The 233,284-nt window shown below is 39.2% G+C and overlaps 5 protein-coding genes, 1 non-coding gene and 2 pseudogenes across 11 annotated transcripts; 5 read left to right on the top strand and 3 right to left on the bottom strand.

The window, feature by feature from the left end:
• The first annotated feature begins 1,638 nt into the window (after positions 1-1,638).
• On the top strand, positions 1,639-22,665 carry LOC150012341 (NEDD4-binding protein 2-like 2). Of its 3 annotated transcripts, XM_090273710.1 has the most exons (6): positions 1,639-1,821; positions 3,178-4,436; positions 11,286-11,410; positions 20,313-20,401; positions 20,785-20,861; positions 22,366-22,665. In XM_090273710.1, the coding sequence occupies exons 2-6, from the start codon at positions 3,178-3,180 to the stop codon at positions 22,565-22,567; spliced, it is 1,752 nt and encodes a 583-aa protein (XP_090129836.1). In that variant the 5' UTR covers positions 1,639-1,821; the 3' UTR covers positions 22,568-22,665. The 3 variants fall into 3 exon arrangements, with proteins under 3 accessions (XP_090129836.1, XP_090129837.1, XP_090129838.1); XM_090273711.1 differs by lacking the exons at positions 20,313-20,401; positions 20,785-20,861 and having other exon boundaries at positions 22,366-22,514; XM_090273712.1 differs by lacking the exons at positions 1,639-1,821; positions 3,178-4,436 and having other exon boundaries at positions 11,294-11,357; positions 20,310-20,401.
• A 1-nt stretch (position 22,666) lies between these two features.
• LOC150012340 (uncharacterized) lies at positions 22,667-40,924 on the top strand (annotated as a pseudogene). Its single transcript, XR_016510516.1, has 2 exons — positions 22,667-22,743; positions 39,194-40,924. The product of XR_016510516.1 is annotated as an uncharacterized LOC150012340 (transcript).
• Positions 40,925-53,896: 12,972 nt separating this feature from the next.
• Positions 53,897-55,046, bottom strand: LOC150012339 (unconventional myosin-VIIb pseudogene; annotated as a pseudogene).
• Positions 55,047-58,820: 3,774 nt separating this feature from the next.
• N4BP2L1 (NEDD4 binding protein 2 like 1) lies at positions 58,821-94,807 on the top strand. Of its 3 annotated transcripts, none has more exons than XM_090273705.1 (5): positions 58,942-59,273; positions 90,730-90,857; positions 91,162-91,250; positions 93,013-93,089; positions 94,183-94,807. In XM_090273705.1, the coding sequence occupies exons 1-5, from the start codon at positions 59,104-59,106 to the stop codon at positions 94,439-94,441; spliced, it is 723 nt and encodes a 240-aa protein (XP_090129831.1). In that variant the 5' UTR covers positions 58,942-59,103; the 3' UTR covers positions 94,442-94,807. The 3 variants fall into 3 exon arrangements, with proteins under 3 accessions (XP_090129834.1, XP_090129831.1, XP_090129832.1); XM_090273706.1 differs by lacking the exon at positions 58,942-59,273 and adding an exon at positions 72,534-72,708; XM_090273708.1 differs by lacking the exons at positions 90,730-90,857; positions 91,162-91,250; positions 93,013-93,089; positions 94,183-94,807 and adding an exon at positions 60,880-61,989 and having other exon boundaries at positions 58,821-59,273.
• Positions 71,621-71,732, top strand: LOC150012338 (small nucleolar RNA SNORA16B/SNORA16A family). The gene has a single exon (XR_016510969.1). It is a non-coding gene; the product is annotated as a small nucleolar RNA SNORA16B/SNORA16A family (small nucleolar RNA).
• Positions 94,808-101,133: 6,326 nt separating the features above from the next.
• On the bottom strand, positions 101,134-174,255 carry BRCA2 (BRCA2 DNA repair associated). Its single transcript, XM_090273704.1, has 26 exons — positions 174,189-174,255; positions 171,373-171,615; positions 165,827-165,935; positions 164,139-164,188; positions 163,996-164,036; positions 163,679-163,790; positions 163,151-163,200; positions 162,779-162,890; positions 160,887-161,969; positions 154,266-159,176; positions 150,367-150,462; positions 143,407-143,476; positions 139,753-140,186; positions 139,136-139,317; positions 137,566-137,753; positions 133,595-133,765; positions 132,738-133,092; positions 127,691-127,846; positions 127,443-127,587; positions 125,172-125,293; positions 122,450-122,648; positions 120,691-120,854; positions 120,465-120,603; positions 104,252-104,496; positions 103,194-103,340; positions 101,134-102,278 (listed from the first exon to the last, which is right to left on the bottom strand). Exons 1-26 carry the CDS (start codon positions 174,253-174,255, stop codon positions 101,619-101,621), a joined length of 10,251 nt encoding a protein of 3,416 aa, XP_090129830.1. The 3' UTR covers positions 101,134-101,618.
• Positions 174,256-179,150: 4,895 nt separating this feature from the next.
• Positions 179,151-184,343, top strand: ZAR1L (zygote arrest 1 like). Its single transcript, XM_090275684.1, is given in 7 exon segments — positions 179,151-179,335; positions 179,337-179,617; positions 179,620-179,906; positions 180,423-180,515; positions 182,033-182,081; positions 182,084-182,106; positions 184,192-184,343. Coding segments are annotated over 7 exon segments (1,053 nt in total). The 5' UTR covers positions 179,151-179,159; the 3' UTR covers positions 184,336-184,343.
• Positions 184,344-215,848: 31,505 nt separating this feature from the next.
• GJB2 (gap junction protein beta 2) lies at positions 215,849-220,582 on the bottom strand. The gene is made up of 2 exons (XM_090275683.1): positions 220,385-220,582; positions 215,849-217,164 (listed from the first exon to the last, which is right to left on the bottom strand). Exon 2 carries the CDS (start codon positions 217,143-217,145, stop codon positions 216,465-216,467), a length of 681 nt encoding a protein of 226 aa, XP_090131809.1. The 5' UTR covers positions 217,146-217,164; positions 220,385-220,582; the 3' UTR covers positions 215,849-216,464.
• Positions 220,583-233,284: the final 12,702 nt, after the last annotated feature.

Genomic DNA, 233,284 nt, shown 5'->3' with positions numbered 1-233,284 from the left:
CAATGTGGGAATTTGTATTTGAGAAAGATTCTTTCTTTCTAAGGGAATGCATCTCTTTGCTGAGCCCTCTTGGTCAAAAGGCTGTTAAATAATCAAATGCGAACATTTGGTACTGTGATTTTAACTATTATATTTATAAATTAAAATGCCACATCAACAAAGATTTATTTAACTATGAAGCAATTAGCAGTTTCCCTGGTATGGAGAAGAATGTGGGACAGGAAGTGGGCTTAGGGAGAGGGGACCTTGCACTGAGCATTGCCATTGTCCCGTTCATATTTGTTTCCTTTTAAAAAATTATTATATTTTTATTGATTGATTTGAGAGAGAAAGGGAGAGGGAGTAGGAGGGGAGGGAGGGAGAGGGAGAGGGAGAGAGGAGGGAGAGAGAGAGAGAGAGACATTGATTTGTTGCTTCACTTATTTATGCATTCATTGGTTAGTTCCTGTATATGTCCTGACCAGGGACAGTGAGACAAGACAGTAAGAAGCTAGGAAAATTCCTTGGCAAGTGGGACAGGGAAACTGAAAACAGCTGGACAAAAATGGCCAAATACAAAAGGTCACCTGCCTAAAGATAACATCTAAGCCTCAGTTGTATTTCAGCTCCAGGCCCAGAAAACAAAACCAGGTGGGCAATGCCAGGATCAGCTTTAATGACTAATACCCTGTGCCCTGGCACTGACCAATCAGTGGAGACCACAACCCTGAAAGGACACACTGGAAAACTGATGCTTATTTTGCTGTAACCTTCCCGAGACCTCTCCCAAGATTCACGCCTGCAAGAGAGAAATAAGAGCCTCAAGACAAAGGACCCAATGCAGGGCACTCTCCCTCTGGGAGCAGCCATCCTCATTCCCTTTCTCTTCATCTTCCCCCACTTCTTTCCCCATAGGCTTGTGTCTCCTAAACTCTAAGGCAATGGGCAGCTGGCATTATGTCCCAGGTTAATCCCCTGAACCTTTCCCCAAGGCCCCCTTTTATCTGACTTTCCAGTGAGCAAGGCAGCCCGGCCTAAGTTCTCTTGTTTTTTCTTCTATGCTAAACCCTTCCTTGTTTTACTGTCCCCAGCTTTAATACATACTTGATCTTTATCTCCCAAAACAAAACACAGATATGATACACAACTTTCTCATGAGCATTTTTATCTGTTGTCAAGGCTCTGCTGCAGAGATCCTATCCTTCGGTGGAAGAAGACGAGCCTACAATAACTGAGTGGTTTTTTGGGGGGAGTAGGGTGTAAAAACGTGGGCAGCCCTACTTTGCAATTATCAAACGTTAATGAATTCCATTTGAAAAACCTGACTCTTTGCTAAAAAACCTTAAATGATTAAAAGCATCGAAAGCCGCTAACATATATTTTTGTGGTGCCTTTCCTTTAGAGGTGAACCCCACAGCACGACGCCTTTTTTTTTTTTTTTTTTTTTTTGGCGAAAGTGGGAGTTTCTAAACAACTTCCCCGAGCCACTTCTAGAAACCAATTCCGGTTAAGTCTGTTGTCAAATGAGCGCGTCTATAACGCAGTGGATTCTGGGAGACCAGTCGCCACCTGCAGAGACGTGCAGACACGTGTGACACAAGACTTCAATTCCCATAATAATCAGAGAGAGTCCGCAATTTCTTCCGGGTCACCCATGAGGTGGCCGCCATCTTGCGCGCTGAGGTGTGGCTCGTCGCCTGGATACTTTGGGTTAGGTTTTCAGTCCGTCCGTCTTTGCTTTGGGGCAGTTTTTCTGCACTTAAGCGTCTCAGAGGCCCGTGTATTTCCAGAAGACGGTATTATTGGGACGTGAAGGTCGATGCGTGCGGAGCTGCGGATAAAGTGAGTAAATACTTCATATCGTGTGTGTACTCGCGCGCGCGCGGTGCTGCGAATAAAGTGTGTGTGTGTGCGGTGCTGCGAATAAAGTGTGTGTGTGTGTGCGGTGCTGCGAATAAAGTGTGTGTGTGTGTGTGTGCGGTGCTGCGAATAAAGTGTGTGTGTGTGTGTGTGTGTGTGTGTGTGTGTGTGTTTCTGTCGGGGAAGTAGAGGTGACGTTTTCGATTTCAAACGAATTCTTGGCAGAACCTGAATCTGTTCCCATTGCGACAGAGGAAACAGTTACTCCCGGAGGTCGGGAGGCCGCGAGTCGCAGGCCGCGTTCGGTTACCACAACCGATAGGTTATCACCTATCTTCCTGGGAGTTTTCTGACGTTTCGAATGTGGAAACGAGAAATCGACAGGTGGCTAAGTTGAGACTTATTTCCGGGAGTTCGGCGTTCTTTACAGTTGTCTTCCTCAAGCGTCTAGCCTATCGCTGCCATTCTCTGTTTGCCTTTTTGCCTTTCCTTTTTCTTCGTATTGGAGGAATACGAGAGAGCGGGCAGAACGAAGATGACTAAGGAAAGCAGGCTTTCGGATTGTGTTCTTGAGCGCCCCTCAGAAATGTCGAGGCAAGCAGAGTTTAATCTTCAAGATTTACAGACTGTCTGGAAAAGAGGAGGGCTTTGATCTGGGGAGTTGCCAGAAGTTCTTCACTAAACAGAAATGACATATTTGCGTCATTTCTAGTGCAGCTGAAGTATTTTTTTTTTCTTTTAAATGAACGCAGAACTCCCATTTGGAAACTACTTTTACACTACTAGCAGGAATGGAGCCCACAAAGATTGGCATTTCCGTTAACTTGGCTTTTGATAGCTCTGGAGATGTGCTTGTCTGAAGTTGGGGATCCGGATCCATTCACTCCTAAGGACACAGTGGTTTTAAATAGAAGACGTTTATAATGCAATTTATTGCAGCCAGTTTGGATATGTGTCAGTTTGGTTGGCAGATTACTCTCCTTAATACACAGTTGTGTATCTGTATCATGAAAATGTATATTGATTCAGCTTTCCAAACTTAATAAGCTTTTTAAGTTCTTTAAATTCAGAAACACGTCATTTAGATTGAAGGTGAGGTGTATCTTTTTTTAAAAATTACATTTACTTACCCTCAATGAGAACCCTCTCTTAAATTATTATGTTATAAAAATACTTAAATAATAACTGGCTATAAAATTACAATTTTATCATCTTTGTATTTTGGGAAAGTGTTACCATTTATTATCACAAAGTATAAAGCGTTTCTCTTGTTTCTGAAGAAACTTTTAGACTTTTTAAAATATTAGTTACTAATTGTGTGAATTTTGTGCTCCTCAGATGCCTTATGGTGAAACTGAAGCTAAATCCTTGAGATATGGGGAAGAACTAACAAGTGAACCATGCTATAAAAAATTGAAGTCAGCTGAAGAGTCTTTTGTTTCCCCCCATCATGGTGTTTCTAATTTTCACAGAGTCCAAGAGAACACTGGAAATGATTGGGTCCCTGTGACCATTACTTATGTCAGAGGACATAGTTCTCCTCAGGGGGACAAAGTCAAAACTACAAATTTGCAGAAACCTGTGCGTGATAAGATGGCTGGTAACAGACCAGCTGTTACTGAGTCCACTAATTCACAAGTTTTACAGTCTGCAGATCCTCCATTGGTATCCACAGATGATGAGATATATAGCACAAGTAAAGCATTTATAGGACCCATTTACAAACCCACTGAGAAAAAGAAATGTAGTGAAAGGCGGAAACAAGCAGACAATCTCAGTGGTATAGATGGCAAAGGAGGACAAGAAGAGAAACAGAAATTTAACTGCAGAAAATCAGAGATTGATCATGAATTATTCCAGTTTTACAAAGAAATTGAAGAGCTTGAAAATGAAAAAGATGATTTGGAAGGCAGTTGTAAGGAATCTGAATCCTCTGAGGAACAGTTTATTTCACATTATCAGAGCCAAAATAATGATCTGATCAAATATGTAGAAGAAAAGAAAAGAGGTCTTAGTAGTGCTCTTCAGTCACATTGTAGTTATCAACAGGACATGGGGAATGAGCCAGGCAGATATGCTTGTCATGGACAAGTAATACCTACATTTTGTGACACATCCTTTGCTTCTTTCAGGCCTGAATGGCGATCGGTGCATTCTTTTATAATACCCAGAGGTCCTCCTCTTCCCAGTTTTAACTATCATTTAAATATTCAAAGATTCAATGCTCCACCAAGTCCACCATCAAATATTTTCCATGACCAAGATGGCTCTCAGATTCAAAAAGGAGGTTATATGAATAGCTGTCATGTTAATTGGAATTATTTGACTTTTGATCAGAATAATGAATATTTTGACTCTAGTGAGACTTTCAGTAGTGATCTTCCCTATGGAAATGGCTACACTCTACAAGATGCATATATGAGTAATGGTTTCTGCGGACCCAGTGAAGGATGCTGGAAAGATCCTTCTAGAGACAAGCATAACAGAACAGACAGGTTTATGAACCAGCAGTTTCAAGAAAAGAAGTTAGGTAAATTACAAAAGTTACTTATTCTTTTAAGAGGCTTGCCTGGTTCTGGGAAAACAACGTTATCTCGGTAAGTAAAGGACACCAAGTGAATACTTGGTAATTCATTACTTTAAAATCACAAGTGATAGTTGTAATTAGTGACAAGTGCTTTCATGTTTCTAGTAGAAAATGTTTGTTATACTTGAGAATGGCATCTGATAATGTAAATATTTTCAAAGATGCTTTCTGATAGAAAAAAGGCAAATTGGCATCTATATTAAGAATTTATGTAGGCCTTTAAAAATAGATACACTATATATAATTATGACAATGGTGAAAGTAAATGCTTTTTGAGAACTGTGCTGGCCTTCAGTTTTAAGTCAGCAGTTTAGGAAGAGTTGGACTTTGACACAGTTATTTCACTTTATGACCATGGACAGGTTTTGTTGTCTGGACAGGTTTTGGTGTCTGTTAATAGAATGAATAATACTTGAGAAGCAAATGAAATAACCCAAGGAAAAGAATTTTGAGCATGTTTTAAGCACTGTACCCTGTTTATACCATTGCCTGGCAGAGGGAACCCTTTTCTGGTTTCTTTAAATTCAAGGAGTTTGAGATGAGCAATATACAAGGATGTGCAAAGTAGGTTTACGGTTGTTCATATGGAAAATAATACAATAATTAATAATAATTCAAGAATAAGCTGCTTTGTATGACTGCAAATCTATTTTTGCCTGCCCCTGTGTGAATTAAAATGGAGTTAGAACTGGTGATGTTTTTATCTATGACAAAATATTTCAAATTCATGATTTTACATTTTAAAAAAAGAATATTGTTCTTGAGTACAGCTGTACAGTTGTGAAAAATAACACAAAGGTAATACAAAACCTTCGTTTTTTTATGTGGGATGATTAAAGTTTTATACCAGATGAGGAGAAAAAGAAAATTTACATGATATCTTTGGGTGAGAATAAAAAATTCCAAGGAACCATTTTGTAAATGTTTTATATTTACTTGCAAGACAACCTAAACAATCTAAACACATGTTTCTTTAAATACAAAAAATTAGACAAAGATTAAATTTATGATACAGATATTTTAAGTAGATTATAAGCTGTGATCATTGTACATTTAGTTTAGGTCTTTGCATTTTGATTCCTCTCACTTTAGTGAAGATTTTGTAAAGAAATGAAATTTCATGTCATTGGAAAGGATAGAAATTAAGAGTGAAATTGTCACAAACATGGGTAATCTAGATTTAGAATATAATGTCAGAAATGTATTAGTTGAAATTTTGAGATTTGTTGAAGGTATCTAGCTAGGGACATCTAAGTTTTAGAATAAACAGAGAAAGAAAGATTAAGTTTGGGACAACATTGGAGTACGTTGAAACTGAAGGTGAATAAAGTAGTGGTAACTCAATATAATTTCAGGGAGATACTTGTAGAGGGAGATGATTATATTATGTATATTTCTTTATTGGGGGGATTAAGTATATGCTATAAGAGTGGAAGTTATAGTAGCAGTTACCATTTATATCATGACTTACATGAGTACTTTCATATGTAAAAATCTTATGATACAGGTTGTATTTATTTTATAGAAGCAGCAGAAGCTAAAGAGAATAAATTCAGTTTAAGGGATTTGGGAAAATTTCTTAAAACTGATAAAAGAGCAATCTAGGGATGTAAATGAGTGTGTTTCTTCCCTGCTCCTTCACTTTAATATTTAATGCATGAAGCCCAGTGTGTGACTCCTGACTTGGAGGAGCTTGGTTAAAGAAAGTTTCATTGTAGGTCAACAATTTTTGAATGAAGTAGGATTGTAGGTCTGGGATTAGATATAAAGCCACATACCTCTGGTGAGGAATGGCTTCACATAGGAGTTAGCTTTCAAAATGAGTATTGAATAAAGAAAGGAGCAAAGATTTGGTATCAGAGTTGAGCTGATTTGGGGTACTAAATTAAAAGATAGTATTGTTTCATACTGATAGTTGGTAATGAATGTAGAGGGTTAGATAAAGTTCAAATTCTTTGGGGTATTATTCAAGCCCCCTTAGTCCTTAATTTAGTTTTTACCCACCTCTCCATCTTACCTGTCTGCATTTGGACTGCTACCTGCCCGCCATTGTAGGAGACATAATACTTTTCCATTCATTGTTCTCAGGGCTTTGCTAATTCAGGGGTTCTCTTAAATACCTCCACTTTTCAAAATTTTGGCTTATGTCAGCTCTCAGTAATCCTTCTGAACTCAGTACTTGCCTCTACCATTCTTTGCCTTAAAGGTTTATTTGCATAAGCTGCACAAAAATACGCCTGGCCCACAGAGATCCCCTGATGAAATGAAGACTTCCCAGGCAGCTTGTGCTGGGGGAGAGATGGCTGGCAAATGTCTGAGAGACTGATGCCTCGATTACCTTCCTCTAAGGTCTTTTACAATCAATTAAACAGTACTGATTACAGAAAACAGATATTGTTCAGGGATAACAATTGAAGGAACAGTTGAGATCTCCCTCGGTCAGGGTGTGTTGGACACAAAGACTTCAGATGGCCGTAAACTAGGGAGGATGAGTTCATTTTGAGTTAGTTAAAACCTCTGCTGCTGATACAGTAAAGTGATCAAGCAAGGTAAAAGAACAGGGCAAGCTTCAAAGGACGTAAATAATTTTCTCATGGCCCAATTCCCACTAGGGCCCACTGGCTATGGTATCGAGGCACCTGTGCACCCAGTTTTCCCAGTTTTCCAGTCAGGTCTTACAGGCTTCATTTCCTTCACCTGGCCTACGTGGGGCTCCAAGTCTCGATACTTTCCCAGGGGGACCCTGACACCTTACCTTCTGTTTGTTCATAATTGACCTAAGACACTTGGTTATAATGGCTGAGGCTTCGTTTTTTATTCACAACTTTGCTAATACATTTTAATGAAATTAGTCTTTGATTAAATTCTAACACAAGTATAGACTTTAAATATTTATGAGTAAGCTAGTGCAAAATAATTCACACAATCTTTTAGGTATGATAAAGTGCAGACTGACAGCACTTTGATGAAAGGTTCTTTTGAGGCCATTTCAAAAATATTATAGAGGTATAATTTCGTTATCATTATAATTGGCAACAGCTGAACAGAATCCTCTCAGCGGATGGACACAGAGCCATTTAGAAATCAAGCGTTGAGTGTTGTTCCCAGGGGTGTGGGCTGTAGATTTTGTTTGCTTCTTATAATCTGTTCATGCAAGGAGGAAGGTAGATTCTAAAATATTTTAGTTAACCCACATTTTTAATACTCAACTGACTTCACCAATGGGAGAGTATATTTTCATAAATAAACCACTAATTTATTATATTAGCAAAATGTTTGGAGTGATCGGAGATAAAATATAGGTAGGTGAAGCACTTGTCAGAGAGAAGGGAAGATGCTACACTGCCTGCTTTGAAGATGCAAGAAGGGACTGTGATCCAAGATATTTTAGGTGGCCTTTAGAAACTGGAAAGGGCAAGGAAACAGATTCTCCTGTAGGGCTGCCAGGAGGAATGCCAGCTTGCCCAGTGAAACTGATTTTGGATTTCTGATCTTCAGAACTGTAAGATAATATATGTGTGTTGTTTTAAGCCACTAAGTATGTGGTGATTTGCTACAGCAGTGTGGGATACTACTGCATATATCTTAGTTTAAAGAGAGATGGGAAGAGATTTTTTTCCCCCCTTCCTGCTTTTTGGGGAGATCTTGGTTTAAACCAAGAGAAAAGATTTCCCTTTCCTTATGTAGGTCTATTAATTCATGGAGTGTGCAGAGTGAAGTGCCCAAGTAAAGGGGTCTTTGGCTAGAGGTATGCAAGGCCACTCAGTACATAAGGAGGTAAAAGGTTCATGAAGTGTCAGGTTTTTCTGGGAAAATCATTTCTAGTTTTAAATGCAGATGGATGTATTTAGCAAAATAATATACAGTTTTTAGAAAGTTCACAAATCATGAAAAGTAGCTCTTATAGTGGGCCATTTGGGGGAATAGGTTTCCTGAAACAGGTTTAAGGAACTGGATTGTTCCTTCAGGGAAAAAGTATAAACACAGAGTGAATTAGTTACCTATGGTTGTGTAACAAGTTACCCTAAAACTGAGTTGTTAAAGCAAAAACATTTATTGTCTCAGTTTCTGAAAGGACAGAAATTTGGGTGCTTCTGGTTAAAGGTTTCTAACATGCTGTGATAAAGATGGCTAGGGCTGTGTTCTGTTCTGAAGGCTTGTCTTGGGGAGGATCTGCTTGGAAGGTCTCTCATGAGGTTGTTGACAAGACTCAATTCTTTGTGAGCTTTTGGATTGAGGACTTCCTCTGTTCTTGCTGGCAGCAAGCTGGAGACTCCCTCAGTTCTTTGCTACTTGGATCTCTTTCCATTCAAACTTGATGAGAGAAAGCCAGACATCCCTGAGCCCAAGACAGAAGCTACTTTTTAAAGTAACCTAATCTCGGGAGCAGCATATCACCTCTACCATATTCTGTTAGAAGCTCTAGTCACTGACTGAGACCCACACCCAAGGAGGGGATTATACAAAGGTGTCAATACCAGGAGTCAGGGATAGTTGTGAGCCAAATGGTTTTGGCTCTCCAATCACTATTTATGTAAAACTGATGGCCTGATTTCTGAAATTATTTTTTCTGATTTGTTTAATATCAAATTACAAAAGTGGTTGTGAGAATTAAATGAGATCATAAGTAACATATAAAATGCTTGACACATAGTAGATTTATCAAACAGGCAGCTATTTTGAAAAAATACAAACCAAGTGGCCAATGGGCCCACATCTGATTCTTTTTTAATTAGATACTTAATTTTTCAGAGTTTTAAATTTGACATTTTGAGAATCTGTTTTAGTATCTGCCCTGTAACAATTCTGATAGAGCCCTGACCTGGTGGCTTATTTAGTTGGAGCATCGTCCCATGCACCAAAAAGGTTGCAGGTTCTGTTCCCAGTCATGGCACATACCTAGGTTTGATCCCTGCTCAGGGTGCGTGCAGGAGGCAACCAATCGATGTTTCTCTCTCACAATTGATTTCCTGCTCTCTCATTTATTTTTCTCATTCTCTTTTTCTCCTTTCCCCTCTCCCCTCCCCTTCCTCTCTTCTTGCCTCTCTCTCTAAAACCAATAAACATCCTCAAGTGAAGAATCCAAAAAAGAAAAAAAGAAATAGAATTCTGGTAGAATCTAAGAATTTTGAAAATATACCAATATTCTTAAATAATTTATTTTTGTTCTGATGGTTTGTATGACATCAGATGTGTTCAGATTGATATAGGCATTTTTAAATTATGAGTCCCCCAAATAAAGCTTCATAATTTGAGATAATTCAGAGAATTTTCAAAGGGAGCATAAGCAGTCTGTGTCGTCTGGGAAGAAAAAGTCTCCGAGCTAAAATTATTTGTTAAAATTATGATTTATATACTTAAATTGTTCTTTATAAAGGTTTACTCATGCTTGATGTTGACTTAATCTGATGATGTAAATTAATTTACTGTCCCCTCTTCTTTTTTTTTAATTTGGGAGAGGTCTAAACATTTCTTGAACACAAAAGACACTTTACTCTTGTAGTATGGTATTAACATCTGAAAAGTCGCTGGCTAATCAAGTAATAGAAAAGAAAAAAATGAATCTAGGAGAGGTGGTATCAGTCTTGAATCTAGTATATTAAATATAATTAGGTAGTGTATGGTTGCTCAAAATCTTTTTAGAAGATTGAGCTGTGGTTTGGAATGCTAATATTATAGCATTTTTATATTCTAGGCTATCTATAAGCAAATAAGATGCCAAATAACACTAGATGGAAATATTTTGGGAAAATTATGGCTGCTTAAAAAAGAAATCCAATACCAACTTCTCTAGCAAATCTAAACCACTTACTTTCACTTGGTTTGAAGTAATTTGGACTATAATTCTATGAGTGAAAATACATATTTGAAATCTTTTTCAATGTATGAATTCTACATTATAAATATATATGATTATTATATGCCAAGAAAAGGAGAGATGATGTGTTGAAATCCTTCTGTTACTTTTTTAGGAAGTACGCATTCTTGAATCATCCCAGAACAATATTCTTTTACTCCCACCTTCTACTCCCTTTCCCTCTCAGAAAATTATAGAACCATATCCAGTTGTCTAATGGTTGAGGGAGAGGGTAGAAATAACAAAATACTTTTGTTGGATGCAAATCATTCTTTTACCGTTGTTTTCCCTTTTCTCAGCATACTTCATCTTTTTCATGTGTCACTAGTTATGGGAATTCTCTGACACTTAAATGCTTATTAATCTCGCTGCTTAGAAATTTACGACGATCATAATGTGAAAACAAAGCTCGATTGCCATTGACTTGTTCTGAGAGTGTGTTCTTTATTTAGTGTTATTTCATTTAGTAATTTAATCTCTTAAAAATCTAAAGTTTGAATATACTGTGGAGGATCACAGGTTGTTTCACAACCTTAAGCCTCAAGCTATTTCTGACTCCTACTTGCTGGTTTTACATTTGTGCTTTGTGAAAGTAAGTTTATCAATGCTGTCTTGGGTTAAATAGAGTTTTCCCACAGATGAATTGCTTGCTTAGTCTTATTTGCCTTTTAGGTTACCTGCTACACTAAATTTAGGCAATTTTAGACACCCAGTACACATTCACTAGTTGACATAATTTTGGGATTGGTTGAAAGACTTTAAAAGTTTTAATACAAATGCCACTTTAAAAAAGTTTTTGATACTGGCTATGTAACTATGTAGATTTAAGTGTGAAGTGATATTTGTAATCTGAAAGCTTTTTGAGATTCGGCTCCTCTGCTATTCTGTTTGCAGTATACTTACAGGTATGTACTGGAAATTCATAATAAACTTTCCTGTGTGGCTTATTTCTCATGGCTATAGATTTTATAAATGGCACTTTATGATTTTTTTTATTAACAGAATTCTGCTTGGTCAGAGTCGTGATGGCATTGTGTTCAGCACTGATGACTATTTTCACCATCAAGATGGGTACAGATATAATGTTAATCAACTTGGTGATGCCCATGACTGGAACCAGAACAGAGGTTTGTTTTGGGCCAAGTCTCCAGGGATAGAATATTTGACTTGGAGTCAGAGGGCCTGGGTTTTTATTCTTGAGTTGACTTTTACCAACTGAATGACTTTCCCAAGCTATTTGAACAGCTTTGAGACCCAGTTTTTTCATCTATTAGAAGCAGTGATACTTGCAAGGTTGTTGTGAAAACTAGAGAATTTAGATAGAATATTTTATAAACTGTAAACAGTGAGTACCAATATAAACTGGTAGAGGGGTGGGATATTTTGGTAAGCTTTATTTTGTATCTCTTGAATAAATTCAGAGAACTCTGATACTCTAGTTATGTATTCCCAAAAGTTTTTTTTTTTAATTATTTTTTTGTTTGTTTATTTATTTATTTTTAGAGAGAGGGGAAAGGAGAAAGAGAGGGAGAGAAACATCACTGTGTGGTTGCCTCTCACTTGCACCCCCAACTGGGGACCTGACATGTAACCTAGTCATGTGCCCTGACTGGGAATCGAACCAGCGACACTTAGCTTGCAGGCCAACGCTCAATCCACGGAGCCACAGCAGCCAGGGCCCAAAAGTTTTTTTTTTTAAGAGTAATGCTAATATTTTCTAAGGCTTGATATATGCCTGTGTATGCTAAAAATTTTTCTCATTGATACTACTTTGTGAAAACTCCATTGCATACATTTTTTAGAGATAGATGGGTCAGTTTCTTTTCACCTTGGAATAGTGGTTCTTATTCTTGGCTGCACATTTGGATTATTTGGGGACCTTTTTTAAAAACCTGTGCCTGAGTCAGCCCCAGAGAGTCTGGTTTTGTTAGTCTGGAGTGGATCTAAGCATTGGTATTTTTTGTTAAAGTTACCCAGATATTCTCATGTTGCAGTCAGATTGAAAACTTGATCTAGAACTGTGTAAAATTCATGTGGTATAAGTTAATTTCTTTTTTAATAGATGAAGAATGCACTATAATTAAACAAATTAATTTTATTAAAGAAAAAATTTAAACCATGAATTGAGAAATTACAATGAATCCTATAAACCTATCACTTAGAATTGTTAGTTACCAATATTTTGCCATATTGGCTTTATTTTTGTATTCACTTCTCCCCTTTTCTAATTACTGAAATATTTAAAAACAATTCTAGACATTATACTGTATGAATTTCAAATTAACCACCTTCTTACTTAATATGTTATTTAACTACAATGCCATCATCACACCTAAAGGAAAAAATAATCCGATTCCTTGACATCATGTAATACCCAGTCTGCAATCAAATTTCCCTAATCATCTTAACTGTTTATTTACAGTTTCTTTGTTTGAATCAGGATCCAAACAAGGTCCTTACAGTACATTTGTTTTTATGTTTCTTTTAGTTTTAATCTGTAGCAATTGCCCCTCTTTTCACCCTCATACCATTAACTTGAAGAAACAAATTGTTTTTCCTGTAGAATATCCCATATCCTGTATTTGTCCATTTGCTTCCTTATATCAACATAAGAAATGTCCAGACCTGTTAAGAATTTTTTTTTTACCATATCCTGTACTTGTCTGTTTGCTTCCTTGTATCAACATAACAAATGTCCAGACCTGTTAAGAATTTTTTTTTAGTTTATTTGAGCCAAACAGACTACAATTTCTGTAAAGTAAAATCTCAACAAATTGAGAAAATGCTCCAGAAAATGACAGTTTTACCACTTATTTTTATTCGTTAGAATCAAAGGGGAAGATGTGAAAGGGTTACATGAAATTCATTGGTAATAGATTAGGGAGGTGGGAGAAACCAAAGCAAGGAAATATCTGAGATTGGATAAAACATAAATCCAGTAGATAGACTTTTTTCACATTGGTGGGATAGATAGCAGGTAACATTTATAGCACATAGAGATGGGATGCAGGAGAACAAGATAACAGTGTTTTGTGCTCTGGTGGGAGGTTGTAATCTAAGGGGATTGCTCTGACATTCCAAAGCCATGTTATTATACATGGAAAAAGATAATAGTAGGCTCAGTTAAGGTAAAAATTGATCTTTGTCAAGGAAGATACTGGCCTAGGATATGACTACCCACCATGACTTGCTTTTTGTTAGGAAATTTTAATTTCATGCCATCCTATGTGGTTACTTTAGGTCTCTGAGTTTGTAAGGCCTCTACGCAGCCTCCCCTGAGCTTGTCAGGTTTTGTCCACACTTGTGGTAACCATTTAACTCTTTCTCCTATATTGCCTTAAATGGAAGTTAACTCTAGACTGGAGTATTAATTAGGTTCAAGTTTTTTTGCATGGGGGAAAGGAAAGTCTGGTTATCTCATTTGTAGTGATGCTGAGAATGATCAATCTCTTCAAAGGGACAGCCTGCTTCTTCCATTATGAAGTTTCCTGTCAACCTTATATTTAATGATTTTATCTAACAAAAAATGTTTCCTAAAATAAATTAAAAAATAAAAATGTTTCTTGAATCAGTTATTTCATTAAGGGTGGTAAAATGGTGATTTTCTAGGTCTGTTGTTTCTTCCATGTTTGGTAGGTAGAATTCTTCTGTAATGAGATCTTCCTCTCAATTAGAACTAGCAACTAGGGTCACCCTAAAGTACAGTATGTACAGGAAAAACAGGATAAATGCTTTTCTTTTTAATTGTTAATTTTCAGAGGAAGAAATTTCAGGGAGGACATTTTTGAGTAAAAAGTTTCTGTTGTCCTTGGTTTCACAGGAAAGTTTAAATGTCAGATAAGTTTGTAAGACTACTTTCTAGTACTGGTTCTATGACATTCTAGGATTCCTCCAAATATATTAGAGAGAGGCATAAAAATCTCAAAAAAATAGGAATTTTTTTGATTTTTAAAAGTGCCAGAGAACATTACTGCTTAAATAATGTTGGTATTGCAACTCCAAAAAATGTTTGGTGTTATGGGCCTAAAGTTGGGAAAATAGGAATAGGTGATAGGTGGAATGAATAAAGGTACTGGGCAGAGTTAGTATACCTTTGGTGGACTTGGAAACTTGTTTGTGTGAGACAATTTTTCTCTTCGCAGAAATAGTCCAGAATCTTCATTAAAAGGTTCACATTGTATAAATTATATTGCAAAATAAAACAGTGGTTTCTAGATAAGCTACTTATTATAGTAGCATAATAAATAGACTTTTTAAAAGTAATTTTTACCTTTTTCAGGTAATGATAACTACTAATTATTAGACAGTTTGAAATTAAAGCATGAGTTATTTAGGGCAGAATTTCTCTTTTCAACGAATATTTATTGCATATTTTAAATGGACACCACTCTGGGAATATCTGTCTGCCTCATTTTTTATTAGAAGAATCTAAATTCATCTTAGACTGCTTATAAATTGAGAACATCTCCAAGATGTCATTATTCTCATTCTTAGAATATGGTGGTTAATTTACTTAAGAAAATAAGTCATTATTTGCATATTGAACCATTGTTTCCTCAGGAGCTCTATTCTCCTGGAATGCCCTGGAATGTGGTATTAAATGATGATGATTCAGGAAAGAGGATGATCTCGCCATTATTTAGTTGATAAACTCCTCTTCTGGTAATAATTCCTAGGAGGTGTAGGCCTGTCAGACATTAGGAGAATTACTTTACTATGCTTCTTTTTAAATGAAAGACTTTATCACTTTACGACTGGGGATAGAGCAGTGGGAGATGGATAGTATCTTGGTGTCCTGTTTATGACCCAAATTCTAAATTTCTTTCAGTATTTAAGAGACATCCTCCAAATACATACATCCTCAGCCATAGTCATTATTACTTAGCTAACTAATCTCTATAATTGTTTCTGCCCTGGCCTCTGTATAAATGTTTTCATTATGTAGAACTTAACGGTTTGAATGCTAAATTCCAAGAAAATTTCCATATCATCGCATTTTGCCTCAGCATTTTAAATTTTATTATGTTTTCTTAATTATATTTTTTGTCTATTTACACTTAAGGTGTAAACATTCCTATTATCACAGTGGCTTACTGTGGCAATGATTCTTGCCTTATGGAGGAAGAGATGGTATAGCTATAGGGAGATAGAATTTTTAAAAGTTCCGTTCTATCTCAGCATCCAATTTAAGAGACATAGTCTTAAGAAATAACCAGCTTTGATGGGTAGGGTAATCGTGGTTGTAGGTCCTTGCTCTTTTTTTTTTTTTTTTATAACCCTTTGAGTGCCAGTGTCGCTCCCAACGACTCTTTTTGATGGCTATAAATGTAAATAACAATGGAATAATTCATAATTTGTTTTGTTCTCTTTTTTTGTACCTCAGGTTATATATTGATATAGCTTTTTCTCATGTTGATCCAAATTTCAAATTTTTACGCTTATTCAAATGCTGACATATTAATTCTGTTACAATTTTTCTTACATTTTAAAGAGTCCTTTTAATTTAATTTATCTTTGCAATAATCGTCAAAACTCTTATGTAGTGTATCTGATAAGGAAGCTTCTGCTATTGTACTGTTTTTGCATTTCACTTTTGTTTATAAACTTTCCCTGTTGATACCTATTGATATATGTCTGTAGTGTGAATGCCATTTGTGTTCATTTTTTTGTATGTTATGAAGTTGTTTTCTTTTTCAGAAATTTATGCAATATTTGGCATATGTCTTGCTTGTTATCCATGTTGCTATGTGTTTTTTCAAATTATAATCATAGGTTTTATATTATGCCATACATTATACTTCAAAAGCCATATTGAAGGAAAGAATTTATTTTTTCTAAAATAATTGTTATAACATAATTTTAATGCAATACATTTTTTACTAAATTGCATCAGAGAACACTGCTTAGAAAGAAGAGTGTATTTACTATATGTGAAATTTTCAGCAAATTATTATGAATAATACTGGGGAACACAATTTTTGTTGAGTTAGATCTGACACTTGTTTTTGACTAACTTTTGGCATCTGAATCCAAAAATGACCCCAGTTTTTCTCCCTCACGTCAACTTTTTAAGGTACGGGATACCCTCCCTTTGTCCCGAAAATTATACAAAAAATGGGTGTCTTACAGGCACCCATTTGTAGGTAACTTTCTGCTTTTCCTTGCTGCTTTTAAGATTCTCTCTTTATCTTGAACCTCTGGCATTTTAATTATGATGTGTCTTGGTGTGGTCCTCTTTGGGTCTAGCTTGTTTGGGACTCTCTGTGCTTCCTGGACTTGTATTTCTATTTCTTTCGCCAGATTAGGGAAGTTTTCCTTCATTATTTTTTCACATAAGCTTTTGATTTCTTGCTCTTTCTCTTCTGGCATCTCCGTGATTCGGATGTTAGCACATTTAAAGTTGTCCCAGAAGTTCCTAAGCCTCTCCTCATTTTTTTCAGTTCTTGTTTCCTCATTTTGAATGGCGACTTTTTTTCTTTCTTATATTCCAGAACATTGATTTTAACCCCAGTTTCCTTCTCTTCACCATTGGTTCTGACTGGATTTTCATTTGTTTCATTTAGCATAGCCTTCACTTCTTCCCTTATGCGTTTGCCATACTTAAGCATATCTGTGAAGCCTGTGGGCCTCTTTATCACCAGTGTTTTGAACTCTGCATCTGTTAGGTTGGCTATCTCCTCATCTCTTAGTTCTCCCCCGGAACCTTGATTCATTCCCTTTTTTGGGTCATACTTCTCTGTCTCCTCATCTTGACAGGCTTCTCTGTTTGCCTCTATCTTAGGTAGAGCTGTCACACCTGTTACATTGTAAGGGGCGGGGCCTTAGGTGTTCATCAGTAGAGGGCGACCTGTTTCACCACGTTGTGGCACTGTGTGTGGGGGAGGGGTCTGAGAGGGAGCAATGCTGCTTGTTCAGCACTAGCCCCTTTTCCAGGCACTCCTCCCACTTCTATATGCGTCTGGCACCTCTCTAGCTCTTGCCCTGGCCGTCGTTCCTAGAGTGCGTGGGTCTGTGGACGTTCTCGGACCATGGGGGCCCTTTAAACAAACAGACACTGCTGAGAGACTGGCAGTTTCTATCTCCGCCCCAACCCACATTGGTTTTCACAGTCAGAAGCAATGAGGCTTTATTTTCCTTGGTGTTGGAGCTGTGAGCTGCATGGTCTGGCCTGGGGCTGGTATCGCTCCCCAGGTGTTCCTCGGACTTTAATAATATGTGACTACTCTTTCTGCTGGCTGGTCACAGCCACTGTCTTCTCTCTGCCCTCGCTCCACTCCCTTCTACCTGTGTGGATAAGTATTACTTCTTTATATCTTTGTTTGAGGAAATTCCATACTGTTTTCTACAGTGGCTGTACCAGTCTGCAGTCCCACTAGCAGTGTACTAGGGTTTCCTTTTCTAAACATCCTTGCCAGCACTTGTTTGTTGTTTTTAGGTTTGAGGTAGATGTAATCCTTCTTTTGGTTGTGGAAGGAAGTGAAGCATGTCTACCTACGCCTCTGTCTTGGCCAGAAGTTCTTGTTCTGATTGGTTGTTTTTTGTTCCCTTAGTGATCCAAGTAATTGATTTGATTCTTGGCTTCATCCTCTCTACTGTTGATTCCCTGGACATTGTTCTTTTTCAATTAGTGTATCTCCTTCATTTCCGACTGAATCTTTTTTTATGCTGTTGAGGTACTACGTTCCTTGCGTACCCATATAACCAGTGTTTGAACTCTACATCTGACATAGTTCTTTTTCTGGAGTTTTGCTCTGTTCTTTCATTTGGCCATGTTTTTTGTCTCCTCATTTTGGCAGCCTCCCTTTGCTTGTTTCTGTGTATTAGATGGAGTTCCTATTCCTCCCTGTCTTGGCAGTGTCGCCTAATGTATAATAGTAACTGTCCTTGTAGGGTCCAGTGGCAAAGCCTCCCCTATCACCCGAGCTGGGTACTCAAGGTGTGCCTTCCATGTGGGCTGAGAACACCCTCGTCTTATATTTGAGCCTGATTGCTGCTGGCAGGTCACCAGGGTGTAGCAAACAGTGTTAGCCAGATTGTTTTTGGGGGAGGGCTCAAAGAGGAACAATGGCCTCTGCCTGCCTTTCTGTCTGGGAGAATCCTGTCCCCCCAGCTCTCACCATGCCAGACACTTCAGTTCCTCCCTATATGCCACTGGTACCTTTTAAGCTGCTACTCTGGTGCTGGAGCCCATAAGGAGTGAGTCTGAGTGGTGGGTTCTTTAGGAGGAACTGCTTTGGCCTCCAGCAATTTCTTCCACCCACTCAATCCCCACTGGTTTTTGCATCCAGAAGTTATGAGGACTTAACCTTCCTGGCACTGGAACCCTGGGCTTGGGGGCCTGGTGTGAGGTGGGACCCCTTGCTCCTGAGATATCCCTCCTGAATTTTTATCTACCACAGATTGGTGTGCAACCAACCCATTTCACATCTCTGCCCCTCCCCCTACAAGGGATGGATGTGGTTTCTTTAATTTGTAGTTGTCAGACTTCCATTCAGCTCAATTTCTGATACTTCTGAGTGATGGTGTTTCTATAATTCAGTTGTAATTTTGATGTGGTCATGTGAGGAGGTGAGCCATGTTTACCTACTCCTCCATCTTGACCATAAATTCTAGTCCTTGCTTTTTGTTACTGTGAATATTTCTTCCCACTCCCTCTGGTCTGCAAGTTTCTGTTGAGAAATTAGCTGACAGTCCATGGGAGTTTTGTAGGTAACTAACTGCTTTTCTCTTGCTGCTTTTGAGATTCTTTGTCTTTAAGCTTTTGCATTTTAATTATGTGTCTTGGGTGGGGTCTTTGAGTTCATCTTCTCCTTCTTGGACTTGAATCTAAAACCAAATAAAACAAACAATGAGAACAATAATAGACTCATAGATACAATGAACACGTGAAACGGTTGCCAGATGGGAGGGGGTTTCGGGAATGGATGAAAAAGGGGAAGGGATTAAGAAGCACAGACTAGTTAACAGAATAGTCACAGGATTGTAAAGTACAGCATAGGAAACATAGTCAATAATATTGTCAAAACTATATCTGGTGTCAGGTGGGTATGAGATGGGATGATCACTTAGTAAGTTATATAACATCTAATCAGCTGGAGAGTACAACTGAAACTAATATAATACTGTATGTCAACTATAATTTGAAAATAGAAAATAATTTAAAATTAGCCACAAAGTTTGTTGAACTATGGTATTTAGCTAGTTGGTATATAAAGTTTGTGCCTTGGCCAGGTAGCTCATTTGTAAGAGTGTCATCCTGATACACCAAAAGCATTATTTGTAATTGTAGAGCATTGGAAAATACAGATAAGCATAAAATGGCAAATATTCTCCCCACCAACAGATGACTACTTTTTTTAAAAAAGATTTTATTTATTTACAAATAGAAGGGAGGGAGAAAGAGATGGAGAGAAACAGCGATGTGAGAGAGAAATATCAGTTGGTTGCCTCTCCTACATGCTGTGACAGAGGCTCCAACTGGTGACCTTTCATTTTGTGGGATGACGCCCAACCAAGTGATGAGCCACATCAGTCAGGGCCTATAGATGACCACTTGATTTTTTAGTAACTCTTCTTAGATCTTTCTATTTTGATCAAAGTATTAGATCATAGTTACATATTATCGTGCAACTTGCCATTTTTAGTTAACAGATCTCCAACTTTCCATGTCAATAAATGTTGACTTCTTTTTATACTTGGACCATATTCAAATGTAACTTATTCTTGTATTTCCTGTAAATGAAACTTAGCTCCAGACCAAATTCTTCATTAGCTGTAGACACAACAAAATGTTTTCCCTAAAATGTCCTTTACGGTTAGTCAAAGTCAGTATCTGGTCTGGAGAATACACATGGTGTGTGGTTATCTCTGCTAATTCTCTTTTAATCTAGTGGAGTCTTTCTTTTTTTTTCCCATGACACTGACTCAAGAAATTGCATAGCTCTGGTTTTCAGTTCAGAAATGTAGAAAATTTCTTAGTAATGAAGGTTTAAATTTTATTTGTTTTTTCAATTCATTTTTTTATTTCAGCTAAACAAGCTATCAATCAGGGGAGGTCTCCAGTTATAATAGACAACACTAATACACAAGCTTGGGAAATGAAACCATATGTGGAAATGGTAAATATGAGATATGGGGGAGTTTTTATATTTTATTCTTGTCAGTTTTTTTATATTCTGGAATTTTGTTTTCTTTGATCTTTATTATTAAAACATTGTCCTTATTTTCTAAAGAGTTATGGTTGTTTACTTAGTTTTAAAAATATGGGAATGATGTTTATTAAGAAATATGCTTATCATGTTCATTTTGCTGGACTTGATAATAATTGGAATTTGACAACCAGTTAAGGGGTCTTAAAATTTTTGTAAACCATATTATTTTAAAAGTAAAATTTTTCTTGGTGGAGCAAATTTAGAAATACTGTCTAAATGAAATTTGTATCTGCCTTTTTACTTTAAGAAGTATTGTCTGGGTTTGTGTTTTCTTCCTTTCATTTGTGTAGGCCATAGGAAAAGGATACAGAGTAGAATTTCATGAACCTGACACTTGGTGGAAATTTGATCCTGAAGAATTAGAAAAGTAAGGCACTCAAATTTATTTTAAATCTTTTTTCTTATTTTCTTTTCTTCTTTACGTAGTTGATGTCTTTAGTAGCTTTCCTTGTCAGGTCTTTGCTACTTAAGATTAGGTACTACTACTTCTTACTTTCTGTTAAGAGGAATGTTGGCTTTAATTCCATTATTTTTGAGGCACCTTGCTTGTTAAGTTTTATTAAATTTTTCTTGTTAATTGTGTTTGAGGGATAATTAGGACTTTTCCATCTGGTTTTTACCTAAGCCCCCTCTCTGCATAACCCTTCCAATTTCATTGCCTTCCCATTTTAGGTCCCATCACCTTTTTACCTGGTTGTTAGAAAGGTAATATAGTGCAGGTACCTAATAATAACACCCCTTAGTTTGACATTTTTCTGTAGAATTGATTGAGTCATCAAATTTGACATCTTGTGGATTTAGTCATATCTTGCCAGTTACAACCTGAGATTTCTTTTTGCTCTTATATCCTCTCTTTGCTTTCTCTTCTCAATTTGAGTATAAGCATCAGTAGTTTTGAAAAGTTAACACTTTTTCTGGGAAAAATGAATTAGTGGATCTAGAACTGTAACATTAAATGTACAATATGTTCCTGTGTGTTTTGCCATGTTCAAGACAAGTTATGGAAAACCATGAGGGTAAAATAAATTGTAAAAAGTTCTTTGAGGGTCAAGAACAATTTTTAAACCACTTTTGGTTTTCATAATTAAACTCACAGAAATACATAAAATATAAACACACAGCTTAACAAATTGCTTATAAGGCAAATATTCATTTAACCATTACCCATGTCATTGGAGCTTTAGCAGCACCTCAGAAGTTCTTGCAATTTCTTTCCCAGTAACAAGTCCTTGGTAATTACTTTCTTGCTTTTCTTTAAAGCATTTTTTCTAAAACATCTTTTACCATGACACCATAGTTTTTGGTTTTTTCCAAACTTTATATAAATAGAATTATGTAGTACATATTTATTATGTCCAGTTTATTTCACTTAACATAATGTTTGTGAGATATGTCCAAATTGTTGTATCTCTAATAATTTGTATTGATTAATAAATTTTAATAATTCAATAGGACATGTCCTAAAATAACTTCTTAAAAAGTGATAAATATTTGATATTGATTTTTGTAAGTCCTACAAGTCCACTCAATTCTATAATTCTCAAAACTTCTCTCATAGTCTTTGATTTTGTTATTTAAAAAGAGGGAGTTTAGCTCAGTGGTTCAGTGAATCAGTGGTTGGTTCTGTGTGATAAAAGGTATTACCAGTTAACATTTTGCTCTGATTTATGCTATCTTTAAACATTTTTAAAGTACTGTTAAAAATTTTGAGGGAGCCGTATACATTTTCTTGTTATAAAATGTGTATAAGTGAGATGTATTTTCTGATATTTATTTGAAAAATATAGAGTCTGCACTCTATTAGCTAAAACAACTTACTCTCTGAACCTATAAATTCTTTAAAGAATTAAAATCCTTTTCTTTTTTGTTAGGAGGAATAAACACGGTGTATCTCGAAAGAAGATTGCTCAGATGTTGGATCATTATGAATATCAAATGTCTATCTCTATTGTAATGAATTCAATGGAACCAGTGCACAAAAGCACACAAAGACTTTCTCCTTCAGAGGAGAGACAGAGATGGGGAAACTCTCTAGGCTCACACAATCAAGTCTGTGTCACATACAATCATTAAGGTGACTTTTCTCAGCTAACACATTTGTTGCTTGCCTTTGAAAAATATTAGTGAGCCTTTCCTGAAGTTTATATACTTTTAAATAAAAAATTTAAAAAGACTACATTGCCTCACAGAGGATGTTCCATCTTTTCTTGTAATACCTTCGGTTGGTATGAAGACAGACATCTGAGTGGGTAAGAACTAGAATGTTTTCTACAATTGAATTTTAATCTAATTGTATCTGTTTTGTAGAGAATGTTGAATATTTTTTAGTTCATACCTAAAATTAACTTTTCATAAAATTTAGTATTTTTCCTTAAGTACCTTAAATATACAAGAAATACTAATTTGTTATAGGCACTATAGTTGATTCCCTTGTTTATAGGTAAAATTATGTTTCTGCAAGTTCACTGTGTGACAAAAACATTTCTAAGCTATAATTAGCATATCAGTTAGTTAAAACAGAACTCTTCATCAAATGCCATACAGTAGGTGTATCAGTCGGCTGGGGAGTTTTCTCCATAATATATGTATTTATAATAGAATATATACAGATTTATCACTCTTCTGAAGACACCCCTTTCTCCACAACTCTGATTTTAGAATGGACAGATAGGGAAATCACTATGTAATTAGGAAACCTCCTTAGGCTAGTCTGATATATCACCTTTCTCTATTTAGCACATATAATTCCAATATAAAAAATATATTGGGCAGTTCCCCAGCATTAATTATAAGAGGATTAGTCCTGTAGGGTACTTTATTTCTCCTGGTTTTAATTTTTCTGTAGAGCCAACCGCATATTTCACTGATAGTTTTTTCTTAGATAAAATTGAGATGAAATTCATTTCAAAGATCTGGTAATGCATCCTAACCTTTGCTTTTTAAGGAAGAAGACCCCCAGCTAATCAGATGCTATTTAAAAAAATAATCATTATGATCCTTCATATGTTTTACATGGTAATATTTCATGGACTTGAAACTTCTTTTTTCCTAAACCAGCCCATTCTGAATCTATAATCTTTAGTTATATGTAGTTCTAAAACCTTTTGCTGTTCTTTTCAACTTAACTTTAAATGTTATTCCACGTCTTTATATTACGTTTTAAGTAATATTAAATTGCAGGACTCAAAATTAAATACAGTGTTCTCAACAAGGTCTTTATTACATACACTACCTATAGTGAGATATGGATATGATTTTCATTTATTTGTGCTAATCAGTGCTGTTTACATTTGAATGGGTATTACCCTGCTTTATCTTCTTTAACACATATGTGTGTTTGTATGTACTTGTTCATCCTAATTAAATGTGATGTAGCAATATAACTAATGTTTTGTGTGTAAATGTAAATATATTTATACATTTCCTTTATCTACTGTTTTCATGTATTCTTTTATTTCAGGGTAATACTTCTTGCTATTTGGACTTGCGTTTCCTGATATTTTATTATGTAAAGTAGCACATTTTAAAAATAGTACAGAAGGATTTAATTTTGGGACAGGTGAAACAGCTGTTAGATATATATGGTGTGTCCTTTAACCTTTGTCTTTATAAAACTTTGTTTATGAGTAATAGTACTATACATTTATAGTTTTGAATAATAGTTTCTTAGTCACATTTATTTTAAGGAGTAGGGAATTGCCTTTGTAAGACACAAATTCTGAGGAGACATGTTTATGTTAGATGGTAAGTCTAAATTTTCAGACTTGATTACAGATTCAACTTAATCTAGTACTTCTGAGTACTAAATGATAATCATTCAGAGATCATTAATCAATTACTGATCTTTTTTTTTTTTTTTTTGCAAGTGCTTTTTGAGGCAAGGAAGTTTATGTTCTGAAAGACTTTTCAGGTTTGCCTGTTTTTTTCTTCTCTCTTTTCTCTTTTTCTTTTTTTTTTGGAACAAAAATTAATAGCTCCCCCAAGAATTCTGGCTAATTTTATTTTTATTTTTCGAACAATAACAGGATGAGGAATGAATATGCAATAAAAGATACATAACCCACTATTATAAGTGATTGCTTAATGTCAAAAAATCTATGAAAACATGAAATTTACCAATTAAAGACTTTTCATCACCCTGGCTGGTGTGGGTCAGTGGATTGGGTGTTATCCCGCAAACTGAAAGGTCACAGGTTCGATTCCAGATTAGGGCACATGCCTGGGTTGTAGGCCAGGTCCCATGTTGGAGGCGTGTAAAAGGCAGCCAATCAATGTTTCTCTCGCATATTGCTTTTCAGTAATATCCTTACTGCTCTGATAGTTTGCAGTTCCATCTCTAATTTTTTTAAAAAGATTTTTCACTTAAACTTTCTTCTACATATATATGTATATATATTTTTTAAGATTTATTCTTAATGACAATGCCCCCAACTGCTACCTCCCATTCCAAATTGGTCTTCACCACAAAAATTAACTTTAGTCACTATATTTAAGATAAAATATATTTCAGTTACACACAATACAGCTTCTTTGGTTCAGTAAGATTAAGTTGTTTCTTCAGAGGCTTGGTGTAAAAATCACTTTTTCTTTTTCATTAAGCATATTTATAACTTTCTGTATGTCACAATCCTATAATAAAAATACTTGTAGGAGACATCTGTAATAGTGTCAACAATATAAAAATTTTTTAAATGAATAAACAAAGATGTTAAATTGATTGCATCCTAGAATTAAGAAAATTTTGCAATAAGTAACCATTAAAGCTAGCTTCTATCATTATAACCTCAAAAAGTAAAACTTGTGTTGTAATTAAGTTGAACTTTTGGTACTGCTTTTTAAATAAATAATTTTATTTTCACTGTTCACCTTTCTATGATAAAATGTTAGATTTTTAATATTTTATGTCTTTTAAATAAGATTGTTTATAAAAGTTGGGTTGTATTGTTGGAGTGATAGGGTGGTTTAAATATTAGTTGGCTTATCTCTTGTCTAGTTAATATAGATGATGGAATTTATCAGTTTTATATATACAGTTTGAAGAGCTCATAATTTCAAAGGATATGAAGTAATTGTTTTGACTGGATTTGAGTCTTTGTTATTGCAGAAATGTCTTATTTCCTGGGCCTGGTTTTATACGTATTTATGAGTTAGTGGTATTCTCTTTTGAAAATGTTGAAGAAATGTGGTTATGTATTAGTACCTTGACCAGATTGGTTTGCTAGCCTTTACTGCAGGTTTATGTAGTATTCAAATATGAATGCAGTAACTGAGAGTTCTGTTTATTAGGGTTGAAGATTTTAATGTGTATTTTTGTTTTAACATCTGCAACCCATAATAAAGCTTCTTAGTCTGGAATCATAAACAATTGCTTAGTTTTGTTACAGTGACCTTTTAAATATTTGGAGGCAGCAGAAAGAGCGGATTGAGTTAGTGGTTTTTATAGTTAAGTTTTATAGGTTACAATTTGTAAATAAAAGTTTTTTCCATGAATATTGTTAGCTGTAATTGTGTACTAATAGGAAAGGAGTGATTAAATTAAGGAATTAATATTTGGTGATGGTTTTCTTTCTCCTTACCAATTAAATAAGATAATCATCCCGATTTTTATTTTTTTAATTATGGTGCTCTTAAACCAGTTAGTCTCTGTATGTATACCAGATCTTCTCCTTCAGAGTGTCGTTAAGATCGTAAGAAGCAGTATTAAATTTGTTGATGTAGATTCTGAAAGAGGAATAATTAGTGATTGTCATGTGTGTCTTTTTGATTCCTTTTACTTTGCAAAGCAAATTAAATCAATTCATTTGATTCAGATTGCCAAGTGTAAATAAAATCTAAGACATTTTCACTTTTGCATGATTTATAAATTTCATGCCAAACCTTGAAAAGTTTATAATTGGGATTTTTGCAATTAAGTTCAGAAAATTTGTAATAGAATGGTTATAATTTACATCATCTTTTGACTATACCGAATGGTACAATTTTTGTAATAGAATACATGTGTGTTAATTTTGCACATATTTCATATGGAAACTCATAATGTATTATCACTGTAATACTGTGCACAGAAACAGGGGGAAAGAGTAGCACAAATAACTCTGGAAAGAGATCCTCAAGAGTAAATAGTTATTCTCAGAGCTTGGCTGTGTCTGTTGAAAAGTTGACTTTTGATACATTTAAAAGTCTGTTTTAGTCATTTACATTAGAAATCATCTCTTTTTCCTTTTCTCCTTACAGATTTTGGTTTTTTGAATGATAACCCTGTCACATTCCAGGTGTGATGATTGCAGTAATTATATGTATAATGCACTTCCCAATATAGGATCCAATAACTTCAGTAAGCTGTCTTAAATTTAAATATGAATAAAATAGATTACTTTTATTTTGCATGGACACAGCCATAGTCTCCCCTAATCTTCGAACTAGACACAAACATTATGCCTACTTCGTGAATAACTAAAAACTTGTCTAGGAGTGCTGTCCACTTCGTGTATCCAGGTTGTTTTTTCTAATTGAACTTCTTTTTGTAAATTAATGGGAAGATTGTGGGCTTTTGCCTCTCAACTTTATTAGTTAACTAAGGGAAAAAAGAATAATTCATTCATGGTTAAAACGTGTCAAGTTCAGTAGAGTTAATTGAAAAACACTTTATTTGGATTATTTTCTTGTTTTGCAGTTTTAACTGTGTTCTCAAATAGAACATAAAACTGAAGTTTTACTGTGCTTGGGGTTAGTTTATCTACAACTACTAATTATAATTGCACAACTTTGTTAGTCTCTTCAATTGTAATTCTGAACTTGTCAGTATTTTTAATATAACAAAATGAGAGAAAATTGGATTTGGGAAGGGATTGTGGGTTCTTCTTTTTAATTCTTCTTTGTTTTTTTTCCTTTTTTGCCTTTCTTAATAATATTAGAAATCATGTTTCTTTCATAGTCTTTTTCTGTACACGTTTTCTTTTTCTTTCATTTATTTTTTGTTCAGCCACCTTGTATAACCTCATAACATTTTTAATGAAGATGATGGATGGTAAGTGACTGAGAACATGGAGGTAATTTTTTTTCCCTCCTATGTTCCACTGAACTCATTGTTTCTTATGAACCTTACTTAACCATGTTAAACCAATAGACCACAACTTTGCAGTTAGTTTCCTGACCCCTGTTGTTTAAGTAGAACTTTGATATGAAAAGTACTTGGGAAGATTTATAAAAATCCTATCAATGTGTTACTCATTTGTTAGGAATCCCATAAACATGGCGTAGTATTTGGATATATGGATTTGAGAAGAAAATTCTTTACAGTACTTAAGTAAGCATCATGATGATAGACTAGTTAAGTAGTAGTTCAAAATTCACTATTACAGGTTTCACTATTTTATCACGGTTCTCCAATCTGCCCTTCATAAAGAACTGAATGATTTTGAAGGAAGGCTGATAGCTATTTTGAGTTCAACTTCTACAGGCAAGTCTTCATATTCTGCAATGTTGCTACAATGATCAATAGGAAGAAGTTAATAGCAGCAGGTCTTCATTTAATAATATTCATTTAGTTAGCTGCCGTTTATTTAATGTGATTGTTATAATCTTGAACTTTTCATAACAATCTATAAGGGTTTTATAAAGAGGGAACAAAACTTACAGAGATTAAGCAATTTATCCAACATAATTTCTTTAGGGAACGATGAAACTGGGATTCAGAACTGTCACACATATTCCTCATTATATCGCATTTTATTTTTTAAACTACAGTTTAGTTTTCTGAGGTAGAAAAGAAATTTCAATGAAGAATGCATCTTTACCTTTGATTTATAGGTTTAGAAGGTATGCTGAATTATCAGTGATGTTGAGTGATGCTGTAAGTAGCCATTCATTTAGAATGCATTTTTTAAAGTCAAGCTTAAAAAGAGATTTATACAATTTAGTGCTTAAATTTTTTCTGCAAAAAATACATTGATATAATTGATAATCATGTTTCACCATCTTTCAATTTTTACATATGCTTGTGCTTTAATGTGTAAAACATTAATAAATATTTAATTAGCTGATTTTAATTAGCATTAAAATGTGTAGTATTCAATAAATGGATTGTTAAATTACATAAGTATTTTGCTGCTTAATTTTAAGGCATTATTTCCTAAAATAAATCAACACTATAAGTGGTCTTAACTTTTTATTTATTTGTTTTAAAGATTTTATTTATTTATTTTCTGAGGGTGGGGAAAGGAAGGGGAAAGAGATGGAAACATCACTGTTTGGTTGCCTCTTGCACACCCCCAAACGGGGACCTGGCCTACAACTCAGGCATGTGCCCTGACTTGGTATCAAACCGGTGACTATTTGGTTCACAGGTTGGCACTCAATCCACTGAGCCACACCAGCTAGGGCAGGTCTTAACTTTTTAAATGTCCACTTATTAATTGTACTAGTAGTAGATTACATGGAAATAATACCAGTTTTCTCAGTTTCTGAAGAATTGAGGCTTTTTTCTTTGTGTTGTTTAATCTTCAAAATTAAAGAATAAAGAGCTAGTTACTTTAATTTGTTTTATAAATAATACATTGAATTAATTAGATTTTACAGGGAAAAGGTTTTACAGAGGAAGAATTCTTACTGTTGAGTATTTGCCATATTTTATTCTGGTTAACTTTACAAATAGAAGGATTGGTTCTTGCCTCAGTTTTTCTTATTTCTTAAGAGTAGTTTGTGCTTTTTTTCCTTGTTTCTAAATATGAAGTTAGAGATGGAATTTTGTTAGGATAAGGAAGACTTCATGAAAGAAATAGCATTAGTTTCATGAAGGTAGTTATTTAGGAAACTAGAAAGCAGTATATTATGGGGTTGAGCTTATTGGAATATATTACAATGTAACACTGGCAAGATGTAGTTAAAACATTTCATTTCCATTAGAACTAAATTGAAGTATTTACAGGAAATGCAATGAGAGGGCTGGGCAAGACATTTGAATTACTTAAAAAGAAACTGTTAAGGCGAGAAGGCGGTCAGAAGTCGTACATATTTCTGCCCCCCTTCCTCCTTTTGCTGTTTAACGATCTGTAGAACCATAGTATTATGTTAAGGAAGATTATCTTTTACCCTAAGTGCGTGGAAGCAGGGTCTTCCTTGGTCACTACTATTTTTGGAGGTTTATCATTTAGTGAGTCAATATTTATTGTCGAAACCTTTTGATATTAAGGTCACATTGATCTAAGTGGAGGAACTTTATAGGGCAGTTTGTAATTCAAGAAACATGGAGATGGAATGTGAATTAGTTTTGTTTGGTACTTGATAGAGGAGAGAGTGTTTAGACTAGCAGAAAGGAAGGTTCGTCATTAACTGGTGGGTGTCTCTAACACCACCAGAGTTGTTTTTTTCCAGATTTTGAACTTCACCAGTAGTCTTTAGATTTATCAGGAAATTAAATCCTAGGATACAGATAAGGAAAGCAACATTGAGGCTTAATGATTATCTTTTTCATTTAGGTTCATTTAGAGATTTTTTTTTAACACTGCAGAAGAATTCTCAGGAGATCTGAGAAAAATACTTAAATACTTAAGGTGTTTATTCGAATCTTAAAGTGATCCAACAAAAAGATTGTCATTTTTCAGAACGCTTCTTCCAATGAACTATGTTTCCAAGGGTAACTTTAAAAAAATCAAGTGCTTAATCATATGATTTCACTTGTATGTGAAATCTAATGAAAAAAGTAAACTAACAATTTTAAAACAATTATATATAACAGAGAACATACAGCTGTCACAGGGGATGGGGACTGAGGGGCTGGATGGAAAAGGTGAAGGGATAAATGATGGGGAAAAAACTCTCAAACAACAGTATGGTGTTTACCATGGGGAAAGGGGTGTGGTGGGGGAGGGTAGAAGAGGATAAAGGTGGAATAAATGGTGATATAGGAGACTTGAGTTTGGGTGGTCAACACAATATAGTATACAATTATAGAATTGTACACTTGAAACTTTTATAATTTTATTAACTGATGTCACCCCAGTAAAGTAAAAAAAAATTTTTAATTGTGTGAAACATTTTATCTTTACTCAGCTGTAAAGAATAGCTGGTATTGATGCATATCTTCATATAGTTTTCCTGTATCTGAAGAATAATATTATTTGCCTTTATGCTAAATCTCATTTTAACTTTTCTTTAGTTGTCATACTTGGGATAGTTTTCAAGATGTCCATAGCATGGTTTCAGTGGAAAGAACACGTTACTGTAATATTTGGACAGTCTATTCTACCTCCAATTATATTTATCCTGTCTTCTATTTTAGTAAAGAGGGTAGCCTTCCTTCCATCTAAGGTAATGCCTTCACCTGTACTCCGGATTGCATCTCTTAACCTTCTTAGGACTCTATATATTGTCAATTATTCCTTCTCTCTGCACCTTCAGTCTTGCCTTTTTTTCCCTTTCCTTTTTTTTCTCTCTTCCTTGCCTTCCCTTCCCCCTTTCCCTTCCCTTCCCTTTCCTTTCCTTTTGTTCATTTGCATTTAAAAAACCAGGTCTCCTTAAGTTCCTCTTCACTGACACCTCTCATTTAAGCCAGGCTTCTCTAAAGAACTGTCTACACCCATTGTCTTTTTCCTCTCAATTTGCAATCCAGCCCTCTCCATTTTAGCTTCTGCCCCTATTCGACTGAGTGCATTTTTAAAAAAATTATGGAATACTTTTATTGTATGCTATGATTACAACTATTATGTCGTTTGGATAACAGTTCAAATTATTTTTTATCCTTCATATGACTTTAAGATAGTTCTTTCTTTTTTTTTTTTTTTAATTTTGCGGGGGGGGCCGCGCTCTGTAACAATTCCCCCCTCTCAGACTTGACCCTTTATAATCTTATAAAGGACAATGGGCGAAGGTCTCGTGTTCCTCTAGCTGCTTCAAGCTGGACGTGGTTTTCCTACCTACCCTTGGATGCAAAAATTCCTAATAAGGGTTGGGGTGTGGAGGGCAGGGTGGCCTTCCCACATGGGGAAGGACCTTGCAGAATCCAGGCCAGTTGTCTGTCCCCAGACAATGACATGCTTGCTGTAACAGACTGGCATCCTTGTTGTATTCTGGGGGCAAGAGGGTTTAAAAGACATCATTAAAACCATAACCACTAGGGGACTTCCGGCAAGATGGAGACCTAGACAGACACGCTGAATCTTCCTCCACACCTAAGAAGGAATACAACTACCTCAAAACTAGAGACAACCAGAAGTGACAGAAAATCAAGCTGCATGAAGTCCGGTAAAGAAATAAAGAAGAAATACTCATCCAGACAGGCAGGAGAGGTGGAGCCAGGGCAGAGAGGATGCGATGTGGTGGTGGCAGCAGCAGGCCAGCAGAAAGCGCAGTCACATGTTTTAAAAACTAGGGAAGGACACCTGGGGAGCACTCCGAGCACCAAAACAGACCACACAGCTCATGGTCCCAGCACCAGGGAAAATAAAGCCTCATTGCTTCTGACTGCGAACCAGTGGGGGTTGGGGTGGAGAAAGAAATTGCCAGTCTCAGCAAGTTCGCTTGTTTGAAGGGCCCCCATGGTCCTTGAATATCCGCCGAACAACCCACTCTGGGAGCGACAGCCAGGGCAACAGCTAGAAGTGCCAGTCCCATACGAAATGGGAGAAGTGCCTGGACAAGGGGCAACTGCTGAGCAAGCAGCATTGTTGCCTCTCAGACCCCTCCCCCACACACAGTGCCACAACGTGGTGAAACAGGTCACCCTCTACTGACGAATCCCTAAGGCTCTGCCCCTTACAACATAACAGGAGTGACAGCTCTACCTAAGACATGGAGGCAAACTAACACAGGAGCCTGTCAAAATAAGGAGACAGAGAAGTATGGCCCAAAAGAGGGAACGGATCAAGGTTCCAGGGGGAGAACTAAGTGATGAGGAGATAGCCAACCTAACAGATTCAGAGTTTAAAACTGGTGATAAAGATGCTCACAGGCTTGACAGATATGCTTAAGTATGGCAGACGCATAAGGAAAGAAGTGAAGGCTATGCTAAATGAAACAAAGGAAAGTCCACACAAAACCAATGGTGAAGGGACTGAAACTGGAGTTCAGATCAATGATTTGGAACATAAGGAAGAGAAAAACAGCCAATACAGAATGAGGAAACAAGAATTGAAGAAATGAGGTGAGGCGTAGGAACCTCTGGGACAACTTTAAATGTGCCAACATCCAAACAATAGGAGTGCCAGAAGGAGAAGAGGAAGAGCAAGAAATTGAAAACTTATGTGAAAAAATAATGAAGGAAAACTCTCCAGATTTGGCGAAGGAAATAGACATACAAGTCCTGGAAGCAGAGTTCCAAACAAGCTAGACCCAAAGAGGACCACACCAAGACACATCATAATTAAAAGGCTAAGGATTAAAGATAAAGAGAGAATGTTAAAAGCAGCAAAAGAAAAGCAGAGAGTTACATACAATGGGGTGCCTATAAGACTATCAGCTGATTTCTCAAAAGAAACTTTGAGGCAAGAGCGGACTGGCAAGAAGTATTAAAGGTAATGAAAAGCAAGGACTTACAACCAAGATTACTCTATCCAGCAAAGCTATCAGTTAGAATGGAAGGGCAGATAAAGTGCTTCCCAGACAAGGTAAAGCTAAAGGAGTTCATCATCACCAAGCCATTATTATATGAAATGTTAAAGGGACTCATTTAATAAAAAGATCAAAGCTATGAACACTAAAATGGCAACAAACAACTATCAACAAGTGAATAAAAAAAAAAAAAATCCAACTAAGCAAACCAGAATAGGAGCAGAATCACAGGTATGGGAATCATTTGGAGGGTTATCAGCTGGGAGGGAGAAGGGGGAGAAATGGGGAAATGGTGCAGGGATTAAGGAGCATAGTTTGGTACAAAATTAGATAGAGGGATGTTAAGAATAATATAGGAAAGGGTGAAGTCAAAGAACTTATATGCACGACCCATGGACATGAACTAAGGGAGGTGGGATTGCTGGAGGGAAGAGGGGTACTGGGCAGAGGGGAGCAAAGGGAAAAAACATTGGGACTACTGTAACAAAATAATCAATAAAATATACTTTTAAAAAAACCACCACTAGATGACAAAAGGCAGGGATTAGTTTTTCAATGTCCCACATTAGGGAAAAAAAAGGCTTTTTTGGAGGAAGGTGTGCAAGGCACGTCACACCTGTCCAAAACCCTTTTGCCCACTAGGTTGGGACTTAGGGGCATATTTTAGATTTCCCCCTTCTCAGACCTCTGAGTCATTTCTGTCCAAGCCAGTAGGATAGAAAACAAACCAGTTTTAAAGTGAAGCTCACAGGCCACCCCATTCTTCAACGACCCAACCATTTAGTTCAGCCAAACCATCGAGTCTCAGGAGGCAGCGATGCAGACAGGATTAAGTGAGGCCTATATGTACAGACAATCACTCAGGTAATGAGATCACAGGCTTATGCCCTCTGAAAAAAGAACACATGTTAATTTATGCAACATAACCCACAAACCAGTCTCTAGATCTGTGAGACTTTTATTGGGAAGATATCCAGTTACAAGAAATTTGACATTCTTCTTGCCTGTAAATTAAGCATCTTTGATGTCACAGACTTAGTTTAACTTTCAAGTGAAAACTAACTTTAAATGAAAATAAACTTTAAAGACAGCTGCACTAGTTTATAGTCCACCACTGAGCATTGTGGTTTTACTTGAATTGCGATTTTTCTCCTTAAGATTACCCTCCTTGTCATTAAAGGGACTGCATTAAGTCCATTGTTAATTTATCCTGTTCATTTGCATAAACACAACAAGAGCAGCAAATTATCATATATGATCGTTACATCCGCTTTGCTGGAACTTACACAAAGAACCTTTAGGGTGACCTTCAGTCTGCCCTTCAGGGCACAGAAGCTGAGCCACATACCTGCCATTCAGCCTTGCCTGTAAACACCTGTCTTTTTCCAGTCCTTCAGGTTTTCCATTGTGCCTTAAGGTCTATTCTAGCCATTTTTCAGGAAAGCAACCTTCATTTCTTCCCTGGAAAGATTGCCATGAACCACACAACCAACCAAGGTACTAGGCCTTTTTCCTCATGGGCTTTTATTACTTTCGAAAATCAATCCCAGTTCCTCAGGGCTTTTTGGTAACAACCAGAGCCCAAGCATGCCACCTTTAGGCATGACATTCCAGTCAAAGTCTTGGTCAAAAAAACCTATTAACAGCTGGTCTTATTAGCTTTATGCAAAGAACCTTATGTCATTACTTCTTCAGAATGCCAAATTCTGGAGGGATCAGGCAGGGAGATAAATATACAGTGGGAAGGAAAATCCTTGTCCTAATATTCACTAAAATTGCGTTTCCATACTTTACATATTCTTTTGTTCACTTTCCTACATGTGAGGTGTTTTTTTAGAGGAGGGGGTGCGGATCGCTGGCTTATTTGTTTTGCTTTCATTTTATTCCCCCACTAAAATTTCTGTTTCTTTGTTTTTCTGTTACAGTTGTCCCACTTTTTTCCCCATTGCTTCCCCACAGCCTGCCGACCCCTTCTCCCATAGTCACTCCCCATCTGGTTGTCCATGTCTATGGGTTATTCATACATGTTCTTTGACTAGACCCTTTCCTTCTTACCCCCCTACTCTTCCTCCCGCCTACCCCCTTGTCACTGTTAGTCTACTCCTTGTTTACATACCTCTGGTTCAATTTTGCTCATTTGTGTTGCTCACTAGTCTCCTGTATTAGGTGATATCATATGGTATTTTTCTTTCACTGCCTGGCTTATTTCACTAAGCATAATTCTCTCTAGTTCCATCCATGTTGTTGCAAATGGTAGAAGTTCCTTCTTTATTTCTGCTACATAGTACTCCATTATGTAAATGTACCAGTTTTTTGATCCACTCATCTACAGGTGGGCACTTAGGTTGTTCCCAGCACTTGGCTATTGCAAATAGTGCTGCTATGAACATAGGTGTGCATAGGTTCTTTTGAATTGGTGTTTCAGGCTTCTTCGGATATAGTTCTAGCAATGGAATTGCTGCTTCATAAAGCAGTTCCATTTTTAGTTTTTTGAGGAAATTTTATACTGTTTTCCCTAGTGGCTACACCAGTCTGCATTCCCACCAGCAGTGCACTAGGATTCCCTTTTCTCCACATCTTCGCAACACATACTGTTTGTTGGTTTGTTGATGATGGCCATTCAGACTGATGTAAGGTGGTATCTCATTGTGGTTTTTTTTTGCATCTCTGATGGCTAGTGATGTTGAGCATCATTTCTTACGCCTATAGACTCTCTGTATGTACTCTTCGGAGAAGTGTTCAGGTCCTTTGCCCATTTTTTAATTGGATTGTCTTGTCTTCTTGGTATTGAATTTTATAAGTTCTTTATATATTTTGGAGATCAATCCCTTGTCTGAGGTATCATAGGCAAATATATTTTCCCATATGACTGGTTCCATTTTCATCTTGCTGATGTTTTCTTTTGCTGAGCAGAAACTCTTATGTTTGATGTAGTCTTGTGGGCAACCACTCCTCGTGGTTTAAGGAATTGTAGACCCGGCCTGAGCATGACGAGTTGCCAGCGTCCTGGCCGCGCTTATCTCTAAGTGTCAACATAAGGCTGTGTTCGGAACATGACTGTTAACCACTCAGAGGGTTGCCATGGGAATTAGTTCAAAGTGCACTTATTAAGCTCATTGTGCTTTAAAACTTGCTCTGCTTTCCTTATCAGCAATGTAGTGTAAGCTATCTTTAGCAGGGAGTATATGGAACCCTGCACCTGGTCTAAATGTTTTATAGACCTTGACTCTAATCAGTCTGTGTGACTCTCAAATTAGTCTATGTTATCTGTTCGTTTGTTTTTTATTTTATTTTTTGGTTTTTCAATTACAGTTGTCCCATTTTTCCCCCATTGCTCCCCCCACCCAGCCCATCCCTTCTCCCACAGTCATATCTGTTACTGTCAAACTCCTGAATACAATAGACAGTTTATGGATTTTAGCCTTGTATCTCTAGTATGTATCCTCAATAAAAGACCTGAGGGATGAAGGTTTGGTTGCCGGTCTCCACTAGAGAGGGATTCACCTTCCTTCCCCCAGACATAACAAAGTGTCCTGGGTAAAAGTTTGTTCCGCCGTGGTCACAAAGCCTCTGCTGGACAGAGTAACTTCCAACCGAGCCTAGGGTATGTGTGGCACCTCTGCCATATAGACCCATTTGTTTATTCTTCCTTCTTAGGAGATACATTGGTGAAAATATTGCTATGTGGGATATATGAAATTTTCCTGCCTGTACCTTCACTATTGGGAGTCACACTTCCTGGCAGTAGGCAATTGGACCCCACAGCTGTTCCAGATCAGCATAGGCTGGGATTCTTTAACATCTCGAAGAGCCTATGAAAGTCATACAGTAGAAAAAAATTTTCCAAAATAATTTTTGTTAAAATTTCAAAGTTAATTGCATTATGGTCAAAGAATATGGTTTATACATTAGTAGTTCTTTGAAATCTGTGGGCCTAGCTTGATGGCCTCATTAATTTCTTTAGCTATTCTACATTGGCTTGGAAATAATGTTTTATCCTGTTTTTGAATGTGGTGTTCCATATTTATTGTATTGAACATTATTAATTGTGCTATTTATAACTTCTATATCCTTGTCTTTTTTTTTATTTATTGATTTTAGAGAGAGGAAGGGAGAGAGAGAGGAAAAAACATCCATTTGTTGTTCCACTTATTTATGCATTTACTGGTTGATTTTTGTATGTGCTCTGACCAGGGATTGAACCCTCAATCTTAGCATACAGGGGCAACACTCTACAAACTGAGCTACCAAGCCAGAGCCTATATCCTTGTCTTTCTTTGTCTGCTTGTTCTATCAGTTACTGAGAAAGCTGTTTTAATGTCTTATAAAAAGTTGGTGGATTTGTCCATTTGTCTATACAGTCACTTTTAGAAGAAAATAATTCTCTACTAGTCATTTGCAATTATATTAAATAAATGACACTTTGAAAACTTTCCAACTTTTCTATCTCACCTGTTCTTTTTACATAAATCATACTAACCATTGCCTGACCCTAATCTTGAATTGCATCCTGGGAGTCTTAGTGAAATATATGGTTGTTTTTATTGTTGTTAATATATAGTAAAAATAATGCCATGTGCCAGGCATTGTTCTAGGTGCTTTATTTATAATAAAAGTCCTTTATCTAGCAAAATTGGGACAAGCAGCTGGTTAGTTCACTGAAAAAGTTAAAGTGAGGAATTAGTAAGATATAATACATACTTTAAACATTTTATTTGAATTTAAAATGCATGCTTACTACATTAATGTTCATTAACCAATCTTTATGTTTCTGTTTAGTGGAGTTCATCCTTTTTCATTAATAAACCACACCTGTAATGCATTGTCAAGAATGTCTAGTTTCTCCGCAATTCAAAAGAACTTATGCACCCCTATGTTCATTGCAGCACTGTTTACAATAGCCAAGTGCTGGAAACAGCCTAAGTGTCCATCTGTAGATGAGTGGATCAAAAAACTGTGGTACATTTACACAATGAAATACTATGCAGCAGAAAGAAAGAAGGAACTCCTGCCATTTGCGACAACATGGATGGAACTAGAGAATTATGCTTATTGAAATAAGCCAGGCAATGAAAGAAAAATACCATATGATATCACCTGATACGGGAGACTAATGAACAACACAAACGAACAAAATTGAACAAGGAACAGAATAACAGCAGGAGGGAGGCGGGAGGGAGAGAAGGGGGATAAGTAGGGGAAGGGTCTAGTCAAAGAACATGTATAAATGACACATGGACATGGACAACGGGGTGGGGAATGACTGTGGGAGAAGGCGTGGGCTGGGGGGGCAATGGGGGAAAAATGAGACAACTGTAATTGAAAAACAATGTTAAAAAATTTAAAATAATTTTTAAAAAAAGAATGTCCAGTTTCTATTAGTGTAAATTGGAGGGAGAACCCCCAAAAATCTTAAAACAACGTGAGTGTAGAATTATAGTTTTTAAAAAATTTTTTTTTATTGCTTTTAGAGAGAGAGGAAAAGAGAGAGAAACATCAGTAAGAGAGAGAAGCATTGATTAGTATGTGCCAGGACCAGGTACTGAACTTGCCCCGACTGGGGTTGGAACCCACAACATATGTGTGTGCCCTGACTCGGAATTGAACCCACAGGCTTCCAGTTGGTTGACATTCTAACCAACAGAGCTACATTGGCCAGGGCCAAATATGATTTTAAACCATACTATAGTTATCTTGCCCACACTGAATTTGATCAACAATTGTTTAGTACCTCATCTTTATTGAGTCATTTACTTCAATTTAATTGTGTGTGAGTGTGTGTGTGTGTGTGTGTGTGTGTGTGTGTGTGTAGAGAATATGGGCAATTTAACTTTTTATGGAAACTCTTGTACTCATATTCCTCTGGCTGACATCATGTCTACATAGTATTTACTCAAACTACATAATTATAGTAACAATTGTTATGATGTAAACAGACTGGAAATAAACTCCTCTGACTCCTTGAGAACTTGCAGCCCTAAATGAAGGGAGAAGAAGGTGTGGTTGCACTAGAGAGCAGTCATCTAGCCAGGAGCATTTTGTGTACCATTGTACTAACAATTTATAAGTCTGTGCATTAAGAGTGTAATGTTTTAGTTTGCTAATGTTCTACAAATAATTGTTATAAATTTTCTTAATTCTTTTATGTTTCAGAGAAGGAGATTTGAAGAAATCTGGGCACAGGCTCAGCAAAACCAAACAGAAAAGAAGCAGAAAAAGATAAAAAGCAGAACAGTCATAGTGGAATCATGGAGGATACCTCACTTGAAACCCTAGTTTATCTTATGACATGAAATCAGGACCCATATCAGAGTGAAGGGGAAGACAAAGACTTGAAGTGGCCAGCCCTTACTGGTGTGGCTTAGTGGATTGGGTGTCAGATTGAAAACCAAAGGGTTGCCAGTGGTTTGATTCTCAGTCAGGGCACATGCCTGGATTGAGGCTGGGTTCCCAGTTGGGAACATGCAGGAGGCAACCATACCTTGATGTTTCTCCCCCTTTCTTTTTCCCTCCTTCCCCTCTCTCTAAAAATAAAATAAATAAAATCTTTAAAAAGAGAGAGAGAATCAGATGTACCTTCACTGGTGGTCTGGGAAATGAACTGGGAGATTTAGGGAATGGCCCTAAAGATGATATGTGGGAAAACATAAATTTTTGAGACAGTTTCCCAAATGTTATGCTTGTAATTGAGTTGGCCAACACACCAAAGAATTACCTCCCTAATGAAGACTTGTTTCTTAGTTTGTCACTGAGGCCAAATGAAAACTCTATTACTTGTTCAACAGTGACTCAAAGCTTTTCCTGTGTTAGCAGGTGATGACTGCTCTGGTACAAAGGTAGAAAAGCACATTGGAAATGGGCTTACTATGGTATTAGACATCCAGGACCAATTTGTTGAAACCCCAGGCTCATTTATGCAGAAGAGAGAGGTGGTAGATAAAAGTCTGAAACAATTCTGAGCTGTCAATATGGATCCAGAACTTCAGATAAAGTTTTAGGAAAGGAACAAGGAGGAAATACAAAGAAAAAAAGAACAATTGGGCTTTTTTCTGAAACAACTTATCTGATGAAGGATTAAAGCCGAGCTCTGATAGACAACCCCACCATGATAGCTGGCCTGAAGGACCTTATAAGTTTATCAGGGAACAGAGAGCAAAGAAAGATAGATGGCAAAAGCTGGCTGGTCCTGACAGCAGGGAACAATTGATTAAATTGGTTTCCACTTCTGAAGAAGCATGGGGACTGGGAAGCAGTCCAGAAACATCCATAGAAGAGAAGCTATTGATAGAAAATGAAGATTTGTCACCTCCAGCTGAAAACATAGATTCAGTCATAAAAACAGAAACAGGTCTCTTTGCAAGTTGCTTACCTAAACTGGCTATATCCCAAAGAGTGCCTTACACTAAACAAAGAATAGGAAAGAGGGGCAGAAAAGGATTTTCAACTTGGCCAGACTTCAACTTACTGAGACAGAGTCATATCAATGTAAAAGAAAGGGGGAAATGTGACTTCTTTACAGAAAACCATGTACTAAAAATTATTTTAAAAGAACAGAAAGAATTTCAGAAATAAATAATGAAGAGAAGAAGCAAAACCATTTGATCATCATCTGGTTTTACTCTGATATTATCAAAAGTTCTCCTCTAAATGTTGGTGGACAATTTGGCTCTCATTACCTGCCATTTAAGAGACTAAGGCACCCTGTATAGTATTTTTATAAAAACCCTGTTTCTTCTCTACAAGTTATATCCAGCTTTTGGAAGATATCTTGTACAGAGAAGATACTATTTTTGACTTTCCAATCTTAAACAAGAGTAGGTAATAAACTAAATAACAGGGTTTTTGTCTCTGGAAATTTTAGGTAACCACTTGATACTTTGTAGTCTTAGGATCACTTCATATCTTCACTTTTTTAAAAAAAATGCTTTATTGATTATGCTGTTACAGTTGTCCCAATTTCTTTTCCCTTTGATTCCCTCCACCCAGTGACCCCTATTTTTTTTTTTTAATACAAGGATGAGTTTTTGTTTTTAAGAATTTTAAAATTTATTTTCAGAAAGGAGAAGGAAGAGACAAAGAGGGGAGAGAAACATCCATCGTGGTTGTCTCTCACACACACACCCCCCCCTCCAAGCAGGGACCCAGCCTGCAGCCCAGGCATGTACCTCGACCGGGAACCAAACTGGTGACCCCCTGGATCACAGGTCAGTGCTCAATCCACTGAGCCACCCCAGCCAGGGCCATATCTTCACTTTTTAAGTGAAAGGTTTGGTGAAAAGCTGAAACCATGGGAAGAAACTAAGTTATTATAGTTCTTACAAACAGGAAAATCAATATTCAACAAACACCAACCTTGATTTACTTGAGCTACTGTTATCACAAGAGTTTACCTTTCCACTAGTAAAGCTTTGTGGATCTCCTGGAGTTCCAGTAGGTAAATTGTGTTTATTTGCTACAAATAACAAGTCCAATTTACCATATACGAATAATTTTTCAGGTGTTTCCACTTTGTGTTAGTGATTTCATGCAATTAATTTTTCTTATGCTTTTCAGCAGTGTAAGTGAAGGACTCATAGCAAATGGTGTTTGACCTTCAGAATCATGTGTCTTGTCCTCACCTCTGTGACCAATAGTCTTAAATGTATTTGTGTACGTAGAATACTTGGACCCTCAGTTTAAATAGACACTGGGAAGAGTGAAGGAAGAGGTGGGCAAACAGTGATTATGTAACAAATAGAGACTGCTTTGTGTGTTTTTTTTTAACTCTACATTCTACATTTCCCTTGTTTGGCACATGGCCCTTTCCTCCTCGTCATAAGATGGCATAAAGATATAAGAATAGTGAAGAAGGCTGCTCAGCAAAACAAAACATCAATAAGATAAAAAGGGAACCAACCATATGGGAAAACATATTTGCCAATGATACCTCAGACAAGGGATTGATCACCAAAATATGTAAAGGACTTATATGACTCAACACCAAGAAGACAATCCAATTAAAAAATAGGCAAAGGAACTGAACAAACATTTTTCCAAGGAAGACATACAGAGGGCCTATAGGCATATGAAAGAATGCTCAACATCACTAGCCATCAGAGAGATGCAAATAAAAGCCACAATGAGATACCACTTCACACCTGTCAGAATGGCTATCATCACCAAAACAAGTGCTGACAAGGATGCAGAGAAAAGGGAACGCTAGTGCACTGCTCGTGGGAATGCAGACTGTAGCCACTATGGAAAACAGTATGGAATTAGCTCAAAAAACTAAAAATGGAACTGCCTTTTGACCCAGCAATTCTATTGCTAGGATTATACCTGAAGAATCTTGAAACACCAATTCAAAAAAACCTATGCATTTCTATGTTCATAGCAGCGCTATTTACAGTAGGCAAGTGCTGGGAACAGCCTAAGTGCCCATCTGTAGATGAGTGGATCTACAATGGAATACTATGCAGCAGAAAGAGAAGGAACTCCTACCATTTGCAACAACATGGATGGAACTAGAGAGAATTATGCTTAGTGAAATAAGCCAGACAATGAAAGGCAAATACCATATGATATCACCTAATACAGGAAACTAATGAACAACACAAACAAATGAGCAAAATTGAACCAGAGACATGTAAACAAGGAGCAGACTTAACAGCTACCAGGGGCGAGGGGGGCAGGTAGAGAAGGAGGGTAAGTAAGGGAAGGGTCTAGTTAAGGAACTGGTATAAATGACTCATGGACATGCACAACGGGGTGGGGCTTGACTGTGGGAGAAGGGTGGGGGGCTGGATGGATGCAATGGGGGGAAAAAGTGAGACAACTGTAATAGAAAAACAATAAATAATAATAATAAAAACTCTAAAAAAAAAAACAATAGTAAAGAAGGGTGTGGTAAAGTTTAAATGAAAAAAAAAAATTCCCTGTAATAGTTGAATTTAATTTTTTTTTAATCCTAACCTGAAGACCTTATGTTTTCATTGCTTTTAGAGAGAGAGGAAGGGTGAGAGGGGTGTTTGTTTGTTTGTTTTAGAGCGAAGGGAAGGGAGGGAGAATGAAAGGGAGAGAAATATTAAGGTGAGAGAGAAACATTGATTGGTTGTCTTTTGTACACGCTCCAACTGGGGAACGAACCTACCACCTGGGTATGTGCCCTGAGTGGGAATCAAATCCACAACCTTTTGGTTTGCTGGACAATGCTTCAACCAACTGAGCCGAGCCGGCCAGGGCAAATTTAATTTTTAAAGACTTGAGAAGGGCTTTGAAAAGAAGATTAGAAAGGCATCTGACCGGTGACTTGTAAGGTTCCTTCAGTTTTTGGATTTTTTTTTTTACAATTTTATTTATTTACTTATTTACTTTTTAGAGAGTAGGGAAAGGAGAAAGAGAGGGAGAGAAACATCACTGTGTGGTTGCCTCTTACGCGCCCCCAACTGGGGACCTGACGTGCAACTTAGTCATGTGCCCTGACTGGGAATTGAACCCGCAACACGGTTTGCAGGCCGACGCTCAATCCACTGAGCCACAGCAGCCAAGGGTTCCTTCAGTCTCTTAAGATTGTTCTTGGAAATGAAAAATTCACCTGTGAATAAAAATGTGTAAATATAACTTTTAATATTCTAAGTAAAATTATAAGTTTCTCCTAAATAATAAGCATATTTAAGATGCTGTCTTAAGAAAAAAATGAAGCACATATGCCAACTTTTCCTTATCTTTAAGTCAATTGTATGTGTTAGTGATTTCATGAAACTGTAGTGTCTCCTTCCTTGGGGACAGAAGTTTTGAGAGGTGAGAGGTCAAAGCTCCAAGCACTGCAGTTCTGTGTCTTCCTGGCATTCTTTCTTTTCTGCTCCCCTGAGGGTGCCTGGGCCCTGCGTCCATATCAGCTTGTCTTCCAGAGTTTATCGCTTTGCTTCCAAGTTTCTGCTGTTCTGGACAAAGGTGGTCCTTGAAGCTCAGACTGAAGATTGGTTAAGTCTCAGGGCCAGAGGCACCATTATCAGCCCGACTTTGGAGTTCCATCACCATGTTTATTGTTTTTGTGTACTTTGTGAATAATCATATCAACTGTTTGCTACAAGTTTCTGTCCTCCTAGATGCACCAAAGAAACATTCCAGTTTAAAAAATTAAAATGCATTTGTTGCTTTGGGGAATTAAAAAAGATAACTGAAGTCATTTTAGGTTAGGGATCCTAGTCTAAGGTCCATATTCTGAAATTGTGTGTAAAATTTTTTGTGTCATTTTGTGCTATTTTTCTGGGAGAAAGTCCATAGATTTTATCTGCTTCTCAGGAGGGTCTGTGACCCAAAAGGATTAACAATCACTACTTAGATCAGTATCAGAAAGCACAAAGACTCTAAACTTTCTTCATTCTAAATATACAATACCATTATAATTAACATAATGATCAAGCATCCATTAATTAAGCTTTGGAAAGGTTTTTAAATGGAATAGACCTCATTCATCAAATAGGTTATCTACTAAATGGGGAGACAAGACAAATACAAAACAAAATTATTGCACATAGAAAATATAAATGACAAGCTTATGGATAATTTATAAGTTGAGGTTGGCAGCGCTAAAGGGATTGTGAAAATATGGGGTTATGGTTTTGTCTGGGATGGCTTATTTGTGGAAGTGAATCATAAGCGGTGTTTATACAAACATGGCTTAAAGGAAAAATACAAAAATTTTACATTTAGAAAAGGCATGTTCTTTAAAAAGGAGAGGAGAAAACTAAGTGGAGGTTGTAAAATGATTCGTGTGGCTAGGTGGGGCTGGTGTCTCTGGCCAGTGGCCTTGGAAATAAGGCAGGGAACTCAAACAAATCAAGTATTAGTATCTCTGCAGGCACAGTGGAATAATAGAGTAGAGCCATATATAGACCTGAAGAAAGCAAACTAACTACCCATGTTGCTAGAGATATGTGTGTACAGGAAAAATATTTTGTGTTCTTTGGTGTGACTGACATGCATGTATCAATGTTTGGACTTGTTTATGAGCATCATAATTGTTTGTGAGGATTTTCCCCCCAGACATTCTTATGTGGGAGGAGCAATCTGCAAGGCTATATTTGCTATAGTTGCAATGTCACAGGAAAAGACAACTACCTAAATCTTATGCTCTGTGACAGTACCAGTTTATAAATTGAGTTGGCCAAAAAGTTTGTTTAGTTTTAAAGTAAACGTAAAACACACATTTTTCATTTTTGCCACTAACTTCATTGAACAATGTATTCACTGTTTTGTTTCACTACCTTCTGCCACCTTTCAGGCAACTTTATAATTCCATCTTCCCAAATCTTTTAATCTTTTTGAGCAAAGAACTGTTCCAGGTACCTTTTGCAGTCTTTAAGGGAATTTAAATTTTTTCCATTAAAAGAATTGTGTAAAGACCAAAATAAATGGAAATCCAAAGGTGCAATGTCTGGTGAATACAGCAGATGAATCAGAACTTCCCAGCCAAGCTGTAACAGTTTTTGCCTGGTCATCAAAGAAACATGCGCTCTTAGTTATCCTGATGGAAGATTATGCATTTTCTGTTGACTAATTCCAGATGCCTTCTGTCGAGTGCTCCTTCAGTTGGCTTAACTAGGAGCAGTACTTGTTGGAATTAATTGTTTGGGTTTTCTGGAAGGAGCTCATAACTCCCTTCCAATCCCACCGTATATACAACATCACCTTTGGATGAAGACTTGCCTTTGGTGTGGTTGGTTCATTTCACTTGCCCCACGATCTCTTCTTCCATTCCACATTATTGTAAAGTATCCACTTTTCATCACCTGTCACAATTTGTTTTAAAAACAATGTTTTCATTGTGTTTAAGAAGACAATCGCATGTGGAAATATAATCAAAAAGGTGTTTTTTTTTTTCACTTATGTGGAACCCAAACATCAAAATGATGAACATAACCAACCTACTACAAATGATTTTCAGTGCTTGATTTGGATATTTTGAGTATGTCATCAATCTCCTGTGTGGTATAATGTTGATTGTTTTCAGTTAATGTCTTGATTTGATTGCTATCAACTTCAACCTGTCTACTCAACTGTGGCAGATCGTCCAGTGAGAAATCTCAGACATGAAACTTCGCAAACCACTTTTGACACATCAGTCACAGCACCTTCTCCATAAACTGCACAAATTTTATTTTGCGTTTCAGTTGCATTTTCACCTTTCTTGAAATAATAAAGTATAATATGCAGAAAATGTTGCTTATTTTATTCCATCTCTCTATTTAAATGGCTACACAAAAATTCACCAATTTTGATTATTTTTCTTTTTTCTTTTTTGAAAATATGCTTTATTGATTATGCTGTTACAGTTGTCCCAATTTCTTTTCCCTTTGTTCCCCTCCACCCAGTGACCCTCCTCCCTCCAGTTGTCCCCCACCCCTTAGTCCATGCCCATTGGTTGTGCATATAGTTCTTCTCAACATCTTCCTGTCTACTCCACTCCCTCCTACTATGCTTCTTAATACCTGTACCATCACCCTCCCTTTGCCCCCTTACCCCTCCCCACTGACCCTTCCCCAAAATGTTCCCCATACGTGTAATTCTTTTTCCACTCTCGTTGCCTACTTAGTTTGCCTTTGTTTCTATTCCCTAGCTTCTGTTGTTGGTTGTTGTGATAAAGTTTTCATTTTAATGTTTATAGTTTTGATCCTCTTTCTCCTAAACAAGTCCCTTTAACATTTCATATAACAGTGGTTTGGATCTGATGAACTCCTTCAGTTTTCCTTTGTCGTGGAAGCACTTTCTCTGCCCTTCCATTTTGAATGACATTTTGCTAGATAGAGTAATCGTGGTTGCAGGTTTTTGCTTTTCATTACTGTGAATATTTCTTGCCAGTCTCTTCTTGCCTGCAGAGTTTCTTTTGAGAATCAGCTGATAGTCTTATTGGGACCCCTTTGTATGTAATTCTCTTCTTCTCTCTTGATGCTTTTAAGATTCTCTCTTTATCCTTAGGGTTTTTTTGTTGCTGTTGTTGCTGATTTGTTTTGTTTTTTCTTTATTCTTAATTTTTGACATTTTGATTATAATGTGTCTTGGGGTGGTTCTCCCTGGGTCCAGGTTTTTTGGAACTCTCTATGCTTCCTGGACCTGTAAGTCTATTCCCCAAGGTAGGGAAGTTCTGCTTCATTATTTTTTCACATAATTTTTCAATATCTAGTTGTTCTTCACCTTCTGGCAACCCTATGATTCGGATGTTGGCCCGCTTATAGCTGTCCCGTAGGTTTCTGAGCCTCTCCTCATTTTCCTCACTTTTCGTTTCCTCTTTCTGCACTGGTTAACTATTTGTTCCTTCCCTATGTTCCGATTTGTTGATTTGATGCCTGGTTTTCTTGCCCTTACCACTAGTTTCGTATGTGTTTTTGTTCATTTCAGCAGGGCTAGCCTTCATTCCTTCCCCGTCTTGTTGAAGATGTGCTGTTAGGTCTGTAACCATTCTTATAATCAAAGCTCTGAACTGTGCCTCAGAAAGATTTCCTATCTGCTGCTTTGTTAGATTAGGTATTTGCTGTCTGGTCAGCTGCATCACTGGGATCTCTATCATGATCTGTGCCATGCTGACAGTTTTGTGTTTACCTTTGCTTCCTGGGCAGGGCTGTCACACCTCCTATGCTATAGGGGGCGGAGCCCCGTGCACTCGTCACAACTGGGCGTCCCTTCTCACCACGCTGTGTGTGGCGTTTTCTGTGGGGATGGGGGTCCAAGATGGAGTCCTGCTGTTCACTCTCCACTGAGAGACTGGGAGCCTCCTTCTTCGTGCCCACCCCTTCCGGGCCTCACAGTCCAAGGCAATGGGGGTCTGCCTTCCCCAGTATTGGAATCGTGAGCTCATGGGTCTGGTCTGAAGCCATGGGTGCTCCCCAGGTGCTTCTCGCCTCCCTTTAAATACGGGTGTCTGTGCTTACTGCTGCCACTGCTGCCAGCAGAGCTTGACCTCCCCGCCCCGGCTTCACCCCTCCTACCTGTCCTGACGAGCACCACCTCTTTATAACTTCATACGTTGGACTTCCATTTATTTTCTGGAACTTCTGGTTATTTCTGATTTTGTGGTAGTTATATTCCTTCTTAGTTGTGGAGGGAGATGGAACGTGTCAGTCTAGGCCTCCATCTTGGCCAGAAGTCTCCTCTGTGTGTCAATTTTGATGTTTTTTTAATGTATGCTGATATGACAGCTGTTGCAATACAATCTAACAAAATTGTTTCAAACGAAGTTAAAGACAGCTAAGCACTACTAGAGCCATCTTATGGAACAAACCAAATGAACTTTCTGGCCCACTCAATAGTTGGTTATTCTTATGTATTTATAGTTATATTAAATGAGAACATGATCTATCATACACATTGTTTTACATATATATTCATGTAAGCATTTCCATTGATTCAGGATAGTGTTTACTAATTGAGGATAGAGAACGGAGACAAACTAATTCCTGCTTTAATAAAAAAGTATCTTTAGAACCTGGCTTTTTTCATTATGGTGATCTAGATACCATGCTTGTATACCTTCACATTTAGGGTAAAAATCTGTGAGCACAGATAAAATTTCCTTTTTTTTTTTTCACAGAATCTTTGTTGTTTGATGACTGTTGTTCCCCTCAACTAGAAGATACTGAATATGAACTGTTTGCAACAGAAGGTGCCAGTAAAGATATATTTGTATGGCTTCTAAAGGAAAACTTCTCTAACTAAAAAAAAAAAATTGCAGAAAACCTATTTATTAAATGTAACATGAAGGGTTGCCTCTCTTAAATTAGACAAAGAGTTTATGTGGATGGTTGGATAATATATGCATGTTTCTTTCAATTAGTCCCAAAGAGAAAGTTGCAAGTTGATATAAGGGTCCACTGGGTGACCAAGGAGCCAATTTAGGAGAGTTGTTTTCTCTTGTCCAGCCTGCAGTCTTATCCTAATATGACAGAGGTACAACTATAACTTGGGTTCCTATTTACTTGATTTGGAAGCACCTTATTATTGGTGATCTGTTGGTCCATAGTGAGAGACATCAGTATTCTGACAGGCTGTTAATTTCCAAGTGGCTGAAGGATGAGAGGCTGGGAAGGGTAGAAAGGTCATAGAGACTCTGGAAAAGCCAGTTCTCTAAATAATGGAATGGGGAGAGGGTAGCTGGGTTCTGTTTACAGTAATTGATGGTGATTTAAATGTGTTCAGAGGCAATGCTAGGTTTATGTTTTGAAATAAATAGTAAAATCAAGGTTTAGTGAAACATTATAGAATTATATAGTTCATGATAATAGGTATTTCTTAACTGTTCACATAAGTATTGCTATGGAAAATAGATTGATTTTATATGTCCAGTTAGTAAAACCAAATATATTTTTTCTAAACTTCTTGTTTATCCTCACTCCCCATGGCAACCTCTTGCTACCTAAACACACAGACACACACACACACACACCCAATACCTTAAATGTTTAAATCAACACTGGTGGTTAGTCTGGTTCTTTTGTCATTTTTAGAGTAACTCTACATGAGTTAAATGACAATGCAAACTTGACCCCAATGACAAATATTAATTGTTTTACGTTTTTTAAATTATAATTTCTAGAAAAGACAGAAAAGAATTCGTTAAGAAATGAGAATCCCTTGAGCTGTAAGTACAACTTATTCCAGAGATCTCTATATGATCAGAAAGAAGTGGGTGTTGATATTATTTGGTTATAATAACTCATACTTATCTCAATTAGAAAGTAAATATAAAACATGTGCTCTTGCACATGTGATGTGTTTATTTCCTTTAAACATAGATCTTCTGGTGGCATACAACAAAGCTGAGATTGCTGCTACCAAATTTATTTTTCAACTTCATTGGTTAGAACATATTTCAGAGTATTCTGTCAACACACAGTGGATGAGAGGTTCATCACTCCTTTGACTGACATGTGATGAGGGCTGGCAATTTGGAATATGGTTCATATTTAAATATTAAAGACTAGGAAAAGAGGTAATACATATAGACAAACTCATGTTATATTTTAAACTTGACATCAAGCTGACATGAAAATAAACACACTGCACTACTTAATTTTTTTCCAATGCATAAATTATGAAATAAGCACAGCTGCTATGATTTACGTGTATATGTGTCTGCATTTGATCAGAATTGAATGCAATGTATTTACCATATGTTTTCTTTCTTCAATTGAACTCATTTTCTAAGAGTTGTCTGTGTTTCCCTTTCTAAACTAGAAATACACATATATCCAGTAAAAATATTTTCATTTGTTTTAAATGTGGTTCTGCCTAAAGAAAAAGGAGTTAGAGTAAAGATTTCAGGAAAGTGTTTAGAGATTTGGAAGGATTACTATAAAATGGGGGATAAATGTCATACGGGAAGAGATAAGAGGCTCTGAGGAACTTCAGTGACAGGAGGTGAAGAAATGTGTTCACCTGTGCAACAGGTACGTATTTATCACCTGTGCAACAGGTACGTATTGCCACAATTCAGATACTGCTCTACATAAGGAGGATCTGGCAGTGAAAACATTCCTGACCTTATGGGTTCATGTCATGACCCAAGTTAGGAAAGGAGTGCTTTCCCTTCTCCCAGGAGGTGGCCCAGTGTGACACCACTATAGCAGCAAGCATTTGCTTGTGGGCTATTCAGGAGTCTTTCATACCTGCTAAATGTGAAAATTTTGTGTCAAGGACACTTTCTAGACCATACTTGTAAACTTTTATGTTTATTTTCCACATTCATGCTGAACTATTCTCTGTGAACCTGGTCTTCTCTTCACAGAGCAGTCATCCTATATTATTAATTTTGTTTTTTGGGGGAAAATTTATGAGTGTGTGCTATGTAAAGATTTTTTACAATTATAATGAGAATGGGCCTCCCTGTTTTGTGTTTGGTATAATGTACTGATCGATGGGCCTCAAGGGGTAAATAGAAACTTAGAAAGAGGGAAATAGCAGGAGAATATGGTTGGCTCTAGAAACCACATTCCTGCCTATTCAAAACCCTCACTCCTTTAAGGAGGTATCAGAGCATACTGGAAAGAATCTGGGTTTCAATCTTGAAGCTACTGATGACAATCTTAAATTACCCTCTCAGAGCCTCAATTTCTTCACCTGTGAAAAATAGCTTTATAATATCAACTTCTCATGGGGATATTAAATTAGGATTAAATGAAATAACTTATGCAACGTACTTATCATAGTGCCTGAGAAATAATAGGCTCTTAGGTAAGGGCTAATTCCCTTTCTCTATATACCTCCTTGGGTTCAAGCATTGTTTTTGAAATGCCCCAGAAATAGAAGTTGTGTTATCGTGGAGAGCAAATTTATTGACTCAATAAACTTGTTAATGTATTTGCATGAATTAGTGTATTGATTATTGACTTTATAATGTAAATAGCTGATCCGCAGAGAAAGGAAAGTAGAACATGTTTTAATTTAGAGACAGGAGGTTGGGCAACATCAGGGGGACAGGCTCTTGAGTGAGGCAGGACTAAGCAGGATGTAGGAATAGTGGGACACTGTAAAACCCAAGATACCAGCAGAGTGGCATCAAAAGGGAAACAGCCTGGGAAACTGACAGCAACTCTGTCACCATTTTGCCTGGGCTTGTGTTTATTTGCTGTTGGAGATCCCAATCAAGAAAGAGTGCTCAGTGCCAACTCAGGGGATTATGTGCAACAATATACTCACTGGATGGCAAAACTGGTTTGGATAATCTGTCCAACCATTCTTGATTAGTTAATAATAAAATACTCTTTAGAAAAAGAGGTAGCAACTCAAACATTTTTTTATCTGATTTTGAAGATGTTTGCCATAATCTTATTTGTTTTATAGAAGAAATAATGCACAGAAAACTCAAGTACTTTACAATATTTTTTAAAATTGCATGAGGATAGAAGGGTAGGCCCTATATCTAAGTATGGGCCCGTGATTCCATTTCAAGATATCTGAAATCCAAAATCTCTGAAAACCAAAAATTGATTTTGTCTCCATTTGGTTCTTAAATCTTTGTCATTAAAACTAAGTTGATATACACACAGGAGACTTCCGGCCAAGATGGAGGCCTAGACTGACACGTTCCATCTCCCTCCACAACTAAGAAGGAATATAACTACCACAAAATCAGAAATAACCAGAAGTTCCAGAAAATAAGTGGAAGTCCAACGTATGAAGTTATAAAGAGGTGGTGCTCGTCAGGACAGGTAGGAGGGGTGAAGCCGGGGCGGGGAGGTCAAGCTCTGCTGGCAGCAGTGGCAGCAGTAAGCACAGACACCCGTATTTAAAGGGAGGCGAGAAGCACCTGGGGAGCACCCATGGCTTCAGACCAGACCCATGAGCTCACGATTCCAATACTGGGGAAGGCAGACCCCCATTGCCTTGGACTGTGAGGCCCGGAAGGGGTGGGCACGAAGAAGGAGGCTCCCAGTCTCTCAGTGGAGAGTGAACAGCAGGACTCCATCTTGGACCCCCATCCCCACAGAAAACGCCACACACAGCGTGGTGAGAAGGGACGCCCAGTTGTGACGAGTGCACGGGGCTCCGCCCCCTATAGCATAGGAGGTGTGACAGCCCTGCCCAGGAAGCAAAGGTAAACACAAAACTGTCAGCATGGCACAGATCATGATAGAGATCCCAGTGATGCAGCTGACCAGACAGCAAATACCTAATCTAACAAAGCAGCAGATAGGAAATCTTTCTGAGGCACAGTTCAGAGCTTTGATTATAAGAATGGTTACAGACCTAACAGCACATCTTCAACAAGACGGGGAAGGAATGAAGGCTAGCCCTGCTGAAATGAACAAAAACACATACGAAACTAGTGGTAAGGGCAAGAAAACCAGGCATCAAATCAACAAATCGGAACATAGGGAAGGAACAAATAGTTAACCAGTGCAGAAAGAGGAAACGAAAAGTGAGGAAAATGAGGAGAGGCTCAGAAACCTACGGGACAGCTATAAGCGGGCCAACATCCGAATCATAGGGTTGCCAGAAGGTGAAGAACAACTAGATATTGAAAAATTATGTGAAAAAATAATGAAGCAGAACTTCCCTACCTTGGGGAATAGACTTACAGGTCCAGGAAGCATAGAGAGTTCCAAAAAACCTGGACCCAGGGAGAACCACCCCAAGACACATTATAATCAAAATGTCAAAAATTAAGAATAAAGGAAAAACAAAACAGCAACAACAGCAACAAAAAACACTAAGGATAAAGAGAGAATCTTAAAAGCATCAAGAGAGAAGAAGAGAATTACATACAAAGGGGTCCCAATAAGACTATCAGCTGATTCTCAAAAGAAACTCTGCAGGCAAGAAGAGACTGGCAAGAAATATTCACAGTAATGAAAAGCAAAAACCTGCAACCACGATTACTCTATCTAGCAAAATGTCATTCAAAATGGAAGGGCAGAGAAAGTGCTTCCACGACAAAGGAAAACTGAAGGAGTTCATCAGATCCAAACCACTTTTATATGAAATGTTAAAGGGACTTGTTTAGGAGAAAGAGGATCAAAACTATAAACATTAAAATGAAAACTATCACAACAACCAACAACGGAAGCTAGGGAATAGAAACAAAGGCAAACTAAGTAGGCAACGAGAGTGGAAAAAGAATTACACGTATGGGGAACATTTTGGGGAAGGGTCAGTGGGGAGGGGTAAGGGGGCAAAGGGAGGGTGATGGTACAGGTATTAAGAAGCATAGTAGGAGGGAGTGGAGTAGACAGGAAGATGTTGAGAAGAACTATATGCACAACCAATGGGCATGGACTAAGGGGTGGGGGACAACTGGAGGGAGGAGGGTCACTGGGTGGAGGGGAACAAAGGGAAAAGAAATTGGGACAACTGTAACAGCATAATCAATAAAGCATATTTTCAAAAATTAAAAAAAATAATGACATCATCTGTGGCCTTCTGGTCCTGCAGGGCTATAGCAAACATGGATCTCTCCTTCAAGCCCTCCACGAACATGGCTACCAGCTCAGCGATGACCACACTGCTGGGGGACATAAACTCATAATTCTCTTCATGCAGTGTGGACAGCAACAGCCTGTGCCTACCCTGGGCCTCCCTGTTGGTGATCAGACTCATGACCTATGGGAAAGAGAGTTCTAGGAGTATCCTCTCCCTCTGGTCCAGGAAGTACAGCCCCTTCCAGTTAACAGCCAAGATCAACTGAGTTTTTGGCAGTTGGAGGCCAGAGATGGTGGTGACTTCAAGGAGTCTAGAGAAGAGCAGTGGCCACTGGAGGCGGGTGGCATCCACCACCTGCTCCTGCACATCCCGTGGCATTGCCTGCTTCTGGGTGTATGGTGCCTTGGCATGGGCAGCAGTGACAAGGCTAGCCCACTGCTCCAGGGACTTCGTACGTACAGTTTGGAGGGGATGCAGCTGGGCAGAAGTTCCTGGACTACCTCTCTCCCCAGCAAGGCACCGAGCTGCACATAGCAGTGCTGGGCCAGCAGCTCCACCAACTCTTCTTCCTTCTCGAAGCTGTACTCGCCGGACCAGACTCCATGCAGGACTTGGCAGTAAATGAGCTCAGTGCTGACAGCATCCTCATGGGAATCGTGCCGGGGGTAAAGAACTCCTTTCGGAAGTAGAGGCGCCAGGGCAACTGGTGCTCACTCTCACCTCTCTCCCGGGCCAGCTGCTCACACTGGCCAATGGCATCCCTCATATGGTCATGCCCACTGCCCAGGGATGAGAACTTGTCATACACAGTAACCTGGAGGGAAAAGCCCACGTGATCACAGAGGCCCTGCTTGTGGGCGATATGCAGGCAGACTTCCCATGATGTCAATGCTGAGTCCACTGTGACAGTTAGGTTCTCTCCAGTCGCCAAGATGACCTAGATCAGGATGTGCTTCTTGGACTTGACAGCCTGCAGCTCCACCCAGGTGGGGGGTTCTATGTGAACCCCATTGGCATAGGTGCATCTCAGGCGCTCAGCACAGAAGGGACCATAGCTGGCTGGCCCTTCACCAATGAAGTTCAGGAGATACTTCATGAACCTCTCAGAGGGTGAGAAGCAGCCCAAACAAGAGGCTGAGCAGGATCCAGCCCCGGGCCAGGCTGCTCATTTTGAAGTTCTCTGACAGTTACTTGCAGATCTGGCAGTAAATCTTATCCCTGAGGCTGGGATGCAGGATGGCATACTTCACAATGAAGTGCACCTTCTCCAGGTTGGACATGGGTCGGTCTGAGGTGGAGCCATCAGACTCAAATGCCTCCTCTCCAGTATTCAGTTGGTGGCAACCTGGCCTGTGATCCGGGAGGAGTGCTTCAGCTTCATGAAGGAGATGTCGTTGGTCCCTCTGTTCCTGAGGCTGGGGCTCTGTGGATAGAGGCAGTTTGTGAGTGAAGGCGAACGAGGGCAGCACCTCAATGCTGCTGACCTGAAAGCCTTGAGTGGAGGAGTAGCTTTCTCCTGGGTTTACTTTCAAGTATGGCCAACAATTTTCTCTTCCTTGAAACTCTCCCTCTCTGGGATCCCCGCACACCTCTCTGTCTTCGAGTTCTGCCTGCTTTGCTGATCTTCATCATTACTATCACTTCAAAGGCACAGTCCTCAAATGTTGGTGTCTTTAGGATCCTGTCTTTAGCTGTCTGCTCCACTCCCTTTCTCCTTCTCATAGGGCAAGGATTCTCAAAGCTCTTCCTCCAGCTCAGACCTCTCTTCTTGTTAACAGAAAGGGGACCTGGTCCTTAGTGGCTCTGCCTCGGGCTTGCCTGTAGTGTGTGGGTTCTTGACTTCATGAAGGAAGGGGTTCACAACATGAGTCCAGGTGATTTTGAGAGTACATTTGTTAAATCTGGAGGCAGTAAAACAAGGAAGGGCTTAGGACAGAAGAAACTACAGGAGAACTTTGTTGGACTGCTTTGGCTCACTGGGAAGTCAGAGAAAAGGGGTCCTTGGAGACAGGTTCAGGGTGTTAGCCCAGGATGAGCTGCGCTGCCCATTGCTCCCCTGGTTGCCAGTCTTATTGGGTCCCTTGGAGTTTAGGAGATGCGTGTCTGAAGTGGAACTGCTTCCAATGTCCTGGCTCAGTTGGAAACTACTCTGTCCAGCAGAGGTTTCATGACCATGGCAGAACACATCTATCCAGGACACTATATTTTGTCTGGGGGGGGGGGTGCAGTGAGGAAGGGAGGTGGCTGTTCCCTCTAGTGGAGAAAGCGCAAGACCTCCATCCCTCATGCTTTTTATTGAGAAGGGTACACATGGGAGATACAAGGTCAAAATTCATGAATCCTCAATAGCTTTTAGGCACCTAGATTACATTTGACAATTACAGATTACAAGTACCAGTATAGAGGGCACAGTGACCAGTCTGTGTCAGTGTCTATTAAACATCTTGACACCACACTGGCATTAGGTGCCAGGTTTCATATATTCCTTACTACAGATTGTTTATAGTTAACTAAGAGATAAGAAAAGCAGAGCAAGCTCCTAAGCATAATAAGCATTATTTAAATCCAATTCCCATGGAAACCCTCTGTATGGTCTTCGGTCATGTCTCCTGCACAACCTTCTAGTGTTCTGTTGAGACTTAAAGACAAGCCAGTGGGTGGAAGTGGGGATGAGAGATAGTCTGGCTCATAACTGGGGTTACAATTCCCGAAACCACAAGGAGCAGTTCCCCACACGTGCCTGTTGGGGAAGAAGGGGGAAGGAAAAGGTACATGCATGTTCCCAGGAGGGAAAGCGAGTGCATGCTGGGACCTTCATTTTGAGGGTTTTTAAAGGCTGGGGTTTAGGAGAGGATCTCAATATAATATTCATCAGCTTTATGCTGATATGCCAAATGAAATTTATTCCTTCAACTTCATCTGTTCTTGGGTGTGGTTAGCAAATGGCACTAATTGGATTTCTGCTATCTATCTCCTTGAGTAGTGTGATTTAAGCTATTTACCCTCTGGTTGCAGAGGAGATGAGTAAACCATTTACTCTTAAGTGTTCTTGGTTTAGGGAAGATAGGATTTAGTAGATGTCTGCAAACTGTCTTAGTTTCTGTATTCCACTTACTAGCTTATCTCACTCTGAGCAACACATTTACCAGCATCTACCTACCCCAGGCACTGCAGAGTTAGTGTGCCACAGCCTCTAGTCCCCATGCTGTGTGCATTTTTACTGCCCAATATGCCTGGAGCTCCCTCCATAGAGGAAACAGAAGTGCAAGTCTTGTAGAAATATGCCAGCCATGTACTCAATTTAAACTTTTCTAGTAGCCACATTATAAAAAGCAAAAAGAGCCCTGGCTGTTGTGGTTCAGTGGACTGAGCACCAGCCTGCAAACCAAAGGGATCACTGGTTCAATTCCCAGTCAGGGCACATTCCTAGAGTGCAGGCCACGTCCTCAATTGGGGGTATGTGAGAGGCAACCACCCATTGATGTTTCTCTCCCTCTCTCTCTTCCTCCCTTCCCCTCTCTCTAAAAATAAATAAATATTGTTTAAAAAGCAAAAAGAAACAGGTGAGATTAATTTTAATAACATATTAACCCCATACAGCCAATTATCATTTTAACATGTAATCAGTTTAAAAACTGGGATATTTTACATTCTTTTTTTCCATACTGAACCTTCAAAATTTAGTGTGTATTTTAAGCTTGATTTGCACTAGCCACATTTCAAGTGATTAATAGCCAAATGTGGCTGGTGGCTCCTGTACTAGGCAGTGAAAGTCTAGAATGAAAAATTTAGTATTTGAGGCTGGACAAAAGCACCCTTGAAAGAAGTATGATTGGACACATACATTACAAATGTCACTTTATGATTCATGTACAAGGTGGGGCAAAAGTAGGTTTACAGTTGTTCATATGGAAAATAATACAATAATAAATAATAATAACATAAGAATAAACCATGTTGCGTACTCATGACTATAAACCTACTTTTACCCCACCCTATATATTCTGTTCCTTACAGTTTTCCCCTAACATTTAGAGCAGCTTTTAAAATTCCAGTGCTCCTCAGCAGTGCTAAGAATCAGAAAGTGTTCTTCCTCCAATGCTGGGAAGGGATTTTCAAGGGAGAGCATCCCCCTGCCCCAAAGGGTAATCCCAAGAGGAAGGTGAAATTCTTAGCACAGAGCTCTCCCTACTTGGAGAGTCCCTTCCAAAGCTTATTGTGAAGCCTCTGGATTTTGTTTTAGAAGAAAATTGCTTTTCTTTACAATTCCTTTTCAAAAGTTTCATACCTTAGCTGCCATACATAAAATATTTTTACAACAATCTTAGATTTTTTCCAGGGTGGTGTTCATTTTTAATAGCATCTCTTTCAGTCCGTGCATCTTGAAATTTGGTTCTGAGAACAGGATTCCTTCCGTCAGTTTCGAGTGTGCAGTACTGGAAAGGACTATGGTGACCAACCAACTGGCGTTGAGCAGTTCCTAAACTAGCGCTTAATTCTGGACACTTCTCCATAAATGGTTTCAGAAGACTGCTCCTATCCTGGGGGCTGAAATGGGTGCTTTTTCTGAAAAAGAAGACATTTAAAGTTATGTAGAGGCAACAAAGCTTTCTAAGAATATTTTTTGGCAGGTTGATAAAGATAACCAAAAACAAACAAAACAAAACAATACAGGCCTGGGAGAGTGCTGTTAGCTGTTGGGACGCCGCCAGATATTGGTGCTTACAAATGGGAGAGACAATGGCCTTTACTGTTACTATTCAAAACGCTGTGCACTTTCTTTGATCGTCAACTAAATTATTTCACTTGACAAGTCTAGGCCGTCCTGGTGGGGCAGAGGAGGGCCCGGCTTCCAGGCGGCCAAGCGGTGTTCCAGTGTCCTCGGCGGTCCTCCCCTGCGGAGCAGGGCTCCGGAGATGGGGAGGGGTGCGCAGAGCCCCGGCGCGTGGCCCGCCTTTCTCGGCTGTCAGTCTCAGAGCCACCCCAGCTTCCAGGTGGGGACGCCCCCTCCCCCGCAGCGCAGCTCGGCGGGTGGGGAGGAGGGGCTGGGCTGCGATTGCCCGCCCCTCCATCTATCACATGGCCGGAGCGCCACAAAAACAACAGCTTTGGCCAGGGCCGGGACTTCAGGACGGGGTACCTGGAGCCCTTGCTACAGCTCCCACCCCATGGAGGAGAGTTTTCTCGAATCCTTTGGGAGGCTGAGCCTCCGACAGCCGCAGCCTCGGTCCCCGGCCCCGCCGCCCCCGCGCAGGACACCCCTGCGCCGACACAGCTTTAGGAAACACCTCTACCTCCTGCGAGGCCTCCCCGGCTCGGGGAAAACCACACTGGCCAGGTAATGCCCCCGGCCCGGCCTGCGCCCCCGGCCCCGGCCCCAGCCTAGTTCTGTGGAGCCCGGGCCGCGCCGTAGGTCCTGTGCCGCGCTCCCCGAGCACAGTCTTGGCGCTGTGCCCCCACGCCAACCCCAGGTGGCACGGCCCTTGCCCGCAGCTGCACGGGCCCAGGGCAGCAGCCGAGGACCTGCACCATCCGGCCTGGGGGCGGGAGGCTCGCAGGGTTTGTGGTCAGGCCAACCCGGGGGAGACTGCAGAGAAAGCGGCGGGGCCGCCCACCGGTGCGCAGACACCGCCACCGGCGTCATCAGGCGTCTTCATCCTGGAGGAAAGACGCGGGGCAGGGCTCGGGGCGAAGGCTGGCGGCTCGCTGAGAACCGAAAGGGTTAGGCAGCTGCAGGGCTGGGGCAGCTGCGGAGGCGCTCAGGTGCGCAGGGAGGGGTTGGCGCGGCCCGCAGACCCTGGTGACAGCGCCACGCGGTGGGCGCCCGAAAGAGTTCACCCGCGAATTGTGTAGGCGACTGGAGTGCCAGGTCAGATCCGACTACGCGGGCTTGTCGCCTACTGCCACCTTGCTAGGCCCACCAGGCCAACCTCAACTCCACCACTCCCTGCCTTGCACTTGAGTTTCCAGCAACGTTGACCAGTTCTCTCCCTGCCTGTGCTGACGCTGCCGCCTGCTTGGTCTTCACACCACCTCCCTCTGCCCCACAATTCCACTAGCCCTCTAAGACTCAGATGTGTTACAGCACTGGCAGCGGTACCCCCCCCCCCCCAAGTAGTGCTCGCCTTTGGGTTCCAGGGGCCGCCTGTTTACACCTCTGTGACTGAGCTAGGTTTCGCATATGGTTCTGTTTATCCTTCTGTAAATTTCTTGAAGGTAGGGGCCATATCTTACTCTGCCAGGCGCAGTGTCTGGCATGGAGTGTTTTTAGTGGAAGAAGTTGTCCCTTGTCCTCAGAGAGCTTTCCATTTCCTCAGAGAGATGAGGCTAAAGAAGAATCAGGGAACACACATTCAGGAGCTGGTTTGAATGGGAGGGGGATCTGGGTCCTTTGGGGACCCAGGAACTGTGACAGCCCTGGTGATGTGTTGCCAGTTTTAGGTAAGATTTTCAGCTGATTTGTGGAGCAGAGCCTTTAGCAAAACAATATTGCTACATTTTCACAGACCAAAAGGCTGTTTGTACCCTAAGAAACCTTTTTCAGTAGATTTCTTTCTGAGTGGGGAGGTGGAGGGTACAGAGTGAGGGAGCCCAGCAGAAGGAGGTTATTTTGTGGTAAGTCATGGGGTGACATCTGTTAGAATGACAAATAACTGGATTCAAATCCTGTTTAGTTTCACTTTGGCTTTGCTAATCTGTGGCCTATCACACACTGAGTGACAAAGAAGGAAATAAATGTCTTTGTCCACATTGTGTTTATAGCTGCTCAGAAGGGAAGTCATATGATGAGTGGAAGTGCATAGACTTGACCATCAGAAATTTGGACCTCACCTTCCTCATCTGTAAAGTGAGTGACTTGGCCTCAGTGAACTTTAAGGTCTCTTCTGGCTCTAACATTCTATGCTTTTAGGATTTTAATTCCTGGGTGATCTTTAGCTAAACAGAAAACAGTGGATGTGTGAGCACTGGCCTGGGAGTCTAAAGATGGTGCCTTTAGATTCTGTTCGTCATGAAAAAGCTGGTGACTTTGGGCAATCACCTAGCTTCTCTGGGACTTCTTTTCCTTATATGTGAATACTAAGAAAGGATTAAGTTAGATGACTTATTGAAGATCCTTCCGGCTCTTCGTTCTAGTTATCAGAGATGGTTTGTTAATAATTGCTAGGTGAAGAGCTCTGAACTTGGAGTCCATTTATGGCTTCAAATTCAAGCTTTGCCATGCACTAGCTATGATCTTTGCTTAACTTCTCTGCACCTTGGTTTCCTTTCCTGTTAAGTGGGGATATCTGCTCTGCCTACTTCAGGGGGTTGTTGTGAGGATTAAATATGTGAGAGAACTTGTTAAACTTTAAATTTTATTTATTTATTTTTAGAGAGGGGAAGGGAGTGAGAAAGGGAGAGATACATCGATGTGAGAGAGAAACATCGATCGGTTGCCTCTTACACGCTCCCTGACTGGGGACGGAACCTACAGCCTAGGCATGTGCCCTGACCAGTAATTGAACCTGCAACCTTTCCCTTTGTGGGATGAGGCCCAACCCACTGAGCCACACCTTCAGGGCAAATTGTTCAACTTTCAAGTGCTATATAAGTTTTAAGAGGTATTAGTTACTGCTTAAGACGTTCATCAGCTGAGACAAATCTTCAAGGTGTTACTGAGGAGGGGACTGGCTCTGTGAGTTCTACTGTTAGGCTGAGTGTTGGCAGTTCTGGGAGCAGAGGGATCTTGGCAGGGCTTTTGGTGGGTTGCGATTTATACAGAAATCTGGGAAGCAAGCAAGGAAATAGGCCACAGCTCAGTAAGAAGGGAGGCATGCATGAGGGTGAAATGGGGTGGTGGGTGTCACAGGCTGCAGCACTCAGGGAGCTGCCTTTCCCACTTTTGGGGGGATCAGAGGGGGAGAGAAGGAGAATGCCAAATTGTTTCAAAAAGTACACATGCACATAATCCGAATTATTAATTTTTATAGAGTAGATGCAAGATTTTTCTCATAAAAAAATGTATAAAATGGTAAAACTGTGAGGCTATCTCATGTATGGTTGGATTCTGGGAAATTCATGTTTTCTATATTCTATGTATTTTCTATATTTTCCAGATTTTCTATAATGAACATGTATTTATTGAACCAGAAAAATAAAAATGCAGGTCCATCTTTTTTGTTTAACTTTTAATTTTTATTTGATTGAAGCAATAATAAAAATGCTTTTGAAATTAGGATATGTCTTGTCTTCCAAATCAATGTTGGATTTCTATGCTTTTCACCTATTTGTTCACATAATTTGAAGGGGGCTGGAATGTGGAAACCATCTATTTAAGTTATTTGGTAACATTAAAAACAGAATTTTATGTAGTTTAAAAAAATTTTAAATACATCATAGTACTAAAAAGGCATGCCCCCCAAGTCTGTTCTGTCACCTCAATTTCGTTGCACCTCTATGTCATTTAAAAAACATTACAAAAATAGGTTCTTATCATTGACCTGTAAGTCCCACTTCCAGGAATTCATCTGAAGGTAACAATTGAACCACCACATGAAGACAGAGGAATATTCATCACAGAGCTTTTTTATATAAGAGAAAAAAATATGAGCCAATGTAAACACACAAAAAGTTGGCTTATAATTCTTGCAATAATTAATGGGAACACAGGTCTGTATGTTCCCCTTCATGTGACATGCAAACGTTACATCCCCATTAAGTTAAAAAGCCTGTAATAAAGCTATTTCTATCTATCATGTATATATACATATACACATGCATGCTACTTATATATGTATATATACACACACAAATCCCACTTTTTGTTTAAAGAAAGTGGTGTACATATCCTCATAAATAAATGTGTGAAAAGACAGACATAGTTGTTTACTTTAGATATGGGATTATGGACTTCCCCCTTATTTCTCATGTTTCTACAACAAATATGTATCCCTTGTTAACTTTTTTAAAGGTGAAAATAACTTTTTACACTTGAAAATAGTTTTGTTCAATAACTTGGCACAATAGACTCAGGTTGTTGATAAAGCATTTATTAAATAACAATAAATGTCATTTGCTATATAAAAAGGCTTTCCTAGGTTCATTCTCAGTTGAACATATACTAGGAAACTTTTTTTTTAATCCTTATCCAGGGACAAGCTTAGAGAAGAGAAGGGAGGGAGAGAAACATCAATGTGAGAAAGAAATATTAATTGGCTGCCTCTTGTGTGCGGTGACCAAACGTGCAACCTAGGCATATACCCTGACTGGGAACCAAACCCACTACCTTTGGGTTTATGGGTAAGCACTCCAACCAATTGTGCCACACTAGTCAGGACAGGAAACTCTTTTAATCCACGAGGAGATTGATTTTAAATACTTATTATTAATTTTATGTTAATTATTAAATATTTTATTATTGATTTTTATTAATTAGCATATGAACTAGCCTAGGTAACTTGATTCTTTAACACCTCAGGTTCTTTTTCATTCAAATGAAGTTAATATTACTTTAGTAAGTTTATTGTGAGGATTGAGGCTACTTTGGTAAACAGATTCCACAACCTTATGTGGAAAACACTGTGGAATGTATGGTGGGCTTTATAAATACCAACCATTGTTAATTATTACTCACTAATCAACAATAATAGTATTCACTGAGTATTTGTACAACTATTAATACCTGCTTAGAAATAGAAAACAATAATCAGCACACAGCTGTGGGTTAATGACATTTAATGGGAAGACCATCTTATGTGCTGATGGTGTTCAAGGCCATGGCAGTCACTGAGGATGATTACGGGGAGAGAATAATTAGGAAGAGTCGTTTCCTCCGTGTAGAGGAGGTTCTTGAGGTGGCCTTGAAGATGGGGAGGCTGTGATGGAATAGAGGAGAAGAGTTAGCACCAGACAGAGGAGATGGGAAGGAGCTGGGTGTCTCCCAGGCTAGGGAGGAAAGTGACTGGATGGTGTGAACATTCCATGAGTGAACATGTTGGTTAGGTAAACCCAGGACCAGATCATGGGGAACATTAAAAGCTGGACAAAGGAGTACTGAGTTGATAAAAGAAATGGAATTCCAATCCCAAGTTCCCTTCACTCAGCCGATGATCCAGCGCTGTTTCCACAGCTGAACTGACATCCCAGGATCTGCACCTATGCGTCTCTCCTACCTCAGTGAAAGCATTTGTGGACAGTCTGTTTACTTATGTGCTGCATGTGTGTGAAAATGCCCCCCTTTGGGGTTGTTTTAACTATTTTTAAGGGTACAATTCAGTGGCATTAATTCCATGATATTGTGCAACCATCACCACTATCCAAATTTTTTTTATCACCCCAAATATAAACTTTGTACCCATTAAGCAATAATACCATGCTGCCCCCTCCCTTCAGCCCCTGGTAACCTGTGATCTGCTTTCTGTCTCTATATATCTGACTGCTCTAGCTGCCTCATGTCAGTGGAATCACACAATATTTGCCCATTTGTTTCTGGCTAATTTCACTTAGCTTTATGTTTTCAAGTTTCTTCCACATTGTAGCATGTGTCAGAACATCATTACTTTTTTGTGGCTGAATAACATTCCATTGCATGGATATACCATTAATTTTTCCTTTTGAAATGAAATAAATTGAAATGGCAGTAGTAGAGGATACTCTTTCCTTTTCTTTTAATGGCCTTATTTGGAAAATTAAAATTTGTCAACCTTATCTCAGTTCCCTGGAAGTTTTTTGAATCTTTACAGATCAGTCAAAGCAAAGTCTTGGGCCCACACTCTAGCACACTTTGCATCCTCTGTAATGCTGTAGTTCTTTTTGGCATCGTCACATGGTTTCTGCCATGGCTCAGAGGGCTCAGAGGATGCTGGCTGATGGCTATCTTTTCTCCTCATGTGTACTGGATAACATGGAATTTCCCATGAAGAGAAATACCTATTCATTTCTTGGCACTAAAGCTCTCCAAGGAAGTGAAAGTGTGCTTTCCTGATGTGGTGCAGTGAGAAGACAGAGACATGGACAAAGGTATACAATAGTCCCTCTCTATATTGCGGTTCACTTATCATGGCCTCACTGTATCATGGGATTTTAAAGAATATTATATTTAATTATTTATTGCAGGATTTTGTGGTACTGTATATGTATTTATATGCATAGTATTATGATTTTAATGATTTTTGCCTAAAAATTTTCAAAAAATTATAAAATATATAATAAGTGACTCTAACATTAAAAGAATATTAAATCAAAATAAGATACTGCACACTGTTTACAGTAGGTATTCTTTTTTTGTGGACGAACACGTACATTATGCTGAAAACAAGATGTACGCTTGAGCTCGAGCTCGAGCTCATTTGCCTACATGAGATTGTACATGGCACACGATTGGCTGATTGAGGGAAGGCAACCAACCAGAGCACTGTCTTGTGTATCCTGGGCACTGATTGGCTCAGTAACCGTAACATCAGTCTGTCTGCAATCCCGCACTGTGTGCATATGTTCAGCATCTCGCTTTGTCCACTTCACTCCTACCTCCAATCGCAGTGCGTAGTTTTGTTCTGCAGTGTTGTGTCTTGTGAAATTTTCCTTAAAGACTGAATTCATTGCAAGCCCTATGTTGCCACCCAAATGTTCTGTATCTTCTAAGGATTCTGGCAGTGAACCCAAGCACCAGAGGAAGATGCTTACCATAAAACAGAAGGTGGAACTTCTCGACATATTAAATGAAGGGAGAAACTATGTGTCTGTTGGCCGCCATTATGGGATCAATGAGTCTACGGTTCGCTATATAAAGAAGGACGAGAAGAATATCAGGTCTACGGCATCAGTGACTTTCAACAAAATGGCAAAGAGGGTGGTTACTTCCCACAATAAGATTATTGTGAAGATGGAGTCTGCATTAGCTGTGTGGATAAACAATTGCAGAAAAAAAGAATATCTCACTGGATACAAACACCATCTGGATGAAGGCCAAGCAACTGTATGATCATTTAGCAGCAAAAAGGGATGATCACGACGGTGATGAGAATGTAGAAGAGGACAATGACAACGATGCTGAAGTAGGACCTTTGAGTGCTTCTCCAACTAGACCAACCCCATTCAGTGCCAGCAAGGGCTGGTTTGACAAATTTCAGAAACCCATTGGACTCAAGAGCGTTTTTCTGCATGGAGAGGCTGCCTCTGCAGATAAAGCCAGAGCTGAGGAGTATGTGAACAACACATTCAACGACATCATCGAGGAAGGAGTCTATAAGCCTGAACAAATTTTCAACATGGATGAAACGGGCTTATTCTGGAAACAAATGCCATCTCGCACTTTCATTATGAAGGAAGAAGCAAAAGCCCCTGGTTTCAAGGCCCAAGAGATAGGGTAACTTTAATCATGTGTGGGAATGCTGTGGGCTTTATGATAAAGCCAGGGCTTATTTATAAGTTCAAGAATCCAAGGGCCCTATAAAGCAAAAATAAGAATATGTTGCCTGTGTACTAGATGTACAACCCTAAGGGTTGGATCACAAAACTCCTCACGACCGATTGGTTTCATCAATGTTTTATCATGCAGGTTAAGGTTTATCTGGCAGCGAAAGGCCTTGATTTCAAAATGCTTCTGATAATGGGCAATGCTGGAGGCCATGCTGTCGACCTGACATATGATGGCGTCGAGATAGATTTCTTTTTTTTTTTAAGTATCTTTTATTGATTATGTTGTTACAGTAGTTCCAATTCTTTCTCCCTTTGCTCCCCTCTGCCCAGTACTCCCCTTCCCTCCAGCAATCCCATCCCCCTTAGTTCATGTCCATGGGTCATGCACATAAATTCTTTGGCTTCACCCTTTCCTATATTATTCTTAACTTCCCTGTGTCTATTTTGTACCAGCTGATTATGCTTCTTAATCCCTGTACCATATCCCCATTTCTCCCCCTGCCCCCTCCCAGCTGATAACCCTCCAAATGATCCCCATATCTATGATTCTGTTCCTATTCTGGTTTGCTTAATTGGATTTTGTTTTTATTTTTTAGATTCAGTTGTTGATAGTTGTGAGTTTGTTGTCATTTTAGTGTTCATAGTTTTGATCTTCTTTTTCTTAAGTAAGTCCCTTTGACATTTCATGTAATAATGGCTTGGTGATGATGAATTCCCTTAGCTTTACCTTGTCTGGGAAGCACTTCATTTGGCCTTCCATTCGAAATGATAGCTTTGCTGGATAAAGTAATCCTGTTTGCAGTTTGCCTTTCATCACATTGAATACTGCTTGCAACTCCCTTCTGGCCTGCAAAGTGTCCTCTGAGAAATCAGCTGATAGTCCTATAGGCACCCCCCCTGTAGGCAACTCTCTGCCTCTCTCTTTATCTTTCACCTTTGGCATCTCAATCATGATGCGTCCTGATGTGGTTCCTTCTGGGTCCAGCTCTCCTGGGACCCTCAGTACTTCCTGGACCTGTATGTCCATCTCTTTTGCAAAATTTGGGAAGTTTTCCTCATTTTTAAAATTCTTGCTTCCTCATTCTGCACTGCTTGACTGTTTTTTTTCTTCCTTATGTTCCAAATAATGGATTTGAACCCGTTTCCTTCTCTTCACCATTGGTTTTGTGTGGATTTTCCTTTGTTTCACTTAGCATAGCTTTCACTTCTTCTCTTATGCGTTTGCCATACTCAAGCATGTCTGTCAAGCCTGTGAGCACCTTTATCACCAGTGTTTTGAATTCTGCATCTGTTAGGTTGTCTGTCTCCTCATCTGTGAGGTTGGCTATCTCCTAGTAGCTTAGTTCTCCCACTGGAACTTTGATCCGTTCCCCCTTTTGGCCATACTTCTCTGTCTCCTCATTCTGACAGGTTCCTGTGTTTGTTTGCCTCCTGTCCCAGGTAGAGCTGTTGCTCCTGTTACGTTGTAAGGGGTAGAACCTTAGGGATTCGTCAGTAGAAGGCGACCTGTTTCACCACGTTGTGGTGCTGTATGTGGGGGAGGAGTCTGAGAGGGAACAATGCCGCTTGCCCAGCACTCACCCCTTTTCCAGGTACCTCTCCCATTTTGGCACTAGACTGGTGCCCCTCTAGCTGCTGCCCTGGCTGTCGTTCCCAGAGTGGATGGGTCTGTGGATGTTCTAGGACCACGGGGGTCCTTTAAACAAGCTCACTCTGCTGAGAGACCGGCAGTTTCTGCCTCCACCCCAATCCCCACTGGTTTGCACAGTCAGAAGCAACAAGGCTTGATTTTCACTGGTGCTGTGACCGTGAGCTGTCCAGTGAGGAACTGGGAATGCTCCCCAGGTGTCCCTCCTGACTTTTTAAAATGTGTGGCTGTGCTTTCTGCCGGCCTGCCGCTGCCACTGCTGCCGCCGCTGCTGCTACTGCCACCACACAGCATCCTCTCCACCCCAGCTCCGCCCCTCCTACCTGTATAGATGAGTATTAGTATATCTTCTTTATATCTTTGTTCGCTGGCCTTCCATGGAGCTTGATTTTCTGGAACTTATGGTTGTTTCTAGTTTTGAGGTAGTTGTATTCCTTCTTAGTTGTGGAGGGAGACACAGTATGTCTGTCTATGCCTGCATCTTGGCCAGAAGTCCCATATAGACTTTTTGCTGCCGAACACCACATTGCTCATTCAGCCAGTGGATCAAGGTGTTATTCGCACTTTTAAGGCGCTCTGCACCCGAAACACCCTGCAAAATCTCATTGAAGCTATGGACTCAGATGAAGACTTCTTGCTAAAGGCATACTGGCGTGAGTACACAATGCATCGTGTCTCCAAAGTATTCAAAAGGCCATAAAGGAGATGAAGAGTGAGACTTTGAATGCCAGCTGGAAAAAAATTGTGGCCAGAAGTGGCCCATGATTACAAGGGATTCTCTCCAGATGAAATCCATTACTCCGCGGTGAATAAGGCTGTGAACCTGGCAAAAATATTGGGAGGAGAAGGGTTCAGTGACATGACTACTGAAGACATAAATACCCTGATCGATGTGCACTCTCAACTGTTGATGGATGAAGACCTGGAGGAGCTCACTAAGTCAGCAAGTGAAGAAGAGGATGAAGAACAAGATGAACAATGGGTTGAAGAAGAGGAGGAGGTTGGCCTAACACTTGCTCGTCTTGCAACCATGGTCAGAATAGGCAAAGAACTTCAATGAGTGGCTGAAGAATAGGACCCCCATGTGGTTCATTTGTTGCAGTTTGCAAATTCAATCCACAGTGCCATGTCAATTTACAAAAACATTCTCAATAAGAAAAAGAAGCAGTGCCAGCAACTCCGCATAACTATGTTCATCACTCAAACGAAGAGGTCAGTTATGCCTACGCCTTTAGCGGAAGTAGAAGTTACAGACAAGGCCGAAGATACTACTGCACCACCTGAAGAAGCACCTGATGAAGTGGTGCCTTTAGAAGAGCTGTAAAGCTCTTCTTTGCTGTACAGTACATTCATCTCATCTTCATCACCTTCACCGTCATCAGTACTGCACAGCTAACTCATCATCTTCATCATTCAAGTTGTAGTATACTTCACTGGTGAGTACCCATATAAAATTTTACAGTACTGTATACATATGTTGTTAAAGTTACATAGGTTTAAGAGTGTAGAATATGTTTAAGAACATAAGTAGTGTCTATAAAAGTGTGAAAAAGGTTAATAAGGGAGCGGGAAAGGTTAATAAGGGACTAGGAACGGTTTATAAGTGTGTGGGAAGGATTTATAAAGCCTTAAAATATATACAAATACTAAAATAAATCCAAGGTTCCTACTTTGCAGATTTTCACCTATCGCGGGGCGGGGGGTGGGGGGGGAGCTGGTCTAGAACCTAATACCCATGATAAGTGACGGAATACTGTACTTTAAAAAGAAGCAGTTAAATGTGGGAAGCAGTGAGAAGAGGGGATCAGCAAAGTTGGCTAAGCAGAGTTGGTAGACCCCAAAGCCTATGGTGCTCGGCAGTACTCCTAGCCCAGAGGCCTGTGCTGTGGTGGTTTTATGAATGAGGCTAGGGCTCTCAGAAAGGAAAGGAAAGCCCAAATAGAGTGTGCTGTGTGCCAAGTCTGTGTATGTGAAAACTGAGTATCAGGCAGGTGACACAGGTCTACTTGGAGAAACTACTGACTTATAATATTTTTAATGATTTTCCTAAAGTGAGTTCTAAATCTCCCCTCCCCACTGCTGAAAGTCCTTGCAATGCCTCTCTCTACAGACTGGGAGAATGAGGACTGCCAGTGCTGTATGTGTTTAACAGAAAGTAGGAACACACAGTGCAGCAGGTGTTTATCATCAGTCATTGGAAAGGCTGCCCCACTAGGCAGAAGACTCACCACCACCACAGTCCTGGGGCCGTTGAACTGGGGCAGTATAACATTGTAGGACTGGCTTGTGATTAGAGAAGCAGTGGTAACAGAGGAAGAAATGCAAGAAGAAGAATGTTTTCATAGGAAAATCTCAGGGATGTACAGGATGTTCCCTTAGAGTTCGTCTAGTCCATACCCAAGACTATAAGCTCTGAAAGGTTAAACATGTTGATGAAGTCATGGGGATAGTTTCTCTTGATTTCTAGTTCAGAGCCTTTTCTTCTATACCAAAGGAAGAGATGAGTGGGTGTGACTGGTGAGAGAGTGGTGAGGTTGTTTTTAGCTGCTGTGTAATGAAAACACACTTAAAGGCCCTAGTAAGAGGGCTAAGTTTACCTGGATTTTAAGCTTAGAGTAAGGAAGTCACATTTTATTATTTGTCACTATTGATGACATGTTTCTTTTGATATAAAAGAAACTACCAGGGTATTAATTTTCTTCATTAATGTGGTACCACCAGCAGCAATGGAAGGATATGAGATTTAGATTTTTTTAAATTTATTTATTTTTAGAGAGAGAGGAAGGGAGAAAGAGAAGATAAACATCAACATGGAGAGAAACGTTGATTGGCTGCCTCTTGCATGGGCTCTGATGGTGGAGCAAACCTACAACCCAGGCATGTGCCCCTACCAGGAATTGAACTGGCAACCTTTCGCTTTGCAGTACAGTGCCCAACTGAGCCACATCAGTCAGGGCGAGATATAGATTTTTAAATAAGCATTCATGTAGTATGATAAAGAAAAACTAGTCTAATGTTTAATGGTTCCTTCATAAGATCTCTATCACACCATGTATATGGCTTGTTTTTATCAAGGTGAGAGCCCAGGAGACAGGGAGGAAAAATGGAGAAAGAAAAGAAAGCCCACATTTACTGAGTATCAACTATATGCCTGGCACTTTATATAGGCTTGCTGGCTGGATTTTTACAATAGCCCTAAGATAAAATTGTTTTTATTGTATAGATGAGAACCTTAAGGATCAGAGAATCACACCATTGATTCCAAGACTCAGGGTTTTGTAATACACACAGTGATCTTACCTCACCAGGGTTGTTCACGGACATACACACTTATATCCTCTTTTCATAGTTATTTGGGAATCCTACTGAAGTAATATTATACAGCTAGAATATTTCAATGATCTTTTTCTACACTTCTTAAGGAAATGACAAAGAAAAGGGTCTGAGGGGCTTTCTCTGCCTCTAACGCAGTGCCTCCAACACTCTTTGCCCTGTACTTTGACTTTCATTCTTCCTTGCATTAGCAACACCTGACATATACTTACTTGTTTATTATCTATTTCTTTTTACTAGAAGGTAAGCTTCATGAGATATGCCATCTCCTTCGCCCAATAGTGGTACTGAAAAGGGATTTAAAATTTAAAGCATCCCATTTAAGCATCGATCACAAAAAGAGCCCAGAGTGACAGTTTTACTCTATGGCCACTCTTCTGTTTTCTATAGTTGATTTAAGACATTTTGGGAAACACAGCTAAAACAGGTTAGTACTGAGGTAAATTTGCTTCTGACTCCTCTGTCTGATCATGGTTGAAGTGACCAATAGATCACAAACATGGGGAGCCTGTCCCATTGCTAGATTCTGTGGAAGGGTGCTGTTTATGTGCAAAACTCTAAAAGGAATTTCTGCTTCACAGAGTGCCTATGAGGGCCATCTGGGATTCTGGGTTGGATTTGATAAACAGGCCTACTGCAAAGGCATGAGGGGTAAGAGCAAGAGTGAGCAGTAGGGCAGACTGGGAACTGTTCACTAGAGTTCCCTTAGCCACTGTGGCTTGGTATCCATGGGGTTGGAGATATTTGAGATCCATCTCTGCAAGGGTTCAGCCTTGGCATGGGAGTTGGTGGCACCAAGAAGTTCAGGCCACACCAGGCCTAAGGGGAGACAGTACCAAGTTATATACAGGGGGGCTCTCTCCCATTTCCTTCAGGCTGTTGGGTCATGGAACCTTGTTTTTCACCTCCCAGTTTAAAGTCCTCAAGGAGAATTGTAATAATACTCAGAGGAAGTACTGGGATCCAGGAAGAATACTTTCTTGCAGTCCTCTTTGGGGGTACACCCAAGGCTTGGGTAAAATTATCAATGTATAAGAATTATTAAATAGAAATTTTCTTCACACAGTTTGGGGTCCTATAAAAAGCATTTGCATCATTAAGACAGCAGAGCCTAACATTCAAGAACCATTCATACATTGACCAAATATTTATTATTTCTCATGTGCCTGACATTCTTCTAGATGCTTTGAACAGATCAGTGAACAAGAGACAAAAATCCCTACCTTCATGGCACATATATTCTATGAGAGAAAAAATTTTCTGGAGGAAAGAAGGAAACTTTAAACAGCGTTTGCTCTGCTCTGTTCTTTCAAAAAACAAACAAAAGAAGGTTTCTGTAGCTAGTCCACTTGAGTTATATGGATTCTCAAGAAATGTTCCACATATGCTCAAGGAGGTAAGTCACAATGATGTTCATTGAAACTTGTTCATGATAGGCAAAATTGGAAACAACCTAAATGTCACTAGAGAAAAGGATAAATAAATATGGTTTGCTTATTTTATAGCACTCAAGCACAGTGGTTGAGTTCATACCTCTGGGGCCAGGAGCCTAGGTTTTAATCCATCTTTGCCACTCAGTGGTCTCTCCTCCCATTCTGCTTTATTGAGATATAGATAATACATAACCTTGTTTAGGTTCAAGGTGTACAATGTGTTGATTTGATACACACATGTATTGCAAAATGTTTACCACCATAGTGTAGCTAATACCTCTGTTGTGTCACATAATTACCATTTATTTTTTTGTGGTGAAAGCATTTAATATCTATGTTCTTAGCAACTTTCAACTATATAATACTGTATTAACTATAATCACTGTGCTTCATGTTAGATCTCCAGAACTTATTCATCTTATAACAAAGCTTATACCCTTTGACCAATATCTCCCTATTTCCCCCACTCCTCTTCCCCTGGTTAACTAGCACTCGGTCTCTATGAGTTTGACTTTTAGATTCCACATGTGAGATCATACAGTATTTGTCTTTCTTTGTCTGATTTATTTCACTTAGCATAATGCTCTCAAGGTTCATCCATGTTGTTGCAAATGGCAGGACTTCCCTCTTTCTCATGGCTAAATAATATTCCATCATGTATATGTACCATATCTTTATCCATTCATCTGTTTGGGTTGAATGGATATCTTAGCTATTGGGAATAATAATGCTGCAGTGAACAGCAGAGAGCAGATAGCTCTTCTAGATCCTGTTTTCATTTCCTTTGGACAAATGAAAAAACAGGCATGAAATTGCCAGATCATTTGGCAGTTCTATTCTTAATTTTTTTTGAGAACCCTCCATCTTGTTTTCCATAGGGGCTACATCAGTTTACATTCATTCACACCAACAGTTCACAAGGGTTCCTTTTTCTCCACATCCTGGCTGACACTTACATATACTTTGTCTTTTTGATGATAGCTATTTTAACAGGTGTTAGGTCATTGTGGTTTTTGATTTTCATTTCCCTGATGATGCTGAGCATTTTTTCATGTACCCATTGGCCATTTGTATGTTTTCTTCAGAAAAATGTCTAGTTAGACCCTCTGTCCATTTTTAAATCAGACTTATTTATTTATGCTATTGAGTTGTATGTGTTCTTGTTGGATATTAGTGTCTTATATATATGATTTGGAAGTATTTTCTCCCATTTAATAGATTGTCTTTTAATTTTGTTGATGGTTTCTTTTGTTGTGCAGAAGACTTTTAGTTTGATGTAGCCCCTTGTTAATCTTTGATTTTGTTGTGTATGTTTTTCATGTCATATCCAAAAAAAATGTTGCCAAGACCAATGTCAAGGAGTTTTTTCCTACATTTTTTATGAGTTTTATGGTTTCTGGTCTTACGTTTATGTCTTTCATCTATTTCAAGTTAATTTTTGTGAGTCGTGTAAGATAGGGCTCCATTTTTATTCTGCGTGTGGTTATCTAGTTTTCCCAATACCATTTGTTAAAGGCTATCCTTTCTCTATTGAATATTCTTGTTTTGCTTGTCAAATATTAGTTGACTGTATGTGAGGGTTTATTTCTGGGGCTCATAGTTCTGTTCCATTGATCTATGTGTCTGTTTTTATGCTAGTACCAGACTGTTTTGATTGCTATAGCCTTGAAGTAGGGTGTGAAATCAGGAAGTATGATGCCTCCAGCTTTTGTTTTTCTCTCTCAGATTGCTTTATCTATTTGGGGTCTTTTGTAGTGTCATATAAGTTTTAGGATTGTTTGTACTATTTCTGTGAAAAATGCCTTGGAATTTTGATAGGGATTGCAAATGGATCTATAGATGGCTTTGAGAAGTGTGGACATCTTAGCAATGCTAATTATTTTGATTCATGAACATGAAATGTCAGTTGCTTGTGTGTCTTCAATTTCTTTCATCAAAGACTTGTAGTTTTCAGTGTGCAGATCTTTTACCTCCTTGGTTACATTAATTCCTAAGTGTTTTTATTGTTTTTGATACTATTGTGAATATAATTATCTTCCTTATTTCTTTTTCAGATGTTTTGTTGTTAGTGTGTAGAAATGCACCTGATATTTGTAAGCTGATTTTGTGTCCATTCACTGGTCTTAAGTTCTCATTTGTAACCTGGGGATTACTAACAGTACTTATATTACAGGTCTATTTGAGTGTTATATGAGAAGTGTAAAGCCAGAATAGTGCTTAGAACACAATAAGCTCTTAATAAACGTTAGCTATCTTTATTATTATGCTGATAATAGAGCATAACATACCCATTAAAAGCAATGGGCTAAGTCTATATACCTACATGATTTAAAAACGAACTTTTCCCTCATTTATTCATTCAAGAAATATTTATTGAATGCCGACTGTGTTCCAGTTAGTATTCTAGGTTTGGAATCACCAGTGAACAAAACAGACAAAGTCCTTCCCTCAGGGACCTTATATGCCAGAGACAGGGATGTAAAATATAAGAAAATGATGTTATTTCAGGAAGTTAAGTGCTGTGGAAAAGGGAAAAGAGAAGGATAGTAAAGCTGTTTGGGATTGCCAGAATTCAGGTGGGGATTGATTGAATTTTAAGCCAACAAAACAAATATGAGAAAATGTAGCTAATTATCAGCTCCCAGTGATGCATATACATCTGCTTGCTACACTATTTCTTTTGCCTTCCTATTATTTTTTCCCAAAATTACTCTCTATGACACAAGAGATAAAAAATAATGAGTCTGAGGAGCCTGTCAAGATGAGGAGACAACTTCCGGCCAAGATGGAGGCCTAGGCTGACACACTCTGTCTCCCTCCACAACTAAGAAGGAATACAACTACCACAAAACCAGAAATAACCAGAAGTTTCAGAAAATAAAGCTACATAAAGTCCAACATATGAAGTTATAAAAAGGTGGTGCTGTCAAGATGGGTAGGAGGGGTGAAGCTGGGACAGAGAGGTCAAGCTGTGCTGGCAGTGGCAGCTGTGGTGACAGCAGTGGGACGGCGGTAAGCACAGACACCTGTATTTAACAGGAGGCGAGAAGTGCCTGGGGAGCACCCCCGGCTGCAGACCAAACCCGTCAACCCACGATTCCAACGCTGGGGAAGGCAGACCCCCGTTGCATCAGACTGTGAGGGCCAGAGAGTGTGGGGACGGAGGAAGAGGCTCCTGGTCTCTCAGCGGAGAGTGAATGGCAGGAATCCATCTTGGACCCCCATCCCCACAGAAAACGCCACACACAGCGTGGTGAGAAGGATCACCTGGTTGTGACAAGTGCACAGGCCTCTGCCCCCTATAGTGTAGGAGGTGTGACAGCCCCGCCCAGGAAGCAAAGGTGAACACAAAACTGTCAGCATGGCACAGATCATGATAGAGATCCCAGTGATGCAGCTGACCAGACAGCAAATATCTAATCTAACAAAGCAGCAGACAGGAAATCTTTCTGAGGCACAGTTCAGAGCTTTGATTATAAGAATGGTTACAGACCTAACAGCACATCTTCAACAAGATGGGGAAGGAATGAAGGCTAGCCCTGCTGAAATGAATGAAAGTACATATGAAACTAGTGGTGAGGGAAAGGAAACCAGGGATCAAATCAACAAATCGGAACATAGGGAAGGAACAAACAGTCAACCAGTGCAGAAAGAGGAAATGAAAAGTGAGGAAAATGAGGAGAGGCTCAGAAACCTATAGGACAGCTATAAGCAGGCCAACGTCTGAATCATGGGGTTGCCAGAAGGTGAAGAACAACTAGAAATTGAAAAATTATGTGAAAAAATAATGAAGCAGAACTTCCCTAATTTGGGGAAGGAAATAGACTTACAGGTCCAGGAAGCATAGAGAGTTCCAAAAAACCTGGACCCAGGGAGAACCACCCCAAGACACATTATAATCAAAATGTCAAAAATTAAGGATAAAGAGAGAATCTTAAAAGCAGCAAGAGAGAAGAAGAGAATTACATACAAAGGGGTCCCAATAAGACTGTCAGCTGATTTCTCAAAAGAAACTCTGCAGTCAAGAAGGGACTGGCAAGAAATATTCACAGTAATGAAAAGCAAAAACCTACAACCACAATTACTCTATCCAGCGAAGCTGTCATTCAGAATAGAAGGGCAGAGAAAGTGCTTCCAGGACAAAGGAAAACTGAAGGAGTTCATCAGATCCAAACCACTGTTATATGAAATGTTAAAGGGACTTGTTTAGGAGAAAGGATCAAAACTATGAACATTAAAATGAAAGCTGTATCACAACAACCAACAACAGAAGCTAGGGAATAGAAGCAAAGGCAAACTAAGTAGGCAACGAGAGTATGAAAAGAATAATAGGTATGGGGGACATTTTGGGGGGACGTCAGTGGGGAGGGGGAAGGGGTGAAAGGGAAGGGGATGGTACAGGAATTAAGAAGCATAGTAGGAGGGAGTGGAATAGATAGAAAGATGTTGAGAAGGACTATATGCACAACGAATGGGCATGTACTAAGGTGGAGGGACAGCTGGAGGGAGGGGAGTCACTGGGTGGAGGGGAACAAAGGAAAAAGAAATTGAGACAACTGTAACAGCATAATCAATAAAGCATATTAAAAAATAAAAATAAATAAAATCAATAAGCATGTCCTTGGGTTATGATAAAAGAAAGTTATTTTTTTTAAATGAGTTTGAAATATAAAGGGAGCTGGTTAAGAAGCAAGAACAATGTTAAATGAGTTAAATGAGATATAGTTCTTTAAAAGAATCTAATGTAAATGTTGAAATTTTAAAGTCCATTAGAGATAGAAATGAGCAGAATCACAACGCAGAAAATTAAAGTCACATAGAAGGTAAGTCTGAGAATAAGTATAACCAGAAAAATATATAACCAAAGCAACAATTACAGATATAATAGGGCATACTTCTGAGTTGAAGTCCTAAACAAAAATGGTAAGAAATAAATTCAATACCTAGACATATCCTGGTAAAACTGTTGCAAAAGCTGTTAAGTAACTACCCCTACTTCCTTAGTTCCTTTTTGTTAGGTGTAGCAATGTGCCAACTGATCCCGTTTCCCAGCGCCTTGCTTCTTGCTATGTAGAATATGGAAGAGAGCTGGAGCTGCAGTAGCACCCTATGCCCAGTAGGAGGCACAGGAGAAGGGATGGACGCTGTCTGCTGAGAAACACACACATTTAATGTTTACATGGGAAAAGATTAAAGCAAAAACAAAGACGGTAGACACCTGGATCCATGTGATACCAGCTCTGGATTCTACTTCTGGCTCTCTCTCTCTCTGTCAATATATAGATAGATAGATTTAAAAGCCACTGTGATCTGATTTTCTATTAAATGCAATTGGCCCACTTTTAACTGAAACAAATTTGAACTATAAACATCTGTGGGAAAGGACTGTAATACAGTAATTCTCATTCAGCCAAATTGCTAATGTATGAAGACAATGGAAGGGCATTCTCAGACCCACAGGTGCTCACAAAGTATGTAATACCCATGTGCCCTGACTTTGTATAGACATGGGGTGAAATTCTGGCAGCACCACATCCAAGCTGTGTAAACCTGGACCAGTTATTTACTCCCTCGAAGCGTAAAGCTTAAGGACAATTAACATATGCCCAGTCCTTTGGTTAGTGCTTAGAACTTTTGGGAAATAAAAAAAAATTTATAGGAAGAACCAACTTTAGTCTACCATGAGAAGGATCAAAACATCAAGAGGGAGATATATTTTTATTTGATATTATTCAGAAATATCTCTACAAGAAAACAGGAAAGTGAAAGTTTAAGTTTTATAAAGGAATGTTGTGCTACTATTGAATATAATCAAGAAAATATTGGAAAAGAGGACAATGAAGAAAAACTTACACATCAAGTTTAGTGGAACAAAATATAAAGCTCAATGACAGGCCTAATTACTTGTTATTTATTAAAGAGTAAAATGTGTTTTAAAACAATGGGGAGTTGACTGAATAATTATTCAGTCAATAGTTTTGGTATCACCAAGTTGCCATGTGGAAAAAAAAAAATCAAGTTGGATCCTTAGCCAATGTCACAGCCAGAATAAAATTTTGAATGGATTGGGGAATAAAATGTATTAGAACACAAATGAGTATTTACATAAACTTGGGGAAGGAAAGACTGTTGTAAATGTATGATGAAAGGTAGAAAACAGAATACAAAAGAGATACACGTGACTAGAAAAGTTTTTAAAAATTTAAACTTCTATGTTAGAGTTTTGTTATAACCAAAATTAAAAAGTATTTGATGTACTCAATAAATTTACATATTTACTAAGACATACATCTCCTAATAAGGAAGTTTTATTAACAATCAAATAAAGACACAGAAATGCAATTCACAAAAGAAAATCTTGAAATGACCAGCACACAACCTTGCTGGTAATCAAGAAGTTGGGAACAGACTGAATGCCTAACAATCAAGGAGTGATTAAGTAAATTGTGGTACATCCAAATGTCATAAACATTAAAAATAATGTCAGAATAATATTTCATAAAGTGGGAAATAAATACTGTGGAAATAAGTGGTGAAAGTTAGTATAATCTACACTCTGTTTTTATAAAACAAAATATCAGATGAAAAAGAAAATCAATCAATCAATCAATCAATCAATCATCTCCTGGAGAAAAGATCAAAGTGTTAATACTAATTCTTTTTAGGTGGGGGAATATAGGAACCTCTCCTTTTTTGTGGTTTTCTGTTTCAAAATATTCTGTAGTAAATATGTATTTCTTTGCAAATTAGAAGAGAAAAATTATCTCCTCACCAAAGGACATGCTTATTGATTTCAGAGAGAGGAGAAGGGAGGGAGAGAAACATCGATGTGAGAGAGAAACATCACTTGGTTGCCTCTTGTATGTGCCCCAACTGAGAACTGAACCATGAGGCATGTATCCTGATCAGGAATCGAACCCTTGACCTTTCAGTTTATGGGACAATGCTCAACTAAGTGACCCACACTGGCCAGGGCAGGAAAAACAATTTTTTAATGTTTGTTTAGACAAAGACGCATGGGCTAGCTTGAAGGGGTACCTGCTGGCTAAAACTGGACAATTATTTTTTAAGTATATTTTATTGATTATATTTTTACAGCAGTTCCAATTTTTTTTCCCTTTGCTCCCCTCCGCCCAGTACCTTCTTTCCCTCCAGCAATCCCACCCACCTTAGTTCATGTCCATGGGTCATGCATATAAGTTCTTTGGCTTCACCCTTTCCTATATTATTCTTAACTTCCCCCTGTCTATTTTGTACCGACCAATTATGCTTCTTAATCCCTGCACCATTTCCCCATTTCTCTCCTCCCCCACTCACAGCTGATAACCCTCTAAATGATTCCCATACCTGTGATTCTGTTCCTATTCTGGTTTGCTTAGTTGGATTTTTTTATTTTTTAGATTCACTTGTTGATAGTTGTGAGTTTGTTCCCATTTTAGTGTTCATTGTTTTTATCTTTTTCTTGAGTAAGTTCCTTTGACATTTCATATAATAATGATGATGAACTCCTTTAGCTTTACCTTGTCTGGGAAGCACTTTATCTGCCTTTCCATTCTAAATGATAGCTTTGCTGGATAGAGTAATCTTGATTGTAGGTCCTTGCTTTTCATCACACTGAATACTTCTTGCCAGTCCCTTCTTGTCTGCAAAGTTTCTTTTGAGAAGTTAGCTGACAGTCTTATAGGCACCCCTTTGTAGGTACCGCTCTGCTTTTCTCTTGCTGCTTTTAAGATTCTTTCTTTATCTTTCACCTCTCGCATTTTAATTATGATGTGTCTTGGTGTGGTCTTCTTTGGGTCGAGCTTGTTCGGGACTCTCTGTGCTTCCTGGACTTGTATGTCTATTTCCTTCACCAAATTTGGGAAGCTTTCCTTCATTATTTTCTCACATAGGCTTTCAATTTCTTGCTCTTCCTCTTCTCCTGGCACCCCTATGGTTTGGATGCTGGCACGTTTGAAGTTGTCCCAAACGTTCCTAAGGCTCTCCTCACTTTAAAAAAATTCTTGTTTCCTCATTCTGTACCAGTCAACTGTTTTTTTCTTCCTTATGTTCCAAATCATTGATTTGAACCCAGGTTTCCTTCCCTTCACCATTGGTTTTGTGTGGATTTTCCTTTGTTTCATTTAGCATAGCCTTCAATTCTTACCTTATGCATTTGCCATACTTAAGCATATCTGTCAAGCCTGTGAGCATTTTTATCACCAGTGTTTTGAACTCTACATCTGTTAGGTTGGCTGTCTCCTCATCTCTTAGTTCTCCCACTGGAACCTTGATCTGTTCCCCATTTTGGGCCATACTTCTCTGTCTTCTCATCTTGACAGGCTACTGTATTTGTTTGCCTGTGTGTCTTAGGTAGAGCTGTTGCTCCTGTTATCTTGTAGTGGGCAGAGCCTTAGGTATTTGTCAATACAGGGTGACTCATTTCACCACATTGTGGCGTTGTATGTGGGGGAGGGCTCCGAGAGGGAACAATGCCTCTTGCTCAGCACTCGCCCCTTTTCCAGGCTCTTCTCCCACTTCCATATGGGACTGGTACCTCTCTAGCTGTTGCTCTGGCTGTCATTCCCAGAGTGGGTGGGTCTGTGGACATTCTAGGTCCGTGGGGGCCTTTTAAACAAGTAGACTCCAATGAGAGACTGGCAGTTTTTGCCTCCGCCCCAACCCTCACTGGTTTGCTCAGTCAGAAACAATGAGGCTTTATTGTCCCTGGAGTTGGAACTATGAGTTATGCAGTCTGGTCTGGTGCTGTGAGTGTTCCCCAGGCATCCTTCCCCACTTTCTAAAACATGTGACTGCACTTTCTGCTGGCCTGCTATTGCTGCAGCCACCACACCACGTCCTCTCCGCCCAGCCTCTGCCCCTTCTACCTGTCTGGATGAGTATTTCTTCTTTATATCTTTGTTTGTTGGACTTCCATACAGCTCGATTTTCTGGATCTTCTGGTTGTCTCTAGTTTTGAGGTAGTTTTATTCCTTCTTAGATGTGGAGGGAGATGCAGCATGTCAACCTATGCCTCCATCTTGGCCGGAAGTCGCAAAATTTGGAACAATTTGAGCATCATAAAGAATAACGGTGGTAATGATTATTAAAAGGGAAGAGAAATAAAGTTCGTCACAGGACGATGCTACCTAGTCAGTTACATAATGAGAAAATCAATATTCTACATTTACAACGTAGTACTTGCCAGGCATTCATTAGCAATGAGGTAAAGATCATTGAAGGAGAGGTTGTTGGGGTTTCACAGCTTGACACCGCCCCCCCATTACATGATACTACAAATGGAGAGATGTGGCTGACACCACCTTTTAGCCAAGTGATCAAACTTAGCACACAATGTTGTTATGTGCAAGCAGAAGTACACAAATATCACCTATGTATTTTCCTTCCAAAATGTTTAAGCTGGATCTAATCATGAGGAAACTATCGGACACACCTGGAATGTGGGGCTTGCTCAAGTCAACTGACCTGGACTCCTCAAAACACAGAACCAAAGAGAGCATGAGGACAGTTCTAGATTAAAAGATCCTGTAGAGACATAATAGCCAAGTGCAGTAATAGAACCTATGACCAATATTATTGGGACCACTGGGGACATTTTAAAAGATTTAAATTTTAAAATTTACCAGCATCAGCTATTATAATTTATTTTTTTAGATGTGAAAGTGTTATTGTAGTTACATAGGAGAATGTTCTTATTCATAGGAGACACCTGACAAAGAATTTAGGAACAAAATATCAGGATGTCTTATTTTCAAATGGTTCATCAAAAACACATATGTGAGAACTAGAACAAATAATCCAAGAATTTATATGGAACCACAGAAGACCCCAAATAGTCACAGCAATCTTGAAAAGAAGAACAAAGTTAGAGGTATCACGCTACCTGATATCAAACTCTACTACAAGGCCACAGTAGTCAAAACAGCATGATACTGGAATAAAAACAGATGTATAAGAACAATGGAATAGAATAGAGAGCTTAGAAATAAACCCATGCCTATATGGTCAATTAATATTTGACAAAAGAGGCAAGAACATACAATGGGGTAAGAACAGTCTATTCAACAAATGGTGTTGGGAAAATTGTACAGATATGTGCAAAAACAAAAAACTAGACCACCTTCTTATACCATATACAAGAATAAACTTAAAATGGATTAAAGACTTAAATGTAAGAATCAATACCATAAAACTGCCAGAAAAACACATAGGCAGTAAAATCACAGACCTCTTTTTAGTAATTTTTTTTCTGATATATCTCCTCAGGAAAGGGGAAACAGAAAAGGGACAACTACATCAAACTAAAAAGTTTGCACAGCAAAGGGAACCATCAATGAAATGAAAAGACAACCCGCTGAATGGGATAGCATATTTGCTAATGATATATCTGACAAGGGGTTAATTTCCAAAATACTAAAGAACTTATAAAACTCAACACCAAAAACAATCCAATTTAAAAAATGGGCAAAGGACCCAAATAGACACTTTTCCAAAGAGAACATCCAGATGGCCAATATATATGAGAAGGTGCTCAAAGTCACTAATTGTCAGAGAAATGCAAATTAAAACCACAATGAGATATAACCTCACAACTGTCAGAATGGCTGTCATCAATATATTAACAAACAAGTATTGGTGAGGATGTGGAGAAAGAGGGACCCCTCTGCCCTGTTGGTGGAAATGCATATTGGTGCAGCCACTGTGGAAAACAGTATGGAGGTTACTCAAAAACTTAAAAATGGAACCGATTTATGACCCATTGATTCCACTTTTGGTATATATCCAAAGAAACCCAAAACACTAATTCAAAAGAATATATAACTCCTATGTTTATTGCAGTGTTATTTACAAAATAGCCAAGATATGGAAGCAACCCAAGTCCCATCAATAGACCAATGGATAAAAAAAGCTGTGGTGCATATATACAATTGAATATTACTCAGCCATTAATAGGATGAAATCTTAACATTTGTGACAGTATGGGTGGACCTAGAGGGTATTATGCTAAGTGAAATAAGTTAGTTGGGCAAAGATAAATACCATGTGATTTCACTTACATGTGAAATCTAAAGAACAATATAAATGAACAAACAAAACAGAAACAAACTCATGGTTGCCAGAGGGGAGTGGGGCTGGTGGAATGGGTGAAAAAGGTGAAGGGATTAAGAAATACAATACAAATTGGTTGTTACAAAACAGTCACAGGAATGTGAAGTACAGCACAGGGAATATAGTCAATGATATTTTAATAATGATGCATGGTGTCAGATGGGTACAAGAAATCAGGGAGACCACTTTGTAAAGTATATGATTGTCTAACCACTATGTTGTACACCTGAAACTAATACAAAATAATATTGAATGTAAATTGTAATTGAAAAAATAAAAAATATATGGGAGAGGCAAAATAGGTTAGGTAAAATGTTAACAACTGGTGATTGTAGATAAAGTGTTTATTGTATTATTTAATTTATAGGTTTGAACATTTTCTAAATATAAATATTTTTGGGGGGGAGAAAGTTTAGGTGGAAATAATAGGAGAAAAGAATAAATGAGCTGTGAAGGGCACAGCAACCAAAACCATGTGTGGACCTTGTTTGGCTTTTGATTCAAACAAACCCACCAAAGGAAAACATTTATGAGACAATCAGGGAAGTCTGAACACTGAAAGGATATTTGGTGAAATGAAGTATGAAGCTGGTGAGATTAGCCATCTGATAACTATAGAAGCCAGGCCATGGGTACATGGGGAATGAGTATATTATTCTGTCTACTTTTGCATGTCTGAAAATTTCCATAATAAAAAGTTAGGGGTACAACTCAAAATTATACAGTAATGTTGTATTTTGTCAGTGAGTGAGCAAGCGACTAATAGATATCTAATTATATTTCCATGGTTCTCTATTATGAAATAAAGGATTACACAGAATAATGATAAGTTGGGAAATCAAGGGTAGTACTTGAGTTTCTCCCATAGTAGTGATTTTAAGTAAATTTGGTGCGGAGCTGGGGAGGTGAAGGTTCTGTGGTATTGTAATTGTCTTTACTTTTCTCCCCTTTTGTTGTATTTTTATTCTCTCAATTTCCCCCATGCACGAGGCTCCTGACCATCATAAAGAAAAGCCAGAGATGGGGCACTGTCCTTACCACTTCTGAAGCACATGGAATGGTACTTATTGTTTCCATTCAAGTCTGAGAATCTTGATTGTCTGTTTAATCAGGTCTTAATTTAGTTAGGAGAGCTTCTATTGTCCTGCACATTGAAGATGCTATGGGGGGCTGCCAATGCTAATTAAATATTCAGGTGGAGATAGAACATGTTTTTGAAGGAATAATCATTCAGGAAGATCACTCCACCAGCAATTCCATTAGAACTGTAAAGGAGCTGCTTGTTAAGAGGACCACCTAGGCTACAGTCAGACGTGCCTTAGGAAATGCTGAGCATGTGGTCCCACTCCACAGGGGTCCTGAGCAGTTGAACTTATACTCTCAGGTAAAATTTTTCAGTCAAGGAGGACAGTAGTTTCTTTGTTGTGATTCGTTTTTGTTTTCTAGAAGGGTATAAGACTCAAATATGATGTAAATTGGACACTCAAGCCTTAAAGCTTTTAAAAGAAAACATCAGAGGGTATTCACCACCATAGATAATGTAAGCCAAAAAGAACGAGGAAAACAAGAGTTGATAAGACTATGTATAGGTAAAGAAACTCTGAAAATGGTGAAAAACCAAAACAAAACCCGTGAGTGGCAGACTTAGAAAAACAAATGAAACCAGGTTCAGAAGGGATATTAAATTTGAGACCAAAAAGAGAAAAAAAGATCTTGCAACTAATATCCAGTTGCTTAAGTTAGTACACAAAAGGAGCAAAATAAGTTATACACTATTTTTTAGCCTCTGAATGTAGCTTTCATTATGTAGACTAGATACTATTGATGAAAATAACTTAGAAATTGTAAAGCGTTCACAAATATAAAATACACACATCTGAAAATGCTTTCAGTGCCATCCCTAGACTGTTTCTGTGGTGTCTTTATAATAATTGTTTGCATTAGAGGTTAAAGTTAGGATTCATGATTTGGGCTTTCCGGTTTGAGTATCCGTAAAGTCAGGTAAAAGACATTTATATGTAAACAGTGTGAATTTCTTTCATCAAATCCTCTTTGTACTTTTTTCATATCATTTCTGATATATGGCTGATAGATTTGAAATGGCCACCTTTTCTTGCAGCCTTTCCCACTCAGTCTCTCCTACTCTTCAGTGGGGTCAGCAGCAACTTGCTTTGACAGATAGCATGTGGTGGACGCCTGGCACCTTCCACTCTTGATGAGTGAAGAGGCCAGGGCAAGCCTGGGTGAGGAGGAGAGACCATGTGTATGACAGTTGGTGGGCAGCCAGCACCCCAGACTGCAAGAGGCCTGTGCCCCACACGTGGGCCCAGGCAAGACCATCAGAACTGCCCAGCTGAGCCCAACTCAAATGCTGACCCACAGAACAAGTTCATCTTCTTTCCACACACAGACTTCCCAGGATTTGGGGACAGCCATCCTGTTCCACTTCTATCATCTGCTCCCAACACCCCACACTCTGTTGTGATTTTTGCTCATCTGGCATGTTTCCCTGGTTTTCAGGCCTCATGTTGATCTGGCCACTCCTTCAGCTTACTGACTTCCTCTTTAAATTGTGTAGCACTAAAATTGAAGTGTTTAAATATGATTTGCACTTTTAACTGCTGTGTCTGTTCTTATTTTTCCTATCACTTGCTCATAACACACCCTGTGGCAGGAGCTTCCGCCTCAGTTCCTTCCCCATGAGGCAACATTTTCCTTATCCCTCAAGGTCTCCTTGACAGAGGTTCCCCATCTGAACTTGTTCCTGACTCTAAGTGCTCATAAGGTTCATGTGTCCAGCTCTCTGCACTGTGCGTTAGGCCAGTGTGCAGGATCTGACTCCTTAGCTGGGCTATGAACTCCTTGAAAGCAGTTACTTTATTTTTGTATCTTAACACTTCACATAGTACGTGGCACATGTCAAGTGCTCAATAAATGTTTAAGTTGGATAATTATCTAATACTCTGGGTATTAGAATATATTATCTTCTGGTCCACTTTTTCCCCGCAAGGCTATAGAGAGAGTCACATTCCTGTTTCAATCAAAATTTAAGATCATGTCCTTTGAATTTCTCTGTTTACCACCACAGCTCATCAAGAAAGAGAATATATTTCATTTGAAATTACTTTTTCAGCTATCAATGCTGCCTTTTAAAAAAATGCTATCAAGTCGTCCAAAATTTTTGACAGAGATGTTTGTTTGGTATGTCTAGATGTGTTTATTCCATTTCTCTTGTATTCACTTGGAGTAACTGCGAGATTGTGCACACCCCAATGTGTTTTACTACTATGGCACGTAAACAGTCTGGGTTGGTAACTTGACCTCATTTGTTATTATTATTAATTAAATATCAGTACTTTGCAGTTGTAAAGTGCCTTACCATTTGCAAAGTGTTTTCCCATATTTTACTTCATCTGAACCATGCTAGCAGCTCTGTTTAATCTGTGTTTTTCAGTTCAGAATATAGAAGTTTAGAGAGATAGGTCACACGATCAGAAGGGACAGTGGCAATACCTGAGAGATGTAGAATGCTCACTCACCACGTGGAGCCCCAGTGCCTCACATTCCATTCTTTCCTGATCAGAGGATTTTTCTTGATTGAGAAGAACAAAAAAGAGTTGAATAGCTTTGCTTCCTCTGCCTTTGTCATTCTTCAATCTTTTGTTCCTCCAATTTTTAAGCACTGTATTTTTTTTATTCTGAGCAGGCTTTGAATTTGTCTTGAAGTTATAATTAGGCTGGCAAGTGCCGCAGGGATAAAGGAAAGAAACACTGCATCAGGGGTTGCCCTAGATGCTTTCCTACATTATGAGATCGTTGTCATCACCAAGCATGACAGGTGACATTACCCTTGATTTTCACAAATAAGGAAATGGGTAACTTGTCACCTAGTATTATAGCCATATTCTCCCCCAAAATAATCTGAATAAGCATTTCAAGTGGAAACATCTTCTCTCTGAAGTTATTTTATGCAGAACTTGATATGCTTTAAAATTTTTTTTTTCTTTAACGGTGGGGGGAGTACTCCATGGTTTTTTTTTTTTTTTCCCCCTGTGATACTTTCATATTTAGAACAAGTGACAGAGGTTTCAGAAGACATGGGGCATGTTGGATCTACCTCTTTCCTTCTCCCACTGTATTTTCATGTGGTCTAGGTCACTGTTAAAATGTAAATATGGACTTTTTACCGAGATGAGGGCCTAGACAGACAGGTTGGGTTTCCCTCCACAACTAAGAAGGAATACAACTGCCTCAAAACTAGAGACAATCAGAAGTTGCAGAAAATCAAGCTGCATGTAAGTCCAACAAAAATATAAAGAAGAAATACTCATCTAGACAGGTAGGAAGGGGGGAGCCAGGGCGGAGAGGATGCGGTGTGCTGGTAGCAGCAGCGCAGGCTGCAGTGGCAGGCTGGCGGAAAATGCAGTTACATGTTTTAAAAAGTCAGGAGAGACACCTGGGGAGCGTTCCCAGCTCCTCACCAGAGCAGCAGCTCACAGTACCCGTGCAGTGGAAAATCAAGCCTTATTGCTTCTAACTGTGCAAACCAGTGGGGGCTGGGGTGGAGGAAGACATTGCAGGTCTCTCAGCAGAGTCTCATTGTTTAAAGGGCCCCCACGGTCCTAGAACGTCTGCAGACCCACCCACTCTGGGAACGATGGCCAGGGCAATAGCTAGAGAGGTGCTAGTCCCATATGGAAGTGGAAGAAGTGCCTGGAAAAGGGGTGAGTGCTGAACAAGTGGCATTGTTCCTTCTCAGACCCCGCCCCCACACATAGCATCACAATGTGGTGAAATGGGCCGCCCTATACTAACGAATCTCTAAGGCTCCGCCCATTACAAGATAACAGGAGCAACAGCTCTACTTAAGACACAGAGGCAAACAAACACAAGAGCCTGCCAAGATGAGGAGACAGAGAAGTATGGCCCAAAAGAGGAAACGGATTAAGGTTCCAGTGGGAGAACTAAGTGACTAACTAAACTAACTAAACACTGGTGATAAAGATGCTCACAGGCTTGACAGATATGCTTGAGTTGGCAAACACATAAGGGAAGAAGTGAAGGCTATGGTAAGTGAAACGAAGGAAAATCCACACAAAACCAATGGTGGAGGGAAGGAAACCGGGGTTCAAATAAATGACTTGGAACATAAAGGAGAAAAAAAAACAGTCAACCATTCACACAGAATGAGGAAACAAGAATTGAAAAAAATGAGGAGAGGCTTACGAACCTCTGGGACAACTTTAAACGTGCCAACATCCAAATCATAGGGGTGCCAGAAGGAGAAGAGGAAGAGCAAGAAATTGAAAGCCTATGTGAGAAAATAATGAAGGAAAACTTCCCAAATCTGGCGAAGGAAATAGACATACAAGTCCAGGAAGCACACAGTTCCAAACAAGCTAGATCCAAAGAGGACCACACTAAGACACATCAAAATTTAATGCCAAAGGTGAAAGATAAAGACAGAATCTTAAAACAGCAAGAGAAAAGCAGAGAGTTACCTACAAAGGGGTGCCTAAGAGATTATCAGCTGATTTCTCAAAAGAAACTGTGCAGGCAAGAAGGGACTAGCAAGAAGTATTCAACGTGATGAAAAGCAAGGACCTACAACCAAGACTATTCTATCCAGTAAAGCTATCATTTAGAATGGAAGGACAGATGAAGCACTTCCCAGACAAGTTAAAGCTAAAAGAGTTCATTTTCTTCAAGCCATTATTATATGAAATGTTAAAGGGACTTATTTAAGAAAAGGATCATAACTATGAACACTAAAATGACAACAAACTCACAAGTATCAACAACTGAATCTAAAAAATAAAAACAAAATCCAACCAAGCAAACCAGAATAGGAACAGAATCATAGGTATGAGGATCATTTGGAGGGTTATTAGCTGGGAGGGGGAAAGGGGAAGAAATGGGGAAATGGTGCAGGGATTAAGAAGCATAATTAGTTGGTACAAAATAGGGGGAAGTTAAGAATAATATAGGAAAAGGTGAAGCGAAAGAACTTATATGCATGATCCATGGACATGAACTAAGGTGGGGGGGGATTGCTGGAGGGAAGGCGGGTACTGGGCAGAGGGGAGCCTAGGGGAAAAAAGAATTGGGACTACTGTAACAACATAATCAAAAAAATATACTTAAAAAATGTAAATATGTTACCTAGTACTGTTATCTACATTTCATACCCAAGCAATAATTAGTTTGTGAGACGGCTCCTTAGTGATAACAGAGCCCCAGGAGATGGGACCCAGGACAGGTGAAAGTTTAACGGTGAGGAGAAGGGTGTTGAGGCATCCCAGAAGAATGGCAGCAAGGGCTGGAACCCATAAGGAAAGACTGTCATCACACCTTTAGCTTCTAGTTTCCTCTAAAGTTGGTCCTGGTGGCTGCAGAAGTCTGGCGGTGACCGGCACTTGTTAGTTCCAAGAGTTGGGCAATTTACAGTCAGTTGCCTCTCAGCCCACTCCTGCCTCCTAGTAAGGAGCGATACCTTTAGAGATATTAAGCATCTCTCTCTCTCTTTTTTACAGATTTTGTTTATTTATGTAGAGAGAGGGGAAGGTAGGGAGAAAGAGACGGAGAAAAACATTGATTGGTTGCCTTTCACACATGCCTCAACTGGGAACTAGGCCCACCACCCAAGCATGTGCCCTGACCGGGAATCAAACTAGCAACCTTTTGCTTTGCAGGATGATGCCCAATCAACTAAGCCACGCTGGCTAGGGCTAAACATCTCTCTTTGTAAATTGAATTCCATCAACTCGAAACTGGTGGTCTCATAATTATAAACTGCTAAATGTTGGAGACAGAAAGATGCTTTTCTATTACAACAATGCACAGTCATAAAACAATCTCGTTTCCTCACTTTCCAGACAATTGCAACATGACTTTCCCAGGGCCCTGATTTTCAGCACGGATGATTTTTTCTTCAGGGAAGATGGTGCCTATGAGTTCAATCCAGACTTCCTAGAGGAGGCTCATGAATGGAACCAGAAAAGAGGTAACAAACTCCTTTCCAAACTCCTGGAGAATCCTATTGTGAACCTAGATTATAGCTGATGCAGAATGAATAATTTTATTGAAGGAGTTTAATCAAAAGTTCTGCCATTTTTCCCCCTAAACAGAACGCCAAACCTCCCTAGATTCCAGGAAAAAGAAAATGATCGATAATGGGTCCTGAAATAGGTGGCATTAACGTTGTGTGATGAGGACATGCTGTAATAAAAAATGACAAGATATGGGTACGCTCACCCTTCTGTCTGACTGTTGCGTTTTGTTCACTGTTGTATAACATTGTGTTGCAGCAAGAAAAGCAATGAGGAATGGCATATCCCCCATAATTATTGATAATACCAACCTCCACGCCTGGGAAATGAAGCCCTATGCAGTCATGGTAGGAAGAAGTATCATTCTGAATTTTCAGTTATGGACATTTTGTGAAAAATTGAAACCTTTGTTTTCTCTTTTTCTGATCTTCTGCAATTCATACTTATTAACAGTTTTCTCAGAGATCCGTTAAAGACGTGTTATTTTTGTGTTCCTCTGCTGTTCAGTGGCTCAAATTTGCTGACATGCTAATATCACCTCAGGGTACAAGTTTTAAACAGCCCTTGGTCAGAATTTTTGATAAGCTTTTCTGTCTCTGTTGTTTTCCTAAGGGAAGGTCAGCGTGGAGCCTCCGCTGAAACTTGCAGAGCAGTTGTAGATTCTGTATTAGAGGACAGCCGTATTAGTGTTGCTGCATGAGAGTTCCAGGGCAACAGAAGTTTTTTCTTTAAAAACAGATGTAAGATTAACACTGTAACCATATCAAGATACTAGCATACAAATATAACCACTAAGCTCTGTATTGTCGGAGTCGAAAAAACAGTAAGATGAATACAACAATGTACACATTTCTCTTTAATTTTGAAATGTCTGATCTGTTTTCAGACATGGTTCATCTTTTATGCTAGTGAATTTTCATTCCCTTTGGGTGTAGGAAGGAGGAAGGATCCAGACACAGTCAGGGGCAGGAAAAAAGACAGCTGAGTATTGTGTTTTCCTCAAACAAATACCTCCCACAATGGGCTCATGGCAGTCTATTTGTAGGCCTCTTTTCACATTTTGGGGAAAATAGCTTTCATACAGGTGTGCTTTTCTCTAATTATATTCTCATTAGTTTCACTCAGGCCCAGAGGGTGGGACTTTGGTGAATGTAGGAGGAAATGAGCATCAACCTCGTGGTCACTTCAGTTCATGAACCAAGAGTCCACTTGGGAGAGAAGTGAACAGGGGGGACATGAAGAGTCAAGTTAATTAAGGCACAACTCAAAACCAAGTTAGGGGAAAACTGAGAGTGACTTAGGGAAGTCATGTCTATTTTTATTTTCTGGATATGTAGTTTTTTGAGCCACCCACAGCTATTAGGACAACCCAGAAATTAGATATTTTCCATATATGATGTTTGAATCCTTCCCTAATTAGAAGTGTTCATCTAGAGAATGAAGAGGTAATATTTTTACTTAGCTCTTTTTACTGAACTTTTATTATATAAAAAGTTCAGTTTGAGATAAAAACATTATAGTCAAATTTATGAATGCAATGGTATTTGGGTGTTTATATGAAAACTAACATTTTTCTAAACTCAAGGATATGGGCTCAGTGCACTGAACCGCATTGTACTGCACAGTAGGGAGAGCTACTTTTGGAGGGAAGAGCATGTCAGGGATGGGAGAATCACTTTTATTTCATAAGCTCTGCTCCTGTGGTACCACCATTTCCTAAAACAAGGCATGAGGAATAGGATGGGGCATTTAGTAGACATAAATCTGTGATAATCAAATAAGGGACTTTGAGAAGCCACTGAGTCCATGGCTCATTTCCATGGACAGGATGTTTTAAGCTAGTTCAGCTATTTTTTAAAATGTCCAAAACAAAGAACCTTTATAATTTTCCTACATAGTAGATAAAATGGACCAAAATTTATCATTGGGAACCGTAATATAATCTGAGAGTGAACCAACTGTATTTATTAAGATAAACTGATGCACTAGCTTACTAGTAAAACAAAAGGCATTTTAGAAAAGATGTGTAGTGAATGTTAAGTGCCAGTATGAACATTCCCATGCATATATACCGTGTGTTCAATGTTTTATGTACTTTTGAAAAATCAGGCACTTGAAAATAACTATGAAGTTATATTCCGAGAACCCGAGACTCGCTGGAAATTCAACGTGCAAGAGTTAGCCAGGTACTTCTTTGTTTTTCTAGCTCCTCATTATGTGTCCTGCTGTTTTCAGGTATTTCAGACTGAACAAAAGAACCTTTTCAGGCTGGAAATGGACATGGTAGTTTCAGGCCAGAAATGGTAATTCTTAGAAATTGATAACTTGGGAATTATTAATGTGAAGACTTTAGTTTTGGGTCAGTTTTCTGATATAATGCTAAATGCTAAATCTTGGCTTGGACTAGGTCCTTTAAAAGACTACATTTAATATTTGGCTAAAATGCTTCTTCATTAATGAATATTTAAAAGCACTTTCTTCTGCATGGGACTGCCCATGTCAGTGGTGTTTTTGCATTTAGACTAAATATCTAGATGTTAAACAGTCTGTGGTTCATTTGTGGTCCAGATGCTGCTTCTAATTTATAAAGCAATAAATGTCCATTAATACTAACTTGTTGATTGAATGCATGGGTTCTGATATTCATTTCCTGTTATTTGACAATGTCAATGATTTAAAGTAACCAGTGAGAATAGAATTTACATTTTAGGAATAAGGCTAGTTCATCTTATGGTTAAAAGGAGATTAATAGTGTTTCCAAAGTTTGAGAACTAGAACCACCTGAGCTGGATGTTAAATCCTAGCTCATGCCCCCCTTTCTGTAGTTGAAATCTCCAGGAATTAAGAGTCTGATCTATAACCCCAGGTGTTTCTCATGCCCACTAAATTTAAGATTGTTTAATGAGCATCTAGAAGTACCTAGAATTGACTGATGTGAATTGATTATAAATACACTCATATTCATGCTTGACAGGCAAATCTATAAAAAAAAGATCTCCCGTGTCTTTAATGTCTTGAAGCACAGAATTGAGATTTGCAGAAACAAAGCATTTATGAGGTGTTAGCTCTCTGCAAGCCTCATGGTGGTTGGGAGTGTGCAGGGCAGCATGAAGGAGTGGAGCCTGAAAGAGGACTGCATAACAAGATATTATGCTTTTGTCACAGTTAATCCTGAGAATAGAGCGCACATATTTGTGTAATAATACAGAACATGTAAAATACAAGTAACTCATTTTGATATATGACCTTAACTAAATGTTTTCATGTTTTTCCATGTAGAAGAAACATTCATGGAGTCCCAAGAGAAAAAATACACCGAATGAAGGAACGGTATGAACATGGTGTTACCTTTCACAGTGTGCTTCATGCAGAAAAACCAAGCAGAGTGAGCAGAAGCCAGGACAGGAGCAGCATGTTGCCCTCCAACGGGGCAGGACACTGGAATCCCTATGCAGAGTTTCCAAACCGGAGGGCTCCTGGGGGCTCCACACATGAGAGCACCTTTAACAGAAGGGGGGGTAGCCACCATGGGTATTAGAGGCCCATCCTACAGGCATTCCTAGTTTTCCTAAATAAGTTTTTACTTCAATTTTTGGTATTTAGTCTTTCAGTTTCAGTCAGATCCCTAATTCCAGTGTAAATCGTTGAACCTGAATGTTTTTGAGCAGAAGTCATCATATTCAACAGGCATTTGTTAAAGTGATCTTCTATGCATGGTCTGACGCTGGGAGTTCTGCAGGTTTGGTTAAACCAAGTGAGTCTCTAGGGAAATTAATTTGAAGCTGAAACCTGAGAACATATGCAAGATCATAATCAATTAGTAACACAGGTTCATAAATTAAAGTGTTTATAGTATATATAAGCAAGCTTCAGTACTATGTTCTCTGAAGTAATCTTTTTTTTTCTGGCAATTCATCTCCATCAGGAAACTTGGAAAGATGGGAGAAGTGAGAAGCAGGAAAAGTTTCAGTGTCATTGCTACTTTTTAAATCTATGTATCCAAAAATGTGAGATGTGTGGCTGTAATGATGATATTGATTTTCCTTTAAAATGAATATTCTGGAAAGTATACATCTAAGGGAATACTGTCCTTCAAAGTAGATACTTGGAGAAATTATTCCTTTATTCTAGTGACATATTGTTAAAAATGGTGAAGCCTTCTTAATAGCTATACAAGCTACTGAGGAAAATCGGTGTCATTAAAGTCACTACTTATAGTTTTGTGTTTTAACTACCACTTCATTGAACAGGATTAAACCTGAATAACTTTTGGCTGTTGTGCTAAGAGTACGAATAAAAGAAGCCTCCTTTATGAAACATCGATTTTTAATATTTAAGCAATTTTAAACATTTTCTTTATAAGTGTAATTAGTTGGCAGCTCCAGTGTTTGGAGTGCAAGGAATTAAGCATCCCAGGATATAGGTCATAGAGAGATATGTGAAAGTCATGCTCACTATCATATAAGCAGTCTTATGTTTTATGTGGTATTGACAGTGAAGTCCTACCACAACTCTGGAATGTCTCTCTACCAATACTGAATTTGTGAATCCAAATTAAATCTCAACAGGTTGGAATCAGATTAATTTGGTGTGAGACCCTGATGTTAAGACCATGTAGGATGTGTGCTTTATTTCTTGTTGGCCAACAGCTTCTTGCTAATGTTCTGTGAAGTATTAAGTGTCTTATACCATGGTGCTTTTATGGTTATTAAAAATTATATATGGTATTGCTTTATATGGATGTCATTGAATCTAAGCCTTTTTTGTTCAACAATAAAAAAAATTTACCTAAATCCCACAGAATTCTACCATATTGAGAACCAATTTTTCTATAACATAAATTTACCCATCTTCTTTAATAAATAGGCTATAAAAGACAAAATTAATCTAATTTTTACTTGCTTACATACTTTATCTGCATACTTTAGAAACACTATTTTACTTTGACATTCAATTATCTGACTTTATTGAAAGCTACTCAACATCTTGATGACTACCAGCAATGCATCTGTAATTCTTCATTAACATTTAAAAAATTGGTATCTCCTTTGAGTAACAAAGTGTGGCTGACGAAACTAAAATTTAGTGAATTTGAATAAATCTAAGGTATTATTATAGTCTTGCTAAATTCTGTGTCCAAACCTGACACACAGTATCCTCTAATAATCATGATAATCCACACAATCCTGCCGTCCAGACCTAGGTGATCCAGAATATCTTAGTCAATGTGGTGGCAGAATTCACTCAATCAGGAGGACCTGACTCATTTAGGATAGTGGAGGGGGGAGGAAGGTCAGAGAGCCCAAACTGGACTGACTTTCCTTTGATTCCAAAGAAGCCAAAAGGGTCAGAATTCAAGCCCTCCCAATTTATGTCTGGCTCTCTGTTTAGACATTTGGGCCACTGGGCAGAGCTTTTATAGAGTACAGAAGAATAGATTTCTGGTCTATTTCCCTCTTTTTTCCTATATGAAACCTAAAATACTTGGTATGAAACCATAAAAATAATTGGGTAAATGCCATCAACTTTATATATCTCAGCTAGAAGTGATGTATTTTTTTTTCCTCTCAACTCCCCGATTTATATAGCTTTTCAACCCCTCAACATTGACATGTTATTTCATGTGTTGGTGTCTGCACCATTCACAGAGTTGGTATGCTTTATATGCACATAGGCTGTCACTGAGGGCTGACCAGGTAACACAAACACTTTTACCACTATCGCTTATGCAGTGTACACTGTTGTCTTTGTAATCATTAAATTGTTACTTTTGGGGGGATAATACATAACTCCATTTCATGTTTTGCTCATATAGCTTAGCTCTATTATTTACAATTTATAAAAAGGAGGGTGTGCATTAAATCTGTCTCTTATGGGTCTACATGGTAATGAATAATGGAGAAGGTAACAACAGTTATGCTTTTCAAGGATAATAAAAATTATAGTATTATAATCTTTCTGTTCCTGAGACTCAAGTTTTATCCCCTGCTCTAGAATGGATCACTAGGAAAATGATTAGCACCTGAAGACCAAATTGTTTTATGAACAAAACTTAAATTGCATTAATAAGATGGGCAGAACACCAGTTAGACTAGTGGAATGGACTACTTGTTATATTAATGACTTTTGGAGGAGAGAAAATCATGGATCATAGCTACAGAAAGAAACAAACTGCTTCATAAAAGGATTTATCCTTGGCTTTGAAAAGTGTTTATAATGAGATTTGAAAACATATTATCCACTATGCTGTACATCTGAAACTAAAAGAATAATACTGAATGTAAACTGTATATCAAAAATGAAAATTAAAAAAATATATTAGATATGAGTTTAACATACTGAAAGACCTGATTTAAGAGCTTCTCTATGCTATTAGCTCATAGTTAGAACTGCTTTTTCTCTTTTCTATTAAATATAAGAAAGTAACAAATGGCGATATCATTCTGAATTGAACTGTTACCTTTTGCCACGAGGAGGGTATTTAAAGAAAACCATGGGTACAGGGAGCCCTAGTACTTCCTGAGATGGTGCTAAAACAAAGCAGGCATAATCAAGCTTATTTGAAAGACACATTTTCAGCAGATCCAGGAAGTGCAGATCATTCTAAGAAGCACCAACAAACAATAGGAGTCACAAAAATGGGGAGACAGAGAAACAATCCCCCATCGAAAGGAAAGGCAGAGTCCCCAGAAAGAGTGCTAAATGAAATAGAGGGGAGCCAACTATCAGATATGGAATTGAAAGCATGTATTATGGAGAAGCTCAATGAGCTCAGCGGAAACTACAAAGAACTCCAGAAAAACTACAGTGAACTCCAGAAGAACTATAAGGAACTTACTGAGAATTATACCAGCATCAAAAAGGACATGGAAGCTATCAATAAGAGCCAGGAGGAAATGAAGAATACGATCTCTGAATTGAAGAACACAGTAGAAGGAATTAAAAACAGGCTAGAGGAAGCAGAAAATCGGATCAGCGAGCTGGAGGACAATGTAGACAAAAACTCACAGACAGTGCAACAAAATGAAAAAAGGCTGAACAAAACTGAAGAGGCTCTAAGACAGCTGCAGGACAACATGAAACGTAATAATATCCGTATCATAGGAATTCCAGAAGGAGAAGAAGAAGAGCAAGGGATAGAAAACCTCTTTGAAAAACTAATGACAGAAAACTTCCCTAACATGAAGAGAGAAAGAATCATGCAAGTCCAGGAAGCACAGAGGGTCCCAATGAAGATGAACCCCAACAGGCCCACTTCAAGACACATCATAATTAAAATGCCAACATTCAAAGATAAAGAGAGAATCCTAAAAGCGGCAAGAGAGAAACAACTAATAACATACAAGGGAGCTCCAATAAGGCTATCATCAGATTTCTCAGCAGAAACACTACAAGCCAGAAGGGAATGGCAAAATATATTCCAAGCAATGAAAAACAAAGGCCTACAACCAAGAATACTCTACCCAGCAAGGCTCTCATTCAAAATGGAAGGTGAAATAAGGAGTTTCCAAGACAAAAGAAGGTTAAAAGAATACATCTCCACCAAACCAGTATTGCAAGAGTTGCTAAAGGGTCTGCTTTAAGAAGATGAAGAAATAGAGAGAGACAGAGAGGAACACGAGTACAAAGGGGGAAAATGACAATGAATAAGTACTGAAAGAAAGAGGGAACTTCTACCATTTGCAACAACATGACTGGAACTAGAGAGAATTATGCTTAGCAAAATAAGCCAGGCAACAAAAGAAAATTACCTTATGCTATCACCTGTTATAGGAAACTAATGAACAACACAAACAAATGAGCAAATTTGAACCAGAGGTATGTAAACGAGGAATAAACTAACAGTAACAAAGGGGGAGATGGGAGGGAGAGAAGTGGTAAGAAGGGGAAGGGTCTAGTCAAAGAACATGTATAAATGATCCATGGACATGGACAGCTGGGTGGGGACTGAATGTGGGAGAAGGGAGGGACAGGGTGCAGAGAAGCAAGAGGGGGAAAAAAGTGAGACAACTGTAATGGAAAAACAAACAGGAAAATTTTTAGTGGGGGGAAAAAATAAAAATATAAAGAATAGAAATGCAAGTTCAGTGAATATTAGAAGGACAAGGATTTTCCTTCACACTGTATATATTTTCTCCCTATCTGATACCTCCAGAATTTGGCATTCTAAATAAGTAAGTAATGACCTAAGTTTCTTTGCATAAAACTAATGAGACCAGTTGTTAATAACGATTTTTTGACTAAGACTTTGACTGGAATGTCATGCCTAAAGGAGACATGCTTGGGCTTTGGTTGTTACCAAAAAGCCCTGAGCAACTGGGACTGATTTTCAAAGGTAATAAAAGTCCACGAGATAAAAGGCCTGGCACCTTGGATGAATGCACGGTCCATGGCAATCTTTCCAGGGAAGGAACGAGGTTGTTTTCCTGAAAGACGGCTAGAAGGGACCTTAAGGCACAATGGAAATCCAGGAGGACCTGGAAAAGACAGGTGTTTACAGGCAAGGCTGAATGCCAGGTATGTGGCTCAGCTTCTGTGCCCTGAAGGGCAGACTGAAGGTCACCCTAAATGTTCCTTGCGTAAGTTCCAGCAAAGCAGAACTAAAGATCATAAGTGATCATTTGCTGCTCTTATTGTGTTTATGCAAATGAACAGGATAAATTAAAAATGAACTTACTGCAGTCCTTTTAATGACAAGGAGGGTAATCATAGGGAGAAAAATCAAGATTCAAGGAAGATCACAATGCCCAGTGGTAGACTATAAAGTAGTGCAGCTAACCGTCTTTAAAGTTTCTTTTCATTTAAAATTTGTTTTCATTTGAAAGTTAAACTATGTCTGTGGCATTATCAAAGATGTTTAACTTACAGGTAAGAAGAATGTCAAATGCCTTGCAACTGGATGTCTTTCCGATAAGACAGTCCTACAGATCTATAAACTTGTGTGTGGGTTATGTTACATAAATTAACATGTGTTTTCTGTTTTCAAAGGGCATAAGCCTATGATCTCATTACCTGAGTGATTGTCTGTACGTATAGGCCTCACTTAATCCTGTCTGCATTGCTGCCTCCTGAGACTCTATGGTTTGGCTGAACTAAGTGGCTGGGTTGGTGAAGAACGGGGTGGTCTGTGGGCTTCATTTTAAAACTGGTTTCTCTTTTCTATCCTAATGGCTTGGACAGAAAGAGCCCAGAGGCCTGAGAGGGGGGAAACCTAAAATATTTCCCTCAGTCCAAACTAAGTATAATGGGCAAAAGGGTTTTGGGCAGGTGAGATGTACCTGGCATACCTTCCTCTAAAGAAGCCCTTCTTTTCCCTAATGTGGGACATTGAAAAATTAATACCTGTCTTTTGTCATCTAGTGGTTACGGATTGAAAGATGTCCTTTAACCCTGTTGCCCCCAGAATACAACAAGGATGCCAGCCTGTTAAACCAAGCATGCCATTGTCCAGAGACAGTCAACCAACCTGGAGTCTGCATGATCCTTCCCCTTGTGGGAAGGCCACCCTCCCCTCCACATCCCCACTCTTATTAGGGATTTCTTGACCCAAGGGTAGGTAGGACGACGACCATGTCCAGCTTGAAGCAACTAGAGGAGCTCGAGACCTTCGTCCATTGTCCTTTATAAGATTGTAAAGGGTCTTAAGTCTGAGAGGGAGGGATTGTTATTTTTTATTGTTAAAATATTTAACTAATCAATTATTTTTTTAAAAAAGAAGAATAATATATGAAAGGGTGAGCCATGGGCATGGACTTGGGGAGGGGATTGTCGGGGAAGGGGGGTGCTGGGCGGAGGGGAGCAAAGGGGAAAAAATTGGAACTATTGTAACAATATAATCAATAAAATATACTTAAAAAAAAAAAAAAAAAAAAAAAGAAAGACACATTTTCTAAGCTGCAGTCCAGATCATCATTTTGCTAATACAAAACCTGCTTCTGATTTTAAGTATTTGAATTTTAACTGAAATAACTTAATTTCAGAGATCACACTGGGATAATAAAAAGGAATTAATACACAGAGGGTTCTGTTTTTTTTTTTTTTTTTTTTTGTAGTTACACAGACTTCGAGATGAACAATTTGGTCAAAAGAAAACACCAGTCACATCTTAACCCAATTTTTGATCAGGACAGAACCAGTTCATGCATTAAGGAAAAATAGTTCATAGTGGGTTACCTCTTAAAAAAGAAATCTAAAATAGAAACTAAATTAAAGGAATTTTGTGAGTCAAAGTAATTGTACTGAGAAACTTAGTTTCATTTAATTAAGGACACAATCTAAAAGAAGGTATGTGTAGGTTCATTTGTAAAATACTTATAGTGAGCAAATCCTGCCATAAAGATTTAAAGGAGCCCCAGCTGGTATGTCTCACTTGGTAGAGCATCATCCCGCAAACCGAAAGGTCACCGGTTCAATTCCCAGTCAGGACTCATGCCTGGGTTGTGGTTCAGTCCACAGTCAGGGCATGTATGAGAGGCAGTCGATTGAGGTTTCTCTCTCACATAGATGTTTCTCTTCCCCTTTCTCCCTCCCTCCCCTTTCTGTAAAATTAACAAGAAAAAAAAGATTTAAAGAGATATTTTTCTTGATTAGTTAATAAATACATAGTTCTAAGATCTATAACAAATAAACATTCAGGTAGATTCGAAACAATTTTTCTCATTTTGCAAATATGGGTGTACAGTTTGAAACTGCACATGTGTTATAAACTGGGAAGGTTAAGAGTCAATAACTAATTTTAGTAATTTCTGTCGCTTTTGCAGTCTCTTAGATCTATCTTGTATTGTACTTGTGTCCTGCATGGAGCGTTCCATTTCCCCAGTACTGACGTGGGAATTCTGTTCTCTGACCGCAGAGGTAAAATGGTGCCTTTTCAGTTTGAGATAATTTCTTGAACAGGTGGAAGTAGTCCCAGTGGACTCATCCAGAGACACAAGTTGATTTTCTCCTGCTGAACCAGACAAGAGGGCCTGGGTATTTATCGATGCAAGTTCTTCGTCAGATATTGAATCACTTTCCAAAAGAGAAATGTCATTACATTTTTTAAGTGGGGTGATCAGCCCTTGAGGAGTACTCGGTTCTTTCTCCTTTATAGGTGTTTCAGATTTGATACCACAACTCCGTGGCGGCTGAAATGCCTTCTGTGCAGCTGGAGAAACAAATGTACAAATGGGACTAACAGGTGGAGGTAAAGGTAGTCTACTCAAGAAATCCGAGGCTCGTCTCTTTTTGCAGTTTTTTTGGTCATCAACCTCTTTCCCCCCTTTATAGGACTTTGAAGTCATTTGGGATGATACAGGTGTGGGAACAGAGTTCCCTTTTGGCTTACAAAGTGACAAAGGACTTTGATAGTTCATCTCACTATTGGGAGAAGACATCTAATAAAAAAAAATGAAAAAATGGCATATATAATTATGTGCTCACATATAAAACAAAATCAAATTAGCTTTTCATTAAAAATACTTAAACACACAAATACCACACACATTCTCACTCCCCTAATGACTAATAGGACAGATGATTTCATGAGACATTTATATTATTATTCTTATTCCCCCAGAAGGAAATAGTTTAACAGAACAGGATATAAAAATGACAGGAAAAGATGAAGACTAATCATAGTAAAAGATAAAAAAGGAAGTAGGGGATATAACTTGTGCTTTAATCCTTTCTTTTTTTTAGTATTAACAGATTAAACAAAGATAAGCACTTTAAAACCATTTTAAGAACACAGAGTGGGCTCTAATACCTACTTTTCTGGCTTGTGACTTCAGGCAATTGTTTAACCGCTATGCCACAGTTCCCTCCTCTGTGAAACGGTGATGATATTACTTTTTATCTCAGAGGGTTCTTGTGAAGGTAATGAGTTAATATAGAAATACTTACTGTTAGCTACTTAAAAATTAGTCATTAGCCAATATTATACTTTAGCTTGATCTGCATTTATTGTGATTTAAAGAGTTAAATCAAACTGAGCTTAGAAACAACCCTAATTATATAGAATAGTCCTCCTAGCACAAAGATACTGGCAAACAAGTCTTTTCTATCACATGTACTTGAAATACTAAAAATGAAAGCATCTGTTTGTAAAATTTGCCCCCAAAATAGTGTTACATTCTGGCTTCAATAAACATGATATAATTTCCAGGTAACCTATACCTATAAAAGTCATATAACAATCATACTTTCTAATTAAGTTTAATTACATTTTACCATGTTTACTAGGTGCACAACAAAATATACTGTTGCCTTCATATATATTTATAAAATTCTTATAATTTACATTAACTTACCAGAAACTTATTTCCTGTACCAAGCACTGTCTGAGCACTGTGTGGGTCTGAATTACATTCTTTAGTTGGGGTCAACCACTTGGAATCATTTGCAGTAAGTATATGCATAAGCTTGTTTTCTGCATCATTGCAAAATATATCAATATTCTAAGAAAATAAATTGGAAAAGCTGTTTTATAAAATGCAAACCTACACATTCTTGTTTTTAGAAAGTGTTACCTTTAAAACCGAAATTTAAATATTCAAACCAGAAAAAAAGAAAGAGACACCCCAAATTTGACAGCAACTGTCAATGCACAATCAACATCAGTGATGCAGGAGAGTGCAGTGTTGGAGGGGGAGAGAAAGAGCATCTATATGTATCAGGGAAAGAGAGATTAAGAGATATTCTCAACCACTGAATTTCATTAGCAAGCTATACTATGATTCTGGATTTGGAGTTGGAAGACTGGGACTCAAGTTCCATCTCTATTTACTACTAATAGCTGTAAATCATCACACATCTACAGAGTAATCCTCGGAAGTAAAATGAGAAAACAGCCTTATATCTGTTCCAAGGATTAACTGAAATACATTTTAGTTAATATCATTATGTGATATATAAATAGATTTAAGCAAAAATGCATATGAGCCAAGGAAAGTAATTTAGTATTTCCCTACTTGGAATTATTTCAAAGTAAAGATAGGTATAAATTGTATAAAATACTAGATATGAAGCTTAAAAATGTAGATACAGAATCTGCATATTATTAACTAATTACACTACGAGCTGCTATGAACCACATATTATTCTTGTTATCAATTTCCAGTTTGCCTATATGGTCTGTAGCTTGAACATCCTTCTTACCATTTCTCCTAGCTCAGTTCCACTCAAGTCATTCTCTTTTTCCTGGTAGCTATCATCCCCACCTCAAGTTCACGAGCAATTAATGTTTGCTAAAAACCTCACCTGACGTCATATCTCCACATCCAGTTTTATTAAAAGCTACCACTTCTTTGTATTTGACTCTCAAACAGGAAAATACCAAAAAGTGTGGTATTGGTCAAACTAATTTTACCTCAATAGTATTTTTCATTTTGTGGAATGCCTCTTGAAAATGGCTCTCCTTTGGGCTGGCAGAAAACATGGAAAAATCCCCAGCAAATAAAGTAGGAATTCCTGCTTTGGGTTCTGGTCGCCACTGGAGGTTGCTCGCAGCAATTAACATGCAAGGTTTAATGATGTCCTCATTAAGATCTATCCAAAACTTGACTGCCAGTAAGTTATGGCATTCATCTGACAAATAGACCAAAGGTGCAAGACCTAAAATGAGAAGAAACAAAAAAACTTAACATTATGTGTTAGATAAATTTTAAAATGCAAGGAACCGCTACTATGCTTGTTTATTTTGGTATGTTAATGGTAAAAACAATTTAAAATAACTAAATTTAGACAAAGCCCAAGATTTCCAAAATGACCTGTTAGCTATAGTGCTAAAATTTCAACGCCAGAGGACTTCTGGCCAAGGTGGATGTCTAGATAGACACGCTGCGTCTCACTCCACAACTAAGAAGGAATACAACTACCTCAAAACTAGAGACAACCAGAAGTTCCAGAAAATCAAGCTGCATGGAAGTTCAACAAACAAAGATATAAAGAAGAAATACTCATCCAGACAGGTAGGAGGGGCGGAGCTGGGAAGGAGGGGACACGGTGTGGTGGCGGTGGTGGCAATGGCAGTCTGGCAGAAAGTGCAGTCCTACATTTTAAAAAGTAGGGAAGGGCACCTGGGCAGTGCTCCCAGCACCAGACCAGACCGTTACTGCTCACAATCCCAGCACCATGGAAAATAAAGCCTCATTGCTTCTGACTGTGCAAACCAATTGGGGCTGGGGCGGGGGCAGTAACTTCCAGGTCTCTTAGAGTCTGCTTGTTTAAAAGGCCCCCACGGTCCTAGAACATCTGCAAACCCACCCACTCTGGGAACGACGGCCAGTGCAAAAACTAGAGAGGCACCAGTTCCATATGGAATTGAGAGAAGTGCCTGGAAAAGGGGCCAGGGCTGAGCAAACAGCATTGTTCCCTTTCAGAACCCCCCCCCCAACAGCCCCACAACGTGGTGAAACCAGTTGCTCTGTACTGATGAATACTTAAGGCTCCGCCCCTTCAACGTAAGGCACTGGGGTTCAAATCAATGATCTGGAACATAAGGAAGAAAAAAACAGTCAGCCAGTACAGAATGAGGAAACAAGAATGGAAAAAAATGAGGCGAGGCTTAGGAACCTCTGGGACAATTTTAAATGTGCCAACATCTGAATCATACAAGAGCCAGAAGAAGAGGAAGAGCAAGAAATCAAAAGCTTGTGTGAAAAAATAATGAAGGAAAACTTCCCAAATCTGGCAAAGGAAATAGACATACAAGTCCAGGAAGCACAGAGTCCCAAAGAAGCTAGACCTAAAGAGGACCACACCAAGATACATCATAATTAAAATGCCAAAGGTTCAAGATAAAGAGAGAATCCTAAAAGCAGGAAGAGAAAAGCAGTTACCACAAAGGGGTGCTTATAAGACTATCAGCTGACTTCTCAAAAGAAACTCTGCAGGCAAGAAGGGACTGGCAAGAAGTATTCAATGTGATGAAAAGCAAGGACCTACAACCAAGATTACTCTATCCAGCAAAGCTATAATTTGGAATGGAAGGGCAGATAAAGTGCTTCCCTGACAAGGTAAAACTAAAGGACTTCATCACCACCAAGCCATTATTATGTAAAATGTTAAACGGACTTATTTAAGAAAAAGAAGATCAATAGTATGAACATTAAAATGACAACAAACTCACAACTATCAACAACTGACTCTAAAAAATATAAACAAAAACAAACTAAACAACCAACCAGAAGAGGAACAGAATCATACGTATGGGGATCATTTGGAGGGTTATCAGCTGGGAGGGGGAAGGGGGAGAAATGGGGAAATTGTGCAGGGACTACTAAGAAGCATTTTTGGTAGGTACAAAATAGACAGGGGTAAGTTAAGAATAATATAGGGAAGGGTGAAACCAAAGAATTTATATGCAAGACCCATAGACATGAACTAAGTGGGGGGAGGTGGGATTGCTGGAGGGAAGGGGGGTACTAGGAAGACAGGAGTAAAGAGAAAATAAATTGGGACTACTGTAACAACATAATCAATGCCAAACTGTCAACACATTCTGTTCCTGAGACCATGGGAAGCTGGCATACTTGTACACTGCTGCCAGCAATACAAGTTTGTGCAACCCTGTGGAGAAAAATTTGCTAATACCTAGCAAAGCGACATATGCACTTACTTTTCCCCTGGCAATCCCACTTCTAGTTCTCTACTCTGAAGATACACTCCCAATAATAGTAAAATACACATGAACAAGGTTGATGAAAACACATGTATGAGGTTACTCTGAGGCACTGGTTTATAATTATAAAGCACTAACAGCAACCTATCTCAGCTAATACCCAGGAGAGTAGCTGAATAAACTATGACACACCCTTATAATGGAGTACTATGCAGATGACAACGGGATGAGTAAAAGCTCTATCCATGATTTCCAAACATACTGTTAGGTGAAAAAGAAAAGCACAAAAGGAAGACTAGAATCTATATCAAATATACATGTATTTGCCCATTTGTATAAAACATACAGGAAGGATAAACCAGGAACTATAGGGGTTGGGTATGTGTGGGTAGAAAAATGACTAGCATTGGGTCAACAGGAATAACAGGGAGTGACAATTCTCTGAGTTTGGCTTTCTGTGTAGCTCTGACTCTGAGAAGGACAATGATATTCCACATATCCTTCATATGGGATCAGAACCAATAATCTATGAGGGAATCCAAGTTGGAACACAAACATTTCTTAGGTTGAAAGGGCCTACAAGCAATGATGCCCTTTCAGTAGTAAGGAGTACATCTAGCAATCAAATCTTGGTTCTAAACACCATTTTCTCAAAAAAAAGAAAGAAAGAAAGAAAAAAGAGGATCCAAGGTTCTTTGGAGAAGTACCACAAGTCCTCGAATAACTCATTTTGTTCAACACTGTTTCATTATAACATGAGATGCTAAAGGAAATTAACCCTTGTTTGTATCAATTAGCCTGTGGTAAGACTGGTTTTGTCATATATGTCATTTCACTTAAAAGTTGCAGAACCTACCAATGATGTTAAGTGAGGACTCACTCTAGATGATTCCCAGAATGGGGCAGGGGAGGCCCTGGCTGCTGTGGCTCAGTGGATTGAGTGACGGCCTGCGAGCCAAGTGTCGCTGGTTTGATTCCCAGTCAGGGCACATGACTAGGTTGCATGTCAGGTCCCCAGTTGGGGGCGCAAATGAGAGGCAACCACACAGTGATGTTTCTCTCCCTCTGTTTCTCCTTTTCCCCTCTCTCTAAAAATAAAAAAATAAACAAACAAATAAATATTAAAAAAAAAAAAAAAGAATGGGGCAGGGAACTTTTAAGATGAGCCTGGAACATCTTATAATGCCAAAAAAGGAAAAAAGTACTCAAAAAATACAGGAGTCAACCTGGAAAAGCTCCTAATGGCCCAAACTGAAACAATAGGTGTAATAAAATAATAATGGTACTAAATTTTACCCCATAAAATAAAAATATTCATGAGTCCATACTGATATAAATCAAATAAATAAATGTGGGGTAAAGGGGCAGCTCTTTCTCACAGAATTCCAATTAATGTAGAAGGGAAGAAGAAAATAAGATAACCATCATTAGGCAAATACCACAGTAATAATTGTAAACAAAATCAACTGATGGGTGCTAAATGAATGGGTGAAAGTTTGCAGTGAAGTAGGATGTAAATAGTCTCAAAGAATCTCCTTCAAGATATATATTGACTACAAAGGGAAAGTCAGTTATTTACAGGTAAGAAACCCAGCAGAAACCACCTTAATCAAGTAAGCAAGGTTGTTGCCATTACCAGCAATAAGAAATACCAACATCACTGACCATGCCTTAATACGATGTATAGAGAAAACAAAAACATCACTTCTGTGGTAACTTTGCCAAGAATGCAAAACTTAATCCAACCACGAGAAAAAATCAGACAAATCCAAACTGAGGGAACTGCTAAAAAATACTTCCTCAGTCCATTCAAAAGTATCAAGATCATGAGGAAGTGTTCAAGACTGGAGAAGATTAAGGACAAATAATCACTAAATGAAAGTGGGGTCCTGGAATAGAAAATCAAAATAGAGTAAATAAATGTAAAGTTTAGGTAATAATACTGTACCAATGTTTACTTCCTGATTCTTTTTTTAAAATTAAAAAAGAAATTATTTATTTACTTTTAGAGAGAGGATAAAGGAGAGAGGGAGAGAAACATGTGAGAGATACATCGACTGGTTGCCTCTCACAACCCCCAACTGGGGACCTGGCCCACAACCTAGGCAGCTGCCCTGCATGGGAATCAAACTAGTGACCTTTCAATTTGCAGGCTGGCGCTCCATCCACTGAGCCACACCAGCCAGAGCAACTTCCTGATTTTAATAATTGTACTATGGTTATGCAAGATGTTAACATTAGGGGAACCTGGCTGAGGGATATCTGGAAACTCTTATTTTTGTAACTTTGCTGAAGATGTAAAATTAGCTCAAAATAAAAAGTTAAAAAAATTTCAGTGCCAAAAAATGGGAAATGGAGACGGAATAAGCCGCGCTAGGAAAATCTAGACCCTAAACATTTAGTCCTACTTATTTACAGTTTCTTGTTTCTGATGCACTGAGAATTATGTTTCCCTTATAAATAGTAGGAATGAAAAGAATTGCCATTATCAGATGATTTATTTATCCTGTTGTAAAATGACTGGTATTCCTTTCACTTTTCAAATTTATCAGAAATGGATTTTAATCTTAAATATTGCTTTTAGAGAAATTATGTTTCCCAACACAAGCATGTTCAATTTTTTAATTTTGGAGTTTGCCTCTTAATTGTATTCAAAATTTGATTACAGTACTGCCCTTCTCCCAAATATCCTTCTTTAAAATATCCTGTTTCCCCCCAATTACAAAATACATGTTTATTGAAAAACATAGAAAAATGCAAAATATAAAAATAAGCTTACAGTGTAGTTTCCTCACTTCGTTTTTCCACAAGCAAGAGGTTTCGTATCTGGATCACACCGCATGCACTGAAAGAAACTTGACTCATTTCACTACTGTTTCAACAACTGCCAAGAATTTTTAAAAGTAACATTTACAGAATGTTGGCACTGAATAAAAAACTTCATGAAAATAAAAAGATGAGAATAAGATTATTTTGCAGAGTCTGCAAAATAGGTCTATTCTGAACTTACATAGAATTCTTTGTACCTTTTAAAATTCTTTTAAAAAACTTCATGGAAACGATAAAGCACTTAGTTTATGGAACCACTGTTATAGATTCCACCTATAGTGGATGTGGTGGTTTGGGTGCTTACCACCTCCGTTTTCAAGAACAAGGCAGCGATCTTCCCCTTTCTGCCGAGCGTTGGCTATTGACAATTCCTGCCTGGGTTCCTTGCTGGGCTTGCCCTCAGCCCAGGTGCTATGAGGTACCTAAGGTACAACCACTCTCTGGAGGAAACCAGCATCTAATGACTGGCCCCTTGCCTCAAGCTAGCCTGAATCTTCAGAGCCAGCCCAGCAGAAATCCCCATGGGACACTCTGTTCACCTTCTCCAGGGTCCAACCCTACTGCCTTTGCTCCCTCACAGGTGCTGTTCCTGGGCAGCACTTCTCAATAAATCTGCATGGAAATCTCCAAGTCTGTTTCCCAGGGAACCCAACCTAAGAAGTGATCTCAGTTAATTCATTTTATATCACAGGGTTTCTGTAATGTAGTAACAAAACAGACTAACACTATAGAAAGTCCCGGTTTTAAGCCCAACTCTCTCTCAAATGTTGGGTTTTTGGTATGTTGTGTCAGCAGGAAGTACAAGATAAAACATACGCTTTAGAGCCTGAAAGATGGGTTCACATCCCTTTACAGAACTTTGACATTAGGCACATTATTTATCCTCTTTGAGCTCCAGTTTCCATGTCTACACAGGGGGATGGTATCACCAAATAACTGTATTACTATGATGACTTGACAGAATTGTACAAACCTGAAGTTTTTAAAAAAAACTTTCCCCACTCTGCCACTGTATTAGAAGAAGCCCCTGTCTTTGAAGAGATCACAGTAATACAGGGTTTAGAGGGCTGGGAAGGAGGTTCAGAAATGGAGATACAGGATCATGGACCATGTGAAGAGTGCTCAGAGAGCCAAACTCACAAAATGCCACAAAAATGGAGAAGGAGGATCTAACCCGGACCAAAAGCACCTGCCTCAGAGGTAACGTGGAAGCTGAATAATGAATGGGAAATTCATCAAGATGGGGAGGACAAAGGGCATTCTAAGCAAAAGGAAAGCATTTTTAAAGGCAGGAAGTGTTAAATGTTATTGTGTGTCAGGAAAATGAAACCAGAGTTTAGCTGAGGTGTGTGTGGGGTGTCTTAAGACAGCAAGGTGAAGAGTTTCCAGGCAAAAAAAAAATGAGTCTGGGTTTCATTTTCTAAGGGACAGAGCAGCACTTAAGAGTCTAAGATAGGAAATGTGATTAGAGATTGCTGTTAGATAACTAGTACTTCCAGCGCTGGTGACACTTTGAAACTTTGTGGCAGAATTTTATTCCTCTAACACTTAACATCAAACTAAATTAAAAAAGAAATGTTCACCAAAAACTTACAAATGAAGAATATGCTAATATAAAATTTCAAAACTGATGATGAAGGAAAGAAACACAAGACTGGATAGAGCCAAGCACACAAGGTTCACCTTCTAATCCCTTTCCCCTGAAAACTGAGAATTCTGTTATCGTTAAACCTGAAGAAAAGCAATTAGAATGGGTACCCTTACTCTTTTCCTCTTCTGATCAGAAATAATGAAAATAGCTGTCGGGGGAAGAAGGTGACCTGGATTAACAGAAGTGAATGGTCCAGAGTTCAGGGTATTATGGGTTGAACTGTGTGCCCCCAAAAGATGAAGTCATATCCCCCAGAACCTGTGGTATAACCTTATTTGGAAATCAGATCTTTATAGATGTAATCAAGTTAAGATGAGGTCATTAGGGTAGGTCCTAATCCACTGTCTTTATAAGCAGGGGACATTTGGACACAGCCATGCACACAGAATATCCTATGAATCTGCAAAAAATCTTGGGGGTGATGTGTTGGTTGCCAAAGGTTGCTAGAAACCACCAGAAGCCAGGAGAGAGGCCTGGTGCAGATTCTCCCTCACAGCCTTAGAAGGGACCAACCCTGCCAACACCACCTTGATCTTGGACTTCCACCCACCAGAACTGTGAGACAACAAATTTCTGTTGTTTAAGCCACCCAGTTTGTGGTACTTTGTTACAGCAAATGGCAAAAGGATTCACTGGGTTATTCACTGAATTAGGGAAGGTGATCTAGAACAGACATGTTTTCTCCCAGGGGTATGAAATATACAATGGATAAAAACTTAAATGCCCAGCCCTCACACAGGAACTGAGAGCAGAAAAAAATTGGTCTTCAGTACAGTAAAAAAAGTTATTATTACATGGGGTCCTGGCAAGTGTCCACCTTTTCCTCCCCCATCATACCTGGTCCCACCACTATCGATTTGGGACCATTAGAACTAATAGTCTCGACTTCTGGTCAAGATGGAGGTATAGATAAACAAGGCTGACCTCCTCTTTCAACCACAGAAAAAAATTAAAACTAGACTACAAAACAAGTATCACCCAGAACTGTCAGAAAATCAAGCTGTATGAAAGTCTGACAACCAAGGAATTAAAGAAGTCACATTCATTCAAACGGGTAGGAGGGGCGGAGATGTGGAGAGGCAGAGACACGGGTGGTCCCATACCCATGTGGTGGATAAAAATAGGGAGGGATACCTTGGGAGCAAGGGATCCCAGTGCCACACCAGACCACCCAGCTCAGGGTTTCAGCGCCAAAAAGGTAAGTTCCCATAACTTATGGCTGTAAAAACCAGTGGGGGTTGGGGCGACAGAAGAAATTGTCGGATTCTCAGGAATCTCCTCTTAAAGGGCCGAAAAGAACTTAAGACTTATGCAGACTCACTCCCTCTGGGCTTCAGCACCAGGACAACAGCTAGAAGGGCAACAGTGGCATACAGGGAGAAATTGAAGTGTCTGGCATCAGAGCAAGTGCCAGGAGACAGCTTCCTCTCAGACAAATCTTCAAAGGCCAGGCAGTAGCACTGCCCCCTCTATGAGCCCTCCCTGACAGAGTGGTGACACCTGATGATTACCTAAGGCTCTGCCCCATTCAGCTTATGGGTGAACTTTTCTACAATAGGCCATGCTACTAAGGGAGTCAAAGCAGCTCTACCTAATACACAGAAACAAACACAGGGAGGCTGCCCAAATGAGGAGACAAAGAAATATGGTTCAAATGAAAGAAGAGAACAAAACCCCAGAAAAAGAACTAAACAAAATGAAAATAAGCAATCTATCATATGCAGAGTTCAAAACACTGTCATTAGGATGCTTAAGGAACTCATTGGGTACTTCAAGAGCATAAAAAAAGACCAAGGCAGAAGAGAAAGCTACACTAAGTGAAACAAAGAAAAATTTACAGGGAACCAACAGTGGAGTGGACCAAGCCAAGAATCAAATCAATGATTTGGAACATAAGGAAGAAAAAAAAATTCAATCAGAACAGCAAGAAGAAAAAAGAATTCAAAAAAATGAGGATAGGCTAAGGACCCTCTGGGACATCTTCAAATGTATCAACATTTGAATTACGGGGGTGCCAGAAACGGAAGAGAAAGAGCAAGACATTGAAAACTTATTTGAAAAAAAGAATGAAGGAAAACTCCCCTAATTTGGCAAAGGAAATAGACATGCAAGTCCAGGAAGCACAGTGAGTCCCAAACAAGTTGGACCCAAAGCGGACCACACCAGGACACATCATAATTAAAATGCTAAAGGTTAAACAGAGACTCTTTAAAAAAAAAAAAAAATTATGTATTTGTTTGTTTATTTTTAGAGAGAGGGGAAAGGAGAAAGAGAGGGAGAGAAACCTCACTGTGTGGTTGCCTCTAACGCACCCCCAACTGGGGATCTGGCATGCAACTTGGTCCTGTGCCCTGACTGGGAATCGAACCAGCGACACTTGGTTCGCAGGCTGACGCTCAATCCACTGAGCCACAGCAGCCAGGGTTTAAAGAGAGACTCTTAAAAGCAGCAAGAGAAAAGCAGAGAGTTACCTACAAAGGAATTCCCATAAGACTATCAGCTGATTTCTCACACGAAACTCTGCAGGCTAGATGGGACTGGCAAGAAGTATTCAAAGTAATGAAAAGCAAGGACATACAACCAAGAATGCGCTACCCAGCGAAGCTGTCATTCAGAATGGAAGGGCAGATAAAGTGCTTCTCAGGCAAGGTAAAACCAAAAGAGTTCATCATCACCAAGCCATTATTATATGAAGTGTTAAAGGGACTTGTTTAAGAAAAAGGTCAAAACTATTAACAATAAAATGGCAATAAATTCATAACTATTATAACTGAATCTAAAAAACAAACTAAGGAAACAAGCAGAACAATAACCAAATCATTGATACAGAGATCATATGGAGGATTATCAGTTGGTGGGTGGGGGGAGGGCGAAATGGGGGAAAAGGTGCAGGAATTAAAGTAGGTACAAAATAGAGAGGGAGGTGTTAAGAACAGTATAAGAAATGAAGCAGCCAAAGAACTTATATGCATGACCGATGGACATGAACTAAGGGGGGAGGGTAATTGCTGGAGGGAATAAGGGGTACTGGGAGGAAGAGTGCAAAGGGGGCAAAAAAATTGGGACAACTGTAATAACATAATCAATAAATTTTTAAAAAAAGAACTAATAACTCTCATGTCAGCCTCCACAAGGTGCCAGGCTCCCAGGTCATCCCATATTCCCCGAACTCAAGTCTCCATAAAGTTTTGCACCTTACCTTTTTGACACCATCACCTACCAATCCCTATCTTCTGTAATCCTTTCACTGGATTCTCTGGAACTCAGTAAAATTTCACTACCGTCAACCTTTCCATACTGCTCTCTTTATTGTTTTGCTGTACACAACCCAGCTCTTCTCTGACACAGCTGCCTTGTACTTATGGAAGTTAAGGTGGGGGATGTCTTCCTTGCTCCTCACTGCTGTTCCCAGCACCTCCCTGAAAACACTCAGCTTTGTATTTCATGTTATCAGACCAAATCATTCACTACTCTTCTTGTTTAGGCACCTATTGGCACCTGGATCACTTGCTCCTTTTCATTAGTTAACTTTTAACTCACAAGTCAGAGTCATTCTGTCATTATTACTGCTATACTTCTTGGTGATTTCAATAGCCTCACAGGTAAACCTTCCAACACCCTGGGATACCAGCTTCCTTGATGTCTTTTCCTTGAATGATCCTGTTTTCCAGACTGTCAGTTGCTCACTCCAATGGACTTCCCCAGTACTTTGTTACTTCCAGTAGCCTCATACCCTCCAGAATTCAAATACTTCATTCTTCAACTACAACCTTTGATCTTTCCAGCTCACTTATTCTAGAGCCCCAACTTAACCAATTCTTTGAACCCACTGTACACGCAATCCATGTTTCTATTTCTTTTTCTCTTTTAAAGGATGGAGTCTTTATTTTTTATTTTTTAAAGATTTTATTTATTTATTTTTAGAGAGAGGGGAAGGGAGGGAGATAGAAACGTTGATGTGCGGTTGCCTCTTGCACGCCCCCAACAGGGGACCAGGCCCATAACCCAGATATGTGCCCTGACTGGGAATGAAACCACTGACCATTTGGTTTGCATGCCGGCGCTCAATACACTGAGCCACATCAGCCAGGGCACAATTCATTTTTCTTATCTCCTGTTTACTGTTCCACAGTCCCCTAACGTCCCCTCTTCCCTGGGTCTCATGCTTAAAGTTCACAGTCAATTATTTAAAAATCCTTTCTTTGCATACACCCACAAATTCTGTGCCCTCTTGCTTTATATTATTCATCTGGCAAACCTACTTTCATGCCTGCACCGTGAGAGCTAAGCATGGGAAAAGAGATCAGACTTCCTGCGAAGGAAAGAAATCTGCCCTCTGTTCTTCCAGGCTTCTTTGCCATGCAAACATTCTTTAAAAGATAGTCTGAGACAATGGCTGCTACCACATATGTAGAAACATCATAAGAACTGCTCTCTTACATGAAGAACTGATGGGACAAATAGGAAACAGCCAGCAAGGTGGTAATTTTTAATCCAACCTTATCAATAATTAAAGATGATCAAATCAAACCAGTTAAAAGATACAGATTGTCAGATTGCGTAAGAAAGCAAGACCCAACCATGCTGTCCACCAGAAACAAACTTTGAAAATAAAATGTCGACAAGTTGAAAATAAACAAATGACAACCAAGATCACTCTGTCTAGCAAAGCTATCATTTAGAATGGAAGGGCAGATAAAGTGCTTCCCAGACAAGGTAAAGCTAAAGGACTTCATCATCCACTAAGCCCTTATTATATGAAATGTTAAAGGAACACATTTAAGAAAAAGAAGAATATCAAAACTATGAACAGTAAAGTGACAACAAACTCACAACTATCAACAAATCTAAAAAAACAAAAACAAACTAAGGAAACAGTGTTAGGTCCAGCAAGAGTGAGAGGAGAAACTACAGGAGAACAGGCCATGAGTTTAAAAGATTTATTTGGCCAGTTGCTACAGGCAGGCCGAGACCCTAAGGTGTCAGCAGCGAACAAAAGAAAGGCAGGGGTTTTTAAAGGGGATAAGTGGGGAGGGAGTAGAAGGGACTCTCTGTAGATGGCCCTGGGGGAGGTGGCTCTGGGGACAGGCTTACTAAAACAGAAAAGTTACTAAATTCTTGCCAGCAGGCTGAGATATCTTTGAACGACACAGGCAGTCACTGGTGTCAGCAGTTACTGAGGGGGCAGCAGATTTATTGGGGTTTACTAAGATTATACCAGAATTCCAGGAACCCAGAATTCTCATGCCTAAGTAATAAATAGAACAAGAACAGAACGACAGCTATGGAAATCACATGAAGGGTTATCAGTGGGGAGGGAAAAGGGGGAGATAGAAGAAAAGGTGCAGGGATCAAGAAGCGCTGGGGACAATAAAGCCTCATTGCTTCTGACTGTGCAAACCAGTGGGGGTCGGGGCAGAGGAAGAAACTGCCAGTCTCTCAACAGAGTCTGCTTGTTGAAAGGGCCCCCACAGTCCTAGAAAGTCCACAGACCCACACTCTGAAAACAATGGCCAGAGCAACAGCTACAGCGGTGCCAGATCTATACGGAAGTGAAAGAAGAGCCTGGAAAAGGGGTGAATGCTGGACAAGCGGCATTGTTCCCTCTCAGACCCCTCCCCCACACATAGCGCCACAACGTGGTGAAATGGGTTGCCCGGTACTGATGAATTCCTAAGGCTCCACCTCTTACAATGTAACATGTACAACAGCTCTACCTAAAACACAGAGGCAAACAAACACAGGAGCCTGTCAAGATGAGGAGACAGAGGAGTATGGTCCAAAAGAGGGAACGGATCAAGATTCCAGTGGGAGAACTAAGCAATGAGGAGATAGCCAACCTAATAAACGAGGAGATAGCACATGTAACAGATACAGAGTTCAAAACACTGGTAATAAGGATACTCACAGACTTGACAGATATGCTTAAGTATGGGTGACGCATAAGGGAAGAAGTGAGCGCGATGCTAAAAGAAATGAAGGAAAATCTACATAAAACCAATGGTGAAGAGAAGGAAACAGGGGTTCAAATCAATGACTTGGAATATAGGGAAGAAAAAAACAGCTAGAGAGGTGCCAGATCCATACGGAAGTGGGAGAAGAGCCTGGAAAAGGGGCGAATGTTGGACAAGCAGCATTGTTCCCTCTCAGAGTCCTCCCCCAAACATAGCGCCACAACGTGGTGAAATGGGTTGCCCACTACTGATGAATTCCTAAGGCTCCAGCTCTTACAACGTAACAGCTTCGACAGCTCTACCTAAGACACAGAGGCAAACAAACACAGACGCCTGTCAAGATGAGGAGACAGAGGAATATGGCTCAAAAGAGGAAACAGATCAAGGTTCCAGTGGAAGAAAAAAACAGTCAACGAGTACAAAATGAGGAAACCATAACTGAAAAAAATGAGCAGAGGCTTAGGAAACTCTGGGAAAACTTTAAACATGCCAACATCCTAAGCACATGGGTGCCAGATAGAGAAGAGGAAGAGCAAGAAATCGAAAGCTTATGTGAAAAAATAATGAAGGAAAACTTTCCAAATCCGGTGAAGGAAATAAACAAGTCCGGGAAGCACACAGTCCCAAAGAAGCTAGACTGAAGAGGACCACACCAAGACACATCACAATTAAAAGGCCAAAGGTTAAAGAATCTTTTTGTTTTAAGTATATTTTATTGATTGTTGTTACATTAGTTCCAATATTTTCCCCCATTGCTCCTCTCTTTCCAGTACCCCACTTCCCCCAGGAATCCCACCCCCCTTAGTTCATGTCTATGGGTTGTGCATTTAAGTTCTTTGGCTTCAACCTTTCCTATATTTTTCTTAACTTCCCTATTTTGTACCAACCAATTATGCTTCTTAATCTCTGCATCATTTTTCCCATTTCTCTCCCTTCCCCCTCCCAGTTGCTAACCCTCCAAATGATCCCCATTCCTATTCTGGTTTGCTTAGTTGGATTTTGTTTTTATTTTCTGGATTCAGTTGTTGTTATGAGTTTGTTGTCATTTTAGTGTTCATAGTTTTGATCATTTTCTTAAGTAAGTCCATTTGATATTTCATATAATAATGGTTTGGTGAAAATGCACTCTTTTAGCTTTACCTTGTCTGGGAAGCACCTCATCTGTCCTTCCATTCTAAATGATAGCTTTGCTGGATAGAGTAATCTTGGTTGTAGGTCGTTGCTTTTCATCACACTGAATACTTCTTGCCAGTCCCTTCTTGCCTGCAAAGTTTCTTTTGAGAAATCAGCGGATAGTCTTATAGGCACCCCTCTGTAGGTAACTCTCTGCGTTTCTCTTGTTGCTTTTAAGATTCTCTCTTTATCATTCACCTTTGGCATTTTAATTTTGATGTGTCTTGGTGTGGTCCTCTTTGGGTCTAGCTTGTTTGGGACTCTTTTTGCTTCCTGGACTAGTATGTCTATTTCATTCGCCAGATTTGGGAAGTTTTCCTTCATTACTTTTTGACATAAGCTTTCGATTTCTTGCTCTTCCTCTTCAACTGGCACCCCTATGATTTGAATGTTAGCACATTTAAAGTTATCCCAGAGGCTCCTAAGTCTCTCCTCATTTTTTCAATTCTTGCTTCCTCATTTTGTACTGGTTGACTGTTTTTTTCTCCCTTTTATTCCAAACATTGACTTGAATCCCGGTTTCCTTCCCTTCACCATCGGTTTTGTGAGGATATTCCTTGGTTTCATTTACCATAGCCTTCACTTCTTCCCTGATGCGTTTGCCATACTCAAACATATCTGTCAAGCCTGTCAGCATCTTTATCACCAGTGTTTTGAATTCTGCGTCTTTAGGTTGGCTATGTACTCGTCTGTTAGGCTGACTATCTCTTCATTGCTTAGTTCTCCCTTTTGGGCCATACTTCTCTGTCTCCTCGTCTTGACAGGCTCTTGTGTTTGCCTGTCTCTGTGTCTTAGGTGGAGCTATCGCTCCTGTGATGTTGTAATGAGCAGAGCCTTAGGTATCCGTCAGTACAGGGTGACCCGTTTCACCACGTTGTGGCACTGTATGTGGGGGAGGGGTCAGAGAGCGAACAATGCCACTTGCTCAGCACTTGCCCCTTTTCCAGGCACTTCTCCCACTTTCATATGGGACTGGTACCTCTCTAGCTGTTGCCCTGGCCATCGTTCCCAGAGTGGGTGGGTCTGTGGACTTTCTAGGACCGTGGGGGGCCCTTTAAATAAGCAGACTCTGCTGAGAGACTGGCAGTTTCTTCTCTGCCCCAGCACCCACTGGTTTGCTCAGTCAGAAGCAATGAGGCTTTATTTTCCCCGGTGCTGGGACCATACGCTGGGCGGTCTGGTCAGGAGCAGGGAACACTCCCCAGGTGTCCCTCCTGACTTTTTAAAACGTGTGACTGCGTTTTCTGCCGGACTGCTGCTGCTGCCACCACACTGTGTCCTCTCTGCCCTGGCTTCGTCCCTCCTATCTGTCTGGATGAGTATTTCTTCTTTATATCTTTGTCTGTTGAACTTCCATGCAGCTTGATTTTCTGGAACTTCTGGTTGTCTCTAGTTTTGAGGTAGTTGTGTTCTTTCTTAGTTGTGGAGGTCTCTCAGCGTGTCTGTCTAGGCCTCCATCTTGGCCGGAAGTGATAAAGAGAGAATCTTATAAGCAGCCAGAGAAAAGAAGAGAATTACTTACAAAGCGTTGCCTGTAAGACTATAATCTGATTTCTCAAAAGAAACTTTGCAGGCAAGAAGGGACTGGCAAGAAGTATTCATTGTGATGAAAAGCAAGGACCTACAACCAAGACTACTCTACCCAGCAAAGATATAATTTGGAATGGAAGGGCAGATGAAGTGCTTCCCAGACAAGGTAAAGCTAAAGGAGCTCATCATCACTAAGCTATTATTATATGAACTGTCAAAGGGACTTAAGAAAAAGAAGATCAAAACTATGAACATTAAAATGACAACAAACTCACAACTATCAACAACTGAATCTAAAAAATAAAAACAAAATCCAACCAAGCAAACCAGAATAGGAACAGAAAAATAGGTATGGGGATCATTTGGAGGGTTATCAGCTGGGCAGGGGGAAGGGAATAAATGGTAATATGGTGCAGGGATTAAGAAGCATAATTGGTTGGTACCGGATAGACAGGAGCAAGTTGAGAATAATACAGGAAAGGGTGAAGCCAAAGAGCTTATATGCATGACCCATGGACATGAACCAAGGGGGGTGGAATTGCTGGAGGGAAGAGGGGTACTGAGCAGAGGGGAGCAAAGGGAAAAAGAAAATGTTCGGAACTACTGTAATAACATAATCAATAAAACACACTTTAAAAATAAATAAATAAAAATAAAAAATTGAAGAAAAAAAAAGAATTGCGGTTAAAACAGGCCTATTTTCAAATTACTAGTTACCAAATTTGCTGATTTGCAGCTCCAATTAATCCTAAGACAAACTTTAAAGGGTAATGTTTTTCAAAAGCATCAATGAAAAGCTACAACTAAATACGCTGTATATTACCTATTTTTTTCACGACAGAAACTACCAATCCTATTAGGTCCACCTCAGAACCACGTGGCTGGAAGTCTGGATTCAATAACTCTTTGAAGGGAACAGGCTCCCTTGGCTGGTAAACTTGAAACAGTATTTCATCTGATGCCTACAAGAAAAAAAAATCAGCATGTGTAAATTCTATAAATTCATATGCATTTATCAAAATTGAAAAATTACAGTGAGAAGGATATACCGGTATTTGTTGAAACTTAGTGTTTTTGGTTGCTATTAACTGTACTGTAGCTCTTCCAGATTTATTTTTAGATTTTGATGTTGCAAGATGATAGATCCTGTATCTCTTTCCCTCTGTTAGCAGGGAATATAAATCTGATGATGGACGCCAGATACTTAATATAACTATTCAGACAAAGAGGAAAAAGACAATGGAAGAACATGTAATCATTAGAATTCCCGTTCAAAAATAAATACTGAAGGACAAGACAAAATCACAGAGTCAAGCATGAGAAGGATGCAATGCACTGTTACTGGTCTGACAATGGAGAAGCCCATGTGAGGAAGAATTCAGGTCTCTAAAATCTCAGACTGGCCTCTGGTGACATGCTGCACAAGAAACAGGGATCTCAGTCCTAAAACCACAGCAAATGCAAGTTTGGAAGAGGAACCTGAGCATGAGATAAAAATGCAGCCAGCTTACACCTGGATTTCAGCCTAATGAGACACTAAGCAGAGAACCCAGCCAGTTCCTTCCAGACTTGTGATCTACAGAACTGTGAGGTAACAAAACAAATTTTATCGCAGGGCAGGAAAAGCCAGTGACCCAAGCAGGAAGACTGCGCAGAGGCCTAAAAGCCCTTCCCTGTTGGTGATCCCCAAATGGATTTGGTCTCTTCCCAGTGGATGAACCAGAAGAACATTTTATTCAGAATTGCTAGTCCTTAGTTTTCATTGAACACTAAAGCAACTGTTTCACTAAATTTGGTAACTTGACTCAAGGAACTCTCTGGTTCCAAGGTCAGCCTGAAAGAGGGATCCAGGCCAGATTCCAGCATCTGTGGAGACCTGGCGGATCCAGGCTCCTCTGGGAATGAAGGTGAGACCCATGACACCCCCTCTGTCCTGGCCAAGTGCTCCAACCCAGAGGCTGCCTTAGGATGGGACCTGGTGGACGCAGGCTCCTTCTCTTCTGCTCAGTCGAAAAATTTGGTCACAAGTTCTGAAGGACTGCACAGCTAGAAAAAATGTTCACCACCAAGTGCTAAAAAGCATCTCTTTGATTTTCATATTTTGGAACTCTCAGCAGTTACAAAAGACTGAAAACCATGGTTGTCTTTTGGGGCCCACTTTGGAGGACATGAAAACAAAGAGGTGTGATACTGGAGAAAATAGCCAAGAAGAGACAGAGCCAGGAAGGGAATGACAAAGAAGAAGGGAGAAAGTAGGGAATGGAAGGGAGAGGAGCTGGTTGACCACGCAGTGGTTTTAGTCAGCGGGCCTCAGGATTGCAGCTCCTCATTCTGAGGGCTCCTCACTCTGAGGGCTCCCCACCCTTCACTTATCCACCCCAAAACGTGGTTCTGCTGGAAATCACAAAGCTGCCAACCCAGCATTTGTTCCTGCAGTTTCCTTTCCAGGTTCTCAGGGAGGGATGAGGTGGGTTATGTTGGTTTCCAAGTGGGTGGAAGCCAAGTCTGGAGCCTTGTTGGCATCCTTGGAGATCACTTTAAGGTAGAGAAATTCAGAAAAGCTTTGGGTCATATGTAGCTTTGTTAAAAATTTATATTAAATGAAAAATAATATTTTTCTGCCTAAAAAAAAAAAAAAAAAGAATACTGAGAACAACTAATATCTAAATATTCTATTATCATTTTCTGGGTACTGGTAGACTTTGCTCCTCTGATGTGCACTAAACTTTACATTTCATCTAGCATTTGAAATAATTTTATTAGTACTGAAACTTAAAACTGGTAAAAACAAAAAATTTACATACTGACCTGAATCTTTTCCTTTTTCCTCATAGCTTATGATACGCAACTTCCACACAGTTGTAACGTCCCTTGATAACATTTGCTCCCCTTTCTCAGCAGACTCTACAGCCTTCTGGAATTCCAACTGGATGTGTGCTTGCCTCTTATCATTCAACATCTGTCTATGATTTTTCAAGGCTCTTAACTGCTCTTCACTAAAGTAAGCCTGTGATCATTTAACATATGAAGGCATTTAAGGTTGGAATAAAAAGCAAACAAAACACCTCATCTATTGTAAATGAATCCCTTTAAATGGGGGTAAAACACAAGAGAGTTAAGTTCACTTTAAGGGTGTGACAATACAATAATTAAGATTAATGTACTCAGCTTATCATATAACAAACATTATAGTGTCTTAAACCGTTTACTAGTCTTCATGACCAATTTCCCTAGAGTCAAAACAACCCCTGCTTATAAATGTATTCTAATAACATCCATCAACATCAATGACATTATTATAAATGGCTAACATGTGATAGCTCACTCTATTTGAGAATTGGATCTATATGTGGGAAATGTGTTAATTCATTTAATCTATATAATAACCCTACGAGGTAGGAGCTGTTATTGTTTCCACATTGTAGATAATAAAACTGAGGTGTAGAGGGAATAAGTAACTACAGAGGCACATAGGTAGGGTTAGCTCATGAGCTCTCATTCTTAGCCCCCATAGTATAATTTCATGAACTTTCTGGAAGAGCTGACACAATTTTAAACAGACATGTACTAGCCCTGGCCAGTAGCTCAGTCAGTTAGTGTCTTCCTGATACACCATGGGGTTGTGGGTTCAATCTTTGGTCAGGGCACATATAAGAATCAACCAATAAATGCATAAATAAATGGAACAACCAATCAATGTTTCTCTCCCTCTCTCTCTAAAAATAAAACAAAACAAAAAACCCCAAACCAAAATCCAGACATGGCTACAAGCACTTCTCGCTGCCTCCACACTTCTCTCTCAATCACTTCACCAAATTGCTGTCTGTACTTCTTGGGAATCCCACCCAGTGTAGCAACAATAAATGAATGAATGAACAAAAACTAAAATCAAATAAAACAGGAAGTGGAATCTGACACATAACACACTAGACTGCTGCTGCCTTACAAATCTTAATCTCCTGATCTACTTGGGCAGGGAGACTTGAACTCTCTGCACCCTGTGAAGAGCTAAAAATGTAGACAGTATTTAAACATGAATTAGAAAGAAATCTATGATTTCCAATGTCCCACAACATTCAGTATCATCACCAAAAACAAATCTTTTTGACAGAGTGTTTCAGAAATTGATGGTTATAACTTTATAAGAATTACAGTTATAACTTTATCTGAGTGAAATCTCAGCATCATATAAACTCAGAACCTTAGAGATAAGCCCCTCTCAGAACATCCCTTGACAGAATGTAGGAAAAAAGCCTAAAAGATAAATCACTTGTCCAGCTACAAAGTGGCGGGACCAGGTTAGAATTTAGTCCTCCGACTCTCATTCTGCTCATTACTTCTTCCTTATAAAGAAATTCTATAAAACACCAGACTAAAAAATATTTCATTAAATTTTGTGGATGAAATTAAAACTATCTTCATGATGACTTGGAGAAAGCACAGCTTCAATAAATGTAATAATATATGCTATAGAGTCAAATAATGTTTCAGGAGAGCAAAATAAAGCTTTAACTTACAGACCTGTATGAAGTATACTCACAGGCTTTCAAACCGGACTCACCTTTCACCAGCAGAATCTGAGTTGTACCAGTTGGAAACATATATTCACACTTTTACAAATATTATGTAATTTGACACTAAAATAATTTATTTTATGCCCAATCTGCTTGGCTAGTAAACGGCAGAGCCATGATTCTAAGCCCATGCCATTTCTAACATAGTTCAGTTCTCTTCTAAAAGCACAGACTGGCCTCTGGTGACATGCTGCACAAGAAACAGGGATCTCAGTCCTACAACCACAGCAAATGCAAGTTTGGAAGAGGAACCTGAGCATGAGATAAAAATGCAGCCAGCTTACACCTGGATTTCAGCCTAATGAGACACTAAGCAGAGAACCCAGCCAGTTCCTTCCAGACTTGTGATCTACAGAACTGTGAGGTAACAAAACAAATTTTATCGCAGGGCAGGAAAAGCCAGTGACCCAAGCAGGAAGACTGCGCAGAGGCCTAAAAGCCCTTCCCTGTTGGTGATCCCCAAATGGATTTGGTCTCTTCCCAGTGGATGAACCAGAAGAACATTTTATTTAGAACTGCTAGTCCTTAGTTTTTATTGAACACTAAAGCAACTGTTTCACTAAATTTGGTAACTTGACTCAAGGAAATCTTGTCTATTTAAGTCCCCTTCAGGTAGACAATCACGAAATAAGACTCTGGGTAGAATTTGAGAAAGAGCTGAGAACATGGAAACTAAGATATTGCTTTGAAGATGCTTGTTTTATTTTAAAAGTAAATAAGTTTTGTCTGCATTTTAAGCCACATTTACTTAACATATAAAATTATTTAATGATTCTACCTATTCTCTGTTTGATGCAGAATCAAAAATGTACCACCGTGTTTGGTTCATCACTGTGGACCCCAGAAATGCAAATGCCCCCTTTGAGAAACAGCATTTCTACATACTGCTTCCCATGGCATCCAGAGCATGCTCATCCCTTTCACCGTAAGGCTTACTGCATGCCCTCCTCTCTCACCTCTAGGTAACTGGGGTCTGGCGCAGTCCTTACTGCTTCATAGAGCTCTGCACCATCCTGCAGAGCACAAATTTGCTGTCTGGTTAGTGCACATGAGGGTGCACATTGTTTTGTTATACTTTCTAGGAAGAAAAGCATCACTAATTAGCTAAACCACAAAGTTAACAACCTTGAAAACAAGACAATCAAGCAAAAAACACACAAATAAGGGAGGTTAAAAAATAAGTTTTCTAGGAAAATGTGAAGCTAGTGTATCCATAATTTAAAAAATTGTCAAGAGTTTACTTGATTAATTTGTAAATGAAGAAAATAATTTCACAATTTACTTAAATCATGAAAACACATGAACTAATATTTAAGCAAATCAAATTTTGAGTCTAATTTTTCTGCAGATTTATATAGAACATGAAGTTAAATAACATAGAAAATCATGAAGAAAAGCAGAACATAGTTTTCAGCAATAAAAAAGGGAGATAAAAAAGTAAGTTACATGTCCTGTAAACAAAAAACACTATAATTTTTACTATTAAAATTGATGCCATAGCAAAAACAAGTTCTAATTCCAAGTATAACAACATAAAACCCAACAACTACAGTAACAGAAAATTGCAAAGTTACATAATGAAGAAAAAGACACTGAAGAAGGAGAATGACAATGTCTTAGGGGAAAATAATTTGAGTTTTTCTTTTTTTTAAATTGAATATATTTGACATATAACACTGTAAATTTGAGGTGTACAACATGTTACTGGGATACATTTATATATGTAATATGATTGCCTTTGTATGAATATTTATCACATTGCATAACTGCAGTACAATATTGCTCTTTATACTCACTATACTCAGAGAAGGAAAACTCTGACTCCAAAAAACCTCCGCTGCCTTGCGGCATACCTCTTCAGGGGAAAGGCTAAGGGAGTAAACCCCGACAGAAAATCCGGAGCCGGAGTCCCTAAGGCGGTTTGACGTTGTAGTCAACACCGGCAACTCCTGCGGCGCACCTGAAGCCAAGCTGTATTGACTCCGTCTTTCCCTTGGACCCTTCAGCTGCGAAGAGAGGGGGGGTCTGCTGCATGGGCAACAGCAGACCCTCCATATCACCCTGCCCAGGCTCTGTAGCTTCAGCGTCATCGCAAGATGTCGATTCAACACGGGAGGAGACAGATACCGTGTCACTCCCGAGTCGGACTGCACAACCATTCTCGGCGGTGCAGATAGACTCTTAAGAAGCTACACCATCGTCTCTCGAGACGGACGGCTGCCGACGACGACTCACTATACTGTACATTAGATCTCTGGCTTAAGTTACTAACTTGTTTCAAGTTTGTACCTTAAATACGATCAGTATTATCCCCTTACACCACCCAGTGGTAACCACCATTATATTCTATTTTTTACAAGTTTGCCTTTTTTATACTTCATATGTAAGTGATATCATACAGAACTTACATAGAGAAAAATAATTTGATAGTTCTTTCCTTCACTGCTATTCTTTCTCTAATACTGAAAAAGGTACTATAAATACTTTAGTACTGAAGCTTAAGACGGACTTTACTTAAGACTTCTGAATAGTGCTATGGGTATGTCATGTACTATTGCCTAAGGCAATTATAAGTATCTAAAAGCTCAGTGTGTTGAATAAAGATGTAATAATTTGGGGTCTGTTCAATGCTTATCTGTGTATTTATGTAATAATATTTTTAAAAAGCCGAAGTTGCCCATCAGTAGATGAGTGGATAAAAATGCAGTGGAATACTATGAGGATGTAAAAAAGAAGGAACTCTTAACCTTTGCAACAGCATGGATGGACCCGGAGAGTATTATGCTAAGTGAAATATGCCAGTCAATGAAAGACAAATACCGTATGATCTCACTTATATGTGGAATTTTATGAACAAAATAAACTGATGAACAAAACAGAGAGGGGAGTAGTGGGGTGGGGAGGACTTGATAAAAGAAGGTGAAGGGATTAGCCAAAGAACATACACGCATAGCCCATGGACACAGACAAGTGTGGTGAAGGCCAGGGGTGGGGGCAGGGGCTGGGTCAAAGTGGGAAACGGGAGGGAAAATGGGGTCATCTCTAATAGTCAACAATTTTTTAAAAAGAAAAAAAAAAGAGAATAAAAATATTTGATTCAGAATTAGAAAAAAGAAATCTATTACTTAAAGACAATTTACCTAATTATTAAAATTAGAAGCCTCCAAAACCTCTAATTAAAAAAAAAATTGTTTTCATATAAACTTGTAATATACAACTCATTTTACCTTCATGCTCTTCAAATTCCGTTTGAATTTTAGTGAATAAGTTTTCTAGTTTACTTTGTTGGGCCTCCGCATATTTTGCTGCTTCCTTTTCTTCTTCTCTTTCATTGCGAAATATGTATAATCCAGATGATGTCTTCTCCATCCACTGTTAAAATGCATCAAACAGAAATGCATGATGAGGAGGAATCATTCAAATTAACTGTCTCAAAGGAGAGAAATATAGAGTAAATTTCAAGAATATGTCATACCTGCATAGGGTATACTCTTTGAATAACTACATCAACACAACCAACATTTCCTCCATCACTGAAAAGTGATGACAAGGGGAGAGGAAAAGGTCTAGGGTCAGGAGAGAATCCAAGCTTGGCATACCAGCAAGCAGGCCGGGTACTGTTAGCAGAAATCTGAACAAATTAAGGAATACACAAATTTATAAGTAAATATATTCAATTTTATTTCAGATTTCATAAGATTTTCATTCTTTTAGGACTTCTTTAAAAATATTCACTTTAAAAAGTGTCACGAAGGTAAGAAAGTAAGTAGAAAATTGTACAGGAGTAAAAATACTTTCAAAATACAGTATCTTAAAAATTGTTCAAGAAACAGACTCAGATTCAGAGAACAAACTGATGGCCACTAGAGAAAAGTGAAGCTGGGAGCCTGGGTGAAAAGATGTACAGATTAGCAGTTACAAAATAGTCATGGAAGTGGGAAGTACAGCACAGGGAACATAGTCAATAACACTGTAATAACTATGTGTGGTGCCAGGGGGTACTGGAAATATCGGGGGGACCACTTTGTTTAGTGTGTAACTGTCTAACCACTATGCTCTACACACGACACTAATACAGTATTGAATGTCAACTATAATTTTAAAGTTGTTTAAAAATTTTTTTAATAAAAGAGATTTAGTCATGGAAAGAGGGAAACCTATTGCACAATGGCCAGAGTGTGCAGAGCAGGATTAAGGGAGGCTTTTTTTTTTCTTTTTAGGTTGAGGAAAACCTGTGGGCATCTGAAAGCTGAGGAGGATTGGTGCTGCCAACAGACTCTGGGCTGCTGATGAAAACACTCTAAAAGTCATTGTGGTGATGGCTGCACAATTCTGTGATCATGGAATTGTCACTTTCATTGGGTAAACTGCATGGTGTGTGAATTATATCTCAATAAAGCTGTTTCTAAAAAAGATAAAATTGCTATAAAGCCTTAATGTTATGTAAGTATGACTACAGGTATACCTTGTTTCATTGCAGTATGCTTTATTACACTTCACAAATGCGTATTTTAAAAAACTGAAGGTTGGTGGCAACCCTCCATCGAGCAAGTCTATTGGCACCATTTTTCCAACAGCACTCGCTTACTTTGTGCCTCTTTCACATTTTGGTAATTCTCACAATATTTCAAACTTTTGCATTTTATCTATGTTATGGTGATCTGTGATCAGTGAATCTTTGAGAAATTGTTTGTGAAACGAAGAGTCAACCCATGCAGCAAACTTCACTGTTGTCTCATTTTAAGAAATTGTCACATCGACCCCAACCTTGGGCAACCACCGCCTGATCAATCAACAGCCATCAGTGTCAAGGCAAGACCTTCCACCAGTAAAAAGACTTGCTGAAGGCTCAGATCATGGTCAGCATTTTTAAGCAATAAAGTATCTGTGAATTAAGGTATGTACATTTTTTGTAGACATAATGCCATTGCATGCTTAATAAGACTATAGCAGGAATTTTCAACTGGTGCTGTGGCCACAAGAGGCTCAGTGGTGTGCTGCAAGAATTTTTAGAATATGCAATACCTATTTAGTCAGGGGCACAGACTTCTTTTCTCTTAGACTGTCAAATAAAAAAATGACAACAGCTAATACAATAATAGCCATCCAGTGTGAATGAATAAAAATTATACCTATTTTTCCCTGGCTGGTGTGGCTCAGGTGGTTGAAGCATCATCCCCTAACTGAAAGGTTGTGGGTTCAATTCCTGCTCAGGGCACAAGCCTGCACTGTGGGTTTGATCCCTGGTCTGGGTGTGTGCAGGAAGTAAACGATCAAAAGCTCTACATCGATGTTTTTCTCTCTCTCTCTTCGCTCTCCCATTCCCTCTCTTGAAAAGCAATGAAAAGATGTCTTTGGGTGAGGATAAAAAAAATTATACCTTGTTTTTGGTCAGACTGGCAAAAAATATATTTCTTGGTGTGCTATAGAATTTTAGCAATTAGTTTATGAGTGCCATGAGATGAAAAAGGCTGAAAATTGCTAAACACAATATAGTGTAAACATAACTTTTATGTGTAATGGGGAACCAAAATGTTCATGAGATTCATTTTACTGAGATATTTGTTGTATCGTGGTGGTCTGGAACTGAACCCACAATATTTCTAAAGTATGCTTGTATTAGAAAATAACACAGAATTATATTTAAACATGATGGATTAAAATACACTTATTTACCTAGGCTCCCTCAAAATATCCTACAATGACAAAGAACTGGAGAGGATAGTAGATAAGATAGTTACCAAAATTTTGGAAGTTAATAGTTTGTTGGACAAGTGGTAAATAACAAAGCAGCTCAAGAATAATGCCAGTTAACAAAAATAGCAAACATTCATTGAGCACTTACTGCGGTCCCTGGCACAGTGTTAGTGCTTTACATATATTAACATTTAATCCTCACAATAACCCTAAGACTTATTCCCATTTTACAGGTTACAAAACTTAAGTACAAGGAAAATAACATAACCTACCCAAGGTTATTCAGCTAGCAAACTTGCTGTTATGAAGCCAATATGAAACAAAATAATTTAAGAAAACTGAAGGCAACAGATACCTCTGCAGGTAGAAGCTGAAAACAGGAGGAATGGTTGAGATTTTGTATGAATGTGATTAAGACCTCAGATACCAAGCAACCAGGTGACTGTCTTCCCTCCTCTGGGTTCAAAAAGAACCCAGGAAGGGTTTACTTTCTGAAGAGGCTGAGCCACACATATACTGGACTCTGGACCACCAGGCAGATGTAGCTAGGGTGCAGGTGAGATGCTATATTGAAAACAAAAATGCAACAAAAATCCTTATGCTGAAAAGAAATCTCTCTATTAGTTTCCTTACTCTGTTCAGCTCTTGGAACAGTCATTGATGTCTGACGGTCTCCTAAAGGAAAAAATCAAATCCCCATCTTACCACCCTACAAGTTGACAAGCCCCACCTCACACAGAACTTTTAATCAGCTCATTAGTGCCCCACTCTTGAAGAAGAAACAACAGCCAACAATCACCAGTTGAGAAAAGTATCCAACCTGAGATCCAAACAAGAAAAAAAAGGTTCTCATAGGGGGGAAAAAAAATGCATGGAGCAGAAAAAACTAAAATAAATCAAAATATTAATTGCTTAGAAAGATAAGAAGATACTATATCCACGAAACAAGTACCAGATGTCATAAAAAAGAATAAAAACATTTAGGAAATAATAAAGGTCTCTAGAAAATTAAACATTCTGCCAATAGGCAAAAAATCACTTTAGGGATTAAAAGGTAAAATTAAGAACTAGAAATTGGGTTGCGGAGAAAACAACAAAATGGAAGATAGGAGGAAAAAACAAGAAAATTAGAGGACCAATCTAAGAGGCCTAGTGCCTAAATATTAGGAATTAAAAAAATAAAAATAAAAGAGAGAAAGAAAAATGGAAGGGAAGACATTATCAAAGAACTACTTCCTTCAAGAAACTTTCCCAGAATTCAATGAAGGACATGTGTTTATAGACTAAATGCCACTGTGTACCTAGGACAATGATTAAAAAGTAAGGCTGACAACTGACCTGGAGTCTGCACGATCCTTCCCCATGTGGGAAGGCCACCCTCCCCTCCACACACCCACTCTTATTAGGGATTTCTGGACCCAGGAGTAGGTAGGACGATGACCATGTCCAGCTTGAAGCAGCTAGAGGAGCTCGAGACCTTCGCCCATTGTCCTTTATAAGATTATAAAGGGTCTTAAGTCTGAGAGGGAGGGATTGTTATTTTTTTATTGTTAAAATAATTATTTATTTATTAAAAAAAGAAGAAGAATATATGAAAGGGTGAGGCAGGAGAGCTTTTGTATGTACGACCCATGGGCATGGACTTGTGTGTGGGGGGATTGCTGGGGGAGGGAGGGTACTGAGTGGAGGGGTGCAAAGGGGAATAAATTGGAACTAGTGTAACAATATAATCAATAAAATATACTTAAAAAAAAAATAAGGCTGAAACCAAAGTACATTACTATGAAATTTCAGAATACCTGAAGATAAACAATATTGAAAATGTCTTGGGAAAGATCCCATAGTGAAGGACTGGGAATAAGAATAGCACTGAACATAGCAGAAGCTATACTAGACGCAAGAAGATAATAGAGGAAATGTCTTCAAAATTGTGAAGAAATTATTTCAATGTCAAAGTGTATATTCGGCCAACCTTACAATATGATCAAAAAAAGCTGCATACTCCCTTTCTCAGGAAGCCTCTGGAGGTTCTATGTCCTTAAAACTAAAGAATAAATCTAGAAAGAGATGAAATTCAGAAAATTCTACTGACACAGAAAGAGGTGAAAATACTGTCCAGGATGATACCTGTTTAGCATATATAGAAAATCACTACTTCAGAATAAAGCAAAAATATGGAGAGGTGCAAGAATCTCCAAGAAAAAGAAATGGAACTGATAAAGGTTATTTTAACACATTGAGATGAGTTTTATATAGCTCCTGCATGGGAATGAGTTGGCGGTAAGGACATAAAAATTAAGAAAAACAAACAAACAAAAAAGCAAGACTAAATCCAGGGAAAGCAGTAAGCTGTAGAGAAAGGAAATGTAATCATAGTATATATTATATGCTGAGTTGCAAAAAATATTTGTCATAGGCATTATAACATAAACATTGAATACATACTTCAGTCCTCTTTTGCAGCAGGAAACTAATAGTTAATGTCTAAACTGAAGGAGAGAAGACACAGCATATAAGCCAAAGAACAGCCAACAGGATTTGCAGTGGTTGCCTTTGTGGGGCCTATAGAGAGGGTCAGGCAGGGTTGCAATACTGACGGCTTTTTTGAGGGGTCATAAGCCTTATACAATCATATTCAGCTTAATGATGGGGATATGTTATGAGAAGTGCGTATGAGAAACTACTGCTTATACTGAGATTATAGTACATTTTCAAGAAGCAGAATATCCTAAACAGGCATAAGTATATTTAAAACTTTAAAACCTTCCTAGAATTGAACTGAATCAGTGACTAATTTTTATCAAGAGTGCATTAATTTAACTTACCTTTAATATAAGAGATTCTGGGGCTTCAAGAGGGGAACAGGCATCAGGAGAGCCTACCAGTTCTGCTCCATGAGTGATGATCTTCTGACCGACAGCCAGTCTACCTTTCTGTACGAGAGCTGAGAGGGGAGGGTCCAGCTGGGCCTTCACAGCATACCATCCGTCTGTCAGTTCCACAATGGCAGCTTTGCTGGTATCCACACCACTAGTTTTACTGCTAGAAGTTGCGGGTAAACTTGAACTTGGTAAAAGTATTTCAGAAACACAGAGAACAAGTGTTTTTGCAGCTATGTCATCCCTTTCCATTATCTTTTTTATAGCTGATCTTTGACTTCTATCTATTTCCACATCATATCTAAAAAGAAAAATAAAAATGCATTATTTTAGGACTCGTGAGTCTATAATTTCAATGTAAAAACAGTCAGTCATCAGATAATTGGAAAAAAAATTTAGTACCTTTATCGAAGAAATACTGAGAAGAGAATTTAAAATTTGGTGGCTAGCAGTATATGAAGTTTTATACCATTAAAATATGAATTAAACATTAACTCCCAAAATGTAAAAATTCTTTATTAGTAATCCTCAAATACTGGATCAAATCAGAAATTCAAACTCTTCTTATATGCCAAGAAGTTAAGGAGGGGGTGGGGGAAGAGGGAAGTAGAGGCATATGAATGTGTGATTTCTCTGAAGTGGGGCCAAAGGGGTGGTGACTCCATACAACTGAACACCAGTGTGGGATGGCAAGGTCACCACCCACAGACTCATGTGCCTTTAAAGGGATGAAGCCACAGACTGCACAGAAGTCTGAATTACACTGCAGGATATCAGTACATAATGCAATGCTTTAAACTCACCTGTATTTTAACTGAAGAAGCACCCTTTCTGGGTTTAAGCATCTAGTAGCAAATTGCTTAGGAAAGGAAAATTCCATAGCCGCCAGTTTCCATACAATCCATCTATAGTGGTTATAGACCCAACCTCTAGAAATAAGCTTTGGATCCACACCTGGGGTGTCACACAGAGCCCTGAACGAAGTGTAATAATATAGTAAAAAAAAACAGGATAATATTAAATTCAATAACCATGACTATTCTTTGCAAAAATCTATACTATACAAGAACATTCAACAAATTTCTGAGTTAATGTATAATCAATAAGCAACATAATTTTAGCAAATGATTTGACATAAATAAAAATGTAATCAAAATCCACTTAACATATTGTCAATACAACTATTTCAACTGGAAAATCAGATCCTTACTTTAAAGTAATTATATTTGGGATTATTTTTCTTATTAAAGAGACTTTTTAGAAATCACACAAGAACTTCCCTCCCTAGTCCTGGTGCTGCTCCCCTCTCTGCTCACATCTCAAACTCCTTTATCTTTCCCATCCTCACTCTTAGTACTAAGGTAGCAGAAATAATCAAAAGAGAACTTCCATAAGCTTCCACTCTCACACATACCAACCCACCAGCCTCTGTACTCTTCACTTTGCCCTCTTTTGCCATTTGTACCTGAACTCCCAACCTTTCTTGTCTAGTCAAGGACACTGACCTAGAAATGCCTCATCTCTCCCCTGAATCATCAATTTTATGCCCCATCTACTGGACGATTTCCAGCAGCATAAAACAAACAAACACAACAAAACTAACACCCTCTGATTCTACTTCCTTCTCCAGACACTACCCTGTTTCTCTGCTTCTCTTTTAGGCAATGCCTCACACCTTCAAAATATACCCAGAATTCAATTGCTTTAACCAACTGAATTGCACCTCCTTGGCCCAAGCAAATATTTCTCATCTGGATTACTGCAATAGCTTCCTAAGTGGTCTCTCTGCCTCTACCCTTGCCCCGCCCTACAGCCTGACCCTAACAAATATCCAGAGTCATTATTTCAAAAAATAAGCTAGATCATGTCACCTTCTGCTTTAAACATTCATTCTATGATTATTCAGAGTGAAAGCCAATGTTCTTACAAAGATCTGTAAGGTCTTACTCCTCTATCCTGTCTACCACAACTCCTGCTACCCAGTCTATTCCAGCTACGCTAACCTTCCTCCTGTTGCATGCTGCCCCCCACACAGTCCTATGCTCACTCCCTTGAACTCCTTCAGGTCATTGATAGAATGTCACAGACTCAGTGAAACCTCCTGACACTTAAGCTATTTTAAAAAACTGCACCTCTCCTCACCTAACTCTCCCTAAACCCTTTCCAGCTTTATCTTCATAGTATTTATCACATTCTAATATACAACTTACTTCTTAAAAAATTTTTTTTTAACCTTTACTGGACAGTGTGCTTTTTCACTGATTTTAGTTTGCAGGCTGGTATTCAATCCACTGAGCCACACCAGCCAGGGCTTGTTTTTTTAAATTGATTTTATAGAGAAAGACAGAGGAGGGTGGGGGGTTGGGGGGAGAGAGAGAAACACCAATATGAGAGAGAAACATTGATTGGTTGCCTCCCTTAAGCACCCTGATTCCAGACTCCGTACAGCAATACATGAGTTCTTGCTCTAGAAAACCAAGTGCTCTCAGCATGTTAGAAAGGAAGCTTGAGAGGCCAAGAACCCAGGGTGTCATGTTTGAATCTCTTGAAGAAAAGGCTGATCAATTTCAAGCTGACAGGGACTCAAAGCAGGCCAAGAAGAACCTTTCTAGGAACTTTGAGAAGCAGCCCTCCCACCATCCTTTGCAGATCAAGAAGCAGCTGTCCCCAGGCCTCTGTAGCAAAGAGTGGGATGGGGCAGTCCCTTTCTCTGAGTCCCAGAAGATGGTGACTGTACTGACTGCCCCCTTGGGTTTTTCAGTTCATTTAAGGTCAACCTAGGCATGTGCCCTGTTGGGGGATGGAACCCATAACCCTTTTGGTGCATGGGACCTTGCAATCAACTTAGCCTCCCAGCCAGAGCCAGTTTACCTTTTTTACTAATTTTCTTTCCACGCTCAAGACTGCACTACTGGAATGAAAGACTTGTAGGGCAGATTTTTGTTGTTGTTGCTCTTTTTCCTAATAGGGTAGTATCTGGCACATAGTAGGTCCTCAATAAGTATTTGTTGGATGATCCAAAAACAACCTGAGTTTTAATACTCAAATGTTATGAATCATGCCCACCTGATTACAGGGTCATCACTCTTAACCTTTCACCCTGGCTGGTTTGGCTCAGTGGATTGAGCGTCGGCCTGCGAGCTAAGTGTCGCTGGTTCGATCTTCCAGTCAGGGCACATCAGAGAAGGAAAACTCTGATTCCAAAAAACCTCCGCTGCCTTGCGGCATACCTCTTCAGGGGAAAGGCTAAGGGAGTAAACCCTGACAGAAAATCCAGAGCCGGAGTCCCTAAGGCGGTTTGACGTTGTAGTCAACACCGGCAACTCCTGCGGCGCACCTGAAGCCAAACTGTATTGACTCCGTCTTTCCCTTGGATCCTTCAGCTGCGAAGAGAGGGGGGGTCTGCTGCATGGGCAACAGCAGACCCTCCATATCACCCTGCCCAGGCTCTGTAGCTTCAGCTTCACTGGAGAGGACACTCCAGCGATATCGCAAGATGTCGATTCAACACGGGAGGAGACAGATACCGTGTCACTCCCGAGTCGGACTGCACAGCCATTCTCGGCGGTGCAGATAAGACTCTTAAGAAGCTACACCATCGTCTCTCGAGACGGACGGCTGCCGACGACGACGACTCTTAACCTTTACACAATGCAGTCTACTAAATACAACAACATACTACAACTGTTTAGCATACTTTTCCAACTAGAATTGATAGCAGATATATGTTATGTGAGACTAGTGCAAGATGTAAATAACATTCCTCTTTTAAAATAACATAAAAGTAACAAACAAAACATTCTAATAACATAAAATACGTAACAAAAATTTAAGAAAATATGTTTTATCACTTCCCCCAAACTATAAATTTTAGAAAGATGTACAGAGCTATTAAAAAATAAGGGCACTACAGAAAGGTTTCCCATCTCTTGCCACTGGCATGAGGTAATACATCTGTGAAAGCAAAAGCTTTAAATTATGTTTATATAAGTATACATTAGAATCATAAAAGGTTATATAGTTTCTAAGTTGTTGATGTTTTAGGGCAGTGGTGTTTACCAATTTTTGGCATTTTTCTTAATAGGATAGTATCTGGCACATTACTGTTATTTATGTACTTATGTTTAATTTTTAGTATTTCTATTTCATATTTATTGAAATACACAATGAAAGAGAATATGACATAACTGTATGTATGTGGGGGTCTCTAATAAGACCAATTCATATTTAATTTTTCTCATCAGTTTTTGGTTCATAAATGCATACGAAAAGTGTCCCAATTTAAGAAAAACCATTTCATTAAAACCTAAGACAAACCATAATTTACTTTTTAAGATTTCAACATGCCCTGGCCAGTGTGCTCAGTTGGTTGGAACATTAACCTATAACAGAAGGGTTGTGGATTTGATTCCCAGTTAGGGCACATGCCTGGGTTGTGGGTTCAATCCCTGGTCTGGGTGTATGAGGCAGGTGACCAATCGATGTTTCCTTCTCACAGTGATTTTTCTCTTTTTCCCTTCCTCTCTCCCTTCTCCCTTCCTCTCTAAAAGCAGTAAAGAAATGTCTGTGGGTAAGGATAAGAAAAAAAAATTCCAACAGAATGAATATCAATTGAACCATGATGCATTTAAAATGATCCAATATATAAAAGTTTGATTCCTAGACAACCTTTTAAGTTCAAGAGATAAGGAAAGAGAAAAAAAAAGGGACTTGTGAGAAACAGGGATGATAGAATATGTAAAGGTTAACACGAATGTCTTTTTAAATACAGTACCTATAAAATTCTTCTTTTCCAGCTTTCCCGTCATTGGAGGGTATGAGCCATCCACCGTCAGCCAACTGTGCTCCCTTTCCAGCCCATGAATCTTCCTTACCAAAATAATCCTGAATGTGAAACTGAAAAGACTCTGCATTTTTGCTGTTAATTTTTATGCAATGTTTAGAGATGCCATACATATATAGCTGCATAAAAGAAAGAAACATTTGATAATGAAAAACAAAATCAAAGATAATTTTCATAGAAAACAATTGTAAGAAACCCAAACTGAACTTAACTCAAAATTTTTCATTAAAATATTAAAATAATCACTATAAAAACATTTAACTTATTTACTAGAAGCTAAAATGCTGATGACCCACATATTCAAGAATCTGTTGCAACTTTATTCCCCTGTGTATATGCCTACAGATATATCTGACATCGGAAGTCATTGTGAGGATAAAAAAAAAAGTAACAATAACAACAACAACAAAAAAGTAACAAACAAACAACAAAAGCCCTGGCTGGTGTGGCTCAGTGGATTGAGCACCAGCCCGCGAACCGAAGGGTTGCCGGTTCAATTCCGGTCAGGGCACATGCCTGTGTTGTGGGACAGGTCCCTGGTTGGGTGTGCACGAGAGGCAACCACACATTGATGTTTCTCTCCCTCCCTTTCTCTCTCTCTTACCCTCTGTCTCAAATTAATTAATTAATTAATTAATTAATAAAATTTAAACAAACAAACAAATAACAAAAAAAACCCAAGTAACTATGTTTTACAGAAACTTTTAAGTCCAAGAATTTAGAAGGGAGAGAACAGTAAAAAGTATAAGTATTTTAGGGAGTTTGACCTCAGGAGGTCAGATTTCTACACAGGCCTGGCCTACTTCCAAGGTGCTCACTTTATCTCAGAGTATTTTTTCCTTTGTTCATACTTGACTCTGGAGTCAGACTCCCTGCTTTGGAATTGTGGCTCTTCTACCTGATAGTTTTGGGCAGTTACTTAACCTTCTCTGTGCTTCAGTCCTCTCATCTGTAAAATGATGAATAAAATAGGTGCTTGTGAAGGTCAAATGAGATATAACCAACAGGCACAGAGCTGAGAAGAGTGCCTAGCACATAGAAAATGAGTACTCAATGAATGTTATTTATTAATTAATACCAATATCATTTTCACTTTTCAGGTGACTAAAATGCTAACTAGATAGTACTTGTTTAACAAAAATCCTTTTTTAAAAATGTGAGTAGTTTTTAGTGAGTTCAGGACTATGAGTTATTCTCAATTTAAATTCAATGAGACTACTTTCCTCTAACACCTAGCTGTGAGCACTTATAATAAAAAAATACATTTTGAAGGGAGAAGAGAAATACTAATTTTGAAGCACAGTTCACTTTGTAGGATAAGGCACCAGAGGAGAAGAAGGCTGTCCCTGTAGGTGGATTAGAACACATGGAGATTTCATTCAGCCACTCATTCCTGCTTCAATTCATTCATTCTTCAAACAGAACAATTTGGAGATACTAGTTAATAAAGTAAAATTATACGTTACTATAAAAGCTGTTAGTGTTGTCGACAAAAGCATACCTGTTTATGGGAACATGCAGAAGGAACTTGGCCTTCTACTGCTACTTTCAGAGAGATTCTTGGCATAGTGGATGTTTTTGCAAGATATAGACTTCCTGGCTGTGGAAAAATACATTGTCTCTGTTTCTTCTTAATCCGCATATCCTGTGTATCTCTGGCATTCTGAAGATTTGCAATTAAATCTATTAAGGAATAAGTAATCAGAAAAAAATTGTACTGATATAAAATTTAAAAAGCACAACCCTTGCTTTACAAAATTATACATATCAGTTAGCTCTAATTTTAAAGCTTCAGGAAAGGAATTAAAGAAGTTTCAACTTCTAAAGAATAGAAATAAATCTATTATTTTTATTTCAGATGTGGAAGAAAACTAGTAGCCTGATAAAAAATGCTTCAGTAATAGCAGCCCTAGATTTTATGTCCCCAAGTAGTTACCTTTGAAAGAAAATATTAGAATAATTTAAACCTAATCTTTGGCCTTGGGAATCTAAAGTATTAAAAAATATTTTGAAATTATTAATCACCACAAATGGGGGAAAATCCTCAAGGCATTATTTAATCCAAGAAATATCTAACTGAAAGGCAAAAATATGTCAACACAAACTTTCACACAATACCTAAAGGTTTTTCTTCACACTTTGTGGAGATTATAGTTGCTCCCTGATTGGAGTTATCTTTGTTAGGCTGATGAATTTCACTGTCATTAATATTATTTTTACTACTACTAGAGCCATGTTCAGCTATGTTTTTTGTTTTTAGTTTGTTTTCCTTCAGATGAGTATTGCTTCCAAGACACTGATAATCTCTGTGAGAATGTGATTTAGCTTTAAAAGGTGGGACAAAGACTCTCATTAGTTTGCCTGTAGTCATCAGGTCTCTCCTTTTTTTATTTCTTGTGGCAGGAACCTTACAAAATGGTGGCCCCCAAACTGATGAATTGTTTGAAGACTTGTCCAAAGTCAGTTGTTCATAAAAATGAGATTTGGGCAGAAATTCTTGACCAGGTTTAGTAAAATCTGGAGTCTGTATTTCTTGCCTTTCCTTGGTTGTGCTACAATGGGAAGAAAACATTTGTTTGGTTAGTTACCAGCAAATGTATACAAACACACACACAGTTATGCAATATGCCTTTTTGGGGGGAGACCCTCACTGCTATATGGTGATACTATTCTGGTAATTGTTTTGCATTTGCCAAACAGAACCAATACCACGCTTTTCAAGTCCATCACAACTTCTTACACACTGATGTCAGCCTTTGATTTTACCACCTACTTCCCAGCCAACCTTTGACTTTACCACCTACTTCCCATAATGGAAGTGTGTCAAACACAAATCCTTGTGTCTATACCCTTACTCACCTCTTTTACCAAAGAAAGAGCTATGCATCTTCTTCTCATGGCTAATGCTTTCACCTGTACTTCTGACCCCAACTAATAACTCGGTCTTTTCAGGAGTCCCATTCTTCCAGTCATTATTCTACGTCCTTCCTTTCTCTTTTTATCACCTGTTGGTATCTTTTTCTTTTTTCTAAGTTCTCCTTTATTTAGCTAGAAAGCGTTGCACACTTTTTTTTTTTTATCAATAAAATGGTTACAAGTTTATTTTATCAATTAAATGGTTACAATAGTTCCAACTAGCCTTGCCCACTCTTTAAACACTTCTCTCAGCCTTGTCTCCTCTTCAGGTTCATACTCACTGTTACTTTCTCCTCGTGGCCAACCTTCCTAAATAAGTAATCTAAACTAGCTATTTTCACTTCCTCAATTTCCATTCATTGAACTCTAATTTCTCTCACTGCTCTGTAGAAATTTTTCTCAAGTTACTAATAACCTCCCAAATGCCAAAAAAATATTGCTTCATGTGTACACTCATTCTACCAGACCTTTGGCAGCTATGACAAGTTGACTTTTTTCTTTCTAAAATTCTCACCACTAATAGCTACACCACCACTGTCGCTTTGTTATTTTTCTTTTTGAGGGGCTGGTTTTTCTTCTTTCTGACTCTTAAAAAAATAGTTCTGTCTCTGAAGCTGGATTCCTTTCCTAGACACTTTTCTGGGCGAGGTCAGTCATATCCATTGCTTAAATTATCATCTACCTAACAATAAAAATATTAACCTGTACATTATGCCTGACCTTCCCCTAGGTGTTATTCCTACACTTTGAACTGCATAAAGCACCCGACAGCTTTACCTTGTTGTTCCACACTCATATCAAACTCAACATGGCCACCACTAAATTATCATCTTCCCTAAAATTACATGTCCTTCCTAACTGATATCTTGTTGAAAAGCCCATACTTCCTTTACTCAGTGTGAAACCTCTGGAACCTGAAGTTACCCTAGAACTAACTTAGTTATCCATTCATTTATCCACCAAATATTTAATGAGGTCCTACTATGTGCCAGGCACTGTTCGGGCTGGGGGATAGAGTGACAAAACAAAATCAGTTTATATTTTAGTGGAGGGAAACAGAAATATGTCGCATGGTAGTAAATGATATGGAGATAAACCTTCTGGTAATTGGCATCTGAAAAAAAAAACTTCTTTCATATATTGGTCAGTGTTAAGATTCTGGGGTGGAAATCATTTCCTTTTGGAATTTTAAAGGCACTGCTCTGTATTATACATTATAGAATCTATAATCTTCTAGCTTTCATTGTTAATGATCAGAGGATTTATACCACATGACCCTTAAAACTTTGTTTCAAACCTGATTTTTTTTGCCCGCTGAAAAATTTAATGTTCCTCTCTGCCCATAGTGTTCTATAATTTCACAAGGATGCCCCTTAATGGCGGTCATTTTATTCATGTGCTCACCGAGGACCCTTTTAACCAAGAAAACTCATGTCCTTCAGTACTGATAAAATAAACTCTTTCTTTGAAAATTTCTCTCTTCATTTCCCTTGTTCCTTCTTTCTCAAACTCCAAACTTTCAGTTTTCTGATTATCTTTTCAGTACTTTCTTCATCTCTTTCTCTTTTTGTTCTACATTCAGGGAGTGTTCATAACTTTGATCTTCTGTTACTTCTACTGAGTTAGTATTTCTGTGCTATCATATTTTTAATTTCTAAGAGCTCTTTTGTACATATTTTAAGGATGCAATATGTTCTCTTTCCTGAGAATAGTAGTAATTAAAAAGTTTTCTTCTCCTTGCACAGTCTATACCCTCTAAGCTTCTTATTTTCTCCTTTCTTCCTTTCTTTCTTCCTCCCTTCTTTTGTACTTTGGACACTGTCTTTCATGGAGGCTTTCTTCCAGTGACAGGTGTTCCTTAATTGGCTATTCTTATTTCAGAGTGAGGCACTGAAGAGACAACTGAAAGCTGTGTGCTGGTGGGCTTGTCCATTGTTGACTTCACTGTCTGGTGATATGGCTATGCTGTTGTAACTGTCAGTATTTTTATTTTTGTCTCCTAAGCTGGTCACATCCCCCTCTTCCCACCCCAAAACCTTCCAGTCTTCTGCCTGGAGGCTTAGCTGCCAGCAATGGAAGCCAAGTATGGGAAGGAGGCCAGGAAGTCTCACTACTTGATATACAGATTTTTACTTAATCTCTGTGTTCAGTACCTTCCTACCACCCCATCCCCAATTCAGAATCCCTCCAACTCCTCTTCTCCAGAGAATAACCTTCTGGATGAGGGATAATTGCCTATCTGCAATGGGGAAAGGAATATAGATGTTTCTTAAATAGATTTTCAGTGAATCTTATTTTCTACTTCACCTTCAGTACATGTTGCAGCCAACCTGAGTCTCTTTCGGGATTTTTAGAAAAAATTGAATTGAGTAGCTTCTCTACTGGCTCTAATGTCAGGTTTGGGCTAAGTCTTTCATGCTTTTTAGCTTCCAAAATTTCATTGTCTTTTCTTATCATTGTCCTTGTGGATTTATACATAAAAAAAAAAAAAATCTTAGTAATTTTAGTAGGATTTTAGAGAAGAGAGAAAATATTTCCCATGTATTCTAACTTTTGATAATGGATTTTGAGTAACGTTCTTAACCCAACTGAACCTCGGTACCTCGCCCAGAAAATGGGCATAAAATCTGTATAACCATCAAGTTATGACTAAAAAAATGAGCTAATATATGGACAGCACTATCAAGTATGACCCAAGTACACAATGATTTAACCCTGATGCAGGCCTTCAAAAGGAAAGCATTAACTCGTGTATGCATGTTAGTGCCATTATTTCTAGAAATATTTATGTAAAAAAAACCATGCTTTTCCTACAACGTTATTAGTAGAATTTTTAGTCATTTAAACATATCTTACCAAAAGGGTCCACAGGTAATGGGCTCTAAAAAACTGTGATGCATAAACAATCTTCTATCTTTTATTGTGCCTAGAAAAATATTATTTTACATCGTCTTAATAAAAATGCATTTTATATTAGACATTTCCTATGTATTTATTACACATTATTGTAAATACACATAAAATTTGATGTAATTATAGACCTTAGTATTTTCAATGCATATAATAGGGGCTCAATAAATAACTACCAAGATATATTTGAGTCACATATTGATGACTATATTCCAAATAATCCACAATACAAACATAGAAAAGAAATCAGTATAAATTTAGTCAGCTGATGTTAATCACAACTCAAAGGTGTTAGCCCACTGCCAATGCAAATGTCAAATTTAAGATTTAGTCTTGTAAAGGTTTAGAAGCTAAACTTTAGATATTATTTATTCTCAGTATGTAACTTGTACTTCTTATACCTCCTACTAGTCCATTGAAAGGGGCCTAGTCAAAAAAACTAGAATACATTAATAGAGCCACATGATCAAGTACTATGCAATCATGAAAAGAATGAGGAAGATCTCTAAAGATATGTCCAGATATGTTCCAAAGTAAACAAGACCAACAAAGAAGGTATAAAACAGTGTAAAACATACTGATACCTTGTGAGTGAGAAAGAAAAATAATGAGAGTATGTGTGTGTGTATTAAATTTGAAACTATTATGTATGTATGTATATACTGAAAGACAGTGGATCTCAAAGGGTAATCCTTGGGGTGCCCACAACTCTATTATGGAATTCAGGCTGTCAAAGCTATCTTAATAATAACAACAGTAATATGTCATATATGTCGCCCTGGCTGGTGTGGCTCAGTGGATTGAGCACCAGCTTGTGAACCGAAGGGTTGATGGTTCAATTCCCAGTCAGGGCACATGCCTGGGTTGCGGGCCAGTTCCCCAGTTGGAGGCACATGAGAGGCAACCAATCTCTCACATAACAATGTTTCTCTCCCTCTCTGTTTCCCTCCCTTCCTCTCTCTGTAAAAATAAATAAATAAAATCTTCTTAAAAAAAATGTCATATATGTCTTTTTCACTTGATGTTTGCACTGCTGGTGCATATCACTGCAGACATTAGTGTGACGATTAGCTCAAGGAAATGTACTTACGTGCATCTTTCACACACTTCCATTTTTACATAAAAGAATAACCAAAAAAGTATAGTTATTCAGACTTGGATATTCAGTAGCTTGTCACTACAAATAAAACAAGTGGCAGTATTTGTGGCCAGTGGTAAAATGTAAGCTTTTAAACAAAAACTAGAATTTTGGAAAGCTTTTATCTGGCTCTGTTAGCCTGACAACTTACCAATACTTAAAAGTTTTCACATTAGATCAGTAGTGATAAAAAGTGATTGCTAAATATAGTATTAAAAATATGCCAAGACTCCCGGCCAAGATAGACACATGCCGTCTCCCTCCACAATTAATAAGGGATACCACTATCTTAAAACTAGAGACAACCAGAAGTTCCAGAAAATCGAGCTGCATGGAAGTCCAATGAAGATATAAAAAAGAAACACTCATCCAAACAGGTAAGAGGGGCGGAGAAAGCAGTGTGATGGCGGTAGCAGTGTCAGGCCAGCAGAAAGCGCAGTCACATGTTTTAAAAAGTAAGGAGGGACACCTGGGGAGCACTCCCAGCACCAGACTAGACCAAACAGCTCATGGTTCCAGCGCCAGGGAAAATAAAGCCTCATTGCTTCTGACTGTGCAAACCAATGGGGGTTGGGGTGGAGGAAGAAACTGCTGCTATTTAAACAGAGTCCACTTGTTTAAAGGGCCCACATGGTCCTAGAACGTCTGCAGACCCACCCACTCTGGGAACGATGGCCAGGGCAACAGTTAGAGGGACACCAGTACCATATGGGAAGCAGGAGAAATGCCTAGAAAAGGGGTGAGTGCCAAGCAAGTAGCATTGTTTCGTCTCAGACCCCTTGTCTACATACAGCACCACAACGTGGTGAAACAGGTTGCCCTGTACTGATGAATACCTAAGGCTCCACCCCTTACAACATAACAGGTGTAAGCGCTCTACCTAAGAAACAGAGGCAAATAAACATGGGAGCCTGTCAAGATGAGGAGACAGATAAGTATAACCCAAAGAGGGAACAGATCAAGGTTCCAGTGGGAGAACTAAGTGACAAGGATATAGCCAATCTAACAGATGTAGAGTTCAAAACACTGGTGTTAAAGATGCTCACAGACTTGACAGATATGTTTAAGTATGGCAAACGCAAAAAGAAAGAAGTAAAGGTTATGCTACATGAAATGAAGGAAAATCCACCCAAAAAGAATGGTGAAGGAAAGGAAACCTGGGTTCAAATATATGTAAGGAAGAAAAAAAACAGTCAACCAGTACAGAATGAGAAAGCAAGAACTGAAAAAACTGAGCAGAGGCTTAGGAACCTCTGGGACAGCTTTAAACATACCAACATTCAAATCATAGGCATGCCAGAAGGAAGAGAGGAAGAGCAAGAAATCGAAAGCTTAAGTGAAAAAATAATGAAGGAAAACTTACCAAATTTGGCAAGGGAAATAGACATACAAGTTCAGGAAGCACAGAGCGTCCCAAACAAGCTAGACCTAAAGAGGACCACACCAAGACACATCGTAATTAAAATGCCAAAGGTGAAAGATAAAGAGAGAATCTTAAAATCAGCAAGAGAAAAGCAGAGAGTTACCTACAAAGGGGTGCCTATAAGACAATGAGGTAATTTCTCAAAAGAAACTGTGCAGGCAAGAAGGGATTGGCAAGAAGTATTCAATGTGATGAAAAGTAAGGACCTACAATCAAGATTACTCTGTCCAGCAAAGCTATCATTTAGAATGGAAGGGCAGATAAAGTGCTTCCCAGACAAGGTAAAGACAAAAGAGTTCATAATCACCAAGCCCTTATTATATGAAATCTTAAAGGGGCTATTTAGGAAAAAGATAAAAAATATGAACATTAAAATGACAACAAACTCACAACTATCGACAACTGAATCTAAAAAATAAAATAAAAATCTAACTAAGGAAACCAGTATAGGAACAGAATGATAGGTATGGGGATCATTTGGAGGGTTATCAGCTGGGAGGGGGGAAGGGGAGAAATGAGGATATGGTGCAGGGATTAAGAAGCATAATTGGTTGGTACAAAATAGACAGGGGTAAGTTAAGAATAATATAGGAAAGGGTGAAGCCAAAGAACTTATATGCATGAACCATGAACATGAACTAAGGGGGGGGGTGGGATTGCTGGAGGGTAGGAGTGTACTGGGTAGAGGGGAGCAAAGGGAAAAGAAATTGGGACAACTGTAACAACATAATTAATACAATATACTTTAAAAATATGATTATATTTGGAAGAACTGCATAACTAAGTGAACTAATATTTTCAAAATGACCAGGGCACAATGCTACAAATATTAAAAACTTTCCACTCTCAATTTCTAACATGGTCAATACAAACAAATATAATTCACATACACAGATGTTCTTTGGGGTCTCGATAATCTTTAAGAGTATTAAAAGGTCTCAGATCAAAAGGTTTGAGAACCACCACTGCAGCATAAGTAACTATGGTATTGTTATTATTGTGGCATAAAAAAACAGTAATATATACCGCAATGAGAATAACTAGAACCCTAATCTTGTTATTTTAAAAACTATTAACCACTGAAAGGATCATTGGAGAAATGGTGATTTTAGGAATAGAGCAGGGAATTACAAGGAAATCCTAGGAAATCTTTTAATGATAATAAAAAGCACAGATGTGCTCAAAGGTTAACAAGGCATGCTTAAAAAAAAGTAAACCCTTGAAAATACTTTAAAGAGATTTCCACTTTTAAATTTGGCATGATTTAAAATAAAAAAGAATGTTGTCTTTTTCTGAAAATGTACACCATGTATAATACATTTTACTTTTAAACTTTATACATGTATTATAAATAAAAATCTAAAATTAAATTTTATTCAACAGAGGAAAAAAATCTTTTCTGTCATTGGCAGTGATTATTACAGCAATTACTTCTTTAATCTAAAAAACTGGTAATTAAAGGGATAAAATGAAGCTTTTAACCTGCTTTTTTAAGAAGAACTATAGTTCATCCCAAGTTGTTAGGAGAAAGCTCTTCCTTGCTGTAGAATCCCAGCTATTAAATGTATAAGGAATAACATAATTTGAAAATCACTATTTTCCAACCTCCAATTAAATAACTGACTCAAGTAAATATCATCAATGGATGTTAAAATTGTGAGTGGAAGACTGTTTGCTAAAATGAATATTCTCACAGGACCAAAGGATCATCCCACAGATTACTTGCTAATTGCAAATGGGAAAACATACCTTTAATGAAGTGATCTGGTGGTTAGCAGCTTAACAAAGTAATCAAGTCATTTGACACAATGTGCCCCTGATATGATGCAATGCATGTACATAGAACTTCTATGAGGCATTCTTGCCAAAAATGCAGAACCTAATCCTAATTAAGTCCTTGATCCAAATAGGGACTAGAACAAAAAGTTAATTGATACTATGACAAAACAAACAAATCCAGAATGTGGGACAGTCTAACAAAACAACTGGCTTGGTCATTCAGAAGTGCTGTCATAAGCCCTGGCTGCTGTGGCTCAGTGGATTGAGCGTCAGCCTGTGAGCCAAGTGTTGCTGGTTCGATTCCCAGTCAGGGCACTTTACTAGGTTGCATGTCAGGTCCCCGGTTGGGGACGCAAGTGAGAGGCAACCACACAGTGATGTTTCTCTCCCTCTTTCTCCTTTCCCCTCTCTCTAAAAATAAAAATAAACAAATAATTTTTTTAAAAAGTGCTGTCATAAAAAATAAATTTAAAAACGTAAGAAGACTATTGAGATTAGATTATATCAGACATTAGACAACTTTCTTTGGGATAATGGCTCTGTGATTACACCATTATGAAATGTCATGTCTAAAACTAACACACAAATGTTTTAGCAAAAACATATAATACATTATCCCCACAGATCTATTACTATGTATGCCCACATATTACATGTGATTAGATAAAACAAACATAGCAAAATAGTAATACTGTTGAATGTAGGTGGTGGCTATATGGGTATTCTCTCAACTTTACTGTATATTAAAATGTTCATAATAAAACATTAGAAGGAAAAGAATCATTCATTTGCAAATTGTGAATGATGATCATGTTGAAAAATCATTAAAAAAAAAAAAGATGTGATAATCAAATAAATAACTGAATATATACTGGCTTAAGATAAATCCCCCAAAGGATTATGATAATATTTTATGCAATAACATCACTGTTAGAATTACATACACTTTCTTGCATTTATTTCCCATAGGACTATGGTTTTAGGACAAGATTTGCTATATACACAACTATCTAATACCATTCTTTCAATACCAAGAGAGTAAAGTCACAACTTACACAGGTTCAAAAGACAATTTATCAAGCAATAATTCAGTATGGTAAAAATTATCCTAGAAATTATTTATACTTCTCATAAAGAACAGTACAGTAATTATGGTTTTAATTTCCAACTCTGTTCAGAATTCTTGTGCAGACTAAAGTTTGAGACCCATTAACTTAAAAGAGAGAAAAGAACAACAGAAGTAATAGTTTTCTGGACATTCAAACAGTCTGTTTTTAAGATAACTTCCACATCTCTATTGTTAAATGAGACATTAGTTAGAATATTCCAAGTGTTCCTGCCTCTTGTGGGATTTATCCCATTTGTTTCAGAACTAAGCCTCCACAATTTAATACATTTCTCCCTCACTATCTCAGTTCTTCCTTTCCAAACCAGGAACCAAGTATACAGTGAACAACAGTTACATATGTTTCATTTATTTTCAAACATTTCATGGTAAGAACTTCAAATTTCAGTCTAAGTGAGATAGGAAGCCGCAGAGAGTTTTAAGTAGGATTTGACTGACTGTGTTACAAGAGTGATTCAGGCTGCCATTTGCAAATAGCCTGGAGGAAAGGGAATGGCAAAAATAGGGAAATGGGTTAGAAGCTATGACAGTGGATTGGACAAAGGGGTAGAAGGGAGAAGAAATAGTCAGATTCTTGCTATATTTTAAAGGTAGAACCTAGAGGGCTTGTTGATGGATTGGGTGTGAAGTATGAGGAAACCAGGGTAAAAGATGACATCAAGGCTTTGATGTGATCAGCTGGCAGAATTGCACTGAAAAAGGAAAGACAACAGAGAGAGCAAGTCTGGGGCAGGAATGGATCAGGGGTTCAGCACAGGTCATATTAACTGAGGTGCGTATTAGCAATACCAGTAGAAAAGTGACAAATTGACAAATGAGTAAGTCTGGAGTTGCAGGACAGGCTAAAGTCTGCTACTATTTTGGTAGTCATTGAAGTATAGGCAGAGAAGAGATCTACAGACAGAGTCCTGGGGCACATCTATGTTTACAGTAAGGAAAGAATAGGGAAAAAAACAACAAAAATGACTGAGAAGGAGTGGCCATGTAAGAAGAGAACAGAGACAGTGGTGGTCTTAGAAGTGATCAACCATGCTGAATATGACTGAAAGATGGCATCAAATGAGAACACAAATGCCTGCTGGATTTGCCAACAGAGAGATCACCATGTGACTTAGGAGAGAGTGATTTTGGTGGAATGCTGAGTGCCAAAAGCTTGATCGAATTCCAGAACCTAAGCTTTATATTTTTAGACTAAGTTGTTATAGCTTTTTAATTTAAAAAGTCATTATTTTATAATCATTGCACATTTCCTAATTACAGAGAACCTCTGCACCATACCAGATTTTATGAAGGAGAAGCTTAAAGCAAAAGTTTAACAAATCAAATTATAAGGTCTTGTTCAATTATTTATATACTCAAAAGAGCCGAAAAAAATAACTATAAGAATATTATGGATAGTACTTATAGAGGAAGAAACTATGGATAAAAAGCAAATTTTACCATTTGGAGTGCTTTTTGAAGCCTTTAAGGATTTTTCTTGATTTTCCATTATCCTGTCAGATTCATTTAACAAGTTTCTTTTGATTGCGGGTTCTCCTAAAAAGAAATTTCCATATAGGTTTTTAAAACAAATAATAAAAAAGCTTATAGTCCATTTTTTTAAAACTAAAGTACTGACTCTCACAATATGTTCAGTAAAAATACATAATAATAATTTAAAAAGCAACCATTCTATTTTGAAGGAGAATACTCATTTTTCAATATCGATTTAATTTCTATTATTTTTGACCATTTAAAATACCTCTATTTAATTGGCTCTAGGGATAAACAGACATTGCCAGATACCACCAATAAGCTACTTTTTAATAAACTCACACTGAATGTAACCCTAGGTTTACTGGCAATAAGTGCAAACAAAATCTCTTCAAATAAACTATTTTATTTCATTAAACTCAAGAAGGAATTTATTATATAGGTCATTGAATTACAGTCAATAAGTATAAGATTTTTTAAATTACCAAAAGTACATTCAAATTTTGTAGAATACTTATTATTTAAATATTCTAAATTATTTAAATCTTGAGAGTAAAATTAAACCATGAACCCAGTTATGCATTTCCATGTCATATTGATAATATGTGATAACAGGTGCTTTATTAAAGGGTGTGAATTTGTAGTATTTAATAAGTAAAAACATCTATGCAAGCCTTTACCAAGTATTAGATTATAATGTGATTTATTTAACAAGGACCTGTACTAAGTCAAGTAATCAGAAGATGATTTAGCTGTATAAATTTACATATAAATATATAACAGAGGTGAGGGAAATTAAACAGTGAGGTTTGTTGAGAACATTTATTAAAAGTTGTGTTTCTTCTAAACAGAAGGCCAATTCACTTCAATATATACAATAACTACATGAAATTGGTTCCTATAAATAAAGCCATTATTTTTCCATAAAAGAATTATGAATATCTTTAAGTATCTGCATTTCAGTATTCTGCACTAGACAAGAGCAATGCTTTAAGGTAAGTATCATAAATTTACCACTCTGCCCATAACATAAACGTGGTATAGAAGGAGGCCTGGATTAACACCTGATTAAGCAAAATCTGTATCCACTAGGATAACTTAGGGTCAAAAGGCACCAAAGGGAAGAATGAATTGACTGGCTTCAGTGTTGTTTTCTATATTATGAAGGGACTGGACAAGACGACTTGTGATAATTATTCTGAGTCTATAGTTTTTCTAAAAGGAGATAGTTATTGAAGATCAGTCACTCAAATGTTGGAGAGTTAGTTCTGGCATTTACTTTTAATTGTAAGTGGTCATGAGATTCAGTTATTTAAAATTATTCCTAATCAGAGATGCTAACAGGTAAAAAAAAATTACATCTTATTATCCTAGTAGTTAAATGAAGTTGCTAGATATATATTCAAAGAGAAGTTAAAACATAGTCCAGACTTCCGGCCAAGATGGAGGCTTAGACTGATATGCTCTGTCTCCCTCCACAACTAAGAAGGACTACAACTACCGCAAACCCAGAAATAACCAGAAGTTCCAGAAAATAAAGCTACATGGAAGTCCAACGTATGAAGTTATAAACAAGTGGTGCTCGTCCGGACGGGTAGAAGGGGCGAAGAGGTCAAGCTATGCTGGAGGCAACAGCTGCAGCAATGAGCGGCGGGACGCGGTAAGCAGAGACACCCATATTTAAGGGGAGGTGAGAATTGCCTGGCTGCAGTCCAGACCCGTCAGCTCGCAATTCCAACACCGCGGAAAGCAGACCCCTATTGCCTCGGACTGTGAGGCCCAGAGGGCATGGGGACGGAGGAGGAGGCTCCCAGTCTCTCAGCAGAGTAACACAGGAATCCATCTTGGGCCCCTACCCCTACACAAAGCGTCACAGTGTGGTGAGAAGGGTCGCCTGGTAATGACAAGTACACGGGGCTCAACCCCCTATAGTGTAGGAGGTGTACAGCCCCATCCAAGAAAGAAAGATAAACAAAAATGGTCAGGATGGCAAGAATCATGATTGAAATACCAATCACGCAGCTGACCAAAAAGCAAATACATGAATTAACCGACGAACAAATAGATAATCTTTCTGAGGCTCAGTTCAGAGTTATAGTCATAAGGCAGCTTACAGAATTAACAAAAGATATTGAACAAGACGGGGAAGGAATGAAGGCTATAGTCATGCTTAAATGAACGAAAACACATACGAGACAAGTGATGAGGAAAGGAAAACCAGAGATCAAATCAACAAATCGGAACATAGGGAAGGAACAAACAGTCAACCAGTGCAGAAAGAGGAAACAAAAAGTGAGGAATATGAGGAGAGGCTCAGAAACCTCTGGAACAGCTATAAGTGAACGAACATCTGAATTATAGGGTTACCAGAAGGTGAAGAAGAAGAACTAGAAATTGAAAAATTATGTGAAAAAATAATGAAGCAGAACTTCCTTAACTTGAGGAAGGAAATAAGACTTATAGGTCCAGGAAGCACAGAGAGTTCCAAAAAAATTGGACCCAGGGAGAACCACTCCAAGACACATTATAATCAAAATGTCAAAAATTAAAGATAAAGAGAGAATCTTAAAAGCAGCAAGACAGAAGAGAATTATGTACGAAGGGGTCCCAATTAGACTATCAGCTGATTTGGCAAAGGAGACTCTGCAGGCAAGAAGGGACTGGCAAGAAATATTCGAAGTAATGAAAATCAAAAACCTACAGCCACGATTACTCTATCCAGAGAAGCTGTCATTTGGAATAGAAGGGCAGAGAAAGTGCTTCCAGGACAAAGTAAAACTGAAGGAGTTCATCAGATCTAAACCACTGTTATATGAGATGTTAAAGGGACTTGTGTAGAAGGAGGATCAAAACTATGAACATTAAAATGGAAACTGTATCACAACAACCAACAACAGAAGCTAGGGAATTGAAACAAAGGCAAACTAAGTAGGCAACGAGAGTGGGAAAAGAATTATAGGTATGGTGAACATACTGGGGGGAGGTCAGTGGGGAGCGGGAAGGAGGGAAAGGGAGGGTGATGATGCAGGAATTAAGAAGCATAGTAGGAGGGAGTGGAGTAGACAGGAAGATGTTGAGAAGAACTATATACACAACCAATGGGCATGGACTAAGGGGTTTGGGCAACTGGAGGGTGGGGGTGGTCACTGGGTGAAAGGGAGCAGAGGAAAAAGAAATTGGGACAAGTTTAACAGCATAATCAATAAAAGATTAAAAAACAAAACAAAAAAACATAGTCCAAATGGTACTAAGACCAGAAGAGTGCCTGCTAAAGATAACTGATTTATAACACTTCCTAGATTAATAAAAAAAAGCAAGCCAATACCTATAACTCAACACCAATCTTTCCCCCCTCACCCACACTGCGCAACCTGCTTCAGTGTTGGCAGTCTACGGGCAGAGTCCAGGCAGAGGTTTGAGGCCACAGCATGCTCTGGCATGGGGCACCATGACACACCCAGGAGGATGAGCCTGCAAACCAATCTTAAGTTAATGACAGCCAGAGTCTGAATTTCTGCTATCCATATTTACATATATAAGAAGTTAAAAAGTTGTATTATGCAAGCTGTTATAATGTGAAAAGTTTCAATTCTAGAGAAATTAAACCTTTTTACGGTAATTTCTCAATTATAACTATATTAATAATCTCTAAAAATACATGTAGAATCTCAAAACATGACTTCTTGGTACATAGACTCAAGAGATATCAAGAGTGAAGTCTCACATTCCCCCAAACTACACATAAAAATCTGGAAAAACATGCTTAGTATATAACCCTAATTGATACAAGCTAGCACGCCAGAATTATTAAGGACTTAATTTAAAAAATGACTGGCAGACAAAAAGGAAAAAAAACAGACACTTACCAATTAAGACAAGTGCATCTCCTCTTCTTTTTCCAATTCTTGAATTTAACAAAGCCATTTCCTTGTTTTGGCAGGTGAGAAGAAAGTGTTTGGGATGACTTAGCAGTTCAGAATCTGTCAGCTCACTGTCTTCCATAAAAGCTTTGGCAATCTCCACTGCTTCTGTTTCACAATAATTTTCTGGATCTTTGGAGTAAGTAGAACAAATTTCTGTATTTGTTATCACAGGATGATTAGAAAAAGTTTTAGGTTTCCCAATTTCCATTTTTATATTTTTAGGTAATACTTGTTCTATTCCCAGTACATGACTGTTGTTCTCAACAAGTGATTCTTTGCTTTCTAAAACCAAGGGTTCTTCATCCTCCTTAAACTGAGATAGTCTTGGAGAAGCTTCAAAAGAGTGAGTATTTTCTGAAGAACCACTTCCAATGTTACAGTTATTTGATAATTTACTGCAGGCTTTTTCCACTTTGCAATTTGCAAAGTGTTCTGGGGTTCTCTTATCAATACAGGAGAGAGGAAGTTGTTTTGACACATCTTGCCTAGATGTAGGTGATTGCCAATGACCACATTCAGTTCTGAGTGAATCGAAGTCCTCTAACATCCCCTTAACTTTGTTTAAAGCACTTTCAGAAACTGGAACATATTTTCCACTTGCTGTACTAAATCCAGAGAAAGCAGATGATAGTAAGTTTTGGGGGGTATGTATCATGGTATCTTTTCTTGTGAACTTGTCTGAATGTTCTTCATTAGGTTCAAATGATACTTGGGAAAAAAGCTGCTCGGCACTCTCTTCTAGCTTAGATAAGACCCGTCTGGTCTTCTGTAAGACAGCATCCGAAACTTGTACACATTTCCCACTTGCTGTGCTAAAAATCCCACAAGCATTAGAGGAGACTGTATTAAATTTACATGTATCAGAAGCTTTCAAATTAACTTGAGAAGGTAACATTTTAGAAACTGATCCAGACATACCTTGGCAATGCTGTAGAATTTGTTCACTCCTAATGTTAGCAAAAATCTTACATGAAGGCATGCTATGCTCTTCACTATCCAGAGAGTCAGGAAAAATGAAATCCTTTGAATCATCCACCACCTCACGATAACCTGCCACAATTTTTGTGTGGTCAGTGCCTGATTTACTCTCAGTGTTTTTCCTAATGACCTCAGTGCAGCTGTCTGCAAACCTCTCTCTTTTTGTTCCACGTGAAATAAAGACCGTTTGACCACTTGCTGTACTGAATGTAGGAGGCCCTATCTCAAAGTTATTTGAATTAGACATGGCCACTTCCATGGCTGTGTTTTTATTTTTGTATGGTGAAGAGTTAGTCACAAATTTCTGAACACAAATACCTTCATTTACAGTTTGTAAGTGTATGTTTGCTTCTCTTATGGTGGATATTAATTCAGAAGAACTAGTGTTCTTTCCGTCTTTGGAATTCTTTACAATTGGCTCAATAATAGAATTGTACATTTTATTTTTTGAGAGAGATTTTGATTTATTATATATCTCATTAGGATGGCAAAAATCAGAGTGGCCTGAATAGCTGTTAGACATGCTGTTACTTAAATAAGTTGAATCTTGTTTTTCATAGAGATGATTTTTGTCATTTTCAGTTATGATACTGTTTGAGTGATTTCCACATGAAGGATTTTCTACACAATCATCAGGAGAGTCTTTTAAACATATAATCTTGAAAGCATTTATTTTTTCTGGTTGATCATCTAATTTTTCTTCTCTAAGCCATTTTTTTGCTTCAAGTGATGAAGCCTGACTCAAAGTAAGTTTTCTACCATGTCCTGTGTAAAACGGTACAGCCGAATTTTCAATGGCTAAGCAAGTGGACTGATGTGTGTAACAAGTTGTAGGACTTTTTGCTATTTCTTTTTCTAGGTTTCCAATTTTCAGAGGGATGCTATCTGATATTTTGAAATTCTCAGTTTGTCTGTATAAATTATCACTTAAGGCCCTGGAGAGCATGGGAAACTCATTAGGAACAAGTTTTTTTTCCTTTGGAGAATTCTGCATTTCTTCATACTTTGGGTCAGTTGTTATATCAAAGGTCTCACATGTTAATTCAAGCCCTTCTTTACATTTCTCTCTATCCCTTAGCATCTTTGCTTCTCGGAAGCTAAAATTAGCGGTTTCACTATTTCTTTCTTGCTTTTTTTCATCAAAAAGATTTCTCACTTTGTCCAGAGATTCCTTTGCAATTTTTACCTTTTTACCACTTGCTGTATGAAAACCCAACATGGTAGATTCTTTGATCTTTTCAGTTTCATATTCTAGTCCTGCTTGGAGTGTCAGTAACTGATTTTCAATACCAGCTGAGTTGTGTTCTTTCAATGTTTTGATTTTAACCATATCCGTTTCCTCATAACTTGAAATATCTCTTTTGTTGACATTTATTCTAGAAAGTAATTCAGAATTCAAGGCATCTGAAAAGTTATTCGATTCTTCTGCACATTTTTGGTCAAACAAATTTATAGTTTTACTTAATGAATCTTTGGACACTCTGATATTTTTCCCACTTGCAGTCTGAAAGGATGTATCAAAAAAGTCAAAATCTTTTATGTTTTGCCATATCTTACTAGCAGTTAATTGTTCATTTGACATATGAACATGAAATGCTTCTTCAGCTCTCACAACCTCCAAACAAGTTAAATCTGATACACCTTCTTTGACTTGAGTGTTTTCCCCCTTTATAAACTGACCAGATGATTTTACATTTATGTTGTGCTCATCAACACATGGCAAGCCATTTTCATCTCTATGAACACAAACTGCATCATTTTTACTTGAATCATTGCCATCAGATTCTCCTAAGTTACAATTATTTCTACTGGCACCAGTACATTTGTTATTTTCATTTCCTGTGTATTTCTTCGGATCCTCAGTATTTTCTTCAACAAAAACGCCAGCAGGCACCTCAATATTATTTTGTTGTATTAGTTGGCACTTATTTTTTTCATTAAAATTTTTACCATTGTTATAATTTTCTATCTTAAACATTGAAACTGAATCATTACATTGACTGGAAGAGAAACTTCTTGGATCTACTTGTGTAGAAGTTTCCTCGCTAATATTCTCAATGTCACTGAACAGTCTCACAGCTTTTTGGAGTGCCTCACTAGAAACATTCAGTTTTGTGCCATGAGCAGAATAAAAGCCTCTGAACTTAATTTCATTTGTATCTGATAAATACCCAGAAGCACTTTTGTTACAGTTAGTTTTCAAGGAGCAAGCCAACTTTTGCTTATCTTCAAACTTCCTGCTGCTATCCATCTGAGTGATGAATACAGGATTAGATATGAGACAAAAATCAACATCTTTCCATTCCTCAGTAGTGGTATGCAAGACAGGCATATGATTTTCAGGCATTTCAAGTGGTTTATTCTGTATCATGTGGCTTGGTTTTCTAAACTGTGTAAATTCAAACTGACTTCCTGATTCTTCCAATATAGTAGAAAGTTCTGTAACTTCTGCCTTTTGGCTAGATGTTAAGTTATGGTCTGAATTAAAATCTTGTTTCAAAGATGAAGTTGGAAGAGCTGTGTGGCTATTTTCACTATCAGAAGCAAATGTACTACTCTGCACACACCCAGATATAGTACCAGTTAACTGTGAGTCAAGTACATGAGGTTTGCTTAGTTTCTTCTCATCTTCTAATGATGAGGCATTTACAATGTCAACACAAGCTAAGTTAGTAGAAAAACGTTCTTCAATGTCTTTGAAGAACACTTTACTTTTCTTAATGTTGTGTTCAGAGAGTTTTATCTCTTTATTAGAAGCTGTTCTGAAGCCATTTCCAAAACTGGGATTTGAAATGGGATCCAAGAGTTCTGCCCATTTGTCCATGTAATCATTTTGGTTTGATTTCTTATCTATATTCAAGGACATGTCTGACTTTGAATCTTTACCTAGAGTCATTTGCTGTGTTTCATTCTTCCTGTTCTTCTCTGTAAGATCATGGACTATATTTGATGAATCAAAATTTTTTGTAATTGACACTGTGGCTGCTTGTTCATCATCTGTGCCTGTATCTACTACCATGGTAGAGTTCTGGAGAACAGGTTCTCTGACACAACTGAGGTCTGCCTCTTGAAGTTCCCCAATAGTTTCTAAAACAGGACTATTCCATTCATTAGTTATTTCAAAGACAAAATCTTTCTCATTGTCTTGGAAAAGTTCTTCAGAGTTTGAATTGACAGTTGTTTCTGAAATTAAAGTTGTCTTTTCTTCATCTTTTTGGGTTACTGTGATATTTGTATTTTGGTTGAATTGTACCTTCATAGAAGGTGATGCTGTTATGTATTTTTCAGGTAACAATAGCTCAGCTTTTTTCAAATTTTCACTTAAAATGCATATTTCTTGATTCTCTTCCATTGGAATATTTTTGGTTAAATCAAAACCAGCTTTACAATTCTTACATTTTGCTTTCTCTGACATATTACATGATTCTTTTCTTCTAGAAATCACAACTGGGTTTGATGGAGGATCCTTGGAGTCAAGAGTTAAAATGCTGGTATTATCAAGGTTATACAAAATGCCTTCTTGTGATTGAAAGTGAGTACCACTATATTTCATTTCTGAATGTGGCACTGTAGGGTGAGATACTGCAGGCAAGACTTTTTGTTTTATATCTGAAACTCTTTGGTGTTCTGGATCTTCTTCACAATATTTCTCCTGCAAACATGACAGATAATCAGTTTCTGTGGTAATAAATAATTGCAGTTTTTCTTCGTAAATTTTTGCTTCTTTATAATCAACATCCTGAGATATTTTATTGTTAGAACTGCTTTCATTATTGGAACATTTTCTCAGAATTATCCCAAAAGAATTGGTTAAAGACAGAGTTGGTTCTTCAGAATCATTTTGTAAACAGTTTTTTTTCAAAGAATGCAATAAACCTATAAAGAGACAAAGTGACAAAATACGATTAAAGTACCATGTTTTCTACAAAGTTAAAAAGGTAGTATCTAAAACAAGAATTACATGAAGAGCAAGGTATGTCAGGTTTAAAACAAAGAATTATAACTATTCTCTATTTTGAAGTTATCGCATTTTCCAACTAAAGATAAATAGGACCTAATATTTTTTTGTGGTATGTATCAAGCCAGTCAAAATTCATACATAGTTCCAAAAAGTAGGTAGCTATCAAGTGTAAAATTCAAAGTAATTTTGTTGGAAAATAAAACTATAAAAAATTTCATTGTTATTATCAGTGTAACAGAAGATGGAAAACAAGGCAAAGGAAAGGCATTAGGAAAATAACTTTCTTTCAGTTATTTCAGTCTTTCATATTGAAAAAACACACAGTAAACTTTTTAAAATCAATTTCTACTTATTATGGGCCTAAAGATGATGTAATCTCAATTATAAAGACAAATGAGTTAGACTGTTCGGTTAATTTTAAAGGCTCTCTGAATTTCCTATTAACAAGTCAGAATTATTAATCTCATTTTCTTTCATCAGTGACCACTACTACAAATAAGCTGTTTTATTTAACAACATTAAGTACTATTTTTTCTGAAAATTAACCCAAATCTCAAACAGTTCCTCTGTACTCCAGTTCTATCAAAACTATTATCTGTGAGATATTTCAACCCACTAAAATCTTATAGGGAACTTAATCACCTTTTAAACAGTTTAACTACTGATTAAATGAATTGTTGCTGAAATAAAAAACAAGTTTCACTGTACACACTCTGGATCCACAGAGATATAGTATTAACTCTCAGTAATCTCTAAATATTTAAGAAAATTATGTAACAACAACAAAAAAATCACTGCTTTATTTTAGGACTGGCTTACACTAAACTTAGCTAGAAATCATTAGCTTTTTTCCTATTTTTTTACTTGCTTTAGTAAAAATACATAGTAAGTTGCACAACAAACATATTTACAGAATTGTCCGATTTGCATATAATACTGGAAAAAAACCAGGAATTATGTAGCCAATCTCTTGATGTTTATATATCACATGCTATACCTCAAGTGTGATGATGAATATACACATACCATGCAAACTGATCCAGCAAGTTTGATGAAATGGTTTTGAACACTGGTAATCAAAGGCCTAAACAATAACATGTTGACACTGCCTGATAATGAATACAGTTGACCTTTGAACAACATGGGTTTGAACTGAGCAGGTCCACTTACATGTGGAGTTTTCAATAAACAACATGGGTCCTCCCTATCCAGGTATTGTATCTGCAGACAGAACAAATCACGAATGGAAAACAGTATTTTCCATCTGTGTTTGGGAATCTGTGGATGCAGAGGGCTAACTGCATGCATTGTTCTATACCATTTTATATAAGGGACTTGAGCATCTGAGGATTTTGGTATCCTGGAAGTAGCCCCCTGTGAATACCAAAGAATGAATGAGTTTTGGGGAAGTCAAAAGTTATACGCGACTCTCCAATTGCATGGAGACTGGTACCCCAACCTTTGTGTTGTTCAAGGGTCAAGTGTAGAGATTAAAAAAAACTGAAAAACTATATAGGAGGCAGTATGCTTTTTAAAAAGAGTAAAGAGATTTACATATTCAAATAAGGGAACCTGTCACCATCCATATAACTATATGTACCATTTACACACACACAAAAAGGTACCTGCATCAGCATTTGTAACTGTAAATGGTGCTTCAAAGGTGTTTGCTTCAAATTGCGTAGAATAGTTGCTTAGCTCTGATTCTTGATCTTTCTGCATTTTAAATCTCTGATAGGATGTTTCATCATTTACAGCATAAATAAACTTTTTAGTTCTCTTTCTCAAAGTGGATATTAAACCTGTATTCTTCAAAGCTACAGAACTATGTTTGATAGTGACTGGCCAGCTTCCATTATCAACTGAACTTGTACCTAAAGAACTATCTTCCTGGGAGAAAACAGTACATATTTCTAATCCACTTTCAGAAGCTTCATGTTCTTTCAAGTTTGGATCAGTCATATTATTTGAAAAAGCTGGACTGGGTGTCTCCTCAGGCGATTCTCTTATTCTGAATAGAGACTTTTTGATACCCTGACGAGGAGAAGCTACTAGAAAATTTTCAGACACTGCGTGGTTTACCACAAGAGGGTACTCTTCATGTGGTTCAAGACACTGCCCTTCATCTCTCTTATTCACCACTGTTTTCTCCTTTAATATCTTCTCTGTCTTTAGTACACTTGAAATATGTGGCAAAGAATCTTCTAAATTAATAAAGTTGGTACATTCTTTCTCTGTGCCTATGAGGTTTTTTCCAGAATTATTTCGGTCACAAGAAGAAACATGCAGTAGCGGTATTTTCCCCATCTGGGTTCCATTTAGACCCAAGAGGGTTAGCTGAGACCATTCAAAGGCTGGAGACTGTACAGAATTCTCCGAGATTCTGTCACTTCTATTCCCAAAGGGCTTCTGACCTGTTATTTCTGAATCTAATGGATTACTGCCATTTGGTTCCATTTCAGATAAAAATGGATGTTTACTTTCTTCACATTCGCAGGCTTTTGTTTCATTAAAAATATTTTTCCTAGTCTTGCCGGGTTTTTTTTTGTGTGTATTTCTTTTTTTATATTTAGAAACACATAATGAAAAACTGTCTTCTTCAGAAATATCTCCAACCTTTTCGTGTACTTCATCTTCTAAGACATTTGGCACTGACTTTCCAAAACGGTCGTTGCAGCTACTTACTTTACCAAATGAATTCTCCAATTCTGTTAAAATTTAAAACAGAAGAATATTAATAACATTTTATAATACAACCATATAATTTATATGATTCTCACAACCTTTTTCATAGAAATAGCATGTGCTAAATAACAGAAAATTGAACCTTTAAAGGGTTATCTTGAGTACTGGCTATTTTTGGGGGGCGCAGGGGGAGACACCCACCTTTCTCCTGTTTTGATAAAGACTGATTCCAATGTACTCAAAGCCTTTTATTAACACTCCAATCACCAACAACCTCTCTTTACCAGCTTTACACAATTAAGATTCACCCAATCTCACTATATATACACAGTTTAATATTCAAAGATTTATCAAGAGATGGTCCAAATTAATTTTGTGGCTCTACAACAACTGAGAGTAAAATATGATTTCATACGCATATATGCGCACATACACCCTCACAGATATCCAATCCTACACATTTATACAGACATACACACACTAAGAAAAATGAAATATTTCAATGACATGATTAGGCAATTTTTGGCCTTTCTGCAACCATATTTATTCTCTATTTAGAAAATAAGGTCTTCACATTTTGTTAATTGTAAGTATTATTCTTCATCTCTCTAAGTTTTGAGTAATGGGTTTCGTTTTGTTTTTGTGTCACAATAGTATCTTGAATAATCTTATCTCAGCATGATGCTTTAACATTTTCATTTAGGTCAAGTCAGTTTCTACCCTTAATACCTTTAGTCGTCAAGAGAGGAGAAACAATGTGTTTTCTCTTTAAGAGGAGCAATATTTAAATGATGTCAGGTAAAAGGTCATTCAGATAAACATAAAGACTTACCATGACTTTTAGCATGTGTTTGATTTTTTATTTCATTGTCTGGCCTGGAAGGAATACTACTATCATTTTTCTTCAGACTTTCATCATGGTCAGAAAAACAGCTTTCCAAAATCTACAAAAGTTATATTTTAAAATTATTAATATAAAAACTCTCATTATTCATAAATACTCAACTTATTATTAAACAGAGACACAGCAGTTTCTCATAGGAAGCCAAGGAAAATCACATATAGAAACAGGTTTAGAGACTTTCTCAAAGGCTTAGATAAATCATCAATTAAGGAATAAAAAATGCAAGATAAATAATTTTTCAAGGCATCCTAAAATTATAAGCAACTGTAACAGCATAATCAATCTGTCCTTTTTACGTACAGCAGTAGTATCACTAGGAAATATAGCTGGAGGTGCTTCTTCATCTCTGACTGTAAAAAAAAAAAAAAAAAAATTCAATTGGGTCAAAACTTGAAAGCTAACGCTTGTAGATGTTAGCATTTATTTAGATAATAATATAGTCTAAAGGCATATCACATGTTAAACACTCTTTAATTTTCAACATGCATTTACCTGTATCATTGCATCTGAGCAACAACAGACCAAAGTTATTTTTTCAACTAAAAGAGGAATCAAAATGAAATGCATTTTTGCTAGGAAAAAAAAAAATCCTGGTTTGCATATAAATTAACCTGACTACTATAGAATACTACCCAATGTGCTTCAAATTTATACCAGTCTGCTCTAAACAGAATAAAACTATTTTGAACTAATATGCTTATCAAAGACAGGATTATCTAATATAATTACTATTTACTTATCTTTTCATATTTTCTTAACAGAAAGTATTAGAGATGATATTTATCAACATCATTTACCTTCTAAGAAAAAACATATGATAGTTATTACCTATGAGCACAGTAGCGTTAAGGGTTGGTGGTGTGGCTAATGAACTTGACCAAGACATATCAGGATCCACCTCAGCTCCTAGACTTTCAGAAATATGTTTCCGTGTCTGACCCTGGAAATAAAGAAGATAAAATATTTCATTAAAAGACACTGATGAATATATTTTTAAATATTTTTTACTTATTTTTTTCATTTATCATTTACTGAATTCCTATGTGAGATCATAGGTACGTATCTGTAAATCTCAGGGCAAAGGTATGACACTTGTCAAATTCTCAATTAATACATAACAAAAATAAACTAGGCAGAATATTTACCTTTGTAAGCTTTGGTGTATGAAATAAACTTCCACATACCACTGGGGGTAAAACAAAAAAAAAATTACTAAATTTTATTTTTGTTAAAATTTAGAATATTAAAAAATAAAATAAAATAAAAAAAGCCTTGTTTTTAATCATACCTGACTTTTCTCTTTGTGGTGTTACATGTGTACATTGCAGAACACCAGAACTAAAACAAAACAAAGCAAATAACTCAGATTATTCAAGAGATAACAGATATGGCAAATAACATTAACTAATCTTATTGAAAAAAAGAACCCTCAAGCATATAAATTATTAGAATGATACTACTTTGTAATATTTTTGTATTATTTTTTTAAAAGTAAATATTTTATGAAGAATTAAATAACCACTAAGTTAAGTTCCACATGTACACTGAGAATAATGTATAAGCACATGTAAATTTCAGCTGCTAGGATTTTTATATATATATATATGTGTGTGTGTGTGTGTGTGTGTGTGTGTTTTTAAAGATCTTACTTTTAGATAAGGGGAAGGGAGAGAATCATATATGCGAGAGAAACACTGATCAGTTGCCTCTCACATGTCCCCAACCAGGGATCCAGCTGGCAACCCAGGCATGCACCCTGACCGGGAATCAAACCAGTTACCTTTTGGGTTGCGGGACGACACCCAATCCACTGAGCCACACCAGTCAGGGCAGTAATTACATATTTTGAATTTAACAATTATGTAAAGTGAATCTATAATAGCATCATATTCTCTCTCCAGTGACTCAAAATACACAAATAATTTATTTTGAACTGATATTTCAAAGGCATTTTATCAGTAGTATCTTTGTTAAAAACTTCATAGAATATATAGAAAAACCAGTGAATTCAACATTGTAAGAAAAACAAAGTAAATGTTTCTAATGTAGAAATTAATGCAGTAAAGAACTCAACCTAATAGGAGCTTATTTAAAAATATTCGGTTGGCCTAAAAGTCCATTTAGTTTTTTTCCGTAAAATAAAGACACATTTTTCATCTTCACCAAGCACTTTACTGATCTGGATATTTTGAGTATGTTGGCTATCTCCCACTATTGGCTTCTATGGGTAGAGGCCAGGGGCGCTGCTAAACATATTCCAATGCATAAGACAGCCCCACAGCAAAGAATTATTTGGCCAAAATGTCAATAGCATTAAAAAACTTCACAAACCACTTTTGACACGTTCTATCAGTCACAGTACCTTCTCCATACACTGCACAAACCTTTTTTTGTGTTTCAGTTGCATTTTTACCTTTCTTGAAATAATAAAGCATAATATGCCAAAAATGTTGCGTATTTTCTTCCACCTTTAAATTAAAAAGCTGCACAAAAATTCACCAATTTTAATTTTTTAAAAACATTTTATTTATCTTTGGAGAGAGGGGAAGGAAGGGAGAGAGGGAGAAAAACATCAATGTGAGGTTGCCTCTTGCATGCCCCCAATTGGGGACCTAGCCTAAAACCCAGGCATGTGCCCTGACTGGGAATCAAGCTGGCAACCTTTTGGTTCACAGGCTGGCACTCAATTCATTGAGCCACACCAGCCAAGGGGGATATGCTTTTTTAAAAAATGCACACTGATATGTCAGTTGTCATAATACAATCTAACAGAAAGTTGTTTCAAAAAGACAACTAAGCACTACTAGAGCCATTGTACAGAAAAAAATCAATGAACTTTTTTGCCAACCCAATGTAAGACCCTCTTTCAGGCTCTCAGCCAGAATATTAGCGTGAAAATTAGATGCATTTCTATAAAACAAATGTATGCAGAAAAATGTTTCATTTAAGTATTTTAATATAATAGCTTCATCATACCTTTCTCTAAGACAAGAATTTAGAGGTGAGCAGATAACATCATTCGCTTGATCCATTTTAGCCTTCATTGTGCAACAACTTTTATGCTTACTATTGGTAACATGCTCTCCTGAAAGAGTACAATAATTCAGTGAGGATATATATGCACTGTATTGTGAATTTTCATTTCCTGAAGTATTTAAAAACAAAAAGTCTCATCTACACTGGGAAAGCAGAATGTAGGGGGAGTTCAGTCTGAATTGGCTACTCAGTTTGCCAATTCCTTGCAAAAAGGGATGCCTGCCTCCATTTCAACAACCATATTATAAGTATATAAACCACATAAGGCACTTTGGATAATGCAATCAAGATACAGCTTTAACCTCAAGGAGTTCAGATATAGTAGTGAAAATTTTTTTGAAATGTGCACCAAGTGGAAGACAAAGTGGAATGTGATTATGTCCTACTATTAAGTCACACATGGTACTACGGTGTCATGGAGGATAAGGGTAAAGGAAAAGACATTTACTGAAAACCCACCAAGGTACCTAATCTGACCATATTACTTTTCTGCTGAAAACCTTTCAAGAGCTTGTTCTCAAGATCAAGTTCAAACTCCATAATAAAACTCCCTGGTAACAAGGCCTTCATAATCTGATGTCTTAATTTCTATGATGACATTTTTTCATACTCTCTTCAGCCGTATCCAACCACTTGTTTATCCTACAAGAATGGTCTCTCTCAGTATAGGCCTCTGTACAAACTGTTTCTTTCTCTCTTTACTTCTCTCAACCTGGAATATCCTCTTTCAGGCTCCCATTTTGAAACTACCTCTTCCAGAAAACTTTAGTGGTCCCTAATCTGAGACTAAGTGCATGCCCCTCTTCTATGTTCCTGCAGAGTTTATCACACACTGTTCCTGTTTCTTCTGTCAGACTTATCATTAAATCTTTAGCAAACACAATAATTTCTGATATTATAGTCACTCCACAAATATTAGCTGAATAAATTAGCAAGGCTTAGAAAAGTGGGTTGTAGATAGCAACACATAATACTTCCATTCCTGTTTAATACACCTTCTTTCTCAGACAATAATGCTAAGACAGGGTTTCCAAAGTTGTATGTAATTTTATCAAACCCAACCTACAGTTTTTCAACATTCCTATTTTTTGTATCACAAATTGGGCACTCAGAGCACTTATTATTACTCTTAAAAATTGCTTTTAAAAATAGTTGCTTGGACTTCCGGCCAAGATGGAGGCTTAGACGGACACGCTAGGTCTCCCTCTACAACTATAGTGGAATACAACTACTTCAAAACAAAGGATAACTAGAAATTCCAGAAAATAAAGCTACACGGAAGCCCAACATATGAAGTTATAAACCAGCGGTGCCATTTGGGCAGGTAAGAGTTAAAGAAGGCAAAGCTGTTTGCGGAGCGGCGGGGCGGGGCGGCGAATCAAGCCCCTGGCGTGCGCGACTCCAATCAAGCCCCTGGCGTGCCGACTCCGACTCCGGCGCTGGGGAGCAGCCGCAGCATCGCCTTGAACAGTGAGGCCCAGGGGGGCGGGAGGACGGATCCCGGTCTCCTAGCTGAATAACTGTGTGAATCCATCTTGGACCCCCGCCCCCACAGAAAGCACCACAGGGCTGCGAAATAGGTCGCGCGCCTGCCGGTCGCTGATTTGTGACGCGTACGCAGGCACTGCCCCCTGCCCCCGACAGCCAGCCCAGGAAAACAAAACGCATCTGTCAAAATGTGGCAGACAAATATAGAGATCCCGGTGGTGCAGCTCACCAGACAGCAGATAGAGAACCTGACAGATGAACAGATAAGAAACCTGTCAGAGGCTCAGTTCTGGGCCATTGTTATCAGGTGGCTTACAGAATTCACAAAAGAGCAGGAAAAAGATATGAAAGAAGCGAAAAACTTTCATAACGAAAGGAACAAAACCACATATGAGACAGATGGTGAGGAATCCAGAGTCCATTTCAACAAACTGGAATATGGAGAAGGAACAAGCAGTCAACCAATGCAGCGAGAGGAAATGGCAAGCAACAATGAGAGGATCAGAAACCTCTGGGACAGCTATAAAAGGCCCAACATAAGAATCATTGGTTTGCCAGAGAATGAGGAAGATGAACTAGAACTTGAAAAATTGAGTGAAAATATAATAAAGGAGAACTTCCCAGACTTGGGGAAGGGAATAGACTTGCAGGTCCAAGAAGCAAGGAGAGTTCCCAAGAGACTGGACCCAGGGAGAACCACCCCAAGACACATTATAATCAAAATGTCAAAAATTAAAGATAAAGAGAGAATCTTAAAAGCAGCAAGAGAGAAGAAAAGAATTATGTACAAAGGGGTCCCAATTAGACTATCAGCTGACTTCTCAAGGGAAACCCTACAGGCAAGAAGGAACTGGCAAGAAATATTCAAAGTAATGAAAATCCAAAACCTACAACCACGAATACTCTATCCAGCGAAATTGTCATTCAGAATAGAAGGACAGAGAAAGTGTTTCCAGGACAAAATAAAACTGAAAGAGTTCATTAGATCCAAACCACTGTTATATGAGAAGTTAAAGGGACTGGTTTAAAAAACAGAAGCTAGGGAGATGAAACAAAGGCAAACGAAACAGGCAACGAGAGTGGAAAAGGAACTGTGGGTAAGGGAAACATAGTGGGGGGAGGTCAACAGGGAGGGGGAGTGGGGAGAGGGAGGGAGATGATATAGGAATTGGGGATCAAGGTAGGAGGGAATGGAATAGACGGAGAGAGGTTGGGAGGAACTGTAAGCACAACTAATGGACATAATCTAAAAGGGGGGGACAACTGGAGGGAGGGGGCCACCGGGTGGAGGGGAGCAGAGGGAAGGGAAAGTGGCACAAATGTAATATTTTAATCAATAAAACACATTAAATCTTAAAAAAAAAAAAAAAAAAAATAGTTGCTTTATCTGATCCTACAATCTCTAACTTAGAGAAGCTTCGGGGAAGATGAGCCACCAATGTTAATAAATCAAGCGAAGAACAAACTGTAAACTATTTGTAGTAGCATACACAAAACATTGTATTATATTCTCAATTCTCAAGAAACAGGGAATAGACATCATCACTAATAAGCCAAATGTACATGTAAGTTAAAAAAACCACTTTAACAAAATATCCAATCTCCTTCTGTTATGAAACTTTTAGATGTTAAAATGTAGCTAAACCTGTGTTTTGAAATTTCATCTTTTCCCTGTTCACTTTTAAAAGATCCTAATTAAAAAAAAAGGACTTAAAAATAAACCAAACAATGAGATACCACTACACACCTATTAGAATGAAAATAAAAAGCACAGATAACACTAAAAGCTAGTGAGGATATGGAGCGAGAAAAACTCTCATTCATAGCTGATGGAAATGCAAAATGGTACTGTCACTTTGGAAAAGTTTGCAGTTTCTTACAAAACTAAATATAATTCTAATATAGGATCCAGCAAATTGTGTGTCTTGGTAAATACCCAAATGACTTGAAAACTTCGGTCTACACAAAAAACTTGCACAAGAATGTTTATAGCTATTAGGCCATTAAGACATAGATAAATCTTATCTGTGAAATCTTATCTTTCACTTGGCTAAGTGAAAGAAGCCAATCTGAAAAGGCTACAATACATACTGTATGACTCCAACTACATATGGCATTCTGAAAAAGGCAAAACCATAGACAGTAAAATGATGAGTGGTTGCCAGGGGTTCTGGGGGCTTGAGGGAGGGTGGTGGTGGTGAACTGGAGCACAGGGGATTTTCAGGGAAGTCTCTGTATGATACTGTAATGGTGTATACATGACATACACTTGTCAAAATCCACAGACCTGTCAAAGAAATCTTAATACATATAAACAAAGGACTTACAGTTAACAATAAAGCATCAGTATTGGCTAATCAATATAAAGAAACCCAACTGTAAAGAATACAAATTTTTAAGTGAACCAGGCAAAAACAAATGCATACCAAAATAAGCATTTCCCAAATAAACTGAAAATCTAATAAATAAGCTGAGTAATGGCAAGACAAACTTGTATTTTATGTGAAAGGATGGGCTTCTGAGAAATAAAGTTTCTTATGGAACTTAAGGGATAGTTCTTTTTTAAAAATAATTCATTAGAGTTAGAACAAAGTAGATTAAAAAACAGCTTGAGTCTTACATTTCAATACTGCATTTAAAGTAAACTTAAAAGCAAAATGTCTTGAGACTACAGTCAACTGAATTATTATGTACTATAACCTTAAAAATATTAGGTCCTCTGCAGTGAGTCAAATGGCTGTATTAATTTAACCCCATCCTTCCCTGGTTAAGGATAAACCAATTCTAGCAGATTCAATTTAGAGAATAAACCACTGGCTCTAGGTGTATCGTTCAATTTTTAGTAGATTCACTATCAATTGGTTTAGAGCTTTCCATGACCACATTAAGACCTATGGCTGCTCCCTTCATTTTGCTGACAACACAGTACTGTGTACAAGCTGCTGTTGTAACAGGTACCACACCAGTATACTATTTAGGTATTATCTCTCATACAAGACTGACTTCCTGGAGGTCAAAGGCCATTTTATAAGGACCTTATAATCACATTGAGGAGTCTGAATTTTATCATGAGGGAAAAAAGGTTTGAAACAGGTAGTAGTAGCATGATCAAATTTGTGTGATTTTTCTTCCTGACAACCTATCAAATAAATTCACTTTCCTTAGCCTGGTGATGCCTGCCTCTAATCTTCTCTTTTTAGCCTTAGGTTGTTATTGGTGCCTGTCAGATCGACACTGTAGATGATTTAATTTACTTGCTATTCTCTTATCAAACTGCATATTCTTCCTGTTTTTCCTCTCCTTAGAATACTATCACTCTGTTCCATTTTCAAGTTTCTGAATCTTACCTGCCCTTTAAGATTTAATTCAAATGTATCATTTCCCAATTCCCCCAATATGCTCTTTCTTCTCAATTCTCATTGTATGTTTTGTACTTCTTTTGCCATGTACCACACTCAACCTTAGACTATAATTCATCTGTGTACTTTAATTCCCCTTACTAGCGAATAATACTCCAAAGAAAGGGAGAGAATGTTACTTAAATCAACCAGGTAATGAGTGACCGATATTTGATTGATTGGAAATATTTGGCACATAGGCCAGGGAAACTGCTATCAAATCAGGAGATTTGGTAAAAATAACCCCTTGTCCTCTGTGACAGCCTGCAGAAATATAATTTTGTGTAATTAATATAAAGTCCTAGGATGGTTTTATTTATTTTTTGTATAGGAAAGATATAACTTAGCAAATCTCAGTAGGAAGGATATATTAATCAAAGGAGGTAGGAAAAGGAACATTTATTAAGTACTTATACTATTTTATTTAATTCAAATTTATCAAATATTATTTTTATCATTTCCATTTTTTAGATGGGGAAAGTGAAGCCAGAGAGGTTGATTTGAACAACATAATAGTTAATGACAGAGTAGGAATTCTTAATACAGGTTTTTCTGAATTCCTGCTTCATATTCTTCCCTGGTCTACACCATATTACTTACCTAAATTTAATCTGTCCTTATCCAATTCTTTTAAAGGAGATTGGCAGAACGGCAGAGTCAGACCTTGCTCTTTGAATATTACTGGCGTTGAAGCCAATTGAAAAGATTTCAATTGTGGTGTTTTAAGTAGGTTTGGTTCATAACTGCTGATTTTATATTCAGATTCTTCTTCGGTTTCAAAATTATATGGTGGAGCTTCTGAAGAAAGTTCTTCAAACCAATTAATGCTTATTGGTCCTAAATCTATAATAAAAATAAAAATCTTATCTTGGTTTTAATCAAAGACAAAAATTCGTGAGCCAGTAAAGATCATTATAAAGAAAAGGATGCTTGAGATTTGGTCTGTGGATGACTTTTGTTAGAGCATATTAATTAAATAGGATCACTTGTCTGTTCTCTTATGAACCTGTAGTAAGGTATAAGAAGTTTACAAGTTACAAGGAGATAGCTCTTAACTATGTTAGTTCTTCTAAAGTTTTATCTTTTTTTAAATCCTCACCCAGGGATATGTTTTTATTGATTTTTAGAGAGAGAGGAAGGGGGTGGGAAGAGAGAGAGAGAGAAACATTGATTGGTAGCCTCTTGTACATGGTCCGACTGACCAGGGATTGAATCTAAAACATAGACATGTGCTCTGACCAGGATTCAAACACTCAGCCTTTTGGTGTATGGGATGGCACTCCAACCAACTGAGCCACTGGCCAGAGCTAAAGTTTTCCTTAGCTGATATTCATGATTCAGAAACAAAACCATAGTAAGAATGCATTCCACAGACAAAATGCAAATGTTTATAGAGACTATATAAATGGATGTGATGAATCTAAGGAATGTGTTGCCTCACAAACAAAAAGGAATAAAATGATTCTTTGTTAAAGAGAGATAACAAAACTTCTATTTTGATCGATCCACTTTTAGAAAGCAGTGGTTCTAAAAGTGTGGACTGTTGACCAATTTGGGGGGGAGGTCCCCAAGACCTTTTTAAGAAGTCCATAAGGTCAAAACTATTTTCATAATAATAAAAGTATCATTTGTTTTTCACGATGTTGACATTGCACCATTGGTGAGTAAAACTGATGACACCTTTGCGTGAGTTAAGGCAATGGAAACAAACTGTACTAGTAATCACTATATTCTTCATCACCATGTATTCGTAAAAAAACAAAAACAAAAAGCCAGTTTTTAAAATGTCCTTAATGAATGCCCTGGCTGGTGTGGCTCAATTGGTTTGAGCATTGGCCTGTGAACCAGAGTCACTGTTTCAATTCGTGGTCAGAGTTGCATGTCTGGGTTGCAGATTCCATCCTGTCAGGGAGGCATGCAAGAGGCAACTGATTTATGTCGCTCACATCAATGTTTCTTTCTCCCCCCCTTCTCCTCACTCTGGAATCAATAAAACAAAAAAATAAAATCAATGTCCTTAATGAAGTAAAAATTAGTTATATTAAAGCCCAATATTAATATTAAAAAAAAATCTATTTTTAAAATTCTGTGACAAAATGAGAAGTATGCATTAGAATTTCTGGATATTTTAGTACAAAAGTTGTCTAGAAAAGCTCTCATGAGTTGTGAGCTGAATTAGCACTTTTTTCATAGAAAGCCATCCTGACTAGAAAGAATGATTGATAAACCAAGTCATTCTCAGTTGAGAGATTTGAGAGACATTTTTTTGAAAATGAATGAAGTGAGCTTGTCACTGAGGGAAAACAACAGCCAATAATACAATGTGAGCTTTCAAATGAAAATTGGAATTTTCTTAAACTTTACCAGGTTCTGTCAGCTTGACATCCTCCCAATCTTAAAAGACTTTTCTGATGACATCAGTGAACCAACAAATGATCTTTTTAATATTGTTCATTGCAATGTGTCAATATATGGAATATCTGTAATTCAGAACACAGGTACTTTCCTAATCTGTGCATAATGTTACAATATAGATAAAAGATTCTTTCAAAGTGCAAAAAAGACTAACAGAGTTTAATGTAACAAAAGTATGAACAGCTCATGACATGATTTCAGATTCCACATTGCAACTTTTCAGAAACTATTGCTTAAGTTTTGGTGCAGTATAGAAGAAAAATACCCACAATCAACCGAAGACTATTAAAACACCCCTTTTTTGAGAAAAAAATTGGAACTATTGTAACAATATAACCAATAAAATATCCTTAAAAAAAAACAACACACTCCTTTTTTACCCAACTACATTGCTGTGTGAGGCTGGGTCTTCTACCAAAGCAACATATGGCAACAGGCTAGCCATCTTTGATTAAGCCATATATTAAAGAGAATGGCAAAAATATAAAACAATGCTCTTTTTTAAAAAAAAATATACGTAGTTTTCATAAAAATGTTATTCATATTAATATGCAGTTTATTTTTAAGTGAATTAATTTTTTTAAAGTTTTTAGTTTTAATTTCTAATATGGCGGCCTACATAAAGAAAAGCTCTTTGAAGCCTCGATTATTTTTAAGTGTAAGGAGTACTGAGACGAAAAAACCTGACAACTTCTGCTACAAAGTAACATTGCCAATTATTCTCATTTGCTGGAATTTTTGTGCTTTAGAAACTCTTCTTCCTACTGCTAATTAAGGGGCCAGTCTCCTCTTTATCCACCAGAAGTTCTATAGTTTCTTATCATTTGGTAAATGTAAATGTTCATTCTCTTAACTGAATTTATGACTCCATAAAGAACAGTTTATAGTGTAAACAAAAACGTGAAGTACTGGATTCCTTCCAGCAAGCACGTGTATTTACTTAATTTTCTGAAAACATCTGTTCACTGTAACTGATCAATTTACATAAAATCTGTCAGTACCTGCTTGGCTGCATCGCATCTTAAAAATTTCAAAAAAAGTTGGCCTCTCTTTGCATCCAATAGGCATTTTTCTCTACAATATTACTCCGACACTTGGAAAATGAGTCTGCAAGAGAACAGAACACACTTCATGGGGTGCCGTCCTTAAGTGACAGCGAGGCAGAAGCAGAAGAGGGTATACAGTTGCTGAAAGCGACACTGATGACTGATCTTGGTCCCATCTTCTGGGACAACAACGGAACTCGAAGCGGTGGATTGCGTACCAGTGCTGCCCAACACAGTGGCCACCAGCCACATCGAGCATTGGAAATGTGGGAAGTGCGACTCACGAACAGCATTTTTGACATTAATTTTAATAACGTTAACCAGTTACGAGTGGCAAGGGCTCCCATTAGAGGTAAAAGCCAATTCAAATGACGACGTCTCGGTCCCACAGGTACCACCTGGGCTGAAGTGGGGCGGACACAGTGTCGGAAGCAGGAAATCTTGTCCACGACACAAGAGCTCAGAAAAGTAACTATCGTGTGCAAGGATGTTGCAGACCCGAACACTAGCGACAACAGGGAGCCCAATCCCGAGCGGGTGGCGGGGCCCAAGAGTCCCCGGAGAGGAGCTGAGCCCCCACCCGCAGGGCCGGTACATCGTCCCCATCCGCGCGAGGCAGGTAGCGACCTACCACAGCTTCCACAGACGCCGCTTTTCGGACCCCGCAAAATCTTCCGCTGGCGACTCTTCGCCTTGACGCAACTTGCGCAGCCGCTTCGCGACGACGTCTTTCGTACGCTCGCGCCAAAACCGCACCCCCACACGTCACGTGCTGACGACACGACGCCGCACGCAGTGTGCGCCCGCCCAGGTCGGCTTGCAAGCACCAGGACTGGTTGGACTGCACAGCTATCTTTCTGTAACTAAGAGGCGGTGGCTTCTCAAGGAGCCCTGAGGGAGTCGCCCTGTGTACGCTCCGTGACTCCGCCCCTTCGCTAGTCTCCAGTTCGCTGGTCGTGTGCGGCCTGTTGTCTGAGAGGTATCTGTTCAGTCCTGGAGTCACCAACCTTTGAAACCAAGCGAGAGCCTTTGGTGGAGGATGACGCATTTCTAGCCCTTGCTCCCTGTGGAGCGGATTGGCTGACATGTGAAGCCAGGGGACTTCCGCTCTAGTCCTGTGACATTCTTTTTTTTCGTTTAACTTTTATTTTAGTTCTATTTGATTATGCTACTACAGTTGCCCTATTTTTTTCTCCCCTTTTCACCCCTCCACCTGGTACCCCTCTTCCCTCCAGCATTCCCCGTACCCTTAGTTTATGTCCATGGGTCATGCATGTAAGTTCTTTGGCTTCACCCTTTCGTATACTAATTCTTAACATCCCCCTGTGTATTTTGTTCCTGCCAGTTATGCTTCTTGATCCCTGCACTATTTCCCCCATTCTCCCCGTACCCTCTCCTAGCTGATAATCCTCCAAATGATCCTCATACCTATGATTCTGTTCCTGTTCTGGTTGTTTGCTTAGTTTGTTTTTGTTTTGTTTTTATTTTTTAGATTTAGTTGTTGATAGTTGTATGTTGTCATTTTAATGTTCATAGTTTTGATCTTCTTTTTCTTAAGTCCCTTTAACATTTCATGTAATAATGGCTTGATGATGATGAACTCCTTTAGCTTTACCTTGTCTGGGAAGCACTTGATCTGCCCTTTAATTCTATTTTTATTTTTATTTATTTATTTATTTTTTTAGTGAAAAGAAAAAGAATTGTTTATTTAACAGTTATATAGATTTAGTTATTTGCGGATTTCTGTTGTTAAGTCTTACATTCTTTAAAACACCCATAAACACATATTCTTGCCTCCCCACTACCAAATCAGGCTAGCTTTAGAAAAGTTAGAGAAACCGTTTCCCTACTTTCCAAACACAGTTCAGCTTTACCAGCAGCTGCCAATCACTCTTATGATTGGGGCGGTCCTTTCTGTGCTGTGGTGCCCTCCAGCGCTCAATGCAGAACTGCCTGGATTCTCAGCCTCCTTGCAAACTGCCTCCTTCCTGCAAACCGCATGGATCTCCTCTCCTCAAAATCGCATGGCGAGAGCCTCTTAAAGCAGCCTGGAGACCCCTTCTCCAAGCCACATGGAGAACTTAGCTTCTTTATTCCGCATGGAGAAGGCCCCTTCACCAAGCCGCATGGAGGGGGCGAGAGAGCAAGAGCGAGAGCGAGCGCAAGCACAAGCGCGCGCGCGCGAGAGAGAGAGAGAGAGAGAGAGAGAGAGCGAGAGAGTGCCCTTTAATTCTAAATGACAGCTTTGCTGGGTAGCGCATTCTTGGTTGTAGGTCCTTACTTTTCATCAATTTGAATACTTCTTGCCAGTCCCTTCTTGCCTGAAAAGTTTCTTTTGAGAAATCAGCTGATAGTCTTATGGGAACTCATTTGTAGGTAACTCTCTTCTCTTGCTGCTTTTAAGATTCTCTTTTTATCTTTAGCTTTTGGCATTTTAATTATGATGTGCCTTGGTGTGGTCCTCTTTGGGTCCCACTTATTTGGGACTCTGTGCTTCCTGGACTTGTATGTTTATTTCCTTCACCAAATTTGGGAAGTTTTCCTCCATTATTTTTTCAAATAAGTTTTCAATTTCTTGCTCTTCCTCTTCTCCTTCTGACACCCCTGTGATTCAGCTGTTGGCACTTTTGGAAATGTCCCAGAGTCTTCTTAAACTCTCCTAGTTTTCTTTTTAATAATTATTTTTTCTTCTTGCTGTTCTGATTGAATATTTTTTTATTCCTTATGTTCCAAATCACTGATTTGAATCCTGGCTTCGTTCCCATCACTGTCGATCCCCTGTATATTTTTCTTTATTTCACTTTGTATAACCTTCACTTCTTTCTTTATTTTGTAGCCATTTTCAATCATTTCTCTGAGCATCCTTATTTCCAGTGTTTTGAATGCTGCATCTGACAGGTTGGTGATCTCCTTTTCGCTTAGTTCTTTTTCTAGAGTTTTGATCTGTTCTTTCATTTGGGCCATACTTCTCTGTCTCAACCTGACAGCCTTTGTGTGTTTGCCTCTGTGTATTAGGTAGAACTCCTGCATCTATTACATGGTAGGGGATGGAGCCTTAAGTATTCATCAGTGCTGGGCGACCCGTTTCACCACGTTGTGGCGCTGTATGTGGGGGAGGTGTCAGAGAGGGAACAATGCTGCTTGCTCAGCACATGCTCCTTTTCCAGTCACTTCTCCTGCTTCCTGTATGTGACTGGTGACCCTCTAGTTGTTGCCCTGGTGATGGTTCCCAGAGTGGGTGGACTGCATACATTCTAGGATGGTGGGAGCACTCTAAGTGGACTCTCCTGAGAGACAGGTAGTTTCTTCCGGTGTCCCAATCCCCTCTATTTTTCACAAAAGCAATGAGGCTTTATTTTCCTGGCATGGAAACTGTGAACTATGTGGTCTGGCCTGGGGCTGGGGTCTCTCCCCAGGTGTCCCTCCCAGCTTTTATAATGTGGGACCACTCGTTCAGCCAGCTGGCTGCCTCCTGCTGCTGCACACCTGTCCTCTCTGCCCAGCTCCCCATCTCTGCCCCTCCTTCCCATCTGGATGAACACTTCCCCTTTAAATCTTTGCTTGTCAGGCTTCCATACAGTTCTATTTTTTGGCAGTTCTGGTTGTTTTCTTTGTTTTGAGGTAGTTATAATCCTCAATGGTTGTGCAAGGAGGCAAAGTGTGTCCACCTACGCCTCCATCTTGGCTGAAACTTCTGTGATGTTCTTAGGTAGCAGGTTCAAGACCTTTGAGCTGCCTCCCCTCCTGAGAAATGGGGAACCCACCTCAGCTAACTTCCTGAGGTGTTAGCTACTCTCCTCAGCAGGCTGCCCTGGTGCTCTTTACATTCTTATGGTACAGAGCACTCTGTGTGTGCTTGTCGTTCCCTCCAAACTGCCCTGGAAAGCAGGGCTCTGTCCTCATCACAGATAGGGTCTGACATACCTGGCACAGGCTTACTCGGGTTTGTTTATGCCTCAAAAACCCGTTCTGTGGGTTTTATGGGTGGGAGCTGCCCAAGGGCCCTGCTGCTTCTGGAAGGCTCTTGAGTGTGAACAGAAGCAACCTTGGATTAGAAAAGGGGTGGGTACTGCAAATGTCATTCAGGTTGATCACAACCCTCAGCTGCAGCAGGAAGCCTGACCAAAGATTATGGTCACCTGGGTCTCAATAGCAAAGGAACACAGGCCTGGGAGCCTTGTGTAACAGTAACTGCTGCTTACTGAATATGTGAGTTACTCTGCTTTGTGCTTCACTAGCAATAGCCCATTTAGTCTTAGAATCATCCCATAAATTGGTTAGTACTGTCAGACAGGGATTCAGTCAAGTAACTGTCCTGGTAAAAATGTGTGGGTTTCGGTTCAGGTGGGTTTGATCTCACCTAATTAACTATCCTGCTATTAAATCTGCATTTACCCTCCAAATCAGGATAAGTTGCTTCCCCCATCTTTTTTGGGGGGGTCCTCACTAGGAGTGGACTGAGAACCTTTGGCATGTCATACAACCCTCTGAAATACATTTTCTCTCACTATATACACCCCTCCTCCCTATAACTTTATGCTCCCTGCCCCTCTGATCTTGATTTTCATTAGCCCTGCCATAATGGTGTACTTCCTTCCTTACACTCTTCTAGTATAAGGCTGCTCAAATAATTTATTCCTTTATTTCTTTCATGATATGCTTTAAAACAGGATCTCTAAAATGGTACATTACTATGGGAATAAATAAATGAGTGACTAGCTATAGCAAATGTGTGAATAAGTCAGCAATGAAAAATAGCTTTGCAAAAGATTCGGGAGCAGTGAATCAAAGACATAGGGAAAAGCAATTTGAATTAGGTGGCAATTAGACCTCTGTAGGTAGGTAGCTCTCCTCACACCGCCCCCTTCTATTAGGGTAATAGGTAGCAGCTCCCATCAGAACCTGAAATAAGTGGAAAAGATAAGGATGAACCTGAACCAACTTGACCAGGAGAAAGAAGAGGCAGATGAAGGTAGAGGCAGAACAAGGAGACAAACAAACCATACCAAGATATTGTGCTGAGCCTGGCCAGCGGATGGAGCACTTTGTGTTCCCCAGGGCCTGTACTAGGGGACCCGCTTGGCTTTAGGCCAGCCTGGACTCTGACCACCAACAGCCCTACTGGAGGCAAAACACTGGTGCCTCCGCTTTCCTGGCCAGGACGGGGCTGGTGGTGCCCACAAATGCTTGGGCCTACTGCATAGACCCTTATAAGAGAGAGCAGCTTAAGGCCACTCTCTCCCAGATGAGTCCCAGCCTGAGCCTGTGGCTATGCAAGGTCAGTGCCAAGGAGGTGGATGTGCAGGTGAGCCTGCAGGTGAATAGGTCCCTGCAGTGCTCGCTGGGCCCTCTAACCCTGTGCAGCTGCTCTCCTTAGGGCCACAGTGTCCCCCATTGCTAGTCTGGGACCTCTATTCACCACTGATGGGCCTCGGGGGCTTGATCTAGCTGCGGAAGGATGGGAAGGACGAGGGGAGGAAGGAGCTTTTGGGTTCTGCGGAGGCCAGCCATCAGCAGCAGAAGTCACCACCAATGCCAAGGTTGCAAGAGGACAAGCAGGAGGAACTGTGGCAGCAGGACAAGTCAGGAGAGGAAGATGCCTTGAGTCCTAGGGAAAGACAGAGTGAGCAGGCCCAGGGAGATGCCCACCTGCTCAGGAAACCCAACCTCCAGGTGAACTTTGTCTTTCCCTCCTCACACTTCTGCTAGCCCCTTCCTCCCTGTCCTCTTTTCCATTTCTGGAGCAATAAGAGCAAAATCTTCCCTTGCTTTCTCCTTTTATTTGGTGAGGTGAAGTTCTGAAAACATGTATTTTATATGGTGTCTGTGTTTTGTAACTTTTTGGTGAAGGAAGCTGCCAGCTTTAAGTATGTGTAAACCAAAAGTCTGGCAATTATTATTAATTGGGAATCTGAGACAAAGAAGGGCTTCAAGTCAGTGAAATATGTGACCAGAATTTTGCTCTAGGGAGACTGCTCATGACATTGTAAATGTGAGAGACAGCAGGGAGAGAATCCCAGAGTAATCCTTCAGAGATGAGACACTAAATTAATGTGGTAACCTTGAGAACAGCTGTGAATGAGGTTAAGGAGGCTTTTTGTGTTTTCTATACAAAGCCACAAGCAAAGAAGGATCGGGCATTTTTTTTTTTTCTTTCTAGGAATAAAAGACTTCCTCTTTTATTTGCAGTTTCTGGAATGAAAATATGGCTGTTTTTACTGTAAAGATTGTAAGACCAGATGGGAGAGTGCTTATATGTGGTGCATTTCTGGAACTAGTAAGGTGAGTAAAAAAAAAAAAAAAACGATAATGGGGCATAGCAGGCATAGAGATGTTAAGTGTAGGAAGGATGTGTTTCCTAATGGGGCATGACTTAATGCTTTCTCAATTATCTTGGCATCCTCCATGCCAGGCACATAGTAGGTGCTCAGAAAATGAATTGAACTGAACTGGGGAGTCCACATTACCTCCCAAGGCTGCTGACTCATGTCTTGGTGTTCTGTTGGATTTGGTAGTTCTGTTGGACAACATATCGGATTATTTAGATGAACTCTTGTTCTTGTGTACACTGGGACTTTCTATAATCATTTTTCAGTTGGTGTGTTTTGAAAAGGTTTGGGCATTAGCACTAGGAAATTTCCACTGTCAGTCCACAAGATGGGGCAATAAGAGAGAGCTTACTGTAAAGGTTAGCCTATGAGAGACTTCTTTAAGCTAAGCAGGTTCCCCCCTTACTTTGATTAGCTGTCAGCATATTCAGATTGGGGAAGATTTCACAGTCTGCGTTTCCAGATGTTCCTGAACAATCAGACTCTGGACATCATAGATCTTCATTTCAGTACAAGAACAGTAGGCTGGAGCTAAGCAGCTTCTCTCTTTGGGTACATGCCCTTAATTTTCTAACAGTCTACACCTGGTCTATCTTATTTACTTCTACAAGTATTTTGAGTTGGAGTGTCCTGTTTTTTTCTGGCTAAAGAACTGTAGAGAGAGACAGATGTTAAGACCTGAATGAAAACATGACTTTTTACTCTAGCCATTTACTTAGACCTGGAGACAAATAGCTCCCTTACCTAAACAAAAATTACTTTAATTCTCTTGCCAGAAGAAAAACAGGGGACTTAATTTAAATACTCCAAGACACTAGGATACAAAGTACAAGACATAGAACTTGTCCTCAAGACATTTATACTGACAGGAGTGACACAGACACAATATGTGTTGATGACAATGCAGTGGCACCTGTGACATGGACATGGTGCAGAAATAACATGGGAGGAAGACTAACCTTGTCAGGGGAAGGCATTATAATGTCCAAGTATGATTTTAAAGGATAAATAGGGGTTCAGCAAGTAAGGTAGGGAGGAAATACACAGGCCTAGAAATCACATGAATTGGTGGGTAACTACAAGAAATTTGAAGTTCAGGTGGGGAAATACTGGGAAAACAATGAAAAATCAGGGGCTAATGGACTGGGGCAAAAGGAAAAGGTGAAGTGTTTGGCTGCACAGTGAGTGAAATTATAACAGCTATTTTCCATTGAAGACTTTTAATATGGTACTTTATGTATGTTATTGGGTTGTTGTCAGAATCATAGGAAAAGTAAGAACAGGACATCAATTTTATAGGGAAGGAAAATGAAGTTCAAAGAGTAAGAAAAAGTGAGCACTAGAGGAGCTGAAGACATGAGGGTAGAAGTTAGGCAAAGAAGGTATAAGGGAAGGGAATGTGTTACTTAAATTAAAAACTGGTCTAGAGTAGATGTAAACTTGGATTTAAAAAGATAAATTTCTCTTTAGGTTTATTTCAAACAACTCTGTTGCAAATGCCACAAGAGTTTTAATCCTTATGGGTAGAAGCAATCCAGTGTCAAGTGAGCATGCAGAACACTTCTTTGTGTCTATATACTCTTTCCCTTCTTAACATGAAATTTTTGTGGCATAATAATTGTATTTGATAGAAATAGATGTTTATGTAGGAGTATTAGGTGTTCTCTGGGTTTGAATTTTTATAATATTTTAGGGGAAAACATAAATTCTGAGGTTTTTTGGAGGGGAGAAAGATTTAGTCTTAAGTTGTCTTATGAGGTATGTTTATATACCTCATAAACCTTATGTGTTTTTCCTCAAACATGATTGGATGATTTGGATGTAATAATTTAGTGGGTAACATTTATTAAGCTTTTGCTATGTGCCAAGCTTTGGGCTAAGAGCTTTACATGCATTATCTGCTATAGAGTTATTGATTTGTTCTTGCATTTTTTGGTACTAGAATTTTTATGTCTTTTTAAAAAAAATGACTTCCAGTTCTCTGCTGAAAATACCATTCTCATTTCTTTAAACATATGAAGTGTAATTATCTTAAAATCTGTGTCAGATAAGTCCATTCCCTACGGTCCTGTTGTTCTCTTCTTTATTTTCCTTGGTTTTCAAGTGTGCTGTTCTGTTGCTTCATGTGCCTGGTTATTTTTGATTGAGTGCTAGATATTGTTTATGAAAACTTTTAGTGATAATTGAGGCCTAGGATAGTATCTTCTTTCACAGAAGATTTGTTTGCTTCTGTGGGGGAGATGGGGACACTGACAATTTCAGCTCACTATTTTCCAGTCGGGGAACTATTTGGAAGCTGGGCTTGGCATCTGTGGAGGCTGGTGAAGTTTTGGCTCATCATTATTCTTAGGTCCCAACATAAAACTTGAATTGTTCACCGGGACTATTCCATTTTGGAATATTTAAGATTATCCTTCTATTTAACTCATTTTCAGATTCCTACTGTCTTGCACTTCTTCCAGAACTGGCAGACACCTTAGGAGAGAAAACAGTCCCAAAAGTCAGGCTCACCTCTGTTTCTGGGCTTCCTTATCTAATTCATGGTAAATTCTCTAGTGCCTTTAAATAATTCTTTTTAAAAAAATTATCTTTACTTTTTAGCTTAGCTTTTCCAGTTGTCCTAAGCAAAAGGCTTAGTCAAAACTGTCTAATCCACTATTGCCAGAGACAGGAACCTACCTTTAGAGTAAATTTAATTTATTTTTTATTGAGCCTTTTCTTCTTTGCAAGGGTATTGTGAGAATTAAATGAATTAATTTATTTAATGTGCTAGAACAGTCCATACAGTAAGTACCACGTGAGTGTTAGCTAATAAAATTTTCTTGTAAGGACACATATTTATCCATAGGCTAGCGGAACATATAAATGTAGTACACAGTTTGATAAATCATATTTAAGACTCTCATTTGGAAAATGAAAATACCTATTTTCATAATATAAAAGGTAAAGCTTTACTCACTCTGTTTGGCTATGGACAAATGCAGAAAATAGAGTAATAATTATTAATTTTAAAGGTTAACAGGGTTGAGAGGGTAGACCAGTCTCCATGGGGTGTGATTTATCAGAAGACAGAATGGGATAGTGGTTAAAAACATTCTATTAAAGACTAGGCATGTCCATAAATAAAAGAAAATTTAGTTTCCTCTAGAACCACCCCTCCTTCCTACTTGTGACAACCAAAAATATCCAGGCATTGCCAAATGTTTGCTGGTGGGTATGATACCACTGATTGAGAATCACTGTGCTGGTGTTTTCAAATGTTCCAATTTAGATAATCAAATCACTTAAAACTCACCCACTGCCTCTCACTCCCACCTGGCTGTAAATTTGACCTTCATAGTGAACACAAGCTACACAACTTAAACCTGTAAAACATGTCTCTTACATTAGATCTTTCTTGATTGGTTCAGTGATATTCTAAAGATCATCTTTGATCATTAATCTTTAGAAGTGCATGACAGTTACTAGGATATGAGTGGTTTTATACAGCTTGTTCTTGGACTTCTCCTAGGATTCCAAAGAGGATGAAGATACTAGGGAGGGGTAATGGAGACAAATATTTTGGTTTGAGGATTACATTTCAAACACAATTTTGATCATGTGTCCAAACTGTTCCTTATTTTCTAAAGACCTGTTCAAAGTCCCATTGTTCCTGTCCTCAAAAGAAAAGACACATCGATCTAAGGAAGCCTCATCGACAGGAACTCTGTGGTCACTACAAAGACAAGAGACTCTCCTGTGGCAATATTTACAGCTCTAAATACATCATGTGACAGGCAGTATGATTTCTACAGGCCACCACAGCTCTTCTCGTCACTTACTGTACAAATCCTTTTTTGCACCTTAGCTGTGACCCCGTTTTGGAAAACAAATTAGGCTTTTGTACTTTTTATAGGTTGTATAACAATTGTACAGTATGAATAGAATGAAATAAATGCATGTACAATAGACCATGAAGGCATATTAATTGATGACTTCAAGATAAAAACATCGAGAGGATCCAAGATGGCGGAGGGGTAAGTGGAAGATACACTAACCTCCTCCCAGGACCAATCTGGAATTAAAACTTAAATGTGGAGAAATCATCTGGAATAACCAACTGACCACTAGTTGGAGAGAAGCCAGCCAGACAGAAAAAGCTACTTCATCACAACATGACTGGTAGGAAGTGCAGAGATGTGAAAGGGCTGATTGGGCTCCCACGGGTCGTAGCTGAAGGGACTGAGAAACAGCTCAGGAGTCAGGGCTTCACCCTGAGAAGGTTGCGGTCTAAACCCCCAGCTGGGCTTCCCAGCCAACAGCAACAGAGCAGAAAGTAACATAGCATCCAGCTTTGAAAAGTGAAAAACTGCAGGGTTTTTGTTGTTGTTGTTGTTTTCTGGCCTGAAAGAAACAGCTGGAGACAAAGAGCTCTTAAATGGATCACATTTGAAAATATATTGGCACCCACTTACCATGGACTCCAGCAGAGGAAGGGCAGAGAGGACTAGAGACACTTAAGAGTTTGGGGTGGTGGCTTTGAGGAGACAACTGAAGGAGCAGCCGACCAGGTCCCATGCTGACTCATTCACCATATGGCAGGCAGACTGCTCCCCTCCAAGTGGCATGAGTGTGAGGGGAAACAATAGCACCACCCACAGGAATTAATCTGATCCACCTTTGGTTCTTAAGTCTGACAGCTGATCACAGATTGAATAGATTAACAACTAAAGGAGACAGATAGAGGCAGTAGATCTCTGGTAGTCTCCAACAGGCTGCCTAGGCCCAGACTGGGACATGCAGATCAATCTAAGAAGCAAAAACAAACAAAGAGTCACAAAAAATGGGGAAACAGAGAAACAGCACCCCATCGAAAGGAAAGAAGGAATCCCCAGAAAGCACGCTAAATGAAATAGAGGTAAGCAAACTATCAGACATGGAATTCAAAATATGGATTATAAGTAAGCTCAATGAGCTCAGCAAGCTCAAAGAAAACTACAAAGAACTCCAGGAAAACTATAAAAACCTTACTGAGAATTACACCAGCATTAAAAATGAATAGAAGCTATCAATAAGATCCAGGAGGAAATGAAGAATACAATTTCTGAACTGAAGAACACAGTAGAAGGAATCAAAATGGGCTAGACAAAGCAGAAGATTGGATCAGTGAGCTGGAGGACAACGTGGAAAGAAATTCCCAGACAGTGCAACAGAATGAAAAAAGACTGAAAAAGAATCAAGAGGTTTTAAGAGAGCTGCAAGACAACATGAAATATAATAATATCTGTATCATAGGAATAACAGAAGGAGAAGAAGAAGAGCAAGAGATAGAAAATCTGTTTGAAAAAGTAATGACAGAAAACTTCCCTAACATGATGAGAGAAAAAGTCTTGCAAGTCCAGGAAGCACAGAGGGTCCCAATGAAGATAAACCCCATCAGGCCCACTTCAAGACACATCATAATTAACATGGCAACATTCAAAGACAAAGAGAGAATCCTAAGAGCAGCAAGAGAGAAACAGCTAATAACATACAAGGGAGCTCCAATAAGTCTATCATCAGATCTTTCAGCAGAAACACTACAAGCCAGAAGGGAATGGCAAAAAATATTCCAAGCAATGAAAAACAAAGGCCTACAACCAAGACTACTCTACCCAGCAAGTCTCTCTTTCAAAACAGAACGTGAAGTAAGGAGTTTCCCAGACAAAAGTAGGCTAAAAGAACACAACTCCACCAAATCAGCATTGCAAGAGATGCTTTAAGAAGATGAAGAATGACCCATGGGCATGGACTTGAGGTGGGGGGATTGCTGGTGGGGAGGAGGGTGCTGCACGGAGGGGAGCAAAGGGGGGAAAATTGGAACTATTGTAATAATATAATCAATAAAATATACTTAAAAACAAAAAAGAAGATGAAGAAACAGAGAGAGACAGAGAAGACCACAGGTACAAAGGGGGAAAATTACAATGAGTAAGTCCCTAGCAATAATAACCTAAAATTTAAATGGATTCAGTGCACCAATAAAAAGACATAGGGTAGTTGAATGGATTAGAAAGCATGACCCACATATATGCTGTCTACAAGAGACTCACCTCAGAACAAAAGACCTACATGTAAAGAATATTTCAAGCAAATGGGCATTAAAAGAAAAACTGGGTAGCAATACTTATATCAGACAAAACATTTCACAACAAAGGCCATAAAAAAAAGACAAAGAAGGACATTTCATAATACTTAAGGGAGCAATCCATCAAGAAGATATAACCCTTGTAAACATATATGCACTCAGCATAGAAGCACCCAAATATATAAGGAAACTCTTGGAGGGCTTCAGGAAGGTTATGGACAGCAACACAGTCATAGTAGGGGACTTTAACACCCCGTTGTCAACAATGGACAGATCTTCAAAGCAAAGAAACACCGAGGATATTGAGGCATTGAACAACACTCTAGATAAAATGGACTTAATTGATATATACAGAAACTTTCACCCCAAAGAAGTAAAATACACATTCTTTCAAATGCACATGAAACATTTTCAAAGATAGATCACACTATAGGACACAAAACAAGTATCAACAAATTCAAGAAACTTGAAATTATATCAAGCATCTCTCAGATCACAATGGCTTGATACTACAAACCAACCTCAAGGAAAAAGCTCAAAAACATTCAAATTCATAGAGACTGAATAACATGCTATTAAATAATGAATGGCTGAACAATGAGGTCATAAAAGAAACCAGAAAGTTTCTGGAAACAAATGAAAATGAACACAACAGCCCAGAGCCAGCGAAGACAGTCCTGAGAGGGAAGTTCATAGCAATACAGGCCTACCTAAAAAGGATAGAAGAATCTCAAATAAACAACCTAACCCTACATCTACAAGAGGAATGACAACAAACAAAACCCAGAGCAAATACAAAGAAGGAAATAAGATCAGAGCAGAATTAAATGACATAGAGACTGAAAGAACAATTCAAAGGATCAATAAAACCAGGAGCTGATTCTTTGAAAACATAAACAAAATCAACAAGCCTTTAATAAGACTCATCAAGATAAAAAAAGAGAGAAGACCCAAATAAATAAAATCAGAAACGAAAGATGAGAAATCACAACTGATACCACAGAAATACAAAGGATTGTAAGAAATTACTAGGAACAACTGTATGACAATAAATTTGACAACCTGGGTGAAACAGACATATTTCTAGAAACATATAATCTACCAAAAGTGAATCAAGAAGAAGCAGAAAAGCTGAATAAACTGATAACAACTAGTGAAATTGAAGCAGTAATCAAAAAACTCTCCAAAGCCCTAGACCAGATGGCCTCACAGGTGAATTTTTACAAAACATTTAGGGAAAAACTAACTCCTACCCTTCTCACATTAATTCAAAATATCCGAGAAGGGGGTGGACTCCCAAACTCTTTCTAAGAGGCCAGTATTATCCTGATTCCAAAACCAGGTCAAGACACAACAAAGAAAGAAAACTACAGGCCAATATCACTGATGAACATGGACTCTAAAATCCTCAACAAAATATTAGCAAACTGGATCCAGCAATAAATTAAAAAGATCATACACCACAATCAAGTGGGATTCATCCCAGGGATGCAAAGATGGTATAATATTTGCAAATCAATAAAGATAATACAGCACATAAACAAAATGAAAGGTAAAAATCATATGATCATATCTATAGATGCTGAAAAAGCACTTGATAAAGTTCACACATTTATGATAAAAATGTTCAGCAAAGTGGGAATAGACGGAGCATACCTCAATATAATAAAGACCATATTTGAAAAATCTACTGCCAACATCATACTCAATGGGCAAAAACTAAAAGCTTTCCCCCTCAAATCAGACATAAGGCAAAGATATACACTTTCTCCACTTCTATTCAACAGCATCTTACAGGAAAAAGAAATAAAAGGCATCCAAATTGGAAAGGAGGAAGTAAAACTGTCTTTATTTGCAGGCGATGTAGTAGTGTACATATAAAACCCTATAAATGCCATAAAAAAACTACTCAATCTAGTAAGTTAATTTGGCAAAATAGCAGGGTAAAAAGTCAATATTCAGAAATCGAAGGCATTTCTGTACACCAACAATAAAATATCAGAGATAGAAAAATTTTTTTAAATCCCATTTACTATAGCAACAAGAAAAATAAAGTACTTAGGAATAAACTTAACCAAGAAGGTAGAGGACCTGTACTTGGAAAACTACAAAACACCGAAGAAAGAAATTAAGGAAGATATAAATAAATGGAAACAAGTACCATGTCATGGATGGGAAGAATCAACATTATTAAAATGTCCAGAGCAATCTATAGATTCAACGCAATCCCTATTAAATTACCAATGACATATTTCACAGACTTAGAACAAATGCTTCAGAAATTTGTATGGAACAAAAAAAGACCCCGTGTAGCCTCAGCAATCTTGAGAAAGAAGAACACAGTAGGAGGAATCTCAATACCTGATATCAAACTATATTACAAGGCCACATTAATCAAAATAGTCTTGTACTGGCATAAGAACAGACTTATGGATCAGTGGAACAGAATAGAGAGCCCCAAAATAAACCCACGTCTCTATGGTCAATTAATATTTGAGAAAGGGGGAAAGGAGCATAAAATGGAGTGAAAATAGGCCCTTCAACAAATGTGAGAACTGGACAGGGACATGCAAAAAAATGAAACTAAAACAGCAACTTAGACCATACACCAGAATAAAAGATGGATAAAAGACTTAAGTGTAAGCCATGACACTATAAAAGTCCTAGAGGAAAATATAGGCAGTAAAATCTCAGATATCCTGCGCAGCAATATTTTTGCCAATATATCTCCCAGGGCAAGGGAAATGAAGCAAAGAATAAACAACCAGTAGTACATCAAACTAAAATGTTTCTGCTCAGCAAAAGAATACAACAGCAAGATGAAAAGGGAACCAACTGTATAGGAAAACATATCTGCCAATGATACTTTCAACAAGGGTTTGATCTCCAAAATATACTAAGAACTTATACAACTCAACACCAAGAAGAAAGATAACCCAATTAAAAAAAGGGCAAAGCCTGGCTGCTGTGGCTCAGTGGACTGAGCATCGGCCTGCGAGCCAAGTGTCGCTGGTTCGATTCCCAGTCAGGGAACATGACTAGGTTGCACATCAGGTCCGTAGTTGGGGGCACAAGGGAGAGGCAACCACACAGTGATGTTTCTCTCCCTCTCTTTCTCCTTTCCCCTCTCTCTAAAAATAAAAAAAATTAATTAATTAATTAATTTTAAAAAATGGGCAAAGGACCTGAACAGACATGTCTCCAAGAAGAACATACAGAGGGCCCATAGGCATATGAAAGAATGCTCAACATCACTAGCCATCAGAGAGATGCAGATTAAAACCACAATGAGACTTCCAGCCAAGATGGAGGCTTAGACTGACACTCTGTCTCCCTCCACAACTAAGAAGGAATACAACTGCCTCAAAACCAAAAATAACCAGAAATTCCAGAAAATAAAACTACATGGAAGTCCAACATATGAGGTTATAAACCAGTGGTGCTTGTCTGGATGGGTAGGAGGGGCGAAATTGGGACGGAAAAGTCAGGCTGTGCTGTCCGCGGTAGCAGCAGGGATAGTAGTGGGACTGCGAGAAAAGCCAGGGGAGCAATCCCGGCAGCAGTCAGGACCCGTCAGCTCGCGATTCTAATGCTGGGGAAGGCAGATCCCCATTGCCTTGGACTGTGAGGCCCAGAGGGCATGGGGATGGAGGAAGAGGCTCCCAGTCTCTCAGTGGAGAGTAACGGCAGGAATCCACCTTGGACCCCCACCCCTACACAAAGCACCACAGTGTGGTGGAAAAGGTCGCCAGGTCGTGACGAGTGCTCAGGGCGCTGCACCCGATAACATAGGAGGTGTGACAGCCCCACCCAAGAAGGAAAGATAAACAAAAATGGTCAGAATGACAGGAATAATGATTGAAATACAAGTCATGAAGCTAACCAAAAAGCAGATAAAGGAATTAACTGATGAACAAATAGAAAAACTTTCTGAGGCTCAGTTCAGAGCTATAGTCATAAGGCAGCTTACAGAATTAACAAAAATGAACAGAAATGAACAAAAACACATACAAAACAAGTGGTGAGGAAACGAAAACCAGGGATCAAATCAACAAATCGGAACATAGGGAAGGAACAAGCAGTCAACTAGTGCAGAAAGAGGAAACGAAAAGTGAGGAATATGAGGAGAGGCTCAGAAACCTCTGGGACAGCTATAAGCGAACAAACATTCAAATTATAGGATTGCCAGAAGGTGAAGAACTAGAAATTGAAAATTTATGTGAAAAAATAATGAAGCAGAACTCCCCTAACTTGGGGAAGGAAATAGACTTATGGATCCAGGAAGCACAGAGAGTTCCAGAAAAACTGGACCCAGGGAGAAACACTCCAAGACACATTATAATCAAAATGTCAAAAATTAAAGATAAAGAGAGAATCTTAAAAACAGCAAGAGAAAAGAAAAGAATTGTATACAAAGGGGTCCCAGTTAAGACTATCAGCTGATTTGGCAAAGGAGACCCTGCAGGCAAGAAGGAACTGGCAAGAAATATTCAAAGTAATGAAAATCAAAATCCTACAGCCACAAATACTCTACCCAGCGAAACTGTCATTCAGAATAGAATGGCAGAGAAAGTGCTTCCAGGACAAAGTAAAACTGCAGGAGTTCATTAAATCCAAAACACTGTTATATGAGATGTTAAAGGGACTGGTTTAGAAGAAGGAGGATCAAAACTATGAACATTAAAATGAAAACCGTATCACAACAACCAACAACAGAAGCTAGGGAATCGAAACAAAGGCAAACTAAGTAGGCAACGAGGGTGGAAAAAGAATTATAGGTATGGGAAACATATTGGGGGGGAGGTCAGCGGAGAGGGAGAAGGGGGAAAAGGGAGGGAGATGATGCAAGAATTAAGCATAGTAGGAGGGAATGGAGAAGACAGGAAGAGGTTGAGAGGAACTATATGCACAACCAATGGACATGGACTAAAAGGAGAGGACAACTGGAGGGAGGGGGGTCACTGGGTGGAGGAGAGCAGAGGGAAAAGAAATTGGGACAACTATGAGATACCACCTCACACTGGTCATGATGGCCATCATTAACAAATCAGCAAACAACAGATGTTGGCAAGGATGTGGAGAAAATAAAACCCTAGTGCATTGTTGGTGGGAATGCAGACTGGTGCAGCCAATGTGGAAAACAATATGGAATTTCCTCAAAAAATCTAAAAATGGAACTGCCTTTTGATCCAGAGATTCCACTGCTAGGATTATACTCGAAGAATCCTGAAACACCAAGTCAGAAAAACTTATGCACCCCTATGTTCATAGCAGCACTATTTATGGCAGGTATCCTTGCTCTGAGAAATCACCCAAAAAACAGTGCAGGATTTTATACCAGCTTTATTGAAGAAAGGTAGAGAAAGGGATTAGAGGTAAGAGGAAACTCCCGGACCAACTCAAGGGCCCATAGGAGCAAGGGAAGGGGGAATGGACACTCCTGGTCCACCTCGACGGCCCATAGGAGTCCCCTGCCTGTGCTTCTGCAGGCGCCATCTCCATACCTTTCTAAACACACATTTCAGTTAGGGTGAGTTTACTCATAGACAAATTCAGCAGGTTATTTACATCTCCGTGCTTTTCTCCCACCAGGCCAGTCAATATATCGTGCTAGGTCCATCAACATTTCTTCTGGGAACAAGCAAAGTGCATTCTCATTTCCTATGGGAGGGACTAGGTCCAGGTTAATTTGCATACAGTTCATTTGCATACGTCAAAAGTCTGGGCCGGCAGTCCAGCTGCTGCCATGTTCTGACAATTTACAATAGCCAAATGCTGGATACAACCTAAGTGCCCATCAGTGGATGACTGTGATACATTTATGCAATGGAATACTATGCAGCAGAAAGAAGGAACTACCTTTTGCAACAACATAGATGGAACTGGAGAGTATTGTGCTTAGTTAAATAAGCCAGGCGGCAAAAGAAAAATATCAAAGGATCTCATCTAATATAGGAACCTAGTGAACAAAACAAACAAACGAGCAAAATAGAACCAGAAGCATGGAAACAAGGAACAGACTGACAGTGACTAGAGGAGATAGGGGAAAAGAAGGGGAAGGGTCTAGTCAAGGAACTAATGTAAATGACCTATGGACATGGACAACAGGGTGGGGATTGACTGTGGGAGAGGGGGGCGGTGGGCGGGGCATGGGAGAGCAATAGTGGAAAGGTGGGACAGCTATAATAGAACAACAATAAAACAACAATAACAAAAACAACAATAAAAATGGAAAAAAATTGACAGATGACTTAAATAGACATTTCTTCAGGGAAGATATACAGATTTCCAGTAAGCACAAGAAAAGAGATGCTCAGCATCAGTAATTATTAGGAAAATGCAAATCCAAAGTACAGTGAAATAACTACTTACACCCATTAGAGTGGCTACTAAAAACAAACAGAAAACAGGTATTGTAGAGTGCAAAATGATGCAGCCCCTGTAGAAAACAATATGGATGTCCTTCAAAAAATTAAAAATAGAATTACCATCAATTCTACTTATGGGTACATACCCAAAAGAATTGACAGCAGAGTTTCCAGGAGATATTTGTATGCCCATATTTACAGCAGCATTATTCACATTAGCTAAAATATGGAAGCAGTCCAAGTATCTATTGACAGGTAAGTGGTAAAGCAAAATGTGATCAAGCAAATGTTGTCTGTCCACACAATGAACTATTATTTAGGCTGAAAAATGTGATAAAACAGATAAACCTTGAGGACACTCGGCTCAGTAAAATTGGTCAGTTACAAAAGGATAAATCCTATATGATTCACTTATATGACGTACCCAGAAAGCAGATCATGGGTGCCAGGGGCACTGAGAGGGGGATGGGGAGTTGTTTAATGGTTGTAGAGTTTTAGTTTTGTGAGATGAAAGGATTTCTGAAGATGGACGGTGATATGTATTTAATACCATTAAGTTGTATACCTGGAAATGGTTAAGATGGTAAATTTTATGTTATGTGTATGTTACCATAATAAAAAAGTAAACCCCACACACCTTCCTTATGAACCCCCAAAAATATGAAAAGATGGGTTATCAGGGAGGTGATTAAGAAAGAGCTTGGACAGTGGCTGCATTTCATCTCATCAAGATGAAGAGAGTCAATGTGGTTTCTAAAGCAAGTAGGATACAGCTGATAAAACTGCAGACAAGCCAGAGTATCAGAGGCCTCCTACTCAGTTCTCAGGGTGGCACAGGCCTATCTTGGTATTTCAGGCACTTCTGAAATGGAGACACTCTTGGTTGAGAATGGACTTATCTCCAGTGACAATAATGTAACTGTTCATAAACTGCTTGGTGTTTTAAAGTTTTCAAAGTGCTTGGCCTTACTTGAACTTCACAACAAATGTCTGAGGAGAGAATAGCAGGGGCATTTCCTGTTCCACACGAGGAAGGGACTGAGTGTGCCTATACTTTCCATGGCTAGGAAATAGCCTCCGAGTCCAAGTCTTTGGACTACGAATCTAGAACTTTTTGTGTAACACTGTGACACTGCTGAGGTTGACTAGGAAAAGAACTTAGTTGTCTCTAAATTTGAGAAAGTCTTGGTAATATCTAAAAAGAAACACCTTAGTAATATTAAATCACCAGGTTGCTTGTGGATCTGGATCATGGGCTATCCTATCATTGTGACAGGTTTTGGAATGCTGGTGCTGTCATTTCTTACTTTTGGCAGGAATATGTTTTATCTTCTATAATCATCTTGAGTATGTGTTATTTTGCCTATTGAAATTGGGGAAACCAGGACAGAGAAAGGGTAGGTGACTTTTCAAAATGATGAAATTCTTCAGTGGAAAACAGATTCTATTTTCACATTGAGAAGAAACAGGAGAACGCACAGTACAATTAAGGCAAAATATTCCTCTGTAGTGATTTCTTTTGCAGGGGTTGTTTCTGTGTCTGCTCCTCTGCCTTCCTGGTTCTCACATCCGGGGTGTTTCCTGCACCTTTTTAGACATGTGCTGTCCTGGGGGAACTGGTACATGTGGATGCTGGTACATCCTTCTTCACAGCAGCCTGGGAAGTCTCAGGCATGTGGCTGCCCTACTCAAGCCTCTGTATTCAGCCAGCTTCCTCAGTACTAAGGTTCCCACGAAGGACTCCAAACTACTGAAAGCCACCGTGGTATCATATAAGGACCTTAGGGGCCAGCCAGTCACCTCTCCCCTGGCCACCTGGAATATGAAATTTTCGCTAGCTGAGTCCACACCTTTATAACTGATACCCCTTGAGATCCTTAAGGCCTGTCCAGCCCATTTTGCTATATCGCTGTCACATTTTGCTGAATGCCAAGATCATCCACCTTCACCTGCATACTGGGCTGCACTTGCTCCCTGCCCCTCAGCCCCAGGACACCCAAACCAGCCGCTTCCTGAGGGCTTTGTGACCCACTAATAACCATGGCCTTCCCAGCCCTGCATCTGTGAAACCTACCTTGTAGGGGCACAGCTCTTGGCTGTGTCAAGAATGGGAAGTCACTCATTTTCCCACAACCGTGGGTCACCAGGCCTGGAGCCAGTGTCAGTATTCTTCCCTGATCACTTGTCCAAAATCCTTCATTCTGTCTCAACTCCTGACGCCATCTGAGGAGGCTCAGACTTGTTTCAGTCTAGATGATGGTGAAACCACACACGCACAAAAAGTGCCTTTTAAGAGACATAAGCATAAGTTACACTTTTTTGTTTTAAAAAACTGAAAGATAATGAATCTAGGGAAATTACAGCACACATCCATATATGTTAATAGGTTAGAAAACACGTTGTATCAGCAGAGGCAGGCTCTCTAAAGGGCGTCACACACAGCAAGGCATCATGATGGTCTCTCCACTATGCTGTATGGACCACATTTCAAGGAGTGTGTTTAGTTTGGGGTACAATCTAATCAAAAGGTTATTTAAATGAGATACCACCAGTTTAAAAGGTGGCTGGCCCATTTAAAGGGGTATCGAAAACCACAAAATAGGAAAAATGGTGGAAGGACCTATGAATATTTCACTAACAGAAAAAACTCACAGGAGAGTCTAGTGCATTGGATGAACTTACTATGCACCAGACACTGGGACTAAGAACTTTACACACATTAGCTCATTTAGTCCTCACAGCAGCCCTGTGAGGATCATAGGGCCTCATTTTCCGGAAAAGAAAGGGAGGCTCAAAAAAGTTAATTAACCCATGGTCATACAGTTAGTGAGTGCCAGAAAGGGCCAACTCCCAACTCCTTGCTCTTAACAGGCTCTGTGTGTGTGTGTGTGTGTGTGTGTGTGTGTGTGTGTGTGTGTGTGTGGTGTTTGGTTAGAAAGTTTAGGCCTGTTTTCTGTGTCCTCCAAAGGGTTACCTATGACCTATAGATAAAAGTTACTGAAAATGGCTTTTGTTTCAGTCCATTGCCTATACCCCATTGAAGTTGTCCAGGAAGTGGCTAGCTTCAGGATGTGGTGGTTCCCACAGCTAGAGGCCCAGCAGGGTAAGGTGGTGAAGGTACCTGGGGTGGGAGGAGAGGGTACACCCATGAAAAGATGGCCAGGAAGTGCATCTGTGCAGAGGTGACAGAAGACTGCCTTCTGGCAGGGACAGCTGAGTTTAGATATAACTAAGGCTTTATATTAGTACATGGGTCAAAGCATTAAATAAAACCTATTTGATGACCCAGCTGATTTTGGAAATGTGTCAGAATGGTATCCAAGCTGCCTTTGTTATGTGTAGCAGGAAGAGGAGTGGTGTGTCATTGAGTCACCTGTGGGAGGCCTAAGATTCTTTTGAGACTTGCTTCTGCTCAAAAGGCATTGAGTGAGGTGGAGAGGGGAAAAGGAGGAACAGGTGAGCCTTTAACTTCCTGATCGATCTTCTTTTTTTTTTTTTTTTTTTTTTTTTCAGATTTAATGTGTTTTATTGATTAAAATATTACATTTGTGCCAATTTCCCTTCCCTCTGCTCCCCTCCACCCGGTGGCCCCCCTCCCTCCAGTTGTCCCCCCCTTTTAGATTGTGTCCATTAGTTGTGCATACAGTTCCTCCCAACCTCTCTCCGTCTATTCCATTCCCTCCTACCTTGATCCCCAATTCCTATATCATCTCCCTCCCTTTCCCCATTCCCCCTCCCTGTTGACCTCCCCCCAATATGCTTCCCTTACCCACAGTTCCTTTTCCACTCTCGTTGCCTATTTAGTTTGCCTTTGTTTCATCTCCCTAGCTTCTGTTTTTTAAACCAGTCCCTTTAACATCTCATATAACAGTGGTTTGGATCTAATGAACTCTTTCAGTTTTATTTTGTCCTGGAAACACTTTCTCTGTCCTTCTATTCTGAATGACAATTTCGCTGTATAGAGTATTCGTGGTTGTAGGTTTTGGATTTTCATTACTTTGAATATTTCTTGCCAGTCTCTTCTTGCCTGTAGGGTTTCCCTTGAGAAGTCAGCTGATAGTCTAATTGGGACCCCTTTGTACATAATTCTTTTCTTCTCTCTTGCTGCTTTTAAGATTCTCTCTTTATCTTTAATTTTTGACATTTTGATTATAATGTGTCTTGGGGTGGTTCTCCCTGGGTCCAGTCTCTTGGGAACTCTCCTTGCTTCCTGGACCTGCAAGTCTATTCCCTTCCCCAAGTCTGGGAAGTTCTCCTTTATTATATTTTCACTCAATTTTTCAAGTTCTAGTTCATCTTCCTCATTCTCTGGCAAACCAATGATTCTTATGTTGGGCCTTTTATAGCTGTCCCAGAGGTTTCTGATCCTCTCATTGTTGCTTCCCATTTCCTCTCGCTGCATTGGTTGACTGCTTGTTCCTTCTCCATATTCCAGTTTGTTGAAATGAACTCTGGATTTTTTTTTCTCACCATCTATTTCGTATGCGGTTTTGTTCCTTTCGTTATGAAAGTTTTTCGCTTCTTTCATATCTTTTTCCTGCTCTTTTGTGAATTCTGTAAGCCACCTGATAACAATGGCCCAGAACTGAGCCTCTGACAGGTTTCTTATCTGTTCATCTGTCAGGTTCTCTATCTGCTGCCTGGTGAGTTGTGTCACCGGGATTTCTATAGTTGTCTGCCTCATTTTGACAGATGCGTTTTGTTTTCTTGGGCCGGCTGTCCGGGGCAGTGCCTGTGTACGCGTCACAAATCAGCGACCGGCGCCTGCCTGTCCGCGACCTATTTCGCAGCCCTGTGGTGCTTTCTTTGGGGGCGGGGGTCCAAGATGGATTCACACAGTTATTCAGCTAGGAGACCGGGATCCGTCCTCCCGCCCCGCTGGGCCTCACTGTTCAAGGCTATGCGGCGGCCGCTCTCCCCAGCGCCGGAGTCGCGCACCGCCTGGGGCTTGCCCGCAGCCGGGATTCCTCGCCGCCCCCCCCCCCCCCCGCTGTCCAGGTGCAACCGCAAACAGCACTGCCCTCTTTAACTCTTACCTGCCCAAATGGCACCGCTGGTTTATAACTTCATATGTTAGACTTCCGTGTAGTTTTATTTTCTGGAATTTCTAGTTATCCTTTGTTTTGAAGTAGTTGTATTCCTCTCTAGTTGTAGAGGGAGACCTAGCGTGTCCGTCTAAGCCTCCATCTTGGCCGGAAGTCCTGATCGATCTTCTTAAATCAACTTTTGTTCTTAAGGGAAGGAAGGACAGACAGTGTAATAGTGCCATGAGACCCCTAGCACTGCTGCGTGTGGTGAGGATTAAACAGGTCTTATTCTTTGATTGCCTTTTTAATATTCTTTTTCTACTCTTTTCCTTCCTGGCTTCTTCTGTTTACATTTTCTTCTAATTTACCTTCCCAAGCCTCTCATTTAAATTTTACTTTTGCCTAATATATTGTTTCTTCTTTCTCTCATGCAAGTAAGTCCTCATCACTAATTACTACACCCCCCCCCGCCCATTACTACCCCACATCCTTGTCACCCTTCCTTCCCCCCATCCCCACCAACTGTGGGAGTGAGGAATGATGGTGCTGAGCAAGTTTCCCAAAGTAATTCCTGCTGACAACTCCCTGCCATCAGCCACAATAAGTATATTTTTCAGAACAATTAAGAGAATGTCTGATTTCAAATCATAGGTCTGCCCCTTGTTGGCTCTCCAGCATTGGACAAGTTACGTATGCCCAAAATGGCACAAAACAGAGATAATCTATGTAGGACAGTTTTGATGAGAAATCAAATGACCCAGTGTATGTAATAGTCTAATACGGTGCCTGATACATAGTTGCTGCTCAAAAAGAAATAGTACTAATTACTATTACTTGGAATTGTTTATAGCAATTTGTCATTGCTGTGACATTTATATTATGATTCACAAAAGTATCAGTCCTCAAGAGATTAGGGGGGGAAAAGCCCTCACTACAGATGGTTTGAGAAGTACAGGTCTAAGTATGGTTATTTCCCCTCTGAAAAAGCTACTTCCTATGGATAGAGATATATGTATATAATTAGCAAATTCTTGAAATGTTGAAGAATCAACTGCAAAACTTAGCCTTGTGTTTAGTTTGGGCGGAGAATAAACAGGCAAAAATGAAAAGTCTTGTTTTTATTAAGTGAGTCTGTGTCCTTGTCTTCTTTTTGCCTCTCTGCGAGGCCCCTTTTGTCATCCATAGGGCACTTGCTATAGAATTTGTTTGTGTTCATCTGGCCCAAGCTTCTCCTCTGTGCATTCACACTTACTGAACCCAGACAAGGAACTCAATGTCCCCTCAGAAAGGACAAACTTGATTTCCTGCTTATTCAAGATTCATTTTATTTACTTTGTAGAGACTGCATGTTTATAAGTGGTTAGCAGCTACAAGAGTATAGAAATGTGTCCTTTTCTTTAAAGTATATTTTATTGATTGTTGTTACCGTTGTCCCAATTTCCTTTCCCTTTGCTCGCCTCTGCCCAGTACCCCCCTTCCCTCCGGCAATCCCATCCCCCTTAGTACATATCCATGGATCGTGCATAAAAGTTATTTGGCTTCACCCTTTACTATATTATTCTTAACTTCCCCCTGTCTATTTTGTACCAACCAATTATGCTTCTTAATCACTGCACCACTTCCCCATTTCTCCCCCTTCACCCTCCCAGCTGATAACCCTCCAAATGATCTCCATACCTATGATTCTGTTCCTATTCTGATTTGCTTAGTTGGATTTTTGTTTTTATTTTTTAGATTCAGTTGTTGATAGTTGTGGGTTTATTGTCATTTTAATGTTCATAGTTTTGATCTTCTTCTTCTTAAATAAGCCCCTTCAAGATTTCATATACTAATGGCTTGGTGATGATGAACTCCTGTAGCTTTACCATGTCTGGGAAGTACTTCATCTGCCCTTCCATTCTAAATGATAGCTTTGCTGAGTAGAGTAATCTTGGTTGTCGGTCCTTGCTTCTCATCACATTGAACACTTCTTGCCAATCTCTTCTTGCCTGCAAAGTTTTTTCTAAAAAACCAGCTGATGGTCTTGTAGGCACCCCTTTGTAGGTAACTCTGCTTTTCTCTTGCTGCTTTTAAGAGTCCCTCTTTATTTTGAACCTTTGGCATTTTAATTATGATATGTCTTGGTGTGGTCCTCTTTGGGTCTAGCTTGTTTGGAACTCTCTGTGCTTCCTGGACTTGTATGTCTATTTCCTTCACCAAATTTGTGAAGCTTTCCTTCATTATTTTTTCACTTAAGCTTTTGATTTCTTGCTCTTCCTCTTCTCCTTCTGGCACCCCTCTGATTCAGATGTTGGCATGTTTAAAGTTATCCCAGAGGTTCCTAAGCCTCTCCTCATTTTTTAGAATTCTTGTTTCCTCATTCTGTACTGGTTGACTGTTTTTTTCTTCCTTATGTTCCATATCATTGATTTGAATCCCAGTTTCTTTCCCTTCACCATCAGTTTTGTGTGGATCTTCCTTCATTTCATTTAGCATAGCCTTCACATCTTCCTTTCTGTGTTTGCCATACTTAAGCATATCTGTCAAGTCTGTGAGCATCTTTAACACCAGTGTTTTGAACTCTACATCTGTTAGGTTGGCTAGCTCCTCATCACTTAGTTCTATCACTGGAACCTTGATTCGTTCCCTCTTTGGGACCATACTTCTCTGTTTCCTCATCTTGACAGTTTCCTGTGTTCATTTCCCTCTCTGTCTTAGGTAGAGCTGTCCCACCTATTACATTCTAAGGGGCGAAGCCTTAGGTATTTTTCAGTGCGGAGTACCTGTTTCACCAAGTTGTGGTGCTGTATGTGGGGGAGGGGTCTGAGAGGGAACAATGCTGCTTGCTCAGCACTTGCCCCTTTTCCAGGCCCTTCTCCCACTTCCTGTATGGGACTGACACTCCTCTAGCTGTTGCCCTGGCCATTGTTCCCAGAGTGGGTGAGTCTGCAGATGTTCTAGATCCATGGGGGCCCTTTAAACAAGCAGACTCTGCTGAGAGACCAGCAGATTCTTCCTCCGCTACAACCCCCACTGATTTTCAGTCAGAAGCAATGAGGCTTTATCTGCCCTGGTGCTGGAACTATGAGCTGTGTGGTCTGATCTGGTGCTGGGAGTGCTCCCCAGGCGCCCCTCCCTACTTTTTAAAACGTGTGACTTCGCTTTCTGCTGGCCTGCTGCCACCGCTGCTGCTGCTGCCACACCACTTCCTCTCCACCCCCGACTCTGCCCCTCTTACCTGTCTGGCTGAGTATTTCTTCTTTATATCTTTGTTTGTTGGACTTCCATGCAGCTCAAGTTTCTGGAACTTCTGGTTGTCTCTAGATTTGAGATAGTTGTATTCCCTCTTAGTTGTGGAAGGAGATGCAGTGTGTCTATCTAGGCCTCGATCTTGACCGGAAATCAAAATGTGTCCTTTTCTTAACAGATATTTTCACCAACTCTCTTGAGCAAAAAATGACATCACTTTTAAATATTCCCTTGTAACATCTTCAAGGCAGAAAATGTAAGATTATGAGTTTGTAGACCTCAGAAAATAGCATCCTGTTGACAACAGTGTTTGCCAAGGAAAAGAAAGCACAAAACATTGGGTTCTTAAACACCACTCACTTTGCTTTTTCTTCTAAAAGAATGAGGTGTGTTAATTCTTTTATTTCTATTAGAGAGCACTGACCAATCGAGTATAACATGTCATCTGGGTTGAATTGTTTATTCAGAAAGTATCTAAAGTAGGTAGCACTGTTGTAGGAATTGTGTGCAAGCATGAGGAATTTACTAGCTCCCTAGGAAAACCTATAATGGATTAACCTATCTAATAGCTGATAAGTCCATTAGCCATGTCAGAGAGATGGCAAAGCTGGGGGTGCCATGTGGAGTTGGCCACTGCTCTGTTGGAATTTGCAGTCTAATGAGACTATCATTAAACAAGTAAACACAAATATACATATATATCTATGGAAATGAGTCTTGAATAAACAGATATATCACATATGATTATGATGGTAGCTGTCATCAGCTATAAGACACAGCTCTCTATTTTAGAAATGTTAAAATGTGAAAGAACTATGTATGTTAGAATTGGCGTGTACATGAATTAACTTAGAAATTAGTTAATTGATAATCATGGTGAGTGCTTTAAAGGGGAAAAGGCCCCATGGTGTTAAAAGAAAAACTAATAGAAAGGCCTTCTTTAGGTCAGGTGATGTTTAAGCTGAGGATTGAGAAGGTAAGGAATGGGGAAAGGCATCAGATGCTGTCTTGAATACTGGTCCAGGAGATGACTGAAGCAGGGACTCAGAAGAGGGAAGTCACTCTGATGGGGAATGCTCAGGCAGGAATTGAGGATTTTGAATGATTCGAATGATAGAAAGGAAGGCCTAGACAAGGGACACAATAGTAGCAAAGGCAAAGAACAAAGGCAATAGATAAAAAGCAATCCCAAAATTTATGTGGAATCTCAAGTCATTCCAACAAAACAAACTCAAAAGGGAAGAACAAAGCTGAAGACTCACACTTCCTGATTTCAACACTTACTACAAAGCTACAGTAATTAAAAGTGTGGTGCAGACAGACGGACAGGCAGACAGACAGACCAACTGACTAGAATACAGAATTCAGAAATAATCTGTCACATATTTAGTCAAAAGACTTTGACAAGGGAGCCGAGACTATTCATAGAGAAAAGACAGCCTTTTGAATAAATGGAGCTGGGAAAACTGGATATCCACATGCAAAAGAATGAAGTTGGACCCCTACTTGACACTATATATAAAAATTAACTCAAAATACATCAAAGAGATAAAGGAAAGATCTAAGCCAATAAAACTCTTAGAAGAAAACAGAGGAAAAAATGTTCAAGACATTGAATTTTGCAAGAATTTCTTAGATATGACACTAAGAGCATAGACAACAAAAGAAAAAATAGACAAATTTCATGAAAATTAAAAACTTTTGTGCATCAAAGGGCATTTTTAATAAAGTGAAAAGACAATGCACAGAATAGGAGAAAATATTTGAAAATCATATATCTGATAAAGTATTACTGTCCAGAATATACAGAGAACTCCTAAAAACAACAACAACAAAAAAATCCAATTCCAAAATAATCAAGGATTTGAACAGATATTTTTCCAAAAAAGATATACAAATGGCCAGTAAACAATGAAAAAATTCTCAACATCACTAATCATTAAGGAAATCAAAACTACAATGAGCTACCATTCAGACTCTTTAAGGTGGCCACTCTAAAAACAAAACAAAACAGAAAACAACAAGTACTGCAGAGGGTGTGGGATAAATTGAAACCCTTGTGCACTATTGTTTGGCAAAATGGTAGAGCCACTGTGGAAAACAGGATGGAGTTTCTTCAAAAAATTAAAAATAGAATTACCTTATGATCCTGCAATGATATTTCTGGGTAACTATCCAAAAGAATTGAAAGCAGAATTTCTAGGAGATATTTGTGGAGCCATGTTTATAGCATTATTCACAGTAGCTAAAGTGTGAATACAACCCAATGTTCACATTCAGTTAAATGCTTACGCAAAATGAGGTCTATACATATGAGAGGTCTATCTAGAAAAAGACCAACCATTGGTAATATGGTGAGAATGATTTGTGCAACATCAGTTTAACTTAGCAGCCAAAGACAGTGGACTGGAATGCACATGCATGAACAATGATGACTTCACTGTACTAGTCAGTGGGGATGGTAGACGCTATTGAGTGGGCATGTGCACTGTGTGGCCATCACATTCAAAATGACTGAGTGAGTAGAGCAACAAATCTGCATCAAATTTTGAATTAAGCTTGAACATTCCTCCACGGAAACTATTCAGGTGATTCAGAAGGCTTTCAGGGACGATGCATTGAGTGCAGTACAAATAAAAGTGTGACGTAAATGCGTAAACAATGGTTGAAAATTTGTTGCAAGTGACCCACGTTGTGGAAGGCCTGCAACAAACAGAACATCTGAGAATGTTGAATGTGTATGGGCTTCAATCTACAAAGATCAAGATAGGCAACAGACAGTACAAGAACTAGAAGCTGATCTGGGGATTCCAAAAACTACAGTGTCTGAGATTTTGACACAGGATGTTGGCATGAAACATGTCATGGCAAATTTGTTCCGAGGCTTTTGCTACCAGAGCAGAAGGAACATCGTGCTGCAGTTGCTAATGACTTGATTGAAACTGCTACCAATGAACGAGATTTCCTCAAGAAGATCATAGTCAGAGATGAACCATGGGTCTACTGCTATGATCTGGAAACAAAGGCCCAGTCATCCCAATGGAAGTCATCTGGTTCTCCATGCCCAAAGAAGGTGTGGCAAAGTCACAGCAAGACCAAGAACAAGTTAACTGTGTTTTGATTGGGTAGGTTTTGTCCATCATGAGTACGTCCCTCCAGGCCAAACAATAAGGAGTACTACCTCAGTGTTCTCTGTTGGTTGAGAAATGCAATATGATGAAAACAGCCGGAGTTATGGGCAACTGGCAATTGGCAGCTTCATCATGACAGCACACCCACTCTTGCATCATCTTGTCCTGAGTTTTTTGGTGAAACATCAAATCACTCAGGTGACTCAGCCCTGCTACAGCCCAGATTTTGCACCCTGCAACTTCTGCCTTCTCCCAAAACTAAAATCACCTTTTAAACAGAAGAGATTTCAGACTGTCAATGAGATTCAGAAAAATACAATGGGCAGCTGATAGCAATTGGGAAAATTGTGTGAGGTCCCAACATGCCTACTTTGAAGTGGACTGAGGCATCATTGTTCTATGTACAATGTTCCTTATATCTTGTATCTTCTTCAATAAATATCTGTTTTTCATATTACATGGATGGATACTTTCTGAACAGACCTCATACATATAAGCCTTAAAAAGGAAATTCTGACATATGCTGTATCATGGGTTAACTTTGAGAGCATTATGCTCAGTGAAATAAGTCAGTCACAAAAGGACAGATACTGTATGATTCCACTTATATGAGGTACTGAGAATAATCAAACTTATAGAGACATGTTTAATATATAATGGTGATTGGAAATTGAGAGTTAGTGTTTAATGAGGACAGTTTCAGTTTTGCAAGATGAAAAGAATTCTGGAGTTGGACATAGGTAATGATAGCACAACAATATGAATGTATGTAATACCGCTGAATCAGGCACTTAAAATTGTAAATTTTATGTTATATGTATTTTATCACAATTTTTAAAAAGATAATGGGACATGTGCTCAGGTCCAGGAAGAGACCCTTTGGGCTTGCATGGAGGATTTCACTAGGGAAGCAATAAAAGGTGAGTTTGGCAGTATGGACTGGTACCAGATATACGTTGCCTTGGATGACAGAACAGACTGACAGTCCCAGGTTGGAGTGCAGGTGGAAAGCAGAGCTAAGCACTTTTCCCTGGCAGGAGCAGGAGAAGAGAGAACCCAGGGTGGGTTAACAAGCACTGGGATCGCATGCGAGGTGTGTCTGAAGGCCAGTGAGGCCAGGGATTGAGGTGCTGGCCATGATGTCTGGGTGGGAAGGGGTGAAGCCGGGAGGCTCCAAGAGGGGTGAGATCTAGGTGAGTAGCAATGGTGAAGTCGAGTGGACTGAGAGCTCTGGGCCCTTTGGGGACATCAGCATTTGAGGATAGTACCCAACGTGCAGTGCTGTCAGGAGAGGCTGACATGGCCCAGAGTAGGCCATTGCATTCCTAGGGGACCCTGTGTAAGTAATCAGAAGGGTTGGAGCAGGTCCCAGGCTTTCATTCAGGTTCTGACAAGAGCTAAAAACCTCACAGGTGGAATGTCTCCATGAGAGCTTAAAGGATGTACCTCTTTCAACCCCAGAGATGGGAATGGTGACAGAGTGAGAGTACCATAAGGGATGAGCCAGAAAAGGGGACACACCACTAACTTGACAGTGTCCCTAGCACTTGGCTGGAACTGGCCCTTACTGACCAACCTCTAGAGTGGGTAGTAGAGGTGGCTCTGTGGCCCTCTGAAATGTTGACCACTAAAGGGCTGAAAAACCAGGAGGGTCACCTCTCCACTCCCTCTTCCCCAGCCCCTGGTGGCCACCATGACACCTTCTGGCTCTGTGAATGTGACTCTTCCAAGTACTGTGTATCTGAATTAGGAAATAAAAGGAGTTTCCTAAAAAGCTCTGGGCTTGATTCTATCTCTTAGAAGCTCGGCTTATTGCAATGACTTAGAAAACTGACCTACTCATTACTTTGAAAATTGAAAGAAAGTGTGTGTCCCCATGTCTCTTTGGTTAGGAATCTCCTGAATAGAGCAAGTGCTGAATAGAGAGGAGCCTCTGGGCAGCAGCAAAGGGAGCATGCTGTACTGTGACGTCTTGTGACTGTGACCCATGAGGGCAGGCAGAATTCATGAGACATCTACTTTCTGTGATGTTGGGGAGATCATCCGACCCCACTGAATGCTCCTGAGGCGATGGTCAGGGTCAGATGGACAGGAAGACTCAGAGTCTTTCAGAAATGATGGGATGTGAGGTTGGGTGAATAGACAATGAGGAAAACCAAGGGGGTTCTTCATGGCCATAGTGGGTGACAGAAGAGGGTGGCTATAGACTTCAGCTATAGAACATTGGTCCTGGTTCTGGGCAACAGTGTGGGAAGTAAGAGGAAGTCTTGGGGGGCAGTGTATGGTCCCCATGAAGGGAGGACTCATGAGGCAGGTCTGGCCGGCACCAAGTTCCAGAAGGCACTCACATGGCACACAGGGAGAGTCACTTTCAGCTCATGCTGTCACTCCAATCCAGCATGCCTCACTGTCCCACCTCTGCCTAGTGAGGTTCTATTTCTCCTCAGCCAGCCTTCATCCAGGCTTTGCTGGAATGTCTTCACCCCAGCCACCTGAGGCAGAATGAACCATTCCTTCCTTTGTTCTGTGGACAGACACTAGCTTTTCACAAACTTGCACTTAATCATAGGTCTCTACTAGGGCTCCATGAGGGCAGCCCCTGCCTCCCTCCGAACTTCAAAATGAAGACACAAGATAAAGTGGCTTTTGATCCCTTTCCAAAATTGCTGGATTAGCTGCCTGCTCATTGCCTGATGGCTTCTCCTGCAAGGGCTCAACCTGCCTAGTCAATGCACCACACAGCACAGAGCAGGCCAGAGCCACACTGGAGGGACCAGAGGGTGTTGAGCCTCATGTGCCAACACTACCTCCCAAACTCATGAGTGAGTGAGGTATGTTCTCTCATGGAAAGGGGTGAATGAAAGAGAGGACAGGAGGGGAGTGACAGGGAGGGAAGGAAGGAGGGGCGGAGGCAGGAAGGAGCAAGGAGCACCTTGAGGTCCTACTCAGTCAGGAGCACCCTTGAGGGAATATGAGTGCAGTGCTCAGGCCTATATATGGAGTGTCTTCTGCTGCATGAGAATTGCTGTCTCACTTTTTATCTGAATGGAAGCTTTTCTCAGCAGCACCCTTGTTTTCCTCACCTTGTCTCAGGCATTTCATGGAGAATTGCCACCTGTTAATGCTCAGGAGGGTTTTGAGCAAGAGAATGGGAAAGGGGCAGGAACAAGTCTTTCCAGAACTTAGGGCTGGAGATGCCTGCACCTCCCATTCTCCAACTGCTTGGACATGAACCTTGGGGTGCTCTGCTGCCTCCTGAGGCCACAGCAAAAATGTGGTTGACAAGAGGTTTGTGTTTTCCAGAGAGGTTCTCATGGCCTCTGGGCCGGCCTCTTTCTGACCCAGCTCCCCATGGCCTGGAGCCTAGTGGCTGATCTGTGTCAGCAGGGATTGGAGCACCTTATGCCTGCCATCTGCACAGGCCCTGGGTACCATCATCTTAGTTTCCCCAGTCACTCCTATGCTAAGTTCAAGGCACCAACATGTCATTCCTTTCTCACTGAGGACAGGTCTGCTTCTTCACAGGTGGTTGAGGATAAGGACCCACACCCTTTTAAAAGCCCGTCAGGTCTTGGCTGTTTTGGAACTGACTCAGGCAAAGGGTAAACGCTTGCTGAGTCACTGCCACTTCCTACAACACCCAGCATCTCCATCAACTCAGGCCTCCTGTCCATGTAGTGAATCACCAGCCTGAGACTGAAAATTAGGGCACGCCCCAGGTGCCAAGGGGATTTAAGGAGCATAGCTCAGTCCCTTTTTGCAAAGTTCAGAAAACAGGGCTCCTCCCTGCCATGGTAGAAGATCATCTTCCTTCTATTTGTCTTGGCATAAGTATTTCATATTCAAATGTATGTTTTGACCCTGCAACAGGAAGGTTTTCGGAAAATACCAGTACTTCGCTCTCAAATGAGCTCTAGTTAAAGTCACTGGTCCTACAACATTTTAAAAGACAGAGCATGTACTCATGTGAGTGACAGTTGTTAAAATACTAGGGAAGTTTAAAATAATTGACCTGTTACATGAAAGCTCCCTTGGGCATATATTCAAATCAAATGCACTTCGATATCACAAAAGGCTGAGGTCTTTCAAACCCTGATGTGGCCACTTGTTAGCTGTGTCACTTTGATCGAGTCCTCTGGGTCTTTGAAGCCTAGTTTGCTCATCTGTGAGATGGGGAAGATCACTCCTGTTTTAATAGCCTCGTAGAGATGACAGGATGTGCCTGGAGAAGGGACAGTAGAATCTACTGAGGCCACCTCGGTGCCAGCTACTCTGCCAAGTGTTGTCTCATGCCGGTATCTTTTTAAATTAGCTTGGATAATTACAAAGTTATGCAATGTTGATTATTATTATAAATTGTATAACTATGGGAGAAGTCTGTTAATCTCTCTGAATTCAATTTATCTGTGAACCTTAAATAATTTCAGCAGACTCAATTCATATGTAAGACACATGAATTCTCAGAGGTAAAGGATTTGGGTAGAAATTATAAAGAAGCTTTCAAAGAGTAGATATTAGTATTCATGTTGATGATACATTTTTAAATTGCTGCTTGAAAATAACCTCTACAGTCTTCCTAAAGAGCTATACTAGTCTGGGCGGTGGCATTGTTAATGACATAGTTAATGACAGAAGATCTATGTGTTCTTTTATCCAACCCAGGCTTTAAATACAGTCTTTGGTTGGATCACACTATCAATTTTAAGAGTGCTCAGAGGCTGCCGTCCCAAATTTCTGGAGGTGGAGCTCTTCTTCTATGAAAATAGGCCTGAGTGGTTTTTCATGTTTTTGGCTTTTGTTTTTAAGACAAAACATGCTTTAGAATCTTTTATCTTGAGAATCCTAACCCTTGTGAAAGAAACTAAAGTAGCCACTGTTTTGCTATTCATTCCGCAATGAATAGTTTGTGCCATGAGAAGTCAGCTCAGGAAATTCTGAATCTTCTCAACAAACCTGAGAGCTGGCAGCAGGAGAAGTGCCCTACCCAGGGGAGGAAGAGGACTTGATGGAGGAGGGGGAGGGAGAGGGAGCAGCAGGGAAGGAGGGAGCCACAGCACTCAGGAAGGCGAGCCCCAGGAGAATGGCTCCTGTGGGAAACTACATCCCTGTCCCTACTATTTGAAAGAAAAGCCAGCCTCCTGACCCTCAGGCCTCACTCAGCTGAGAAGTGGTTCCATATACATACCAACTGATTGCCAGCCCTCACCATCTTCTTGTCTTCAAATGAGTCTTGTGTGTCATGAAGACCCGCCCTTCATTCTTGCCCCAGAGTCCCTGTCCACAGCTGGGGCTTGTCAACTGGGTGAACTAAGGTTACACTAAGTGGGTTTAGGGTAATATACAGGGGATAGCATGGTTTGGGGCTACACAGAGAAGTGTGCGTCCTTATTTTTCTTTTTCCTACCTGATATGGGCTACAGAGAACACTAAATATTTCTGAGATTAGAAAAGATCTCTTCTAAGGTGGAACCAGATTTGAGGCAAAGTGATTTCCTAAATACTTCTTATCTAAATGACTTGACCAGACTTGAACATGACTCTTTCATGGGGCAGAGAAAGACAGCTGTGTGCTCAGACTTGCCCGATTAGTTTAATGTTTATGGTCAATATATATAGGCTTAGGAATTTATTTTGGTGCATTATAGTCCTAATAAAAAAGGATAGAGACATTAACAGTGTTTGATGTGTGCTTGAGTCCAGAATACTTTTTAACATGTTTGGGATCAGTCAGCATCTTTCAATGTTGAGAAAAGAGTTTTCTTTTTTTTTTTTTTCACTATAAAAATTATGGTAAATGTACATAACATAAAATTTATCATATTAACTAATTGTAAATGTACATTTTCAAGTACATTCACATGATTGTGTCCATTTCCAGAACTTTTTATTTTCCCAAACTGAAATTGTAGGCGTTAAAAACTAATTCTCCATCCTCCCCCATCCCCAACACCACCATCTGCTTTCTGTCTCTATGAATCTAACTGCTCTGCCTCATATAAGTGGAATCATACAGTGTCGGTCCTTTTTTGACTAGGTTATTTCACTGAGTACAATGTCCTCAAGGTTTATCTGTGTTGTAGCACATGACACAATTCCCTTCCTTTTTTAAGGTTGAATAATATTCCATTGTACATATAGACCACATTTTGTCTATTCCTTTATTCATCAATGGACACCTGCGTTGTTTCCACCTTTAGCCATTGTGATTAATAATGCTGTGAATATGGGTGTGCAGATATCTGTTCACATTGAATGAAATCTCTCTTTTTGAAAAAATAGGGAAAATGGGAAAAGTCATGCTTTCTTGAGTTATTGTGATTCAAAATTGCCCTAAACCTATATTTTTGGGTTGGAAAAGTAGATATCACAATAAATAAGGAGCCTGAAAAATTTGAATAGAATATATTAGGTGATTCCCCCGCCACCCCACCCCTACCAAACAATAGAAGTAAAGCCAAATAACACTGAATCTTTAAAGAGTTGTTGCGTTAATAATGAGATGATGATTTAAAACACTTTTTAAACTAAGTGATCACCCTACAGATGAGTGATGACTGAGAAATCATCAGACCTTGGCATTCATAGGGCTAGATGGTGAAATTCCAAAATCCAGGTGACAGAGTACTTATAGAAACCCGAGGAAGAACCTCCTAAGGACCTGTGACCAGCCACTAACTAAAATCATGAGATTATAGCAGTTGGCCAATATTGCTCGTTATACCACATATGAGAGGAAGTAGTATATGTTTATGTGTGTTTTTGTTTTTCATTTTCATGGTTATCCTAATAAAGCAACAATGGCTGAGAAACTACAAATTGGAAACACAGACTCCAGAGCAATGGAAGTGGTGAGGTTTTATGCAGGGGAGTGTGCCTGTGCAGGTGCAGGATGTCCTAAGGAGGCTGGTGCTGGCTGGCCCTACCATCCTGAGGGAGCCCCAGGGGCCTGGAAGGAGGCAGCGCCCTGCAGTGACCCTTGTTGACAGCAGGCGGCAGCAGCCAGTGAGTGGCTCACCATCATTGTGGGTTCTAATCTGGACTCTGGGTTTGTGATGAAAACTTGTGAACTAGTTGCAGTTATTTATCCTCAAAACTGGAATTCACACCATGTTGAATGCACGGGTGCTCAAAGGCAATCCTTGATGGCATTCTATTATCAGCATTTTTATTGGCTTCAGTGACTAGAGAGGAAGCAGGTTGTTTTAACTGACAGATGACATCAAGTTGGAAGGAATTGCTAGTGGATTGAATTTGGGGCACAGAAATATCTGGGTGGGCTAGAGGGATCAGCCCAAATCAGCAATGAAATTCAGGGAAACATAAAGCCCAGAATTAGGTTGGAAAATGTCCTGGAACATGCAGGATAAAGGGCAAATCTAGTTTGATTGGAAGAGAGGGAGGGTGAAACTCTGTGAAAACTGAAGACAATGTAACTAACTGTTCACTGATGAGGAGATGGTTACATAGTGTACCACTCAGACATTCTCTGGAATATTGTACCTCTGTTAAAGAGAGCAAGTTAGAGCTATACATACTGGTTAGAAAGATCTCCAAAGCATTTTACTAAATGAGAAACTGCCACAGGAAAAAAATTATGTGAGAATGCAAGCCAAAATGGTTCTGTGTGAGTGTGCATATGTGTGTAAGTACCTGTGATGGCACAGGAAAGACTGGAAGGATAGACACTGGGATGTTCATGCTGACATTTCAGAGCAGGGATGAAAAATGGCATTTCCACTCTTATATGCTTCTGTATTTACTTTTCAGTGCAAATGTGTTTACATATCAAATCTATTATTACATACTTACATACATTGGTGGCCTTTTAACGGAAAATGAGGAGTGGTGATGAGGCTGATAGAAAGCTACCTCAAGCTCAGACCACATGAGTACTCATGCTGTGTCAGAACTAGGGTCTTTTCCCAGTTCTTTAAGGTTCTCAGTGGAAAATAGAGGTATTCAGGCTCTCTAGGAAGCAGAACAGGTGCTGGACATTTCAGCACAGCTATCCTGAGTCCATCTGTACTGCCTGTCCCTCTTTGGCCTCATTCCTCTTGCTGTCCCCTTGATTCTAGTGTCTGGCCCTTCTCTCTCACTGGACAACTTGGCAGAGAGGACCTCCTTGAGCACCCAATACTAAATCGCAGTTTTCACTGCCCAGACAAGTCCTAATCCCCTTCTGCCAATTTATTTTTCTCCATTGCACATCTGTGGCATATATAGTCTACAGGGATGCATGTATAGTCTACCTTCTTCAACATGAAGACAGGTTTTGCTTTGTCACAGTCCCAGTGCCTACTAGTTGCTGGCACTCAATAGACATTGGCTGAGTAAAGAGTAATTAGAGCTGTTCAGGGATGGAGTGAATGGCATCTCACGACTAGGGGTGACCTCCTTAACCCTTAACTTTATCAGTAGTGGGAAGATGGGGACTCTCTATGGTGCTGGCTACAAGTCGCAGGAATAAAATGCACTAGGGGAATTTTAGAAGTCCAGTCCACATCTTTTGTGCAATGGAAACATCCATGAATGGCCTTTGAGCATGACGTTCTCCACCCAAGCTCACCTCCCTGGTCCATTCCATAGGAGTAATCCTATCTAGAGGGTTGCAAGAAAAAGCATTTGGTACCATGGATGGAAGATATGTGGAGACCCTAACTAGGTGAGCCAAAGCTTTCTGTAGTACACTGTTAGTTTTTCTGTAATTGCAGAGTGACATAGCTGTCATCACCGGAGTTTTTTGTGCTGTTACATGGGCACTCAGCCATTTCCTCTCCCATCTCTGCAGCTAGTCTCTCCTCCCCTGTATTGCACTTATTTCAGGCTTGTTATAAGTGTGCATTTTTCAAGCTTCCAGTTTATCAAGCTTTTCTTGAGTCATCCTTATCTAAAATGCCGTCCATCATCTTTCCAGCTTGGAACCTATCCAATGGAAAACAGGACAATAATTTTTTACTTAGCAATTTGCTGGGCAGAGGGTTTTTGAATAAAATATTTTATCTGATTGCCATTAACTTTATCCCGAAGTTCCAAACTGAAGACTGGAGAAATGAAGGAGCTGCTGTCTACCCAATGCAGACCCCCTTGCACATTGCCTGCTGCTCTGCAGTTGACTGTTAAGTCAGTGAGAGCAGTGACTGGCAACTCAGGTCTAGGCCACCCTGGAGAATGCATTTGTCCTCCTGAGTAGCCCCTGATCCACTCATAACCATTATGATTCACCTTTTGGTGGTTGCACATGTACAGAAGAGTTGTTTGAGACGATTCCCAGTTTATTAATAAACGTTTACAGCACAGAATTAGCAGTGGGGCCGTACCCATGTCCTAAACTTGCGATGCTCAGCCAGTGCTGGAGGCATGGAGGGCTGGCCTACATTAGGTCCTGGGCTTGACATGGCTAACCTGACACAGAGTCCTTCAGAAGAATCTTTAAAAGCAAGCAACAGAGCTTTTTCTTTTTAAATTAGTGATTTGAAATATATATTCAGGATTACCATTTTTAGAGTTCAAGCTCTAATTTTTAGTCCTGTGGACAGATCTCTTTTAAGTCCTTAAAAGTGGTCAGAAGTTATCTGTAATTATTTGACCCAGTCTTTTAAGAACTTGAGAGTCATAATCTTCATGGCTTGTAAGAGTGAACATACCTATTTAAAAATCATGTACTGTTTTAACCAGCTGTGTGCAGAACACGTTGAAAGGCAGGGACTAGTTCTTACCACTTTTCTATCACCTGGATGAAAGTTGGCTGGTTTGGGTCCTTTTAAATTTATTTAAAAAGTGTGATTTTCCACAAAAATATTAATAATTATTGATGTATAATATGTCTTGAAGGCCTTAGACTGAGGACAGGGCTGGTGCTGCTGTATCAGGGAAAGCGCCTGAGGGATACCCACAAGGGGACTGGTCGGATTTATTTCCCATGGAAGTGGGCACCAAGGAGTTTCTAAGACCAGCTCTGATTACATACAAATACACAGAAAGACAATCCTAAAGACAATTCTACAGAAAAGACACTTTGTAGGATTTTTCTCACACCTTAGCCAACATTCACCGTGAATATTATTTTAAATTGTCAACTTCCATGATTCTAGGAGCCACATTGGTCATATGAACCCAGCCCAGCATCTTCCAAGCTACAAATCCAATCTGTACACCACACTGCATGTGTTTGTCAAAAACCTGTTGGGATCAGCATGGGGTTCAGCACAAATCTTTTTTTCCCCTCCCTTCCCTGTCAAGCTTTCTGGGGGAAAAAGGTTTTCTGTAACTGGGCAGAAGAATCGAGGATGGTGAACCGATACTCTGAGAACTTACCTCTCTGGTGTTATGACACTTAAAATATTAAACTCCTTATACAAAATTGGCTATAGATGACATTAAAACTTGCTATCCTATTAAAAACTGTAATACATTTAAAATAACTATTATATGAATTTATATTTTAATATTTTAAATGACATATGAGGCATTACAAAATTATTTTAAATACAAGCATGTAATTAAAGCGATTATTATTACAAAATGTTTTTTATAATGCTATTCTTGGCAAAAGAAAAGTGTTTACCCTCATTGAAGAATGTTGAGTACCATATTTTGGAAACCATGTCAAGCATCATGATAATGATATTAAGGTTCAATGTGTCCTATAGAACTGCTAAATATTCATCTAAACCATAGTGTCTATTTTTTAAAAAGTCTTAATTCTATTTTCACTTTAAAAAACTTGGAAGCTGAAGAGGAAAGCAAACAAACTTTTGAAGCAGATGAAACTCATTTTTTAATCACCATAATTTAGAGTTCAGTCTTTCCATCTGTTCTTTAAAAATAGTAACTACCCTCCTCCCACCATTTTGTTTTGTACCGTGGAAACAAAATAGTCCCAAGCAACTTCTTTAAATCAGTGTTCCACCCTTTACTAGTCATAGGAAAGGCAAATGTTGAAAGGGGAGACAGGGTGTATTGTGCCAGCCTGTAGTTGGTGGCAGTTGGTGATATATTATCTATATTTCTCCTGCAAAATTACAACCAAAGTTGTGAAATGAGGCAATTGGCTGTCAAGGCATCACTAAGAATGTCTAGTTGGTTTCACAAGAGGGAGGTCATAATACTTTTGTGGACTACATACCACAGTTAATATAGTGGCCCTGCAAATTATTCATAACTGAGAGGCCACATTTTAAATTCAATGACAGTACCTAATTATACACCATTTACATATCACTATCTGCCCATGCTCTGTAGCTTCAGCTTCACTGGAGAGGACACTCCAGCGTCATCGCAAGATGTCGATTCAACACGGGAGGAGACAGATACCGTGTTACTCCCGAGTCGGACTGCACAGCCATTCTCGGCGGTGCAGACAGACTCTTAAGAAGCTACACCATCGTCTCTCGAGACGGACGGCTGCCGGTGGCTACGGCTACATATCACTATCTGAGCCTTTGAAATAGTAGGAACATATAATGGTTTTCAGAATGTCTTGTAGATCAAAAGAACATATTTTCAAGTGTTCACTTAAAAAAAAAAAAGTATGACAAAGTTTGAAGTAATAGGTTAACTTTGTCCATTGTTACTAGAACTTCCAAAGGGAATAAAAGAATCAAGATTCTCTATGTCTACCTTTAATTCAGGATAAAATGGCTAAAGGAACCCTAAGAGGAACAATTAACCCTCCTCAGAGTCCTCTTTAGGACCTGGTGTTTCTCTCCTTTCCTCAAAGAAATAGAAACAACTGCTGATATTCTTCAAAATATGAAATTACTTTGCACAAATAACCCTACCAGCACAGGGTTTTATTGTAACTAATTTGAGTAAGAAATCAATATTGGCATAGGATCAAGCCTTTGTTGTTTAGCTTTAGGAGAGAAGAGCACCATCAGAAGCATTTGGAATTTCACATGAGAGCTATGGGAGTTTCAAATGGTTGCACTTAAGATAAAAATCTTGACCCTTGGGGAAATAATGGTGACTTGGCCTTGACAACTAAGCACAGGTTGCCTCATCCTTTTCCTGCTGTCTTCTACCTAATAGCTGGGTAATGTGTTAAACTGGTTTTTTTGACTTTCCAGAACAATATCTGATTAGCAAATAGCACAATTCAGTGACATTTAGCAGTATGCAAATTCCAGACACTGCAATCATGAACACTGTGAAGACAGTCTTTTCTGTGGGCCTGGAAACAAAGCAGTCCACTGTATTGGGACAAGGCCAGGCATTACATTTCACCAAACGCTGCATGGAGAATCCATCATACATGATGTAGAAGACGTACATGAAGACAGCTTCAAAGACGACCCGGAAGAAGATGCTGCTGGTATAGGTCCACCACAATGACCCTTCAATTCGGACCTTCTGGCTTTTGATCTCTTCAATGTCTTTAAATTCACTCTTTATCTCTCCCTTAATGAACTTCCTTTTCTTCTCATGTCTGCGATAGGCCACATGCATGGCCACCAAGAGAGCTGGCGTGGACACGAAGATCAACTGAAGGGCCCAGAGCCGGATGTGAGAGATTGGGAAGTAGTGATCATAGCATACGTTTTTGCACCCAGGCTGCAGAGTGTTGCAGACAAAGTCAGCCTGCTCATCTCCCCACACTTCCTTTGCAGCTACAACCAGGATCATGATGCGAAAAATGAAAAGGACGGTGAGCCAGATTTTTCCAATACTGGTGGAGTGTTTATTGACACCCCCCAGAATAGTCTGCAAAGTGCTCCAATCCATCCTCTCTGGGCAATTCGCACTGGAAAAGACAAAATGAACAGAGAGTTCTCTGAGTCTTAGGTAAGTAAGCACCCTTAAATCTCTTCCTGAGCAAATATCAGTTCTTACGAAGCTTCACCCAAATGGTGAAAACCAAACCAATTTAGTTTGTCATAGGATTAAGAAGATAGTTCCCAAACCACCTTAAACTTATTGTGTATGTTTTCCCCAATAAAGAGAGCAGCTTAGTCTCCTGAGTAATTCACCCAATTTTTTTATAAAATCCTTACCTGACAGTATGGTTATTGATTTGAGAGAGAGAAAAAAAACCATCAATGTGAGAAACATTAATTGGTTGCTCTTATGCATGCCCTGACCTGGGATGATTGAACCTGCACACTTTTGGTATATGGGACGAAGCTCTAGCCAACTGAGCCACCTAGCCAGGGCCTCAATCTTTAGCCCATAAAAAAAATTGGGGGAGCGGGGGGGCACCACAAACAAAAGGTCTCCTAACATAAAGGCATAATCAGTGCTGATTGACCCTCTGCAGACACTCTAAGCCCTGGACAAGCCGCATTCAACTGTTAAAGTTGCACTTGCTTTTTAACCTCACTCTATCAATGGGACTGAGACTAGCCTGGCCACCTTGCTGTAAAGGCCAATAGGCCATGCATACCTGCAGAACCATTCTTCTTAAACTATCTCAATGAATTGTCATGGACTTGGATGTAGCAGTGAAAGGTTTGTTACCAAAGGTAAAATTCACATTTGAGGCACTGCATGTTAAAATTTCACAAAGGGTCTTACTTCGATATGAAAAGGAGCAAGTTGGAAACTTTATGTCCATAACGAAAAGGCAGTACACTCAGAGATTTTTTTGTGTATGAATGGTCTGTGTATGGACGGTGGTCTTCACTGTCATGCTGAACTGATGGCTATCTGTTTTGATATAGTGTTGCAACTGCACATTTTTGTTGTGGGCTATGGTTTTAATTTACAAGTGTTTCTAAGGAGGCACATTATGAAAAATTACAGAAAATTTAACTCAGTGATTCCCAGTGACACCCCAGAAGGTGATGTCACTGTGTTGAATACTGAAGTTCAGAATTAAAGTTTGCTGGAGTAATGTACATATTAATGAAAAGAGACTTGAAGCCAGTGGATTAATCTGCCATGAGCCAGTAGCCTTCTCTTCATCCTAGGATATGAACTGTATCCATTTATTCATAGTGACACTCCATCTGTCTCAATCAGCCCCTCTTCTAGACAAGATTCCACTTTCCCACAATCCTGATGAGCAATCTATTTTCCATCCCTTATATGCTGGCAGTGTACCCTTCTTCTTAAAAGTATAATGCTCTCCTCATTTTGAGCAAGTTGGGTCCTGTTTCCTCCACGGACTTCCTAAGCAGGCTTATCACTGAGCTTCATCTCAGGTGGGGACACCAAGGTCTGGCTGATGCCATTCGATGCCACCATGATCAGGGCAGTCATGGGCACAAAAGTTGTGTAAGCTTGAAATGTACTTGAGAAACATTTAGCCTTACTTAGCTTGAAAAAGACAAGCATCATTGGGAAAAAAAAAAAAAAAAAAACAGCAGTTCAGTCGGGGTTCAGCCCTGACCCTTTAAATACAGGCTGTCTGGAGGTCCTCCTAGGGGCATCCTGCTGAAGGTTCCACAGTCTAGTCCTGTTTGACAGGAGAAGCAAAATTCATAGTCTAACCAAATTGTTTTATGGAATTACAGTCCAGTTCTCCATGGGCATTAAGTGGGAACAGGACATTTGCAGAAATAAGCTGTCCATGGTACATGTGGCTAAATATTGAGGGGCAGTCAAGGGGGCTTATTATGCCTTTGTCCTCTTCCAAAGTACTGAACATGGACCCCACACTCATAAACCAATCCAATCACCATCAGCCAAAAAAACTACAGTGAGTTCTATATAGTTGTTGTGGCTGCAACCCCATGTTTGTAGATCCTTTCAGGAAAAGGAGCAAATTAAAATTTAACCCCCAAGTGGGATAGGGTAACAGGTCAAGATGGACTAACCCAGCAGGGTGAAACCGGTGGGGAGCTGCTGTCCTGCCCTTCCTGACCCGGCCCACACCAGCCTGCCATTGTTTTGTGCTCTGTCGGAGGCGGGTTCTGTTCTTCAGGGAAGGCATAGGTTTCAGAAAAGGCAAAAGCAATTCTTTACCCTTAACTTCTCAATCCCTCCTTTTTCCCTGACAGACCTTGACCAGCTGCCTCCACAGAGTACCCCACCCCTCTCATGGGTGTCTAATTATGACTGACTTAGCACGTGAATTTTTAAACGACTCAAAGGTCAAATAGGGAAATGGCTGGCACCACACATCTGCGACAGAATCCCAAGTAAATGGTAATACATGTCCAAATGTCAGAAGGCTGGGCGTCACGCACTGATTAGGCTTATGTCCCTCTCCCTCCAGGAGCAGAAGGGCTTATGCAACAGCCCTAAGGAACGTTTCTCAGCCTCATGCAGCCTTTCAGCTGGAAAATGCCACCTGGAAACGAAGGCTCTCAAGATTGTTCAGGAAAAAGAAGCGAGGAAACTGTGTCTCAGGCTCAGGCTACGGTGTCCTGTTGGCAGGGTCGGTAGTCCTGACTCGCAATGGTTACCTCCTCCAGGCAGTACTCCTGCTTAACAAATGGAACCCAGCTTTCTTTCCATCACAGCCTTCGGCCAATTAAACATTCCTGGTGGTGGCAGATTAGACCTTACCCGAGGAACAGTATCGACGACCATCAGTTGCGATGCGGGTTACCTGTCCCCGGCCCCCTCCTCCACAGCGCGGGGGTTCCTATCGGTCACCGTGCTGGTGTCACCACATCCCCTCCCCGCAATGTACTGGCTCCAATTTTGGAACTCGGCGGAAGACACTCTCCACAAGTTCTCCCCTGACACCAGCCTGTTGCCCGAGGTCCGCTGTCGCGACTGCCCGGGACAGGGAATGGCAGGGGCCTTAGCGCGCGCGGAGTCCACCCGGGGTATCCGATCCGGATCCCGCAGCCGCGGCCATGCCAGGTCGTCTCCCCGTCCAGGTCCCAGAGCGCCCGTACCCGGGGACCTTACCCCACCGGGTCCACAGTCCCCGGACGTCCTAGGCCTCCAGTTCGCGCCGGTTCCTCCTCACCCCGCTCCCTGGTAACCTCTGCTCCCCCTGTCCCGAGACGCCTAGAGTCGGGCGCCAGCCTCACTGCTGTGACCAGGGCGATCTGGTAGGGCATGCTCACCTGCTGCGAGAGGGCTTGAGGGCTTTGGTGGCGGCGGGGGGCACTCGCGTGGGTCCTGGCGGGTCCTGGGTGGTCCTGGCCCGGCCACGTCCGTGCTCGCTGAGCGCAGGGTGCCACCGCCTGGCAGAGAGTCCGGGCAGCAGGTCACCGGCACCTGTGCTCTGCGGCACCTGCGGCTCCAGTGGCGCCTTTTAACTGCGCCTCACACCCCGCCTCCTCCGCGCGCTCCGTAGAAAGCCCCGGAGAGGGCGGCTCTTCGCTGCGCGGGGCCCCCAGCGCTTGGGCGGGGCGCACGGGTTCCCGCCTCCCTTTAGAGCCTCCCAAGCCCTGGAGATCCCAGGACCCCCAGTGTCCCCAGGCCGCCCTCCCTGCTCCCTGCCCCAGACCCTCCTCAGTGGCCAGGCCAGCCCCCAGAGTTTAGGGGGTGGGGCCAAAGGATAGTTGCTGTTACTGTTATTTCTCTTGGGCTTCTTTCAATAGTACTATTATTGTATTTGAAGCTCGGCTTTAATTTAAAAAATAATTATGAGAGCAACAGGCATTCCCAATGATATGAAGATTAAAGTTCAGGCCACCGAGGATCCGTGTCTCTGTGAAGTTGCTCAGGGCAGGTTCCCTCCTGGGAACTTGGGGACAGAGGGGGTGAGAAAGTGGCGTCACCAGCGCTGGCCAAGTCCAGGCTTCTTTCAATCCCCAAAAACCTCACAGGCGGGCTCAATAACCGCCTCCTTGAATTCCCCATTTGATTCGGTCACTTTCAACAACACATCTAGGGCTGGGGTTGGAGGCGGGCAGGTGGGTGAGCCTGGCTTCGCCCAGGGTCCTGGACCCGCACTTCACCCCTCCTCGCCCTGCCCGCTTCCTCATTTAACAGTTGAGAAGTCTCAAGGAGGTGGGTGGCTCAATTTGGGGTGGAGGAGGCCTAGATTATTAGGAAAGGAATAAAAGGACAAATGAAGCCTATGACCCTCCTGCCCCTGCACACTCCCCACAAAGGGGGCTCAGTGCTAGGGCTTCTGGTTGGGTATTTTAACGTCTTGAGACGCAGATGACAGAGAGAGGGTATTCACAAAGCAAATGGATGGAGAACTGAAGTTGCATGAGCAGGCCATGTTGGAAACATCACGCGGGGCCTCGGGGGTACCCTGTGCCTGCTTTGGAGCAGCCATAGTGAGGTGCAGCCGGCTCGCTCTCACGGTGGGCTTCTCTTGGGTCCCGTTGTATGTTAACCAAAGATGATGATTCATCCTGATGGGGCAGATCTGGCCCATCATTGCCACCATGAGCGTGAGGGTTTTGACTTTTCCTTGTAAAACTGGCACCCATCAAAAGCCAGCTTGATCCGGTCTTGTACTGGTGCATCTGAGACTTGTCCTATGGTCACCACCCTTCCTTCCAGCTCTAAGTCTTCGTTTTTAAGGGTGTATCTATTCCTGAAGAGACAAAGCCCACAGCTGCCCAGCCCTGCTTGGGCCATCTGAAAGATATGCTCATTCGACTGTTTAGAAATGACAAGGCTAAGCTGGGTGGAGTGGAGACACTCTGGCCTGGGCACACCTTCGGATGCTGTGAAAGGTGGCTCCGTGGGCGGTGGGGGGCTGGCTGTGGGGCCCTCCCTTTAGTCATTTGGCGCATGGCTGTTCAGGAGTCTGTTACAGTCCTGGTGGGTTGGAGTGAAGGGAGGAGCCAATGTAGGAAGCCAGCTGGTGAAGATATCTTGCAGATTGAAAGCTGACTCACTTTCTCCACTGATAAATCTCACCTTAATGTCTTTATCATGATTACAGGGTGCTGTTCATCTGCCTTTTCCTCGTTTCCCTTTATTCTCCTGATTTGCATAATTAGTATGTGTTATTGGCTAATTGTGTGTCCTAGCCATTCTGTATTTTAGGATATACAGCTCTACAATTCAGCACCTGGTTTTACTCTGTTGTGTGTGGTTTTTTTCTGTGTGTATGTGCTGGTGTTTTCTTCCTAACCAGATTTGGATTCTTTTAGGGCAGAAGATCTCATATATATATGTGTATATTTGTGTGTGTGTGTGTGTGTCCTCAGATTAGAGGAGAAAAAGGTGAGGAAAGATAGAAAAAAAGGGTTTCAAGCTTGGAAATCTGAAGTTATCTGCAAATAAGCTTTGACAGATACACAATTACACAGATTACAGCATATATATATATATATATATATATATATATATAAACACATATATATGTATATCCTCACCTGAGGATATGCTCATTGATCTTAGAGTGAAAGGAAGGGAGAGAAAGAGACAGAAACATCACTGTGAGAGGAACATTGATTGGCTGCCTCCTGTAAGCTCCAGACCCAGGGACTGAACCTAGGTACATGCCCTGGCTGAGAATTTAACCCACAACCTTTTGGTGTATGGGATGACGCTCCAAACAACTGAGCTGCTGGCTAGGGCACAAACTAATATTTTTATAAATCTTGTAATTATTTTGTGAAGACTACAATCATATTTGTGCACTGTTTTGGTTAAAAGCGTTATTTTATTAAGTGTAAACATTGAGAATAAGCCTTAATTTTGTTGCCCTGTTTTCACCCATCTTCATCTTTTAATGTACCAGCCCCTGCCCTGTGCTCCTTCCAGCGGTCCCAGCACCCCCACACGGAGGTGTCCAGGGCTGCCAGCTGCGTGATGGGCACAACCTCGGTCTTACTTGTAGGTACTGAACAACGTAAGAGTTTTTGACTTGGCTTTATAGGAAAAAACAACTCTGATGCCTCCTGGATAGGTAGTGGATGAAGCTGACAGAGGACTCTCAATTCCCAGGGAAGACTGAACACTTATCAAGTGACTATTGATAATTAATTGACAAGGATCTGTTACAGCCACACCTTGTCACTTCAGAGTGTCAGAGGTACATATAACTAATATTTTCATGTACATGTGTAGTAGCAAGTAAGTAAATCCCAGGTGTTTATAAGTGAGCTTTCATGCAGATATTTAAAGTGATGCAGTTGTCAGGTCATAAGGTAAAATGCTAATGGTTAAAGCTATTTGGTACTTTGATTTGACAGTTGTTTTATAAATAAACCCAAAAGAAAGAAGCTGCTATGGCTCTAGAAGCCAGTGGGAGACAAATCCTATTTCTTAACCTATTTAATAAAGGATTGCTTTCCAGCTGCCTAATAAGGCAGGCTTTTGCATTCCTCCAGGAAAGGTGCTCTGCATGTACACAAAAAATGTCTTAGTTACGCTTCTGACTCACAAATCATACGTAGGTGAGAGCAGAAAATGTCTCAAGACAAGAAGAGACTTGTGAGAGAATGGAAGGCCCTATTCTAACACTTGGCAGTTTTAGAGCAAGTTAGGTCCTTTGAATCTCTCTTAGCTGTTAGTTATTAACATCATTAGCTATTGGTTTACACCCATCTTCTTGACTTTGCTGTTGAACTATTAATCATATTAATAATTGATTTAAAAATTAGTTCTCCTCAAAATGGCAGTGGGAAACTGAAGATGGAAAGAACTCCTGGCATCTCTGAGTAGTTAATAACAACTTACAAGTGATTAATAAGGCAGGAGTGGCCTAAGTGTGATCATTTTTTATTTTTGTGATAGTTATTACAGGAAAACAGCATTTCACTGTTATTTCTCTCTGCATAATTGACTCACATCCTCACTTATGGGTCCTGAAAATTGTTCATGTCAAATCACTTAAGGAAAAAAATTTGTTATATCCATATAGTTAAAAAGAAAAACAAAAAACAAAAGACTTTCACAATTTAATAGTTCTCTGCACTTTTAAATTAAAGACATCTCATAAAAATTCCACCTTTTGAGTTGCTACTAAAACTGTTGCAAGCCTTTCCATTTTCCACTTTCTAGTCTTGTATCACAAATAAAATATCTTGGGGAAGTTTGGGTTGCTGGGCACATCTCAGTTGCAAGCCAAGGGTAAATTAAGCCCGTGTCCTTGGCTTTAAAGCATAAGCATATGCTCTTTTACAAATATTTAAGCAGACTATGAAGAAATTATAAAGTTTCTCGAAATGTGTTTGTGTCAAAAGCACATTTCAGCCAGAAATGAATGCAAAGCTGTAACTGCCTAGGCAAACTGAAAGTGAAAATGCATTTCCATTGAATATAAAATTTAAATTCCATAAGCTATGATGGCCTGTCAAAATAGAAACTCTGTATCCTTCACTAACAACAGAATATATTTCTACATTTTAGTTTGTATTACAGACTGAAGAGCTTTTAGAATAAGTTATGAATTGCTTTAGTAAATGAAAATTATAGGCATAGGTTTGAAAAGGGACTATAAAACAATGATTCCTTGGTTACAGGATTTGATAGACTACCGCAGCTTTTCGTAATGTGCTAGTCTAGAATGTCCTGAATTTAAATTTGTCACTCTCTGGAAACCACAGATTACAAGGTCAGATTGATGTTCCCTGACTTGGATATGAAGTCCCTAGAATTTAGAACTGGGTTTGTGTGTTAGCTATTCATCTAAACTTCTTCTTAAATTGTTTCAGAGCTGTTTCTACTTTGGGGGAAAAAAACACATTTTGATGTGGAGACTTCTCTGATTTAATCTTACCCTTAAAAAAAAAAAAATCTCTGCCAGGAAGATTTTTAAAAGGCACTTGCAATACCCAGAGGTTACAGTAGATGGCACTGGGCAGACTTGTTTTTGTAAAATGCACATCGTGGGAGGATAGTGGAATAACAATGGATGATCTTTTCTTCTAGGGTTGCTTGTTTCAACTTCATTAGTAGGATAGGACATAAATTTCTATCCATTTTCTCCCAAAATTAAATGAGATAGAATAAGATAGAAAATGTCAGAAAGCATTGCTCCTAGTAAGGGTTAAGTAATGTTACATGAAATGTTTGTTTCGTGTATGTGTTTTCATACGTACCTGTGCACTGAACCCAATGTAAAATGTACTTTCCCCTTTTATCTCCCTCAAAAAAGGTCAGAAATCCCCTTTTGTATTCCATTCTCAGGGCAACAGACATAACACAGTGGCCTTAGGTGAAATGGTGCTGCTCTGAGAGGACAGACATCGAGGCTCTAAGAACAACCCCTTGCTCTGCTGTGCCTTTTTTGAGTTCACAGCCCAGTGATCCAAGAAACTCCAAGCTGGTGGGATTTATTGGTGGTTGGGCTGCTTAAGAACCTTAGTTCGCAGCAGAGAAGGCCCTTCTTCTCTTAGACTTCCATTCCCCAGTGCTCCTCTTTGATCTCAGGATGTTGGGTTCATGGGGTGTATGAGAAGCAATAGCAACATTTGATTAGGTCTTTTACTACTTTAATAAATGTTATTTGCCTAATATATATACACACACATATAAAATGCTTTGATGTCTAGTATGCTCAAGAGTCATGGATCAGCCATTTTTAAAAAATTCTCACCTGAGGATATGTTTATTGATTTTAGAGAGGGAGGAAGGGAGAGAGAGAGACATCAATGTGAGAGGGAAACATTGATCTATTGTCTCCCATACACACCCCAATTGGGAATTGAACCCGTAACCTAGGTATGTGCCTTGATTGAGGATCAAACCCATGACATTTTGGTGTACAGGACAATGCTCCAACCAAATAAGACACCTAGCCAGGACTTAATGGATTATGTATTTAAAGAACCACATGGAGACTTTTAAAGTAAAAAATTTGGATTGGACTATTGTGCTTTGGGAAAGAGGAGGCAGTAAACATAATGCCCTTTATGTTTCCTTATTGTCTTTGAAATAAATAAGTGATGAATTTGGACTATTCTTTTTTTGTGATATGGGGGCTGCTGTACATATTGTGCAACATTAGTGGAGATAGTATGTGTCATTGCGGAGGATTGTGGTATTACCTTTTTAATCACCATCTCGTGGGAAACATTCATTTTTTTCTTACAGGCTATATGATATTACATGCTAGATTATTAGGTCAATAGGCTTTGGAAAGACACAGTCCTTACTTACAATTTACCAAAGGAAAAAAACAGACTGTTGTAGAAGTAACATATTTGAATGACTAATTTAGATTGTGTAACTGACACACAAAAACACATAAAATAAATGAAGGCATCTCTAGATATAATCCAATGCAATGGTCATTGGTTAATTATTTATCCACCATTACTTGATATCTTGAAATGTGCCAAATTCTCTGTGTTTATTTAATTGCATAACTCTATGAGAAAAGTATTTTTCATCCCATTCTATAAATGTGGAAACTGAGTCTAAAGAACCAAGAAATTTTTCTAAATGAGGTGACCACTTCTACTAATTTTCTTTGTGTCTTTTAAGAATTTCTTTGTATATATGAATGTGATATGAATCTATATGTGACTCAAATCTATATGACTATAGATGATTTTTCTTTCCTCTTTTACTGAAATAGCAAAGCATTTTACACATTGTCTACACTTTGCTTTACTCACTTAATATACCTGGGAAACTCTTTATACAAATAAATAAGGATCATCCTCATCTTTCACATAGTTTATAGTATTCCTTTATATAATTATGTAATTTAATTAAAAATTATTTATTGATAGCCCTTTGGGTTGTTTCAAAACTTTTGCTATTACAAACAACACTATGGCTTCTGTTTCCACTTAGGAATATAATGCAAACTACCATTATTCATAAGGTATCAATAACAAAAACCCTGCTAAAAAGAAAAATCATACTTTTCTAAGGCAATTATTAAGGAACAGTGGACAGAGTAAACTTCAATGAACTGAATTACAGGAAGCAATAGTGATCAGAGAGCCATGGCTGCTTTCATATCTGGGGAAGTGCCTGGGAAGGTTGAAAAGCAGGCCTCCTATAAATGAAGAGACTTTATAGAGTTGAGGAAGAATCAGTCAAGATCTTAATAATGGTGTGGGTTGCCAAATAGGTTGGAATTTTAAAATACCTCAAACATAAAAATAAATTGTTTGGCTCAACAATCACTATCATCCTGCCTACAATTTTACTGCAAAAGTGGCATTGTAGGCAAGGCTGAAAAACAGAGAATTGCACAATTTCACAGTGCTTGAATTTTGAAGTGGTGCTGGAGGTGAAGACAAGGTGAGCCAAAACTACATGATGGCTGTTTCTCAACCTCCTCCTAATTCAAGCACTGACAAGATAAAAAAGATAAGCTACTCTATGTGGGGTGTAGGAAACTGAAGTTGGGCTGAAGGGCAAAGTGGAATTTCCTTGTTTCTCCTAGATAGCAGAGGTAGGAACTTCCAGTCAAGATAGAGGTAGATATGCTTCACCTCCTCATGCAACCAAAGGAAGAATTACAACCAGATCTCAAAACTAATAACACAGAGAACCATCAGAAAATCTAGCTGTATGGAAGTCCAATAACCAAGGATTTAAAGAAGCCACATTCATCCAGATGGGTAGGAGGGGCCAAGTCATAGAGATGGGCAGAGAGGTGGTGTGGTGCAGAGATGGCACCAGCAGAAAGAATGGTCCCACATCCACATGAGGTGGATAAAAATTGGCAGGGATACCTTGGGAGCGAGCCATCCCAGCTCCAGGCCAGACTGTACGGCCCAGGGTTCTGGCACTGGGAAAATAAATCCCCATTACCTCTGGCTGTAAAAACCAGGGGGGTTGGGGTAGCCGTAGAAACTTCTGGGTTTTCACTTCTTAAAGGGCCTGCACAGACTTAGAACATACACAGACCCACCCACTCTGGGTTTCACTCTCAGGGCAATAGCTGGAAGGGAGCCAGTCACATAGGGGAAGTGATTGAAGTGACTGGAAATGGGGCGAATGCTGGGCAAACCTCCAGAAGCCAGGCAGCAGCATTGTCCCCTTTCTGCGTCCTCCCCCTCAACACACAGAGCCACAAAGCAATGAAGCAGTTTGCCCTGTCCTGGCAATTACCTAAGGCTCTGCCCCACACAATTTACAGGTGCCTTTTCTACATAGTCCATGCTACTAAGACGGGGAATAAAAGCAGCTTTACCTAATACACAGAAAAAAAACAGGGAGGTGGCCAAATTGAGGAGACAAAGAATATGTCAGAAATGAAAGAAAAATGATAGCAATGGCACACTCAATTTTATTAACACTACTGATGGTCTCAGGTCAAATTGATTCTTGATGAAATATGAATGACTAAGCCCTCATTCTAGCCACCTTTCAGGGAAAAAGACTTGCACCCACTGGAAAAAAACAAAAACAAACAAAACAGCCCTGGTGATTCTCTCATATGCAATATTCAGCACTGAGTAAAACATTACAAGATGTATGAGGAAACAGGAGAATGAGACCCAGAATCAGGAGGAAATAATTAATAGGAGGAGACTCACAGGTAGGTTGAAAGGTAAAAGGGTAGGAAAAAATACATACTATTCAAGCCCAAATCATAAGAAAGCTAGACTAAGTATACTTCCAAACAAGATTATCATAATTGAAGAGACATATCAAGTGGCAAAAGGGTCCTTTCATGAAGAAGACATCGACCCAAATACTTGTAAACTAAACAACAAATAACCAATGGGTAAAAGAAAAAGAACTGTAAGAGACATTTAAAATAAATGGGAAGAAAAACAGAAATATCAAAATTTGCAAGATTCACCTGAAGCATTGCTAAAAAGTAAATTTTCACTTTAAGTGTATATACTAGAAAAAGAAGAAAGCTTTAAAATTGATTATCTATACTTCTACCTTAAGAAGCTTGAAGAAAATGAAACTATGTATAGGAAGGAAATAATAAAGATAAGAAATAAATGACATGGAAAATAAACAATAGAGAAATGAAATAAGATCAAAGCTTAGTTCTTTGAAAATATTAATTAAATTTATACATTTCTTATTTGCATCATTTTGGGTAGTGATAAAAAAATACTGTAGACTGAATAGTTTAAACATTTATTTTCTCACAATTCTGGAGAGTGGAGGTTTAATTCAGGGTCCAGGATCATGGTTGGGTTCTGGTGAGGACTCTCTTCCTGACTCACAGGTGGCCACCTTCTTGTTGTGTCCTCAGATGGTGGAGACAACAAGCTTTCTGGTGTCTCTTTTTTAAAGGGCACTAATTTCATCATGAGGGCCCCACCCCCATGACCTCATCTAAACCTAATTACCTCGCAGATGCCCCATCTCCAAATATCATGTTGAGAGTTAGGGCTTCAATATATGAATTTGGAGGGGGACATAATTCAGTCCATAAACTTCCTAGCAAAATTATTTTAAAAACAGATAAAAACACCATATTTGTTAGTAGCAAAAGAGGGGAAACTAAGATGAGAGAAAGAAGTATGGGGTTGGTGGGAGTTTCCTGAACCCTGGGTTAGAGATAGTAACCTCTTCCTCCAGATGTTTTGGAAAACCTTCTAACAAGTAAAAAAAAAAAAAAAAGATAATTTTGGGATTTTAGTCACATAGAAATATAAGACATAGTAATATAGAAAACAAAAAGAAGAGAGAGAAGGATATACTTGATACCCATCTCTTCAGTGCTTACAAAAGACTTTTTAAGAATATATATATTCTCCCTGGCTGGTGTGGCTCAGTTGGTTGGAATGTCATCCCCTAACTGAAAGGCTGTGGGTTCAATTCTTGGTTTGAGCTAGTACGGAGGCAACTAATTGATTTCTCTCTCACATCCATGTTTCTGTTTCTCTCTTCCTCTCTTCCTTCCTCTCTCTCTAAAAGCAGTGAAAATATATATATATAATTTTAATGTTAAGAGACTTAGAGATTTAAAGGATTTGTCCAGGTGACTTTAACATTTGGCAACACATTAGTAGGGCCTAAAGTTTTCCTTTCCCACTTCCAATATAATAATTCTCAACAAAATATCATTGTACTTTCAACTATTGTACATGTTGGTGCTTTCAACTTTTAATGATATAATTTTGAGCATCATTTTTATATAGTGGTTATGTTACTAACATAATAGGCCACTGCTTTTTTTCATGTCAACCATGCATGACACTTTTAGTTTTGTCTTTGTTTACTTTCCTCCCACCTTTTTTCTACTGGGTACAGGCCCTGGGGTGTAGTGTCTGAGAGTAGAAAATGGAGCAGCTTCTTGGAAAATGCTGGCAAGAAGACCCGAAGCTTGGTGTCCGTGCCCTTCCCTCTCCCCATCACTCTGAGGCAGTGTGACAGGGCAGAGAAGGTCAGTGATATCTAAATTTGAGGCTTTGTTCTTTTCTTTGAGTTTATTTTCTCTTCTGAAAGATAGGGGTCAGCATGCCTACCAAGTACAATGTCCAGCCTAGCACCTGGCTTGCAGTAGACACTAGAGAAATTAGAGTCTTCTATTTAAGGAGTTGGAAGAAGAAAAACCTGGAGCCAGAAATCTACCTACTTCCATCCACAGAGGGAAGGTGGAATTGGGACAGCTCCCTTCACTGAAATAATTGCACTCTGCCCTGGTCTTGCCTTGTATCTGTGATGGTGGCTCTGTCAGTCCAGGAGGCACAGCCACTCTGGCACAGAGCAAATGGGGACACTGGGTCCTCACCTTGTGATGGGCTTGGCTCCTGACCTTTTGTCTGTATCAGAGAAGATAAGGGAGAACATTGTGAAAGAAGGGAGAAAAAAGATAGCCACAGAAAAACAAAGCAAAGGAGCTGGCAGGAAAAGGAGTGAGACCTGTGGCACCAAAGGAAGCAGAGATCGATAAGCTAAGTAGGATAAAGACAGAAAGCAGATCCTGAAAGGAATTTATCAGAAGTCTTTAAGGTTTTTTTGTTTTTTTGTTTTGGTGAGGAGAGTGATGGGTGACTGAGGGGTGTAAAGAAAACCGGTTATCTGAAGCCTTGGAGACCAGGCTGACTGACCACGGAGGTGGTCCTTTGTGGACAATAGAGGCAAAGGGCTGGACAAACAGGACCACCACAGGGAGAGAGGGTGTGATTGACTGAGCCCACCCCTTCCCCATACAGGGCAAGTTGCTGAAAGGACAAACTCATGTCTTGAGTCCATAGGGGCTGAAGAGAGTGAATTAACGTACAGTGTTTACACAACCATTTTTTATCTTCTGTGACTGAATGTGATACACTTTTACAGAGATGCATTTCCAGAGTGGAAATATTTCACAGAGATACAGCTGTTTTCAAGGAGCCTGCTTGAAATGCCATGTATCTGTTCCTGAAGGCCAGTGTGAGGCTAATGGGAGAAAATTCCTAGCTTCCCCCACTCCTAAGCTGACTGAGTTAGATCCTCCAGAGTGGGCCCTGGGATGAGCATCCTGAATGGCTTTACCAGGCGATTCTTGGGCACACTGAGATCAAAAAGTTTGCCTGCACAATGGGACAAGGCTGGTTGTATAAAAACCGAATCAGAAGTCTGTTAAAAATATGGGTTCTTGGCTGTGGGACCAGAGAGCCTGAGCCAGCAGGTTTGGAAAATTACAGTCTGTAGTCTATATTAATTTGGTCATTACAATTTCATAACTGGGCTGAGCACTATTTTGACAAATGTATTTGAGAGGAGACTTAAGATGTTGACCCTATTAATGTTAACTTCAGCTGAGGGGCTTCCACCTTTGCTGGGATTACAACTATGGTGTACAGGAAGGAGGCACAATATGACAGAATTTCAAGTTCAAGGATCTGGTAAGCAGGCTGGCACATCTCTTTGGTCTTAGTGCTGAATCCAGAGTTGGGAATCCCTTTCTGTGAATGGAATACAGACCCTTCATTGGTATATTTTAAGGCTGAAGTTCAAGCAGAAACAGTCAATTTTCTCATGAATATGTCTTCCATCTTCTGAACATTGATAACCAGTCAGGAGAGACTGTCTCAAGTTATTAACTTACAAACTAAGTTAATAAGAGATTAGTAAGGGTAACAACACACAAAGAAATAATTACTTATAGCTTAGTGCTAACTACAATTTAAAATACCACAGTATTTTAAAGGCGGAGGCCTAGATAGACACGCTACATCTCCCTCTACAACTAAGAAGAAATACAACTACCTCAAAACTAGAGACAACCAGAAGTTCCAGAAAATTGAGCTGCATGGAAGTCCAACAAACAACAATATAAAGAAGAAATACTCATCCAGACAGGTAGAAGGAGCAGAGCTGGGGTGGAGAGGACACAGTGTGGCGGTGGCAGCAGTGGTGGTGGCGGCATGCCAGAAGAAAGGGCAGTTAAACTTTTTAAAAAGTCGAGAGAGACACCCGGGGAGCACTTCCAGCACCAGACTAGACCACAAAGTTCATGATTCCAGCACCAGGGACAGTAAAGCCTCATTACTTCTGACTGTACAAACCAGTAGGGGTGGGGTGGAGGCAGAAACTGCCAATCTCTCAGTAGAGTCCACCTTTTTAAAGGGCCCCCACAGTCCTAGAACATCCATAGACCCACCCACTCTGAAAACGATGGCCTGGGCAACAGCTCTGGAGGTGCCGGTCCCATACGGTAGTGGGAGAAGTGCCTGGAAAAGGGGAGAGTGCTGAGCAAGAAGCATTGTTCTCTGTCAGACTCCCCCCCCCCCCCCGGCACCACAACATGGTGAAACGGGTTGCCCTATACTGATGAATACCTAAGGCTCAACCCCTTACAATGTAACAGGTGTGACAGCTCTACCTAAAACACAGAGGCAAAAAAACACAGGAGCCTGTCAAGATGAGGACACAGAGAAGTAGGGCCCAAAAAAGGGAATGGATCAAGGTTCCAGTGGGAGAACTAAGCAACGAGGAGATAGCCAGCCTAACAGATGAGGAGATTGCCAACCTAACGGATGCAAAGTTCAAAACACTGGTGATAAAGATGCTCACAGGCTTGACAGATATGCTTAAGTATGGCAAATGCATAGGGAAGAAGTGAAGGTTATGCTAAATGAAATGAAGGAAAATCCACACAAAACCAGCGGTGAAGGGAAGGAAACTGGGATTCAAATCAATGATTTGGAACATAAGAAAGAAAAAAACAGTCAACCAGTACAAAA

This window comes from Furipterus horrens, unplaced genomic scaffold, assembly GCF_987537825.1.
Source record: "Furipterus horrens unplaced genomic scaffold, mFurHor1.1.pri manual_scaffold_4, whole genome shotgun sequence".
Lineage (NCBI taxonomy): Eukaryota > Metazoa > Chordata > Mammalia > Chiroptera > Furipteridae > Furipterus > Furipterus horrens.
Note: the sequence above shows the minus strand (reverse complement) of the source record. Positions and strands in the feature narration are given on the sequence as shown.

What these genes read in the sequence shown, in the direction of transcription:
- GJB2 (XM_090275683.1), bottom strand. Translation starts at nt 217,145, where the DNA reads ATGGATTGGAGCACTTTGCAGACTATTCTGGGGGGTGTCAATAAACAC.
- LOC150012341 (XM_090273710.1), top strand. Translation starts at nt 3,178, where the DNA reads ATGCCTTATGGTGAAACTGAAGCTAAATCCTTGAGATATGGGGAAGAA. An exon ending in TGACTGGAACCAGAACAGAG is followed by an intron (nt 11,411 to 20,312) that starts GTTTGTTTTGGG and finishes TTTTTATTTCAG; the next exon opens with CTAAACAAGCTATCAATCAG. An exon ending in TGAAACCATATGTGGAAATG is followed by an intron (nt 20,402 to 20,784) that starts GTAAATATGAGA and finishes TCATTTGTGTAG; the next exon opens with GCCATAGGAAAAGGATACAG.
- BRCA2 (XM_090273704.1), bottom strand. Translation starts at nt 174,255, where the DNA reads ATGCCTATTGGATGCAAAGAGAGGCCAACTTTTTTTGAAATTTTTAAG. An exon ending in TTCCTAGTGATACTACTGCT is followed by an intron (nt 162,891 to 163,150) that starts GTACGTAAAAAG and finishes TAACTTTTGTAG; the next exon opens with ATTTTGGAAAGCTGTTTTTC. An exon ending in CTTCTTCAGTTAAAATACAG is followed by an intron (nt 133,093 to 133,594) that starts GTGAGTTTAAAG and finishes TTTTCTTTTTAG; the next exon opens with ATATGATGTGGAAATAGATA.
- N4BP2L1 (XM_090273705.1), top strand. Translation starts at nt 59,104, where the DNA reads ATGGAGGAGAGTTTTCTCGAATCCTTTGGGAGGCTGAGCCTCCGACAG. An exon ending in GGGAAAACCACACTGGCCAG is followed by an intron (nt 59,274 to 90,729) that starts GTAATGCCCCCG and finishes CTCACTTTCCAG; the next exon opens with ACAATTGCAACATGACTTTC. An exon ending in TGAATGGAACCAGAAAAGAG is followed by an intron (nt 90,858 to 91,161) that starts GTAACAAACTCC and finishes ATTGTGTTGCAG; the next exon opens with CAAGAAAAGCAATGAGGAAT.